This window comes from Leopardus geoffroyi, chromosome C3, assembly GCF_018350155.1.
Source record: "Leopardus geoffroyi isolate Oge1 chromosome C3, O.geoffroyi_Oge1_pat1.0, whole genome shotgun sequence".
NCBI lineage: Eukaryota > Metazoa > Chordata > Mammalia > Carnivora > Felidae > Leopardus > Leopardus geoffroyi.
Genome location: NC_059338.1, coordinates 141,765,137 through 142,022,689, shown reverse-complemented (window position 1 = coordinate 142,022,689; position 257,553 = coordinate 141,765,137). Strand labels below are relative to the sequence as shown.

Genomic DNA, 257,553 nt, shown 5'->3' with positions numbered 1-257,553 from the left:
TCCCATAGTAGAGCATCTCATATTGTATTGGTATTTACTAGATAAGAGTACTTACTTGGTTGAAGTCACGATGGGAAACTTCAAAGGGCCCATGCATATATACAGTATTCTCTCTCTCCGTCACTCTCTTCCCTTCCCCTGCATTCTCTCTCTGTCTCTCTCTGTCTCTCTGTCTGTCTCTCTCTCAAAATAAATAAACTTAAAATCCTAGAAAATGCAAAAAAAAAAAAAAGTTTTAAAAATATTTTTAAATGTCCCTAAAATATAATTTAAAAATTCAAACGTAGAGAAATTCAAATTAAAACAGATACCATTTCTCACCTATGAGGTTGGAGACTGGCAGAAGTTAAGAAAAATTTGACAACACATTCCATTGGTGAAACTCAGATGTTGCTGGTGAAGTGCAAACTCGTCCTGCCTTTCTGGAGAGGAACTTGGCCATAAACTAATAAAACCAAAAACGCACGCACTTGTTGACCCAGCAGTGTCACTTTTAGGAAAATACCCTGATGATACCTTCCAACAATGCAAAAGCACATATGCACAGAGTTGCTCACTGCAACGTTGGTTGTAACTGCAAAATACTTGGAGGTGACCTTAATGTCTAAACACAGTGATTGAATAAACCATGACACTTCCATGCAAAGGGAGTCCTACAGATGTAAAAAAGTATGAGAAGAGCTCTATGAATTGATGTCATTTCCAGGACCTACGAGGCGAGAAACACAAAGTGCAAGAGTGTCTACAGGTTACCATCACGTAATAAAGAAGGCAATGTAAGAAAATACGCATGGGGGGCCCGGGTGGCTCAGTTGGTTAAGCGTCCAACTCTTGATTTTGGCTCAAGTCATGATCTCACAGTTCATGGGTTCAAGCCCTGTGTCGGGCTCTGCACTCCTAGTGTGGAGCCTGCCTGGGATTCTCTCTCCCTCTCTACCCCTGGCCCGGTCACATGTGCACTCTCTCTCAAAATAAATGAACTTAAGGGGGGGCGGGGGGGAAGGGAGAATAAACTAGAAACTAATGAGACTGGTTACTAGTGGGTTTAGTGTGGAAAGTAAGGATTGGGAATGAGGTATTCAAGACAAGTGACCCCTTTTTCAGTAAACATTTTTGTTTAGCTCTTGACTCAGAGCCATAGTAATGTTTCTAACACTCCAAAAATAATTAAAATCAACCATGTTCAGGGAACTCGAAATACAAAGTAATGAATGAACCTGCCTATATTACAGATGAGTGACAGTACCACACTGAAGGGGAATAGGAGAGAAAACTAGCATACAGCCAGCAACTTTGGAAAACAGGATTTGACTCTATATAAATAAAAGTTGGGAAAGACTAGACTGAACCCTGTGGTGTTGAAGTTGGAGATGTTAGGAACTCATGGTTTGTATATGTACAGGTGCATAGAGAAATAGAGATAGAATAGATATACACCTTTCCTAGTTTTGTCTATTGAGAGGAGGGTCTAAAAGTAAAGACCCCACCCCCACCCCCACCCCGCAGCAGTGAGCACACCAAGTATTGAGATACTGGTTTCTAAATACCATTATCCTATAAAGGGAACTGGTTCTCCTAGGGGAAATAGTTGATTCCAGGGCTGGAGGAGGGAAATTCTAAAACAAACCCGGAACATCTGTGATGCCAAAAAAGTAAGAGAGTGCTCGTAAAATCACGGGGATGGAAAGGGGAACATGAAAAAGGACTCCAGAGCCAATTTAATTCTTCCGATGGCCAAATCTGGAACGATTTGAAGAAACAACTCATGCTAGTAATGGATTATAAACCATGGAATAGACATCAATAATGAGGGGAAGAGGTAGCTTTTCTTTATGGTAGAATACCAACTAGAGCTAGAAGGCATGATGTGAACAGAAGATCCTCTAAAACAGAGTAACTGTTATAGGAATCCTTGATGCTAAATGTAGTGGGCAAAAGCATGACAAGAAACAGGATATGTACACAGGCTCAGTGTATCCCCACAAGATCTTCTCACAGAAGGAAAAATACTAACTTGATGGTTGGCCAACTTGACGCCACCTTCATCAAATGGTCAATAAGATGTGAGGACATCGTGTACCAACTGATGGGAGACGCTGAGAAGGGCACAGTTCTGCGAGATTCTTGCCAAAAATGCATAACCTCAACCCAATCATTAGGAAACCTCAGACAAATCCAAATTGAGGAACGTTCTACAAAATAAGTGACCAGTAACTCTTCCAAAATATCAAGGTCATGAAAGATAAAAGAATGAGAAACCGTCACAGATTGAAGGAGACCAGGAAACATGACCACTGAATTCAGTGTCGGAGGCTGGGTGGACCCTGGAGGGTTCTGACGGAGGAGGGGTGCACAGAGGGGTTCTCTGCTACTAGCATGATTCTGTTTCATAACCTGAACAGGGGTTACGTGGAAATTTGCCTGACAGTTTTGAAACTATGCTTCTGTGTTTTCTGCACTTCTTGCAAATAAGATTTTGTCTCATGAAACAAAAATGCTGCTTTATGAGCTGCCCTTAAGACTTAAATGTGTGATGTTTACCTGGTCCCCTTCAACTGGGTTGAATTGTGCCCACCCCCCCACCCCCCCACCCCAGAGCATATGCTGAAGTCTCCGCACCTCAGAATTTGTCTTTATCTGGAAATAGGACTGTTTCCGGTCTAATCAGTTAAGATGAAGTCGGTATGACAGGTGTATGACCGGTGTCCTTAGAAGAAGACAGTAGCCATTCGAAGACAGACACACAAGGAGAAGACCGCGTGACGATGAGGGCGGAGATGGGAGTCACGCAGCCACAAACCTCAGCCTCAAATGCCTAAGACTGCCACCAAACCACCGGAAGCCAGGATGAGGCAAAGAAGGATTCTTGTCCAGGTTTCAGAGGGAGCACAGCCCTGCTGACATCTTGACTTGGAGCTGGTCTAGCCTCCAGAACTGTGAGAGAGTTGAGTTTCTTTTTTAAGCCACCCAGCGTGTGGCCCTTTGTTACAGGACACATCCAGACACCATTCGGAATGTGAGATATTCGTACATGGAGATTTCATGAAAGATCATAGATAGAACACATAGGTCTTTCTCGATATGACATTAAAGATAGAATTTTCATCATTACTTACCCCCAGAATTCAGCTTAAAATTGAAGCGGGTGTCCAAGGTGTAGAGGTGTGATTTGAGGAGTGGGACAATGAGATCCAAGTGGGGACAGTGGGTGGCAGCTGACCAAGAGGGCTGCATTTGGGGGTTGGGCTCCCGAAATCGTTTAAGAGAACCTGAGCATTGCTAGCGAGCATTGAGGACAGAGTGAAGGCCCCTAGCTGGAGGGAGAGCCAGTCACCAGAGAGCAGGCCGCTGCAGTCTTAACATTCGACAGTTTTGCCCTAAAATGGCCGCTTTCCGGTCCCCAGGAGAATTCACGTGTACAGGAACTTGGGAGATGGCCACAAAGTCAGCCCCCTGCGACGTCCTGTCACATGTGCCCGGGCATGACCTGGGAGCAGCTGGCATACAAGTTACCCAGACTCCAGTGCGTCTTTTTTATTTGCTTATTTTTATTTTTTTTTTAAGGTTTATTTTTCAGAGAGAGAGAGAGAGGGAGACACAGAATCCGAAGCAGACTCCAGGCTCTGAGCTGTCGGCACAGAGCCCGACGTGGGGCTCGAACGCATGAATCGTGATCCGAAGTTGGACGCTCAACCAACTGAGCCATGCAGGTGCCCCAGACTCCATTTTGTACCTTTCCCTCAAGCAGGGGACAATTCTGATAAAGCACTGATATCCCAACATCCTCTTTGCAGTTAGTACTATTAAAGTACTCATTGAGGACTGTCATCATAGACGGTTCTGTCGGGGGCTGTGGCCACAGAGTTCTCTCTTCCTAGGACTTGTCCTATTAAACACTTACAATCTAAAAGGACAGGGAGTTTCTTACATGCGACCGGCCACTGCACGACGGGGAAAGTATTTATGCAGACTGGGCATATTCGGGATGAAAAGCGAGGACTATTATACAATGGTGTATTAGTTTGCTAGGGTTGTCATAACAAAGTATGAAAAACGGTGGTTTAGGGGCCCCTGGCTGGTTCTGTCAGTGGAGCGTGTGACTCTTGATCTTGGGGTTGTGAGTTCGAGCCCCACGTTGGATGAGATTACTTAAAAAAACAAAACTGTGGTTCAAACAACAAATGTATTGTCTCACCGTTCTGGTGGTTAGAAATCTGAAACCAAGGTATCAGCCGGGTTGGTCCCTTCTGAGGGCTGTGAGGGAGAGTCTGCTCTGGGCCTCCCTCCTTGGCTTGGACACGGCCATCTGTCCCCGTGTCTCTTCACATCATCTTCCCTTTATGTGTGTCTTTGTATCCAGATTTCCCCTTCTTATAAGGACACCAGTCATACTGGATTAGGGCCCACCCCTATGACCTCAATTTAACTGGATTTCCTCTGTAAAGATTCTATCTCCAGAAAAGGTCACAGTTTGCTGTCCTGGGGTTTAGGATTTCAACATACGAATTTGGGAGGTGAGGAGGGGACACAATTCAGAGCATAACAAATGCGGCTGTGGATTATGGATTTAGAGAGTAAGAAAGCACTCCGCTCCTTAAGCAGCCCAGTATGTGTTTATGATGAAGCTGGGATTTGGGGAATGCCCCACAGGACATGAACAAGCTAGGTGCAGAGAGATGTTAAAGAATGGTCCCTTAATGTTCCTTAGGTTCCTCTGGGTCTACTAAATCTAGACAAAAACTCAGCAAATGGAGTAATCCTCTTTCTAATTCTGAATATCTTACTAATCAAGACCCATTGCGGGGCGCCTGAGTGGCTCAGTGGGTTGGGCATCAGACTCTTGATTTTGGCTCAGGTCACGATCTCAGGTTCACGAGTCCGGGCCCGTGCCGGGCTCCTCGAACTGACAATATGGCGTCTGCTTGGAATTCTCTCTCTCGCCGCGCCCCCACATGCTGTCTCTTAGTCTCTCAAAATAAATGAATAAACTTAAAAAAAAAAACAAAACAAAAAGACCTATGGGAACCCGGGCCCTTGGCCACCTGAGGCTCCATGACTTGGCGGCACATGTATGTCTCCGTGGGGTTGGCTGGTCTGAGGGCCTGGGCTCATCCTGTCAGGCAACGTCGCCCGTCTGCCTGACGAAATTAGGAAATTAGCATGTGCCGTGCTGCTGTGCTCCCTAGTTCTCCTTGCCTTCCCACTTCTTTCTCAGCCTGAATACTTCTGGCTCGCTTGCTTGCGTTTTTAAAAAAGTTGACGTCTTTATTTTGAAAAGAGAGCAAGCACAAGTGGGGAAGGAGCAGAGGCAGGGAGGGAGAGAATCTCAAGCAGGCTCTGTGCCGTCCTCGCAGAGCCCGTTGTGGGGCTTGATTTCATGAGCCGCGAGGTCATGACCTGAGCTGAAATCGAGAGTCACACACGCTTTACCGACTGAGCCTCCCAGCTGCCCCTCCTTCTTTCCCTTCAGGGAACCTGAACACCTCGTCCAGTGTTGGCTGAGCGTCCGACTCTGGTTTTCAGCTCAGGTCGTGAGCTTGTGGTTTCGTGAGTTTGAGCACACATCAGGTTCTGTGCTGGCAGTGAGGAGCCCGCTTGGGATTCTCTCTCTCCCCCCTCTCCCTGTCCCTCCCCTGCTCATGCTGTCTCTCAAATAAACAAATAAACTTAAAAAAGATTTTTTTTTTTTTTTAAACACCGACTGAACCTCCCAGGTAGGTGCCCCTCTTTCTTTCTTTTAAACTGAAGTGACATTCACAATACATAAAATGAGCCATCTTAAGGTGAACATTTCAGTGGTATTTAGTACATTCACAGTCTATACAACCACCCCGTCTCTCTAGTTTCAAAACCCCAAAGGAGACCCTAGACCTATTCCGCAGTTAACTTCCCATTAGCCCCTCCGCCCAGCCCCTGGTGACCATGAATCTGTGTTCTCTCTCTATGGATCTCCCTGTTCTGGACGTCGCATATAAATGTCCTCATACGACAGGTGGCCTTCTGAGGCTGGTTTTTTTTTATTTCAGCATGTTTTCCAGGTCCCTACACGTCGTAGTGGATATCGGCACTTCATTCCTTTTCCTGCCTTAACACTCCACTGCACGGGACTACCACGCTTCTCTTGCCCCTTCCGTCACTGATGGACATTTGGCCTGTTTCCACCTTTCGACAATCAGGGCCGCTGCCGCCACGAATAAGTGTGTACGTGTACGTGTATCAGACTCGCTATCCAAGAGTACGTGTCCACAGCCTAGCTCTGATTTTCCCACATTTAAATAACAAAAACATCCTTTCGGTGTTTTATTTAAAAATTACCCGGGGGCGCCTGGGTGGCGCAGTCGGTTGAGCGTCCGACTTCAGCCAGGTCACGATCTCGCGGTCCCTGAGTTCGAGCCCCGCGTCAGGCTCTGGGCTGATGGCTCAGAGCCTGGAGCCTGTTTCCGATTCTGTGTCTCCCTCTCTCTCTGCCCCTCCCCCGTTCATGCTCTGTCTCTCTCTGTCCCAAAAATAAATAAACATTGAAAAAAAAATTAAAAAAAAAAATAAAAATTACCCAAAGGCTCCTGGGTGGCTCAGTCGGTTAAGCATCTGACTTCGGTTCAGGTCATGATCTCATGGTTCGTGAGTTCGAGCCCCAGATCAGGCTCTCTGCTGTCAGTGTGGAGCCTGCTTCGGACCCTCTGTCTCCCCCCCCCCCCCTGCACCTCCCCTGTGCTCTCACTGTCTCTCAAAAATAAATAAGCATTCAAAATATGGCTAAAATTGTATATGCACATCGTTTCCAAAAAGTCGAATAGTATGGCAGGCTCATAATAAAAGCAATCATCCCTTCGTCTTGCCTTTCCCCACCTCACAAACTACTCCCCAGAGTTCTCAGTCCTGCCTTCACCCCTCCTTGGTGCCCGCATCCACGGTCAACCTCCAGCTCCCGTGGGAGGAGGCGTGGAGGCTGGACCCCAGGCCGGGCAGTGTTGAGAGGCGATGCGGAGGCCGGCCCCACACCTGCAGCCCACCTTCTGTGGTGACCTCAGCTCACCGGTCATGGACATCGCACTCTGCCAAGTCCACACAGTATTGGCACTTCTTACTGCCAATCCCTTTGCCTTGTTTCCCTTGTGTGTTTGTAAATTTTATTCCTTTAATGGTATTTATCGAGGTTTGGGGAAGGAAATAAAGGCATGTGTTCAATCCACCTCGTTTACCCAGAAGTCCGGTAAGTTCCTTTAAAAAAAAGTTGTCAGAGCACCTGGGTGACTCAGTTGTGCGTCCGACTCTTAATTTCGGCTCAGGTCATGATCCTGGGTCGTGGGATCAAGCCCTGTATTGGGCTCCGTGCTGTCAGGGCATGGAGTCTGCTTAAGATTCTCTCTCTTTCTCTGTCTCTCTCTCCCGCCCCACCCCCACTTTCTCCCTCCCTCCCTCTGCCCCTCTCCACTCACATTCGTTTTCTACAAAAAAAAAAAAAAAAAAAAAAAAAAAAAAAAAAAAAAAAAAAGGTCTTCCTTTATAACTTGTTAAAATGCAGGGTTTGCTGCAGAAAACATAAAGAAAACAAAGAAAAGGTGAAGAATTAAAAGTACTCTCCAAGTGTGGTTCCCCATGAAGCCAACTCTGAGACAAGATTTGGGTGCAAGTAATTTCGGGGGGGCAATGCTCCCAGGAGCACAGAGAGGGCATGAAGAAATGAGACGGGGAGAGGAGGAGAGGAAGCTAACAAAGGTGTGCTGGGAGTCTTACGGCTCTGGATACCCCGGGGCTCATTCCCACGGAAGCCCCCCCGAAAACGGACAAGGACGCACCCCAGCAAAAGGTGACTTCTGTCACTGGTGGGAGTTGCTCTGGGGACATCAGCTCCCTGGCAATGCAGCCTTCCCTGGACACCACCAGACAAGCCATGAGGCAGAGTCGCGCGGAGACCTGTGGCCTGGGATCAAAGACTCCAGGTGATGACCTGGGGGTGGGGACCAGGGCACCAGAAGCATCTGCTCAAATGACCTAGCGTCTTAGCACCCAGAGAAAACAACTTAGCATCTTGCTGTATTGCTGTCCAGCTTCTTTCTCTGATTGCACACACGCATGCTCTTTTGTGAAAAGGAAGTCACACTGTGCCCATCGCTTGTTTTCCAATAAATGGTCCGGCGTTGTTACATAATCTCCTTAGTCGTCGTGATCGGGAGTGTACCCCAGGGGCCTCGCTGTCCAGTTCACACATTGGCTCTGCCACTTACCAGCAGGGATTGGAGCCCCTCATCCGGGTTCCGCATCTATAAAACGGAAGTAATAATCGCCCCGCCTCGTAGGGTGGCGCGGAGGGTGAAATACACCATGACGAGTGAAGTTCTTAGGCATTTACTTGGCACAAGGTGAATTAAATGTTACCTCACTGATTTCCTACCTAATTTTTGAATCCCGTGTAGTACTTCATTGTGTGGATGTGCTAAAATGTATCTACTCATCTCCTTCTGATGACTAGCTCTGTAAATAATTGCGGCACAATAACCCAAACTCAGTTAAGGGGCGCCTGGGTGGCTCAGTTGGTTAAGCGACCGAGTCTTGATTTCAGCTCAGGTCATGATCTCACACTTGTGAGATCAAGCCCTGGGTTGGGGCCGAGCTGGGCACGGAGCCTGCTTGGGATTCTCTCTCCCCTTCTGTCTCTCTGTCTCTGTCTCTCTCTCCCTCTGTCCCTCCCCCACTCATGCATATGTGTGTGCGTGCGCGCGTGCTCTCTCACACACACACACACAGACACACACACACACACACACACACACGAGAGGCTCAGTTAACATTCTTACAGCTAAATCTTTGGACACATAAACAATGATCTCTTTAGAATATATTCTTAGAAGTAGAAGTACTTGTTCATAAAGGATAGACATTTTTAAAGATTCCATGTATGTAATTTCCTCCAGAAATGCACCATTTTATTTTTTTTTCAACGTTTATTTATTTTTGGGGGGGCAGAGAGAGACAGAGCATGAACGGGGGAGGGGCAGAGAGAGAGGGAGACACAGAATCGGAAACAGGCTCCAGGCTCTGAGCCATCAGCCCAGAGCCCGACGCTGGGCTCGAACTCACGGACCGCGAGATCGTGACCTGGCTGAAGTCGGACGCTCAACCGACTGTGCCACCCAGGCGCCCCAGAAATGCACCATTTTATATTCCCCCTAGACCTTGATCGCATTCGGTTTTCTGTCCTGGATTACCAGCAATGAAAATTTTTATTAAAAAAATTATTTTTTGCAACTTGATGGGCCGTTCTCAAATCCTGTGTTTCAGTGTCACTTAGTATGCCCTTTTCCCCCTCATTGCATTGAAATGCTTTAATTTCAAATGGCAAAATTTGTGCATTTTCGGGCCTGTTTCTGATATTTTTATTGTGTCACAGATTTCTACATTTCTGTTACCACCACCCCTCAGAACACCCAAAATTCTATTGGAATTTTTAAAACTTGGGTTTAATGTATAGTTTAATTTGGGGAAAAGTTGATATTGTTGTGATATTTAATGTTCCCATCCAGGAAAAATATATGTCTATCTGTGCAACAAGGACTTTTTTTTTTTATGTTTATTTATTTTTGAGACAGAGAGCAGGAGCAGGGGAGGGGCAGAGAGAGGACTGGAAGTAAGCTCCTCACTGACAGCAGAGAGCCTCATGTGGGGCTCGAACTCATGAACCATGAGATCACCACCTGAGCCGAAGTTGGACACTTAACCGACTGAGCCACCCAGGCGCCCCCTAACAAGGACTTTTAAGGTAATGATATTCATTCTAGAAATAGAATTTTGAGGAGCTCAATTCGTTTTCAAAACCTAAAATTAATCTCACTTCTGCATTTTCAAATTCAGTGCAATTTAGGGAGGAAATTTCTGCCCATTTTGCTATTTGACCAATCTAAGGCACTGCGCAATTTCTACTAATTTTTTATCATTTCTCGTCTACTTTCACTTTTCAACCGCTTATTTTCTCTTCTACACATCGCTTAATTCTTTGCCCTAACAAATAGCCTTTCTCTTCTTTTAGCTATAAAATGTCATCCAAAAATAAACAGCAAATATTCCCTCTGTATGCATTTGATCCGATTCAATATGAGTGAACATTCAGCAACTACTGAGTATTTGCCAAGTAAATATAGTAACATCATATTAATATGCTACTTGATAACACCATGTGATATTCTTTCATACGGAGCGTCCAAATTATTGAAAAATAATGACTACTGGAGTCCTTGCTTGTGGCTTAATAATCACGTTTTCCACATAGTATTCTTCCCAGCAGGCTGGCTCTTGTTGGTTTCTTTGAACCTTGTCCTCAAGACAAATTGCACTTGATTGGCTCCATGGTCTACTCCTTTGCTAGAAAAGCTGTACAGACGTGTTCTTTCTGCAGGCTGCCTGTGTAGTGCCCTAGCCCTTCTTTCTCTGGCCTGTTTTGGTGCCTCCTTCCAAGCTTCTCAGCCCCCTGGGCCCGACTGCCTGCCCTTCCCTTCCTCAAGCTTCCTGCTGGGTCCCTGGGCTGTTTCTTGTAGCACAATGCGAAAGAGCAAAAAATTGGGAACACCTCAAGCCTATCGATATGGGAATTTTCAAGTAAAATTTTAATCTATTCTGCAACTGACTAGCAGTGCGATCTTGAGCAAGTACTTAACCTTTCTGTAACCTAGTTTCCTTGATAAAAATGGGGATACCAGTAATACTCCATGAGATCATTGATGAAATGGCCTGATTTTTATGAAACACCAGAAGAGTGCTTCATGGACAGTTAGCAGTATATGCTTGTTCAGTTAATAAGAAGGAAAAAAAAGAAAAAAAAATTGTGGGATACTAAACAATGGCAATATAAATCAGATATATGTATATGTATATAATATATTATTTAGTAAAACTAATATATAAATCTATGCAAAACATATTGTTAACTAAAAAGTGTGATGCAGAATAATATACATATTAAAATCACATATGCATATATGCACACATATGCACATTATAAATGTATGTATCCCACACACAGAGGAAATTATGTAGAGAAATACGAAATTATGTAGAGAAATACCTCCCAACTTTGGACTATGATAACTAGTTTCTGGAAGGAGAATTTTATCTTTAATTTTATCTTCTATACTGGTTGAATTTTTAAATAATAATATTACATTAATACAGTATTTGTATTAATGAAAATTATATTAATAGAAAAAATCGGCAAACGGTATGAACAGACAATTCACAAAAGAAGAAATACAGATAGTTTCCAAGCATATGAAAAGATGGTCAAGATCAGTCAAATATAAGTTGAAACAAAGAGATACCACTTTTGTCCGTCGAATGGGCAAAAAATAAAAATGCTTCATAACATCCAGGATTAAGGATCTACTCGTTCATAAAATGTTGAAGGAATTTAAAAAGGGGAAATCGTATATATGAGTGTGTGTGTGTTTGTGTGCGTGTAAAATGACCAGATGATAACAATTTTATTCTTCTGACTCTCTCCTACAAAAATTATAGCATAAATATATAAAGGTGAATATGTAGAATATTTACCTAAACGTGATTTTTAAAGCAAAATTGTTTGCATTTCCACACTAGGAAAAGGGATAAATTAGGGAATACATTACAGGCCATTAAAAAAATAAGGTTTTGGGGTACCTGGCTGGCTCAGTCAGTACAACATGTAACTCTCAATCTAGGGGCTGCGAATTGGAGCTTCATGTTGGGCGTAGAGATTACTTAAAAAGAAAATCTTAAAAAAAAAAAAAAAAAAAAAAAAACCACAAAGGGGGCACCTGGGTGGCTCTGTGGGTTAAGTGTCCAATTCTTGGTTTTGGCTCAGGTCATGATCTCATAGGGTCGTGAGATCAACCCCTGAGTCCAGCTCTGAGCTGACAGCATGGAGCCTGCTTGGGATTCTGTTTCTCCCTCTCTCTCTCTGCCCCTCCCCCGCATATGCACACTTGATCTCGTTCTCTCTCTCTCTCTCTCAAAAATAAATAAAAACTTAAAAAACAAAAAAGAAATACGGGACATCTGAGTGGCTCAGTCAGTTAAGCGACTGACTCTTGATGTCAGTTGAGGTCATGATCTCATAGTTCATGAGTTCGAGCCCCACATGGGGCTCTGTGCTGACAATGTATAGCCTGCTTGAGATTCTCTCTCTTCCTCTCTGCCTGTCCCCAGCTTGTGCACACGTGCTCTCTCTCTCTCTCTCAAAATAAATTTTAAAAAAAGTTAAAAAAAAAAAAAAAAGAAACTTAAAAAAAAAGTTTTTATGCACTAAGCTGAAAAATCCATAATATAAAGAAAAAAATTTAGGCTACAGAACAATATTGATGGTAAGATCCCATTTTTTTTGTGAAAATAATGACAAAAGCAGAAAATCCTACTTCAGTGTAAATACGCTTGCAAAGCCTGGAAAAAATGATGTCACCAAGTTTACACGTGAACTGAGTGATGACCAAGGCAGGGGGTGGGAGGCAGGAGAAATGATGTTTCCATTACACAAGTGTGCATGGCTTATCCCGGTTTCTGTGAGTTGCTGTTGCTCCTGAATTTTAAAAGTTGTAGGTGTTTTTTTTTTTTTTTAATCACCATTTTAATTAACAAATATACGTGCAACTATATTTTTATAAACGACAGCATTAAAAGACAAATGTGGGGGAGGGGTATGGGACCGTCAAATTTGTTGTAAACTGAAAAGTGCTCTAAAAAATAAAGTCTGTGTTTTAAAGTCAAATGCCCAAGAAGTTGTGTTAAAAAGTTTTCGTAGCTGTGCGTTGTGATGTGAATTACAGATTCCCAAACTGACGGACTCCTATCAAGAAATAAGTTGCATGCGACCTAGTATTGTAAGACAAAATGTTACGCTGCATTTTTTTTTCCTGCATTCAAAATTTTACATAAAGGTAAGAGTTTTCTTAAGAGAAAAGTATAAGCGTTAAACATACTCATCATACGATCCTATAGCAACTCTCATTAGTGGTTTCCCATGTGAGGTGAAAATTTGTTTACACAAAAACCTGCGCACAAAAATCTATAGCAGCCTTGTTCACGATCGCCAAAACTTAGAAGCGACCAAGATGCCCTTTAATGGATGAATCGAACCACAAACGTGGTCCATCCAGAGAATGGAAAATAGATAGCCCTAGAGAGAAATGAGCCATTGAGCACAAAAAGACATGTAGAAGCCTTAAATGCGTACCACTGAGTTAAAGAAGACAATCTGGAAAGGCCACATATTGTATGGTCCCAACTATATGACATTCTGGAAAAGGCAAAAACTATGGAGACAATGAGATCAATGGTCAGGGTGCCCGGGTGCTTGGTCGGTTGGGCATCTGACTTCCACTCAGGTCATGATCTCACTGTGGCTTTGAGCCCTGCATTGGACTCTCTACTGTTTCAGATCCTCTGCCTCCCTTTCTCTCTTCCCCTACCCCACTGGTGCTCTCTCTCTTTCTCAAAAATAAAATACACATACAAAAAAAAAAAAAAAAAGATCAGCGGTCGCCGGAGGTTAGTTAAGCGGGAGGGAGGACTGAACCGGCAGAGCACAGGGGATTTTTAGGGCAGCGAAATTTTTCTGTGTGATACTACGGGGTGGATACGTGTCATGATACATTTGTCAAAACCCACAGAAGGTGCGCCACAAAGAGCGAGGCCTTATGTAAGCTGTTGACTTTAGTTCATAATCACGCATCAATATGGATTCATCGATTACAACAAATCATCAACCAATGAAAAATGTTAGTAACGGGAAATTGGGACGCATGAGAGCACATACCAAAACTTTTATCTACACCTCAAAGTACTTTGAAAAGTCTATTAATTAAAAAAAAAAAAAAAGTGTAAAGATTGCAGTTTATGCTTCCCACCGGATGTCCTGATAGGAGAGCCAGAGGCGGAGCCCCAGTCATTTACCACGGCTCAGGCGCCCCCTCGGTTCGGAGGCGTGTTCAGATGCTGGAAGAATGAAGAACGAAGCCTGCAAACAAATGGCAAACAGATTTAGCTGGTTTCTTTGCATGAACAGAAACCCCGTCAAAAAACTAAAATCACGCTCCTCTCTGTTCCTCAAGATCCCCTTCGCCTCCCCACACCTCTTACACTTTTGCTCACGTCTGGACCGAATTCGATTGTCAGACTCTGCCTCTGGAGTCCCGATGACACCCGGACGGGAAGTCCTTCTGCCGGGCCGGCTGGCCTGGCCTCTGACCAGTCCTGGGCCTGGCAGGCGGCTGGGACTAAAGGCACATCCACCTTGGTCCCCCCTGGTGCCCAGAGGACTTCTGCTTCTGTTGGCTTCTCCCTGTTCATTTGCCTGGACTTCTGTGTCCCAATTTCAGACTCAGTTCCCGCAGTTCCCCTAAGTTCAAGAGGGCAGGGGACGGTTTGTTCAGTGCTTCGTTCTCTGATGTATGCCTCGCACCTGGCACGATGCTTCGTTCATTAAACAACAACAAAAAAGTGTTGAAGATACTTGGAAAAAATTAATGGAGGAATTAAAAAAGGAAAAATATAGACTCATATTTTTCCCTTACCTGTTCTCTTTTGGAAAAGGCTCTCTTTTCCTCCGAGATTCTGTCCTTTTTACTTTTTTGGTGTTAAAATGGCTTTTCTCAAGTAACAGCAGTGGCCTTTGTGGGAAAGACATTTACTTTGCCCTGTCATCCTTTGTACCTTTTGGGATTACCAATTCAGAAGTAAATAAAGACAAATTTAAAACAAAATAATTGAAGTCCCCCCCCCCAAAATAATTGAAGTCCTTGACGTTAGGATGGCAATTTTTAAAATGTCCGTAATTGGCAAAATAAAAAAAATTTAATTGTAATCTTCTGTTGATTTCCTAAATGTATTGAATTTGGCACTTTCAAATTAAGAGCAAACCCCCCCCAGATCCCAAAGCATGGAGTACCACTTGGCACCGAAATATTTGGTGAATAAATGAACAGCTCTGGTCTGAAATGCTTGAGGTCAGTGTTATAGACTTCACAGCAGTAAAAATGGCTGTCATGACACCGTTAAAGGCTTTTGTCACCTGTCACTGTACTCTAACAACAACTTCCTGATTGCTTTCTCCACAGCTAGGTTAATTCTTTAAAAAAAAATTTTTTTTTTAATGTTTATTTATTTTTTTTTTTTTTTAGTTTTTATTTATTTTTGAGACAGAGAGAGACAGAGCATGAATGGGGGAGGGTCAGAGAGAGAGGGAGACACAGAATCGGAAGCAGGCTCCAGGCTCTGAGCCATCAGCCCAGAGCCCGACGCGGGGCTCGAACTCACGGACCGCGAGATCGTGACCTGGCTGAAGTCGGACGCTTAACCGACTGCGCCACCCAGGCGCCCCTTTTAATGTTTATTTTTGAGACAGAGAGAGACAGAGCATGAAGGGGGGAGGGGCAGAGAGAGGGAGACACCAGAATCCCAAGCAGGCTCCAGGCTCCTAGCTGTCAGCACAGAGCCGGACGCAAGGCTCGAACCCACGAACCAGGAGATCATGACCTGAGCCGAAGCTGGACGCCCAACCGACTGAGCCACCCAGGCGCCCCACAAGTAGGTTAATTCTTACACACACACACACACACACACACACACACACACACACGCAGCCCACATGGGGGGGCTGCTCTGGTCAGGCTGGGAGGGGTGGAGCCCTCCTGGGGTCTTGCCACCTATGGCAGTGGATTACAGGTGAGGCTGCCCGTGTCGGAATGTTTGGGATTGGTTCCAAACCCAGGTTCCAGGGCCATGCACTCAAAATCGGAGTTGGGGGTAGCCGGGTATCTGGTTGGAAGGCACCCTGTGAGCCCCTCCTACTCTTCTGCCCTCTCCCCCTGACTTGGACCTCCTCCAAAGGCCACCTCTTCCTCATCTCAGGATCCCCAGGTCTGGCGGAATGTGGCCTTATTTGGAAATGACATCGTTGCAGGTGAGGTCCTCCTGGAGTTGGAGGAGAGGGAGCTTAATCCATTGAGGAGACGGGCCCCGGGAGAGCGCACTGTGGCCCCCAAGGCGGAGACTGGGCTGGGCAGCTTCAAGCCAAGCAGGAGCCACAGAAGCTAGGAAGAGGCAAGGAAGGGTTGTCCCCAGAGGCTCAGAGGGAGCGTGGCCCTGCCCATACCTGAGTTTCAGACTTCTGGCCTCCAGAACCAGGGGACACCCTCTCCTTTAAGCCGACCAGTCTGTGGTACTTGCTTGTGGCAGCCCTAGGAAGCGAGTACAGATTGATTCTAAATGCAATACTTCCCCACTGGATGACAATTGCACCCCCCACACTGTTGTTTGGTCCTGTTTCTACCACGAAGGTGATAACATAATTTGAACTAGGCGTCTTGATCCAGCCCTGGAGGGAAGTACGTTTTTATCTGCACACCTCCCCCCAAATCTTTCTGTTTCCCGGAAATCTATCCCAAAATTAATACACAAGGGGGTAAAATATAGAATACGTAAGGGGTTCCCACTTCACCAGGTGTGGCACTCTCGGTTTATCTTCATTTGGGGGTGCTCTAAGTCAGGTTTCTCACATCGGGGTTGCCCTTGGTCCCCTGAACACCTTGAGCTCACGGCCCATCCAGGTCCCGTGGGAAAGACTGGGCTCCTTCAGAAGAGAGAAGGGGACCCGGGACAAGCACGAAACGGGTTTCCCAGACCCGGGTGTGAATCAGGGGAAAATACTGCCAGCTCTGGGACACGCTCTCAAACAGTGATGCAGGGGGCGATATCCCTTCTCAGGGTTATTTATTTTTATTTCCCTGGTCTTATCTTTGGGACTCGAATTCATCCTGAGATGAAGAAACGGTTAAAAGGCCTTGCACGGAATCGTAAGAGATTTTGTTGTCAGCTCCACAGCCGCCTGTTTGCCAGCGCCTCTGATTTCTCTCCGGGATTTTAAAGCTCTTTCCAAGTCCAGATGCCCTAAACATTGAAAGATGCTATAATTGGGGCGCCTGGGTGTCTCAGTCGGTTCAGCAACTGACTCTCGGTTTCGCCTTAGGTCATAATGACGCAGTCTCATGAGCTTGAGCGCCGCATCAGGCTCTGTGCTGAGAGTGCAGAGCCTGCTTGGGATTCTCTCCCTCCGCCTCTCTCCGCCCCTCCCCTCCTCACACTGTCTCCGTCTCTTTCAAAATAAAGAAGTAAAAATAAATAAATAAATAAATAAATAAAATTGAAAATTAAAAAAATTAAAAGATGCTATAATAATAATTATTATTATAATTATAAATTACCACTTTTAGAGGAAAACTACATCTTTTCACTTGTCAAATATCTATTAAAGCAGAGAAAGTTATTTTGGGACACCGTAGCCACCTTCTAGGAGTGACGGGGAGGGGATAAAGCGTATTTTACGTTAGCATTTGACAATGTGAGAAATACATTTCATCAGACTGAGAAGAGCCTTACCAATACATCAGAAGCATGTACCTCGAATTAAGCTTCCGTTCCTTCTGAGGACACAGAGTTAAATTTCACCGGAACCTCCCCCTTCCATCAAAACCAGAAGTGCGTGACATTGACGTGGCCACGCCCTCCGGGGGGGGGGGGGCTGCCTGTGCAGGTCACTCTTGCCCTCTGCACAAGCCAATGATTGTATTTCTTCAGTGGGCTTTATTACTGTGAAGAAAACCTTTTTATTACTGCCACGTGATTTGACACTAAAAGTTATTAAAAAGAACTTAACAAACCAAAGCCATGACCAAAAAAAAAAAAAAAGAAAACAACAAAACGTGTTGTGTATGGATCATTTTTATGCCTGGGACCAACTTTATTATTTTTGGAACTATTACAAGACTTCTGTTAAACATGTTGAATGTTAAGAGGAAACAGACTCTTGGCAAACGTGGAAAACCAATTATAGAAAACGTCTCTGCTACAGCTAGAGAGAAACACGGGGAAAGGACAGAGGAGAACCTGGTCCTTCCCCTCCTCTCACTCCCGAAAGCACACAGACGATGCAGTTGCCTTGAAAAGAATATGACTGTGACATCATCGTCGTTGTTTTTGTGTTTACAGGCAAAAAACAGGAAAGTGATACTTCTCAGTTCAATCTACTTATGCAGTAGAGGACAACACAGGACTACTTTTCTTAAGGCAAAAAACATAAAATACATAACCTAAAAAATGATTGTTATACAACACAGAAACCTTCAGCACTAACCAAGAAATCAACTTACCTTAAATTGTAAACAGCTGAATTAGAAATATTAATCTACTCAAGTTTTGAGGGCATATCTGTTTATACAGTGTAGCAAAAGCATGCTATCATGGAAATGTTAATGAAAGGGTATAATTTCATCTACATAAATATTGACAAGATTGAAATGAATGAAGCTTCAATTTTGAATTGATGAAATTTTGAAAAGCTAGACAGCTGATCTGGAAAAAGAGTCAACAGAGGAAATGAAACGTTTTCAGTTTGTATTGACCATTCCTTCATCACGTTCTCCCGTGTGTTCGGCACTGGGCTAAGCACCTAGGTGTGCGGATGCATAAGACATGCTCTCCGACCTCAAGGAACTTCCAGTTTTAGGGCGAAGCCCTTGTAAATGCAATAACAGAGGCAGCCCACGTGGAAGGAACTGAGGAAGTCTTGAGAGAGTATTTCTAACAGAAAGCACAGCATCCTCCGGGGGCAAAGTGTGTGTGGGGAGGGGTGGGGGGGGGATAGTTGGTTGTGTGAGAGTAAAAACATGCAGAAGGGAAAGGCCACAGATGAATCTGGAGGTGTGGGTAGGAGCCAGACCATGATGGACGTCTGGGGCAGGCACCATCAAAGGAGGAAAGGCAAGGCACATTCACTGGGACTTTGGAAAAGACTCTTAAGAAGTGTGGGCAGAGTGAAAAGCCTCAGCGAGGTAAGGCTTCCGGGGACAGCCGCCGTGGGAAGCCATCACCCCCCCAGGCTGAGGGGTTAAAGAAAGATGGCACACACCAGAACCGGTCGTGTGCTGGAACCCAGGAAGAGAGGGTGGCCACCTGTCGAGTGTGAAGAACTAGGAAGACAAATGAGTTGGTGCTTCCTGTTAGATTTAAAATAGTGTCACACTTTTGTAAGATGGTTAAATATTTAGCCTTGACAAATATCAGATGGCAAGAGCTTGGTTATGGGACATTGTGAAAACAGAATAATAAAAAGACAACCACTGGCTAATGAGGCCAGTCTTCAGTCAGGTCTACGGAGCCATCTTCCCTGCCCCGACTGGCCCCTTAGGTATTAACACTCTGATTGCAGGTGCACCTGTCATGTCCCCTGATGGCAGTGCGACATGGTGGATAGGGCTGGCCCGATGCTGTCCCGTCCCCCAGGCTGCTCTGTCAGCCTCCCTGTCAGTGTTTCACTGGAGATGGAGAGGCACTTGTTGGCCAAGGACAAAGAGCGCTGGGTGCTGGCTGTGGGGTGGGTGGGGGCGGAGGACGGCTGAACACAATCCTTTTATCCCTCTCAGTCCCCGGAACCTCAAATCCTAACGCTGATCCTTAATCACAGAAGTTAAACAGACTTAGCCAACTCAATTTTCAGTGATAATGAGCATCAGAAATCACACGGATTAATGAGTCGAAAACGATCCCCTTCAGAATAATTTTATTTCTGATTTCTTAACCCTCCTGATACGGGCACCGTGAACAAGCAGTGACAGGGACTGAGTTGAGGCTGACTGTCCCTTTTCCCCTGTCTTTGGCAGAGCCAAGGATGGGCCCAGCACTGGCTACTACCTGTAGAACCAGGCCTAAAGAGGCCAAGGAAAACGGGAGGGGCAGAGACCCTTTACCCTCGACTCTCATTAAGGAGGTACCACTTCTCAGCCAAAGGCACAGACTGAAGAAGAAAGGTGGGCGGAGTCTTGAAGATATGGCCCTTTCTCTCAGTTTTATGCTACCGAATCCCCAAATTCCCGCCATGCATCCTTGGTTCCTCCACTCTTGTCCGTCTTCTGAAGAACTGACTTGTCAGCATTCAGCCAATAACTGGATGATTGAGAACCCCAGCCCCTCTTCCGGGACCGACACCAATTAGACGCAGCAAGCGTGGCCAGTGGGGATTTTAGGGGTTCTATGAAGCCGTGCGCCTGAAAGAAGACGAAGAAAGAAGAGAAAGAGAAAACACAGAAAAGCAGAGGGTGAGAGACTTTCCCATGTGCTACTGCCCGTGTCCGTGTCCGTTTGAAAGAGAACACAGGTGCAGATTTGAGGGGGTGCCTCTCTTCAAGATGCTAGGCATGCTTCACTTTTCTGCAGCAAACCACACACAGAGGGCACTCTCGTATCCACAGGGTTACCTGAAATATAAATGGATGAAAGGGCTAACATAGTTAAATGCATGACTGTTGAAAAAAATCTGATCAAAAATGGGTTAATAATCATATCCGCAGAAATGACGAAGTCCGCTTAGTGAGCGATTGAGAACACACAGCCACACGGCTCTGAGCAGAGTCAGGCAGGATTCTAGGCCCGATTCCCAGCACTGCACCCCAACTGTCGGACTTTGGGCAAGCTACCTAACCTTCTGCATCTGTAAAATGGGGATAATAATGTCGCCGCCCCCTAGGGTTTTCATGAGCATCTAAGAAGAGAGTGAAAACACTGTTTGGCATATACCAAGTGTTCTGTAAATATTATGACTCTCTATAGGTTGGTCTATAGTTATATAGAGAATACCAAAGCAAAGCAAAAGTCCTAAGGAAAAGACTTGCTGGAAAAGTCTCAAACTTAGTTGGCTAGTCATTTCATACCTTATAGACTATATTATATAACCTGCTGCTCGTGTTGATTATAAACAACTTATTTCACTCAGCTTAATCCCTAAATGTTAATCATTTATTCAATAATTTTTAAGTAAATTCAATTTAATTATAGAGATCAACAATTTATTTTTTATTTTTTTAATGTTTATTTATTTTTGAGAGAGAGAGAAAGCAAGCCGAGGAGGGGCAGCGAGAGAGGGATTCACAGAATCCGAAGCAGGCTCCAGACTCTGAGCCCTCAGCACAGAGCCCGACGCCGGGCTCAAACTCACGAACTGCGAGATCATGGCCTGCTTGCAAGTGGGACACTTAACCGACTAAGCCACCCAGGTGCCCCTAGAAATTAACAATTTAAATGCTAGAAGTTTAAATAATCAAAGGTCAATTTGTATCACTCACAGACATCCACACAACTATTTGTGTTTCATTTCTGGTGACAGCTAGAATGTTTTTGCTGATGATTTCTGCTTTTTTATTCCTATTTTGTAATGGGTGAGGTTGAGGACCTGGAACAGTTGCCACTGAGGAAGCTGCAGCAATGTTTTAAATTTTTCACTGTATCGCTTCTTTTTTTCCCACCACAAAACAACAATGACCACACACACACACACACACACACACACACAGACTCACACAAAACCCTCATATTAAATTAGTATAATTTTGAGGAAAGTCTGTAAAATAAATTTATTTAACATCAAATCTGGTTTAGTGGAAATCCCTCTAATAAGAAATGAGGTCATGTCTCTTGCAGTGAATCATGTCCGTTAAATTCATCTCGTTTTCTGGATGTTTTCCTTCCTTCGTTTGTTTGTCATTTCCAAGTCTCTAATTCTTGTTGATTGTTCAATTAAATGAAATCATTGATTTTTTTTTTAATTTTGAAGACAGCATTAAACTGATGCTACAAAATATAATCTGTATGGGTGATGTATGGAAATGTTGAATGACTGCATTGTGCACCTGAAGCTAATATAACACTATATGTTAACTAACTGGAATTAACATAAAAACTTAAAAAAAATTAAATAGATTTTTAAACACACACACACACACACACACACACACACACACAATCTGTATTAACACAAGACTGCTTTTAACTCTACAATAATTTTTCCTATCCAGCTTTTTAAAAAGCAAATAGAATTCAGTTACATTCAGAACTCAACAAACATTTCTAATTGTGATCTCTTCATTCATATGTGTCTTCTTTCCTTTGCCATCTTTCTACTCCTTTGATACTGGGAACAAAATAAGAGAAAGATGGTTATTCTTTATTATAATATTCCATTACCTAGGAAACTTCTTCGGGATGAAAGAAAATGCTGCTCTTCACATGGATTGGTAACTGATTCATCTGCATACACTTCTCTACTGCTCTCACTTTCCTTTCCTCCAAAATTACACACGGAAAGATTACAACTCCACTTAAATAACTCCCACATATATTCATTTAGATCTGAGAACCAAAATCTCCTCCGTGGCTCTTTAAAAGATCTCTTCTATTCCAAGACCTTGAGATGTGATCCCACACACGGGACATACCAGGATTTTAAGTCTAGAGTCAGAATCAGAGTTATTTTAACAATAGAAACAAACTTGGAAAGCTACCAGTCGAGCGTGTCTTTTTTACAAGTATGTAAACTAAGACCCAGAGAGGCTGTACTGTCCACAACAAGGTTATTTCATAGACACATGAATATGTATGTATGGATATACAGCTTAAAATTTTATGAAGGATATTCAGACGAATTATCATAGAGCCTAATTAAAAGGCCCTTGAACACAAAACGAACCCGATTTTCTACCAGCTGGCCCTTTTCGATGACCCTAATATTTTTAATCTTAAAGGAAACCCTTGTATCAAACACGACGATTTTATTTCCTTGTTGAGAATGATGTATTTTCAAACAGCACCTTTTGCCATTCCCAGAATCCACGATCCCGGAAAAGTTAGGTGCTTCCACCCCTGGAGGCACTCCCTGGCCGGGGGCACCTTGAGGACCTGGGCCCTCGTTCCGCACCCTTCTCGGGCGGTGGAAGGGCGGCGGGCAGGGACAGAGACGGCTGCGACCAGACAATGTCCTGCATTCACGGCGGCCTCGGCCAATCACAGGCCGGCGCCTCCCGGCCCCGCGCGGCGCCACCGGCCACGGCTCGGGCCCGAGAAAACCCGGCCTCTGGGCGGCCATCTGCGGCCCCTCCGCGGCAGGGCGTGCCGCGCCCCAAGTGCGCCCCGCCCGGAGGAGGGGGCCCGGGGCGCGGGCGCCGCGGCGTCCCCGCGGGACACAGGTCGCGCACGGAGGGCAGGACGCCCCGCCCCCTCCGGCACGAACTCGGCGCTGTCCCTTTAAGACGAGCCTCCTCCCGGGGCCGAGAGAAGCGTCGGCCGCCCCGCCGCGGGGGGCAGCGACATCCGGGCTACCGGGCTGGCGACGACGACGGCCCCTCGGGCAGCTCCCAGTCCCCGCGGGACGCCCGACTGGCTGCGAGCAGGGAGCGCTGCCGGGACAAGGGGGGGGCGGGGGGCGGGGAGCCTGAGGGGCCACGTGAATCCCCAGCCCCAGTGCACCCCGCCACCGCCCGCCCCCGCCTCGCAGACGCGGGGGCCCGGACGCCGAGGCCGGCACGCGGGTCACGGACGCTTCGCCCGCGGGGCCGCGCCGCGCGCGCGCGCGCCCGCCTCGGGCCCGCCCCACCTCCTGCGCGTGCACGGGGGCGGGGCGCCGGGGAGACGGCCAATCAGCGCCGGCCGGCCAGGGACCGCCCCTGAAGGCCTCGCGGGGGGCCGGCGCGGGAGGGAGAGCTTCGTGGGGGGCGCGGCGCCGCGGGGCGGGCGGGGAAAAGCGGGAGTGCGGGCGGGGCTGGGAAGCTGGGCGCGCTGCAGTCCGGCTCCGAAGCCGGAGCCCCGAGGAAGTGAAAGGGACGGGAGCGGCGGGGAGGGCCGCGGCTCGCGCGTGAGAACCGGCGCGGGCGGGCCAGCGGGAGGAGCGGGGGAGGCGCCGGGAGCAGGTGGTGCGGCCGGAGGGGGGCGGGGGCGGGGGCGGGAGGGACGGGGCGGGGGGAGCGACTCGGCACGTCCTCGAGCCGGGAGGACGCGGGACGGACGTGCCCAGTTAATAGGCGTAAAGCCGGAATCTGTCAAGGTTTATTTATGCAGCTCAGCGAACTTCGAGAAGTTGTGTGCTTGCGGGCGGAGATAGGTTCCAACGTTTGCCTCTTTCCGATTTATTTATTATTTTTTTTTTACATAGTTGTAGTGTCTGGTGATACTTGTTAGAAGGGGAAAGAGTTGACCATTTAACATTGTATGAGGATTGGGAGAAAAAGAACAAAAGGCGTTCAAAATGAAAATTCCACGTATGGGATCCACTCTAGGGAAAATTTGAGAAAGACTCTGTTTCGGCAATCGGATGTGAGCTACTTTTTAGGGTCAGTCCTTTCAGGGGAGAGTAGGGGCGGGACTGGCCGGGAGACGCGAGGTCAAGACCCACCGGAAGGTGACCCTGCACAAGCCCCAGCCCAAAGTCTCCTTTTTCTCACCTGGAAGACGAGAGCAGTGAGCTCCCCTCCCCGTCTCGCAGCGTACATTGGACGAAAAGTGGCCTGTGAGCAGTTGTCCGGTTGTGGGGTGGGGACCCCTGGGGAGCTGTCCTGGGGCGCCTTCCCCTCTGTGCGCCCTCCGGATGCCGTCTGGTCCCCTCGCAGCCCCCGCCCTGGCCCGAGGTCCGGGCATATTTAACTAGGGTGCCACAGAAATGTTAACAATCTGAGTCCTAAACCGAGCTCCGCACCTTTCCTGCACACTTCCCGCGTCTCCCGTCTTAGCAACCGCTTTACTTGGCCATCAGCCCCCCGCCCCACCCCGCAGTCATCAAGTCCCAGGGCCCGTTTACTTCCGTGCTTCTGGTCGTCTGCGGTCGCTCCTGCCATGCTCTCACTTCCTCCGTGCAGGCCCCCAGCGTCTTCCACCTGGAGAACCGTCGTTTTCTGCTCACTAGTCTTTCGGCCCCGGGCTTTGCCCCTCCCCCACCGCGACACTGCCACCACCAGATAGACACTTTGTGGTAAGGTCAATCCGATCGTGCTCTTCTGGCTGAAATCTCTTAGGGGCTCTCCTCTGCCTTCGGAACGAGTCCTCCCTCCTCAACTTCGCTCTGCAAGGCCCTCCCAATCCTGTCTGCCGTCTCCATCTCCAGCTGGATCTTTAACCCCCCGGCCACTCCTCCCACCCTTGCCCCGAGTCCCAGCCTCCCGGAATTGCTTCCAGTTCCCTAAGGTGAGAGTCCTCTCGAGCTTCTGCAACACGGCCCCGGTCTCCTCCTTTCTTGGGAGGTGGCTTCATTCCCTTCCCTCACCTCCTAACCCCAAAGTGAGGGACCAAGTGCATCCCTGCCTTCTCAGGGCGCCCGGAGCCCTGCGCGGCTGTGCTGTCTGTGTCTTGCATCCCGCGTCAGCTCTTCAGGGCGGGGGCTGCGCCCTGCTCACTATTGTTCCCAGTTCCCAACATGGTCCCAGGCAATCCTGGTCGGAGCCCAGTTACCCTTTAAGAATGCACGATGATCCGCGGGGAGACTAAAAGTTAGAGTAGCCTTAGGGATCTACTGAGGGATTTATTTTGCATTGCTGTGTTTCTCAGCGTTGAATTCCCCCTCTCTTAACCGCAAGTTTCACCATAAGAGTTAACGTTTTTGAAAAACGAGACAATAAATTTTACTTAAACCATTCTGATGGTTTTGTCACAATTAACTATAAATCTCTTTTAGCAGCGATAGTGTGTGTGGTTTGTGAAGTGCAATTCTGGAACAGTGGCCCGCTGTTCAATGCAAACAGGCAGAAATGTTCATTTTGAGCCCAGACTCTGAAACTTTAAAACTGAGCTGAAACTAATGCCCCAATAATGACAGTGGAAGGAAAGACTATTATGATGAGAGATCTGCTCTTTGATTATTATTATTAATTTTAAGGACAGCAATTATCAACACGTTAAGAAATTGTCCTGATACTGACTTAAAAAAAAAAAAAAAATCCCGTACTCTCAACGTTTTTCTTTTGTTGACTAGATGTCACTGTAACAAATTGGAATTCTCATCTTCCTTGTGGTCACTCAGAGCTGGCGATGCTACATACGTGCATTTAGATCTGTAGTATTTCTAAACACCATCCTGCTACGCACTTTCAATTAAGTTAAACAAGAATTCATTGTTGAGAGATGTAATATTTAGGGGGGAGGATAAGGGAGTAAATCTTAACTACTACAAAGTGTTTCCCTTCAGCCTTAACTCTGAAGGAGATCCTTGTTGGTTTTGTCATTACCGTACAACCAGTCTGTTGACTTTGTTACACTTTGGTGGAAGGAAGTATACTTTAGTAAGAAATAAAATTTTTTTATAAGAAGAAAGTTTCTTTAGTAAAATAAGGCAAAAATAAATGAGGTTACGTAAAGGTAAAAGCGAGTCATGTACTTAAAATATTTGAAGCGGAAGAAAAACATATGCATGATAATTCTTTACCATTTCTGTAGAAAAGTATTCTCCCAGCATGTTTCATATCTGTTTACAGGACAAGCCAAATGATTATTGCAACAATTGATAAGGAAAAAATAAATCCTGGAGAAAGGGCTTCTCTTGTGTATGTAGGCTTGAATAATTTCAAGTTTAGAAAACATTTTAGGCACTGATTTGGTAAAAGTCCTATAGTACACTTTACTGACATTTTACCTGTGGTTTTCAGTTTGAAGCCTTTTTAAAAAAAATCTTATTTCCAAACTTTATGGAGTGGTAAATGATGTTTTTTACTGTTTATAGTGAAACTTTTTAAAAATAGTTAATTTTAGGAGGGTATCTACAATGAAGTCCATTTCAGCCTTGTTTAACCATGGCAAACCTGATTAAGTGATCACTTGAAAGAAAAACACATTTAAAATGAGATCTAAGATTGCCATTTGCTACATTTGTTGGTTTTCACAGAGATTTCAAGGGAACTGAGCATTGAAAATAAACTGCCAGTCTAAAGGAGATTGTAGGTAGTGATGACCAGCACATAATACAGTGGGAAAAGGTTAGGATTTGGGATTAAAAGACTCACGTCCAAATCGGTTGGTTTTATGCCTTCTGCCAAGCTTTGTCTGAAAGTTAATTTCCACATTATAAATTAGCAACTATTTACTATCCCGACCGGCTCACACTGCCGAGGTGAGGATCAAGTGAGGATAGTATTTACCACCAACCTCAAAACACTGGACAAATAGTAATTAGCCTTACTGTTCTACACATTTGCCTTGGACTTGGAGACCTCTGATTTTCACAGAAATCACACACACGCGCACACAGAGTAGGAAACAAAATCTAAGAGGGAAGTACAATTACGTTCTCATAAACTCCAGTCCCCTAAGTAGGGATTGATGTAGACTTGCATTTATTCATGGGTAATAGCTGATCGTAGAGGCAATTGAGGCACCCTGTATAAAAAACAGTCATTGTAGTAAGTGTGTTTGTTTTGAGAGAATGAGCGGGGGAGGGGCGGAGAGAAAAGAGAGAGAGAATCCTAAGCAGGCTCCCAGCTGTCAGCGCACAGTCAGAGGTCGGAGGTGGAGCTTGATCTCAGGAACCCCCCCCCCACCCCGCCCCGAGATCCTGACCTGAGCCAAGATCAAGAGTTGGACGCTTAAACGACAGCCACCCAGGCGCCTCCATTGTGGTAAGTTTAAGAGGATTCTGGTACAGTCTGGATATTGTTTGGCTCTACATATTAGACAAGAGCAAGGGTGTGTGTGTGTGTGTGTGTGTGTGTGTGTGTGTGTGTGTGACTAATAAAAATGGATAGAGAAAAGTAAGGCAAATATTTAATGAAGTATATACCTCATTCAGTGCTCGCTGTCAAAGATGAAAAGAGGAAGGGGCACCTGAGTGGCTCAGTCAGTTAAGCATCCAACGTTGGCTCAGGTCATGCTCTCACAGTTCCTGGGTTCGAGTCCCGCATGGGGCTCTCTGCTGTCAGTGGGGAGCCTGCTCTGGATCCTCTGTCTCCCCCTCTTTCTGCCCCTCCCCCGCTCCTACACACGTACTCTCTCTCTCAAAAGTAAATAAGCATTTAAAAAAAAAAGACTAACAGAGGAATATGTTCTTCAGTGACAGCATTTACTTACTGAGTCATGATAAATCTGAAGGATAAAGGAGCAGCAAAAGTCCTTCCCCTAACCCTGGCTCCTTTATGCAAGTCTGAAATATTTGGCCAGTGGTTCATCATCCTCCCAGGTTTGACTGAGAACTTACTATGTGCAGGAGGCAACCGTGCACGCTGTATAGATGGCCAAATGAGTACAAGATGCTTTTTCTCTCAAGAAAGCTAACATGGAGTTATGAGGAAGAAAAAAGAGGCAAAGCCCTAATGCACCTGTGAGTGAGCCTCCATTCTTTTGATGGAAGGGGACCTGGGTGGGCATTTGCCCAGCCACTTCTCTCTGGAACCGTCTAACCTCACCAGCAAGCAGAGGAGGTGACTCCTGCCTGGATACAGCACTCTGTCTCTCCCATTGTACCATTACAGTCCCATTCTCTTGACTCCTAAAATTTTTCAATGTTCTAAAGGTGCCCCTGAAAATAGAAATCTCCCTGGGAGGAGCATAGATGGCACTTCGAGATGGCATCCAAAACAGCTTTGACAGTTTTGCCCGGGAACAGCCTCTCAGGCTCCATGTCTGTGCTGGTGTTGCATTGAGCTTCGGGACTCCAGCCTCCGTTCTCAGGCTGCCCGGACTATTCATCTGCCCCACCTGTTTTCCTAGTCTCTCAAGGAATTTGGCCGAATTCAGGCCAGCTTGGGGGTCAACTCAGTACTAGAAGAAAAAGCAGTCTGAAGGTCACAAGACTAAAGTTCTTTTTGACTTTGGGCCATTAAGACCTTCCATAGACTACAATTTCCACATTTTTATGTAAAAGGAGAGAGTGGATTACATTCCTATTCTGCTCCGGCTTCTCCCTTTCCCTGCTAACTTCTCCCCCAATACTTTTTACTCAAAAGGCGAAACACCCCAAACGCCCATAGATGAATGGATAAACAACACGTGGCATATACATACAATGGGGTATTGCTCAGCCTTTAAAAGGAAGGGAGTTCTGACACATGTTGCAATACAGATGAGCCTTGAAGGCATTATGCTAAGTGAAATAAGCCAGACGCAAAAGGAAATATTGTATAATTTTCCTTATATAAGGTATGTAGAGAGGTCAAGTTCATAGACAAAATAGAATAGAAAGTAGAACAGAGGTTCCCAGGCACAGAAGCAGAGAGGGAATGGGGAGCCGTTGTTTAACTGGTACAGATTTTTCATTTGGGAAGATGACAAAGTTCTGGAGAGGGATCGTGGTGATAGTTGCACGGCAGTGAGAGTGTAATGAATGTCACTGAAGTGTACGCTGAAAAGTGGTTAAAATGGTCCATTTCATATTGTGTGTATTGTGCCACAAAAATGTTTTAAGGTTTCTTTTTTAATGTTTATTTTTGAGGGGGGTGGTGTGAGCGGGGAAGGGGCGGACAGAGAGAGAGGGGAACAGAGGATCTGAAGCAGGCCCTACGCTGACAGCACCAGCCCGATGCGGGGCTCGAACTCACAAACCGTGAGATCATGACCTGAGCTGAAGTCGGACGCTCAACTGACTGAGCCACCCAGGCGCCCCAACATTTATTTTTATTTTCTTCTTCAGGAATCTCTACACCCAAAGTGGGGCTCGCACTCACAACCCCAAAGGCAAGACTGACATGTTCCGCTGATAGCCAGCCAGGCGCCCCTACTACAAAAAATACTTTAAACAGACTTGGAAGCCCACAGTAGGCCTGAAGACCTGTCTCATGCCTTGCCCCTGACTTGTCTGTGTGGCAGTTGGAGTTTGACCCACCTTCAGTCTCTCCCTGCGTGACACCCCCCGCCCCAGCCTTCTGCAGGGAACCCTCCTCATTCTCCAACATGCACACTCCTGGACGTGGTCCGCTCTCTGCATCCCCCTCCCCCCCCAGCTCTTCTCCAGCAAAACTCTCTGCCTACAGTGGGCGGCCACCACTCCAGAGCTGTCACCCCCGCCCTGAGCCTCGTTCTGCCGTGTTCGTGGGGGACACTGCCGGAACCACCCCACTTCTGAAGTGCATTCACGTGCAGCCCGCGTGGGAAGCACCCACAGCCTCCATCGTTCCCCCGTGGCTTTGATTTTTATTACACCTGCTCTCCAACCTCACCGAGACCCCCTCCCCTCCGCCTCTCCCCCAGCACGCCTCTGTCCTTTGGGGGTGTCACCCAGATGTGTGCCCCGGGGCCATGACACTCTGGCTTACAAACTGCAAGCCCAAGCGAGCCCCCCACCCCCACCCCGAGTGAAGTCTATCAGCCCTTTTTCTACGAGGCCATTAATGACTTCCTCCCACACTCTAGAACTGCAAGCTCTAAGCCTCGTGCCGCGTCACTTTCGGCCTCCACTAATGCCCTGCAACAGAGCACCGCCTTGTCGTGTTCCCGCGTGGCTCCGCATGAGTGACCCTCATTTGGCACGGCCATTCTTGCAGCCCTGCAAAAGTGCCACGCTTCCTCGGGTCCAAGTTTCTGCACCAGCGGGTCCCACTGCCTGGCAAGCCGTTCCTTTCCTCTTCTTTGTCTGACCCCGTCCTATTTGTTCTTCCCGTCTCGGCTGGGCCTCGTGTGTGAGACAGCATTGGCTGGGCCCTCCCTCAGGCGGTGGGAGGAGGGGGTGTGTGCCCATAGCACCCTCTGCTTATTCCCACTGCTGTGATCAGATTGCAGTTGCCCCAGATGTGCCGTGCACGGGGCAGACGCGGTGACTTATTTCTTATGGCATCCTCAGAGTCTGATGCCGGGCCCAGCGCAAGAAAAGCGGTTGACAGTTGGTCACTGAGGGGCGCCTGGGTGGCTCAGTCGGTGAAGCATCCGCCTTCAGCTCAAGCCATGATCTCGCGGTTCGTGGGTTCAAAGCTCCACATCGGGTTCTGTGCCCACAGCTCGGAGCCTGGAGCCTGCTTTGGATTCTGTGTCTCCCCCTCTCTCTGCCCCTCCCCTGCTCAGGCTCCGTCTCTCAACAATAAATTTTTAAAAAATGTTAAAGAAAAGAAAACTGGTCACTGAATATACTTTTAAGAACACGTGGTTATAGGTTTGGCTTAATACATGATCATTTGGCTTACACTTTTACTTCCGTGATTTTATTATATTCTTATAAATATCAAATTTTATGTTAGTTTTTCTTTTTACCAACAAGTAGTTAATCTTATGTGTTTGTTTATTTTTGAGAGAGAGACAGAGCATGTGTGGAGGAGGGGCAGAGAGAGAGGGAGGCACAGAATCCGAAGCAGGCTCCAGGCTCCGAGCTGTCAGCCCAGAGCCCGACGCGGGGCCCGAAACCACAGACCGCGAGATCATGACCTGAGCCGAAGTCACACACTCAACTGACTGAGCCACCCAAGCGCCCCAATAGCTAGGTAATTTTAAAACTTTGTACATCAACTAGAATTAGCTTTGGCTGCACTTACCAGAAAATCCTGAGATAACATTAGCATAAACAACAGAGAAATTTCGTCCCAGTTCTGTACAATTCAAGCAGAGACGGTGTCGGGCTGGCGTGTGTCTCACTTCAAACCTTCAGACGACGATTTTCTTTCACGTAGGCCATCCAGAGGCTGTGCCGCTCTCTCTGTGGTCTGAGGTGGAGGCTAGACTCAAATTCTGGGCAGCAGGGTGGAGGAAGGAGTAAAGAAAGGGTGAAGGGCGTGCACCAGGTGTCTTTCCAGAAGTTCCTCAGAAGCTCACATCCAACATTTTTGCCTACATACTGTGTGACTGCACGGGAGGCTGAGATGCACAGGCTTTGTTTCGAACAGCCGTGTGCCCAGCTAAAAATGCCATCGGTATGGAACAGAAGGGCCAATGAGTACTGGGGGCCAGCAGAAACGTAGGCCACCCTGACTTTGGAAAGTTTTGAGTTTGAAAACTTCGTAATATGTCAGCGTCATAATCCAGATGAATCTAGATTCGAAATGTATTCTTCCCCAGTCTTAATCTCCTGAGTCAAAAGGTCACGACAGTTAGACTCAGGAGTTTTTACAGCAAGCAAGTCGCTACATTGCCAGGGTTTTCCTATTACCAGGTAATGTCAGAAACCCGTGCTATCAACTTGCCCTTGGGATGAGGCTGAGAGAGGAGGTGATGGGGGACGGGAGTGAAGGGTGTGAGGAGAGTGAAGGGCTCAGCAATAATAGGGAAAGGACCGCACACTTTAACACGTCTAATACAACCTTGAGTCTCGCTGGCTGGATTTGCTCTGTGCTGGGGTTCCCCCCGGGCTCCCTGGGGAGGGTTCCTATCCCTCCTTCGTCAACCACCTGCAGTTCCGCCAGGGAAGCTGGAGGCCCCTAGTCCCCCATGGGCCACCATGGATGCCGCTTCGGGACCGGTGCCAGCGGCTGCCCCTCTCCCGTCGCCCTGGAGGAGAACCCCTCAAAGGCCACAGAGCGATCTCTGCAACAGAACTGGGTGCACGGGCTGCGTGCTCGGGCCTCTGCCAGTGCCCGGGACCCCGGTCTACACTCCAAACACCTGCTCTTGCCGCCCCCAGGCTGGTCATCGCTCATCCACAGCCCCTCATCCAGACGCCAAGGCCTGTGCTCAGCGAGTCCCTTTTCCATTCTCACGTCAATGCTTCTCTGTGCTTGCCTTGCCTGTCTGGTCTTTACGCCTCCCTCACGGTCCCTTCCAGTGTTCTTGGAGACCCTCACTCCTCCTGTGGCTTCGTCCTGTTTTCATTCTCCACACCTCACTCACTGCGAATCAACTGCCCTGCATAACCTCTCCCAAGGGCCAGCCCTTCGTCTCTCTTCCTTGGCTGAGGACACTGCTCCTGGCTCAGCACCTCTGTGGGCTCCTTCCTCTCTTCCCACAGACTTGCCAGAGCCCCCTCACGTTGAGCAAGGGCTCCCTGTCCTGTGTGCTCTGCCCCTTTCCTTTCTTTCATGGCCAAATAGGGAAATCTACAGAATCCACCCCTCCCCCTTTGCTTCCCCAGCACTGCGGCTCAAGTCCCTGTCGTCAGGTTGTACCTGCCCCGTCTTTATGACACTAAGATGTTGACATCGCCAGTGGCCTCCAGATTACCTAATCTGATGAAGGCGTCGGATTCCTTGATGGTAACCTGGCACTAATATCATTGCCCTCTCATCAAAGCTGTCTCTTGCCTTCTGTCATGCTGCGTGGTCTGGCTCTTTTCTTGCCTGTTATGACCACTCTGATCAGTAATAAAACAACAACGCTAGTAGCAAATATTTTGTGTATTTTGTGTCCGGCAGAATATAAGGTGCTTTATACACATTATTTCATTTAACTTTTTGTTTTTAGTGTTTATATCTATTTTGAGAGAGAGAGAAAGAGAGAGAGAGAGAGAGAGAGACAGAGTGGGAGCAGGGGAGGGGCAGAGAGAGAGACACACACAGAATCCAAAGCAGGTTCCAAGCTCTGGGCCGTCAGCACAGAGCGCAAGGCGGGTCTTGAACTCGTGAACTGTGCGATCATGACCTGAGCTGAAGTCGGATGCTTAACTGACTGAGCCACCCAGGCACCATGGAACATTTTAAACGTATGCAAAGGTAGAGATAATTGTGAAATGATGCTCTCCTCCCCCCCAGGCATTTATCACTCAGGCCCAACAATTACCCACTATGGCCACACCCCCATTTCATCTGTACCCCACCATTCCACGTGTCCTACTCCCACAGGATTCTTTTGAGCAAGTGTCAGAAATTATAGCAGTTCATTTGTAAATATTCCAGTATATATTTTTAAACTATAAGGACTCTTTAAAAAAAAAAAAAAGCCTTAATCCCAAATATATTAATATATCTAAAAATATCCAATCAGATCAGATTTCCTCAATTGTGTCATAGATTTTTTGAAGAATTAGTTTGTTCAGATCAGGATCCAAATAAAGTCCACAAACTGCACTTGGTTGATGTGGCTCTTTAAATCTCTCTGGGGGCGCCTGGGTGGCTCAGTCGGTTAAGTGTCTGACTTCAGCTCAGGTCATGATCTCATGGTTTGTGCGTTCGAGCCCTGAATCAGGTTCTCTGCTGACAGCCCAGGGCCTGCTTCGGATCCTCTGTTTTCCTCTCTCCCTCTCCCCCCACGGTTCTCTCTGTCTCAAAATAAATATATAAATAAAATATGTAAATAAAAAATCCCATTCTGAAAATATCTTCTTAAAATTTTTTTTGAAGGTTTATTTATTTTTTTGAGAGGGAGCCCAAGTGGATAGGGGCAGAGAGAGAGGCGGACAGAGAATCAAAGGGGGCTTGATCACTCGGGGCTCAAACCCATCACCAGTGAGATCACAACCTGAGCCCAAGTTGGAATCTTAACCGACTGAGCCACCCAGGAGCCCCTTAAATTTTTACTCTTTAGATTCTCTTTCCATCTTTTTTCTTCTTGCAATATATTTGTAGAAAACACCAGCTCAATTGTCCCATGCCACGTCCCGCCTTCTGGAGGTTGCCAATCACATCCTCATGATGTGAACACATTCCTCCTCCAGCCCCGCCCCCCCTCCCTCCCACATTTCCAGTAAACTGTAGTCGGATCTAGAGGTGCGATCCGATGCAAGTTGGTCTGGGGGCAAGAAGATTTCGTAGGTGAAATGAGGAACTTTCATCAGGGATCTCATTTATTCAGACAGTTTCTAAGTCTGTTTTCGGGTCCATTCTTCTATCATCAGCCAACGTTGGATCATTTCACTGGGATCGTCTGCCATCATCTCGAAATCAACGCATCTAAAAACAAATGTCTCTCCCCCCACGCAAACTGTCCGTCTTGACACCTTGTCTGCTTCTGCAGTTTGCTGTCTTTGTAACTCACCCAGGCTCCAGGGCTCTGAGCCGTCCTCTACTTTTCCTTAGCTCTCATATTCAGTCGCGAAGACCTGCAGTTCCTTCTCTCTAGAAGGTGAGCAGCCTTTCTCTTTGATTCTCACCCCTATTGCCCTCCTACAGGCTTCAAAAATATTACAATACCCTCCCCCTCCCTGTCTCTTTTCCCCGTCAATTCCACTCCATAAACTGTCACTGGATTAACCCCCTACACATCATGTGCTACTCCCTATGTACATCCTAATTACAAGCCTTCAATGGCTACCCATTCCTTTCGGAGGGAAGTCTAAACTCCTGGGAGTACTCCAACACAATCTGGAGTATCCTAACCCCCCCCCCCCCGCCAACATTTCATCTTCCTTAGCGTTAGATGTTTTTCTATAGCCATGAAAAACAAGTGACTTGAAAATGTGTGCACCAATGTCATATCTGACATCCTCTTCCAGGGCTGAAAAACAGAGAGTCAAATGAGCAATTATCGAAGCACTGTAATAAGGCAAAGCTTCTCTCTGAGGATAATTCTGGACTTGTCTCAAGGGACACCTGTGGTCCCACGCTAGGGGAAGGGCAAATTGCCTGTCACTCTGGCAAAGCTCTGCTTGCTAGCTTTCTCGGCTTTTCCTAATAGGTTGCTCACACTTTTACCTGTTGGTCTGATCTTAAAACATGTGACTGGCCATCGACCAGTAATACAGAGTGCCAGCCATTTAGGCTCTGTCTTCATGTGACCTGTTCTCTGGCTTTAATTACAAGCCAACGCCACCCCCCACCCCGCCCCCCACACACACCGAACACAAAGAATTTCCAGCTGAGGGCGGGATATTCAGGGAAAATTCTCTAGGAGACGCAATACTCATCTCCCATCTACTCTTCCCAGAACTTTGTTAAAGTAGACCAGTGAACTGCATCGTGGATGACCTTCAACCAAGATGCTCCTGATCATTATCCTGGCTTACACGGATCCTGCTCAGGGCCGTGACTCCCTGTCTCCTACATGAATTCCCATGCGACGCTTTCTTAGAAAATTTCACAGAAAGAACTGGTACTCAGCAAGATGCTATCCTATCCTTCCTGCCCTAGCAAGAGCTCTATATTCCTGCTTTTCCTTTTTTACTCTGGCCGTCAGGAGGCTCAGATTGCAAAGCTCAGTAACTGGTTACTTCTGTTGGTTAAACGTTTTCTATTTCCCCCCTAGGCCCTGCCCTCAGTTTCTATTTCTACTTTAATACTTCTGTGCCGCTTTTTGTCTTATAAATGTTTTGAAATGCATTATGGAATGGGCCAGTGCATACATTAAGTAAACAAGATACTGCCACATTCCTCCACCCAGGCAAAGGTCAATTGATTTATTTCATAGACTCTAAGTTTGCTTATTGTGTGCCTTCTCATTGGAGTGCCGTCCCCCCACCCCCTACTCCAACACGCCTCCTCCGTCTGCCCGAGGCCTGCCCGTCCTGCACATCCCAGCTCTAAAGCCTGCCCCTCTGCCAAGAGCTGGCCCGGCCGCCCCAGCCTCGAGCACGCCTTCCTTCCTGTGAGATCTTTTCATGTTGTTTATACGCTATTCATTTAGCACTTCCCACACACTGTCTTTTATTGCTAGTTTTATAAACATTTAAAAAAAGGTTTTGAAAGTAATATGTGCACACAGTCAAAAATTTAAACCGTCCCAGAGAGGTTGTCCAGGAAAAAGGTATTCTGGCATCCACAACTGCCTGAGAGGCAGCCATCATCGCCAGTTCCTTGTGGGAATCATTCTCGACATATCTATCCATTTACACACACACACACACACACACACACACACACACACACACACACATGAATACACATATATGCACATATGTATAAGGGTATATATGTATATACGTATATGCATGTGTGCTTATAAATTCTTTGGTCTTTTTCCCCCTCAACTATGAACATGTCATTTACATTCTTCTGCATCTAGACCCCCCCCCCCCCCCACACACACACATAACCGTATAGCTTGGAGATTATAGCACATGGGCACCAAAATATATACCTGGTTCTAATACCTCTGTAGTTTCTATTGTAAAGACAAACCATTGCTACGTAGTATAACATAGTTATACCACCGTGCTCCGTATCTCTCTCATTAAAATGTACTCTTTCTGAGGGGGGCCTGGGAGGCTCAGTCGGTCAAGCGTCCGACGTCAGCTCAGGTCATGGTCTTGTGGTTTGTGAGTTTGAGCCCACCTGGGCTCGCTGCTCTCAGCACAGAGCCGGCTTCGGATCCTCTGTCCCCCTCTCTCTGCCCCTCCCCCCCCTCAAAAATAAATAAAACATTGAAAAGGAAATGTGCTCTTTCTGACAAAAAAAAAAGTACTCTTTCTGAGGACAATGGAGGTAGCAATTTTATGTCATTAAAATTTTTAGGAGTATTTGAGAAAGTCTTTTATTTTTAGTTATTTATTTTTGGGAGTGGTGGGGGGAAGGGCAGAGAGAGAGGGAGACAGACAGCAGAGAGCCCGAAGCGGGGCTCAAACCCACAGCCTGAGCTGAAGTCGGACGCCTGATTGACCGAGCCACCCAGGCGTCCCTAATCTGAGAAGGTCTTATAAAGCATTATCCGACCAACCATATCTGTCCTTTGACTCAAATTTTCCATGTTGTGGGGGTACTTTTGCTATTACCTACAGCGTGGTTTGGAAAGGTTTGACCTTGAGGTATACTAAGTGTTCGCTCGTGAAGAGGAGGGCTGGGTGTGCCTGACCCTGTGGCAGTGGTTTGCAGGGAAGGCAATGGGTCCAGCCATGTGTCCGTGCCCAGAGACAGGAGCAGGGAACGTGCAGAACCAAGAGAAGCCCTGCCAGGAGAGAGCACAGCAGTGCATGAGGAAGCCGGCCTCCTTTGTGCTGACAGGTGGTAAGGCCTTCGCGGCGGGATCGGGCAAAGCCACGGGGAAGCTGGCATGAACCGGTATCGGGGAAGGAGGAGCTACAAAGTGCCAGCGTTTTGGTCGGATGGGGTCTGGTCTTAGAAAAGATGAGGCTATGCCCCTGTTGGGAACAGCGCTGTGCACAATAGCTCCGAGGTGGAAAAAGCCCACGTTTCCATTAACAGATGAACGGATAAAGAAAATGTGGCACGCCCTCTCTCTCTGACCGCCTCCTGCTCACGCTCTGCCTCTCTCTCTCATATAAATAAACATTTTAAGAAATAACAAGAAAAAAAAGAAAAGTGGGGCGCCTGGGTGGCTCAGCTGGTTGAGCATCTGACTTCGGCTCAGGTCGTGATCTCACGGTCCGTGAGTTCGAGCCCCGGGTCGGGCTCTGTGCTGACAGCTTGGAGCCTGGAGCCTGTTTCGGATTCTGTGTCTCCCTCTCTCTCTGCCCCTCCCCTGCTCGTGCTCTCTCTCTCTCTCTCTCTCTCTCATACAAATAAACATTAAAAAAATTAAGAAAAAAAAAGAAAATGTGTCACACACTACAATGGATCGTGATTCCGTCTCAAGACGGAGGGAAATTCTGACACGTGCTACCACATGGAGGAACTTTGAAATCATTGTGCTAAGTAAAATAAACCAAACGTCAAAGGACAAACATTATGTGATTCCGCTTACACGGGGTACCTAGAGTTGGTAACAGAAAGGAGAGAGTGCCAGGGGCTGGAGGAAGGGCAGAACAGGGAGTTCATGTTTAATGGGTACAGACTTTCCATTTAGGAGGATTAGAAAGTGCTGGAGATGAATAGTAGTGAGAGTTGCCCAACGCTGTGAATGAACCTAATGCCACTCGCTTGGCCACTTAGAACTGGTTACAAAAGTATTTTTATATAGTGTATACTTAATGCCAATTTATTTTTAAAAAACAGCATGAGGGGCGCCTGGGTGGCTCCGTCGGTTAAGCCTCTGACTTTGGCTCAGGTCATGATCTCGCGGTCCGTGAGTTCGAGCCCCGCGTCGGGCTCTGTGCTGACAGCTCAGAGCCTGGAGCCTGTTTCAGATTCTGTGTCTCCCTCTCTCTCTGACCTTCCCCTGTTCATGCGCTCTCTCTGTCTCAAAAATAAATAAACGTTAAAAAAAAATTAAAATAAAATAAAAAATAAAAAACAGCATGAAGCAAGGGAAACATACACTAAGGAATGTGGTGTCGGTCCCCCAAATTCAGTCATACTTATTCCATTGCCTCAGTCTGTGCCATCCGGGAGCCCACACGCGTATATTCTGCCCTTGACGCGTCGGGGGCGGGGGGGGGGGGGGGTAAGAATACATCTTCTTCTCCGAGAGGCAATGAACGAATGGGCTGTTGGTGACACATCGTGCAATTGCAGCCCAGGTGACTCAGGAGTGACTCAAGGGCCGTGGCTCGTGGGGGCCCCACCACAAAACCGTGAGGACGGGAACAGGGCCGGGACGGTTCACACCTCTGTGTCCCGCCAGTCCCTGCCCTGTTGACCCACGACGCTCTACCCTGTGAACTGAAGTTATAGTGGCTCACACGCTGGAGACACTCCAGAGAGGAGCTGAGGAGATGGGTTAGCATGACCTCTTGCCAGCTATTTAAATGACAAACCCCAGTATTGCAGCTCAGTCATCTCATAAACACATTATAAACGTATCGAAAAGTATTTACTCCGGAGGAAGTTCGCTAGGCTAAACTACAGAGCAAGGTGAGATGAGAAAGTTTTTCTCCTTTCAGATTCAGATACACAAAATCTTTTTTTAAGGTTTATTTATTTATTTATTTATTTACTTTGAGAGAGAGAGAGAGAGAGAGAGAGAGAGGGAGAGAGGGAGGGAGAACATGTGGGGGAGGGGCAGAGAGAAAGGGGACAGAGACTCCCAAGCAGGTTCCACGTTGTTAGCGCAGAACCCGAGGTGGGGCTCGATCCCACGAACAGTGAGATCGTGACCCGAGCCGAAGTCAAAGAGCCGGTGGCTTAAGCCACTGAGCCTCTCAGGTGCCCCCAGAATCCTTTTTAGAAATTAGTCTTGCCTTTGTGGATCCAGCCGTCCCAGCACCTTAAGGGCAACACGCGTTCTCTGAGCACTTGTCGCTGGCTTCCGACATGCCGGGCACTGTCCCGGGGGCTGGTACCGAGCCAACCCTTCCTAGAGCCGCGCGGTGTACCGGCTCCGTGCGTCCCCGTGACTGTGGCAGTTCACCGTGGAGCAGTTAAGGCAGAGAGCCGGTAGTGTTTCCAAGGAGGAGAAGAGATTAACCACCATTGGTTGCATGACTCTCAAATGCATCTTATTCAGAACCGCGGCCTAAGGCAACATGTTGTGATCAGGGTACAGACTCGTGTCTCAATGTGACCTTCCCCCCTTAAAGCAGAGCGACGTGCGAACGATTCGATGTAAAGGAGTTCGGCTCTTGGTGGGTCGGGGGAAAGGCAAGTAGTCTTTCTGTCTTTCAGCTGTTATCAGATTTCTGTTTTGGGAGAAAAACACTGAGGAGGGGTTTAGAAGGCCAGGGTTCGGATCCCAACTTTGTCTTTAACGGCAGGGCAACCTCTCAGGTGTCAGATTCTTCATCTGCATGAGAGGGTTGTATGTCCATGAGCCACAAAACCCAGATCTCCTATTCTGTCTACTGTGACTATTCGGACGAAGGAAGAAGGTGCCTGGTGTATTATGTGCTAGTGATAGTTGTTGGCAAATGTCTAAACCAGAGTTAGATGTAGGAGCATCATGAGATCTGACACGTAAGACGTGGAATTAGGTGACCTTAAATTATGACCTGTTCTCATTTTACATATCGAAGTACAACCTTGAGTTTGACGTACTTTAGCCTAGAATTGTCTGAGAACTTGCAGTGATGATATTATGTCTGATACTGAACACTGTTCACCGGAACAAAAACAACACCCAAGGCGTTGGCCTGGTTAGCACTGGAATCCAATCCAACGTGCCAACCAGCCACCCAGGGTCTCAACGAAATAGAAGGAAGAGGAGAAATGCTTAGTTTTTTCTTGGTTGTTGCTACCATATATATTGGCAAAAAAAGGATTTGAGATGGCCAGCTATCCCCTAGCTATCATACAGTATTTATGTAAAACTCATGTCCTACAGTTAAACAAAGGGCCCGTGATTGTGGCTACTTCGCGTCACCAGGTAATGACTCAAGCTGGTCTGGCAGGGCCTGGATCCTTCTGGGTCTCCACAGGAAACAGTGACTCCCCTGGGTGGATCTGCCAATTCGCCATCTGTGCTCCATTTCTGCAGGGGTGAACGTCACTTAAGAAAGTTGCAAATGGGGTGGCTCCGTCGGTTGAGTGTCCAACTTTTGATGTTGGCTCAGGTCGTGATCTCACGGTTCACGGGATTGAGCCCCGCATCGGATTCTGCGCTGACAGCACAGAGCTTATTTGGGATGCTCTCTCTCTCTCTCTCTCTCTCTCCCCCTCCCCTGCTCACGCTCTTTCTCTCAAAAATGAATAAACATTAAAAGAAAAAAAAGGAAGTTGCATAACAACTTAGTGCAGCTACAATCTCAGCTCAGGATTTAATGAGAGTCCTTTTACTTCTTTTTGCAGCTTCTTTCTTCCCGGCAGGGGCCATTCCAAAACTTGAACTCCTTTCTGAAATCTCACCATCCGCGAACATTTCGATAAGTAGATGATTAGTCACTGAGTTAATAAGAAAAGCAGAAGCCACTATAAATGAATTTGCCTGACTTCTCTGTCATCTCTCCCTACCCCAACCTATAAATTTATTGCCATTTCCACCCACCTTTTCTGTTTTTTGGTTTGTTTGTTTTTGTCTTTCCTGCCATCCACCCAGGGCTTGATGGCACCCCTCCTCCCTGCGAGCCTCCCTTTCCGATGTGGTGGCCCATTCGCCTCCTGCTCCTGTCTCCTACTCCACAGGAATGCTTATCATCCTGATGTTTGCTTCTGTTGTTTTGTTGAAAGCCTACTCCCCTCTCCTTAATGTGATCTCCTCTGGCTCTCACCCCATCTCTCATTTCATAACCACACTACTGCTACTGAGAGTCTGAAGTCTACACCAACTGTCTATACGTCCTCAGTTCCCATGAGCTGTCTCTCTCACCCTTCTCCAATCTAGCCTCTGCCCTCAGCATTAGAAAATAAAAAGGTTAACAATGACCAAATCCAATGAACGCTGTTCATTCCTTTCTTGCTGGCTCTCTCTGTGACCTTTGTCATTGTTGCCTCTTTCCTTCTAGAAACTCTCTCTCTTGAAGTCTTGTTTTTCCTTTCTGATTAACCTTTGTGAGTTTTCTTCAGGGGCTTTTATTTTTTTCATTTTTAAGGTTATTTATTTTGAGAGGGAGAATGTGAGCAAGGGAGGGGCAGAAAGAGAGAGAGAGAGAGAGAGAGAGAGAATCCCAAGAAGGCTCCACACTGTCAGCACAGAGCCCAATATGGGACTCGAACCCACAAACTGTGAGATCATGACCTGAGCGGAAACCAAGAGTCGGACGCTTAACCAACTGAGCCATCTAGGCACCCCATAGTGGCTTCTTTTTTGATGTCTCCCTTTATTATTTTTTTTTCTGCCTGTCTCCTAACATGTGTTTTACACAGATGTGTAGTGTTCCCCAGGGAAGTACTCCTCAGGGCAGTCATGCAATTTCCCACTTTCCTACTCCTGTCACATTGATTCTGGGCTCAACCATGTGGCTTGCTTTGGCCACTGGAACATCAGTAGACACGAAGACAGCCTAGGCTTGATAGGTGCTTGTGTTTGGGGCTTGCCTTCTTGGAATATTTCTCAGAGACTGTCCTGTCATCTGGATGACTAAGATAAAGACCAAGTGGAAAGAAAGGGGAGAGACAGAGAGAGAGAGAGAGAAAGAGAGAGAGACATCTACCCCAGGTTTTCCAACTGAGCCCAACCCCCAGTCAACCCACCAGATGACTAATAAATTTTTGTTTTAGGCCACTACTTTTTGGGGTGGTTTGATACATAGTAATAAATAACTGAGAAAACATGGGGCTTTAAAGGTTCCTATCGTCAGCCTGCTTTTGTCTCAGGTTGTACGTCTTTCCAAACAAGGCCATCCATGCCGATGGATTTAAGTACTATTCATGCCTCATGATTCTTACACCTATACTTCCAGACCGGGCTAGTCTTCTGCATTCTTATCTCTTAATTCATGGGCACCCCCACTTGATTATTCCGCAGATCCCTCGAATTCCCACACCAAAGCCTGTGCTCTATACACTGCGTCTGCTCCTTATTCTTGATCTTAGTTAGTGATGCACCTAGTTACTAGTCACTCAAGGAAGAGACTTAGAAGTGAATCTTCACCCCTCCTTTCCCTCCACTTCCCAATAATCGGTCAGTCACCAAAGCTTATCAACTATGTCACCTGAATATCTCTCACATTTATTCCTTCCCCTCCATACCTCGAACGCTGCCTTGGTCAAGGGCTTTGTCATGGTGTACTCTCACCGTCCGTGATGTCTCCTCATGGCCTCCCTGCTCTGTGGATTGGCTCACGCAGCCAATCTACCCACGTTTGTCTCTGTCATTTTCCTGCTGACAATCTCGTGGTGGCTCCTTGCCACCTATAGAGTAAGATAAAGGTTTCTGAATATGCTACAAAACCCTCCCCAATCTGGCTCTACCTATATTTCCAACCTCATCTCCTGTCCTTTCCCTGTTTATGCTGTACTTGAGCCAAATTACTTGCAGTGCTGATGCTAGCCATCTGCCCAATGGATGTCCCGGACAGTGTTCCTGCCTGGTGTACCTCCCCACCCCTGCCATCTGCAGAGTCCTTGAAGACTCCGCTTAAATGTCACATCCTCTGTAAAGCTTCCCCTGCTTATTTGGGCAGAAACAAAATTAGTCGTCCCTCCTTCTGAGCTACCACTCTACCTTGTACGTATTTCAATTGTAATGACATGCTTCAATGTGCCTCACGCCCAATAGGTTCAGAGAGCTCCTTTAGGGAAGGGGTTGGCTTTAGTTTTGTTTCTGTAGTACCCAGCAGTGTTGTGAGGCTCAGGAAGTGCTCAATAACTGTTGAATAAGACACGATATTTTCCCACTTTAAATGTTTGTAAAAGAATCTAATTATAATTGGCTAAGTTAGCACTGAGGATTTCCATTTGTTAGCCCGGAAATGGAGACAAGAGACGGCAGGTATTGCCCCCTATTCCTTGGGATAAGCTCGGGGATAAGTTCAGTGGGCTGGTAACCGAGGGGAGAAGAGGTGAGATGGCTCTTCCCAGATTGGCGGCAGTACCCCCCCCCCCTTCAGTGCTCCCTCCATTAAGAACACTGCCCTCCTCCACCACAGGGCGGAGTGGTTCTTCAGTTCTGCCTTGTCTTCCCAATGGGATGACAGACCACGTGAGGAGTAATGTCCTGAGTCTGTAGGAGACAAAGAAGTTGGCAATTGCTTCTATATCTTCCCCGTTCTTGTCTCAGGAGGCCCACTTCACTTGCCTTCCTGCTTCAGGTCTAGTTTTCCACATTCTGCACCATGTCGCAGAGATCTTTCCAAGACCTTTCTAGGATCTGACTTGTTATTCTCTTGCTGAATTCATCAGTTACTCCAAACCCTTTGGGGGTGACATCGAGAGCTCTCCTTGGCCCTATCTACTTCTCCGGGCTACTCTCATACCACCTCACCACCACCATTTATGTAAGTATGTAAGCATTTTCTAAGCACCTTTTTTTTTAAGTTCATTTATTTTGAGAGAGAGAGAGAGAGAGAGAATCCCAAGCAGGCTCCACACTGTCAGCATGGAGCCGGATGCAGGGCTCGAACTCACAAACCATGAGATCATGACCTGAGCCAAAATCAAGAGTCAGACACCTCACTGACTGAGCTGCCCAGGTGCCCCTACTGAGTGTCTTCTACACGGAAGGCTCTATGCCAGCTAGGAATGAATGCTAAAAGATAAGACATGTTCATTGCCCCCAAGTAGCTCGTAACCTAATAACAAAATAGGACAGCAATTAATTATAATTCGGTGTCCACCAGTGTTGATGCAGATAGGCACTTTTGGGAGAACACCAGGACAGCCAGCCCACCCGGGGAGGATCAGAGGAGACGGAAGAGGAACATTGGCTCCCCTCCCATGTGCCACTCAGCGTGGGCTCACTAGCAGTGATGAGCGCTCGCCAGGCTTTGAACCGCCGGACTTCTTGGATGTCTGTCGGGACTGCCCCCACCCTCCTTGTTTCGATGAACCCCTGTGCTTACTTGAGACCCAGCCCAAGGCTCCCTGCTTCTAGGAAACATGCTCTGCTGTCTCAGGTGGCAAAAATCACTTCTTTCTTTATGCTGGCATGAGCCATGAGCTCCTTGAGGACAGGGAGCCAGCCATGTCCTCCGATGCCAACAGCCTGGCACATGCTAGGCCCTCAATAAATGTTTGCTGCAAGAAAGTAGGCATTCAACAAAATGTTTGCTAAACCTTAGCTAAACATGCACTCTTTGCGAGCCAACAGTGGCCTAATTGTAGCCCTTGTGGCTTTCTTTTTACCTGACGTCTTGACCTTGGCAGGGACTAGCAAAACCTCATAGCACATCGCTTCATTATGAATAGAACATGTAGGGTGAGCTCACAAATCCAACTGCATTCTTTCCCTTATGAAAAAATTACAGAGGAAGGTTGATGCCGTTATTCCAGCGATGCAGGAAATGCTTTTTGGACTTTCCTTTTTGGTGCTGCCTTCAGCATTTATAGCTCTTTAAGTATATGTACTTTATTTCTCTCTATATCTTCAATGGCAGCAAATCTTCATCATTTAAAGGCAAAACGTATTGTTTGGAGCTTGGCAAAATCATTTGGATGCACGTTTGATGAATGATGAACTAGAATAGTACAGTTTTAGTGGAGAAAAAGAGATGTGGTCCTAAAGAGAGTTGTTTTCTGTGACTTGGAAATTGGTTCCAAACACATTTTCAAAAGATGAATTACGGAATACATCAAAGTAGGTCTTCAACACTAGAATTAGTGTAGTGTCTGTAATTTTTTAAAAGTTGATAACATTTGGAAGAACAGATAGGGCTCTAGTTTTATTTTTCTTTCTTTCTTTCTTTTAAATGTTTATTTATTTTTGAGACAGAGAGAGACACAGCATGAGCAGGGAAGGGGCAGAGAGAGAGGGAGACACAGAATGGGAAGCAGGCTCCAGGCTCTGAGCTGTCAGCACAGAGCCCGACGCGGGGCTCGAACTCATGAACTGTGAGATCATGACGTGAGCCAAAGTCAGATGCTTAACCGACTGAGCCACCCAGGCGCCCCAGGGCTCTAGTTTTAAATATGAAGTGTTCCTGGGATGCCTGCGTGGCTCAGTCCCTTGGGTGTCCGACTTCGGCTCAGGTCATGATCTCACAGCTCATGAGTTCAAGCCCTGCATTGGGCTCTGTGCTGACAGCACGGAGTTCGGATTCTGTGTCTCCCTCTCTCTCTGCCCCTCTCTCAGAAGTAAACATTAAACAATGGGGAAAAAATAAATATGAGGTATTCCTAAAGTTTGGGTCATTTTCAGGTTTTTATTTTTTAAGTAGGTTCTGCAAGCCAACATGGGGCTTGAACTCATGACCCTGAGATCAAGAGCAGTATGCTCAGGCTGCCTGGCTGGCCCAGTCGGTAGAGCAGGAGGTGACTCTTGATATCAGGGTTTTGAGTTTGATATACTTGAGTTTGAAATAGTATCTTTCAAGAAAAAAAAATGGTATGCTCCACAGACTAAGCCAGCCAGGCACCCTCGGTTACTTTGGATGCATAAATTATCCCCCCCCCCCCCATTCCTTCTCCCCCTGGCCTCATGAAGTATTCCACATTGATACATTATGGCTATGTTCCCAAACAGAGACAACTATTTGTCTAAACAGTAATGTAGCATTTGTTTGAGTTCTTGGAAGACTTTTCATTCATTTCAAGGGGCTGAGAAAACCTTTTTGTAGCAGGTTAAATTGTATTTGGTATTTTTCTCAACTGCCTTCTGCTGCTGGCACCTACTCCATACTTTTGTGTCCGCTTCCCAGGTCCCTGGTACCTTTCCATTACCTTCCAGCTGCAAGGGACATGGGCCTGCCCTGTCCCCCAAGGGCTCAGACTCCAAAATCACCATTGTCTCTGACCACGAAATCAAAACTACCAACCGTTTGGACTGTAAACTTCAAGAAGGCAGGCATTTTGGCTTTGTTCACTACTGCATCTCCATTGTCTAGAACAATGCCTGGAACCTCTTAGGCACTCCATGTTGAATGCATAAACGTATCTCTAAATTTGTTAGTTTCAACTAGGTGTTGGGAAGAAAATGACCCATGGAACTAATTTACAATCATCTGTGAGTGACCAGGAGTCCCTTATCTCTCCCTAAGGTATTCGCATACTTAAAGGGAAAGCTTGTGAATTCAAATTATTCTCATTGGGAAAACTTCAATAGTGAAGCAAATGGAGAGAAAACAACCGAGGCTAATGAGGTTGGGTGAAAGTGAAGACCTCAGTAGGCCAGAGCTGGCTAGAGTTTGCCCCTGAGGCTTTCTGCTTTTCCAGGCCCCTCAAGCTCTGCCCCCCCCCACCCTCACCCCCCTCCTCCGTGCAACTCCTAAAAGCTTGGAGTCTTCTCCATCATGGCTGTCAGAACGGTGGTTGGGACCAGAAGGGAGAAAAAGTCAGGGAGGGGCAGTACGACTGTGTTGTTTCTACTCTGCGTGGGCTGTACTATTTTACCATTTCTCATGTTTCAAGAAAAGTGTCCTACCTGTCTAGTTAAATATACAAGGGCACAAGCGGACCTCCTCATAGTCACTTAATACTATTTGCTGATTAAAGGTTAACTAATATACTTTCACTATATGCAGATGCCCCCCCCCCCCATAATTACCCTTGAAACACATGCACATCTGATAATGGGCTGGGGTATATTGTAAAGGATAGGAAATAGTTCTTTTTATGTCACTTTTATGTCCTCTGATACAGCAAGGTACTGGTGATTTCTTTGTAGACATTGTATCCTGTATTTAACCTTTCTCTTCACACACATCCACCAAAAGCAGCCCCCATATGCTTTGAGAGATATTAACTTAATGAAAATGTAAACCTAATCTCAGAATTCTGATTCTTGGTTTATGACATGGGGCTATAAAACAGGTAGAAGTTGATTTTAGTGTTTTCCAATTTTTTCATGTCGGAATTTTCTGTAGTGTCAATCTTTTTTTCTGCTGTTTATCTGTAAATCCCTTGAAACATTTAGCTCTGTTAAAACACCACTCAAATAATTGACAAAGCCAAAGCCAATGCATTTCAATAAATGACAGTATAATGTAACACATCTTTAGACAATAATTACTAATATTAGAAAAATGTTTTAGGGGGTAATTCTAGTATAATCAAATTTAGTTATTGAAGAGTTCTAGTTGTTACGTAGCAAAATGGTTTTGATTAATCTTTTGTTCAGCTGGAAATATTGTGATTAGTCTTGGCACTACAGGTGGTGAATGAGGAGAAAGTATATTTTGCATAGTTTTGCAATTTTCGCAGTTTATTCTGGAGTCCAATAATAGCATGTTGCTGTACTCTGTATTTATTTTAGGAGTATCTTTGGTTGATATAAGTTCCTTCCTTGGTTAAAAAGTAAATGCAATCTTTAACCTAATACAGTCATCTTAAAGTGTACAACTGTAGAGAGTTTAAAAGAATTGTAATTGCTCAGTAATCTGCACACGCAAAGTGCTTGGTAAACGTTTGTCGATTTATCTCCCAAAAGGAAAATTAGTAAAAGCAAATTTTCTCCAGGTTCACTATTCATTTCGTACCGGGAGGAGAAAAGAATAGGTGTGGACATTCAAGGTTAGGAGATCATATAAAAGTGCCATTTTTTTTTTTTTTTTGGCCAAAGAATGATTGAAACACTCTAGCCCTGACACGTTTGATAATGGGCACACAACCTATTTCTTTGTTTCATAACCATTGCGCTCTCTCCCCCCTTTTTGGCATGGTAACAAATTCAACAAAATCAACGCCATCTAGTTAAACTTTTTGATTTAGTAGTGGATCCGGCTGTCCTGTCAACGAGGACGTAGGAAGAGCAATGTGGAGAGGCAGGAGACATCTAGATGAAATGCTAAGTGTCCATTCTAAATAACTGCATGTGGGAAAATAATTTCAAGTTGAAGGATAATTACAGAAGAGACGTCCAAACCCCTCGAGCCGCCGCCGTCCGCGTAGCGTTGGAAACCCCTCGCTGTGGCCAGGAGGACCGCTGCTGGCTCCCGGCCGCCGCTTCCTGCCCCGGGGCGGCGCACCCTGACTCCGGGAAGGTGCCGCGCGGGGAAACGTGGCACCCTCTCCAGCCCGCGCCCGGGGCGCTGCCGCGCGGCGGCCAAGCGCTCGGAGCAGCCCGGCCGGAGAGGCTGCGCGGCGGTCGCGCACCGGCCGGCGGGGAGAACCGCCCGCAGCGCCGGCGCCCGCCCGGGGACGGGAAGTGGCGCCCGGCCCGCCCTCCGCAGCCCGCGGCCCCGCAGCCCCGCGCCGCCCCCTTTCTCTCGGCCTCTCCCTCGGCCTCCGCCACCCCGGCCGAATTCTTGCATAAATTATGCCAGGCGCGCCTGACGTCAGGTGGCGGCGCGCGGGCGCGGCGCTGAGGGAGCCGGCGGCGGGCGCGCGCGGCCCCGCGGCCTCGGGCGCGCGCGGCGTGCCGGGCGCGCGCAGGCGCTGGCGTGCTGGGGCCGCGGCGGCGGCGGCGGCGGCGGCGGCGGCAGCGGTGGCGGCGGCGGCGGCGGCGGCGGCGGCGGCGCGGGGGTTGAGCCGTGGTAGTGCGGACGCGCTCGTGCTCGGGAACTATCGGATTAAACTTGAATCGAGTGAAATTACACAAAGGAGCGCCGCTGAAGAGGCGGCCCGGGGACCCGGAGACCCTGAAACTCGCCAGAGCCCCGTTCGCCCCTGGCCAACTCCGCGCCCGTGGATTAGCCCCCTGGCCGCGGCCGCCGAGCCAACTCCGGAGCCCGCTCTGCGTTTTGTTTTCCCCTCGGCACAGGGCAGCGGAGGAGCCCTACCGACCGACCCGGTGAGCGCGAGAGTTCGCCGGGCGCCTCCGGGAGGGGCGGCGGCGGCAGGAAATCGCTCCGGGCCGGGGCCGGGGCCGCGCGAGGAGTTGGGAGCGAGGAGTTGGGCGTGTGCGGGGCGAGGGGCGAGGGCGGGCGGGGGCCGGGGCCGGCGCTGGAGCGCAGCGCCGCCCGAGCCGTGTCGCCGGCGTCGCCGCCCGCGGGGCCCGAACCCGCGCCCCGAGCGCCGCCCGGCGCCCCAACTTTTGCCTGCGTCCGCGGGGCCGGCGGCGGCGGGGGCGCGCGGTCCGGCCGAGGGTCACTTCCTCGCATGTAAATGGCTTTTTGTTGTGCTGCCGGCGTGGGGGGGGGACGGGGGACAGGAGGGAGCGTGTCTGCGCGCGGGGGAGCGCGAGCGCGTTTCCTCCCGCCGGCGCCGAGCACGAGTTGCCGGCTCCATTCGAAAGAAAAAGGAAGGAGGAAAAGTTGGGCTCCAACTCAAGTGCGAGTGGGCGATGGGCGCGCGGGCGCGGGGCGGCTGAGCGGCGGCGGCGGCTCGGGGACGGCGGCGACCCCCGCCTCCCGCCCCCGCCCCCCGCTCCGGACCGACCACGCCGCGCTCGCCGGGAGCGGCGGCCGCACCGGCGCGAACAAAGTGCGTCCCTCCTGGCGCGGCGGCGCCGGCCCGCGCGGGGACGGCCACCGGGCGAGGTGGGTCGGCGGCGGGGAAAGTGCGCGGGGCGCCGCGTGGGGCGGGGGCGGCGCGAACACGCGGCGCTGGGGGCGTCGGGACCCCAGCCGGTGCCGGCCGCGGGCGCGGAGTTGCGAGCCCGGAGCTGGGGGCTCCCGGGGCTCCCCGGCGGCTCCCAAGTGCTCGAGGAGGAGAAGAAAGGGAGCGGGGCCGGGGCGAGCGCGGGGAGGCGCGGCGAGGAGGGGACCCCACCTTGCCGAGCTGGCCGGGCCGGCGGCGGCGACTGCATAATAGCGACTTTAACCCCCCTAGGGCAACTCGGCTTCCCCACCCCCCGACCCCGCCGGGGTCAGCGCCGTGGGGGGGGGGGTTCACCAGGTGGCCCCCGCGGTGGCCCGGGTGCGCTCTGCCCCCGCAGAGATCCGCGGTTCGGAGCGTGAACGGCCGAGGTGGCTGGAGGCCAAGCGGTCAGCGGGGAGAGGAAGGAGGGCGGCGGGGGACGCGTTGTTTGTTTGGTTCGCACCGGGGACTGGGCTCACCGGGGGTGCAGGGGCGCGGGCACCCGGTGGGCTGCGGTGCAGGGCAGCCGCGTCCGCGCGAGCGCCGCTCGGGGGTGGGGGGGTGGGGTGGGGAGGGCGGCGGATCCCGGGCGGGGGTGGGGGGGGGGGGTCGGGAGGCTCCGGGGAAGGAGCCGCCGGCCCCGAGCAGCCATCATTACCGAGCCGCCTTTCTCCGGATGGCTCTGCCTCGAGGAGCCCCGCGCCGTGGGAGCGCACCCCAAACTCCCGGCCGGCCGCCCGCTTTGTGAGCGCCCCCGTAGAGCGGGCGGCGCGGGGAGTGCTCCTGCTATGGGTCGGACGGTTTTCCCGGAGGTCACTTTTAGAGACTGTTCACGCCTCGATTTTAAACTAGTTTTTTTTCCCCCCTCTTCTGAACAGACAATGGACAAAAGAAAAGTAGCAACCCACATGGAGAGTTTCCTTTTGAATTGCTAGAATTAGATACACTATCCAGCTCTCCACTCGCTAAGTATACTTTTTAGTTTCCCATTGTATATTATCTAGCAATCGATTTAAATAACTTATCTTGAAATCGGCCCATCCTCTGGGCCTGATTTCTGGGGTACGTTAAATATTTTAATTTATTTTTAAAGGATTTGTGTGAAGGCCCAGATTTTTATTTTCTAAAAATATTAATTTAAGCCGTCTTCGCAGTGGGCAATACCTTTCAAAGAGGTGGAGTGTATTTCCCCCCCAATTCTCTCCCAATAAGGAGAGGGGGGAGTTCTCACTATCCGTAATAATCAGATAGGGGAAAAAAAAAATAGTTCTCTTTATTTCCTTACAGATCCATTCTAACGATGACAAACAAATCTTAGTGAGTACGACCTTAGCAGCATGGGAACCTGATTTATCCCAGTTATAATTCTATGTAGATTGTGTAATGTGTGAGTACTAGGTAATTCTTATTTCAGAAATAACTTGAGCAGTGATTTTATGAAGTTGAATCCGTCTCCCAGCCCCCAGAGTACATCTGTCGCGGAGTGTTTTTGTCTTGCTGTTGCACAACAGAAGCCCTCCAGTCTTTACCCTAAAATGGCAGCTTTCATTTGACTGGGGCCCATTCATTGACAATGATAATAAAGAGGCTGAAAGCTAGATGCTTGGGGCACGGAGCAGTACTCGTTTTGCCTTTCTAGGTAATAATAAGTAGGAGACATTTTATGTCTTTCAGATTTGCTCACGAAAAGTTTATTTTCCCTGGAAAATCTGTACTGTAGAAAAAAGTTACAAAGTAAACAGAATTTGGAAATGGATAGGGACTTGGCGATAGATTTTAGGAACTAAATTTTCTTATTTTGCCAAATAGTGGGAATATGGTATTCTCCCGTTTTTAGTGTCCTGATGACGGAATAGTGGATTCTTGTGAGGCTTGTAACAGGTGAATTTCCTCACGGTGACACTTAAGAATTATTTTCCAGCACTATGTATTTTATCATTTATATTCTCTTGATATATTCTATTTTTTTTTTTTCCTCCCTCTGTGCAAGCCAGTAAATTGAAGCCTGAGGAATTTTTTTTTTTCTGGGGTTTTCAAGATTCAAATGAATTTTTAGGTAAGAAAGGAATAATAGTATAGACTGGTATGTGAATTCCAGACTCTAGGTACGTTGGTTTAATCAACAGGAGTATTTCTAATTTAACTTAAAAAAATGGCTTCTTTTTCTTGACATGGAAGTCAGGGTAGAGAAATGATACAGGTTGTGCACACATGATGGTGATGGTTTAAAAACTCAAACATTATTTTCCTCTTTTGAGGACAAAATAATGATGTCTTTTCCCCAAGTTTAAATATAGAAGTCAAGTTCAAAATAGCAACCCAGTAACTTAGTGTTAGAATAGAACTTTTGTAGATTCACCTGTACTTGGTTTAGTTTTCAATCAGTTCAACTTATGGGACTATTTCCAAAACTTTTTTCATGCGAGTCTTTTATTGAGTTAAAACGAATAGCACAAGGGGTACCTTTATGATAATGTATCAAAGAGATATTACAACTTTTTTTGTCATACAAACACAGTCAATAATGTGATATTTATAGGAATAGTATGGTTTTTAAGCAGTGAGGTCAATTTGGCAAAAAGAGCACTTTCATCTATGAGAGAACACGGTCTGAGGGCTTCAGTGTAGGAGCTGTGTGTGACCCACGGAGTAATCTAAGTGTGAAGTGTAGAGTAGTTGTTTCAGACCTAGGCTTACAACATTTTCTTCCCTGTGCTTGAGAAAGTTTGCTTGCTATAAAGTCACCATCCATTATTTACTGTTGATTCAGTGATCATTGGTAGACCTTTCAGAGTGTAAACAACGCATGAGAGGCGATGCTTCCCCTCAGAGAGTTTCCCCTCCAGTAGGAGAGACTTCTTTAGGTAACCAAACACTCACGTTTAACTTTTAAGATTAACTTTGGAGGGAGCCATTCTCTTTCATCATTTATTGTCCATATTTGGCCTTTCGGATTTGATAGCAGATGCCGTGGCCATCTTATCTATAAATAAGGCATTGCAAGAATAAAAATGCTTAGTCAGGGCTGAGCAAAATATGTGACTACAAACAATGGCGCTTAAAACTTCAGCTTTGTAACAAAGTGATTCCCTTTCAGTATTCAGCCGCTTTCTGGATGTAAACAAACAAGCACTTAAATAGATCTAGGTCACGAAGCTCACCAAATTCGCTAGAAAAAGACGGAGAAGGGACATTTGGGGTGATGTGGAGACGTGTCAGGAACACGTGGGCCCTGGGTGACTCTTCATTGTCTTGTCCATTCGTACGGACACGTTTGTGTATCTTTCTGAAGAGCTATGTTTCCATGTCACTAGCAGTTCAGAATTTAGTAGTACTGTGTATCTTATCAGTACTTCCTATAAAGCCATATAGCTTTATTAGTTTGGGAGATAAAATTTTCCTTTTGTTTTTCTAGAAAACTTCGTTATTTTGTATTACTTCTAAAAGAAAACCTTTGATACTCAAGGATGATGGATGATGTTGGAGTATAAAAGAAGTTGGGAGTAACGATCGCTTAATTGTTCTATAAAAATATGAAGATGTGATGTTGTATTTCAGTTTGGGTATCATTCAGGTCGGGTTGCAATTACGGCAGAATTCCATAGCTGATCACGGAGGTAGTTAGGATCTGGGAAGGTAATTAAAAATGCTACTACTGCTCTTTAATATTTTACTTTCATCAATATATTAAAATTCTTAAATGAAACCACACCTGCGTGATAAAGATAACAAAGAGCAGTAGGAAATCGTCATGATTTTGTCAAATAGAAATTCATCTTACAATCCTTAGTGGAACTTTGGATATGTAGAGTGTGTGGACCTTGGAGAGCTGGTCCAGCTTTCTCATTTTACAGATTAAGAAACTGAAGCCCAGAGAGATTAATTAAATGAGCTGCATGCATCTGGCTGGTCACCCACTTACCGCAGAGCCGTGTTGGTCATTGTCGTCTTCTTGGTGCCTAGCTTGGTGCTGGCGTAGGGGAGGCACTGGGTTTGTCTTTGTTGGATGACTGAGCTGGCTCTGGAGGAGGCTAGCTCTCCCTCTTACGTTCTGAGCAAAAAGTACCTTTGGCTTAAGGATATAACGTAGGTCTTAAAGGCGTTCTTAAGCCAATAATAATTTATCTGCCTCTACCGTGTAGTAGTTTGGAGGTTTTTTTTTTTTTTTTTTTGCTTTGGAAAACTATGACTATCCATGTAGAAAAATGTAGAAATAATTATTCCAAGATTTGATTACTGTTTTCATCTTAGAAGCTTGTGTTCATTCCCGTAACTGGATTCCTGTACCTTTTAACTAACGTTAGGTGGCTGCAAGGATGATTGTCTTCTCAGAGAAGTATTTCTAGAGGGTTCTGTTAAAAAAATAATGTAGACCAGGAATGCAGAAGCATAACCTGGCCGTAAAAGGCTGAGTGCTCCGTGGGCTTGTGTGCTTGTGCCAGTGTGGAATCGGTGACACTTTCCTCGGTGGCCCTTTTAGCCACTGAATTGCTGTAGGTGTCAGGCAAATGCCTCTGGATGGCGGTCAGTTTTCCTTATTTGTCTGTTTTCTTGTTCATCAGTTCGAGTATTTCTTGGGTCCCTGCCACCTGCAAGGTGCTGTGTTGGGAATACAGTGCTGCCAGGAGAAGACATGGGGGACCCAGAGAAAACGGAACTAAAGCAACGGCACTGTCCCGGGTGCTGTGCAGTGGGTATCGGGAGGGATGAGAGAGACTTGGGGATTCATCTAGCTGTGTGGGGCGTCACTCCTTAGGAGGTGGCTTTAGCGCTGCCATCTGAATGATGGTAGAAGAGGGTGGCATTAGCTAACCTAGAGGCAGGGAGTGTGTTTGAGGTGCACAGAGAGAGATGAGACTAGAGAGGCAGGCAGAGGTCAGCTTGGCTGGGGCTTAAAGGATATGGAATTTGGGATTAAAAAAAAATTAAACAGCCACTGGTGAGTGTTAAGCAGTATTTAACATGAGCAGACTCAGGTTTTGTGGAAGAGAATTGGCGATGGGGCAGAGGAGGGAGAATAGGTCAGGGACAGCATCCAGCCTGCTGACGTTGTGGTCCGTGCGATGGGGAAATAATAATGGTTTGGACAAATCGGTGGCCGTGGGGATGGAGAAAAACGGACTGGTCTGAGAAACGCTTAGGATCTTCGATGCACAGGACTTGAGCATAGATTGGCTCTTAGGGAGAAGGTGTCAGGGAGTGTACATTTCTAGCACATACCCTGCTTGGCTAGCTGACTGGCTGCTGATGCTGTTTCCTGAGGCAGGGAGCACGTGTCGGGGACCAGACTTGAGGAGGGTGTTTATCAGTTCTGATAGCATATGACTGAGGTGGCAGATAGTGGACCGTGATGCCATTGCTGAGTCTTGCTTCCATTGCCAGTAGCATTCCAGAACTTTCCCCAAATAATCTGCCAGCTTTCTCAAAAGATGGTGTATGGTGAGCCCATCAAGGAGTGCTGGTGAGGGTCAATGAATGGGGGGGTGGGGTGGGGTGGGCAGAAACCTTTGTTATTTGCATTTTGTTATATGGCACTTGGTTTACTACTTGCCTAATACGTAGCACTTTGTATGAACTTGCTTACCATAGATGGAGAATAGAATCCTCTGGTAAGCAGGCTCTGCCGCATCTTGTTCTTCCGTATCTCCGCATTGTGCCGGTGGATGTCTGTTGCTAGTTGTGTCCTGACACAAGGTCCTTGGGTGCTCAGCTGATAGCTGGTGGGTCCCCCCTGTGCTCAGGCATGTTTTAGGGGCCAGTTGAAGTCATACACGGGTGTGGTAGAAATGAATACAGTGCTTAAATGATTGTGGACAAAATACCATCCGAGGTAGGTTCCTTACCTGGTTTTTAGTGGAGTGTGTGTAAACTTTGATATGCAAATTATCTTAAAAGCCACTTTGTTCGATCGTCATAAAAAGTGGATTATACAGCATGGTTGGTAGCAAATGAGAGATGCTAACTGCTAAATCCAGAGAAGCTTCTAATGAGATAAACTGTGACGATCCTGAACATTTATCTTGAAACAGCATTTTAGGGAAATGTTTGTGTTTTTGTATTTGCTGGTTTACGTAGGTGATGCTGTTGCCCATGTATTTTTGTTATAAATCAGACTTAAAGGTATCTTTTCTGGGACGCGTTGCCTTTGGGGAGGGGTCTGTTTCAAAGGTACTTTCATTTACATTGCCCCTCGTAGGCTTTTCTGATGGCCACTGTGATGTCATGTCTGCCAGAGTCCTTCCCGTCTCCTTCAGGGTAGGCAAGATTGTGTGGCTTTGCAGGCTAATTTAGGGACTTACATTGGTCATAGGGACATGCTTCATCTGAGAATTTTACCGCTAGCTGTTGTGAGCGATTATTTGGCGAAATGTAAAATTCAGGAGTAGGATGTTCCCATTTGGTGGAATAGTAGAAAAGCTTGGCGTGTTGACTCTCCCTTCTGATGGACTGTGGTCACCTACTCTTTGACTTATAACACTGTTTCTTCAACTTGATTGTTTTAAAATATATTTTCTTCTTTGGTCTCATCAACAGTGTATTCTTCTAGTTTAAGAAATCATTGGCTTCGCAGACACTCAGTGGAAAGCTGCATGCTGGTTCCTGTGATGTGGGTGTTAGTGGAAGAAGAAAGAGGATGTTCATTTGCCCTCCCCTCTCCCAGCCCCACTCTGCAGCGGCCAATGAGATAGCAGATTTGACTTTTCCACCAAGTATCTCATGTGTTGGGGGCGGGGGAGGGCAGGCAAAGAGCCACTGTCAGCACGGGGACATCGAGACCTGGATTGCCACATTGAGACTTTGTGTAGGGAAAGGCAGGGGATCAGACCCGTGTTACTTTTGACACGTCGCGTACTCTCCCTGGTATCCTTCACTTACGAGATTTTTACCCAGTAGCTGCAGTAGGTATGATCAAGGATACATGATACCTCAGTGATTAATTTTTTCCCCTAGTTCTGTGGCAAGTTGGGGGACTACTTTCATTTTTTTTTAAGAGTCCACTTTGTTCTCTTGATATTCTTCTGTAAGATACCCATAACAGAATCCATTCTGTTGGTGTTTAAAAGATAATTAGCGGGGCGCCTGGGTGGCGCAGTCGGTTGAGCGTCCGACTTCAGCCAGGTCACGATCTCGCGGTCCGTGAGTTCGAGCCCCGCGTCAGGCTCTGGGCTGATGGCTCAGAGCCTGGAGCCTGTTTCCGATTCTGTGTCTCCCTCTCTCTCTGCCCCTCCCCTGTTCATGCTCTGTCTCTCTCTGTCCCAAAAATAAATAAACGTTGGAAAAAAAAATTAAAAAAAAAATAAAAGATAATTAGCAAATGTCTATAATTTTAACACATCTAAAAACTATTATGTTTAATGTGATACTAAGGCAAATAGTGAGACGTCCCTTGTAGAATGATAAGCTTTAGTTTCCAAGGCAGTTCCTGCCTTTGCACTAAGTGAATAATAGAATCGATTTGGGCCTAGGTTACTATCAAAAATATGCCTTGATTGGTGATGTATTTTAAAGTGTACAGGTCTAGAAATTCCTTTATTTATGGATGGGACTAACATATTGAGACTGTTAGCCTACATCCTCAAGGTGAACTTTTTTTTGAAACCTCTCTATTGCAGTATTTTATATTCTTGTATACTTGACCTTGTTTGTGCTTGGGATTTTGCTTTGGCCAATTGCAGGTGTATTGATTTTGTCAGAACAATCATGCAGACTCATCTTGAGAAGTTATAAATCTTGATTAAATTAAAAAACTTTATTTTTTCTATTAGGTGTGTATCGGGGCAATCGGCCAAAGTGGTGTAGAAATCACAAAACAGCATTAAAAATACCAGTAATAGCATCACTACTAACCACCAGTTATTAATTGAGCATTTCCAATCAAGTAGGCATGATGCAGAGTGTTTTAATGGGTTGTTTCATTCACCTATCAGAACCTAGGAAATGAGTAGAATTATTATCTCCATTTTGTGGATGTGGGGACCTGGGTTGAGAGGTAAATCGTCCAGGGCCTCACGACTCTAGCAAGTGATGGAGGAGGGATTTGAATCCAGATCGGCCAGTATCCAGAATCTGCATGTGTAGCCATCTTGCTCTGTTGTGTCCCCGACCAGCTCTGAGACCATCAGTTCTGTCTTTTTTAGGCAAACTACCAGCAGCGCCCTGTACTCCTATGTCCTACTCTATTGCTATAGCCGGTCAGTCCAGGTTATTTCTGTCCTCGCTTCCTCTTTTTGTGCCTCCTGTATTTGTGGGGTCACATGTCTAATGACTAGGTCCCAAGCCTTTTGCTCTTTATGCCCTTCCTCTCCCATGGAGGCGAGAGCAATTGTTTTTATGGACGTTTTTATTCTGTGGTGGCTGAGAACTTGAGTTCTGACATCAGATAGATCAAGGAGTGAATCATAAAAATGGAAATAATAAGACTACCAGCTCCAGGGTTATGGTGGAAGATTAAGTGAGATACTTTCCCCAAAGCACTTGGTATAGTATGTGGCATATGTACTGAATAGTTTTTATTATTATTAGCTGACTCTTTATCATTGAGCTTATTAAACCATGCGTCTTGATTTAAAAAAAATTTTTTTTTAATGTTTTATTTACTTTTAAGACACAGAGAGACAGAGCATGGGTGGGGATGGGGCAGAGACAGAGGAGGACACAGAATCCGAAGCAGGTTCCAGGCTCCGAGCTGTCAGCACAGAGCCCCACATGGGGCTCGAACTCACCAACTGTGAGATCATGACCTGAGCGGAAGTCGGACGCTCAACTGACTGAGCCAGGCACCCCTTGATTTTTTTTTTATTTAAACAGCCGCCGGAACCCTAAATTATGACTAGAAAGGAATGAGTGAGGGCTGCATTAGCGACTGGCTGTGCCATTTTCACTTTTCCTCAGGAGTAGACGTAAAATTATATGTGCCCTTCTCCTGGTGTATAACTAGATGTTATTTAGCTAACTTCTTGCTGGTTACTCAGAGGCAGTTGAGATATTCCAGGTATAAAAATGAAAAATTTGAGGGAGTAGCTCTTCCTCTGGAGCTATGTTTAAGATACCCACCAACGACCTGAATGGTGGCTGTCTTGCTAGCCAACCGGTCATTCCTTCTTTTCCCCAAACGGGCACTTCTCCGAAAGTGCTGGATGGTGTTATCCTAGACAGGCAGTGGTGTGGGCCTATTTGATCACTTCCGGAACATTAGAACCTCACAATTCAGACTGGAAGGCTATAGCGTGTTCTCGCAATCTGCAGCTTTTGGTCTTCAAGTTGCCGAACATTGGATTCAGTCCTGTCCTCTCCAAACTATTTTTATTGCTTGAGGAAGAGACGAGATGGGATCTGAAGCGGAAGTAGATTTGGGGCCAGGGTCTGGGGTGTGCGTAGCACCTGGAAAGTGAGAACGTTCCCTTATTCTGGGAGGGGAAGGCTCTGGGGTAGTTCCCTTCGAATTCCACTGCGATTGAGACTGGCACGACAGTGGAAGAGATGGAGCGTAGACAGCTTTCGTTTTATTTTATTCCGTTGTATTTTCACTTAAAAGCGACTTTAAGGGCAAAATAAAACGGTTGGGCAAAATGCAGACAGCTGATAAATATGGATACATGGGAGTTCCCTGTACCATTCTTGCATCTTTACTGCAAGTTAAAGCAATTGTGTCAAACCAAAAGTTTCTTAAATAACGGTGACTGACCCTAAGGGCTTGATCTCAGTAGCTAACACTTACGGAGCATGGACTCATTTTGCTCAACTCCTTATTTACGTGAGCTGGTTTCCCTGAATCCTGCAGTAGGAGGAATCAAAATGCTGAGGTAGGAGCAATAATTGCCATTTTATAGGCGAGGAAATGGAGTCTTAGAGATCGTTTAGTAAATTTGCCCCCAATCACAGCTAGACTTCAGACTCCAATCAGGGCAGGCTCATTTAATAGCCTGGCATTAACCTCTCTGCGAAAGTTGCTTTGGTCCCATCGAGATGATGTAGGCCTTAGAAGGGTAGGAAGAGCTTATCAAGATCTTACAGACCTGTATTTTGGAGGGTTGCCTCCTGGAGAGAAATTGAGAGGCAGAAAGGTGTCTATTAACGAATTACAGCTCTGAAGCTTCTTTTCCTCAGATGTTGTATCTTCTTAATTGCGAATGGTTTCAACCTGAAAGATGCGTGCTCATTGTGAGACTTAACTGGTGTTCCGCTCCTGTGTTCCTTTGTCAGTCCAAGAAGAGCCGGCATCCGAGTGTTCGGTTTGCTACAGAATTGACTTCCTCAACGTCTCTTGCCAGCGTTTATCCAAGTTGTAATACATTTACCATCCTTTTCTCCTTACATAGGACTTGAGTTGCCCAGGAAAGAACCTGGGATGCTACTGAGGCTCCCAGTCACTTGCTCTTTGTAGTTATGTTAACTTGGGTGAATGTGCTTCCTCCTTGTGAAGTGTTTCACAAGTGGCATGCTCTCCCATCTCCTGCAGCCATACGTTGCATGGCTTAAATAGGTATAAAATTCAAATGTATAAATCAGTAGACTTGTAGGTTATGGAGTGGATGTGTGTTCTTTTTCTACTAGGGCGTTAAAAAAATAAATAAAGTCCCAAATCCTAATACCGCTTTTCCCTGTAGAAATATTCTACGGTGATGTTTCCAGATTTTCTTGGTATTTATAGGGTACCCCCCACCCCCCACCCAAACCGTTGACTAGCTTGAATACAGTGAGCTTCTAGTTAAAACTTAAGCTCTGCTATTTGTGTGTGTGTGTGTGTGTGTGTGCAATTCAAGTTTTAATTTTTGTCTTGATTGTGTTAAGCTTCAGAGCTAGGTTTATCACTGGAATTAGCATTTTAAGTTTTCCATTTTCCCCTCTCATTAAAAAGCAAAAATAAACATCTGGGCTGGTGTTTTCAGGAACTCTGTGGCTGGTATGGGCTGCTGAGAGTCATTCCCCTTGGCTGCTGGGGTCCGGCAGGATAAGGAAGGCGCTGTCTTCTGTGCTTTCAAATACATGTGAGAGAACACAGTGCCATAACGCAGTAGGGTCCTTTCCCCACACGGCTGAGCTCACCGGTGGTGACGCTGCTGTAACTGAGTTGCTGGCTGGCAAGCAGTGCCACTGTGCTGCAGCTGGAAAGTGTGTCGTAGCATCGTTTGACTGTCTCGGTGTGGTGAGCGGAAGACAGTGAGCTGTCCAAGGGGCTGCCCGGAAACCCAGGCTTTGGTGAGCAGAATGGTCGATGTTGAGGAACGACTGTCATTCTCTGCCACTCAGGCTTTTTCGAACTTTGGGAAATGGCTCATATCATTGGTACTTTTCTTTATGGGTCACTGCCACGGTAATAATGACAATAATAATAATAATAATAATAATAATAATAATAATAATAATATAATAACAGTAATAATAACAACAACATCATCTTCCTTTGGCAAAGCTGGAAAATGACTCTTTATTACCTTTACCTTCTCTAAAAATGGCTGCTTGGGCCAGCTGTTGGATCTAGTAAGAGATTTGACTTTTTCACCTATGGACACCAGGCTAGAGGTAAGGAAATGGGGCTTTTGATTCAAAGCACTATGGCATTAATACGTATCCCTGTGAAATTTACTTGTGTGTTTCTTACTCTTCCAGTATTCTACTTTGTAAAAGGAACCCCACCTTTCCCTTTTGTCACGTTTTGAGACAGTTGCATAGAAAATGCGCATCCATCGTTTTGGGGGAAGAAAAGCAGCTTTTAAAGAATGTTTTTATCTCCTCCTTTCCACCTTCTACCTCAACGGGATTCAGAAGGTTGCTTTGCAGAAATAATGCATCCATTGGTCTTTAAGAAGAGTGCAGTGGTGAGCTGGGCTGAGGTAGCGTTTTCATCCGTTTTTTCCAAGGGACCATAAACTGAGTCCATTTAGGTGATTTTCAGGATTTTATGTAGTTATTTTAAAAGTTGAGGTGATGGGGTACTTGGATGGCTCAGTTGGTTGAGCATCAACTCTTGATTTCTGCTCAGGTCATGACCCCAGTGTCGCGGGATCAAGCCCCATGTCTTAAGCTCAGCGCGGAGCCTGCTGAAGATTCTCTGTCTGTCCCTCTGCTCCTCTTCCCCGCTCATGCGTGCTCTCTCTCTCCCCAAAATAAAGAAAAGGGAACAAAAAGTTGACATAGAAAGATTAGAATAACTAATATTAAAATGGATATTTACCATTCTCATTCTTTAGAATTAACACAGTCCCCTGGAGCACTTGCTAAAAATGCAGATTCCTCTACTCCCACCCTACTGAATTAGAATCTCTGCGGGCCATCCATCTAAAAGCTGACTAAATTTTTATCTAGGTGTTTCTCACGTGTTCTAAAAAGCCACACATTTGGGTAAATGTGTTAGTTACATGGTGGGCATACCTGGGAAATGTAAAATAGCTTAGGAGAAAAGAAACCCAATACATATATTTGCGATATTTTTTTTCAATATCGCGAGTGATATTATTCTCTCACATGCAAAGGAGTCAGATGTAGCTGCGAGTTGGCAGACCAATTAATAGAAGGGGTGACGACGGACAAACAGGTTAAGAGTTTAAAAATCGATGGGGCGCCTGGGTGGCTCAGTCGGTTAGGCGTCCGACTTCGGCTCAGGTCATGATCTCACCGTCGGTGAGTTCGAGCCCCGCGTCGGGCTCTGTGCTGACAGCTCGGAGCCCGGAGCCTGCTTCAGATTCCGTGTCTTCCTCTCTCTCTGCCCCTCCCCTGCTCTGTCTCTGTCTCAAAAATAAATAAACGTTTAAAAAAGAATTTAAAAAAGAGTTTAAAAATCGAGTCCACTTTAAAGGTGGTGCTAAAAGGGATGGACCACAGCTTGTTTCGTATTTGTTCCATTTTATTTTCCTTCCTGGCCCAGAATCATTAAAACCTTGGGGTCCACGCGGGTCTAGTTTATGTGGCGGATGGGCGAAAAAACGAACAGGTGAACGTGCAGTGGCACTCTTCTGGGACAGCGCATTTCAAGCCCGTGTCGTTTCCAAGGGCCCGTAATAACTTTAAAATGGGAGTCATCTCAACACAGTAGTGTGGCGAGTGGGTTGGCTCCGTCTTTGAAGACTGCCTGGCAGAATTGTCCGTAAGAGACAGGGTGCTCATGTGGACGGGTGAAGCGGAGCATCCACACGGAGGCTCTTTCTCACCTCTCCTCCCTTCCTTTCTGCCTGAGCCCTCGCTAGCCACCCTGGCCTCTTAACGCTCGTCCCTCTGAACCTTGGCACTGGCACGGGGGCACTGCTGGGTTCTGGACCTCGCCTCTGATGCCCTCACAGTTCCTCCTTCCTCTTCTTCCTACTCCCTGTGGACAACCTGCGCTCAGGGTCTTGATCTCGGCTTGATCTTGGGCCCACGGTGTCAGCTCTTGCTTCCGTGTGATTAACTCCTAAATCTGTATTTTTGTTTCCAGCACCTCTCCCGTACTTCTATCCTTAATGTCCCCAACCTGTCTAAAACCCAAGTCTTCCTTCCTGCCATAACAAAAGCCTGAAAGTCCGAAGCTAGCTCTTTCTCTTGAATTTCGGCCCCACATCTCAAGCCTGCACTGATGTCGTCAGTTCCTGGCTCCCAGGATCCTGGCCGCTGTTGGCCTGTGGCAGGCTCCTTCTCTTTGGAGGGTGCCCTCTCCTTGTGTGCTGGCATCCTCGCTCCTTCCACTACATTGCACTCTCCCTGACACCCGCTTGGCTATTAGAACGCAGTCCCGGGCCTGCTGGGCCTTTGCCGTCATTGTTCCTTGCACCGGAGGAGAGCCGAGGAGTAACCAGTGTCTGGGGGACAGTCCCCCCCGCCCCCCCGCCACTTCCTGCCCTTTTGCATCTTTCTTCGGTGCCTAGGCGGCTGCTGCCTGCCTCCTGCCACCCTGACTGGGAGTTTAGGAGCCTGCTGTGGGGCAGGGCTGCCTGCAAAGCCCGGGCCCTGCTTCCGCCTCTGTTCCTTGTGGGACGGCCAGAGAGGCCTCTGCACGAGCGTGATGTGGAGGCTCTGTCTCCGGCAGCGTGACGTTCTCCTGTGCCCGAGGCCTTGCTGGCCTTCTCAGTGACAGGCAGCACGCCCTGCTTGGCTGTCTCAAAGTTCGTTCAGAACGTGCGTGGGGAAGGGGAGGCGAGAGGTGTTTGGCCTCCTCAAACCCCATCGTCCGACGCACTTTCCCACCGTGGTGGTGTTTCCAGCAGGCATTTGAGGTGCACCGCGGGTCCCTCCAGGGCTTTTGTCGGTTAGCACGGTGATGTCCGTGTTCTAATGTGGGGTTGGAAGGGAAGCTATGACACTAGGGACTGAAAGGCTTTGGGGAGGGAATTCCTTGCTGAAATGGGTGTGACCTTAGTCACTGCCAGAGTGGGTGATGGTAGACCGGGGAGGGGCCGTTTGGTGACACAGGAATCGGGGCGGACGCCTGACTCATGGGCTCACTGAAGTACATCAGGCTTTTAGGAATGGGGTTACAGAAAACCAGGCCTATCCAAATCCGTGTTAGAGCAAGCCTTTATGTAAAGGGGTGTAACCACGTCAATTCCAGGAAAGACTTGTTATTTTATTTTTAATCCAGAAAGGTTTTCCTTTTTTAATGTTTATTTTTGAGAGAGAGAGAGACAGCAAAGGAGGGGCAGAGAGAGAGGGAGACAGAGGATCTGAAGCAGGCTCTGTGCTGAGAGCAGTGAGCCTGATGCGGGGCTTGAACCTGCAGACTGTGAGGTCATGATCTGAGCTGAAGTGCTCAGCCGACTGAGCCACCCAGGAGCCCCTAGGAAGGACTTTAACGAATGCAAAGTCATGGCCGGTTAACGACAGAGAAAAATTCAATAATGTGTTCAGATTTCCATCTCTAAAGAGTAAATGGCAATTTCTCTGTGAGGTTTATATTAAGATCTTTTTAGTTTTTGGAAATCTGGGTATGCCTGGTGAAAGCTGCAATTTCATGAACTCCCTTCAAAGATAATAGAATCATGAGTATGCAGGTCTTTAGAATATTCCCGCTCACTTTTCGGTATGACTTTAATGTTTGTACATTAAACAGTTCTAACTGTGCTACGTTGTGTGAGAGATACTAACATTGGTCTCCGTGGCTAGGAAGTGCAGGTCAACCCACGTGTGACAGTGTGGAACAGGACAGCAAAGTGTGTAATTGAGTGCTAAAAAGGTGTGACACAGTCAGTGGAGTAGCGACCGACCGGGAGCAGCCAGTGCCGGGCTTGGTAACGGAGATCAGGAGACCTGACTCGCACTGACCTTCGGGAGAGGGAAGCAGCTGAGAAGGAACGTGAACAAAATCGTGGAGATAGCGCCAGCCAGGGGTCCCGCGGGAAACAGACGGCTGTCACACGGCATCCTGCAGGGGCCGGCGCAGAGGGTTTTGGTCCCCCGTGTCCTCCCTGGGAGAATAGGAGCTGGGGGAGAGGGATCAGCCACTGCCACACACCTTCCCCCTCCTCCTGTCAGCCCCTGGTCAGCTGAGCGTGGCCCGAGAGTGGCCGGCCGGCTCAGGGAGGGGCGCGGTTGGCTGGGAAGAAAGGGCTAGACGAGGAGGGTGGGGGCTGTGGTGAACTTGGAAGTTCCCAGTGTCGGTTAGAGGCTGAGTTCCATCACGTGATGGAATGAAGTTGAAAGGTTAGTTTGGCAACATGTGACGGATTGCAGTTGAGGAGGGACTAGAGGCAAAGAGTCAGCGTGGTTGGAGTGGGCCAGCCAGCGTGGCCGGAACCCCGGCTGTGGGAGGTTGAAGAGGAGCGGTGGAGACTGAGGGCGTGGGGCGGGCCGGGTGGGGGCTGGCTGTGGAGCTGAGAAATTAGCTTTGATATTCTGAACTTGGACTAGATCCGGAAAGAGAAAAGATCTGAGGAGGGGAAGATGTGTGAGAAGACAAAATGGTCACATTAGAAAGGTTCCAGGGGCGCCTGGGTGGCTCGGTCGGTTGAGCATCCGACTTTGGCTCAGCTCATGATCTCACGGCTCTTGGGTGCGAGCCCCGCGTCGGGCTCTGTGCTGACAGCTCAGAGCCTGGAGCTGCTTCAGGTTCTGTGTCTCTCTCTCTGCCCCTCCCCTGCTCACACTCCGTGTGTGTCTCTCTCTCTCTCAAAAATAAACAAACATTAAAATAAACATAAAATAAACATGATAATAAAATAAACATAAACATAAAATAAACCAAAAAAAAGTTTCCAAAGTCAAGCTACTTAAGGGATGAAGTTGTACAACTTGCAAGTCAAGAAATGGCACAATATTAAAGCGGCCGACTTCGGCTCCGCTCATGGTCTCACGGTTCGTGAGTTCGAGCCCCATGTCGGGCTCTGTGCTGACAGCTCAGAGCCTGGAGCCTGCTTTGGATTCTGTGTCTCCTGCTGTCTCTGCCCTTCTCCCGCTAACACTCTGTGTCTCTTTCTCTCAAAAATAAATAAATATTGGGGCGCCTGGGTGGCGCAGTCGGTTGGGCGTCCGACTTCAGCCAGGTCACGATCTCGCGGTCCGTGAGTTCGAGCCCCGCGTCTGGCTCTGGGCTGATGGCTCGGAGCCTGGAGCCTGTTTCCGATTCTGTGTCTCCCTCTCTCTCTGCCCCTCCCCCGTTCATGCTCTGTCTCTCTCTGTCCCAAAAATAAATAAACGTTGAAAAAAAAAATTAAAAAAAAAAATAAAAAAAAAAAAATAAATAAATATTAAAATCAAAACAAATTTAAAAAAAAATTTTTTTTAACGTTTATTTATTTTTGGGACAGAGACAGAGCATGAACGGGGGAGGGGCAGAGAGAGAGGGAGACACAGAATCTGAAGCAGGCTCCAGGCTCTGAGCTGTCAGCACAGAGCCGACGCGGGGCTCGAACTCACGGACCGCGAGATCATGACCTGAGCTGAAGTCGGACGCTTAACCGACTGAGCCATCCAGGCGCCCCTCAAAACAAAATTTTTAAAGTAAGCTTTATGCCCAGTGTGGGACTTGAACTCATGACCCGAAGGTCAAGAGCTCTACCAACTGAGCCAGCCAGGCACCCTTCAACTTTCTTTTAAATGTATGTGTTTCAGCATTAGGGAGAACAGTCTCATGTTTTAGAATTCATCTACTTTGTGTACATATGGATCTGTTAAAAAGACGCATCAGCATATTCTGTGAGAGAATACAGCAGAGAAACAGTCGCAGCCCAGTGGAAAATCAGTAAAGGATATCAGTGGGTAATGCATAGAAAGAAAATGTGACTGCCAATGGACATGAAAATTGTCAAATTGTGGAGTAATAAGAGAAATGCAAATTAAAACGAGGTACTTTTTCCTTCCTTGTCAAATTAGTAAAAAAAAAAAAAATCATTCGTTCATTTCGAGTACAAGTTGGGGAAGAGCAGAGGGAGAGGGAGTGAGAATCTTAAGCAGGCTCCACATGCAGTGTGGAGCCTGATGCGGGGCTCGATCTCATGACCGTGATGAGATCATGACCCGAGCAGAAATCAAGAGTAGGATGCTCAAGACTGAGCTACTCAGGCGCCCCTGAAATATGTTCTTGAGGCTGCCAGAATATTAGCGAAACTTGCATGCTCAGCGCTGGCTGAAATTCAATAAGCACAAACATTTTGGAATGGAACTGGGCATTGTATGTATCAAGGCCTTTATAAACGGCCCTTGAAGTTGTATCCGCTGTGTATCCTAAGGAGGAATCTGCAACCCAATCAGCTGTTATGAGTAAGAAGGCACAGCATTTCTTTTCTCAGTGAAAAATTACAGACCGTCAAATTGTGTTATATTCATGTTAGAATATTATGCAAGCATTACAAATCATGTTTTTTAAAAATATAAAGCTTGTAAGAGTAGAATCCAAAATAATATTAACTGTGGTTCCAGTTGTATACAAATTAAATTATAAGCACAGGATAAGATTGGAGAAAATACATCAATTTAAAAAATGAGTGGTTTTAGGGATTGGCAGTTACACTTAGTGAAAAGCTCCAATTCCGTAGTTAAATAGATCTGGTTTGAATCTCTATCCAACCACGTATTGGCTGTGCAACTTTTGGACAAGCAACTTATTAGCTCTGTGACCATAAGCAAGTTTTCTTTTGACTTATCTAAGACTCAGTTTCTTGAGCTGTAACAAGGGGATGCTATCCTACTTACCGCTTAGACTTATTTAGATTAACGTAACAGTGCATTTGCGTCTAGAATACTTCGCACAGTGCTCGTTGTGGTGTTAGCGCTCGGGAAGTTATTACTTACTAAGTAACTGTTAGTAACTCCGTTATTTGGATTCAGGTGTTTTTTAATTCTTATATTTTTAAAATTTTGAACTGAAAGATTAAAAAAAGATGTTTATTTATTTGGAGAGAGGAGAGAGAGAGCATGTGCTAGAGCAAGTGGGGGTAGGGGCAGAGAGAGAGGAGAGAGAATCCCAAGCAGTCCCCCCACCATCAGCGCAGAACCCGACACAGGGCTCGATCTTTTGGACCGTGAGATCATGACCTGAGCTGAAGGCAAGGGTCTGATGCCTAACCAACTGACCTACCACATGCCCCGAACTGAAAGACATTTTTACAATCAGGAAAAACCACCACCGAGAAACTCTCTGGTACCTTATGTGGAAAGAAGGACTCTGAAAACTTTTCAGTGTTTTGTGGTAGAGCCAGGGAAATTTTCTGGAAAAAAAAAAAATCACCTTTGCTAGTTATATTTTTGAAACAAATACTCCCAACTTTTCCCTCTCAGGGTTTTTCTGTTTTGTAGATCACTTAGCAGTAATTGGCTTATTTTTTCTCTCCCAAAGAAATTTTGTTCTGCAGTAGGGTTGCATTTAAAGAACCCTTCCCCCCCCCCCGTCCTTTTTAAAGTTTTCTAAAGTCAAAGAAAACAAGAATCATCTTTAAAAAAATTTGCAGAGATGAGATCTGAATTTGGTTAATATTAACTGCACATTTAGCACTCAAATTTCAGACATATTTAGTGCTAGCTTCTGTACGTCTCACCTAATTGTTTAAATATGTGAGCATGATTTTGATATTGGGAGGTGGAGGAGAAAGCCCTTGAGGTTTTCGAGCTTGAGTTAAAAGGCTTATTGTGTCTTGGAGCGAGTTGATGTAAGCTGGTAGGAAGACTTTAGCATCTGGAACTCTTTCACCTTGGAATTGTGTCTTTCTCCTAGAAGAAACACATTTGGGCTACAGGCAGTCGAGAGAAACTTTCAGGCTATATTTTCTTCACAGGAGGGTAACAGCTTTGCACTTAGCATAAAATAGCTTCAAAGCTTATGTCTCCTTGAAGTTACGTTACCCTGCCTTTATCTCCCATATTCCTTATTATATCTTCTATGACAAACAGAGGACGATAAGAAAAGGAAGAACGTGGATGGGGCGCCTGGGTGGCGCAGTCGGTTAAGCGTCCGACTTCAGCCAGGTCACGATCTCGCTGTCTGTGAGTTCGAGCCCCGCATCGGGCTCTGGGCTGATGGCTCAGAGCCTGGAGCCTGTTTCCGATTCTGTGTCTCCCTCTCTCTCTGCCCCTCCCCCGTTCATGCTCTGTCTCTCTCTGTCCCAAAAATAAATAAACGTTGAAAAAAAAAAATTTTTTTTAAAGAAAAGGAAGAACGTGGACAAGTAGTTAACATTGCCCCCTAAGTGAATTATGACTAATGAGCTGATGGTAATATAAAACTTGAAAACCATAGAATCCAGAATATATGCAGTTATATTCTATTATTGTCTTTCCTCAGATCTGAGATGGTTGTGAGACCTACTTTTGATGTATTGAGACGTGAGAAAAAGTGTGTCTTAGAATGAATGAAATACAGTCCTGAGGAAAAAAATAATCACATTTTCAGTTTGCAGGTACTTGTATTTTTTCTGTTTTGTTTACTGAATAAAAAGGAAAATCAACTGAATGCATCTGAAATGAGAACCTGAGCCTCTAATCTTTAGCAAAAAGACCTCGCAGTTCTATGTCGCTTGAGTCCTGCCTGGTCCCACCTCTAACCTGCCTTGCTCTGTATGCTGTGAACAGCACATAGACTGCAGCGTAGATGGACTCATGAATCAGGTGTTTCAACATGACCCTGCTTGGCTACTGGACCTAATGTAAGCAGACAGTGGGCAACTTTTTGTAGAGTTAATCTGCCAGACTGCTGTCAACACATTGGGTACCATAAAACAGTGTCACCAAGACTATTCCACAAGACCAATGCCAAACTCTATTAAAACTCACAGTAAAACAAGAAATGTACTGTTAACCACTAAAAGCATGACCTGACAAACAATCAGGTATTTGAGTATAGATTCTGAGCTTAGTACTAGGCTAGTGCCCACATTTTACATATGCAGAAGTAGTAAAATGAATGGTTCTTGTTTATAAGAATTTTGAAATCTAATTTCTTAGCGATAAAATGCAAGGAAGGGTTCCCCTCTCCCCCTTCAATGTTTTTGTATGTAGGGTAATCGGAGAGGATTTTTCATCGGATAGTGTGAGGCTGGTATACGAAGAATTCAGATTAGGTAGACTTCTCCAAATCCAAATGTGGACCTGTTCTGATGAAATCAGACCTACCTCCTCCACTAGCCAGAAGAAAGAAAAACTTCGGACAAAATGATAGCAATTTAATATTTTGTTTTATTTAAATGTGTATTCATTTTGAGAGAGAGAGAGAGAGAGAGAGAGAGAGTGTGCGTGTTTGCAAGTGGGAGGCAGGGCAGAGAGAGAGAGGGAGAGAGAGAATCCCAAGCAGGCTCCACACTGTCAGCTCAGTGCAGAGCCCAGCGTGGGGCTCAATCCCATGAGCCATGAGATCATGACCTGAGCCCAAATCAAGAGTTGGACGCTCAACCGACTGAGCCACCCGGGTGCCCTGAAATGTTAACAATTTAAAGACTAAACCTAACTGTCCAGACATTGGAGCGGTAGCGTGGCGTAAAGGTTAAAGCCGACAGCTCTGGAATCAGACGACCTGGCTTTCAAACCCAGTTCCAACACTTACCTACCTTTTGGAACTTGAGCAAGTTAATTAGCCTGTGTGCTTCAGCTTCCTCCCTTGGAAAATGGGGTTCATCACAGTACCTTCCTCCATGCCTGGCACATACCAGTCATTCATTAAAACGAGCAATTACTAATATTGTTATGACTTGCTGTGCTTCTTTATAAAGAGAACGTGAAAGTGAAGGACGGAAAGATTGGGCAGCCCCGGTATCTACTTGCATGACTGGAGGTTTCAAATAAAGATGGCAGGTGATGCCATTCTTGGCCTCACAGTGAGCATTAACGCAAGTGGAGAACAGTTAGTTATTAAAATCTTTAAAAGAAAAGGCCGAAAGTGTGACTGTGGCAATCACCTGTAGAATATTTTGCTAGTAATACCTTGGTCAGGGTTTTCTGGATTCTTCCCTGCGTCATGAGTAGTTTTAAAAATTTTTTAATGTTTATTTTTGAGTGAGAGACAGAGTGCAAGCAGGGGAAGGGGCAGAGAGAGGGAGACACAGAATCCGAGGCGGGTCCCAGGCTCTCAGCTGTCAGCACAGAGCCCGACGCGGCCCATGAGACGACGCATGAACCATGAGATCGTGACCTGAGCCGAAGTCAGACGCTTAACCAGCAGAGCCACTCAGGTGCTCCAGGAGTGGTTTTAAGCTGGCATTGTGGATTTAGGTTGTAGCCACGGGTAGGAACTGTGTACAATGTGACAGGGGCTTCTCTGTTTTATCCTGTAGATTGCTGTGTCTTAAGTGACATAATCAAGTATTCGAACGTCACCAAAAAATTATGTGACCATCGAGAAGGACCGAGATGATTCCAAAATTGTCAAATACTGGGGGTGCCTGGGTGGGTGGCCTAATTGGTTAAGCATCCGACTCCTGGTTTCGGGTCCGGTCACGGTCTCACGGTCGGTCGTGGGATTGAGCTCCGCTCAGCGCAGAGCCTGCTTGGGATTCCCTCCCTTTCTCTCTGCCTTTCCCCTGCTCATGCTAACTCTCTCTCTCAAAATAAATAAACATTTAAAAAAATGCCAAACACTGGCATTTTGACTGCTGCTTCTGGTCATCTCGAGCCAGCCAGGGCTATGCGATGAGTTCTATTTGATTACATTTTCGTGATGAGTTCTCTTTCATTATGTTTTAATCTTTTTTTTAAGCATTAGTTAACCTGTTCTGCATAGCCAGCCCCATGTTTCTTCCTCATTGCTGTGGAATGTGTCCCAACTCCTCGGTTTCCTTCCCGAGAGCCTTCTCTGCCAGCATGGGGAGGGCGTAGAAAACTAGAATAAGAAATAGGGCAGGACTTGAAGGAGCTTACAGTTGAATTAACTTTCATCAATTCAACCTCATGCTTCACCGACTTCCAGCATCAGCCGTCACATTCCACCCTCTCAGCTGCATCATGGGTTAGGTCAAGTGGTTTTTTTTTCCCCCTCTTCTTGTTTGTTGTTGTTGTTTTGTAGCTAGAGATTGTTTCTATGGAAATATTTTAGATTCTAAACAGATTTCAAAAGATCATCAGGGATCAAACTAACTACTGAATTGATACTTGGTGATTGCTTGCCTTAGGCTCTTTCCAGCCATAACTGGCAGCTTTTCACCTTCACAGACTAGGTCTAGGACATTTTTAAAGCTTATTCCTATCTTAGAGTAAGCATAGCAACCAGTGGCTGTTCTGTAGCGGGTGCACACTGTCTAACAGGTCTTTTTATTGGTTGCTGCGCTGAGACCGGTATTGACCTGATGAATGCCAGGTGAGGTTCCATTATATCTATCTATCTATCTATCTATCTATCTATCTATCTATCTATCTAGATATATATCTCAGCCCAAACTACACGAAGGCAGCACTAAACCCGAAGGAATCGGGACCACAGAATTAGGAGTTGACTGTGTTTGGACTCATGCGGTGAGATGGTGGCACCTCAAGTGACTGAACAGTCATAGGAACCTAAAAATACTGCCAGCCTCAGTGCTGGCTGGGTAGCCATTTACACCAATCAAAGGTCTCTAAATACGCAGAGTGTTTCCAAATGCTACGTCTGCTGTCGCTAGCCATCGGAGGCAGTATAACCTAACAGTTAAGAGCCTGGGTTCTGGAGTCGGAACCTGGTTCTAATTTAGACGCCTCCCTGTACCACGTGGCCTTGGGAAAGCTACTTAAATCCTCTAGGCTCGGTCTCCGAGGAGAGACCAGTGCCTGGCGCACGCCCTCTGAGCGGAACCACGGGCGTGGTAATGAGGGGCAGTGGGGTTGCAGGCTCCGGCAAGTCTGTCATTGCCTCGGGAGGTGACGCTTTCCAGAAACGGTGGGCTGGTGGCACAGATGCGAACAGTACGTTCGCTTGAATTTCGAGCTGAGGGAGGTTGGTGAATAACGTGTGTCTGGGCGAGAAAGGAATCTGGTGGAAAAGGAGCACACGAGGGGCGCCTGGGTGGCGCAGTCGGTTAAGCGTCCGACTTCAGCCAGGTCACGATCTCGCGGTCCGGGAGTTTGAGCCCCGCGTCGGGCTCTGGGCTGATGGCTCGGAGCCTGGAGCCTGTTTCCGATTCTGTGTCTCCCTCTCTCTCTGCCCCTCCCCCGTTCATGCTCTGTCTCTCTCTGTCCCAAAAATAAATAAACGTTGAAAAAAAAAATTAAAAAAAAAAAAAAAGAAAGAAAAGGAGCACACGTGCGTACACGGACACAACCTTGGGGCAATTCAGGGGGTCTCCCGTGATGGGAACAGATACAGCGGTTTGACCAGACCGGCCAGTGAGGTGGCGCGAAACACGAGTGGCGTTAACACACCTTTACAGGCTGCGGCTACGGCTGGGTCACCACGCATGTGAGACTGCTCGTGGAAAATGTCCTACGGACATTCTCCGTAGAGTGCTCAGCAAATGGTAGGCATGGTGGAAGAGGTCCCTCCCAGCTCAGAGGGCCAGAGTTTCAGTCACCTGGATTCAGTAATCCGTAGGAGGCGAACAGGCCGTGTCTATTTGAGGACTGTCCTGCTTCTGTTTCCAAACGTGCACATCCCTTGACGTGAAGTGCATGACTTGTCCTCCTCCTGTTTTCCACGCGGTTACATTCGAATATTTGTTTGGGACTGGATGGATTCACTGGTTGTGATGGGAAGGGCGCTTCTTACCCAAAGATACGTGCAGTCGTTAGAATACAGACGATATTTTATCGTATCATAATTCTTTTGTGTAGCTGTCTACTATATAGTGAGGAGGTTTTTGTTTTGTTTTCTGACGTTTATTTTTGAGAGAGAGAGAGAGACAGAGACAGAGCCCGAGTGAGGGAGGGGCAGAGTGAGAGGGAGACACGGAATCCAAAGCAGGCTCCAGGCTCCACACTGACAGCACAGAGCCCGACGCAGGGCTCAAACTCATGGACCGGGAGATCGTGACCTGAGCTTAAGTTGGACGTTCACCTGATTGAGCCACCCAGGTACCTCTGGAGTGTTTCTTAATATGGTTTTCTCTTCGAATAACTTTTCATCAGAAAATTAAAAATTTTTTTCTAAGATTTTATTGTTTAAGTCATCTGTACACCTAACGTGGAGCTTGAACTCACAGCCCTGAGAGCAAGAGTCACGTGCTCCACCAACTGAGCCAGCCAGATGCCCCAGATAATTAAAATTTTTAAAGAATGAATTTTATTTGGAAAACCAGGTTTGGGTGAGAAGGAAACTCTGCTCATTTGAAAGCTATCTGGTTTAGCAACAGCTCCAAATGAACTTATGAGATATTTTTAACCTTCCTGGGGATGTTTAAAAACTTCTCCCCAACTCTTGTTGGGAGGAGGTGCCCATCATCACTGTGGCTTGTTTGGTTTCTCTGTGAAGGATGTTTACCTTGCTCTAGGGTTGATTTCTGCCTCTTGTGCAAATCCTTAAGCCCCTGGTGCCGCTCTGCACAGGCGATGGGGAGCGAGGACCTGTGCTTTCTCCCCTGCAGCGCTGGTTTCTGAGGCAGGACAAAATGAAGAAAATCCAGCTCCTCTACTCACTCGTTTTGTGTTTTGGGGAGTTACTTGATTGCTTGGATTTTGTTTTCCTCACCTACAAAATAGAGGCAGACGATACTTCAGGGGTAGTTGGGAGGGTTATATGGGGGTGTGTGGGCGTGTGTGGCGTGTAAAGCACCCAGCACTGTGCTTGGGCTACAGTGAACACTTATGAAGCGTTAGTGACTTTGCCCCCTCGCTTTAATGGTAATTTTCCACATGCGCTGGGAAAATACTGGATTTTCTTATTACAAATATTACACGTTTATTTTTTTTTTATAAATTTTTTTAACGTTTATTTATTATTGAGAGACAGAGAGAGACAGAGCATGAGCAGGGGAGGGGCAGAGAGAGGAGGAGACACAGAATCTGAAGCAGGCTCCAGGCTCTGAGCTGTCAGCACAGAGCCCGACGCGGGGCTCGAACTCGCAAACCGAGCAAGATCATGACCTGAGCGGAAGTCACACGCTTAACCCACTGAGCCACCCAGGCGCCCAAATATTACACGTTTTTAGACTAGGCACCCGTCCTGATTCCTACATCGGTAAGGACAGTCGTTGCATCTGTATCACACCTCACCTCTTGTAGCTCTTGTTTCGATGTCCCCTCTTCAACTTGATTGTCCGTTCCATCCTCAGAGAACAACTGGAATCTATTTAGTCCTCTGCTAAAGCTTTTCGTATTAAGACCTAGCCACAAGCTTGTGAGAAGGTGGAGGCTGTGGTTTTAGGTGTGAACTTAAAAACAAAATCTCTTCTCCTAATCCTTTTCCTATCCGAGCATTTCAGTTCCTGGTGAGTGGAAAGTGACATGGAATTAGCTTCTGCTCTGAGATACTAGACTCTCCGAGCGAATCTCAATTATTTAGTTCACTTGGCCAGGCAATGTGGGAGGGACTACTCGAGGGAGGTGCGAACAAACTGGGGCCGTTGCTGCAACTGTCTTCCACAGTGAATGTACACAACTCTCGCATAAAATACCTTTGGCCGGGTGACTGGTGATGTGTTGAAATGGGGGGACTAGGGGAGAATGTGTTAGAATCTCATTGCTTTCTCTTCCCGTCATTGGTCAAGGTAGGGAAACAGAAGAAAGCAAAACAAGAAAAGAAGGCTGTTTGCACTTTCGTTTTCCCCGTTATAATACTTACGTCTTAGCAGCTGTTGTGGATAAGTTCTTTAAAACTCCTATTTGGCTTAAACTCTGTCAATGGAAATTATATTCTCTACCCCCCACCCTCTTCTCTCCCCCCAGGGAAAAAGAGAGATTCCTAATGCTTCTGTAACTGGAACCATGGCTTCAGCTCTCCTCTCGTTTAGCTGCGTCATAACATTAATATTCCGCTCCCGTCTTTGAGTGTAAACCCAATACCATGTTGTTGCAGTCCTCCTGGAAGGGCCGCCCCACCAGCAGCCCTGCCATCCTGGCGCCATCTTGGACAACTTCTTCAGATTTCAATCACCCAGACCATTCTCCTTCACAGCACTCGGCCACTTATTAAGTCCGATCTGTTGTGGTTCTGCCTCATCTCTGAAACAGCTCATGATTCCTTCCTGTGACAGACTTCATTCTGCCAAATCAATCTTGATCTAAGCGTGTCTCAGCTCCTGGATCTACAGTGTCAAATGTTTGCTTACTCTTTCAAGACCCTCCCCCCCCCCCCGCCCCCCATCATGCCTTGTGTCCCAGCTCATCCTCCCTCTCCAGCGTGACCCACCCTCATACCCTCTTCTGAACTGTGCCCACTCCTGAGGCTTTTTCTCCTTCATGCTCCCTCCTGCCTTTTTTTTTTTTTTTTTTTTTGTAGTAAACCTACTCATAGAAAAATGTCTCCCTTGTGTTTCCTCAGTGCACATGTACTTGATCATGTATTTTATCTTGTCTCCCAAAGGTATTGGCTATAGATTTAGTTGTTTCATGCTTATTTGCTGACCCAAAAAAGTTAATCATGAATGTGGGCTAGGGTGCCTGGTTGGCTCAGTCAGTGGAGCATGTGACTCTTGATCTCAGGGTTGTGAGTTCGAGCCTCATGTTGGGCGTAGAGATTACGTAAAATTAAAAAAAAAAAAGTCGGGGCGCCTGGGTGGCGCAGTCGGTTAAGCGTCCGACTTCAGCCAGGTCACGATCTCGCGGTCCGTGAGTTCGAGCCCCGCGTCGGGCTCTGGGCTGATGGCTCAGAGCCTGGAGCCTGTTTCCGATTCTGTGTCTCCCTCTCTCTCTGCCCCTCCCCCGTTCATGCTCTGTCTCTCTCTGTCCCAAAAATAAATAAACGTTGAAAAAAAAAATTAAAAAAAAAAAAAAAGTCTTTAAAAACGTGAATGTCAGCACCATGCTGAGTGTTGGATACAGAGGTGGGCAGAACTATACCAGACGCCCAAGGCTAGCGGCATAGATGGATAATCAGGTAACCACACAAACATGTGAAAGTGCAACTGATAACAATGGCTTAAAAAAAGAGAGAGAGAGGAGCTACGGAGTGGGTAATGGGCATTGGACTTAGATATGGAAGGACTGACTTACCTGGGGGAGGTAAGCTTGAGCTGAGGTCCTCCTGTCTGTAGGCTCGGTGGCTGAACTGGGGAGAGCTCGGTCTGTAGCACGGGAACAGTGGGGCACAAGTGCTCTGGTTGAGCTGTGCGCACAGGTGGAGGGGCTGGAGATGGTGGGGGAAGACTGTGGCCCAGCCTAGGGAGAGGCGACAGTGCTCTGATCTAGTGTGGCGGTTGTGGGGATATGGCCAGAGGCAGGTTTAGCAGGCAAAACCGATGCGGTTAGAAGACAGATTGGATGTGGGGAGGCATAGGTGGAAGAAGGCATCCTGGGTGGCTTCTGGGTTTCTGGTTTGCTGAAATGGCTAGCTGGGTGACTGCATTCATGGGGCCAGCCCTACCCCCCTGAGGCGCCTATGCAAACTCATGAGAGATTCACTTTCTCTAGGGGAGATGGCTTAGCCTAGTGGTGCATTGCCTGGATTTTCATGCCTGCTTGTTCCCCGTGCCCCTGGTGTAGTGAAGGAGTGTGCGGTCACCCAGCTGACAGTAGCAGCCCCTGGCCAGTCACCAACATGCAGCTCCATCAGCTTTTTTCTCCCCCCTCCTCCAAACCAGGTGAGATTTGTCTGCTTTTCCTCTTTCTTCTTTTCTTTTTTCTTTTCTTTTCTTTTTTTTTCTTTTCTTTTCTCTTTTTTCTTTTCTTTCCTTCTCTCCCTCTCTCTCTTTCTTTTTTTCTTCTCCTCCTCTTCCTCCTCCTTCTCTTCCTCCCCACCCCCACCATGAAATGGCAGAGACTTAAGTATGTAGAGGCAAGTGGGAAGGAGCCACTGGAGAGATGGATATACAGGATTCTGTGGGAGAGCAGAGGGTAGTTGATAGAGTGAGATTCTTGAGAGAGGTGGGGGGGAGGGAGGAGGGCTAGAGCCTAAAGGTAGAAGGACCAGCCTTAACTTGGAAGAGCACGGCTGTTCTGTGGTAACAGGAAGGCAGGAGCAGTGGCTGGGGGCGGGGGGATGTTACTGAGCATATTTAACCTTCAGAGGACTTCTGTTTTCCCTACAAAGTAGGAAGTGGGGTTGCTTAGTTATGCCTTGCCCCTTCAACCAGAGTATAAATTCAGTGAGGACACAATGGTGCGTATGTGTAAATACGATTCTTGCTTTCTTTCATAGCACTGGGTTGATAAATACTAAATTGTTGGGTGTTGTTGAAAAATTGGACTCATTGGAGGTTTAGACTTGGTACTTGGTTAAACGTGAAATTACACGTGAAAGACAACTCACTGTTTCATCAAGGTTGCAAAAAATACTAAATGTGGTAAACATGTGCCACGCTCCATTATTCCTAACTACTTTCTGAATATTACTACTTTTTGATAAAGTATCTGCAAGTAAACCTCATAGGGCAAAAATGGCAGGATTCTTGCTAATAGTTTGATGCTTGGACTTTAGAGAAATGCACACCATCCACTCTTTGAGATGTAGATATAAAGTACAAAGACACATGCGGAAGAGAAAATGGAGAGAAAAGCAACATGTAATAATCGTTCTTTGCTTCCACCCGTATGCAGTGGCCAACGTTATGTAATAAAGTAAGTCACATCCGTACCATGTGTTATTGCTTACCAGGCACTTTAACGCACACTGGCATATAATCCATATGAAATCTTATAGAAAAAGAAACTTAGGATTTACCCAAAGCCACATGCATAGGAGATGGATGAGACGTCCCCGATTCCAGTCCTCATGACTCCAAAACAGAGTCAAGGGCCTTTCTTTTCTACCATGGGCATCCTGAAAGGGTGAGTCACATTTTTTTGGTGGACCCTGGCTGTGCAGTTCCAATATCGTGGAGTATCCAACCACGTATCGTGGAGTATCTAATACACACACAGACCTTTTTATGCAGCAGTGATTGTGTGCATTTGATCTGATTGCTGTTGGGTGATGGGGCGAGTTTTTCTCTTCTCTTTTTAATTAAAAAAAAATTTTTTTAATGTTTATTTTTGAGACAGAGAGAGACAAAGCATGAATGGGGGAGGGTCAGAGAGAGGGAGACACAGAATCTGAAACAGGCTCCAGGCTCTGAGCTGTCAGCACAGAGCCCGACGTGGGGCTCGAACTCACGGACCGCGAGATCGTGACCTGGGCCGAAGTCGGCCGCTTCTTTCTTTTTAATTTTTAAAGTTTATTTCGGGAGCTGTCAGCGCAGGGCCTGCAAGATCATAACCTGAGCCGAAATCAAGATGCTTAACCAACTGAACTCAGGCACCCTTAAAATTTGAATTTGGATTAGGTGGTTGAGCCATTATGAATTGCTTAATAAGTTGGTAGCACACAGGAAGCAGTTAGGAATAATTTAGCATGGCACGTACTTATAGTATTTATTTATTTATTTATTTATTTATTTATTTATTTATTTATTTATAGTATTTAATATTTTTAAACACTTGGTAAAATAGTGGATTTATGATACCAGGTAATGTTTTTGTGCTTGGATAGAATTTCACATATAATTACATAGAAAAATATGCTAAATGGAAAGTATGTTAAAACAACGTCTGGACATTGTAGAAAATGAAAAAAAACCACAGGGGGACACTAGACCACTTGTTACATGATTGCGTGTTATGGAACTTCTTGCTAATGGAGGATCTTGCACTAATTATTGAATAGTCATAATAAAAAGTGAGAATTGGAGCTGTAAGACGTAAAAAGATAAATCGGAGAGTAGCACATTCATCTTCAAATTAGGAGGACAAAAGTATAATAATTTAGCTCTGATTTCATGATTTAAGAAGTTTAAACCTGTTGGCTAAAATATTTTGCCATTTAAAAATGTCAGTGTGTTGGGGCGCCTGGGTGGCGCAGTCGGTTGGGCGTCCGACTTCAGCCAGGTCACGATCTCGCGGTCCGTGAGTTCGAGCCCCGCGTCGGGCTCTGGGCTGATGGCTCAGAGCCTGGAGCCTGTTTCCGATTCTGTGTCTCCCTCTCTCTCTGCCCCTCCCCCGTTCATGCTCTGTCTCTCTCTGTCCCAAAAATAAATAAACGTTGAAAAAAAATTAAAAAAAAAATGTCAGTGTGCTGAAAGTCAATTTCAGTATATGAGGAAAGGGGAAATTCTTTGAAAATTGTTCGCTAATCTACAGAGGTCTTTGAAGATACATGCTAGTATCAGGGTTTTGCATAGGAGCTCTGTCCGAATCTGTGATGGAAAGTCAGACAATAAACACTTTTTAATGCTAATATCATCTTGGAACTTGTATGTTCCTACATCCTCAGAGGCTGCAGTATGCAAATATTGACAAAACTAGATTTATTGATAGTTATTTCAATTGAAGTATTGCAAGTCAGTAGGAGTCCTTTCCTGAATGGCAGCTCTCTCTATGGAAAGGAATTTGACTGCTTTCCTTCTGAGTGACTGTGCTATAGTCCAGCTAACGTTTGAAGATTATAATTTGCTGTCTTACTCTTAAGTCATCCACTCATTTCCCATGAAATGGTATAACTTGGAATAACTTGGATATGTCTTGTAATGTAACAATGTCTCATTTACTGATTAATGGATTGGATTAATGGAAAAAGGTTACAAGTTACTCTTCTTTTTCCATTAAAAAAAATCGTAAGTTTATTTATTTCAAGAGAGAGCAAGAGGGGGGCGGGGGGAGTAGAGGGGAAGGGAGAGAGAGAATCCCAAGCAGGCTCTGCACAGCCAGCACGGAGCCCGGCGCCGGGCTCCAACTCACAAGCCGTGAGATCGCGGCCTGAACCAAAATCAAGGGTCAACCCAACCGAGCCACTCAGGCACCGCCACAAGTTACCCTTCTATGAGAGTTTACTTCATGGGATTTCAGCAGTAATTACGAAGAGTCGCTTGTCAGAATTGGGCAGTTGTTGAGAACTCACCCCAGCTCACGTCGACAGTCGGCCGTGGCGAGACCGGGTGCCTGCAAATTCCCGTCCGAGTCCAACACTGAGGGTTAAGACCGTCAACACTGGTCACTCGCGGCCAGTGAAAGCGTTGGGAGGCTACCTGGCGGAGTTGGCTTCTGTGCAGGATTTGAAGAAAGGGTGACGGGAAGGGGAGGAAGAAAGGCACGTGCGGAAAGCAGCGCAGCCTTTTGGTCCGAACTGGGGAGGATTTGGCGTGGCGAAACCAACAGAGGAGGCGTGGGGATTAGGTAAGGAGGGCTGGTTTCCTTGGCTGGGAAGGACGACGGACGACCCCAGGCCCGCGCGTCGGGTGTCGTGGTGGGGTGGGTGGCGTCGGGGTGTCCGGTGGCGTGGGTCACCGCCCCCTGCTTCCTACCCGTCTGCCTTCCGGTCAGGTCTCCGCTCCGCTCTCTTCTGCTTTGACAGTCTCTCTCTCTCCCTCCCCCTCCCTCCCTTCCCACATCCGGATCGTCGTCCAAGTTTGTGCCTCTGTAGGTTCTGTCTCCGCGACTCCGCGCCCGCCGGCCGCCTCTGCGGCCCGGTGCTGAGGCCTCCCGCGCCCGTCTCCACCTGCGCACGTTGCAGAGGCCGCCGCGATGCCCGCGTGCCCCGCTGCACGCTTCTGCACGCCCTTCTCGAGAGGCAAACTGCCCGCCTGCGCCTGGCGCTCAGCTCTTCCATTCTTCGTGCCAACCGAACTTGTAACCGTGGCCCCTCCTCTTCCTGAAACGGGTCCCCACATCGGGCTCACCAGGATGACTCGTGGTCCCTGAACACACAGTCGTTCTGCCCCCCGGGGCCTTTGCTCTGGCTCGCCCTATTTCTGGCACCCTTTGGTCCGGTCAGGCCCATCTTGGCCTGTCAGAATCCTGCCTGTCTGCCAGTTCCGTTTCAAATGCTACCTCTTCTGCGAAGCCATTTCTAGTTATTTCCAACTGAATGCAACCTCCCTATTGTACGTTGTCTTGTCTTTCTAGTTATTTGGGGCACATGTCTCCTCGTAGATGATTCAGTCGGTAAACGAGTAGACACACACGTGAGGTGCAGAGGCAACCCTGGCATCACCTTGTCCTTGGGTCACTTGAGTGTCCCTGTGGAGTGTTCGCCCCCCTTTCCGTTCCCGGAAGGACCCGTTAACTCTGTCCTTGGTGCACCGTCTCTGCCTGCAGCCTGCTGCCTTTGCGAGTTTCTAAAATCATATGGGTTTCCACGGCTGTTTTCTTTTATGTTATAAGCTCTTTGAAGGCAGTGTAATAATATTTGTTATTAATAACTTCCTGAGAGGCGCCTGGGTGGCGCAGTCGGTTGAGCGTCCGACTTCAGCCAGGTCACGATCTCGCGGTCCGTGAGTTCGAGCCCCGCGTCGGGCTCTGGGCTGATGGCTCGGAGCCTGGAGCCTGTTTCCGATTCTGTGTCTCCCTCTCTCTCTGCCCCTCCCCCGTTCATGCTCTGTCTCTCTCTGTCCCAAAATTAAATAAACGTTGAAAAAAAAATAAAAAAAAATAACTTCCTGATTATGCCTGTTAATGGTTAAGTTCTGATCTCTAAAATAGGGAGTTGTATTGTACATTCCCTAATAAGTAGCTAAGGTGCTTGGTGTAGCTCGTCATATTTTGATTAGCTTGAAAAAATGGGAGATTCCCTTAAGGGAGGGAATCCTGTGTGTGCCTGACTAGAATTTAGTGTAAAGTCAGAAGTCGTAGGGAAGGTAAATATAGCGTAAAAATCACTGAAGCCTGTTGATACTATTTTTGCGTTCCCATAGAAGCCAGCAAACATCCTAAAGGAGTAGGTTTATGGGTTTTGGTTTAATTGAACATTAAACAAAAACTTTCAGGTGAAAGTTGTCACCTTATAACTATCGTAGTGCTAAATTACATTGTATCATTGTTCCTTTTTTCTTTGCTCTTCTCACTAGACTGAGTTCATCGAGAGATTCTTATTTACTCTCTGCTCCTAGGACCTAGTGCAGTGTGGCTGGCATCCAGTACAAGTTGAAGTTTTAATTTTTATTTATTTTTGAGAGAGAAAGACAGTGTGTGCATGTGTGTCTGCGCGTGAGTGAGCAGGGAAGAGGTAGAGAGGGAGACAGAGAATCCCAAGTAGGCTTCATGCCGTCAGCTCAGAGAGTCTTGAACGCACACACTGTGGGTTCGTGACCTGAGCTGAAATCAAGGGTCAGATGCTCAACTGATTGAGCCACCTAGGCCTCCCATGTTTAAGTCTGTTGCTGTTGTTGTTGTCATTTTTGAGAGAGAGAGAGAGGCAGAGATGGGGAGAGAGAGGGAGAGAGAGAAGTGGGCTCACCTGAAGCGGGGCCCTGGCTCATCCAAAGTGGGGCTCGAGCTCACTTCATGTGGGACTTGAACTCATGAACTGTGAGATCATGACCTGAGCCAAAGTCAGATGCTTAATGACTAAGCCACCCAGGCGCACCTCCCCGCTCCCCCCCTCCCCCCATCCCCGGCAGTGTTTAAGTTTTTAAATAGAAATGGAATCTGTAAGGGTGGAAGGAAACTTTAGTTACGATTCTTTTTTTTTTTTTTTTAATTTTTAAAAAAAGTTTTAAATGTTCATTTTTGAGAGAGAGAGTGTGTGTGTGAGTCGGGGAGGGGCAGAGAGGGAGACACAGAATCTGAAGCAGGCTCCAGGCTCTGAGCTGTCAGCACAGAGCCTGATGCAGGGCTTGAACTCATGAACTGCGAGATCATGACTTGAGCTAAAATCAGATGCTTAACAGACTGAGCCACCCAGGTGCTCTGACGTTGACATTTCAAGATGGTGATTTCTTATAGAGTTTAAAGGAGTTTAAATTATAGTAATAATTTGCATAAATTCAAATATTTATAATTTGTGATTAGTAGTGAGGTATTTAAGACTGGAGATTTACAAATATAAGTTGGCAGGAATAGTTTTGGAGATTGTTTTAAATTTCAGGTTTTGATCTCCTTAGTTTATTTATGGTAGTTGTTTTTGAAGTGATTACAAAAATTCACTCAGTTTCTGCGAAAGAATTCTCCAAATATCAGTTTTTTCTTTACATCTTGTTTAGATGAAAGGCTGTCTTATGTTGATAAAGTGGGGAATGGGAGGGTAGGATCCTTGACAGAAATTTTAGGTATCAAAATACCTGTTCTTAATTCATTGGAACGCTTACGTAGACTTTTAATTTAATTTAATTTTATTTTATTTATTTAAAAAATTTTTTTAATGTTTATTTATTTTTGAGACAGAGAGAGACAGAGCATGAACAGGGGAGGGTCAGAGAGAGAGGGAGACACAGAATCCGAAGCAGGCTCCAGGCTCTGAGCCGTCAGCACAAAGCCCGACGCGGGGCTCGAACTCACGGAGCGCGAGATCATGACCTGAGCTGAAGTCGGACGCTTAACCGACTGAGCCACCCAGGCGCCCCTGACTTTTAATTTTAAAAATCGGTCTTTGGGGCGCCTGGGTGGCGCAGTTGGTTAAGCGTCCGACTTCAGCCAGGTCACGATCTCGCGGTCTGTGAGTTCGAGCCCCGCGTCGGGCTCTGGGCTGATGGCTCAGAGCCTGGAGCCTGTTTCCGATTCTGTGTCTCCCTCTCTCTCTGCCCCTCCCCCGTTCATGCTCTGTCTCTCTCTGTCCCAAAAATAAATAAACGTTGAAAAAAAAAAATCGGTCTTTGTCTTACTGATGATGTTGGTCCCCACAGCAGTGCTCTCTTCAGTAACACACGCGCTCATCCTTGAACCAGTGGAGGATGGATGCCATGACCTGCCATGCCTCTCCTAGAAATGAGTCCATTGTCCTCAGAATGTGTCACTTCAGCCGCTTTTCTCTCTCTTGTGGAAAATGACATCTTTCTTCACCATACCCACTGTACCAAAGTTGGTAAATTATCACTCTAACATGCGGTTGATTTCGTCTGGTTTATTTTTTTTTTTAAGAATAGCTTTTACAGAATGTTATGTTAGTTTCAAGGTGTGCAACATAGTGATTTGACAGGTTTAGACATTATACTGTGCTCACCACAAGCGTAGCGACTACTTGTCACCACACGCTCTGACGGTACCATGGATGTGTGTGCCTTTCATCCCTGGGAATTCCTCGTTCTATAACTGGAAGCCTGCATGCCCCACTCCCTGTGCCCATTTTGCCCGTTCCCCAAGCCCCATCCCTTCTGGCAACCATCAGTCTATCCTCTGTGTTTATGGGTCTGTTTCTGCTTTTTGTTTTGTTTTTTAGATTCCACCTATAAGTGAAGTCATACAGTATTTGTCTTTCTCTGACTTATTTACTTAGCAGAAGTAAAATGCACGTTGTCTTTGTCATGCATGTTGAGGTCCATGCATGTTATCACAAATGGCAAGATCTCATCATTTTTTATAGTGGACTAGTATTCCTGTGTGTGTGTGTGTGTGTGTGTGTGTGTGTATACATATCACGTCTTTCTTCATTGGTCTTTTGATGGGCAGTTGGGTTGCTTCTTATGCCTTATTACGTATGTGATAATATATGGTGCTGCAGTAAACGTAGGGGTTCTTGGATCATTTCAAATCAGTGTTTTCATTTTCCTTGGGTAAATACCCAGTAGTGGAATTTCTGGATCATGGATCATGGTATTTCTGTTTTTAATTTTTTGAGGAATCTCATACTGTTTTTCACAGTGGCTGTACCAGTGACTTTTGTCAAGTTTGAAATCAAGTTCTAATCAAAATTCAGAAACTCCGTATCTTTGTCGAGGACATAGAGCTGTTTTTATCTGCCCTCCATTCCTGTTGACCTTAAAAGGATCCTATAATGCCACACCTGAATCCTTACTCTTGAGATATTTTAAATGTGAATATTTGTGTCACAGATGATTAACCTGACGCTTTCAGGATTTAAAAATGGTGCGTTTTGCTAAGAATAGATACAGGTGTACCGCAGAGGGCAGTGTGGTTGGAAGAGGGCAGCACCGAACCTCCCTGAGGAATGGCTCCAGCTGGGATGTTGACGGGTGGCTGTGACGTCCACCTCCTAAACCCCTGCCTCAGGATGCTGGGAACAGTACCTGATGAGTGCGGAAACACCTGCATGCACACTAATGGGCCGGAGGAGGGCCCGTAAGAAATGGTTAAGTTCGTGGTAGAAGACAGAAATAAAACTCATGTTTCGATTTTTACTCTTCTGTACCATTGGAATTTGTTCCTTGCCATATGAGGTATTGTTATTATTCTTAAAAAATTCTTTTTTAATGTTTATTTTTGAGAGTGGGAGAGACAGTGCAAATGGGGGGAGGGGCAGAGACAGAGGGAGACACAGAATCAGAGCAGGCTCCCGGCTCCGAGCTGTCAGCACAGAGCCCGACGTGGGGCTCAAACTCGGGAACCGTGATGAGATCATGACCTGAGCCAAAGTCGGACACTTCACCGACCGAGCCACGCAGATGCTGCGAGAGATTATTATTATTATTATTATTATTTTTTTTTTTTTAAATTTTGTTTTTGAGAGAGAGGGCTTGAAGAGGGAGAGAGAGAATCCCGAGCAGGCTCCACGCTGTCAGCACAGAGCCCAGCACGAGGCACGAACCCCTGAACCATGAGATCCTGACCTGAGGCGAGATCGAGAGTCAGACGCTTAACCGACTGAGCCACGCAGGCGCCCGTGAGACATTATTTTTGTGCTAAATAGAATAGAACCAGTGAACGTGTGGTGGACATGATCGGTGTGATAGCACAGCATCTCCTTTACTTCTAGCGCGTTTTGCTCCAATGTCCTCTTGACAGGTGCAGATGTGGGGGGACCAGGGCCACTCAGCTGTGTAGTGAGGTGTCAGCACTGGATACTGCTCACCTTGCATTAAGGGCTTCTGCTAATACACTTATGCACAGGCCCCCATCACAATTTTGAAGGAGAACCGTAACTGCCAGGGAAAGCATCTCTGAGCGCCGAGGTCCATTTCTGCACGGAGGAGACGAGAATGTTCGGCGATGGAGGTCCAAAGCGGTTTTGTGGCGGAGGGTGGCAGCCTCATCAGACACAGCCTTGCGGCCTTGTGACTTATAATGAGGGTGGCATGTAATTAGAAATTGTCCCTGTCTTTTCTGAGTACTGATGAAAACCATGGCTCAGAGGTTAATTCAAATAATAATTAATACTGGTCTGTGTCAGTACAGGGTGGTAATGAAATCTTCCGTTATTTGATGACTTCGACTTTAAACGTGGAGCGAGGAGTGGGGGTGGTGTTATTCCTCAGGCTAATTGTGGGGAAGCCCCCACAACCGAGCACAGCATGGTGAAGCACGCTGTTTGGAGGGTGCTGGGCACAGGTTTTTCCTGTAGCCTGTAATTGCCTACAGTAGGAGCTCTAACACGACACGGAGAGATGTTGGCGTTATTTTATTTCCTCGAGTGATAATTATTTAGACTGAGATACCAGGAAGGCATCAGTTATTGATCTACCATCGTGGATCAAGCAAGCTTTCCTGGCCCTCCACATTTCCTGCTGAATGTAACATACGTAGTATGAAGCGTTCAATCACGTATCAAGCTTATCAGAGTACATATGCATGTGAATCTCAAGTTGAAAACATCAGATGGCTGGTTGACTAGGGAGCCTTGAAGGTCCTTTCCAACCCTGAAAGTCAGTGAGTCTATAAGCGGGCTGACCATGTTCACTGACCACTTTTTATATAGAGAGTTGGGAGTCACACACGAAGTAGAAAATATGTAGGTTGATATATGAAGGTAATTTTGAAATGCATAAGTATCTATTAACGGATCATCTGCAGCTTTAGAAATCTGTAATGGTGAGATTCGTTTGGCTAAAATAATTTCGGTGGAAGGAAGATATTTAGGCAGGACTGGTTTGTTTTTTTTAGTTTGCTTATTTTGAGATAGAGCTAGTCTGGGGACAGGGGCAGAGAGAGAGGAAGCAGGCTCCACACTGTCACCGTGAGATCATGACCTCAGCTGAAATCAAGAGTCAGACGCTCATCCAAGGGAGCCACCCAGGCACCCTTAGGCAGGACTGGTTTTAAAAAATAAGCCCAAATGCTTCATTGAGCTATTTGCTCTAAAATTACAGTTTTCTCTTTTGAAATGTTTGTTGACAGATCACTATAGTTTAATCTCTGAGGGTTGTGTTTGTTATCATCCTAAGCAACATCCTATTGCACAGGGAAAGGTAACAGAACAAAAGAAGAGGGCTTGGTGGAGACCTTGAGTACTTTGAGGTGCTTCAGGTGCCCAACTAGTGGAACCTTTCTAACACACATAAGGAGACAGAACAGTAGAATCAGACTTCACAGCCAGACCTACTCCACTCACATACTCGCCAGCTTCCACCATGTTCGGTACTACTTAGAAGGCAATCTTAGGCAGCATAGTATTTTATGTTAAAATATTTCATGGGGCGCCTGGGTGGCTCAGTCGGCTGAGCGTCTGACCCTTGAGTTCGGCTCAGGTCATGATCTCACAGACTGTGGGATTGAGCCCTGCGTCAGGATCTGAGCAGACAGCGGGGAGCCTGCTTGGGATTCTCTGTCTCCCCGCCCCCTCTCTGCTCCTCCCTAGCGTGCATGTGCTCTCTGCCTCCAAATGAATAAACTTAAAAAAAAAAAAAAAAAAAAAAAAAGAAAGAAAAATATTTCAGTATGTATCCCTGAAAGGAAACAGTTCCTTCCAAATTGCTATAGAAGCTTGTGTGCACACTTAAAGGAAGTTTTCGCTTGTTTTAATTTAAAAGTGGTGCTGTGTTTGTGGAGTGATTTGTAAGCATGTTTTCTTCTAGAGTGTGGTGGGTGACGGGCATTTACTGTACAGCTAGGATCAGTAGGCTTAGTTTTATTTCAGGAGCAGTCACAATCCCGAAATGACAACGACAGCATCAAAACGTTGTTTTACTTGCGAAGGCAGTGTTCTCTACGGGGTGGCGGTGTGGCCAGTGTCTGGAGGCTAGAGGCTTTGCAGGAGGTGGCCAGAGCTGAGGAGGAGCTCTTCTAGAGCTGCTGCCGTGTCGGGTGAACAAACAGATTGTACGAGAAATCATGGAAAAAACATCACATTGTAATTAAGGTGAGCCTTCCCCCCCAAGCCTGATCTTTTCACTTCTCTGCTCAATACCCTGTGTCCCCTTCTCGTTACCTTCACACAGGCCAGGAGTTTCGACGTCATTTCTAAGGCGCTCTCACCCCTCGGCCCTGCCGGACTTGTTCCCTGGCCTTTCTGGTTAGCTGCTCTGCCCTCCTTGTGTGTGCTGCACTCTCTCTGCCTCAGGTGCAGGATGAACCACTCCCCTGCCTGGAGCCCTACCCACCTGCCTTCCCTCACCTGACTGGTTCCTGCCCCTCCTTCCCCTCTGGTGGGCACTCAGGGAGGCCCTCCCTGGCTGTAGCCCTTGTTAGGCCCCTGTCCCTATTCCTCGGCCTCAGCCTCCTGTTCCGCTTTCATAACACTTACCCACTCGTAATTAGTGTTCCCTGTGTCCCGGCGGGGAAACGGGAATCTGAGTGCCTAGAACAGGCTTAGCTGCCATCAGAGAGGTGCTCGGGGAACGAATGGATGGAAGGACTCAGGCTGATACAGGTGAGGGTAGGCATGGAGGCTGCAGCTGGCACAGTGGGCGGGGAAAAGGGATTCTGGCGGCGACAGAGGAGCTGGAGAAATAGTCTGTTGGAAACCTTTGCTTTTTGAGTTTACAGGCTAGGTAAATGCACGTGTCCTGTGATCGGTGAGAAATGTCACTGGAGAGAGACATTAGGGTTTTGCAGGTGATATTAAGAAACGGCAGCAACAGATGTGATATGCTTCCTAGAGGAGATCAGGGTTGAGCGCTGACTCTGTGGGGCTAACTTTTGGGTGTATTTTCCATTAATAGGGACACATGACCTACTGCTGTTCTCCTAGTTGTGTGTACTCTTCACAGAACCAGCTAGAGCCCGGCTACATCAGGGAGCTTCTTAGCTGGCCCTGTATACACCTGACAGTTTGGTAAACGGCATTCCCCGGCCTCTGGCTGTAGAAGACTTCACGTTAGTGAGTCCTTAGATACAAGCGAGCCGTTGAAATCCCCGGGACAAGGCTTCTCCGTTTTCTGTAGGTTTTGTATATGGTAACATTCTACCTTTAAAAAAAAAAAAAAAAAGAAAGAAAGGAAAGAAAGAAAGAAAGAAAGAAACAAAGAAACAAAAAAACCAGCTACATGATACAATGGAAAAACCCCTAAATTTGGGAAGGAAATCCAGGCTCCTGTTTTATTTCCAATGCTCCTATATATGGACAAACCACTTACCGTTCAGGCCTCATTCCTGCTCATTCCTGCATTTTTAAAGGTGGGAACACTGACCTTGCACAGCCTACTTCATAGGACTGTGGTGCACAGTGAGACGGCATCACGTGGGTGCTCTCCACCAGCACTTGCTTTCACAGCCTTTATCACACTGAGGTCCTGATGGAGACCTTGGAATTCCTTGGCCTCCCCCCTCTCTCATCTACTGCGTCGGATTCATCCTCAGGCTGTCGGCTCCACCTTCAGACTATGTGCAGGATCTGACCACTTGTCTCTCCACGTCCACCACCCTGCCTAAGCGGCCACTTCTTCCTGCTGGCGGGACCGCAGCAGGGGCTCGCTGTCTGCCTTTTCCACGGGCAGTCTGTTTCCAACAGAGAGATGCCCGAAGAGTTTCCTCGGCTCAGCTTCCTCCTTGCTGCCCTCTGAGCGGTGGCTGCCCCCAGAGACGCTCTGGTGGGTCCTTGGGATCAGAAGTGCACAGCCTCTGCACTTGGTTTCCCCCGCCAACTGGGAGCAATCCTCTTGGGCATCCGGCTGTCTCCTCAGCTCCTTCCACATCCTCACGGTCCTTTTCCCTGGGAGGCTTCCCTGCACTGCCCACTTTAAAATTACACCCCTTCAGGGGCGCCTGGATGACTCAGTCGGTTGAGGGTCTGCCTCTTGCTTTGGACTCAGGTCACGAGCTCACGGTGGTGGGATTGAGCCCCGCATCGGGCTCCGTGCTGAACGTGGAGCCTGCTGAACATTCTTTGTCTCTCCCTCTGCCCCTCTCCCCTGCTCTCTATCTGAAATAAAATGGAAAAAAAAAAAAAAAAATCACACCCCTTCCTTTAAACTACTCATCCCCCTTCTGTGCTCTAGTTTTTCTCTTGTTTTGCCTTTTAATTGCTTATGTACGTTTTACTTATTTACTCTGTTTGACTCTGTCCTCACTAGAATGCAGGTCAGCTCCATGAAGGGGAGGATTGTTGTCTGCGATGTTTCCTGATGCGTCCTTAGTGCCTAGAACAGCGTTTGAATACGGCAGGTGCTCAATAAATATTTGTTGCGTGCAGGTATATGGAAGTTCATCATTGGAGGGAAGGTGTCATTGGTTTGCTTCTTTGTGGCGCATAGTTTTTGGCATGAATACAGCAGACAAAACTTCATGAAAGACAGCAAATATTGTTATACTGTAGTGGCTTTCGGAAATTAGATATCTCTTTGAGATGGCCAAAATAGCAATCTGAATAGCAAATTAGATTTTTCCCCCTCCTGTTTATATATTAAAAAAAATTTTTTTAATGTTTTATTTTTATTTTGACAGAGAGAGAGAGAGAGAGAGAGAGAGAGAGAGAGTGTGGTGGAGGGGCAGAGAGCAGGGGAGACACAGAATCCGAAGCAGGCTCCAGGCTGTCAACACAGAGCCTGAGGCGGGACTCGAACTCATGAACCGCAAGGTCATGACCTGAGCTAAAGTCAGACCCTTAACCGACTGAGCCACCCAGGTGCCCCTCTCCTCCCGTTTAGATTTAGGTTAAGCCTCTTTTGACCAGAGTCATGCGTAGGCGATGGCGTTTCTTTCCTCAGGGTGTCACCTCGGGGCACATGACATCTCCTCGTCTCGTTTACTGGTGATGTTTAGTTTGGTCACTTGATGAAGGTGCTACATTCTGTCCTGAAAAGGAAATTGTTAGAATTCCATTCTCAACCTTAGTTTATTGTCACATTAGACCTACAGTGATTTGCCTGCTCGAAAATGAAGGAAAGTGTGCCATTGTCGTGTACGCGTTTAGTTACTTTTGGTTGTGCTGTAAACACTTCGGTTAGTTATTAGACTTGGCAGTACCTCTTTGTGTAGGGCTTTTCTGAGAACTCAAAATTACGTCACTTTTGTCTCACTGCGTATTTTGTTTATCCGGAGAGAGGGCGTTACTATGGTCTTGACACAGACGGGGGAGCATGGTGAGTCCCACCTTCTTCGCTAGTACTTTCCTCTTGGTCACACTGCCACTCAGGTGGCTCTGCAGTTAAACCTTAGCCTTGCAGCGGATGAGGAAGTGTGGAGTAACCAGCTGTAAAAGTTGACTGATTTAAGTTTGACCGTACGTTTGTGTATAGCGTCTCGCGTTCTAGACCATAACTTGAGTACCTGGGTGACCCTGTTTGGATATGGGAAAGAATCTGCCACCCTCGGAATAGGGAGCTGTGGAGATGACAGGCTGTCTTTCTGATTCAGATAAGTCTAAATTATGATTTCAGACGAGTGGACTGAAATGTGTTTTTAATCTTTCAAAGCAGGAATGTGGAAAATTTGGGCATCATTCGTTTTGAACCTCCAGAATTAAGAAACTTAGGTAGGTCCGTTTTAAACCTTTGAAATATTTGGAATGTGTGTGAGGTTTCAAGGATTCATAATTTTTTTCCCCCAAATTCTCTTGAAAGCGAAATATCAGACTGACACATTCTTATTAGTGTTGGTTAAATATGCTCGCTGTTGCTTGTCTTGTTCGCGAATTACTGCTTGATCTGCTCTTTGTAGTAGGCATTCTGGGGGCCCTGAGACAATAGGGGTGCACAGGGCAGGGCACACGGGCCTGCCCTCAAGGAGATCTCACCTCGACAGACCCTCGTCACAACACGCGGGGGTATGTGTATACTGCTCTGGGGAACACTGTGAAGGAAAGCCGAGGATATATCCTGCGAGCAGACAACAGGTGTCCTTGTTCCCCACAGGCGTTCCTGCTTACCTATGAGAAAATCGAGGCCTTGTGAGATTTAGCAACCCAGCCAAGGTTACCGGCTAGCAGAACTTGGATGGAGGCTAGATCCATTTGACGTGGGGGAAAAATCGTAACAAAATTTCTTCTAACATCGGACCGATTGTAAGGATGCTTATGCCAAACTATTTTACACCACAAAGTATGTAGAGAGTAGAAAGTGAAAGCCCCCATGACCAGTAAACGTAGGTACATTAATTATTCCTCTAGGCCTTTTAATGGGAGATAGGTTTCCACGCTGTGAATGTATCATACATGTGTCATTCCCCTTTTTCAGAATGCCGTGGCTGATCCTTTCCTATCAACACACCGAGCTGCACCTTGTCTTTTCAAGTAGCTCAAACGGTGACATCCTGTATCATGTCACTTCACTTACCTGTCCTCCTTTAATGGACATTTAGGTCATTTATAGTGTTTCACTATTGAAAACATTGCTGCCGTAAAGATTTGCCCTTCACACACGTCTCCCTGCACCTTTAGGAGACATTTCTAGAAACGATTATCATGGGGTCACAGGCTGTGTTCTTTTTCTATATGGTGTGTGTTCTTGGATTGCCCTGAAAGGCCACATCATTTCATAATCTTTTCAGTGGTCTGGGAGTTGCCCATGTTTTCTGCACTTGCTGACTCAGGACGTTATTGTCCTTTGCCAGTTTGATAGGTGCGCTTTGATTATCAGCGCAGTCGAGTGTCTTTCCTCGTGTGTGTTGGTCTTTTGTGTTTCCTTAACAGCTGTCCTGTACACCGTTGTGCCGGATGGCCTCTGGCACCTGGGGTCGCCCTCTCTGGTTGAAGGTCAGATGCCTGCCTGTGCTCTCGTCTCCCTTCTAGTAGAGAGTGGGGGTTCACTGTCTTGGGGATTATTCCCATTGCCGCCTCTTGCCAGCAGTGTGGCTCCTTGGCAGGCTGCTTAACCTTCAGGTCCCCCCGTTTCCGTTCCTGTAACGGGGGTGACACGGATGACACGAACGAGTACACCTGCAGCCTCACCACACAGCCTGGCGCGTAGGCAACTGGCTCCGTAAATGTTTACCACTATCGGTCACCATTAGGCACCAGCGTGGGAAATGACTTTCCCTGGCTCCTGTCTTCCCGTGGAAATCCCCGTGGGTCTTCCTCAGCTGCTTTGGATCAGTTCTGGGATTCCCACGGCAGTGGCTGCTTTTCCAAGCAAACGTCTGTCTCTTCGAGCCTTCGTGTCCCGCGTTCTGCAGGTGAGGTCCGGGACCAGCAGCATCAACCTTTACATGGGACCTGAACATTTTCCTTCTGAAGTTGGTTAGGGACTGAATTTTGCCCCCCCCCCCTCCCAAATTTGTATGTTGAAGCCCCAATCTCAATGTGACTATATTTGGAAATAGGGCCCTTATGGAGATAATAAAGGTTAAATGAAGTCATATGGTTGGGACCTGAATCCGATAGGATTGATGGCCTTATAAGAAGAGGAGGACAAAGATTTTTCTCTTTGTGTGCACAAAGAGGTCTTGTGAGCACAGAATGAGATGATGGCCACATACAAGCCAGGAGAAGAGGGCTCAGAATGAAGCCTATCCTGCTGGTTCCTTGATCTTGGACTTCAGGCCTCCAGAGCTGTGAGAAGTAACATTCTGTTGAAACCTTTCAGTCTGTGGTGTTTTGTTATGGCAGCTCCAGCTGTATGGTATTGGTTTAAAGTTGTTCGTTCGTATTATTTACACAATTGTCCTGGCGGATGGGTGTCTACCTAGGGTGTCACTGTTTCTAGACCATCCGTTCATACACTGGAATGACCCATAAGGCTTTGTGAAATACAGATTGCTGGGCCTCACCCCAAGAATTTCAAAGTTAGTAGGGCTGGGTTGGCCTGAGAAGTCACATATCTAACAAGTTCCCCAAGTTGTTGATGCTGCCGGTGCAGGACCACACTTGGAGAACAAGCGTCCCAGTGAGGTGTGGAAGAGAGATCAAACAAGAGTCCAGAAGACTCGGGGTAGGGATGTTGGGTCTTTCATCCGACTGTGGCAGTCTTTAAACTCTCAAGACTAGTTTCACCATCTGCAAATGGAATGATATTTGTACTGCTTGTCTCCTAGGGTTATTGAAGCTAACGAAGATACACACATTAAAAAAAAAGTTCGTGGGTCCTTCTCTGATCTTCGCACAGGAGTGTGAATGTCTCATTCTTGTAAAAAGAACAAATGGGTGAAAGCTAAAGCCTTTTCATAGTAAGCTATAAAGCAAAGGCAAGGTATTTCCTTCTGTTTCTCTACTGGACGCTGCCTAGTCATTTGATTTGCTGGCTCTGGAACTTTCTCTCCTCTGCATTCCCTGCCCCAACTTCTCTTGAAAGCCAGGCATTTTAGCCAAGTAGCCTTCGTGATGGTCTGTGCCTCCTTATTCTGGCTCTCCCTTGTCAAGGATATCTGCGGCTTTTTTGGTGATTGTGGCAGTGGTGATTACTGAGTTTCTAGTTCCCCACGGGTAAAACTTGCAGCCGTGCCCTTCGCGTCCAGGGTATCGTATTTTCATATTTGGAAGGTCTTTTGTTTTGTTTGTCTGTTTTGTTTTTTGTTTTGCCATGTCAAAATGTTTTATGATGTGTAAGTTTTAAGTGTGTATGTTGCATTTTTCGGTGATGCTGTTGACCAATAATACATTATAGGTAATTTTTACGAAAACTAAGTGTTTTCCTAAGCAGAAGTCTGGTGACAGTGAAGGGTGTTCGTCTTTATGTTTTTGTAAATGTCTTTACTGCCTGGCCCAAGAGAAGACTGTTAGAATTTGAGAGCTGCTTCTGTATTCCATCTGTTGTAAGATGTTGTTTTGGTTGAAGAACATGAAGAAAATGTGGCATGCAGATTTGTAATCGAAAAGGGATGAATATTTGGCCTTTTTAGATAATTTTAGATAATTTTATGCTAGCCTAAAACTATAAGGAGTAGTTTTTTGAAGGTTAGTTGCAATGTGGAGTCTGAAGTCATACCAGTGAAATTTTTGTATTTGGTTTCATGAAAATGCCTGGCTGTATCTTGCACTTCGAACGGGTCTTTTATCTGTGTGTGTGGTTTTGTAACATCATGCATTGGTAATTTGGAAAGTATTGGTTCAGTGAGTTACATAAATCTTTCAGATGTTGACACATTTCATTATACAGTATTTTTAAAAACTTATTTGTTCCTCTCGCTACCTGTCTAATCAAAAAATTCTTTTAAGTATCGGGAAGTTGTCAAGTTCATGATGGTGGATCCAGATTTTCCAAAATTCTGATTTTTGCTTGTAAGCTCAACCTTAATCGTTGGCAACAAAACTTTCAATTGTTTCCCTTAAGTGACAGAGGTATTTTGTTCATTTTTGAGAAAATGCCACACACTCAAATCTGAATAACCAGAGTTTGTTAGTTTTTTTTTTTTCCCAGTAAAAATGGTGTTCTTTGGAAAAAGCTTGCAACTCAGTCACACAAATGATTTCTCCATTTACCTTGAATTGAATGGTTTTATGGCATTAACTGCCATCCAGGAAGATGCAGGCCATATAGAAATGATGCGCAGAGGGCACATAGCTGTGTGTGTAGAAGGGCTTAGCACTCAGCAACGTTTTGGGGAAGCACCTACTCTGCTGGTTAAAAGAAAAAAATTCTCATGACATAGTTGACTTAATACACCAGAAGTTATGCAAATGAATGTTGTTTCCTTCAGCATAGTGACCTTGGAGGCACAACACCACGTTCAGTGATAATGCCAACGGTTAGAACAGAACGTTTTTCGAATGCCACCTTCTTTGGAATTGCTTCAAGTTATGACTTGTGCTTACTCCCTAGATGCTGTTTGGATGTACTCTTTTAAAATTGCATTGCCTCAATTTTCTGTTAACATTTTCCCAACGTATCCCCCAATGTAAGGGGATACATTCTTTAACCGTTTCAGGTATTTATTGCAGCGGGAACCAGCACGAGTCTTGGAGCGAGAGAGACGTGGGGCTGTGGGTCTTCATTGTCTCTCTGATTAGCTGAATGACCTTGAACAAAGCATTTACCTTCTCACCGTTTCTCCGCAAGGTCAAGTGATTGGATTAGGTCTTGAGTCTTTTAGCACTCACGTCCTGTGATTCCCAGATCCCAGATGCACGAAAGCAGGATTTCCTTCATCGTCTGTGAAGGTGTCCGTCCAGGGACTTGCTCTGCAGTCTGCTTGTCCTTTTTTGCCTGCCCTGTCTCTGCCCTGGTAAGGCAACAGGCTTCTGTGGTGGTGATGTTTAAAAGGAGTTTTTGGTTCTTAATATGGCAGAAGAGCTGAGCAGTTGGTGGAATACCATTGGACGTTGGTGCTGTCCGCTCCTGTGGACACGCCTGGTATGTTTGGGAGTGAAACTGGGAGCAAGGAAACCTAGATGACTAGGTTAAGGTTGGTGCAGAATGTGGGGAGAACAATTAACGGTTACCGACTGTTGTGTTGCAAGGCATTCTGGTAATGGCCATGTGTGACATTCCAGTAAAATCACTTCTGAGCAGCCCTTTGAGGGAGGTGATGGAACACTTATTTTTATGTTTTCATAGATGAGGAAGCTGAAGGCCAGAGAGATGCTCTAATTGGCCTGAAGTGGAGAAAGTGCTCGAGGCAGATCTGGCCGTCTTCATAGCTGGTTTTCCTCCAATTTCTAGATGCTGCTTCTTCCACTCCCTCCCTGGCCGTGATATTCCCTTCTTCTCATTTTTCCTTATGACTGTTTCAAGCTTCTCTAAAGTGTTGAAGAGACGTCACAATTGTGCAGCATTAATCTTTGATGAGAGGTGATGATTTTGTAAACAAACTTAACATTTATAAGCTTAATTTTTGATAACGGTCAATAAAAGATAAAGATGAGAAAATGCTGATGTGAAATCATACACTGTGTTGAAAGGAGGTTCTGCCCAGTGCTATTGGATATGTAAAGTTGAGGGAGGTAAGCTTTGGGACAAATTCAGAAACCGTTGATGGGATTTGCAAATACAACATTCAGGTGTCTCCAGTGTGCCCTTCTATATCAAGAACTAGACACTCGAATTTTTGTGGATTATTTATTGAAAAGAGCTCTTACTTTTTATTCCTTCTGTAAGCATGTGCCTGCATCTGCTTTATCCTAGCCATGGTGATAAATGCTGGGAATAAAATGAGGGGCTCCAGGAAGGGGACCTGGTGGGCTTGCACCCTGCAAACCCCAGAAGTGCCCTTCTAGATTCCAGATACGGGGAAACGTACTGATGGTGGGTTGTTAGGGAAGGAGATGTTTTAAAGAAATGTTCTGTAATCTTTTCTGGAAGTTTTCAATAAAAATCGTGGAAGCTGAGGTCAAGGAGGGCTTGAAGATGAAATTGTGTGTGTGTGTGTGTGTGTGTGTGTGTGTGTGTGTATGTGTTTGATGGGAGAGTTTTTCTGTCTGCACAGTTAGGGCATCTGAGGAAAGAGTGTCCTAAGCTAGACCTTCAAGACTAATCATAGTGCATAAGAAAAATTTTAATGTATTTTTTATATTAAACATATTTGTGGTAGGAATTTGAACTGAAGTTATCCTTACAGCATCCCTGAAGATGACAGCTGACATTAACCTATTTTGCTTTTGGAAAAGGAAGTTAAAGAGGTTACTTCTCACCCAAGTTTGTTGAGCACATGATTGGGAAATGGGAAGAATACATTCCGCATCCAGTTCTTTGGTGCTTCATAGGATGCCATGTTACATTGTGAACCCATTAAGTTGTTAATTTAATGGAAGGATTACAGTTGTGTGGCCAAGACTTTATATTATTGGTGATTAGGGAGAGATTGTGTGCTGCCAGCCTTGTTTAGAAATAAGGATCGTGTGAGGTCTCATTCTTCTGAGAAATTTGCTGTAGGTGACTGCTTGGTCTTTGGACCAACGCTTTAGACATTTAGGAAAGGCCCTGGCAAGCCTCTGAGGCCTTGTTGATAGAGAGGTGCCCCCAAGTGTCCACCGCCCGGTGTGCCCTTTCTCTAGGTGGGCTGGAGCAGAGGGGTTCCCTGCGATGCCCCGTTACAGCATTGTAAGTGAATGTGTTCTGAGGTATGGTGGTTTCCTGATTGCACCACGAAACCAGGTGCTAATTTACCTTACCAGAGCAGTTACTTGAGTTCCTGGTGGTTCCCATGTTTTAGTAAGGGGCACGTCTAAAATGTATATCTTTCTAAATAGCACAGCTTAAAACCTTTAGAGTGATTTACTTTTCCATGAATTCAGAATGAAACCTGTAGAATAGTAACTGGAGAGTTACTGAATTGTTTACATAATATGTGTGTGCTCCGTTTATCTGTATAGTCACTTTTTAAAATTATCTGTGCTTTTTTGAGTTTTGATTATTTTTCTATCAAAGGAAGTGTGAATTTCAGAAGAGGACGGCTATACTGAACACATTTCCAATTGCGAAGTGCTTAGGTTAGTGTCTTAGAGTGGTGGGGTATTTGCCATTCTGTGCGGCCAACTCTCCACTTCCTTCTGCCCAGATGAGGAACCAAGAACCAAAGAGGCTGACTAACTGGACCAAGGCCATACAGCCTGGCTGACATATTTTGCATATTTAAGTTTCTCACATTAAAGAAGAAAATGTTTGATCATCTGCATTGTCTACTAATTATGTGCCAGGGACTGTGTTGTGCTTTATAAATAAATCTAATTTAGTCCACTTGAATGAGAGATACGTGGAATTTTCATTTCTGGAAGCTGATGTCATTTCAGAGTCGGTCTCAGACCTTAGGGGGTCCGTAGTGCCCCGCGAACATGCCACTTTGGTCTGTTATTTGCAGGATCTTTGGTGGTTCTGTGCAAATGTTGGGATTGTTTGTTCTATTTCTGTGAAAAATGCCGTTGGACTTTTGATAGCTTTGGGTAGTGTGGACATTTTAATAACATTAACCCTTCCAGTCCATGAGCACAGTAATATCTTTCCGCTTATTTGTGTCTTCAATTTTTTTTTTTTCAAACTTCCACCTCATGACTCCTGCCTGTCTCGAAATTGAACAAGCCACTCAAAGCCATGGGAATGAAACCACATTCGCTTATTATTAACTTTGCATCTGTACCCATCCTTCTGCTTGTCCCAGTGGAAGAGGTGTGGGTCTTCTCCCACTCCTGCCCTCTCCTCAGAGACTCATGCCCTTAATTGTCCCCCTTTTTTCTGTGTCTCTCCTTGGACCTCTCACCGCCTGTGTCTCTTCCTGTCAGCGTTACTATTTTATCTAACAAGTGCTTATATAGTGCTTACCATGTGGCAGACACTGTTCTAAGTGCTTTACAAATATTAATGCCCTTAAATTTTAATAACCCTTTGGAGTAAATGCTATTATTATCCCCATTTTCTGTGGTGGCACAGAGAGACTTGGGGATTTTCACAGGGTTGTGTGACTTATGTTTGAACACAATCCCATTTCTTTCACGTTGAGTAGACAGAGCCCAGTCCTTGATCAGTCTACACTGCGGCCTGCCGTCTCTTCACCTCCTCTGCTGAAGGTGGGCAGCCATCTCTACTTTTCTTTCCTGTCACCCCCTTAACTTGAGCACCTGAGCCTCTGCCTCCACTACTTTATAGAAACTGCTTTTTTTTTCTTTAATGTTTGTTTATTTTTGAGAGAGAGAAGTGGGGAGAGGAGCAGAGAGAGAGGGAGACACAGAATCCGAAGCAGGCTCCAGGCTCTGAGCTGTCAGCACAGAGCCCGACACGGGGCTCAAACCCATGAGTCGAGCCGTGAGATCATGACCTGAGCTGAAGTTGTTAACCGCCTGAGCCACCCAAGTGCCCCTATAGAAACTGCTCTTAACAGAGTTACTGATATCCTGCCTGTGGAGTCTGGTTGGTGGATACTGTTCTTTCTCTACAGCTTTTGAACCTGTTGATCACTTCCTTTTTAAGGCTTTTTTTTTTTTTTTTTTTTTTTTTGGTGTTTGCTTTTGTCTTGTCTTGCTGGCCGACGCTTCTGCTGGCCCTGTAAGTGTTGGTGTTCCTCAGAATTCTCCCCTTGTTTTCTCTTATCACCAAACATATTTTCTGGATGATCTTATCTGCCCCAAGACTTTGCCTTCCTTCTGTTTGTCAGTGACCCAGACAGCCATGTCTTGAGCTCAGTCTTCTCCCTTGAGCTCGTCGCTTTTATATTGTATAGCTTCCTGGACAGCGCTATGTGGATCATTGCTATACCTCTCCTCCAGCCTGTAAAAACTCTCCTTCTCTTCTGTTCCCAGTGTTTCGTTGATTGGTATTTGCCAATTGCCCAAACCAGAGTCCTGTCGTCCAAATCAGAGTCCTGTCGTCCTAGACTCTTTTTCCTCCTCTAGCACGCAATCAGAAGCTGAGTCAGATGGTTGGGTAGTGCTGTACCTTGAGTATGTCCGTCTCCCTTTTTTGCTGCGCCATCATCTTTTACCTGAATTCCTGCAAGATCCTTGAAACTGGTCTTCTTGGCCCTAGGCTTGTGCCACTTCTGCCTCTCCCAGTCTGTGAGCCACATGGCAGTAAGGGGGATTCTTTCCAAAATGTACATCTCTCCTACACAGAACAGCTTAAAACCTCGAAAGTGACTTCTCTGTGAATTCAGAATGAATTATAAGAAAGAGCGTTCGAGATCTAGCCTCCACTCGAGTTAAGCCATATTGAGGTATTTGCAGACATCTGAGTACATCCTGCTTCCCTCAGCCTCAGGAAAGGACTTTTCAGTCCTCTCTGCTTCCCTCGACCTGCTTTTCTCCTGCTAGCCCTCTAGGTCTCTGCTCGGATAGAGTCCTCTATCTACCGTGATGAAAATTCAACAGAGCTCTGTATTTGCTGCGTCCAGTTCAGTAGCCACTAGCCACATGTGGCTGTCGAGCATTTGCATGTGCCTCGTGTGACAGAAGAAGTGGACTTGAAACTCCATGTAATTTCAGTTAATTGAAATAGCTACATGGGGCTAACGAGACGGTGCCTGTGTGCTTTTCGGCATTCTGTCCTTATCTCCACCAAAACACTTTCCCCAAGAACAACAAAACACTAGCTGATAGTAGTGGAGGGGTCAGAAGAAATTCACAAAAAACAGGCTCACGAACTCAAAGTATATTTATGTGAAGACATAAGAATATTCGAATGCAGGAAAATGATTTTATGAAAATATGGTTTTGATTTCTCAAGGAGCAGTTATTATTTTTTAGCATATTCACATGGTTATTTGTTTTATACTGGATTTACATCTGAAATGCTTAAGTATAAGCTGTGAACCAAAGGGGCCCAGTGAAATTAACAATCAAAATTTATTTCAAACATTATTTTGTTTGTAGATGCCAGATAACATTATAGTTTTTAATGATACTTGTTATTGGGTAGTTAGCAAATATTGATGGAACTTGAAATATATGAAAAGGCAGTGTGTAGAGAACTTTGCACTTTTTTGGAGAAAAGGAGTTCAAATATAATAAGCAATAAATAGCATTTGATACATTTCTTTCTTTTAAATGTTTTTATTTCTTTATTTTGAGAGAGAGAGAGAGAGTTCATGTGTGGGACAGGGGCAGAAAGAGGGAGAGAGGGAATCCCAAGCAGGCTCTGTGCTGGTAGCACAGAGCCTACTTGGGGCTTGAACCCACGAACCGTGAGGTCATTACCTGAGCCGAAACCAAGAGTTGGACGCTGAACCGACTGAGCCACCCAGGCGCCCTCGATGCATTTCTTTCTTGGACACCCCAGAGTGTGGGGAGAAGGGGTGGCCAGGTTCTTTGGACCCTGTTGATGGGAAACATGCCAGACCACATTGTTTGGGGAGGTTCATTCTGAAGGCTGGAGCAGATCATTGCACAACCAAGGAGCTGTAGAACGAGAAAATTGTTCCCAGTACACGCTTCCCCTTTTAAACAGCACGGTATCAGTGGAGAAATGGGAGATATTTTAATTTCCTGTCCCACCCCAAGTCCCTCTCCTCCCTTGTGTGAATAAAACCTCAGGGACACAGTGCAGCAATCTCCTGAGATACCTATTGTACAAGGGCTGATTCCTTCAACTGAGGCATGGGGTCTGGCATTGGGGATACACAGTGGTAGACATAAGATACAGGGTCTTAATGAACTTACCGCTCTGGGCACATTTATAAAGGCAATAGGGGAAATTTAAATGGTTTGTGATGAAAGAAATATTGACATGTATATATTTGCAAGTTAACCTTTCAACAGGACATAACTTATTCAAATAAAAGTATATGCAAAAATGGAAAATTAAAAAGGAAAAAAAATTTAATTTCATCCTACAAAGAAGTTATAAATTTTTCTGGTAGGTGAAAAGCTACTAACTACCAAGTTCATACGCAACCAGTAAAAATTATTTGGATACTGATGATCTAAACAACTTCAAATACCAAATGGTATTTTAAAACTTTTCCCTTTACCATGATGGGAAAAAAGCTTTAATCTCCTTGCTTTAATTTTAGTGCTAAGGAATGTTGGTCATTGAATATGCAGAGGTCTCGACAGGTGCCCAGCCCAGAGCACAGAGGGCTTGTATGTTTTTGAAGTAGAAACTTGAGATATGTGGTCTTCCAGAATATTCTTTGCTCTTTCCAGGTATATGTTGCAATCTGGAAAATGTAGTGTAGAGCAGTAGTCTATTTAATGGGGCACTCTGATTTATACACAGAATGTTTAAGGCTATTTTAAGAAATTTGAGATATGTGAGGCACCCGGGTGGCTCAGTTGGTTCATTGTCCGGCTGTTGGTTTCAGCTTGGGTGATCTCACAGTCATGGGATTAAGTCCCATGTGGCTCAGCGTGGAGCCTACTTGGGATTCTGTCTCTCTTCTTCTCCCTCTGTTTTTGCCCTTTCCCCGCCTCTGTGCACATGTGTGCATGCTGTCTCTCTTTCTACCCCCCCCCCATCTCTCTCTCCCCAAATAAATAAACTTAAAAAAAGAAATTTGATACATGTTTGTCATAGCCACTGTTTTTTAAAGGCACCGAAAGGCACCAAACTCTAGCATGGTTAGAAACCTTTATTCATATTCTCTAGAATTGTTTTATAGGAAAACTTCTCAATATCTTCAAATTATTTCTGAGAAATGGGCATGGAGTATTGGTATGCTTAGAGGTATAATGAATGTGGGGGAGGGAGCATGAAACGTGTGGGTAGGTGCAGTGTCACTGGTGAGACTTCATTTAGATTTCCTCAGCTGCATCAAAATTTTATCAACAAGTGGTATATACTAGTTAAATTCACTAAAACAATACCGACAAGCGGGTGCAGCAGTCTGAGGCCTTAGGGGACTCTGTATTTTAAAGCTGAGTAGGTGTCTGTCTGGTGTTTTTTCTGAACCCAAATACCAGATTCAACGATAGGGTTTCATTGGTAGCTTTAATATTCTTGATCGTCCTCATTATGGAAAACAAATGTCACAGCAGGTAGCAGCCCCTCTTCTGACCTTGCCTTTTCTTACCTTACATCCTCTTTGACTTGCTAACTTGAGGTGAACTTCGTTTTGATCATAGATCAAAGGTAGGAATTCCTACACAAGGTAGGAATTTATAACTACATTAGTAGGATCCCTTTTCAAAACTGAAACGTAAATTTTACCTGTAAATTAGAACGATGTCCTGAAATCAGGACTCTTGTACGCTCATGTAAAAAGTACTTAACATTAGAATTGGTTAATGGAGTCATTTTCAGGAGGAATAAGTGAGTCAGAAGTGGGTCATTACAGTCAGTGTTCAACAACATAGAATAGTAAGGTGCTTTGCAGTAAAATAATAAAAAAATTTGTTACGGAATGTAATTTGGGGGGGGATAGATTTAGGCTTATGAATTAATTTGCTTAGAGTAACATAAAAGATATCTCGTTTTGCCCACAGTGTTCAGCTAATTGGGGAGAGAAGCTCAGAAAATTTCTGGGTAATGAGGAAAAGGGGCCAGTTTAGGGCTGAGCCTTTGCTATGGGTACAGGAAAATGTAAAATTAAAGATACAGAGTCTATGGCTAAAACTTGTCTTTTATTAAATGCCAGTAGGAATGCAGACATTCAACTTGGGTAAAAGATGTATCAGGCTTATTTAGCTGCACGTAATTGATGGTTTTGATTATCAAATAGTTTTGATGACGGCATTGTAGAACCTCATCACATTTATGCTGAGTGTCATAGGCACAGAAACCATGGTTCCAACTTCGTCGTAAGTCAGAATGATTATGAAACAATGGATGCGAAGCTCTTTACTGTACATTCCAGTCTTATTTCCACTTACTTTGTCAAATATAATTTCGATTGAGGGAGAAATTTAATGCTGTGGTCCCTGAATAAGTTACAGTTGTTTTCTTCCTTTTTCCCCTAGAGATTTACCTTTTTGAGTGTAAGTGTAGTTTTGCAAAATCACTTTCTCTAATACTCTTCCGATGACCCCCTCACACTGCTTTGCAGTTCCGTGTCATTCTTATATTGCTTGCCTCCCTAATGGAAATTTAGACTTTTCTAATTCCTGTGTATTCCTCTCTTGCGTGAAATACGGACTCTTAGAAAACCTTCCAGGTTACCGTATGACCTCTACCCTCATCCTGTGACACTTTGCCTGTCTGTGTGCTCAGGTTTATTCATGATGGATAAGGCTTCTCATCACATGTGCTCGGCTGTAGCAGAGAAAATAGACAAATTATTTTCAACTGTGGTATCACCAAAGGTTTTTTTTTTTTTTTTTCCCCTTCTCCTCTAAGGAAAAGAATGTTGGTAGCGTGTATCAGAGAAGAGTGTTTACTACAACCTTTCTCTCCCTGTATTTCAAATGAGGCGGAGTTGGGTACAGAATTGGGGAGTTTTAAACTCCCCTGGAATGTGAGACAAGATCCTCTTTTCAGCTTTTTAGAACCTTTGAAAATGCAGAAGAATGTAGGCGATTGTCAGACCAGTTAATCAGAGGCAACTGTAGTTCTTACAAGAGCAATTAGCTGTTTGCCTTTTTTTCCAGCCCCTCAGCATGTTGCCTGTGTCCCACCTTGGCCTCTTCCAATGGTTCCGGGTCAGCTTTGTAGGAGTTTGTGATTGGCCGGCACCCCTGGACAGAGGGTGGTCTCAGGCAGCTCCTTTCTTCCCTCCTTCTAGTCGATTGTCACTTTTTGTAGGCTTGACATCACCTGGATGGTGAGTGCGTGTGTGTGTGTGTGTGTGTGCGTGCGCGCGTATGTGTGTAGTCAGTTGCTTGAAATTGGTCTAGATAGAGGGAATAGGGAAATATATGTATTATATATAATATATATATTTATCACCCCAAGGGAAATATATTTTTAAATGATGATTTTTTACTAGGCTAATAAACATGTGGCATCATTTGCCTTTATAGATCAAGCATGTTTTGTTTGTTTAAACTATGCCAGAATATTTTACAATATTAAGCAAGACGTACCAGCAATGACCAAATTCGTAAAGTTTATATTACTCTTCCATTGGTCTGCACTATAAACCTCCTTGCCAGGTGGATTGAAATACATTTCTGAAGTTTAATTTTTCCCTGTCCCAAATAAATTACATTAAAAAAATTTCCATTTTACCTATTTCTGGACCTGTGTCTGTTTGGTGTCTTCCTCATCTATAATAAAATTAATTAAGATAGCATTAAAAAGGGGTGCCTGGGTGGTTCAGTCGGTTGAGCGTCCAAATTTGGCTCAGGTCATGATCTCAGTTCGTGGGTTCAAGCCTCTGTGCTGATAGCTCAGAGCCTGGAGCCTGCTTCGGATTTTGTGTCTCCCCCTCTCTCTGTCCCTCCCCTGCTCATTTTCTGTCTCTCTCAAAAATAAATAAACATAAAAAAAAAAGATAGCATTAAAAAGATCTGGGATAGAGGTGCCTGGGTGGCTCAGTTAAGCATCTGACTTGATTTCAGCTCAGGTCATGATCTTGTGGTTTGTGAGTTCGAGCCCTGCGTTGGGCTCTGCGCTGACAGTATGGAGCCTGCTTAGGATTCTCTCTCTACCTCTCTCTATCCCCCACCCCCCTCCAAATAAATAAATAAACTTAAAAAAAAAGATCTGGGATAGATTGCACAGTTTACATGATACATATCTTACACATATGTTGTGTATATATGCGTATACAGGTGTTCTCATTTCTTTTGCCACATTATATTGAATGCTCTAAGTGCTTTTAGAATGTATAGTGGTCTGCTGCTGGGCCATGCGAAGTTGTGTGCAGAAAGAAGGTCACCCTAGAGGTGTTCTTCTTGTGTCTGTGGTGGCACAAGCAGGTCAGCTGGCTGCCTTCTCAGTGGGCTTAGTCTTTGAAGGAGCTAATTTCCGAGAGTGATATTTCCATGTGGAATCGCAGGGCGTAAAGGTTGTTCTCTAAAGGACATTGATTTCCATGATTCCTGTGGTTTAGTGGCACAACTTCTATATAAGACAGTATGTGTCTTTTGGCCAACTTAGAAAAAAAAAATTAATGTTGTGGCCGTGTGCTTGGTATGAGCTGTTAGCTGAGTGCTGTTTCATTAGTTGCCTTGAAGGGAAGCATTGGCCCCAGCACCTTATATAGAAAAAAAAATCATCTTTATCTGAAAGGCAGCTCAGAATATCCAGACTCTCAAAGTGATGTAGAAATAACTGAAAGGTTTCTGCAAGAAGCCTGTGAAACAGTGTGTTATGTAATGTAGCATTAGATATTAATGTTAGCTGCCTTTTATTTTTTATTTTTTTTGGTCATGCAAAGTGATTGGCAAGCAGACGGATGTATCTTTAGAATCAAACCACTTTTAGATGTCCACTCCTTGTAAACCATTAGAAATTAAAATTTGTCACTAATTCAGAATCCTTTGGATGAGGTCAGTATTCGTATTGTTTCTTAGGAATGCCAAGGCCTTCTGTAACTGTAAGATAGCGTATCTTTGTGTTCTCTGCTTTGTAATTCTTTGGGATGAGTTGCTTGTTGTTGGTTATTCATTCTCGTGTTAATTGAGGAGCAGTGGGGCCCTACCTGGGGCTCCCCCAATTTTCACAGACACAGGAATCAGCAGGGGTCCTTGTTAACAAAATGCAGATTTCTGGGTCAGGAGGTCAGGGTTAGGACCCAAGATTCTGCATCCCTCACCAGCTCCCCGGAAGTGCCAGTGGTCCCAGGACTCCCTTCGAGTGGCAAGGCTCTATCTAGTCTGCAGGGAGAAGGGCGGGCAAGACCGCGCTTGGTGCTTTTGTAGCCCTTCCCTCCGTGCAGCACAAATACTAGGGAAGACTTCAAAATCAGCCTGAGAAGGAAAGGGCTGAGGGTCAGGGGGTTTTCCCCAGGTGGCAACAGAAGAACTGAGATGAAAAGAGAGGTTGGACTGCACAGCCAGGGGGCAAGGAGGCCGGCATGGAGGCAAGGAAGGTGCGAGGAACTGAATGGGTGATTGTTGGTAAACTTCCTGTGGTTTGACAGACGTAGCCTGGGTATTTGTGCACGTTTCCGGGGCAGGGTGGGGATTTGGGAGGTTACAATGGAGGGATCTGATTATGAAGTGCCTTCCACCCACACTGGAGCATTTGGACTTGAGAGAATCTCCTTTAAGGATTTTGATCAGGGGAGAGACATGGCGTGCTTTGTGTTTTGGAAGATCATTCATTCAGCTGTGTGAACTTGTTGAGACCTGACTTGGGAGATACAGCCGGGCTTTAATGTTTTGTCCTTGACTAACACAGGAAGGCCCGACTCCATCCGAGATGGTGTGAACTAAGAGGAAGAGGCGGGCTTGTGGGATATTTGGGAGGCAGACTTAGCAGGTTGGTTGGTGGCTGGAATATGTCGGATATGAGAAGGGCCTCTGTTAGAATAGCAGCCTGCACAGAACAGGGGCCACGTCTGTTTAGGTCAGCTCTGTGTCCCCGGTGTCTCATAAATGTGTTATGCAAAGTAGGCGCTCATTAAATATTTCTGAAATGAACGAATGATGAGAAGGATAGAGGGTTGTTTCCCGTCGTTTGGCTGGGTCAAAGGGGTGGATGGAGCTAGTGTTAGCTGCCATAGAAAATGCTGACGTAAAGGGTAGCGTTACCCTGTACAACGTCGATTCCGAGCATAATTTTTCCTATAAAAATACGTATCTCTTCGATTAGTGTCGGCATATTTGGGGATTATCCGGTGTTATAAATGGAAACTAACTGTGTAAATGTAATTTGGTTTTATTTTTCATATGGTGCTCGGACCAACATAGACCTTCTGAAGCACCTTGAATCCTTTTTTGTTCTTTTTTTTAATCTTTTTCTTCCAAAAAAATAGTGAATAAAAATAATACACAAAGCCACTAAGAAAAATAGTGGCCTTACTATCTAGCTGTGTAGGTTCTGGGTTATAAAAATTAAGTTTGCAAATACTTCATTCAAGGGCAGTGGTACTATGGCAATTCTAAGTAAAACGGATTTTGACGTTAATTATTCCTGAATGTCACATTTTGGATACTTGAGAACCATTCTTAACAGAATAAAAATTACTCATTAAGAAATAGAAACATATGTTGGGAGGTGTTACAGGAAGGAGAAATCTTACAGGTTGCAAATATAGTTAATTCACATAAAATGTGATAAATGGAACAAATGCTGTAGATTTCATTGCAAGGCATAGGTATGGACCTTTGAAAGGATACTTGGAAAGAACGCTCCGAACAGGAGAAACTAGTTTGCATCAGAGAGAATTGCTACTATCTAATATGGTTTCATCTAAAAATGTTACCTCTCTCACAAGAAATATATAGTAGTGGCCATGGAATTTTCTGCAGCGATGGAAATGTTGCATGGGTGGACGGTACACGCGTTGCATGGTGAGCCCTTGAAATGTAGCTCATGTGACTGAGTACTGAGTTTTAAATTGTGTTTAGTTTTAATGTACATAGCAACCTGTGGCTCATGGCTGCTGGGGGGGACAGCACGTTCATAGCGAGTTGCTGCTGCCTGAACATACTAATGAGGAAGAAAATGTGGTCTTCCCCGGGGCAGGGGTGGGTCGTTCAGGAAGGGCACCCTTTGGTCCATGAGGCAAATCTGGAACTGACTTGCGGTGAACTGATGTTGGTGACTTGAAGCATTTCTTGATTCTTTACCTGGGTCATTGTCTGTTGGGTAATTTCCTTCTGCCACAGCGAGCATTGGCCTGGGTAGATGTTCCTCTTTCCCAAGTGGCTCTGCGGGGCCATTAGTGGGCATTGGTGTCCACAGGCCTCGTGGTCTAATAGATCTATGAATATGAATATTCAGTGGAGCTGAGCCCTTCATCTTTGGTGTGGTCACCTATCAGCTTATGGATCCTCCTCCTTTTGATATGGTTTGTAACCTCGATGATGAGAGGTGTCTTTGCAGGTTGTACTGCGGGTGGTGACGGGTTTTTCCAGCTGCTAGACACTGCCTCGGAAATGCTGATACGTGCTTTACCCAATCCCAGGAATCATCGTCACGGTCATGTTATGTGACTCAGGCTCTTTGGAGGTGCAGGAGAGAAACTTAAAGAGAACAATTACGAATCAAGCTATAGAACTCAAAATAGTCTTCACCAACCAAAAGGCAGTCATCTTGAATCCACGCTTGCCCATATTGTGTTAGATATTTATGAAAAAGTTTTCCTTTGGATGAGGTTCTGCCTGCACGATTGGATACAAAGTGATTGGGCTATGGAAGATATTTTGCACGTGAAGGTGTTTTGTATTCATTTACTTCCTTGCCAGTTTCCCAGATCACTGTGATACCAAACTGAAACTTGGCTGCAGAAATGCCATATCACTTTTGGAAGAGCCACGTAGTTAAGCCTTGTTTATGGGGTTTTGCAAGTCAGAAATTCGCTTCAAAATATTAATATGTATTTTTGCCCAACTTACGTCTCTCATCTTGGTTTGTTGTATACCTTTTGCTTTCATCGATGATTCTCTGTGTGGCGTTTACTTGTTTTTTGGATCTGCCTACTTTCTATCCTGCGTATTGCCCCCCAATTAACCCAATAGCCTCAGTATGCTGCTACTACGAGCTTGCTTCCTAAAAGTTACAGGTAGTGTAATTAACAACATTGGTTTGAAAGGAAACGCTTCTTCTGTTTGGTGGTCTCCACAGTTTAGTGACTTATCCCTGAGCAAGACAGACCCAATTTAGGCCTCTAGGAAGTTGCTCTTGCTGGTAAGCTGCCATTTCTTCTCTACACTTCTCTTTCGCCTTTGGGAATTGCTTGCCATGAAAATATTTTGTAGAAGATGCTTACTTCTCTCGGTCTGTAAAAAGGTTTTTTAATCTGTTAGAGAAAGGGGGTTTGGGGGCGCCTGGGTGGCTTGGTTGGTTGAGCGTCTGACTTCGGTTCAGGTCACGATCTCACGGTCCGTGAGTTCGAGCCCCGCGTCGGGCTCTGTGCTGACAGCTCAGAGCCTGGAGCCGGTTTCAGATTCTGTGTCTCCCTCTCTCTCTGCTCCTCCCCTCTTCATGCTCTGTCTCTCTCTGTCTCAAAAATCAATAAATGTTAAAAAAAAAAAAAAAAAAGGGAGGGGGTTTGGATCAGAAGGTACCTGAAGTGCTTGCGGATTCTCAGGTTTTCCCAGTGGTTTCCCAGTGCATCTCTGCTGCAGTGTAGGTGACGCCGTTTGCTGAGCTGTCTCGTGGAGCCCCTCCTCACCCCCAGACACAGCACTTACTTCCTGCACTGTCATTCTCGTCTCAGAAAATACTTGCAGTGGGGCAATGAGTGGAACTTACATTATTCTGTCTTCACTGTATGTCTCTGTACTGTTTACTATACAATATCACACATAGTTAAAATATTTGTCATCATAAATTCCCAAGAACTATTTTGTAAAACGGCATCCTAAATTTTCATTAATGTAACTCCGCTCTGAATCTTACTTCTTCTCTAAGGGTTATCACTTGCAGATGAGCTCCATGAGGACAAAGGGAATTTTGTTGGTTTTTATTCACTGAGATATTTCTAGACCAGTCCCTGGATCATAAGTAGGTCCTCAGTAAATGTAGTTTGAATAAGTAAATGTGATTTGAGATTTAGCTTGATTTTTATTTAAAGCCAGATCAAACATAAATACATCTTGAATATTTATTATCCAAGTGATAATTGGGAGAATTATTTGATAACACTGACAACTTGTATTTCTGTTTCTTCTTGCTAACAACCTGTAACTAGGCTGTCCAGTGTGGTAGCCATCACCCCCATGTGCACAGTTTTTACTTGAAATGTGTCTAGTAGAAATTGAGACATGCCGTGTGAAATACATACTGGGTTTCAAAGGACTCAGTACCAAACAACGTAAACGATCTCATTCTTTTTTTTTTTTTTCATGTTGATTATGCGTCGAAGCAATAGTATTTTGCATATATTGGGTTAAATAAAAGTTATTATTAAAAGTAATTGCACTCTTTTTTTGGTTACTTTTAAAACGTGGCTATTACAAAATTTAAAATGGCATCGATGGCTCTGATCTGACGGCTCACTGAACAGCTGATCCATCCTGACATAGAAAACGTTGGTTCTGAGTGCAGCGAAGGGGGCAGCCCACCTCCAAAAAAGAGTTTTAAATGAGCATCTTTGATAGAAACAAAACTAGATGTTGCAGCTGTGACTTGGGAAAGTGGGCATGCAAATGGACTTGATCAAATTAAAAAAGACCAAAATAAATTAATTAGATTAGCTCAGATCAGAAATATGAAATCCAGCTACCAGATGGATTCCTAGCACAGTCGCCAGCCAAGTCTTGAGGTCAGAAAAGGGGCAGGAAGGCGGTGGTGGCTGTCCGGGCAAGCGGGAGCCATCACTAGTGACAGCCCGAAGCCACAGTTTTTGAAGTCCTGTCCCAGAGCTCCCCTGCCGGGGGTCTCCGTGGGGGTGGGTGGCGCACTTACTGACTGCCTGGTACTCTGTCATTTCACCTGCTGCTGTGAAATGGACTCTTAGTCGGAAAGATTGGGGGGCTGACTGGAAGCGGAAGCCCACGCGTCAGGTAGGATTACTTACTCCCAGCGAGTGTTCTCTTTTGTCCCTGGCCATGCCTGTAGGCCAGTTCTTTTTCCCTTTCTGCTCAGCCTTAAACCGATTGATACAAAGTAAGCGTCAACTCCAACTCCAGAGCTGCCTCGCCACTGGGCTCCAACCAGGCCACTCCCTCCCCCTGGGGTGCTTCCCCTGGGATGCTTCCCCCGAGCCCCCCAGAGCATGGGGCTGGAACCCCCATGCAGCCACGTAGCGAGGCCTCCCATGACACGTGGGGGACCCTGGAGGATGAAGCTGTTATCCGATAAAACAAGGCCATCCGTATATACAAGTAGACACTACCTTCCTTAAGCTAATTGGAAAGGTTATTTCGGTAAGCGGTTAGTCTGCACGGCTGGTTTAAGCTCTTATCAAGAGTCCATTCTAGTATTTATTTCCTTGGAAGCTAGAATGAGTCTTGAGTAAATGAAGACTGACTACTTAGGCTGTTGAGGAGTAAATTCAGTTTATAAATATTTGTTTCACTTGGCACCAGAAATTTCTGCTTCTCTTTATTTTGGATTTGAAAGTAGTTGTGTAGTAAAGCAGCATGTCGGTAAATAAAACGGCTTTCACGCTCACCTTATTTTCACCCTTCTGACCTCTGTTTTGAGAAAGTCGATCAGAAAATTCATGGCAGTTAGCGGCGGAGTGAGGAGACCTTTGACTTCAGCTGACAGCTGTCACCTGAAAACTACAGACCTGGGGACCTTCTCAGGTGTTGTGTCTGTAGTTCTGACAGTGAACAGGAATGCTGTTTACATTGTCTGTAAGCAAAATTCTCCCCTTGTTAGGAATGTGTTAGAGTTGGACAGGCAGGAACTGGGTTTTCTCTCTCTTCCTGGTAAGTTCTCAGCAGTGCTGGTCGCCCATTGTTCATGCCCGTGCTCATGGAGAAGTGGGTCAGTAGATTTTACGACAGCCTGTTTAGAACGTCACTTTGGAAATTCTTCAGCAAGATCCTGGTTTTTTCAACTTGGTCAGTATCACACAATGCCGAATGTGCTTATGAAAGAGGCAAAAATGAGTTAAATTCCAAAGATGTTTAAGATTTTGGACATTTTTCCTATGTGAATTAGTTCTTTATTAGGTTGTTGATTTAATTAGCATTCAACAAAAACACTTTCCTGCTCTGATTGGTGAAGCATTCTTTAAATTGGTTGTTTCAGTCGGACACAGAATCTGTTAGGAGCTGTTTGAGCCTTAGGTAGCGTGTACCTCGTGCTGTAGACACAGGACGCCGACGGCTGTGCGTTACCCCTACTGGCTCTCTCCCAGAAGAGGTCCAGGCAAGGCTGAAGCCTGCACAGATATTTTGAACTTTATTCTGTTAAACTCATTTTCAGTTCGGGCCAGTTTGGGGGAAAGTTTCTCGGTTTCTTCTGATGAGAATAGTCACGTCTCGAAACTGTCCGTCCAGCTGGAGTTTTCCCCGAGGGGTCAGTGGGCTCTGGGTCCATCCTCGGGGTCCGGTGCCTGCCGGTGGATGATGACCTGTGATTGGACTTCTGTGCCGGGGATGCGACGTGACGGGCCCCGAGCCACGAGCGAAATCGGTCCTCTTGGAGAGCGAAAGCCTGTATTCTGGCGTCTTTCTGAATCTCGTGTATTTCTGCCACGAAACATAATGGCATTATGAACTTATCGTCCCGTTTGCGAGCGTGCTTTCCGGCATCGTCGAGGACTCTCCCTCGCTCGAACGTCATCGTGGGCGCTTTCTCGCTCGACGCCTCCGTTGCCGTTGCATAGTTGTCTGTGGGCCGTAAATATCTAATTTGTACGAAATGACCGATTTTGGTATTTGTATAATCCTCTAGTCAATTTAACTAAGTTGAGCTTTTCACAGCCCTTGGTGCCGCGGCTGCTCATCTGATTACACTGCTCAGGGGAATAAGGTTAAGGGCGGGCTGTCGGTAACCAGAGCATTTCCAGGGCTTTAGTTCAGCAGATGGGCTGCTTGGCTATATTCATACATCTGCTTGCCTGCTGTGGCAGCTGCCGCTGTTTCATGTTGTGTTCTTTTGTTCTGTTCCATCCAAGAATGGAGCGCTAGGAAGTGGAGTGAATGGATTAATTTAAGGTTAAGGTTAGTGTTTTGCTTGCTTTCTAAGTAACCGATCATAATAATGCTTCTGGTAGAAGCTAATGACTTTCTCTTAAAGTGAACTAGATTTATAAAATACGGCTCAGCGAGGGGGCTAGATTAGTATTGTTGACGGAGACCAAAATGAAATGCGTAAAACACTGGCAGTTTTCATCATTTGTTCCTAATTCTTTGTTTTCTTCCTCCCTCCCCCACCCCCCACCCCCCCACCTCCCACTCTCTTCCAGGACCTATATCCAGACTTTGCCTGACACTGCAGGGTCCGAGAGAATTAAAGAAATACGGAATGACACGAAGAAGATTAGTTAAGGATTATAGGCTTTGAGGACAAACACCTCAGTGAGGTGGGAGCACAGACACGCTCCTGAGCTGTAGTTTGGAGGAGCCGCGTGTTGGAAGACGATGGCGGATCCAGGAATGATGAGTCTTTTTGGCGAGGATGGGAATATTTTCAGCGAAGGCCTCGAGGGCCTCGGAGAGTGTGGTTACCCTGAAAACCCAGTGAACCCCATGGGTCAGCAGATGCCGATAGACCAAGGCTTTGCCTCCCTGCAGCCCTCCCTTCACCACCCCCCCGCGAATCAGAATCAGACCAAGCTGACCCACTTCGATCACTATAATCAGTACGAACAGCAAAAGATGCATCTGCTGGACCAGCCAAACCGAATGATGAGCGGCGCCCCTGGGAACGGGCTCGCGTCCCCTCACTCGCAGTACCACGCCCCTCCCGTCCCTCAGGTCCCCCACGGCGCCAGCGGTGGCGGTCAGATGGGAGTCTACCCCGGCATGCAGAACGAAAGGCACGGGCCGCCGTTCGTGGACAGCGGCTCCCTTTGGGGCCCCCGGGCCGTTCAGGTGCCGGACCAGGCGCGGGCCCCCTACCAGCAGCAGCCCCAGCCGCAGCAGCCCCAGCCCGCTCCGTCGGGGCCCCCCACGCAGGGCCACCCTCAGCACATGCAGCAGATGGGCAGCTATATGGCACGCGGGGACTTCTCCCTGCAGCAGCACGGCCAGCCGCAGCAGAGGATGAGCCAGTTCTCCCAGGGCCAGGAGGGCCTCAGTCAGGGAAGTCCTTTCATCGCCACCTCAGGACCCGGCCACTTGGCCCACGTGCCCCAGCAGAGCCCCAGCGTGGCACCTTCCTTGCGTCATTCGGTGCAGCAGTTCCACCACCACCCCCCTACTGCTCTCCATGGAGAATCCGTTGCCCACAGCCCCAGGTTCTCCCCTAATCCTCCTCAACAAGGGGCTGGGAGGCCGCAGACCCTGAACTTCAGTTCTCGGAGCCAGACCGTCCCCTCACCTACTATAAACAACTCAGGGCAGTATTCTCGATATCCTTACAGTAACCTAAATCAGGGATTAGTTAACAATACAGGGATGAATCAGAATTTAGGCCTTACAAATAATACTCCAATGAATCAGTCCGTACCAAGATACCCCAATGCTGTAGGATTCCCATCGAACAGTGGGCAAGGACTAATGCACCAGCAGCCCATCCACCCCAGCGGCTCACTTAACCAAATGAACACACAAACTATGCATCCTTCACAGCCTCAGGGAACTTACGCCTCTCCACCTCCCATGTCACCCATGAAAGCAATGAGCAATCCGGCCGGCACACCGCCTCCGCAAGTCAGGCCCGGAAGCGCTGGGATACCAATGGACGTTGGCAGTTATCCAAATATGCCCCACCCTCAGCCATCTCACCAGCCCCCCGGTGCCATGGGAATCGGACAGAGGAATATGGGCCCCAGAAACATGCAGCAGTCTCGTCCGTTTATGGGCATGTCCTCAGCACCGAGGGAGCTGGCCGGGCACATGAGACCAAACGGCTGTCCCGGCGTTGGCCTTGCAGATCCCCAGGCGATCCAGGAGCGACTGCTACCTGGCCAGCAGCACCCCGGTCAGCAGCCGTCTTTCCAGCAGTTGCCAACCTGCCCTCCGATGCAGCCCCACCCGGGCCTGCACCACCAGTCTTCACCCCCACACCCGCACCACCAGCCTTGGGCACAGCTCCACCCGTCACCCCAGAGCACCCCGCAGAAAGTGCCTGTGCCTCAGGTAAGGGGACTCGGGTCCTGTCCGCCTCGCGGTGTGAAACGTAACACGGGGAACTTGTCCGATAGCTGTTTCCTTTGAATGTCGTCAAAAGCGTTTTCATCATGACTTCCTTAATTTTTATCTCGTAAGCTGCCCCAGAATCTCATTTTTTTTTTTTTTTTCTTCCTCCTATTACTCTCACTTACTGGCTTCTGCATTTATTCACTTCCTCAGAAAGCCCCGATTCCTCCCGTCCCAGGCGTTGTGCGGGGTGCTGTGGGTGCATCACAGACGGCTGGCCCCAGGCCCCTGCCCGTAAGGGTCGTCACTGCTGGTGGGGACACAGGGATGGATTCCTGCTCTTTCTCTCTTCTCCCTCTGGTTTAAAAATACACTGAAACTTGGTTTCCAGCAAAGTTTTCTGTGCTCGTGCCAGCCTTCCCACCTCTTTTAGAAAATTACAACTTTTTTTTCCCTTGGGAAGCTTCAAAATGTGTTCTTCTGTAATATTTATTTTACCAGCTGTTGAATGCTAGTGTGAACTTAAATCGCAAAGGGTAGAAAATCACAGTCCACGTGAATCCGCAGAACACGTTTGGTCTCTAAGAGGTTCGGGTACCCGACACGGAAACAGGAGTCCTCCCTCTTGGAGCTGGGATTTTTGTTACCCTGCAGAGTTTATAAGCAGACATTTAAGTTTCAAGCTCTGGCATTCACAGAGATGGCCTGCCATTATAAATGTGGTGTTTGTGCCCTAGGCCTAGGAGGGATAAATTAACATCTATATGTACAGATCATTATGATCACAACTTGAGTTTGAATGGCACAGAAGGCGATTTTAGAGCTGTTCTTTTTTGTTGTTGTTGTTGTTTTTATGTTTATTTATTTTGAGAGAGAGAGAGAGAGAATTTGTGCATGAGCGAGCCGCAAAGGGACAGAGAGAGAGAATCCCAAGCAGGCTCCACACTGACAACACAGAGCCCGATGCAGGGCTCAAACTCATGAACCGTGAGATCACCATCTGAGCTGAAACCAAGCGTCAGATGCTTAACCGACTGCACCACCCAGGCGCCCCTAGAGCCGTTTGTAATGAACTTCTAATCAGTGTGGGAAAACATGACCCATGTGTGGAAAGAAAAGCAGAGTGAAAGACCACACACAGTCATGTGACAAGTGTCCAGAGAGAGGAAATACCTGAGGATGTGAGTGCTTGGCATTTGGCTAGAGAGGGCAGGTGAACCGAAGACGGCGTTTCAGGTTTGGGGAGGACTCAGTGAATGGGGGCACGGGACCTGGAGCTTGCTGTGGGGCAAGCCAGATGGTAGAAATCTTGTATTCTGTTTTAAGGAATTTGGACTTCAGCGGGGAGCTTGTGATATTGATTAGACAGCACACAGGACGGCTGGGAGACCAGAAGTTTAGCCGTGAGCCTGTGGTTCAGGCACGTAAGGACAGTTCGGAACAAGGATCGGGCAGCAGAAGCAGAAGGGATTGAAGCAATGTGAAAGTAAAAAGGTTTGGTTAGGAAATACATCCGTGGGAGGTGTCCCAGCATTTAGAACGGAGACTTAGAAACCTCAGCCTCGGTGGGAGTGGGAAAGTGGAGATCAGGAAAGCCTTCTCCTGGGGACCTAGGACACAAGGACACGTACGGGTTTCGGGGAAGCAGACACTTGGATGCTGCTCAGAGGAGCCCCGAGGTCGGTGGGAGCTGCCTGGGAGAGAGCTGCTCCCTGTCTCGCAGCCCAGCCTGCAGCCCATGGGGAAGGGCTTCTGAGCCCTGTGGTGCCCGGACCAAGTGAAGGGAGAGGTGACGAAGCCAGCCTGACAAGAGGCTGGGAGCAGAGAGCGTCGGGGAAGACAAGGGCTATGGGATGAATAGAGAAGATCAATTCCTGCTCATTTGTTGTCCCCTTACATCAACCTCAAGGCAAAGATGCCCCTCTTCAGAACTGGCTGAAAGTGTGGGCCCTGAGGCCAGCCAACCTGGGTGGCTTCTAGGGCAGAAATGGATGTGACTTAGTTTCCAGGAGGTGTTCTTCTCTTGTTCCTTGGAAAGCATCTTACTGGCCAGGAGACCTGTCCAGGGCGGTGATTCTGACTTCTCGTTCCAGCATCTTCTCACTTTGCTGGAGGACAAGCACAGTTTGAAGGAGATGCCCTGTGATGGTAATATGACCTCTGGGTGGGGCTTGTTGAGCTTTCCCTGGTTTTAAGAGCACGAAAGACCTCAGTAGGCGTTTCGGGGGATGGATAGGAATATGTGGTGTTCAAGTCACTGAGAACTGGAGGGTTTTGTATGCGCTAGACTCTGTGGGACCTGAGGTGTGGTGCCTGTTTTCTCTAGCTCCCCCTTCTTGAGTACGCCATTCTAGATCAACTCAGGATGGGGGCAGGGCATAAACACGTACATAGGAGGTATTTTTATTTAAGTTCAGTTGCCTTTAAAAAATTTCGTTCGTGGTATTTAGGAGCACCTAGGTAGCTCAGTCGGTTAAGTGCCGGACTTCGGCTCAGGTCACGTTCTCACACGTTGTGGGTTCGAGCCCCACGTCGGGCTCTGTGCTGACGGCTCAGATTCTGTGTCTCCCTCTCTCTCTGCCCCATCTTGGCTTACACTCTTGTCTGTCTGTCTGTCTGTCTGTCTGTCTCAAAAATAAATAAATGTTAAAAAAAATTAAAAAAAATTTTGTTCATGGCATTTGCCTTCTTAATTTCTGCTTAACTTTGTAGCTTCTTCAGCTTTTGAAGCACTCAGTTCTGAAAATAATCCGTAGGGAGGTGTAAAATCTTGTTCCCAAGAGCATACACTTTACGGTTGGAAAAGCGTTTGAACTTCAGCTTGGTGACCTGAGACAGCTTAAGCTCTCTGAACCTTAGATTCTTCATCAGTGAAATAGGAGAGATAGGACCTGTCACAAAAGGTGTTGAAATGAATATATACCAAGTGCCTAGTATAATGCCAGCTGCTGGTGCGTCTTCATGTTAGCTCTCCTCCGGGCTTTAGTTCTCGTCTCCGGTAATGCAGACCTCACTTTATAATTACGGGATTTCACATGTAAATACAATGTAAAATTACTTTTATTTTTAAGGAACAGGTTAAATATCATTACATTTAGTCTTAGTTATAAAACATTAAGTTTGCTTTGTGCAAATATTTCCCCTCCTTAGCCCATGTTGACAGGTGTGAAGGGGATAATGATGTGGGTAATTCAAAATGCTGTCACGTAATCCTAAAAACCTCTCTCTCCCTGTGAATGGCTCACATTCGGCTCCAGCAAATATATCCATCTAATTATGTTTTGCTTCAGAACTACTAAAATTATTTTGCATTTCATGTAGAATGGTGGTTCACAGCCATATTGTGTAGCAGGGGAACTGCCAGATCAAGTTGAAATATTGATGTGATTTGCTGAATTATCATGTTCAGATAGGCTTGTTGGCTTTTTTATTTTGAGTTTTTCACTTTGTAAAAAAATGTTTATTTATTTTGAGAAAAGAAGAGTGAATGTATGCACGCACGCATGCTGGGGAGGGGCAGAGACGGCGAGAGAGGGAGAGAGAGAATCCCAGGCAGGCTCCGTGCCGTCAGTGTGGAGCCCAACGTGGGGCTCGATCCCATGAACTGAACCGAGAGATCATGACCTGAGCTGAAATCAAGAGTCGGACACCTAAGTAACTGAGCCACCCAGGCGCCCCGACTTTTTCACTTTTTTAAAGGTAGAAGGCAGGCTTTTTAAATGTCTCATGGGCTCTGAACAGATATTTTCTAAATTATATATACACACTTAAGTATCTTTAAAGGTAAGTTTAACTTTATACTGAAGAGTCAACAAAGGAAAATGTTAGAAAAGCCAGAGTTCATTGGACCATAGTGTTCATGGTAGAGTGTGGACACGTTCTTTGGTGCAAGCTCCAGACTCTCCTGATTATTTGATAAAGTTTGCAGTGGAAGAAGAAACCCTAGCTTATATTTCTTTTCTGTAGCTGAGAAGGATATTGGTTCCTGAGCCTTTTCATTTCAGACCCATTTATGTGTTTAAAAATCATTGAGGACTTCAAAGATCTTTAGTTTATGTGGGTTATATGTGAGGATATTTATTGTCTTAGAAATTTAAACTGAGGACAGTTTGAAATACTTACTTGTTGATCGTTTAAACATAATAAACCAGGATGGCTTAGTCAGAAGATCACGCGTGATGTTGAGCCTCATGTTGGATGTAGAGATTCCTCAAAAACAAACAAACAAACAAACAAACAAACAAATAAGCTTTAAAAGGAATAAGCCAAAAAATATTTTTTAAATGAAAAATAATCAGTTTCCAAAACCAAAAACCTTAGTGGCATGGTCTTACCTTTTCTCAAATGCTGGATTCTGACACCTGCCATGGCATACAGTGTGCATGCAGGTTATGAGCCTTTGGAAAAGTCTACTCATGTTTAGAGAGAAAGAGAGCGAGGGGCAGATAACATCTCGCAAGACCCCGGAGACCCACTCTCAGAGCCACCAGCACGAAGGGAAGCGTGTAGACTTTGGCGTCTGCAGCTTTTGAGTCGAAGTACCGCCAACTGATCGCTGGCCCCGTGACCGTGGGCAGGGGACTTAACCTCAGGGCCTCGATTGCGTCTGTCTCAACTGAGGACAGATTTACCTCCCTGGTTAGGGGCATAGCAAGATCAGCAATAATATCTTTTAATGTTTAACACGGTATCAGATACATGGTGGGGACTCAAAAATGTTTTATTATCACTGGGCAAATGTTCAGAATTGCTTGTTGCAAAGTTTAAAAAATAACTTGAAGCACTCATTTCGATGTTAACTATTGTCAGAGTTGTTTGCTTTTGTTTCCCTGGTTTTAGGGAACAGTTATCAGGTTCTGAGGCCCCTGATGGTGGTGGGAGATGGCGCGGGCAAGCGTCTGCCATGGGAAGCAGAGCACCGGAGTAAGCACCGTGTGCTTTGGGGATAGCTCCCAATCCGGTCTTGGGGGTGTGAGGTTGGGGTCTGGGAGGGTACCCTGGGGGGAGTGATGTCCTCACTGAAATGTGAAGGGTCAGTGCCGGTTGAGAGGAGGCTGGGTGAAGGGGGAGGGAGAAGAATTTAAGGCTTAGGAAATCATGAGTGCATGGAATGTAGGACTGGGCTGTGGGAGAGGAAGCTGTGTGGCACCCCTGTGGGACCTTGTCGGTCACGGTGAGATGCTTAGAGCAGGTTCTGTGTCTGTGAGGTGCACTGGGAGGTCTCCGGCAGGGACAGCACCTTTGGGGGCACCTGCAGCACTTCAGGAGTGGGGGGGGGGGGGGAAGAGAGAGAGAGAGAGAGAGAGGGAGAATGGAATGTTTATCAGTGCACAGTGGTTGTGGGTGAGAGCCATCTGGAAGGAGAGCTCAAAACATGGTTTTGTTTATTTGAAGAGCTTATCTAGAAAAGACTGGTTAAGTGGATTGTCCTTCAGGTTACAGGTAAATCCCGGAGTTTCTGAATAAGTTAAACTGCTGCACAAGATACAGGTTTCTCCGCTTACAGATCCTGCTCTTGTAGGGGGTGTGGGGGAGGCAACTTCTGGTGGAATTTAGAATCTGCAATGTTGTGTCCTTAGAATATTTTTAATACATTTGTACCCTTTGCATTAATTTGGGCCTGAAATACAGTCATGGTGAAGAAAAACAGAAGCAGAAAGAAATTTTTAAGTGCCTCCAAGATGGAGGTGATGGGTAATAATTTCTGTGTCCTAATTTTCCCCCAGGAGATTTTTTTTTAAAAAGAAAAAAAAAAAAAAAAGGAAAAACACCTAGAAGAATCAGTGGTTGTAACTTTTCCAGTTCTCTGTCTTTCCATGACATCTTATAAATATTTTAAAAAACAGCCTTTCTGGGAAAACCTTTTCCTGGTAACTTTCAAGTAGAGCAACTATTCTACTGAAATTCTCTCAGTTCACCCAGTAAATCTAGAATTCCAGACATGAGCAGAGTAATTGGCAACTACTAAATAGATTTTATGGAAAATGTGGCCATGCGTCTCGAGCTTTACTTATGCAAATGGTGATCCGAAGCAGAGAAAAACACCTTTTTAATAGAAAGTGCATGTATCTCTACGAGCATCACTCTCGACATGCTTACGTGTACTTTCCTACCCCCATGGATGTCTAGTGGAGATGGGGAAGACAAAATATATCTAAAGGAAACCCGGCTTTGACCGGCGTGGCATTCAGGGGCCGGTCTGAGTGTGCCCACCTTCAGAGAGCGGGCGCCCATAGCTAGACCTCGTGGGAACAGGGTGTCCCACGGGCTCACGGAGCGATGTCAGGAGGGTCGCTGCTCTCCCGCGTGCCGGTGGTGGCTGGCCGGTTATTTCTTCATGGTACCTTTGGTTCCAGCAAGCTCTCCGCCCTTGACTGCCCTTGACTTTACTCGTCGATCTGTTGTTTCTCTGTGAGGACTCCAATGTATTTCTTCTACTGCACTTTATATATGCTGCAGCCTAATGAGAACCTTCTCGTATCTTCTCTCAGCGTAACTGGTTTATCCCAGAGGTCAGAGATTCCGTGGGTTAAAATGGAAAATACCAAGTTTAGAGGGAAGGCAAAGGAAAAAATTCTGCCCTGTCTCTCCTTTCACCCCACTGTCTGAAAGCATGAAGTGAGCCGCATATTAAATGGTAGCCTAGTCTCTTGGTGCCTTTTATTTTGTAAAGGAGTATTGTTTTCTCTGAGTATCAAGAATGTTGTAGGTAACAAGTTGTTGTTTTTTTCTTTAATTTAAAAAAAATGTTTATTCCTTTCTGAGAGAGAGAGACAGAGAGCGTGAGCAGGGGAGGGGCAGAGACAGAGGGAGACACAGAATCTGAAACAGGCTCCAGGCTCTGAGATGTCAGCAGAGAGCCTGATGTGGGGATGGAACTCACGAATCGTGAGATCATGACCTGAACTAAAGTCGGACGCTTAACTGACTGAGCCACCCAGGCGCCCCAGAAGTTAGTTTTTTAATTTACTTTTCAGGCCTGGATATTAACCATCGGCTAAGTGTCCTAAGCAGCCAGTGAGTTTTCTTAACCTTTAATAAGCCACTTTTAGGTACTGCATTTTAATCTTGTATCTTGTTACTTTCATTCAACTCCATTAAATAAATATTTATTGAGTGTTAGGTGCTAAGCACTATATTAAGGGCAGAGATTGGCGATGTGGCAGAAGAAAGGGGGAGATAAAGGCCTTCACCGAGATGGACAGGCAAGTTTGTTATTTAGGTGTCATCTCTGGCTGTCATTTCTTCGTGTGCCGACTATGTTCTGGACCAGTGCTGCCCAGTTGAAATGTAGTGGGAGTTGCAGATACAGGCCACGTGTGTTATTTTACATTTTCTAATGGTCACATGAAAAAACACTGGTAAAATGAATTTTAGTAGTACATTTAATTAACCCCCAAAAATCTAAAATACTGTTCCAATACGTAATCAGTATAAAATCACTCATTCGGTGTTTTACACAGGATTCGAAATCCAGTGTGTGTTTTGTACACATTTCTTATTTCAGTCAGTCTGCAATTCCATCTCCATAGAATGCAAACCAGGAGCCCAAGGTGACTGGCGGCCGCCATATTGAAGCCTCTTTCAATAGCAGTTGCTTCACGTTCTTTTTGGAAACAAGTCAGAATATAAATAAATCTATGCACATATAAGTAAATTTTAGGGGCACTCAGCTGGGTAGGTGTCCGACTTGGGCTCAGGTCATGATCACGTGATTCCTGAGTTTGAGCCCCGCGTTGGGCCCACTCTCAGCGCAGACCGGAGCCAGCTTCAGATCCTCTCTGCCCCTCTCTCCGCCCCACCCCCTCTCATGTGGGCACTCTCTCAAAAATAAAAATAAATGCTTTTTTATATAAATAAACAATACATATGTAACAAAATGTATGTAATATAAAAATACATTTTAAATTGTTTAACGTATGACGGTATGCTTGAACACAGGTGTTGTTAGCACCCTCATTGCCAGGTTGGAGAAGTAGCAGCATTTTTTAGGTATCAACACGTGTAGTGTTGTGTGTGTGTGTGTTTGTGTGTGTGTGTATGTAGTATCCTCAACACTTCATGGAAGGATAGGTTATTGAAGTGAAATTTCGTTTGTTTAGGTTTCAAAGAAGGCTGCCTGAAGGCCTTTCTACTTTGTTGTAGGAAAACATAGCGTTTCTCTTCCCCATTTCTCTTATAATCTCTTCCAAGATTTAAAAAAAAATTTTTTTTTTAACGTTTTATTTATTTTTGAGACAGGGAGAGACAGAGCATGAACAGGGGAGGGTCAGAGAGAGGGAGACACAGAATCGGAAGCAGGCTCCAGGCTCCGAGCCGTCAGCACAGAGCCCGACGCGGGGCTCGAACTCCCGGACCGCGAGATCGTGACCTGAGCCGAAGTCGGCCGCTTAACCGACTGAGCCACCCAGGCTCCCCTCTTCCAAGGTTTTTAGTTTCAAGCGGTTTTTGGATACTTTCAGTAGTTATTCCCTCCCCTCCCCCCACCCCCATCTCTCTTTGCCTCTCTGTCACTGATGCCTATTTATGAAATTGGTTCTCCAAGGATAAGGGAGAAAGCCCTGTCTTTACCATTATGCACACCCCCCGCCCCCCTCACCTTTTTCTTCTTTGCTGCTTTTTCCTTCTGCATTTTAACAGTCCTCCAGAAAGGCCATCTCTGGCCCTGCGAAGCAATAGGTAGCCAGGGAAGGAAAATTGGGAAGCGGGTCAGGGGGACAATTAGGGGAAAAGCACTGCTAGGCCTGACTTGGAGAATTTACCTTCATGTTGACATCTTAATATTACTGTCCATTTGCTGTAGTTCCAGCTGTCAGTCTCTAGGTAATCTCTCAGTAGCCACCGAGCGAGGGCCCTCAGTCTTCCTTTCTCACTGAGTACAGTTCTTGTATCAGCAAAGGAAGTCCGCAGCAAACTTGTGCTTTTCGCCTTGCGGAAGGTTTAGTAGGTGATGGCGTGTCACCACGAGTGAGGGTGTTTGGCTCAGTGTGAGAAGCATCGGAGAGCCTTCTAGGGACGGGGGCATGGCACTGGCGGTGGTGCCTGTGGAGGAGTTAAGGAAGCTGTCCAAATGCCCAGAAGCTGGCACCACGTAAACAAGCCAAAAGTCAGCATAGATACAGAGGCACTCAGTACCCTGCTCGCTGTTTCCCTGTGGTGGGACGGTGAGAGAGATGGCCCGGTGAGGCTGCAAGGCGTTTCCTTACATCCTGTTTTAGTGACTGCGTTAAAATCCCCACCCAGCCAGTGATTTAGAGGGAACACGCCATTTTGATTCCCCTTCACCGAGAGCGCATTTCTCTTCTGCTTTAGAGTGTATTTGGCCTCTTCTCCTCCACTGCCCTTTATGTTTAATTCTAAGTAATTCTTCCCATCAATTTCAGGAGAATTCTTAGATTTTAACACCTTGTGAAGGCAAAAAAAAAAAAAAAAAGAAAATCTGTTTTAATTTGAAGTAAGAGGTTGTTAACCTTGGGAACTGTTTTGTTTGGGGCCCAAGCAGAGGCGGCTCAAGCAGTGATGTTGGAAACCTTGCCGAGTTTCCCGAATGGGGTTCCCACTTAGTTTGTGCCCTTCCCGTCTCTCCATGGGCAGGCGGGAGCCGCTGCGTAGCTCTAGGGTCGGAAACCCACGCGCAGCCGTTTGGTGGACCCTCAGGTCCCTGTTGCTTGCTCATCAGAGGGGGCCGGGGCATCTCAGGTGGATTTCTCTGCTAGTGGATAGGCGAGGACTTGCACAGCATCCTTTCTCCAAAGCTTTTTCTGCAGCTATATTTCTGAACTTTTTAATGAAGGGGCCACGCGTCAATTTCAAGTTCCTACTGAATGCAGGAATATACAAAGTTCTAATGGAACAAAGCTCGAGATCCTAAATTTTTAGACCATGCTTCTTTGTGGACTCTGACGGCATGAACATTCTCTTTAACTTAAACAAGCAGTCCTATAAAATCGTGGATTATTCGGTCATGAAGCGTTTGCTTTCACTGTTAACGTTACAGCCACCTCAAAATGTCAGCGTTAGAGATGGCTAAACTCTAATACCACTGTGGCGGTCGACAGAAATGGACGGTAGGGCCTAATGGGGAATTTCCCTCAGTCTTGACATTTTAATGTTCCTCTCCATTCTCTGTATGCACAGCCGTAAATCTACAGATGATCTGTCAGTACCCACAGGCAGGAGTGGAACTGGGGCAGTCGCCGAGCAGGATGTGCTGACGTTGCTCTAAATTGGTCCATTACCAGGCCGACTCCGTCTCTGGCAGCTCAAATATTGCAAAGAGATTTTCACAAAGGAGAGCCGTTGAAAGGCACGGAGGCATACCACGGATTAAAGGAGCCAAGTGCGAGTTCTTCAGGGAAAAAGTTTGATGATTTAGAGGGAGCAAAGTAGTGTCTCATTTTTATCAGCTCTTCCTTCGGATGCTCTCCCGGTGCACGTTAGCCGTATCCCCCTCAACGACGGGGACTGTCAACGGGCCACCCTCGTCCCCCGGGCCACGGTCAGATACAAAAGCAGCGCCGGCCCGCAGTGTCTTCCGTACCCCGACTTCTGATTCAGTCACATGTTCCTCGTACTTTGAAACGACGGTAGAGGATGGCTGAAGGCAGGAGATACTCCAGAGCCTGATTCTGGAAAAGGTCCGTCCTTAGAGCTGAGCTTGAAGCTCATGCGTAGCTTTAGTGTTTGCAAGAAAGTGAAAAACCAGTATTTACGTGTAAATAAGTCCTCTGAGCTTAGGGTATCTTTGGTGAAGGGAGAAAAGCAAACCAAGAGACTGGACAGTCGTAGAGCAAAAATGAGCCAGGTCGTAGGATCGTTTTTAACGCGTCGCCCTCCCTGGAGACTTGAGCGAGACTCCTTGGTAGGCCAGGCCGTGTTCCAGGCTGGAGTAACGTTTCGTGTCAAATATAAATTTGATTCCGAGAGTGCGTCAACGGGAAATGGTGCCCCGTTTCCTTGTTTCATTTAGTGTTTCCCTTCTCATTTTTTAAACACGTCGCACCTCTGCTGTTCTGTCCAGCGGACCACCCGCTGGCTGGCGTGGCCAGGTGCTGGGCCACTGCTGGCGAGTGAGGAGTGCAGGTGTGTGGAGGCCGTGGGCCTTGCCGGCACGGGGACTGCATTGGAACCTCCGTCTTCCAGTTTGGGCTCAGTCGGAAAACTGGCTGCTTAGTTAGTGTCCCTGAACTTGCTTCCCGAGGATCACAGGTACCATTTGCTCCCGATCATTGTGAGGGTTGCAAGACAGAGGCGGTCAGGTTTTTAGCACTGTGCGTGGCAGGCGGCAACTCTCCGATGAAAGTTAACTGCTTTGTTACAGCTATTGCTGATGTGGTTTGTTGAACTGAACTCTGGGAACTTCTCCCCCAATTTCTACTTTTTCACCTCAAGGTAGAAAACCTTTCCCTTGTTTCGTGAAGCAGAACACTGTATACCAACGCCTTGAAAATCAGCTTACCAGAATCCCTACGGAGCAAATAAGAATTCATAATACTTTTGTTGGGAGGGGGCAGGCACACGCCTACGGGTCACCCTACTGTGTTTCTCTTTCCTTTGCTCTCTCGGAAATGGGGTACTGTCTACGAAACACCCACCTCTTTCTCAGTGATTAGTTTCTTCCCAGTTTGAACCGAGGTGGAAATCGTTTCCTAGGTTTGGAAACTTCAAGGGGCAGGGGTTAAGTCGGCATCCTGGTTTGTGTTCCTAGGGAGATGCTCTAGTATCCCCGCCAGCATCCGAGACATTGACCCTCTGAAATATACACACTCCTTTATGTAGTAAATCTCGACTCTGTTAAATACAAACAAATTTATAGCTGTTAACCACGAATTTGGTGATCCATTTTACCCCATTGTCTTTACCAACATCTTCCTGTATTTTCAGGGTGTGCTCTCATATACCCTGTGATGACGTTGTAGTTTTGTTTGGTAAGTGGCTTCCTGTGGAATAGCCCAATGGCAGTTTTGAACTCCGCGAACTATCCTTCACATAGGCTCTTTTTAATGTTTCTTTATCCTAATCTACTTTTTTTCTTCAAAACGTAAATTCACAGGGCACCTGGGTGGCTCAGTTGCTTAAGCATCTGACTTTGGCTCAGGTCATGATCTCAACGGTTCACGAGTTCGAGCCCTGCATCCCTGCATCGGGCTCTCTGCTGTCAGCACAGAGCCCGCTTTGGATCCTCTGTCCCCCCCTCCTTCTCTGCCCCTCCCCTGCTCACGCTCTCTCTCGCTCTTTCAAAAATAAACATCATTTTTGATATATACATTTAAAATAAACGCCTGGGTGGCTCAGTTGGTTGGGCTTTCAGTGTCAGCTCAGGTCATGATCTCACGGTTCATGGGTTCAAGCTCTGCATCGGGCTCTGTGCCGACATCTCAGAGCCTGGATCCTTCTTCAGATAAAGTCTCAGTCACTCTCTGCCCCTCCCCCACTCATGCTCTGTCTTTTCCTCTCAAATATAAATAAATACCAAAAAGATTTTAAGTAAGCATTAAAAAATAATGATAAAAAATAAAATGTAACTTCACGTTTCAAAGTGGGACAGTCACAAAAGGAAAAAAAAGAGGTTTTACTTTTGCAGTTTGATTTAGTAGCTATATATTTTTTTAAGTTTTATTTATTTTGAGAGAGAGAGAGCGTGCAAGCATGTGCACATGCACACACATGATCAGGGGAAGGACAAGGAGAGAAGGAGAAAGAGAATCCCAAGCAGGCTCCGCACTCTGTGTGGAGCCCAACGTGGGGCTTGATCTCACAACTCTCACAGTCTGAGCTGAAATCAAGAGTCGGACGCTTAACTGACTGAGCCACCCAGATGCCCCTAGTAGCTACATTTTTTTTTTTTTTTAAAGTGGCCAAAGAAGGAGATTCACATTTTTCACTGTGAGGTTTGCAATTTTGGAAACAATGTTTGTGCAACTCAGTACTGTTGCCACTTTTTAAAGTTTACTGTTTAGAGCTATAGAACTTTAGAGCTAGATAGGAGACTCATGTCGTTTAGGAAAGATCACATACCTTTGTTTCAATTTGAATGTAAAGAAAAGGGCTTCCTTTTGCCCATTATCTGCAAACTTCATACACTATGTGTTTTTCCTTTTTACAAAAATATTAAGAAGAGTGGGATTATGAAAAGTAAATGGAAAACCTGATCATTGTTATCTAATGTCCATCAGATTAATGCTCATAAATATTAACTTACTGAACTGTAATCTACACACAGTCTGTGTATGAAGTGAAATGCTCCCTTCATATTAAGGAAATACTATAGAGTGGTTGGCTTCCAGGCCTGTCACGTACTTTTCATTTAATTCAAGATTTAACACCTTTTATTTATTTATTTATTTATTTATTTATTTATTTTTCAACGTTTATTTATTTTTGGGACAGAGAGAGACAGAGCATGAACGGGGGAGGGGCAGAGAGAGAGGGAGACACAGAATCGGAAACAGGCTCCAGGCTCTGAGCCATCAGCCCAGAGCCTGACGCGGGGCTTGAACTCACGGACCGCGAGATCGTGACCTGGCTGAAGTCGGACGCTCAACCGACTGCGCCACCCAGGCGCCCCAACACCTTTTAAATATACACAACTGTGCACTAAAGTTTGTCACAGAGTATCTAGTACTTCCCAAGTAATTTCTCAAAGAAAGTTTAGCATTTGTTGTTTGATATCACACTAATAATGTGTTTACAGAAAGTGCGTAAGCTCGTACAGCCTGTGAACTTCCCTGTGAGGACGAGAATGTTCTGTATTTTCTCTGTCCGGTACAGTAGCCACTAGCCACAGGTGGCTGTTGAGTACCTGAAATGAGGCTAGTGAGACTTTTGTTTTTTTTTTTTTAATCTCTCACCTCTTTCCAGATGGCCTTAACACCATGGGTACCCCATATCTTTTGGCTCTGCTAGATGGTGCTCGAATATGGTGATCCACGCACGGTAACGCGGACACAGTTCACTTCGTTATTTTTGGAACAAATCTTTGCAGTGTATTGGCCAATTGTTGCTAAACACAGCATGCTATTTTAAGTAGCATGGACAGAGTGCCTTGGTTTAAAAGTATAAGTGATACTTCAGAAAGTTATTATTTAATTTTTTTCCCCAACGAAGCCCCTACCCATAGTTTATATGAAACATTTGCTGTTATTTGGCTTCATAAGTTGAAAGCTGTCACAAGTGATAAAATTGTTTTTTTTTTCCTTGAAAAAGATTTCTCACAATTTGACATTAAATGCAGCTTCATCGTTCCTGTAAGAAAACTTCAAAAATATTTTCTCAGATGCTTATGGCTAACAGCTATACTTGCTTATGGGTCTCCTAAGTCATACTTTTCATATTTCCAGGTGGGTCTATATACCTGTGTGGATCTTTTCTTTTCTTTTTTTTTTTAAGGTAATCTCTACACCCATCATGGGGCTCAGACTCCCAACCCCGAGTTTAAGAGTCACATGCTCTACTGAGTGAGCCAGCCAGGTGCCCATCTGTGGATCTCTTTTGGTCAGAAGGTGCTGGTGTCTGTTTAGCATTGAAGACAAGCAGAGAAACGTTAGTTGTTATAAGCTGTTATTCCGGGGCAAATTAGTCCTAAACTAAGATCGATATTGTTGTCCCCAATTTTTATAAGGTATGGTTAGTGGCACAGGGTAAATGGAATAACAGAAATCCGCATTTTACTCTTAGTTGATAATTTTCCAAAAACAGTTGGCACGGGGTTGGGTTATGAGGGGGGGGGGGGAGGGAGAGGGAGGGAGTGAAATAGAGACAGGAAATTGGGTCCTGGAAATGTAAGGACAAGGACAAGGAAATATGCTAATAATAGCCTTGGTTGCTGGGACTCAGCGTCGCATTATATTCTGAGCTTCCTGGTGAGTGTGCAAAGGGAAACATGACAAGATGTGTAATTCTCATCATCAGAAAGAAGGAAGAAAAAAATTTTTTTTTCCTCAGAAAGATGTTTTTTTTCCTGGCATCAGATCCTAAAATTTTTGTGTGGTATGTTTTATATGTATAGGAAGTATTGACTGGCATCAGAGATAACTTTTCTTGGACACAGGTAGTTTTATAACAAATGTAGAAATAGTTTTTTTCCCCGCATGTGATAGTTTCTTCCATGCCCCTTGATACTCCTGTCTGAGAGTGGCAATCAGGGCTACATGGTGACAGCTGTCCTGTGAAGGTTACATTGATCTGACCTGGGCACTGCATCTCAGGCATCCCGCTTGGTCACTTAAGTGGACCCAAGTTGCCTGCTGTGGATGGGCTGTGTATCGTGGGCAGGTCCCCCTAGATTTGTGTTCTGTTAATTAGGTCGTGAGGAGGGTCTTGATGGAAGATAATTTGACAGACTCGTCAGATCATCAAGAGCCTGACTTACTGTGAATATATTAAATGCCACTAAATCATTTGCTTGAAAATGGTTTCTGTTATGTATTTTATGTTATGTGAATCTCAACAATTTTCAAAAAAGGAGGTGAAAGTTCTAGTTTTCTATCCTACTGGTGGAGAGTGGAGCCCTCTTCTTTGGAAACCAGATAGGAGGGTTGTAGGGTGAACATTCTGTTCTGAAAGTTGAATTCCTAACGTGCGTTGTCTCCCCGGGTGGGAATCTCTCACCTTCTCATGGCACTTGGGTCATAAAAATGATTGTAGGTACATCCGGACTTCCCGAAGGAAGGGATTCAGCCCTTCCGAACCAGTTGATCAAAACTCCAGAGTGGCTGTGCACGGTGGAGTTTTCTGGGATGATGGAAATGTTCTCTGCACTGCCCGTTACGGCAAGATGCATAAGCACTTGTGATCAGGAAGACTGGTAATGTGGCTGGTGTGACCACGCAACTAAATCTTAAATTTTATTTAATTTCAATCAGTTTAACCTTAAATGGCCACATCTGGCTACTGACTGCTGTGTTAGTGCCGTTCTAGTCATATTTGATGGAGCGGTAGAACTCAAAGTTCTCTGTCCCTTACAAGAATTGTGAAAAATCAAAACAAAAATTCTGTTTTAGTCTTTTCAGTTAGAATAAATGCATTAAAATGCCCGCATGACCACCATTTCTTCACACCTCCCTTAGAGGAAGGCATTCGTTCTCATACCACAATTCGATTGGTGCCCCGCAGGTTTTTATACCCCAGGCCAATGTACTATAATAAGGTTCGGGATGAAAGGCATTTTGGTACAAAGAAATGATTGTAAAAAGGAAAATGGAGAAGCAGCAGAGGCTGGTGGTTTTTCGAAGAGCGTGTGTGGCTTAGGAAATTGGAAAATGACCCCTCAGACGGTCCCTGTCCCTTAGAAACTCTCCGGAGTTCTCCAGGGTTGCTCTTATCCTGGTTTGAAGACCACTAGAGTGTCAGAATGACTCCGGTATCTTCCACACACCGCTGTCACCAAATGTTATCTAATCAGAGACGCACAAGCTGCCGGCTTGGGCCTCACAGTCTGAGTTGCGACGCTCCTTAGGGACTCTGACGTGCTTTGGGGGCTGCGTAGGCCTGCTTTCCAGTACAGTGTGGGGGTAGTTTGGGCCTGAAAGAACTTGAGAACAGGGTTACCGCCCATCGTCCCTCTGTAGAAAGTCCCGTGTTGCCCTGGATTATTGGGTCGCATAGCCTGCTAGTATATCCACCGTGATGAGTTAGGTAATCGAACGAGTTGATTTGCTGCATAGACTTATTTAGTAGAGACTAAACAAGACTATTTAGTAGACTATTTAGATGGAGGGGAGTGTGGTTGCTTGGGTGGGCCTCAGAGGATGGCTGGGCCTTAGTGGGCTCATTGGTTCTTTCCTTCCTTCCTTTGTCCGTCCATCAAATGTACGCAGTAAATGTGGAGAATGTGAAGATAAACAGTACCTTTCTCCTGCCTCCCATCTCGCTCGTAACTAGTACAGAGTGGTGAGCGTGGGTAGTAAATGTTGGTAAAGAGCAAGCAGTGGGTACGGTGATGGCATGAAGATAAGCCATTTTGTTTGGGTTACAGAGCTTCACAGAGGCTCCTAACTTTGGAAATCTGGAATAGATGTACATTCAGAGTTGATTAGAACGTTTGGGATTGGCCCAGTTCGATGAGGTGGTACTCGGGTTTAGAAAGACAGTGGAGGCCACCCAGAAGTTTACATTTCTTACAAATTTAGTTTTCACCATCACCTCTTTTTGCTGTCAACGTACATGGGAGCCCAGTTTCATAATCAGACTTTGGTTGGAATATAGTAGCAACAAAGGGCGTTGGTTTTCTTGAGGGTTACTTTATTTGGGACTGATCTCTGCCCTGTGGCCGACCTCCTCTTCTTGGTCCAGTTCTCCTTGATCCCTTGTATCTTTTGGACCTTGTTGACCAGACGGCTTAAACAAATGTCCTATGGGTCCCTAGTGGACTATACCTTTCCTGTTCATACCTCCTTTCTTCTTAATAGGTTTTATAAAATTGATTATTATGCAGCATTTCATTTATTTTTCTTGAGTGCACTTGGCTGTTAGTGTTTTCAAACCTTACTTAGGTACCTCTTTACTATTCTTTAGGATACATTACTTTGATGGTATTTCTCTCATCTATTTATTTTTATTAATTGAACAACACTCAATAAATATTTATTACTGCCTATTCCGTATGAAAGATTGTTCTAGGCATAGCAATGATTATAGCAGTGATCATGAAGCTAACATTGTAGGCTGAGAGGCAACCAAGCAACTAACGAAAGTGTGTGTGTGTGTGTGTGTGTTTAATACTAAGTGATATGAATTCTGAAGAAAAAAAAAACTGCATGAGGGGATAGTGAACTATATAGAGAGTGATATTGTGGTAAGTTGGTTAAGGAATACATCCTTGGGAGGTAACACTAAGCAGGAAACCTGAATAAAGTAAAGGGAGCAAGCAAGTTATGTAAACTTCTGGTGGAAGTAAGTGTATCTTGTGCAAAGACCCTGAGGCAGGAGTGTGCTTGGTATGTTTGAGGGGCAGGAGAGAGGCCAGCGTGTTTAGAGTATAGTGAGTGAAGGAGCGGTAGGGGCTTTGGTTAAGAGGAGTAACTGGGGGGGGGGGTATTGTAAGCCATATGGTAAAGAGTTCGAATTTTACTATGAGTGAGACAGAAAGTTACTGAGGAGTTTTGAGCGTGATGTGATGTATTGTGTATTTTAGCAGACTAACTCTGCTCTTTTCTATGAGGACTAGATAGGGCAAATGTGCTACGCAGGGGGACAGATCAGGAGAGATATAATGGTGGCTTCCGTTAGGGTTGTGGTAGTAGGAAGTGGGAACAGACTTCAAGGTAGTGTTGACAGGATTTGCTGATGGATTGGAACTGGGGTTTGAGACCATGAGAGACATCAGGGTTTTAGCTTGAGCAGTTGGGAGAATAAGGTCAGGGCAGAAAACTCACGTTTGATGCAGACATGTTAATTTGGAGGTGCCTACTGACTAGACTCAAGTAGAGGTTTCAGATAGGCAGTTACACACAGGAATTTAGAATTTAGGAGAGGAATTAGAGTTATCGTGGTACAGATGGCATCTTCTGCCATAAGCCTGGACGAGGTTGTTATAGTGGATGGGTAGAAGAAAAATGTGAGGATAGGGCCCTTGTCCAGTCCCTCACTTAATATCCTAGACCAGGAGATCCAGGAAACTACAAGGAGAAGAGGAGTCAGGAAGGCAGAAACACCACCAGGGTGTGTGTCCTCGAACCAAGGGCGGTACAAGGGGGGAGTAAGGAGTTATGTCAGGTGCTCCTGTGAGGTTGAATGAGATGAAGACAGACTCTTACCTGTCTCAGTCTTTCTTTCTTTCTTTCTTTCTTTCTTTCTTTCTTTCTTTCTTTCTTTCTTTTTTTTTTAAAGCATTTTTTTTTTCAACGTTTATTCATTTTTGGGACAGAGAGAGACAGAGCATGAACGGGGGAGGGGCAGAGAGAGAGGGAGACACAGAATCGGAAACAGGCTCCAGGCTCTGAGCCATCAGCCCAGAGCCCGACGCGGGGCTCGAACTCACGGACCGCGAGATCGTGACCTGGCTGAAGTCGGACGCTTAACCGACTGCGCCACCCAGGCGCCCCTGAAGGTTTTGTTTTTAAGAAATCTTTTATACCCAACATAGGGCTCAAACCTACAACCCTGACATCAAGGGCCAGATGCTCCACGTGACCGAGCCCTTACCCCTCTCAGCCCTAAAGCCCAACTTTTCTCATATTCTCGTAGACTCCCCTACAATATAACAAATTAACCCTTGTTGAATCTTAGCAGAATTCTGCATTTGAGTAGCAGTTCACCAAGAGGTCGTTATAATAGCACTTGGTATCTACCGTGTACTAGGTGAGATTGGCTCTTGGGACAAAAGACGAATAAGAAAAACCCTTCTAAACTTCTCTGACTTGTAATCTTAGGAGAGAATGTATGCCCATTTCTAGTGCAATACTTGGCACCGTAAATGTGAAGTTTGAACGAATAGCGTGTAGAAGTTAATGATACAATGGTCGTAGTGTGTCAGTGGCCAGACCAGTATTAGAACCAAGACTCCTTGACTTGCAGTTTCTACCCTCATTCCTCCAGCGGACACCATCTTTAAACATGTGAAAATAGCCATCTTAAAGCTTATGAAGATACTTATGGGAGGATGTCCACTTGAAAAGCAAATTACTGTACTTCCAAGGTATCACACATCAGTAGAAAGCCTTTGGTCAACACAAGAAGTCAGATTCCCATGAAGGTCTTGGATAAGGGATCAATCATATCAGTTTTTGTGCACTGCTTTTCCCACTTACCACTTCCCTGTTGTCTGTTTCCACTAAAAGCAAAGGAGAATGAACGGGCTGGGGGTGGGGGTGCATGGAGCGGGGGAGGAGGGGGACTGTGGTGTTGCTTGAATTGGTAAGATAAGCGTTTCTTTTAAAGTCTTTTAAAAACATTTCTTTCATCTTCAAAATGGATATCGGGGGCATCTGGGTGGCTCAGTTCGTTAAGCATCCGACTTCAGCTCAGGTCATGATCTCGTGGTTCGTGAGTTTGAGCCCCACATTGGGCTCTGTGCTGACAGCTCAGAGCCTGGAGCCTGCTTCCGATTCTCTATCTCCCTCTCTCTCTGCCCCTCCCCCCCCCCCCAAAAAAAATAAAGGAACATAAACAATTTTTAAAAAATAAAATGGATGTAAGTTTTGCAGGCCACTCAAGTGTATCATGTTTGCTTAGCTGTTTGGTTATTTTAATCCCCCTGCTGCAAACAAATAGGTGCTTTTTTGGTTGCTTTGCATCCCCGTTGGTATACTCACCGTGTACTCTTGGGGAAAGTGCTTATGCCGGTGGTTTCGTAACATTTTTACCTCACAACCTCGTAGTCAGAAATTGTTTTAAAGTTAGGATGCATGTCCCGGTCGTGTGGAGTTAGTAAAATCTTCAGAAGCCCTTGGCCAGCGCTGGTGGAGAGCATTGCCTGGGGATTCCTTCTTGAGGACAAGGGATGGCCTGGTTCTCCTTGGGTAAGAGGCGGAAAGATGTGGCTGGGCCATCAGGATAAGGAATGAGGGCCGCAGTGTCCCCTGCTCGTCTCTTATCTCCAGATGCCGTGGGAGGGGCCTGTCTCTGTGTCCCCCCTTTTAGTCGGTTCTTCACCAGACCTCTGGGTCCTCACCCATCTTCTGTCTTCACAGACTCACTGTGCAGGTTCTCCCGAAAAGTACCCCCTCCCCTGCCTTTTTGAAGTTTTATTTAAGTAATCTCTACACCCAACGTGGGCTCGAGTTCACAACCCCGATATCAAGAGTCACACGCTCTTCTGACTGAACCGGCCAGGCGCCCGTCAAAAAGTTCCTTCTTAGACCACAAATAAACAGAGACCTGTCTTCCTCTCGCTACAGCCCTTTCTTTCTTCTTCTCAGGCACAGTGACCTGATTTCATTTCTTCCAGACCTTCTCACCCCTGGGCTTTTGGCCCAGAACATTCACCTGTAGGTTAGAGATTGCTTCCTCTGCAAAGCCTTGTCTCACCTCCCCAGGGCGGGCTCTGGGCCGCTCCTCTAAGCCCCCACAGCCGCTCATGGCCTCCCCGTGCTGCGACCCCTCATCTTGGAAGGCGACGTTGAACAGCGTGGCCGTGGAGTCCTGCTTCTGTCACTTAGAAGTTGTGTGGCCTTGGTGAACTCTGGGCCTCAGTTTCTCACCTCTAAAACGGGACTCGTACTAGTATCTATCTAACGGCACCGTTAGGAACATTAGGTGAGGTGATACGCGTGGTGTGCTTACAATTGTGGCTGGTACCTACTTTGTAAGTTACTCTGTTACTGCTTCAACTGCGACTGTATTTTTACTAAAATACTCTGTCACCTCCTGTGCATTCTTTTCCTTTTTTTTTTTTTTTAAATGTTTATTTATTTTAGAGAGAGACAGAGTGCAAGCAGGGGAGGGGCAGAGAGAGAGGGAGACACAGAATCTGAAGCAGACTCCAGGCTCCGAGCCGTCAGCACAGAGCCCGTCGCGGGGCTTGAACTCACGAACCCCGAGATCATGACCTGAGCTGAAGTCAGACGCTCAACCAACTGAGCCACCCAGGCGCCCCTCACCTCCTGTGTGTCTAAACTGGGTGAGGTCAGGGTTCCTTTCATACCCCTCAGGGCATGGCATATACATTCTCTAGGTGTTCGTCCTGCGTGCAGTAGGCTATGGCAGGTGTGGGACGGAAGGGGTGTCGGGGGCGGGGCTGTGGGGAGAATGACATTCAGGGACCTCGTGTAGAGCTGCCTTCTGGGCCGAATCGTACCCGGTGTGTGGAAGCCTGCCAGGACCGAGGGGCTCGGGGTGAGAGTGCAGGGGTGAGGCCAGCAGAGGAACTGAGAGATGTCCCTGGGCAGTGCTGTCCAGGCGCACAGGATGTGAGCCACACGTGTTGTGTAAAATGTAGTCACGTTAAAAAAGCCAAAAAAAAAAAAAGCAGTGAAATTGATTTTAATGTATTTTATCTACTGTAATTGCAAAATATTTTCGATCACGTGATATTTGGAGGTCCTTTCGACAACGTATTTGACATAAAACTATTAGTGAGATGCAGGCGGTTTACTTTCGTTGCTGTATTGACACCTCTAGCCCTTATCAGTTGAGACCTGCCGAGTTCCAAGTGCTTGGGAGCCACGTGGCACATCGGGCAGCACGAGCCTGGGGAAAAGACACTTGGGAGATAATGGGCCTGGAAATGAGACAGCGGCAGCGTGCACGGAGGGGTCGAGGACGGACAACGGGACCGCCACGTCTCCTTCTTGGGCACTAGGCGAGTGGTGGCCTCAGCAGTTAGGTGGAAGAATTCAGGAAGAAGAACACACACTTTTTTGTTTGTAGGAATAGAGGGGCAGGAAGCGAAGATGGTGAGTTGGGTGTTGCAGTTGGAGGTTTAGTTAGGACCTTGGGCTTCCTCTGGAGCTGTGTGGTCTTGGGGTGTGGCGGGTCGAACTGAAGCTCTGCGTACCCAGCAGCAACCCCTTGGGCCGTCGATTCCCCCCTGGGCCACCCACCCACTCAGGCATCCTCTCTGGGCTTCAGGGGAAGAGATAATCATCCCCCCACCCCTGCCAGGAGATGGGTTGTGGTCAGAGCATAAACTGTTAGCGTTTTAAAGTTTATTTTAAAATTTACGTACACTGAAGTCATAAGCCATTTCTGATAAAAATGCATGATCAATGTAATTTCAGCAATCACTAGAAAGTGTACCTCTTTCATTTTTAGAGGTCAGATTCCGAGAACTTTCTCTAGGTCTCTTTCCAGGGAGTGCCTTTGTTGGGCACTGTCTCTGGGAATGTGACGAGGGATCTGTCTCAGTCAGTTCACAGAACAGAGGCAGCATTTGTTGCCTGTTGAGTCATATTTAGGATATTCAGAGATGAGGTGATGACTCCGTCTGTCCATCCATCCATCCATCCATCCATCCATCCGTCAAGAACATTGTGCGTTTCAAGGTGCCAGTCACTGTGTGGGTGAGGTTGTGGAAGTGTAAAAATGAGCAGTTCTCCCCTTTAAGAAGCCTCAGTTATACAATGATGTAACTGTGATGAAAAGAGAGAAATGTAGACTTGCGTGGGAGTAGGTAATTGATTATTTGCAGGGCCAGGAGGAGTAGCGATGGTTGAATCGGGGAAAAAAGAGTGACGGGGCAATTAGTGCAGACCCAACGCAGGTCCTCTTGAAGGATAGCAAACGTTTCAGTCTCGCCTTGGCCCAGCCAACCCAATGTGCCTTTATTTATGCATGCATTTGTTGGGTCCGCAGTGGCTGAAGGCATTCTTCTGGGTACCTCAGAGGTACAAGGTACGAAGGTGGAGGGCACACCTGTGAGCAGGACAGAGGTAGAATGCGATGTCTGTGTTACATCTGAGTGAGGTCTGGGGATATTCAGTCGATAAATGCTAAGCCTGTGGTATATTTCAGTCTCTGCTTTGGGTTAGGAACACACACGCATATGTGCGTGTGACACGCTGGATTCCAAGAAACGAGCGTAGCACGTCGCTTTCCTTCAGGGGCTCATGGTGCAGAGGGCCAGAAGGAGCTAATAATAAGTAGTCAAGCTATGTGGTAAACGGTACTCTTGAATGGAAGAGCGTTTGGCTCCACTAGGAGAGATCAGGGAAGAGGTTACGTCTCGTTGTAGCTCAAAGGCTGAGTGGGATTTAGATGCGAAGACAGAGGTCGGAGCGAGCATCCCAGGCAGGAGTGCCGTCTCCACTGGCACTGAGCTGGGAAAGGTCAGAGTGCGTTACGTGGCTGCGTTGGTCAGCCTGTGGTAGAGGCAGGACCCGGACAAGGGGGGCGCAGGGAAGACGCCGACCAGCCACACTGAGAGCCTCAGTTTTAAACGTAGCGGATGGGGATCGTTGACAAATCGTACACAGGAAAGCAGTGCGGGTGGCTTGTGTTTTGGAACGATCACTCCGCTGCGAGACACGGAGAACACTGAAGAAGGCAAGCCCGGCGGGGGGAAGGCTTGGAAGGAAGGCGTTTGGGGCGGGCCCGGCCTGGAGAAGTGTGGATGGGGGCCAGCGAGGGTGAGGAAGAAGCGTGGTGGGGCGACTGGGAATCGTACCGACGGCGAGCAAGACAGGAAAGCAAGTTTTTAGTGGAGGAAAGTGATTCTGATTTTTGGCCTGCTGAGGTCAAGGTGCTGGAGGAAATATCCAGGCTCAGGTGGAAACATGCATGTGGCTCTGCTGTGAGCGGGGGAGGGGTGGTCAAAGACGAGGTAGAAGAGAGAACGATGTTGTTGTAGGAAACATCCACCTTTGATTTTTGAACATTTTTAAATCTACAGAAAAGTTGAAGGGATAATGCAGTGAGCCACCCACCTGTTTGCCCTTCACCCAAATTCAGCAAGTATTAGCACCGTGTCATATTTCCTTTAACCTGTTACTGCCTAAACCTTCTTGAAGGAAGCCAAGGGAGATAGCCATGGAGATATTTGGGTAAAGAGCTCTGAGGGCAGAGGCAGCCTATGCAAAGGCCCTGAGGTAGAAGGGCCTTCAACCCCTGTTGTTTGTCTGTAAATAAGGAATCTTTGTGGTCGGGGCGGAAGAGCACAAAGGAGGATTGTCGGAGATGAATTAGCGAAGTGGATGAATAAGGCCACGTCATATAAGGCCTTATAGGCCATGTGAGGACTCTAGACTTTACTGCGAATGAAATGAGCAAATATTGGAGGGTTTTGTTGTCATTGTTGTTGTTTTTATTTATTTTGAGAGCGAAAGAGAGAGCGTGCGCCTCCAGGTGGGGGAGGGGCAGAGAGAGGGGGAGAGAATCCCCAGCGGGTTCCCAGCTGTCATTGCAGAGCCCAACACAGGGCTTGGTCTCATGACTGTGAGATCATGACCTGAGCTGAAATCAAGAGTCAGATGCTTAACACTGAGCCACCCAGGTGTCCCCGGAGGTTTTGAGTAGACACGTGAGGTGGTTTGATTTACATTTCTCAAGGATCACTCAAGACTGTGCAGCCAGTGCCCTGTGCCCCAAGACTGGGGCAGAGGGCAGAGCAAAAGAAGTCGGGTCGGTTACAGAGGCCGTCGCAGGAGTCCGGGCAAGGCCTCGCCATCCCTGGACAGGGAGGGTAGCGGGAGAGGTGGGTGAAGGGTGTTTTCTGTGCGTGCGGAAGGTGCAGCCAACAGGACTGAACAGACTGGCTTGAAGGAGTCTGAGTGAAGAGTCAGGGGTGACTCTGTGTTTTTGGCTGCTTCCGCTGCTAGAGTGACACTGTCTGGAGTTGGAGTTTGGTGGAGACAATTCAGAATTTGTCGTAGAACGAGTTAAACCGCAGACGCCTGTTGGGACATCCGAGTGGATCTGCCGAGCCGACAGTTGGAGAAGTATGGGGTTCGAGGGAGTGGTCTGGGCACAAGAGAGAGCTGTGGGGATCCTTCGTCTGTAGGCAGTGTTGAGAGCGATGGTACCGGAAGAGAGGGGAGGCCCGGACAGAGCTGAGATCCAAAGCTGAAGGCTTGGAGCATCTTAGAGGCCGTAGGTGGAGAAGTTGATGGGAAACGAGTAAAGAAAGAGCCCGCGAGGCGGGAGGGGAGACGGCTGTCCTGCGGCTGGAGGTCACACGAAGAAGCTTGCGGTGGGCAGCGGGGTCAGCTGCCGCTGTGAGGTCAGGAGCCGCGGCAGGCAGAGGAGCCACTGGAGGTCACCTTGAGGAGAGTGTCGCCGTGCTTAGGTGGAGCGAAGTCAGGAGTGAACGGAAGGAGGAGGAAGACAGCAAATGTTGTCACTCTTGCGAGGACTCTGCTCCACGGGGGGGAGCAGACCAGGTGGCAGGAGCTGGAGGAAGCGTGGGGTCGAGAAAGGCTCGATAAATACTTGAAAACCCGAATGAGGTGGTGGAAGGATGCTGTGGGTGGAGAGAACTGTGTAAAGGCAAGAGTCTAATCCAAAAGTAGGTTGGGAGATAAATTTGGAGGATACAGCCAAATCGTCCTGGGTGGCCGACTTCTTTTGGGGGCGGGGGCAGACTTGACTTGAAATCACTGACGGGGGTTGCCACAGGGTGCCACGCGGGTCTGTGCCACTGAGGCCCGCGTCCTCGACTGCGCCCTGAGGAATTTGGGTCCCTGACCAGTCCCTGTCCTTCCTTCCCTGAATTCAACCCTGCCCCTGCTAAGAGTGCCAGCGCACCTCCGTCCGGGTGAGAGAGCGTCGCTCCTATGTGTGATTTCTCGTGGTCTTGGGGCTCGTGCTGAATGACTTCCGGCTTTTGTTCGTTCTGCCCTACCTTTGTTCTTCCCTCTTCCCTGTCACCTCTCCATGGTTTGTTTGGTGTGGGTCTGTGGCCTCAGGGGTGTACGTACAGGAATGCATTTTGTGTGCCTAAGCATTATTATTTGTGCCCAGTGAGCCGTTCGACAAACATTATTTTATGACATGTTACATCGGGCAGAGGCTAAGCTTTCTGTGGGAAAACCTGGTAGATGTTCTGTATCTAGGAAATGAGATTATGTAGGATTGGAATACTGCTCTGAAAGTTTCCCTTTTTTATGGGAAGAGGAAGTTGTTCATTAACATTTTGTTACAGTAATTCTGGTATATCTTATTTAATTTTGTGCTTTCTAGTGTCGGTTTTCAAATCAGTTTCATTTTTTGTGTTTATCTCCGAAACTTTTTTAACATTTCCCTCTGAGATTGTCCCCACTTCCCCACTCCACCTTTACAAACACTCCCTTCCCTTTAGATGGCTGGGGCAGTTACCATCCGAGCAGGACTGAAGTCCGACTTTAACAGCAGAGACCCGAGTCGTGGAGGTGGAAAGGATTTTACAGATCTCCTCATCTAGCTTCTTCATTTTACTGATCTTGAGATGATTGGCTTCCCACTTGATTGTCGAAGCCCCACAGAGTAAATGGTCAAAACCCAGCCCTAATAGCGAGTTTTCTGGTCCATCCTGCTGTTGTTCCTTCTGACAACGTGTCTCAGAAGAGGGGCCAGCACGTGAAGGGAATACACGCAGGTCGGCGTCTGGTGTCCTTCACCCAGTGCTGGTGTGCTCAGCGGGGGCTGCGGGCCCACGTACCCCTGAGGACCTTGGCCATCTGGGCCCGGGCCACTCTGGCTGCCCTGCCGTCCCGTCAGCTTGGTCGTTCCTGGTCGGAGGTGAATCCATTCTGCCCGATGTTTCCTGTGTGCCAGCTGTCTCTGGAGATGGTGACGGTAACAGACACAAAAACTCGTGAGATTGTCCCCAAGATAGTTTCCGATTCCATTTCTGAATCTGCTGTGATAGAAGCTGAAGACAACATGTTTAGGTTCTTGAATTGGAGAAGTGGTTAGTGTTGGACTAGACGTTGGGTGATTACTACGTTTTGCAACCACAGGGTTTGTTATCCTCCTGCTTTGGGGAGGAATGTTAAATCACCACGAAAAATCGCCACTCTCTCGTTTGCTCCTGTTCTTTGTTGCTGAAACACACCCTCTTATTGTGACCAGTTAATTATTTGTTCCCTCTAAATGGTACTTAAAAAAGAGAATATCAAAATGTAAATGCTTACATTTTAGGCACAAATGATGATTTTGTCAGAAGCCACCTCAAGTTCTGCATTTTCAAAAGGGATTTTTTTAAATGTAAATAAGTTACAATAGAAACAAATGATGTAAACACAAGTTATTACATAATAGCATCTTTGTAGCATTTTCAAATTGTTCAAATACTTTCAAATAGATACAAGTATCTAAGAACTATAAATAAAGAATGTTGCTGAATGGATGTTGACAAGGAGGCCCAGGGTAAATCACACAGCAGTTTAAAACTGAAACAGCTTAGTTCAGAGGGTACTGCTGTTTTATAACCATATTTAAAAATCTGTTCCTCTTTTACTCCCTCAAACTGAGTTCAGGGATATAATGGATCCCATTATAGGTAAAAGGTCTGTGACTCAGCCATCGAGCTACTCAAACTCTTGGCTGTTTTAATTGCCACCATTAAAGCTTTAGTACTTTTATCTCATAAAAATAGATATCATTGATGTAAAATGTGTGCCTGTTGAAGATACATTTGTACCTCTGCCCTGATGGTTAGCTAATCATCCATTTGTGTTTGAAGTTAGTTAGGTTTTTATGCAGACGGGAACTTGACATAGATCACTGATTTGTTCAGATTTAGTCATTTAATTAAGAAAAAGAAATCCATGTAGTAATAAGGATAATATCTGGATAGAGTATTTTCCCCAAAGAAACTTATTCTGTTTTGGTTTGCATTTTAGCCACATTTAATTGATGGACGGATGGTGGACTTTTTACCAAGCTTAGTCTTGAACCCAAGAGAATAATAATGTTTCTCTAATTCAAACGCTGTGACTTCAGTTCAAGGGAAATCTAGGAGTCACTCTTTTGTGACATGTCTGTGTAAATTTAACTATGGTAATCGGCAGCGTTTCCCTGCCCATCTTCCGCAAAGGGGAAAATATCAAGGTGTGAAGGAAACTCCAAGAACACAGCAGGAGCTAAACGTTAAAATGTGAAAAGCTACTTTGTTCCGGGCTTTTCCGTCCAGTATGCTACCAAATCACAATCATTCATTATTCATACCGCCGTGCGCAAATCAGGTAGAATGTACTCGTCACAAATGAACACAGCTCAAGAAAGTTTAAGTTCCTAATCACCGTGTACACATTTATTTCTCTGTAGTGTAAACAGAACAGCAGAAGTTGGTGGGGCAGTTCATTGACTTATTTTCTGTTCTGCACTTGTAATTGTGGAATTATATCCAGATAAGGGGGGGAAAAAATCTGACTTTATAAAAGAGACTCAAATCTGAAACAGTCCTAAAACTAAAACCTACCCACACGAAGCATTTGTGAGCTAATATACATAAGCAGGCTTTTATTCTTGCCCAGCTGTGCAGATTCAATTATAATAATTTTCTCAGTTGCATAACATTGCTGTTTGTTTATTACTGCGTTATTAGTCAGTGAATGAACCTCCCTCTTTTTGACCCCTCAGCAGTGTTTATAAAATACTTAATTGCTTTGGTATCTTCTGTTTCATGTGTGATTCCAGCTGGAAGGAGTCATGGGGACACCATCCCCTGTAAGTGTTAAACAGACTGTTTCTAATGTGCAGTGAAGTTTCTTTTAAAATAAACATCAGGAGCCTTTAATATTGTTTATAGAGCAGTTTCTTATATTTTTTACTTGAAAACGGAGCGATTTTCTTACGAAAATCCTCTCCCTGTGATGACTTCAGTGGCAGTTAACTATGAAATAGTGTCAGGCCCCAGCCTGCCTATAGCAGCCACGTCCCGTATTTCATCTGAGTGGGTCCTACCCTCTCCAGCTGTTACCTGACCCCCGGCTTTCCCTGCCCTTACGTCTTCCTCCCTTCTGGAGATGTTTAGCAGCAGGGGTTAGGCAGCAGGCCTGGTGGCTGAGAGCCGGGTTGTCCAGAGAAGTTGTCTGGGTTGAACCCCGACTCTTCTTATAGCCAACTTTTTATGACCTTTGGCAAATTGATTAATCTCCTCGTGTGCCTTAGTTTTCCCATTTGTAAGATGGGGGCGATTTCCTAAGGTTGTTGTGAGCCTGGAATGGTGCTTGGCACAAAAATGCTCAGTGTTACCATCAGCAGCATCAACATCCCAAAGGTATAAAGAAATACTCGTGTGCTGTCTTTCATGTGGGAGGATAAATGTCTAGCATGAGAAAAGGGGTTGTTAGTTGTTTACTGCCATGTAACAAATTACCACAAATTTCTGGGGTAAAACAATACCCCTTCCTTTATCTCCTCGTTTCTGTGAGTCGGGGTTTGAGCACCAGCCTAGCCAAGTCCTATACTCTGTGCCTCACAAGGCTGCGGTCAGGTGCAAGGACTGCGTTCTCATCTGGAGGCTTAACTGGGGAAGAATCGGTTTCCAAGTCCCTGCTGCCTGTTGACAGAGTTCATTTCCTGTGGCTGTATGACCGGGGGCTTCAGTTCTTGCCGGCCGTCACCCAGGGCTCCCCTCCACTCCTAGAGGCTGCCTGCCGTTTCTGACCATGGTGAGTTCCCCGCTGGGGTCACCTCACTCTGGTCACTTGCTTCTTCGGCGCCAACCACAGAGAATCCCTGACCCTCAGGGAGAGCCCACACCCTCTTTACAAACCTCCCCTAATTAAGCCAGGCTTACCCAGGAAAACCTGCCCTTTGAGTAGCTGAAAACCAACTGATTTGGAACCTTAATCATACCTAAGAAGTCCTGTTACCTTTGCCGTGTTCTGTTGCCTAGAACTAGACACAGGTCCCCCTACAGTCGGGAGGTGAAGATCATAGGGCCATCTTGGAATTCTGCCTCCTATAAGAAGTGAATGAGTTTTTATAGGGCTAAAGTAGTTCATCATTAAGCATTTATTGCCAACTAAATTTGCTAGACTCACAGTCGCTGAGTTCTAGAGAACTTGCCTGCCTAAAGTGTGTAAATTAGCTTTATCACCAAGCTCCTTACAAATTGATTTTTTTTTCTTTAAATTGTTCTCCCCTTTCCACACAGATCCTTGGGATTGTTCAGTGTTAGATAAAGACACACCTTCCTTTCAGTCTGTTGAGGTTTGACTTTTTAAATTCGCAGGAATAGCATAGTAAGTTGCATTTATTGTTAACATTTATAGAGTAGTAGAGACCTCAATGCAAACTTGGTGTGAACTGCTTTTCCAGAGCCAAAGTGCATATGTTTCACCTTTCCAGTCTAAGGATCAAACTTGCTATTGGGTATAGCAGCAGTAGCAAAATACAATGCCAAGTGCACGGTAAAAAATTACCAAAGTGAACTTAACTGTTTTTATTTATTTTTTTTTACAAATGTTTATTTTGAGAGAGAGAATGCATGCGTGCATGTGAGCAGGAGTGGGGGCGGGGGGGAGTGGTGGGCAGAGAGAGAGAGAATCCCAAGCAGGCTCCTCACTTCAGGGCTGAGCATCGGTTGCCAAACGCAAGCCTCTAGACGCCCTTTTTCTGAGTATAGTGTGGACCCATGGACCCAAGAGCCAACTTGAAATAAGCAAAACCGGTGCCTGCGAACTGGGAGTCTGTTCTGTCGATTCCCATTCGTTGACATTTGTTGAGTTGAGCCTCCTAAGGGAAAACGGTACGCAAGGTGGTGAAGAAAAGAAAGAAAAAAGAGGGAAGGGAGAGGCAAGAAAATGGACTTTGCTGGGGCCCCTGACCATATTCGCTATCTCTTCTACTTCTAGGAAGTAGTGTCTCGTAAAAGATATTACTTGATGATTTGCCACTGTAAGGAGCTAAGAAAGAAATTCAGAACAAGAGGCTGAAAGTGTGACTGTGTTTGAGACTCCTTAAGGGCTTCACATTGTAGTTTGCTTTTTAAAGTCAGGTGCACCACGGTGCCCACGTTGCAGACCCTGCTTTTCCCCCGGGGGGTTTGCTCTTGGGGGAGAATGGATGTAGTCTTCACAGGGGGGCAGGCCTGCTTCCCAGAGGGGGCTGCCCTCCTGCTTGTGGCCCAGGAGACCTACGAGGTTACTCACCAGGACTGCGCTAGGCTTCGAGTTGTTAAATTTGTGGTTGTTTCTGTTTCTCCGCTGCCCCGAGCAGCGATGGGTTCTGTCGGCCCCTCTTCGTTTCTCCTTTCTAGGAGAAGCACTTCAGGGGGTAGGAGGCCCTGACGATCAGGAATGCTGTCTGATTACCTGTATATGCTTTTGGGAAAGCTAACACATGTAAAAACATAATTCAAGTCTTGTATAAACAGTTAAGCTAATTTTTCCAGGCATTTATGAAGCAGTGGAGGTACATCAAAAGTATGTTCCACTTACATCAGTTCAACTCTGTGCCCTAGGGGTGTGTGTGTGTGTGTGTGTGTGTGTGTGTGTGTGTGTGTATAAACGTGTTGTTTCAAATACGTTGCCCTTAGATGCGAGCCTGCTACTTTTTCTGGTGCTTTTCCTAAGAAATAGAATGCTCTGTTACCAAGTGGGGTAAAGAAGTATGTTATATCCTTTTTATTTTATTTTATTGAATTTTATTTTTTAAATTGATCTATTTTTTAAAGTTTATTTATTTTGAGAGAGAGAACACAAGCAGGGGAGAGGCAGAGGGAGAGAGGGAGGGAGAGAGAGAGGGAGGGAGGGAGAGAGAATCTCAGGCAGGCTCCATGCTGTCAGCGCAGAGCCCGATGTGGGGCTCAAACTCACGAACTGTGAGATCATGACCTGAGCCGAAACCAAGAGTTGGTCGCTTAACCACCTGAACCACCCAAGTGCCCCATATGTAGATTGAATTTAAAAAAAAATTTTTTTTTCAACGTTTATTTATTTTGGGGACAGAGAGAGACAGAGCATGAACGGGGGAGGGGCAGAGAGAGAGGGAGACACAGGATCCGAAACAGGCTCCAGGCTCTGAGCCATCAGCCCAGAGCCCGACGCGGGGCTCGAACTCACGGACCGCGAGATCGTGACCTGGCTGAAGTCGGACGCCCAACCGACTGCGCCACCCAGGCGCCCCGTAGATTGAATTTTTAAAAATCATGTAAGACGGTTTTTTTTTTTAAGTGGTTTTGGGAGAGTTTTCAGGGCAAGGCAGACAGTGGGCGTATTTTCTTCTGGTTCTGAAAGACTCCGTTCACTCCCTGGGACAAAGCAGATTGATTGAATTGAGTTCAACTTCTGTCAAACAGGGTGATTCTGATATTCAAATGGGATAATGTTTGTTAGCAAGCAATGTAAATGTCAGTTCTTATCCACATTCTTCTCTTTGGGAGAAAACGTAGTGATTCTCCACAGCTTTAGTTTGGAATTAAACTAGAGTTCTCCCCTAATCCTTTGAAGGCAAAAGTCCCAAACTGATATTCAGCTAAAAGCCATTTTAACCTGTAGATTGCAGTCGGGGTCTTAAAACTAAGGCCTTTATGGTTTTGGCGGAATACAGCCAGCAGCTTCCTGGGCTTGGAGAACCTCTCATCAGCCTTGACTCTGGGCAAGCCTGATCCCGTTCACGCTGGCTGGTAGCCACATCGGGGTTAGAATTTAAGGTTTACCCTTTTCTAGTGGTGTAACTTTGGGAAAGTTCATCCTAAAGCCTCAGTTTCCTTATCTGTAAAAGAGCAACAATGCCACCCACCTTGGCAACCTCACGTGGTTACATACAGGCACAGACGGAGAAGAGGGTTGCAAAGTGCGCGTGTAGCTGTACGTGGTATGTGGTTTAAAAACCTTCAGCACGGTATCCTGGGATGCCTTCAGGACTTCCCATCAGTCTGGCTGTTGTCTCTCCCCTAAACCCAAGGCTGTTCCCTGGCCCTCTTCCCTGTCATCCTGAGTGGGGCAGGCGGGAGGCAGCCTCACAGGTACCCAGCATGGGTCCAGCCCGCAGCCCTGCACCTTCCTGCCCACAGCTCCCCGCGCGGTGTGGCGGCCTGCTCAGAGTGGAGGCTGGGAAGGGGAGATGGCCAGAAGGGCAGCGACGGGGTGGCAGAGAGTGAGGGGTGGTAGCCAGATGCCCTGTTCTCCGCTGGGAGGGAGTCTGTGCGCTGAGGGTTTCTCAGACACTTGGAAAGGGGTTTAGCATTGGTGGAGTTTGACTGCAATGTTCTTCTCGTTAGAGTGACGGTAGAAACACCACAATACAGTGCTTTCCATATTAAAAGTGCTGTTTGACAGTTCTTATGGTATATGTTTTACTCCTAAATACATAGAAGATGTGCAATATTCAATATCCGATGTAAATTGTTTACTATTAAATGTAACACGATTGCTTGGTTCATTATTTTCATTATTTTGGATTCTACTTAAATTCAAAATGTGTTTATAATTTAGATGCCATTAAAGTGGCCGATGTTAATTTGTAGCCATTTAGGATTTTGTCTGTATGGCACATCTATTCTACGGACAGAGTAAAGACATAAGCAGAAAACCAAAGGTTTGAAAATGTCTTCAGATGACTTTTAAATGAGATATTTTGGCAGTAATTAAAACAATTTTTCAGTTCTAAAATTTAATGGTTCTGAGGTACTTGTAAAGATAATTTCTTGCATTATGATATTTCAACATTCCGTAAATTTAGCTTGGTAATTATCTTGACTGTAATATAGCAAAAATTATACAAGTCAGCCTTACATGACTATGCCAATATTCCTATTTTATTCCTACCAGTGACTTAAATTGAGCATAAAAAAACCCTGCCAATTCAGTGAGCTGTTTGAGCACATTTTATATAGAATTAGATTTGTTGATAGTCACATGCTATGTTGTAAAACATTTGACAACCACTGCTTTGAGACGTACAGACAGACGCACGCACACACGTACTTTCCCCCACCCCAGAGAAGCAGATGAATTTGCCCTGCTTTAGCTAAGTCAGTATCATCCGAAGTGTATTTTGAAGAATACTTTTATTCAAGTTATTCTCAGAAAAAACGGGATGCAATCAATGATTAAATACCTTTAGGACACACTGTGCATTCTCCCCCACTCAGAATGTAGGAAGGGCTTGGAGAGTTTTGGAGTAAAGAAAACTTATCTATTTGGTTAGCCCAGGATTCTCTAAACGTACGTGATCTGAGTCATCTTTTCATGTGACACCTTTTCATACCTACAATTTAAAAAAATGTGCTTGGATACATTTTGCTTTCTCAACTCATATCACTGACAAGCTTGATAATTATGCATTTGTGTGTTTTTGTTCATAAATGTACTCATTCAGTATGTTACTGTTCGTGGAAATTTCAAATGGGCTGAATAAAACTACTGCCATATAAAAGGCTTGAACTCGAAGCCCTGACTCTCATACTAAGTTGAGCTAAGCAGAAAATAGTCCAACCCTTGATGTCTTAAGAATATTTTGATACTTATTTCATATCAAATAGTCCAAGCTGAGAAGTGTATCAGTTGACCATTGAAACTAATTACCTGCGCATCTTGGATCTGCTCCTCCCTAAACAGGGCTTCAAAAGCTTGCTTGTCATACACTTTTATGCTTTCAGTCACCCGATCTCAGGCATGACTCATTGTTCAGGCTGGGTCCACTGAGGAAGTGACCTCTGGCTGGAACCTGGGTGACTTTTTTCAGGAAGCCTCCTTAGCGTCAGCCTGGTACTGTGGCTGGCTTGTTGACTGTTCTGTCCCCACATGTTTGTTGAATGAAGAACTGAGTTGGGCACCAGATATCAAGTGCATCTTCTTGCTCTCAATGTCACTGACGAGAGAAGGGTGTTCAGAGTCTCGACAGGACTTACGGAGCCTTTGCTAAATGCACTTCTGAACGCTGTGTGCTCTGAGCTGAAGACTGAGCTTCAGTGACCGTCCTGGAATTCCTTTTTAAAAGAGTGTCAAGGGATCAAGAACCTAGGGAATACTGGGAAAATAAGAGTGAACAGCATCGGAATAAGATGTGTTTCCGAAGCCATGGCGGGGGGGGGGGGGGGGAGGGAAGGAAACGAACAGTACTTTACAATCTTAAGTGAGCACTTTAATGTTTGAATTTTTACAAATCATTGAAGTTGTAGTTAGTGTGCTTTAAGCTTGTGTTTGTTGTTCCTTCGGCCTCAACTGGCCTGCCACTTCTCCACCAGAATCTCCATTTCTCTGCGAACACAGGTGCCTCCCTTTAGCTCAATGCGAGGGGAGGGGATGTGTCTCCCAGAAGTGCCATGTTAGTCTTGCGCAGCTGGTAGTGGCTTTTCTTTATCATGAAGTAGTGTTTCGATTTTAGGCTCGTCTGTATCACTCAGTAAATAAAATGTTTGTCCGGAGGTGCCCTACATTGCAGCATGCTGTTAGTCTGCACAGATTATAGGTGTTGGAAACACTGCATGGTGTTAATATCACGGTGCTCACTCCTGTTACTATTGCCAACAGGTTGAGGCTTTAAGAATATAATTAAGGCGAAACATGAGTAAATATGATAGCTTCTAAGCCAGACAAAGCTGCTGAATATTGGATGAAAAGCATACTTGAGGTAGATGAAAAGTTTTTTCCCTATACACCGTTTCCTTTTCTTGTGAAAGCCCCTGAGCGGTTTGGGTCTTGTTTGCTTAAAGGTCAGAGAGGGATTGCCCCAACTCCCTTGGTCACGGCTCTCCTTCGGTCGCCTTTGCATCCTGCCTATTCTGTTTGACATAAGGTAACTTGTTTGTGTGTTTGTCTCATGTATACATTTTGAACAAAGGAGTTAAGGATAAAAGTTTATGGTAATTTTACGGTAAATTTATGGTAATTTTTGACACACCCCCCCCCCACACACACCTAGGATCATTTTTATTTACAGTATAAATATTAGTCATTCTGTTTTAGTTGCAAAAGTCCACGGCACAGACCTTATATATCCCATAATATTCCAACAGGCATATAGAATTATGATAGAAAATGTGTCAAATGGAAAGTCCTATAGGCTGTATTCAAAAATGCCTTTGGTATCTAACATTCTCCACATTTGCTCTAATAAATGGGAGGTTTTAGCAATGCCCTATATGGTAATATCAGATGTTAATGGCATTGATTACCTGTCAGGCAGTGGGAATTGATGGGAAAATGTCCGCTGTAAAATTAAATAGCATTAGGGAAGACTGTACCATGCATGGGCGGGGGTGGGGGGGGCATGGCTGGGCCTGGGAGACTTTTGTCAGGGTATTACTGTGAGCTCCAGGTTTTTCCCCCACATGATTAAGGCAGGCCATCTGTTCTTTGTTAAATGTTTACAAAAACAGCTTTTCTCTAAAAGATTTAAGGAGATGTGGGTCTGGTAAACACTATAATATTTCTGAGCACCTTTCCCACCCTATATCATATAGTACCAAAACATAATTCTGCTGCGTATCAAATAGGATTAATACCTTTTTTGTGTTTACTCTTTCTGTTTTTTTTCCTTCTTATGGAAGATTAAAATTTTTAAGGGATACTAATTTATGGCTTCATTTGTTACTGAAAAGGGCATCTGAAATCATTTGTATGCTAGGGTATGTAGATAAATTTTCAGTCTTTTTGTATTAGATGTCCTACGCATTTTCTAGTTCATAAATGTGTACCAGGTATTTGTCATTAGAAGCTGGCACTTTGTGACTGGGGTAAATGCCATGCAGATTAAAGCAAGGGACACATACCTGGGATGAATTCACTATTCTAAGCTTTAAGCGTTGTTCACTGGTAGACTTTTCTCTTTGCTTCCCTTTCCAGGAAATACTTTTTCTTCCGTTTCCTGAAAAATAGTTTATCCCAAATAAGTTTGATCTCTAAGTCCCTTGGTTGGGGGGGGCGGGGGGGGGGGGAGGTTGAGAAAAAAGATATGGCCTTTTCCTATTTATTTACATTAGAAAATAATATGTAACAATTAAACTCAACTTCAGCAACTGCAGTGTAATCACACAGTTAAATCAGATCCTGTTAATTCTTGGGTAATGGTGCCTCGGACAGCGCCTTGGCTGACATTTATTGGGGGTGCGTGTGAGGGAGAAGCGTAGGGAGAGGCTCGCTGTTTTCAGCGCTGGGTTAGCCGTGTTCTCCCTGTGTGGGGGCCTGCTCACGAAGACTCCCACCTGTGTGCCCTTCCTCAGACTTCTACCCTTGCTTCTTTCTTTTTGTGGACAGCCTTCCTCTCTTTCAGGTTCATCCTCTTTCAGCTGTCCTAAGAAAGGGCAATCAATCCCTATTTTAAGATTTTGTAATACCATTGGATTTTGAAAGCGACTTTGGAAATCATCTAACCCAAACCCTTCATTTTGCAGATGAGGAAAACGAACCCTAGATGAGAGAAATGATTTCCCACTGATAATATAGCTCATGGCCGGGCCTGCAGTAGAACTTGTGTCTCTTACCTCACAATTCTGGACTCTGTCTCTTATACTAGTGCGGATGGAGAATTGCATGTGGGTTCCTTTAGTAACCATCACAGGGCTTAGTGGGAAGAATATAACCACTTTGTTTTCAGGCAGTGATGTCTTAAAAATTTGGGGCGGCGGCGGGGAGGGTCACTGAAAACTTTGGAAATCAAATGAAACCTGAGAAGCCTTTCCCGGAAGGAGGCCCATCCGTAAGATTTGAGGAGAAGCGCGGAGTCAGAAGAAAACTGGTTTAGAAAACCTAGATTCAAATCACAGCTCTGTCTCCTGCCGTGTGGCCTTGGGTGATCACGTAAGCTAGTCGAACTTTACTTACTTCCTTTCTGAAAGATGGGGGCAGGTTATCACATTTTTCTCTGAGAGTCAAGTGAAGTAACTCCCGAAAGCACCTAGCCCAGTACATGGCGTGAAATAGAGGCTCAGTAAGTGGAGGTCGTACCGGAATCTAATTTATAGTACTTGGCTGATGGTAAGCCACGGCTTCTGGGTTGCTCCTGAGTCCTCTGCAGACCTCGACCGGGACTCTCCCACCCTCTCCCTTTTTTGGAGATGGTGTGATCAGGAGGGAGGGCCTGTAACTCCTCGGGCACGCTACCGCATCCTAGAGTGTCAGTGTCCACACATAGCTCCTCATCGGGGCCGCTGTGCGGATTGCGTGGTGTCAGCGGTGTGAAGTGCTTAACGCATGCCTGGCACATGGGAGGATTGTTCAGTGAACACTAGCAGCCATTATTACTGCCGTTCCTATTATGGTTACTGTTGAGTGTCTGGAGAAGCAGATGACGAAGGCAAAAAATTGAGTGGCATTTGCAGATACAACATTTTAAAGTAATTTCGTTGAAATGTCGAGGTTCGTTAGATGTCCTCATTTACGGTGGAGATGATGCTCTACCCCTGTCCTGGTTTGGAGCAGACTCTGATCTCGGCTGACCGCTGAGCATCCCATCCTAATTGTTGGTGTTCTCTACTGTGTTTTAGCCCATCTCTGGGTATACGCCTAGTGAGTGTCCAAACTCCTCCCGCAGGGCGTACCAGCTCGACTATATGGGTTTTCTGTTCTTCAGTAAAATTTGAAACTGTAAAGCTTTAGTGACTTAAGAAAAACATCCTCTGCATTTCGTATTAGTCCAAGAAATGTAACAAATCCAAGGTCATTAAGTTCGGATATGTGCTTTTAATTTGGTATTTTAATGTGATTTAAATCAGGAATGACCTATGTCATTTGTGTGTAAGATTTGTGTGTGATACCTTGATTTCAAACTTTCATAGGACCTGAATCTTTCAGCGCTTGGTACACTTGATCTTGTTAAAAGTGGCTTAATTGTGTATCTTTAATCCGAGTTCTCATTCCCGCATAGGGAAAAGAATTCCATCTACTTTCCTTCCTTAGCTTTTGCCGCTGTTTTGTCCTTCCCCGTGTCCTACGTACGTAGGGGCTGTTAAGAAAATGGACGGTGGCTTCGGCCGAATGAGATTTTTTTTTTTCTTCCTGAATTGAATTTTTTTACGGTATTCCTGAGTTACCCCTTTTTACTATTTATGTAAAAGCTTTCTTGGTTTTTGGATGAGAGAAAATGATAGATTTTACAACTGTATATTTGGGAAAATATTTGCTGCTTTGAGTATACAGTAAGTTTCAGAAGCAGCAGCTACTGACTTTCGGTTCCTTCCTTCAATATGAAGAATGATAAACTAATTTCAGTTCCTATTTCTGTCTCTCAGCATTCTCCATCGGAGCCCTTTCTAGAGAAACCAGTGCCGGATATGACTCAGGTTAGTGGACCGAACGCTCAGCTAGTGAAGAGTGATGATTGCCTGCCATCAGTGGAACAGCAGCCACAGCAGAAGAAGAAGAAAAAGAAAAACAACCACATTGTCGCCGAGGATCCCAGTAAAAGTTTTGGTAAAGATGACTTCCCTGGTGGGGTTGATAACCAAGAACTAAATAGGAACTCACTAGATGGGTCCCAAGAAGAGAAGAAGAAAAAGAAAAGGCCCAAGGTAAAAAAAGATCCGAAGGAACCGAAAGAACCCAAGGAGAAAAAAGAGCCCAAGGAACCCAAGACCCCGAAAGCCCCTAAGATTCCCAAAGAGCCAAAGGAAAAGAAAGCAAAAACTGCCACGCCAAAACCCAAATCCAGCAAAAAGTCAAGGTAGGCTGTGGGCGGAAACCACCAGCACCAAAACACAGTACAGAAATGAGCACCACACGGCCCCGGCCCGGGAGAGGGGGGGGGAGGGGGAGGGGGAGGGGTGGGGGAGGAGGGCGGGGCGGCACCTCGATTTCTGTCATTATTGTCGGGTTCCTTGCCCTGACACCCAAACTAAGAAGTTAACAGATTTATGCATTCTGAGATTTAGGACTCAATTACTACGAGCCCTTTATTCGGATGGTACATTGTAGACTTCACTGGGTAAAAATTCTTCATTATTTTCAAATCACTTGCTCGTATTTTTGTAGAAATTTGTCATGTAACCAATAGAACCAAATTACCAGCATAGTTATTTGTAAGTATAGGCCAGCAACCTCATTTTCAAGGACAATGCAAAACAGGGAAAGAAGGATTATAGAAGCAAGACAGGTCACTATATTTCACTAAGCTTTTCAGCCCTGTTTCCCAGAAGTTGAAACAGGAGAATTAATTCTCTCCACTTGGCGGAGTAAGCCTTCCCGGGGCAGGGTTGAAATGCTAGTGGGCAACGTGGGAGAAATCAAATAGCAGTTATCCATTAGATATGCATGCGAGAGTAGCACGAGTTTTAGCTTCTAGGAAATACCCTCCTCCCTCCATCCTTCCCTCTGTACTTCCCCCGCCAACTCTGACCCCCAGAAGGCATATTTACTCAGTAAGAAAAGCTGAGAGGAGAAGACATTGAAGACTAATTTTTTTCATTTGTACCGAACATTTCTTACAACTGTTCTGAACCAATTCCAAACATCTGAATCTATTTTTCAGAATATGGCTCATGTTAGAAAATATAGTTTCCAGATGGAAGTATGGTCAGACTCGGTTAATCTGAACCTGTTTGCACACTCCATTAGGAGACACACTGCACGTCGTCCCTCCGTGTGCATGCATGTCCACGCACACGCGTGGACACATGCGCGCTCCCATGTACACGCACACGCGTGGACACATGCACGCTCCGTTCCGTGGTGGACATGCTTGACGTGAACTTTTTGAGCTCGCTGGCCTGTCAGCCTTTGACTCGTAGACTTTCCTGTGTGAGTACGCGCGGATACAGAGAGAGGACTTGATTTCTGTGACCACAGAGGTGCTCCTGCAAAGCAAAAGAGCAAATTTGGATTTTCAACTTGTGCTAAGAATACCCAGACATCCCCAAATACATTATTCTGTAGTGTGTTGGAAGTCTGTATCATAGTCCTTTAAAAATTTTTGTCATCGGTACTTTTTTGGTGCCGGAATAACTGAATTATATTCAACACCTCATTCTTCTAGGTGACGATATTTGCATTTACTTATGAACGTTCTTTGATGCCTCCGTATGTGGTCTCTTAATTGAAAACTATTATTTTTTCTGCATATGAACACTCTTCTAATCCTGCAACCCGTTATAAATTTTGTTCATTTACTTAAGAAATATTCCATTAAGTACTTCTTCTTTGTAGGTACTGTTGTTAAGTGTTAGGATGTGAGCAAGGAACATAGGGTTAGAATTTCGGTCTGACTTACCAGGTTTTTTTTTTTTAGAAATATAATTGCCCAAAAGCTAAGTATTGTGCTTTTGATAGGAGGAGGCATGTGCATATTTTTCCCAAGGAGAAAGAAATCGAAGCAAAATTTTAAAAGAATGTGTTGTTATTATTTTTTAAACTTGAAGTGTAAGTGTCTGTGTTCTAAAGGAGCTTCCTAGAACTCAGAAAACATATCACCAAGACTTGTTTTAGTCTCAAGATATATATATATATATATATATATATATATATATATATATCTGCCTTCGGTTTGTATTTTTAATATTTTGAATCTAGCACCGAATGACAAAAATTGATTAACAAAAAGAAAAAAGGACAAAAAAAATAACCCCCACTATATCTTGGATCTTGCCATAAATTTCCAAGTGTATGATTCTCTGGTTCTGAGTCTACATGGACCTCATCCTGTCTTTAAAAACATTCTTTAGCATACCCTTACCTCCTGTGGGATACACTGGGGCAGATGTTAAAATGCTGTATTTCACAGTGAACTTGTTAAAATGTCCCCAACAACTCTAAACAAGTGTTAGGAACGTAGGGCATCACATCCACTCGGTTCTGGGCACACGTGCTGCTTGATGCAAAGACAGGGCCTGTCTTCACCCACGAGGGCAAAATTCCAGGGCAGGCCTCGTCTGCGTGCTCTCAGCTGCTCATCCTGACGTTTGAATGGTCTGCGCAGAGTCAATTTTTGGCATTGCTGAATCCGAGTAATGGCTTTGCATTAGGGTCACACGCTTTTGATAGGCGGAAGGGCATGTGATCATTTTCTCCCAAGAGGAATGTTTGGTACGTTTCCCTCCCTTCATTCGCTTTAGACGCATCATCTCAGTGGATGCCTCCTATAGGCGGTAGTTGTTTTTCCCCAAGTGGTGTGAAAATAATTGACTGGAATATTTCTGTTGAGTATGGAGATCTGCACGCGGAAAGAGAGACTCAAGCCATGCTGAGGGGTGCGCCGGGAGTGTTTGGAGCAACTCTGCTGGCCCCGGGGACTTGACCACTGGTAGGGCCACTTGCTGATTTACGATGAAATGCGGAGAGGAAATTCCTAAGAGCTTTCCTGTTGTTGATGGTCAGATGGGGATGCTGTCCAAGAATATGGTAACTGAGCAGAGATTTTCAGTAAAGGCACAAACCGACCCATTATTTTGTTGAGCCGCAGTTTCTATCGGCCAGATGTATTGAGTACATCGAGCTGTGGCCTCGTGTTCTGCTAAGTCTAGAAAGGAAATAGCATCCCTGAAGCACAGATCAGTAGAAGTGCATACAACTACATGTAAATTCTGAATAGCATAGCAGAATAATTATGTAAATTGAATATGCAGTGATGAAGGTAATAGGGGGTTTGGGTTATGTTAGCACTGGGGTTGAATTGCCGTAGCAGTTTGCTTTTAAGCACTGGAATAGAGCAGTGGCAATTTTGTTTTGCAAAATGTTATGTGATACCAGTTATTTCCATCCTTGAATAAGTTAACTTGATGAATTTGTTTATACAGAAAATAATTTTCCTACAGAGGGCTGAAATACAAGGGAATACACAGAAGTGAAGTGAAAAATTTCACGTAGAACTGCTCACATCTTCCCTGTTCAGTCCTGTACGCCCTGTCATCGGTGACGTTCTACAAACAGATGCGTTGTCCTTTGAGCAGGTGATGACGCAAGTGACCCACTGGTGGTCTGGCTTGTTTTGCATCATTCACACGCTCTCCGTGATAAAGCACATTCAGAGAGGGTGGCTGATCCTGTGTGCCTTTAGGATGTCCTTCTCACTACCTGCCATTCTGCTTCATTCCAGAAAGTGGCTGAGGCTTGAATTTGTGGCCATTCTCCGTGAACTGACCCTTTTGGCCACCAAGGTCGAATTACGTTCGTCTTGTCCGCACAGGAGAACCTAAAAGAATCTGCCAGAGGCTGTTACATAGGATGGTAGAGAAACAGGAAAAGGCATTCAGCATTTCAGAAAAAGACATTTAAAATCTTAATAATGAGAAAAAGGGGCCACATTCCACGTTTCTATTAGAAATAGAAATAGTATCTTTCTTTTCCCTTTCCCTTTTATGTTAAATATGTATTTTTCTACCCATTTTTTTCCTCGTGCTCTCCCCAGGTGTCCTTATAGCTTTCAAATATTGGCAGTAAATATTGAAAATAAAAGCTAAGACATTTGTGGGCTGGAGGGGATGCCAGTTTGCATACGGAAGGATCCAAGAAGCTGAAACAGGAAGGTTTGCATTCTTCCTTTCAATGCGTTTTCTGTTGTGTATGCACGGGCCCCGTGAAATGAGAGAGAATTTGGAGGAAGCGCCTCCTTTGAATGACTCTCGAATGCTTTAGTGGTCCACTTAGCTATATAAAGATTCTTTGAATGTGCATACAGAAGGGAACTTGGCCAAAGATTGTGACTTGACTAGCGTAGCTCCCGTGAAACGAAGCCACGGAGATTGGCTGCTGGTGCAGTTTCCTTGCTCTGGTTTTCCACCCCCAGTGTTCAAGTTAGCAGGAAACTGAAATGCTGTTTCTCAGTTAAGAGTGATGAAGATATTTTATTTTTAAATGGATAATAAACACGCTGCTGCTATTTTTTGAAAAACACGAAGTACCGAAAACACGTCAGGTCCGTTTTTTGCAAACCACACTGTCATTGTCATTAATATCTACGTGGCCACTTTCTTCTGAGGGACTTCGGCTTTTCAGAGACTGTCTTCTCCATTATGATCTAAGAAAGTAGCAGCATTTTACCTGAGGATTTTTTTTTTTTTTTTTTTTTTTAGTCAGCCAGCGAGCCCAACGTTGGTATATTTTGGCAACCCAATACGTGTTTTATAGGGTGCTCCTAGACACGTAAAAACTTTTCAGTGGAGATTAGACACAAATGCAAACCATTGAACTAGTTTTGCTTAGTAAGTACAGAAAACCCAGAGAGTCAGATAGTTGTCCACCAGGTATATAGCTGATAAAATAAATGCAACCCACAGCTTTTCTTCTGCTTCCTTGTTCTTTTGTTTACATCCAGCGATTTAGTTTTGACCCACGTCATTGGATAATTGAAAATACTGAATTAAGTGTTTTGGACACCGTGCCTCCAGAAGAGGATACAGACTTTTTAAACATATGGTCACAAAATGGACTTTGAGCCCTTTGAGGATTGGAGGGGAGCAAGGGAGAAAAGGCACCCGTGAGCATCGTGTCTCTACCCACTGGCCTGCCCTGCCAGGTCTTGGTTCATTAACAAGCTCCAGGTCAGGGATGGGACCCGGTGACCCTTTCCTGGTCTCAAAGGTTACCTTCTCGGGGCGCCTGGGTGGCTCAGTCAGTTAAGCCTCCGACTTCAGCCAGGTCACGATCTCGCGGTCCGTGAGTTTGAGCCCCGCGTCAGGCTCTGGGCTGATGGCTCAGAGCCTGGAGCCTGCTTCCGAGTCTGTGTCTCCCTGTCTCTCTGCCCCTCCCCCGTTCATGCTCTGTCTCTCTCTGTCTCAAAAATAAATAAACGTTAAAAAAAAAAAATTAAGAAAAAAAAAAAAAAGGTTACCTTCTCTTTGAAAAGGGGCCATTAGGTCTTTTTCATCCCAAATCCTTTCTTCCTTCAGGATGGCCACCTCAGAAATCTTTCTCTTGCTGGTGACCGGCCACGTTATGTCCCTTCCTCTGTCTGATTTGTCTTAATCTGCTGAATGGGCAGGCAGGGAGAGTCGTCAGCCGCTCTTTAGTACAGACCCTGCTGTCTTTAGCAACACGTGGTGCAGTTCGTAGTCCTTGGGGGAGGAGAAGGGCCGACAACCTTGACCCTTAAAAAGCAGGTTCTGCTGACTCCTACTGTGCTAGATGCAGGAGTGACCACCCTGGGACGCGTGGCCATCCAGGGAGAGCGGTGGCCTGCTGCCACTGTGGTTTTATGTGGGAGAGGATGCGTAGACTCCCGCCTCCACTTCTCGCAGCACCCATCAGTTGAACGTCGAGAGGTGAGGAGGCCATGGGTGGCAGTGGTATGTCAAAGGGCGGTGTTTCTGGAACGCATTCCTCTGAAGTCTCTCTCAAGTGGAATTTTAGGGCAGAACATGTGTTGCCATAGTAGATGTGGGTGTGATGTTAGGAGTGGAAGATAAAGGGCAGAAGGGATCGTAGGCTCATTTTTTGAGTGATCGTTAAAAATATCTGCGCCTGGACATGCTTCTGAAAAGTGTGAAGTTCTGTGCAGCTGCGAAATCTGTCACGTGATGGGTGCACAAAGATCTCTCTGCCCAGGTGAGGGCCCCTTCGAGTCTGGGTGCTGTGCAGAGCCACCGTGAGAGCATCAGCCGTCTGGAACACCAGGTCCTTCAGCTTCTCAGAGAAGTCTGTGTGGCTTAGCTTTAACATGTCAACTAGGGAAATGGTGTGAATTAGGAAAAGTGACCCCATTCTTCTTCTTTATTTCGGTGTGAACTTCCACGAGAGTACTAATCATGTGTGGGTAGCCCTGATTTCTGCAGGAACAGTATAATGTCGTGGTCCTTGGGCTTCTCCTGTTAGGGGTGGGGGGTGCTATTTCCTCCTCGTTGGTTTCACCACTTGCTCTGCCTTGTCCCCTACCTCCCTGCAGGTAGGTGGCGGCTATTAAAATGTGGGTGAGCGGCGTGTCTCGTGTGTCGTACCGGCCACGCTGGCAGATCCGAGAAGATCTAGGGAGCCTAGGGAGCGCGGTTCTAGCTGCCCAAGTTAGCCCAGTGTCCCCCTTCCTGAGTCACGGGATGCCGTGCATCAGCAGGAGCAGCCTCTTGCAATGTGGCACAAGCAGCCACCCGTGAGCCTCCCGCTTGGCGCTGGAAGAGCACCCTGTAGTCAGAGGGTGTGCGTTCCGCCTCACTCCTGTGACACCCGATGTGCTCAGGTCTGTGTTGTGCCACGGTGCCGGGTGGCTAATGTTTGTGTTGCGCTTCTGCGGTGAGAGAACGTATTCGCTAACTAGACTTCTTTTCCGTGTTACTGGCAGATCTTAATTCGATCCATAATCCATAAAATTCAGCAGCCTTTAGATTTTCAGTGAGAATTCTTGACTGAATGATGAGTCTTTTTTACACCCTCCCCCCCCCCCCCCGAATAGATTCGTTGTTGGAGCACCTGGGTGGCTCAGCCGATCACGTGTCCAACTCTCGATTTCAGCTCAGGTGACGATCTGACAGTCCGTGAGGTCCAGCCCCGCCTTGGACTTCACACGGGCAGGGCGGAGCCTGCTCGGGATTCTCCCTCTCGCCCTGTCTCTCTCTGTCCTCCTCCGCTTGCTCGCTCTCTCTGTCTCTCTCTCAAGATAAATAGACATTTTAAAAAAGAGTACATTCGCTATTAAAAATGGATTTGGCTCTTTTCAGGAGAGCTATCTTTCTTTCCCTTCCTTCCTTCCTTTTCCTTCCTTCCTTCCTTCCCTCCCTTCCCTCCCTCCTTTCCTTCCTTCCTTCCTTCCTTCCTTCCTCCCTTCCTTCCTCCCTCCCTCCCTTCCTTCCCTCCCTTCCCTCCCTCCTTCCTTCCTTCCTCCCTCCCTCCCTCCCTTCCCTCCCTCCTTTCCTTCCTTCCTTCCTTCCTTCCTTCCTCCCTCCCTCCCTCCCTCCCTTCCCCTCCCTCCTTTCCTTCCTTCCTTCCTTCCTTCCTTCCTTCCTCCCTCCCTCCCTCCCTTCCCTCCCTCCTTTCCTTCCTTCCTTCCTTCCTTCCTTCCTTCCTTCCTTCCTTCCTCCCTCCCTTCCTCCCTCCCTTCCTCCCTCCCTTCCTCCCCTCCCTCCTTTCCTTCCTTCCTTCCTTCCTTCCTTCCTTCCTCCCTCCCTCCCTCCCTTCCCTCCCTCCTTTCCTTCCTTCCTTCCTTCCTTCCTTCCTTCCTTCCTTCCTTCCTCCCTCCCTTCCTCCCTCCCTTCCTCCCTCCCTTCCTCCCCTTCCCTCCTTTCCTTCCTTCCTTCCTTCCTTCCTTCCTTCCTTCCTCCTCCCTTCCTCCCTCCCTTCCTCCCTCCCTCCCTTCCCTCCCTCCTTTCCTTCCTTCCTTCCTTCCTCCCTCCCTTCCTCCCTCCCTTCCTCCCTCCCTTCCTCCCTCCCTTCCTCCCTCCCTCCCTTCCCTCCCTCCTTTCCTTCCTTCCTTCCTTCCTTCCTTCCTTCCTTCCTTCCTTCCTTCCTCCCTCCCTCCCTCCCTTCCTCCCTCCCTCCCTTCCTTCCTTCCCTCCCTTCCCTCCCTCCTTTCCTTCCTTCCTTCCTTCCTCCCTTCCTTCCTCCCTCCCTTCCTCCCTCCCTTCCTCCCTCCCTCCCTTCCCTCCCTCCTTTCCTTCCTTCCTTCCTTCCTTCCTTCCTTCCTTCCATCCTCCCTCCCTCCCTCCCTTCCCTCCCTCCTTTCCTTCCTTCCTTCCTTCCTTCCTTCCTTCCTTCCTCCCTCCCTCCCTTCCTCCCTCCCTTCCTCCCTCCCTTCCTCCCCTCCCTCCTTTCCTTCCTTCCTTCCTTCCTTCCTCCTCCCTCCCTTCCTCCCTCCCTTCCTCCCTCCCTCCCTTCCCTCCCTCCTTTTCCTTCCTTCCTTCCTTCCTCCCTCCCTTCCTCCCTCCCTTCCTCCCTCCCTTCCTCCCTCCCTTCCTCCCTCCCTCCCTTCCCTCCCTCCTTTCCTTCCTTCCTTCCTTCCTTCCTTCCTTCCCTTCCTTCCTTCCTCCCTCCCTCCCTTCCTCCCTCCCTCCCTTCCTTCCCTCCCTTCTCCCTCCTCCCTCCTTTCCTTCCCTCCCTTCCTTCCTTCCTTCCTTCCTTCCTCCCTCCCTTCCCTCCCTCCTTTCCTTCCTCCCTTCCTTCCTTCCTTCCTTCCTCCCTCCCTTCCTCCCTCCCTTCCTCCCTCTTCCTTCCTTCCTTTCCCTCCCTCCTTTCCTTCCTCCTTCCTCCCCCCTTCCTTCCTTCCTCCTTCCTCCCTCCCTCCCTCCCTCCCTCTTCCTTTCCTTCCTTCCTTCCTTCCTTCCTTCTCTTCCTTCCTCCCTCCCTTCCCCTCCCTCCCTTCCTCCTCCCTTCCTTCCCTCCTTTCCTTCCTTCCCCTTCCTTCCTTCCTTCCTTTCCCTGCCCTTCCCTCCCTTCCTTCCTTCTTCCTTCCTTCCTTCCTTCCTCCCTCCCTTCCTCCCTCCCTTCCTCCCTCCTTCCTTCCCTCCCTCCTTTCCTTCCTTCCTTCCTTCCTCCCTTCCTTCCTCCCTCCCTTCCTCCCTCCTTCCTCCCTCCCTCCCTTCCCTCCCTCCTTTCCTTCCTTCCTTCCTTCCTTCCTCCCTTCCCTTCCTCCCTCCCTTCCTCCCTCCCTCCTTCCTTCCTTCCTTCCCTCCCCTTCCTCCCTCCCTTCCTTTCCTTCCCTTCCTCCCTTCCTTCCTTCCTTCCTCCCTTCCTTCCTCCTTCCTCCCTTCCTTCCTCCCTCCCTTCCTCCCTCCCTTACTCCCTCCTCCTCCCTCCTTTTCCCTTCCTCCTTTCCTTCCTTCCTTCCTTCCTTCCTTCCTTCCTTCCTCCCTTCCTTCCTTCCTCCTCCCTTCCTCCCTCCCTCCCTTCCTTCCTTCCCTCCCTTCCCTCCCTCCTTTCCTTCCTTCCTCCCTTCCTTCCTTCCTTCCTCCCTTCCTTCCTCCCTCCCTCCCTCCCTCCCTTCCCTCCCTCCTTTCTCCCTTTCCTTTCCTTTCCTTCCTTCCTTCCTTCCTTCCTTTTCCTTCCTTCTTCCTTTCCTCCTTCCTTCCTTCCTTCCTTCCACAGTCTTCTTTAAGAAGGGGGCAACCCAGTAGCTATCCTCAGGACAGGGTTCTTATGTTATAAGGCTAGCCAGCGATCGTCCCAAGTCACAGAACACATTCAGCAGGAAACCTTTCTGAGGCCGGAAGGATACCCCTAAAGGCCAGGCCGGCACTGGCCTCCTAGGGAGATCTCACGAAGAAGATGCCTTCGGATCAGTCCCAGGACTCAAATGTGGGCTCTGGAAGCAGACAGCTCTTGGCTACAGTCCTAGCAGTGCAACTTCCTGGGCTGAGCACGTAGCCTGTCTGACTCTCAATTTCTTCATCCTTGGAAAGTCTGATTACAAAATGAAAACATGAGGCATGATGACTGTTTGCAATATACTTTCATTTTAAGTGAAAGCAAATTAGGTTTCTGTATCTAACTTTCTTTGTTCTTTCCTTCCTAAAAATTTAGCATAGTTAATGTACTTAAGGAGTCCTTGATGCTAGAAGAGCTATTTAAGGTAACAATTTAGATTAAATTAAGTGTCTTAGAGGTGTTCCATCCAGTCACTTTCAGAGAACTTAAAAAAAAGCCTATTAATTTGTCATTGAAATCATACACTTGTTGTTCAGAAGTCAAATAGCATCCCCCCCACCCCTCCTCTCTCTTTTTCTCTTCTCAACCAGGAGAGTAGGGTGAAGAACTTATGGGTGGGGTTTAGGGGCTGGGGTGGCAGGGCACCTGCCTGGAGCGAAGTATTCGGCCCCAGGCCGGGCGGCTCGGTGCCTGCAGGCTGACTGTGCCGGGGGGGGGGGGGGGGGGGGGGGGGGGGGGGGGGGCAGACGGGCCCAGGGGGCAGGGCGAGGGTCTTGCTCCCATCCCGCCATCCCGCCCGGGAGCCCTCTGCCCAAGGTGGCCCCGTGGAGCATCTCGCACGTTTGGACCAGTGTCCCGAGGGCTCCTGGGCCTTTGCCCTCACGGCGAGGAGTTGGCTTTTGTGTGTCCTGTCTGTTGCTCAGGGTTTGCTCCGTCTCTGTCGTCATCAGTTTATTCTATTGCCTGCATTTTATTACATTCTAGTGTAGCCATTAAAACAAGTTTTCATCTTAGGACCTTAAAATTTTTGTTTTGTTTTGTTGGGTTGATTTTACTCGGTGATGTATCCCACTTTATGTTGCCTTAATTGATATTTTTCAGCTTTTAGTACTTTATCTTGTCTCTTTTTTATTTTGCTTCTTTGTCTTTTAAGTTTCTTTCTCATTGTTTACAGACTTAGAGGAGGGGCTCAGTCAGTTAAGCGTCCAACTCTTGCTTTCAGCTCTGGTGCACAGTTCGTGGGTTCAAGTCCCATACTGGGCTCCGTGCTGGCAGTGCAGAACCCGCTTTGGATTCTCTCTCTCTCTGTGTCTCTCTCTGCCCCTCCACAGCTCATGCTCGTGTGCACGCTCTCTCTCTCTCTCTCTCTCTCAAAATACACTTAAAAAATTTTTTTTAAAAAACTTGGAGGAAAATTCTATACTCAAGCTGAGAGGCTCGATGCTCTTCTCTCTACCACCATTGGGTCCTTGATCCTAACAGCTTATTACAGTTTTTATTATGGCAGCCGCCGGATCTCTCAGAATCGCCACACATTGCAGCCCTCCTGTGCCGGGAACGTCTCTCCCTCTTCTCCTTCATTAGCTTCAGTTCTTCATTTAAAACCCTTTTAAACATGTAAAATATAAGGATATATTGCAGTACTTTTTACTCTTCTTCTAAAAGATGACATTTTGGGGGCGCCTGGGTGGCGCAGTCGGTTAAGCGTCCGACTTCAGCCAGGTCACGATCTCACGGTCCGGGAGTTCAAGCCCCGCGTCGGGCTCTGGGCTGATGGCTCAGAGCCTGGAGCCTGTTTCCGATTCTGTGTCTCCCTCTCTCTCTGCCCCTCCCCCGTTCATGCTCTGTCTCTCTCTGTCCCAAAAATAAATAAACGTTGAAAAAAAAAAAATTTAAAAGATGACATTTTGGCCTGAGCCTCTGAAAAATCCGAGTAACCTTCAGGACCCCGGCCTCAAGGTTGGTTTTCCCCAGTGTGGTGGGAATCACCCCATCTGCAGGATCTGTCTGGGGGCCCCCTCCTGCTGTCCACACCTCTTCACTGGCTGTCTTCTCATGACAGGTGCTTCCACAATACGGTTCCTTTTCAAACTACCTTTCCGTTTGGGTCCTTAATATTGACGCTGATCAGTGTGTGACTGCATTCTGTTTTGCAGTAGGTCAGGGCAGCTAGCTGGATTTCTAGTAAGTTCTGGCCCTTACTTGTTTAAAAAGCCTGTACTCTTTTTCACCAAAAAGAATTAGTCGTCTCTGTGCTGTGTCTTAGGTGGAAGGAGTTGATGCGACCCCATTTCAGGTACTGTCACTTAGCCCTTCATTGTAGACTCTTAAAAGCTGAATACGAACCCTTCCGTAAAGGGTATGGGATGGCCTTAGCACGGCCCTCCGTATGACGTGTATTCTCTGAATACAGAGTTTGGGTTCTCAGTGGTCTCGTCAAGATGGCCTATGCTTCGGGGCGCCTGCGTGGCTCATTTGGTTAAGTGTCCGACTCTTGATCTCGGCTCAGGCCTCGATCTCTCGGTTCCTGAGATCATGCCCTTCATCGGGCTCCGTGTTGGCAATGTGGATCGTGCTCAGGATTCTCTCTCCCTCTCTCTGCCCTTGCCGTGCTCTATTTCTCTCTCTCAGAATAAATACTTTTTTTTTTTTTTTAAAGGCATATGTTTGGATCACATTGGGGACAATTGCAGCCCTTCAGAGCCTGGTCTAGCAGAGGTGACCTAAATGTCACTAAGCTATGGACCCCGAGCACATCCAGCTGCCCACCAGTATGACCCGCTCTCGTGATAAAACGTGAAATGGAATAGAGCTGGTGGAGGAACAGTGGCCCTTCAGACTGCTAGCACCATCCCCAGAAAATGTGCTTCCTCCAAGGCTGGAAGGGCTTGTCTAGCTTCAGGAGCGGGTGGCTCTGTATCTCGGTGACACCAGCCACGGTGGGAGATAAGGCTGAGGAAATGAAAGAACTGTATGAGCAGGGAGGAGAAGTATAGAGATGTATCGGTTTTGCAAACGTGCTGCGTCTCACTCTGTTTGGGTAGCACGTTAATCCCATTTCACTGAGCTTCGTGGGTGTCTCCTCATGAAGACACAATCTGCATCGGGTTTTCTTCAACGAGTTAATGAGAAAAGCACTTTTGAGTAGTGCCTGGTAAGGGCCGTATATGTGTTTGTTGTTGTTGTCGTCGCTCTTACCTTGTGTTGTGCAATTAAATCGATCTGCTAAAATTGATAAGGCACCTACCTGACCAGGCACTAGGAAAGCAAAGATAAATAAGACACACTTCTTCCTCTTTTGAGCCTATGTGATAGTTGGAGAAAGACATACACTCATGCACACACACACACACACACACAGCTTTGGTTTCAGTTCATTGTGGTAGTGCTCCCACCGTATTCTGTGTGTTTTAAATACCCCTTGTGCAGGGTACCTTCCTTCACGTAGGTGGAGTAAGGCTTCTCGTGAATGAGCGATGGCCTAGCTGAGTCTTGCAGAGCCGTAGATGGAGCCGGGAGGGGAACGGAGGTGTGCCCGTTAGTGAGCACATTGTGTGTGTCTGCACGTAGAGGGTGCGGAGGGTTTGGGGTGCGAGGAAAGTGGAAACACAACGTTGCCAGTTGCAAACATCGCAGAAGGCCTTGCAGGCCGGTGCGGACTCTCAGACGTCATTGTGTAGATCGGACTTGAAGCAGGACGGCGCAGTCAGGTTTACGTTTTAGCTGGTCGCTGTGCTGGTGCGTGGAGGGTGGGTTTGTAGGTGACGTTCTGGTGGCAGTGCCATGTCCCTGAAGTAGGAAGTGCGGGAGGCAGAGCGGGTCCGGGGGAGGCACCATGCCTCCAGGGCTGAGGCCACTTAGGGCTAGAATTAGAAAGCACCCCCACCCCTCACCCCTTGGGGTCCTCCCTCCGGGAGGTCACCACGTGGAGGCCAGCATCGGCTAAACCCGCGCGAGTGGCCATCACGGCAGCTGTCGGAGGTTCTGTGTCTGTGCCCAGCAGCTCAGTGGCTCCATTCTCAACATTGTAGTGTCCACTCGAGGGATGTTTCTTATTAATAACATTCTCTTACCCCCAGCTGGAAGAGCTGCCCCGTGCGTGCCTGCCAGCTTTCCAAATTATAATTTGGGACAGGAATGTTTGTATGGCCACGTTTTGGCTTTGGCATTATAAAAGACTAGCTCTGAACCTTAGAGATTTAAATGAAATAGCGACCGTGGAGGTAGCACGTGTGTCCTTTCCTCGGCAGTCTGATAGCAGGTGACCCAGCCCGTGGATCACGAGGGTGATGAGGCAGCAGGGAGGCGGTTGTAAACAGGCGAGGTGGGAAATGACACCTGCCTGAACTAAAGCAGTGGCCACGGAGGGGAGTGGCCCTTGGGATCGGCTGCTTGTTTGTCCTCCCAGCTTGTGCTGGGGACTGTGGATAAAGGACTTTGCTTCTACTCGTGTTGCTTTAGAGGAAATGGTCTTTGGTGCAGTAGGGTTCTGTCTCCGAGTCTGCAGTGGATTCAGCCCGAGTGGGTCTGAGCCACACCAGAGAATACGTTCCCAGGCGTCCCCGAATGCGTTCCCAGCTGCTTGCCTTCCAGATGTGTGTGTGTGAATACTGGCATTTGTGTCACATACCGCCAACTTTTCCATCCATTATCTCATTTAAACCTCATAACGAATCTTGGAGGAAGATAGAATTACTGACCTCATCTTACCGATGAGAAACTGAGGCTCGGGGAAACGAAGTGATTTGTTCAGGGTCACAGACAGACAGGTGATACATGACAGAGTTGGAACTTGAACTAAGGTGTGTCTGACGCACGTCAGCCTAACCCACAGTCTGTATTACCCTCATTTGTTGAAAGAAAAATTCTGACCTTAGTTTTCTTGAGACAAAGCAGTTGTAATGTAACAGTTGAAAATCCAGATTAGCTGATTGCAAAGCAGTAGCAAAGGCAATTTAATTAACATGACTTTATCTTGTCCTTGGTTGTGATGTCTTTGGGTGGACATTGAAGATTTTGTAGCTTTTTTGACTTCTTGGCACGCTTTTGATTTGTGTGTTGATGTCACGAGAAGGTGTCAGCATGGGAGTGCTTACCTGTCTCTGAGCAACGTTAATAGTGCAAGGTCTAATGAGTTTGGAAATCTTTTGGTAATCAGATCTGGGATGAGTGCTTCCCTTGGCTACAGGCTTTTTTTTCCCTGAGCATTTGGAGAGGTCTTGTCTGACTTTTAGCAGCCTTGGAGGTTCCACGCAGTTCATTCATGGGCAGGGCAGGTGGAAAATCATTAGCGCTTCTCTCCTTCAGCAAATTGATATTTCAGCAAACCTGGGCTCTGGCGGCTTTAAGACAGTAAGCCTTTTTACTCCTATAGGATAGTTCACACAGGGTGCGGTAACCCCACTAAATTAAACTGTGTACCTCGCTCTGGTGCAGAGAGGTCACGGTGAAAGGCACTGGCTGCCGACTTACTTTACCTGGCAGTGGTTCAACTCTGTGACAGGCCTACCTCTGATTTAAACAAATTTGAGAAATATGTAAAGTTTTGGAAGCAGTTTTGCACTGATTTGATAAAAGAAACCACAAAACACTGCAGCGCAGGTGTTGAGAATGTTTGAAAGCTGATTGAGGGAAGCAGATGGCTTTAGTCAGTGGCATCCAGCCAAAAGAGCAGGTGCTGGTCATGTGACCGCTGGTTACCAGGGTAATCTGATTGCTCTTGGCGTGCAGATGAAAGGAAAGGGGCCCAGCGTTCAGCTGTAGTATTGTATAATTTGTGGCAGTTAGAGCGGAAATAAATGCTGGAAATGGAGCCTCATAGTAGGGGAGACTTCTGTCCATGTGTAGCGTAAACACTAGGACAGTTGGGTGAGGAACTGCTGTATGGATTTTTTTTTTTTAATTTAAAAAATATTATTCTTTCCATGGATCTTTGGGGACTTCAAGTTTTTAGGACACTGCCTTTTACAAATTTTTTTAAATTAAAAGAACTCTTTAAACCTAACTGCCGTTTGCTCTAATCTTGAATTCTTGTAAGTTATTTCCTTACGTGGCTATCTACCCTGCTAAAATGTTCACAAGATAGAACAGGGTCTAAGTATTTAAAAATAACTAGTTTGGGACTACCAAATATTTTATTCGTTACTAAGATACGTTTTAGGCGGGTGATGGATACTTTATTCTGCTAACATACTTTTGAAATATTTTACGTGACATGTGCTTTACTTAAATGAAAGCATAGAGATGTCTTGGTGTCTTTTGTAGTAGCTGAGGCTGAGAAAATATGCTGTTTAATGCATTCTGTCAGCACACTTTTCTGGGAATTTATGAAGTTTCATAAATAAACTTTGTAAAGGTTTATTAAAATACCGTGTTTTCAAATTTATTAGAATTTTATGGTTTCTAGAAATAGAAAAATATAACCATTACTGAGGTTCGATTATTTTAAACGTTGCAAAACATGATAATTAACATTAGAAAACCTTGGGTCCGGTTTGGAAATTGGAATGGAAAGTAGCACTAAGCGTACATTCTAAAAGAATGTCACATAAAGGTTTTGAAGCCAGTGGTAAAGTTAAATTAAAAAAAAAAAATATTTTCTCAAGGTTCATTCACGTCTTTTGACTTATGTAACATTCCAATCCTGTTAACGTCTGGCAGAAACATACTGTGGAACATGCACTTTAATTATTGGGGTTGTTTTTGCTGTATTTTTGTATTTCAGAGACCTAGCTTTGGAAAAAAAAAAAAAAAAAAAGCTACTGTGACTCTCTCAAAAAAATGCCCAGCACCAAAATGAAGCTTATTTTAAATTAAGGAAACAGCATTAAGTAAAATCATGTAGAACAGGAAATTGCCATATGTTTTGTTATATTTTTAAGAGGCTGTCGTCGGATAATAATGTAGCCGGGTGACATAATGGAGGACACCTAGCAGTGTTGGTTATAAAAAGGGCTTAAATAGGAGTTTTAAAACTCTCTGCAAGAGACACAAAGAAATGATCATTATAGTCTAGTTTTCCTTGACGTTCAAAAACAAAACAAAACAAAACAAAACGTATCCTGTGCCTTAAAAATTTGATAGCAAAACGACTTCTTAATCTGATTTTTCACTATGGTTTGGTGTACTGGCAGGGATTTTGCATTGTCTCGATAACAAATGTACTCTGTGTGGTATTGGGAGTTTTTGCATGAAATTTCTCTTTAATTAGGTCAGGTATTTGCCAAAGGTCATCAGTATGGGGTTTTGCCATAAAAACTTAATTGAGAGTGCCATTTAACTGTAAGTGGCCAACACGCATTGATTTATCAGTTGTCATCGATACTTTCGGGATATTAATGTGGGAAATATAAGGCATGGGGCATGTGGAAAACCTCATTAAAAAGTGAACACTAAGTGATCCACTTTGAATTCTAGTAATAAGAAACCTGATTCAGAAGCAAGTGCTTTGAAGAAAAAGGTCAACAAGGGAAAAACAGAAGGTTCTGAAAATTCAGACTTAGACAAAACGCCCCCAGCATCTCCTCCTCCTGAAGAAGATGAGGACCCAGGTGTTCAGGTAATACCATCATTCTGACCCCAAGCCTTGGTTATTTAGCGTGGGTAACTTTAGCCGCACACCAAGTACACCAGACCTCCCTGTCTTTGTTATAGAGCTGCTTTAAAGATGGCTTTGTTGTTGTCTGGAACATCACATCCGTAGCAGTGAGAGCTAGGGGGCCAACACGAAATTAAACTCCCGACGTCTCGGGTTTGTCATCTTTGACTCCGGGATAGATAAAACTGAGTATCTTCATTTACTTCTGCAAGCGTCCCTTCCGCTGTTTATGTGTATATTAGTGTTAGCGTATTGTTAAGATACTCGGTCACTTAAAGCTTCCTTCACATTTCTGATTTTCTCTGAAGTTTGGTCGCCTGTCCATTCTTTTATTTTGCAGAACAAGAAACCAACATGTAATCTGTAGCTCGTCTTAAGTGTTCTGACATCCGGTGGCCAGAGTTGAGACATTTAGTCATGTAATAATCCAGTTTCTGTGAACAAGTTAGTGACTCTCTGGATGGCAATTGTGCAGAACTTTCCAGTGTTAGATTCTCCTGACTTTTGGAGAATTTTATAGGAAGCAGTTGAAAAACCGAAATAAGCATTAGGGCTTTAGGCTCTTGGGTGTAGAGTGCACTGCCTTCCCTGATTGGACTATAAGGTAAGCGTCCCTGCACGTGACCGTTAAAAATTATTTCCTTGTTACATTCTCTGGAAGCATGCCAGTGCGGTCCACTGGGATGGCTAGGAATGTCACTTCTGTGAATGACATCTGAGTTATCATGGAGCAGTCACTGAGGAGTCCTGCTAGAATAGAAGTCGGCCCCTAACGGCCTGCTTGCCTCTTCTGACCGCTCAGTCCACACTAAGCACTGGCTACCTACACCTGTACCAATTTGCTTGAAAGTTAGAAAAAAAAAAAAAAATTGGCAGTGTGCAGCTCTATTCTAAAGAATGTCAGACAGGGTTGGTTTTTGTTTTTGTTTTGCCAGTCTGTTTGTTTTTCAGTAGAACTCCCTGGTAGCTGTAATGTCACAGAATGGCTTAGGCTAAGAGGGCCTGAGAGGGGGCGGAAAGAGAGCGCGAGTGTGGACGAATGCGGTGTGGTTTGGTGTGGTTCTGTAACTAACCGGGGACACCTCTGGCAGTTGGGGTTAATTTTGTGCTTTTCCTTTCATACGTCACTGAAAAGATAGGCAAGGTAAGTGGGCATCTTTTAATTGCTTGAGGACTTTTAAACTAAAGTATTTTAATGATTTTGCATTGTATGTTTATGCTCAAGGGTCTTTTTTTCCTGAATCGTGTTTGCCTACACTAGGACCTTTCTGACAGTAGTATTTAGACAACATTAAAAAGATTTATTCACACAGGTCAAGAAAATTCCCTTGTTCTCTCACAAATATCGCTGCTGTTTCTTGAAAGTATTTGTATTAATAGAGAATCCATTGGACTTTAGGAAGTACTAATTTTTTTTTTTTCTTCTGCATTTCAGTTACAGAAAAACTCAACTCAACTCAAATGAACATTAGTGCATGCTTTCTAATTGGCTAGTGCTTAACTGTTAGGGGTTTAGTAGCTAATACAAGCAACCACACAAGAAGATCTGACTTTGCAGGCAGGTTTTTCTCTGTGTCTCTGACACAGGAAGTGATGCTTACTGCTGTTTGTTGTTTCTTCCGGGTAGGATATGCATGAAGGGTTTAAAGTTCTGTGATTGATTTGTTTAAACCAGTAAATGCCGTATCATTTTAACTCAAAATTGTGTCACCAAATACTACAACAGAGATCATGGAAACACATTGATCTCTCATGGAAACACATTCTCTTTGAGTATGGCTGCTTTAACTGTATGTAGCTTTTCTCAAGAAATCAAGTTTAACAAGTTGACCCATAAAATAATAGGTCAATTCAGATAGTGTCAATTCAGACGTTTTGAGGTGTGGGTTTAAAGGGAACGCTTACATTTTGATTTCACAGAACTCTTTCAGATAACCATTTAACAGGCCATAAGAGAAGCATGTTATGTCATATATTAATTTCATGTTGGGGAATTGTAAAAGGACTCTTGATACCCAAAATTAATGAACTTAAGATCAATTATTACTTAGAAGGTAGAGACGCCATAGCACCATGGAAAATTTTCAGAAAATGGAGCTGTAATTGTATTTTGAGGGTTTTCGCTCTTAGGAAGTGGCCTCGTGTCCACTACCAATGAACCCCATCACCGCTGCACACATTTGTAACACCAAGCTGATGCGAGGAGAAGCTTCCACAGCTAAGAAAGTTATACCCACCAGTCACAGATTTCTATTCCAAAAAAGAAAAGCTTCCTGTTTTATTGTAGTGGAACATTTCTTCAGTAGTGAGCTTTGGTATGAAGTGGCTTTGTCTCAAACTCTAGCTGAGGGCGTTTAGTTGTTGGGGCTGGAAGGATACCGCGACGTGGCCCCGACCAGGGAAACCTGACAAAACATCACAGATGCGTCATTAGTGGCACGTTCCTCCCCTTACGGTAATGACAAACAAGATGAAAATACAGACCAATCCATGGCAATTTAGTTAAATTGACCTATTAAAGGAAATACAGATAGTATGCTACATGTCACAGAAGGAGAATGTTGTTTCTGATAACAGCCTTTTATATCTTAAAGAGATTGAGAGACCAGGAGTTATCTTGGATCGGCTTTGGGTAGAGAGAAAGGAAGCTGTGCAAGGTAGCTTGGCCTTGTAGCCCCAGTGCTTCCTGATTTTTCTTTGGCAAGGTAGAGCTAATTAATGATGACTTTAATCTACTAATTGCATCTGGAATTAGTATGTACCATGCTCTGTTCTAAATGCTTTACGTGAATTCTGCCATGCGATCTAATTCCCTCATGTGATCTTCACAGAATACTTAGGAGGTAGTTAGCTGTCATGAATCCCGTTCTGCAGACCAGGTAACTGAGGTCCACAAAATAAGTTGTTCAAGGTCACCTAGTGAGAACCGGGGCTACTTGAAAAACTCAACACTCAACTCCAGGGCTCACAAGGTCAAACTGCCTCCCGTGACGTCGGGAGGGTCACAGATGGCAGAACCCCTGCTGGTTCTTGCTCTGCCCTGACCTGGAATTGCTTCTGGGCGGGGCTGACCTGGAAGGCCAGAAGAGGAACCTCTCGCCCCACTGCTACTCCCACTGGCCTAAACCACTAACAAGTCTGTTAATAGGATGTTACCCCACATCCCCTTGAGTCGGACTGCACCTCTGCAGTCACGGCTGTGTAGGACTAAGGGCTCAGAGCCTCAGACGACTCATTTGATGGTCATATTCAACCGAGTTTGTGTCGTGAGCTACCTCCGATGCCCTCTTGAGAGCAGAGAGAGCAGAAACGTAAGAAAACAAAACTCAGCCAGCCCTACCCTTTGAGACAAGGTGCTGGGCTTCCTTGGTCCTGACTGGAGCTTGTTCCTCCTAGGTCTACACGGTCCGGGGGGCGAGGGCGGGGGGGGGGGGGCTTGCTCGCCTCTCGCTCTGCCTTACTGACCAACTTTACAATTCACAAGCTTCTTTAAAAAGTTTTATTTCATAATTCTTAGAAAAAAGTTCATAAGTGTTCATTTCTCAGTATTTTTATTTATTCTGTGTGCTTCATGAACTCATCTATAAGTTGTAATCTTATATTTATCAGTGGTTTAAAACTCACATGTATCGTTTTACAGTCAGGTTAGGTTTTACCAAATACACACATTAATGAAAGGTCAGTTCGCCTCATTTTTAATTAACTGACAAAACTAATTCTTTACCAAAAAGGTCAAAACAATATAGAATTATTTTGAACAAAAAGTCTGTTTCTTTTAGGGCCAAGCTTAAAATCAAGCCTTTTATTTAAATGGCCTTCTGAAATACCATTTCAGTACTTATATAGAACTTTATAATCTACTGATTAGCTTCTAATGTCGTCACTTCTTTGGATCTTCTATTAGAAAAATTTTGAAGCCTACAAAAATAGAAAAGTGTAACGAACCCCTATATACCCATCGCCCAGCTTCTGTATTGGTTTCCCTTTTGAGCAGCGCACTGCCTGAGTAAGGAGTCAGGTTCGTTGTTCCTCCCGTTCCCCAGCTGAAGGTCTGGTGGCTGGGAGTGGTGATTTCCCCCCATTTCCATTATGTTCATTGCCCCTGTGGTTTCTTATGTGACTTACAGGGATAAGGTTATCAGCTCTACTTGAAGGTTAATTTTTAAAAATGTATCTCTTAGCATCCCGAGAGAGGTTACAAAGAGGATCAGTGACGGCTTTTTACACCTGCTTTGTTGTTTTTGTTTGTGTGTTTGTGTCTGTGTTTGTGTTTGTGTTTTTAGAAGCGACGTTCCAGCAGGCAGGTGAAGCGGAAGCGATACACGGAAGACTTGGAGTTCAAGATTTCCGACGAGGAAGCAGATGATGCAGACGCTGCTGGGAGAGACTCCCCCTCCAACACCTCGCAGTCAGAGCAGCAGGTCAGCGGCCCATTCGTGTGGCTCTTGTGCACGCCGCGGAAGGTGGACTGGAGACTTGATAGCTGGAGTCCCAAAAGCTCCGTGGGAGCCTTGGACTCTGAGCCGGAGAACGTTCGTTTACTGTTGGCTAACGTGCTGTGGGAAATAAGTTGTTTAGCAGTGTCTTTCACAAAGCCCCGTTCGCTGAAATTCATTTTTATATAAGCCTATGATATGTAACTTGACACAGTTTTGGAGAATTAATGGTCTGTGTTGAGGAAGAGTCAGAGCTACGATGCAAGGAGGCGAATTTACCTCTGAAGAATTCAGGGCCGTAGCTTCTGGGACTTTAATAAACCGCTCAAGCTTGTCTCCTGCTGTTAGGCACCGTCAGAACCCCTTTATGAAATTACTGCCTTGTAGTACCCAGCAGGGCATACTTTATTCTCTGTGCAATGTAAATGATGGATAAAATAGTTTGTATAAAATATGGGTAGTAATGTAGGATTGATCATTGTAAAGATCTTTTTTTTTTTTTTTTTTTTTTTTGACGCCCCTCTGTTCCTATTACTGTACTTCAGTTAACAAACTGGTAACCCATTGAAAAGTATATTGGATGCAGTTTTTTACTCCATTTGGTGCTTTATGCTATGTTGTTATGTAACGTTTTACGTGGCCAACATAGATAAAAGCTGCCTACGATAACAGAATGATGCGGATATTTACCCCATGGGTATAGATGAGGAAAAGTTACATTTTTGACTGCTGTCATGCAGAGATTGTTTTCTCTTGGCAGCTGGAGTTTCTGAATGCTCTCTGGCTTTAGGGACCCTGCTAGTCCACGTAATTAAGCCACATAATCATGAAGTAATAAACACAGATTTTCCTTTTGCCTTTCTGGAGAGCAAGAGCCTTGTTCTTTACCATCCTGTTTCCCACCGGCGACTAAAAGGGTATGATTTAAAGGGTATGAATTTAAAACGTACAGAGGTAGATGCAAAAGGAATGATTTCTTGTTTTGATGGCTTGGAATGAAATGTTTTCCATTTGGATTGATGTAGCCTACTTTTTTGTTTGTTTGTTTGTTTTAGGAATCTGTTGATGCAGAAGGTCCAGTGGTAGAAAAAATCATGAGCAGTCGTTCAATAAAAAAACAGGTAAGCACCATTTGGAGTGATCAAAAACCTCTGGTGTATGTAGGACTCTTAAATTATTTTCTGCTTTATAATTTCCTTTAAAAAAATTCACTATTGTAAAAGAAAACTTCTGGTGATATTTCTAATCCTGTCTGATTTGTTAGCCAAATATAAAACTTCGGGATATTTAGCCCCAAATGAAACTGAAATATATCAGACAGTCAGTGCTTTGTGACATGATTTAGAGTAGGCAAGAAACTCAAAAGTCGCCAAAGAAATGTATAGGGCTTTTAGAGTTACAGGCTGCCTTTTTCATAAATACTATTCATAAAAGTCATAAACATGAATTTACCTCTCATCTCCCTCAGGGAAGTTCCCTGCCCGCCCCCGCCCCAGGATGGAAGTTTATCATTTTAGTGAGTAGGTGTTTTCTCATACTTTTCATAACATTTCTTCAGGTACAAGTAAAATATTCATTAATCTCTTTTTTGTCAGTGCAAAGTGTAATTTTTGAAGATAATATGACTTATTCTTCAAAATTCTTCAGCATTTGTGTTGATCTGCAAAGGTGAAATCTGGGTACCTGTCACTAGTCTGATAACTTTGTCATTGAGGAGCACATCTACCCTGTGACAAAGAAGTCCAGTAACCCTGTATTGTCTTCCACTGATCGAGATTCCTCATTTCATCCCAACCAGCTAGCTCCCTTCTTACCCGGTTAGAGCAAATGCTTTGTTTTGTTTGAAGAATTACACAGATATCGAGATGAGCTACATCTCTGCGTTCTGACGTACAATCTCCAGTGTCTCTAGAAAGTGGTGTCCTTTAGATACAGGGTATCTGTCTTTCAGCTTGAGTCGTTGTCAAATGCAGCTCTTTCTTCTTACTTGCTTTCAAAGTAGGTGGAAGTACAAGCTCATTTTTTGATATGCAAAATAAGTTTTTTTTTTTTTTTTTAATGCGAGTTGTGTACAGAGTGTAACTTCCCATTGAGAGAGGTGAGACCCCAGGCTTCTCAAAGAGGGAATCTTTGCTCTTCACAAGCTACTGTCCAGAGACCCTAGAGAATGGTATTACACCAACAGGGCGCTTCTCTTTACCTTTGTTGCAGTACTGTTTCCTTTTCTATTGTGTTCTCCAGAGTGTGGGTTTGTATCAGAATATACAACTCTAGTTCCACGAAAATAATCAAGAATGACACGTCGAGATATTTTCACGTTGAGTGTGGGGGTTGGGGGTGGTATACGGGATGGCTATCTGTTGACTCTGAACGTGACAGTTTCCTCGCTGATGAACCAAATGATAAAACTTCAACCAAATTTCTCCCCTGTTCAAGCAGAAATGAGCACTGTTTAAGTCATTAGAAAGGTTGCATTTTTGTCCTGCTGATGACTCTGGAACTGTTAATTTGTGACTTGTAGATATATGGTAAAATTTAAATACTTGATGTGCTTTAAGGAATAATCCCCTCTGCAGAACTGAAGTGACTTGTTTGAGTAAATAGCATGTGGTTTGGATGGGATATATTAATTTTCATTCAGTTGATAGTGCTTCAGCAGGCATACACAGCAGGTTTGGGTGTTGCAAATTATAATTAGCTCTATTATTCAGAGCTACTTAGACTATGCATTATGTAGGACATTGCTTTTTCTTTCTGCTTTGCCCACTTCACAGCTTTTTCTTTTCTCGTTACCCTTAAAAGGTAGGTACCCACAGTTAGAAATAGGTATTGTTACCATTTATGGACAGCCAGGTTTGTTTTATCATAGGAGATTAAAATTCACTTTAAGTGTATAGGGGGGTGGAATATTTGTTGAGTTGGTGAATTTTAGGATGGAGAAGATGAATGGAAAATTTCTCTGGGAGGGGAAACATGCCTTGAGGTGTGATTTACAGTGAAGAAGAGATGAGCTCATTGAATTGCTTGTACATTACTGGTATTTTTCATAAAGGGCGATAAAAAATAATTAGAACATTGCAAACCTTAGCAGGTACTGACTTCTTAAACTAATGCTCTTGAAACAGTTACTTTCGTTATCAGCTTTATGAACATTGGGGGGAAAGTGTGGCAAATAGAAACAAAAGGAAATTTGAGATCTTCCTGTGGATTCTAGCTATGTCTGCTGGTCTGTGTCCTGTTACCATGAATAATTGAAGGAGTAGCTGTAAGAAGGTACCTTTATCTCTCCCTGGCAGCACCGTAGAAACCTGCGGTGAGCTCTCAGAGCCTACCCTACATGGTGCTGACACATAGTGGGGACTCAGATAATGTTTTTCAAAGTCCGTTGACCTCATCACTGAAGCCTGAGAAGCATGACCCATTGTGATGGAGTCATGCAGACGCAGAGCTCATCTGGCAGAGCCTCTGTCATTCACCTCATGTTTAATCGGGATGGCTCGGGCACGTATGTTGTTCTAAACTCAAATTCATATGTGTTAGACCCAGTGGAAAGGGATATAGTTGATACTTGTGTTTGAATTCTGAGGTAGATTTAAGCATGGACTTTTGGAGCGCCTGGGTGATTCAGTTGGTTGAGCGTCCAACTCTTGATTTCAGCTCAGGCGATGATCCCAGGGTTGTGGGATCGAGCCCCATGTCGGGCTCCATCCTGAGTGTGGAGCCCGCTTGGGATTCTGTCTCTCTCCCTCTGTCTCTGCCCTCTCCTCCACTTGCACACACACTCTCTCCCTTTTTGTTAAAAAAAAAAAAAAAAAAAAGGACTTTTGGATTGTACAATGGTTAATTCTTTTGTTTTCCACATTTAGCCTGTCTTGTAGCCCTGTCTGCTTGGAGGCATCTGTCCTTGGGGAATAATTCAAATCCTTTTTGTATCGGAAGGTCAAAAATAGTTGTAAAAGTGAATTCTGGCTGTATTCCCTGAAATTCTTTATTTTTCTTTAAGTTAACTCATGATATGTTTTCTTAAGAGCTTATTTTAAATTCCAGGGTATTTCTTTTAATCCTCTTTAGCTGAACCCACCACCACCAAGAACAACAACAAATAGTATGTAAAGCAGGCAAAACTCTTCATCGCATTTATTATGTCCTATTTTCTCCCAAGGTGAACTATGATTTGGTATCTCTGCTAGAGTATACAGTAGGTTGAGTCACAAGTAGGAAGTGATTCATACCTTGCTTATTGATATCTTTATCAAGGTGCTTTGTCTTTCTGCTGTAAATTATTCAACTTATTATTTTCCCTTTTGGCACTATAGTTTAGCTTTGTTTTCCAGTGTGACTGCTTAATTTAGTAATAGAATGCTTGGGAAAGGTCATTCATTATTTTAGGCTACAGGATTATCATTTACTGGACTGCTATTCTAGAATCCAGGTGGCCAGAGGAGTCAGTTTATTGCCTGGTTGAGGTTTTGGTTGAGGTTTTGGGTTCCTCTGAGTGATGGGAACAAGTATGGCTTAATATGTGGAAGTTAAAATTTCATATGAATAATAAGGATTTTCATAGGCTAGCTTTAGAGTCTAATGAAAAGATATACACAGCTCTCTAAAATTTTCTATTGAGGGGCGCCTGGGGGCTCAGTCGGTTAAGCGTCTGACTCTTGATTTCAGCTCAGGTCATGATCTCATGGTTTTGTGAGATAGAGCCCCGTGTCAGGCTCTGCACTGACAAGGAGAAGCCTGCTTGGGATTCTCTCTGTCCCCCCCGCCCCCCCCCATAAATAAATAAACTTAAAAAAATAGTCTATTGAACACATTAAATTACTTTAGAGGGCTCTCAAATTTGAGGGCCTTAGAGGGCTCAGAAATAAATATTCTGGTTCTTTGTATGTGTGTGTGCGCGCGTGTATAGAAATAGTGCTTTGAGTCCGTTATTCATTGGTTATTTCCGATATAGAATGGTATCTGAAAGTTGGGGCCTGGGGGTAGTTGTTGGGGCTGTTTCCACTCCCACCAAAGCCTGGCCAAACTGCCATTTAGTGAATAATTAAAATGGTGTTCCCAAGGGCTTATGCATTCACTTACTTTTGTTAATTGTTTTGCTTTTAGTAAAGCAGAAGAAGTCAGGAGGATTGTATTTATATGAAACAAAGAGTGTAAAACAGCCCTACTCATTGTTCAAGGGGCAAGAAGGTGATCCAATATGTGTGGTCAGGGAATGGAAGAACAGGCTTATAATTTGGGATATCCAAAAGAAATAGGCCCTGATAAGGGCGCCTGGGTGGCTCAGTCGGTTAAGCATCTGACTTCAGCTCAGGTCACGATCTCACAGTTCGTGGGTTTGAGCCCTGCATCCGGCTGTGTGCTGACAGCTCAGACAGAGCCTGCAGCCCGCTTTGAGTTCTGTGTCTCCCTCTCTCTCTGCCCCTCCCCTGCCCACATTCTGTTTGTCTGTCTCTCTCTCTCTCAAAAATAAATAAAAAATTAAAAAACAAGGAAAGAAAGAGAGAGAGAGAGAGAGAAAGAAAGAAAGAAAGAAAGAAAGAAAGAAAGAAAGAAAGAAAGAAAGAAAGAGATTCTGCACCGGCTCCAAGTGCTACCACACGAAGCCTTGGAACCTAATTGCTTCCTCTCAGCTCTAGACCGTCTCGTTAGGCACCTCCACTGCAGGTTCCTGGAGGAACAGCCAGTCATGACAAGAAAATGGGTATTGATGACCGTCAGAGACAGACAGTTGATGGCTGTGAGTCAGAGCTTTTTGGCAACAGGATTGAGACGGAATGGAAAGTATCCCTGTTGTTCCAGAGTTAATCCTGTGTGCTTTGGTGCCCACTTAGAAATTATGGGATGGCGAGACTATTTAGAATGAGAGGGAAAAGACTGTATAGGAAGAAAGATTGGGAAGGAGGAAATCAGAAAATAATAGAGCCTAGAAATGATAAAGCTTGTCTTTTTTACCGTCTCAAAGATACATAATTTTGAAGCACTCTTTCTGAATTGAAAGAAATGCAGTTAGCTTCAAAAGAGTAAAAGCAGTCGATGACACATTTGAATTCCATTCCAGGATTGAAGTTCATGATAGGCTATGACCAGTGTCAAAAGGTCCAGGCTCATCTTGGCTTTCCATTTACCCTGGTTGTCTTCTGTCTTGTCTTGGCCTTCCTTTCTATTGGAGTCTTCAGTTGACTGCTCTAATGTGTGAGCAGAAGGTGCAGTATCGGGGCTAGAAAAGAGTAAGGCGGGTCCTAGATGGACTGTCCCTCAATTGACTAGAATTTATCTCTAAATTAATTCCAGGTTTATGTTGCTGGGCATCTAGCAAACACTCCTTTTCATTTTGGATAACTGAAAGTTTATGGACATTGATGGTGTCCTGGAAAATTGCTTCAAAAGCTGCTTTATGGTTATGAGCTTTATAGATGATTAGGTTAGAACCAGCTACTGATGGGCTTTGACCGCACTCTCGAATATCCTATCTTCTAATTGCTGATTTCTAGGCTGGTGGAAAAACAGTTTACAATTTAGGTTTAAGCAACACATGTGAGAGTTTCAAAGAAAAGTTTACGTTCACAGTCTTCGGTAGTAGTTTCAACGTTGGGGATTGAGGGAAATTGTAGCCTCTTTGAGCAGATCCCGTGCCAGCCTGTCATCCAGTAGAAAAGACTTTGCTCCTTTGTTTGTCCTCTCCCGTGTTCCTACTTGCCTTAATTTTCTTCGCAGCATCTCTGAGGCGGCTTAGCCAAGCGTGACCCTTAAGGCAGGCTCGGGTGCTCTTGTAAGAGTGTAAAAGCAATCCCTAAACATCTATTAAGTGGTGTTTACATTTTATATCCCTGATTTATCTGATCAAATGTTCCAGGAGAAAATTACATACTATGACTTAACAGCCCAAAAGCAAAAGGGGAAAAAAAATATTGAGAGAGATACTTAAAATATCACGTGAGGGGATCTTCCTCACACCCTGCGGAGGGTGGGATCAAGGGAGATGGTCTAGATAGTCTCACCGCTGAACTCTTGGTTCGGCCGATGCATATCACGATTTTAACCTTACCTACGTGTAGTAGTGGGAGTGTTAATTTTATTTGGCTGCTATGTGTGTGAGACATCTTGTCTGAGAGGTTTTAATTGTACCATTGAGTGAAACTAAAACTGGGAATAGTGATGCACTGAAATTACAGCGTAAGAACAAGGTTTAGTTTTACATGGTTTCTTGTTTGGAGTTATTAACTATATGGAGGAATAAATGTCTTTTAAATATTTTAAAACATTACAAAACCCACAATGTAAAGTTGCCATGAGGCAGCCAAAAATAATACATATGGCATTCAGGAGAGCAGTTGCTAATTGGCTGCTGCCTGAGAAAATGGTACACTTGGCGTCTACTTAACACTGTGGGTTTGGCACAGAGCCAGATTTGGGGTCAGGTTGTTGTGAATGAAGCTGCATGTGGTTAGGGAGGAGTTAAAATGATTCATGTCTCAGAAGCTGTAGCACATCGAGTAGCACGCACGGGCCGAAGCGCGTCAGTCTTCATCTCACCGGCCTCCTACCGCTCGCGACGTGCTCATCCGTTCGAGAACATCCACAGCTGCCTTCGTCGCCCCTGGTTTGTGTTCACGTGGGAGTAAATCATCGTTTTTGGAATATTCTGGTAGCTGGTTTGGAGCACGTGCCTGAAATTTTCTTTTGTTGCAGAAGGACTCTGGAGAGGAGATAGAAGTTGAGGAATTCTACGTGAAATACAAAAACTTGTAAGTAAACCGTGATATATATCTATACGTGTGTATATATATATATTTTTAATCGGGGGATATATTTTCAAAGTCCTCAACACGGATTTAAAAAATAACTGGGAATTGGGACGTTTTGGTGTGGCTTGTTTAGTGCTTTGCAGGCTGTTGCCTCCCAACTTTTGTGTCTTTGAGAATTGTAGGAATTTAATTTTTCTGGGAAATGTGTAATTGGTACAAAAGTCGGCCAACTTTCACGTATAACAAAGAAATCCTTTTTAGAAGGGCTAAAGCCTCACACGATAGTAGAAAAGTGAGCAAAGTGACATTTGCCTGTCCTCTGAGAATGAATCTTACTCTGCGAGGCCACCCTCCCTCCTCTGTCTGTGCGCAAGATGGCCAGGCGCTTGAGATGAGATCTCTACTATCAGGCAAAGTCTCTAGAAAATCGTGACATCCCTCACATTTTTGAAATGCAGCGAGCTGTGATTTTGTTTGTCTGCTTTTGTTTAGTGAATTTGAATTGCGTAAGTTTAAAAACGCCTAACTGAAGAACAACACCAGTGAGCTGTTGTTCCGCGTTGTAGATGTAGGGCCAGGCACGTTTTCAGGAGGCGGTGGCGCTGTCGGGATCAGGAGTCATCCTGCTGAAGAAGCCTGCAGCCCTTTTCTAACCCAAGTAACAATCGCAGAACAAGGACAGACATCTTCATGGGTGACGTAAAAATTAAATGAAAAATTTGTAAGGCAAGGAACTCAAGCATCATACTGATAAGTTTTAGAGTTTAAAAGAGGCTTTGGGGAGTTGCTGTCAAAGCAGCCTAAGAAAACTTAACCCTCCTTTTAGAATATGAAAGCATCAGACCCCACGGTTTCTGTCATTCTCTCTTGTTGCAACTGGCAATGTGTTGATAAACTAACGTAGTTCTGAAGTTCTGTGAGCAACACCTTTCATCAAGTAAAAAGATGAAGAAGTCTCTTGCCATCGTTAGTGTGAGAGGTCAGTGAATTGCAGAGTACAGCGATCAGAAATGCTCGGTCAATATCACATGGGTGTTGGCATCATTTTATACTCATAGCATGGTGAACGTACGTACACAGGTGGAAATTATACATATGACGCGATTCCATCTAGTCGTATAAGGAGAGTGTCGGGATAGGTAAGGAGGCAGTAGCTAAATGAACGAGAGAGAGTTCCCCGGTAGATTTATCAAATAAAACGTAGAGCAAAGACATTTAAGTACCAATTCCCACAAAATGGCACCGCTGGATAGGCCTCCATCCAAACCAGCATGTGGCAGCGGGGCTTGACGTGCCTGATTCATTCTTTTTTTTTTTTTTTCAACGTTTATTTATTTATTTTTGGGACAGAGAGAGACAGAGCATGAACGGGGGAGGGGCAGAGAGAGAGGGAGACACAGAATCGGAAACAGGCTCCAGGCTCCGAGCCATCAGCCCAGAGCCCGACGCGGGGCTCGAACTCACGGACCGCGAGATCGTGACCTGGCTGAAGTCGGACGCTTAACTGACTGCACCACCCAGGCGCCCCGTGCCTGATTCATTCTTGACCAGGAACCACCGCCAGGCCGGGGAGACCTGTCATCCTTCGTTGGTCATGTGAGAGGAGGCAAACATAGTTCTAAAAAAGAGCTTTTCTGTCTGATATTATTGAGTTCTAAGGGAAATTAAAATTTCCATACAATCAACCGTTTCTGTTAACCTTTTAGTTGGACATAATTTCAAATTTACAAAAAAAGTGCAAAAATAGAACAGAGAATGCCTGTTTTCCCTTTTGTAATTGACAAGCGTCTTCTGGAAAGGTATTTTGAGACTATTAGCTATGATCATGGTTGCTGAGTGGTGATTTACTAATTCCATCACCCATTCTAAATTGATTAGTTGGGTTTCCACCGTAAGGAGGGCTTTGACCTTCTTACTCATTTGTTTCTTTACAGCTGTGTAGACTTGTGGGGTCTTATTTTATTCAATGGGCCATAATTCTTTACTATCATATCATTATTTACTTTGCTCACATTATCCCAGATTTGGCCCACAGGAGCCCCTCCAGGCTGGAGCCTGTCTCCTTTTGCCTTGTCCCCATCCTTCTTTGAGCACTTCCTTACTTTCTGGCACCAGAGGATATTCCAGACTCCTCTTATAATTTCTCTTTTTAAGTTTCTCCAAGGAGGCTTGGTTGTGTCTCCTGAAGAATGGCATTTAGAAACCAAGATGTGAGTGCTAGGTGTGCTCATTGCCGCTGGGAGTCACCGTTTCCGGGGCCTCTCAGTGAATGGGGCTTTGCGGGCCACCTGCATGCGTACGTGCATGTACACGCACGTGTGTGCGCATGCATGACATAGACACACATGTTATGTATGCGCGCGCGCGCGCGCGCACACACACACACACACACACACACACACACACACACACATTCCTCTGTGTACCTATCTACTTACCTAAAGACAATGAACACCAGCGCCTTTAGAGAGATAGTTGTGGTTTTATATCAGCAGCACCATGGGGTTCATTCTCTCCTTTTCCCTTCCAATATTCATGACTCCCTTCTTCAGCCACGAGAAACCCGGCTCTTATTATCCCTAACATATTTGCTTATATGTCAGTCCTATAATATATAGGAAATGTTTTCCAAATTACTAGACCATATTTTTAGGAAAAAGAAGCGTACCAACTGTAAAGTTCATTTAGTATTTGTTTAGAATTTGTTGTAGTTAGCCAAAGGGTGTAGAAGCTAAGTAAATACTTGGTTCAGAATTTCCTTGGCTTAGTTCTTTTCTTCCTCCTGCCCCCTTTTAGCGTGGTTATGTTATTTATTTGATACTCGGTCTTTAGTTTCTGTCTGTATTTGTATTCCATTTTAGCTCCTCACCATTCTTGTTGATCTTATTTATTTTCTTTTTTTCAAGTTCATGAAATATTCACCTGGTTCAAAAGTCAGAACTTGTTCAAGAGGATACTCAAAGATGCATCCTTCTCCCTTCCCTTCCACCCCATTCCTACTTACCTTCTCATTAATCCCAGATTTATCCTTTCTGTAATATTTGGCAGAAACATGTAGAGGGGTGTGTGTGTGTGTGTGTGTGTGTGTGTGTGTATAAATATATATACATAAAGTATTTTATATGTATAAAATATATGTAACTTTCCCCTTTCTTCCACACAGAAGTAGCAGCTGTTTGTTTTCCTATGCATAAAAATAGCACTTTGGTGTTTAATAATACTGTATTTTGGAAGTTACTCAACATCAATCCATGGGTTCTTCCTCATTCTTTGTTACTGCTGTGTAGTACTCCAGTGTATGGCTGTATCATAGCTTATCCAACCAGTTTCCTATGTATGTGGGCATGTAAATAGCTTCTGATATTTTATAGTTACAGACGGTGCTATGGTATATATTCTCTTGTCTGTATATTTTCAAACTGTTGGAGGCATAATTTGAGGGTGAGTTCCTAGGAATGGGATTGCTAGATCCCAAGGCAAACATACGTGTAGTTCTGTTAAGTATTGCTAAATTCCCTTCCCTAAGGGTTGTGCCCCTTTGCATTACCACCCAGAGTGTGCGAGACCACCTTTCTCCCCACAACGTTTCCAGTGTAGTGTGGTGGGTTCCCTTTTTGTGAGAAATTCTATTTGGCTTTAGTTGTTTTTTTTTTTTTTTTTTTTTTTAATTGTGAATGAGGTAGAGCATCTTTTCATAAGTTTAATGGCCATTTTTACCTCTTCTTTTGTCAGTTGTGTCTTCGTGTCTTTGCCCATTTTTCTGTTATGCTTCCTTCAATTTTGAAGAGTCCTTTTTATCTGTGGGATATTAGTCCTCTGGGTTAGATGTTGCAGCTATGTTTCCCCCATTTCAGTTGTCCTTTGACTTTATATTTTTATTGCATTGTAAAGTTAAACATTTTTTATGTAGTTAGATTTATTAATCTTTCATTGTATTGGATAAGATTTATTTATTTATTTATTTATTTATTTATTTATTTATTTATTTTAAGCCATAGCTAGAAAGCTTTTCTCTACCCCCAAATTATTATTATTTTTTTTTATTTTTTAAAAAAAAATTTTTTTTTCAACGTTTATTTATTTTTGGGACAGAGAGAGACAGAGCATGAACGGGGGAGGGGCAGAGAGAGAGGGAGACACAGAATCGGAAACAGGCTCCAGGCTCTGAGCCATCAGCCCAGAGCCCGACGCGGGGCTCGAACTCACGGACCGCGAGATCGTGACCTGGCTGAAGTCGGACGCTCAACCGACTGCGCCACCCAGGCGCCCCTCTCTACCCCCAAATTAAAGAGGAATTTGCCCTGTTTTCCTCCAGTACCTGCATGGTTTCATTTTGTGTGTTGAGGTGCTTAATCCACTTGGTGTTTATTCTTGTGTATGGTGTAAGTACAACGATACTTGGTTGTTCCAGTTTTATTCTTTTCCAAATATTATTGTTCCAGCACCATTATTAAAAAGTCCATCTTTGCCCTAGTGATTTGAGATGTAACCCTTATCACATACTAAATGTACACATTTATTTAGAACTTGATCTGTGCCCTGTTTTAATCCTTTGGTCTGTCTACTCACGAACCTGTAGCACACTGTTTTACTTATAGAGGCTTTATATCTGGTATAGGTAATATAATATCTGGTATCTCTAGTTTCCCCTTAAAACTTTACTTTTTGTGTTTTCCTGGATGTTCTTGCATGTTTATTTTTATATGTAGTTGAGTATTGACTTGCCTAGCACCTTAAAATGCTTGTTTATATTTTTATTTATATTGTGTTACATTTACAAATTCATGATATATGATGTTGAATCATACTATCTAAAAACTAGGATGTCTAGGGGCACCTGGGTAGCTCAGTAGGTTAAGCATCCGACTTCCACTCAGGTCGCCATCACATGGTTTGCGAGTTCAAGCCCTGCATCAGGCTTTCTGCTGTCAGCGCAGAGCCCGCTTTGGATCCTCTGTCTCCCTCTCTCTCTGCCCCTCCCCTGTGTACTTGCACGTGCTCTCTCCCTCTCTCTCTCTCTCTCACTCTCTCTCACTCTCTCTCACATACATAAATACATACATACATACATACATACATACATAAAAACAAGTATGTTAACTCTATTTCTGTGTTTTTTAAAAAGGTTTTAAATATTTCCATATAATTTTCACATATTTTTTATTAAATGTATTGCTAAGAATTTAATCTTTGTTGATAGTGTAAAAGAAGTTTTCTCTACCGTTAATATCTTCTAACTGGTTATGGTTTATGTAAATGGAAGCTGTTGACATCAGTATGTTAATTTTATGTCCTGCTACCTTGCTAACTTATTTCATTTTCTTATTTGAATTAATTTTCTAATTGACTCTCTAGGGTTTTCCTGTTATGCAGTCATATCATCTGCAAATAGAGATAGTTTTACTTCTTACTTTCCATTTATTGGCTACTGCCTTGAATACAGTATTGAATAGGAGTGGGGGTAGTGGGCATCCCCTTTCTGATCTTAGTGGAAAAGCCTGTGGTTTTTCTCCATTGAGTAAGGCAGAGTCCCTGTCCAAAAACTTCAGCCCAGGTTACAAGAGGGAGGGGAAGACTGGAATGCCTGCACCCACCTCACGGCCACAATGGTCGTGCTTTAAAGGCACGTGCGCCTCAGCCTATGCACGTGCCTTTTTCTATCCAATAGTTCCACGAGACTAGATTATTTGTATAGCATTTTTTTCTGATTGTAACAGTATTGCATATTATTTATTGGAAATTGGGAATGTACTTGAAAGTAGAAAAGAAAATACTTGCGGTCTTGCCACCCAGAAATGATCATTATTAACATTTTGAGGCATTTTCATCTAGCCTGTTTTCTCTGTGTGCATGTGTGTACAGGGTTTATATCAATTCATAGTGTATCAAGGCATATGTAAAGTCCTCATCTGCCTCAGTCAATTGCAGGGCTAAATCAGTCCTACCTTTGAAAATGCATATTAGACTTTACATAAATATAAACGATACGATACTTAGTGTCACAAGCCTTTTCCATATCCTTAATCATTTTTGACAGATTTTATAATGGCTGTAATTTCTAAGAGTAGTAGCACCTTGATTTTGAAATAGGTATATATTCACGCACCTCATTTCTTTTCCATGTCATCACCAGAAAGAGAAATAAGAGGCAGTCGGGGCATTCTGGGGCAGGGAGAGAACGATGGTACAAAAGAATATTGAAATAACAAACAAACGAATGTCAAAGGTACCATAAAATATTAACTTTATACCTGTGAGTCTTAAGAGGGAGGGTGAGAGTGTTCCCGTTGAGATTAGAGAAAACACCTGTGCCGCAAGCAGGCCATGGTGAGCCTGGAGAGGAGGGGGTCGCTCAGTGCGAGGAACCGGGGAGACAGTAGAGAGTGAAAACTTCACGGGAGCCAAAGGGGCATCACAGCAGAGCTCCTGGAAGAACGCAGAGGGCGGCTGGGAGGGCGCGAACTGATCTGGGGCTGGCTGACGGCCTGTGTGTTCAGAACGCAGGTGATGGTTCTTTTCTCTCCAATTGCTCTAGAAGGACTAAGTTCGGTTTACCTTTGCTGTTTTAAATTCGAATTCTCTTAACTTGATGAAAACCTTTTATTTCTCAATTAATGATAAAAGGCTCAAAATGTAAATTCATAATTAAGGCCACCCTGTAGTGCTAATTGTTTTGTATTGAAGTGTACTCCATTCACTTATGAAAACAGCTTGTTACCAGGTCCTTTTTTTTTTTTTTTCCATGGGAGATAAATAAGAGAGCTGGAGGCTCAGGACTGCAGACAAATTTTAGGCACCGTTACTGATTTTTTTTTCTTATTCTCAAACATGAGTAATTATATTGAATGTTGGTCAGTAGCCTCTTTAAGTAAACAGTTTATTTCGTTAAATATTTAGTTGATTTTTGGAATAACAAAAGATTATTTTCTACATGTTTCAAGTATATCATTTTATTCTTTTAGCTCTTATCTTCATTGTCAATGGGCATCTGTAGAAGATCTGGAGAAAGATAAGAGAATTCAGCAAAAGATCAAACGATTTAAGGCAAAGCAGGGCCAGAACAAATTCCTTTCAGAGGTATGAAATACCCAGTTAATTTTCTTAAGTAGCAACCTTATTAAAGTGTTCTGAATTTTGAATTTTAGTTTAGTAAATTACTAAGAAAAACTAGTTTGCCTCATTTGGTGCTGTTACTTGCATATTGGTAGCTGGTTATTGCTAAAAAAAAATTTGTAAACAGGAAATTTCTCATTCTTCCTGTTGCTTAGTCTAGAAGATACTGGTCCTTGTGATATTATGTGGAAATATGATGGTATCATTAAAATCTTGTAATGAAAATACAGTTAGCAGACAGTGAAAAAAGTAAGCAGATAAAAGTTCTGTTAAGGTTTAGTGAGTTAAAGACTCTGCAGTAAGTATAAAGTAACATTTTTTAGAATGTAAGTTACTTCTGTAAGGGAAAGTATGTGGCACATTTCTTTTGTTCAAGTCAATGCCTGATTACAGAGTTTACAAGTGATGTGCTATGGTATAGAAGTTGGTGTAATGTCTTCTGCCTGTCTCCCCTTACCCTAGGTTATCGATGATGAAAAGGTAACCATACCTAGCGCAGGGAAGGAAATCTGCATTTTTTTTTTTTTAAAGGTAGTGCCAAGTCCCCTCCAAAAAGCTCAGTTACATTAAAAGAAATGCTTTTGCAGACTGCTTGCTGGCGTCTCTGGACTTTTGCTCACCAATTTGGTTTCACTTAAGAGTAACCTTCACATTGAAAGATTAAACTTGCTGATTGATTAATTTTCCTCTCCTTAAAGAACTTAACAGCATGTAAACTGCAAAGAAGTGTGACATTTGATGCAAAATAATACCTGTTTAACAACCTTCACAACCTTCAGAACCCCCCCCCCCCCTTTTGGACCATTGGGGGTAGGGACGGAAGAATATTCAGTACTTTTGGGTCATAAAATCCTCATAATCTCAGGTCACAAGTCTGTGTTCTCCTGGAATCTGATTTCCACACTCCCGACAGGCAGCCCGTAAAGTTTGTGTTGGATGGGCCTTTGGGTGGTGGTGGTTTTATTGGGCACGTGTCTGCATCACCACCTTTACTGATCTGAGTATGCAGCTTCCTCGAAGCACAGTAATTAACACTGAGGGGAATGGAGTTACTCAGATGTGACTCAGTCTTCACCTCTTGGAGAATACTTAAGTGATTTTTTTTGGGGGGTGGGGAAGGGCAGTTTCTAAGAAAATACCACAAAATTCTATTTTTGTGCCCTTCTTCATGCAACTGAAGTCAAATGTTGGTGACATTAGGCAAGTTGAAATCATTAGCTTCCTTTTAGAAAGAGACGCCATATGTTCTGCTGACCTTTTCTATGGATCAGTGTAGGGAGAAGGAAAACATGCGATGGTAGCTTCCCCCCATCCTCCAGTCCTGGTTCTGTTTATTAAATGTATTTGAAATACATTTGCTGGTGTCAGAGGCACTTCGGGGATCTGTGCCCGGCTCTAGCTGTGTAGCCTTATCTATTTGGATCTGTCTGTGTGAATAACCTGTACCACAGTCGAAATATATTATCTTGCTTGGTAACTCAGCAACTAGAAATCTTAAGTTTTGTCCTGAGTGGAAATAGCACTAATTCCAGCCTGAAAAGGTGGACTGAGGGCCAGCACAAAAGGATGGCAATTCCCTTTCTCTCTTTCTCTTTTACACGCACATGCACACACGGGCGCCCTTTCCCGTAGACAGTCCCGGTTTCAGGTGTTCCACGGCTCTGCTGCTTTGGCATTTTTAATTACGACTGCTTTTGCATTCTTTGTTTCACCTTAGGCTTCCTCATAAGCCGCCGCCACTAAAATCTTTATTCAAACTGGAAACTGCGTCCCACGCATGATGGCGCGGATGAGTTGCTGGCAAGGTGGAAGTGTTTAGGAGTAAGGTTAAGGATTTTAACTCATCAGTGAACGCTTCTGTTTAAGGACAAGATGTCTTAAAAGGAGCTTTTAGCATCAGAACCTAGTTTATGGGGACTTTTAGTGTTGATGCTGTATGTGAATAAGGCGTACGTATTGCATACCTGAATCTAGAAGCTTCGAACAGAGCCAGCGCATTCATACGTTAACATTTTATTTATTTATTTATTTTATTTTTTATTTTTTTTAATTTTTTTTTTCAACGTTTATTTATTTTTTGGGGGACAGAGAGAGACAGAGCATGAATGGGGGAGGGGCAGAGAGAGAGGGAGACACAGAATCGGAAACAGGCTCCAGGCTCTGAGCCATCAGCCCAGAGCCCGACGCGGGGCTCGAACTCACGGACCGCGAGATCGTGACCTGGCTGAAGTCGGACGCTCAACCGACTGCGCCACCCAGGCGCCCCCGTTAACATTTTAAATACACTGAACGTTTCAGTGGATTTTTTGCCTTACTAATCAACTCTGTGTAAGGGCCCGAGGCATCTGAAACACACTTTTGTATTTCTGATTTTTTTTTTTTTTTTTTCATAATTCAGAGTTCAAAGGCCCCGGACCAGACCTTGTAAATGGGCACAGCAGCCCAGGGAATGTTTGTCATCCTCGAGCTGACTGTGACCAAACAGCTTATCTTTCCGACCTGCAGTTTAGGGCATATGAGCGGTGTCTAAGTGACTTCTAATATGTCTCTGCAAAAGGCTTTTTTTTTTTATTTTTTTTTATTTTTTTTTTTTTTTTTTTTTCAACGTTTATTTATTTTTGGGACAGAGAGAGACAGAGCATGAACGGGGGAGGGGAAGAGAGAGAGGGAGACACAGAATCGGAAACAGGCTCCAGGCTCCGAGCCATCAGCCCAGAGCCCGACGCGGGGCTCGAACTCACGGACCGCGAGATCGTGACCTGGCTGAAGTCGGACGCTCAACCGACTGCGCCACCCAGGCGCCCCTGCAAAAGGCTTTTAATGCAGTTTTGTTACCGATAAGTTGATCTCTAGGAACACATGATAGTGTGTCTTTTGTTTTCTATCTTATCTGTCTCTGGCTTCTCTAAAGTATGATTTAGTCTGTAATTTCCCTTTGAGCCACATTCTATTCTTTTCTATGAGATAACTTTGCAAGCAAGTAGTACTACTTTACTTTTGTGAAGATTGTTAATACGTTGGCTAAATAACCCAATTACTTAAGCCTCATTTCTTTATCCTTAATATTTTTAGCCAGATGCTCTATATTCAGTACAAATAAATCATGGGAACACTTAGATTAATGACAAAACTGTATTCAAAGGAGGTACTAATGTTGTTTGGCGAAGGCGACCAAACATCCCATACTGTTCACACTAAAATATGAAATTCACTGGTTTCAGTGTTTTTCGCTTTTGAATAGCATTCTGTAAACGATGCTATAAGGCATCAGACAACTCCAGTAGTTACAAGACTCCGAGAGCACTTACTGTGCATAGCCTGGCTTCTTTATTGCAAGCTGTAGTTTCAAGAATGCTAAATGCATTGCATGCCATAAGCCTTTTGGATTGCTCATTAGTGAATTGTAATTTCACACTTCATTTAAAATATTCTTAAACATTCTCTCACAGTAAAAAGGTTTCACACAGTAATTAAAAGACCCAGTTAACAAAGTCTGAGAAGTCTGATTTCCTCATGGGGAATGATTTTGCTAAATTGTAGCATTTCAATTAATATAATAGAATTTGCCAAATATAAATTTTATTTTACTGTGACCCAAAATATCATTGCCTGGTGAAAAGTGAAATAGTGTTTACTCTCAGGAATTAAATAAACATTTTAACTTTTTAATTTTCTTTCCTTTGGCGCAGATTGAAGATGAGCTTTTTAATCCAGATTATGTGGAGGTTGACCGGATAATGGACTTTGCACGAAGCACAGATGAACGGGGAGAGGTGACAGAGATCACTTGTATTAGGGGGCAGTGACTCAGACAGCTTACGTGTGTTTGTGGAGAATGATTATGGGATCCTAGATCTGGTCCTGGTCAGAGCCTTGGATCATGACACAGTTGGTCTAAATTTAACTGAAACTTATTGACTATTAGTTTTATGACTTAATAATGGCGCTAAGTGTGTTCTTTGTTTAGTGTGAGAGCTTTTTAAAAGAAATCAATTTTCAATATGAAACAAATACATTGGCATTTTGCAGAATTTCAGAATATGATCAATAAAGAAGAATTTAGTACACTTTGGTCTAAACCTGTCATGAAGCACAAATTTCCTATACATAATTAAGAGTGCTCTTAGCAGAATGGAATTTAGTGTTATTTAACATTGTACGTCCTTACTGTGCGTTGATGAACCTCATTTAATGTAGTGCACAGAGAGTAATGTAAAGTAATCCTCTTTATGAGATGTTGGCATTCTCATGTTGCTTTGCAAAACTCTGTGAGGTTGTAAAGGACAGTTGATTAGGGCAACAAGAGTGGAGACAAGTCTAGTGCCTTCCCAGGCATGCTGTCTTGGTGACGATATACCCACCCACCATGAGCTCTGTCATTCCTGGCTTCTTTGTGTAAATTAAGCTTTATATAAAATGTTTAGATCTTGGGATGCCTGGGCGACTCAGTCGGTTAAGCATCCAACCCTTAGTTTCGGCTCAGGCCATGATCTCACAGTTGGTGGGTTCAAGCTCCGCATCGGGCTCTGTGCTGACAGTGCGGAACCTGCTTGGGATTCTCTCTCTCTCTCTCTCTCTCTCTCTCTCTCTCTCTCTCTGCCGCTCCCCTGCTCGCTCTCTCTCTCTCAAATGAATAAACAAAAAAATAAATAAAATAAAGTGTTTAGATCTTGCTTATCTAGTGAGAGTCTGCAGTGAACTCCCAGATTTTTCCAAACTCTGTATCATGAAGTCCATGATGTTTCAAAGACAGTATCTGTAAGGGGATGTTTGCTTTTCTAGTTTTACTTTGCTTTACTTATGAGAAAATTATTGCATATTTACATAGCACAGTGAGTGTTTTTAACATCACAACCAGGTCAGTGTACCTTAGCCTTGAAGTGAAGGTCCACAAACCCAAATATTTTCTAGAGGAAAGACAAAGGAAATTTTGTTGATCTGCATTACCCAAAATGTTTTGTTCTCCAGCCTACTAGGCCTCACTTTATTTTAAAGTGATCAGGTACGAACAATACCTCTCTCTTTAGGAAAAAGGCAGAGATACTAATAAATTCAAGCTTGTTTCTCATTCTTTAAGAAATTAGCCAATTATGTAAACATGTAAATACTGGCTATGATGATTTACTGTAGAAGTCTCAATCAGACACCTGATAAATGATTTGCACAGATAAGAGTAAGGCTTAAATTCAGCTGTGTTATGTACTAGCTATTTCTTTATATATCTTGACTTTTGAACATGCCAGTGCATTAGATAAAATTTAACTTACTCTGATAATACCCAGTAATACTCTTTCCAATTTAGACTTGACACTGATAACTAGGAACCACGGTGCAATGGGTGTAGTTTTAAAACTACCACCAACTCATTCTTTCTGTCGCTGGGGTAGCATCCATCATTAAATAATGTAGAACACGTGTTTTTCGTGTGTGTGTGTGTGTGTGTGTGTGTGTGTGTGTGCACACGCGCGCATTGATCAAATGAATCCATTTCTGATTTATTTAAACTTGGCCCAGCCTGTGACTCACTACCTGGTGAAGTGGTGTTCCCTGCCTTACGAAGACAGCACGTGGGAACTAAGGCAGGACATAGATCAAGCAAAGATCGAAGAGTTTGAGAAACTAATGTCCAGGGAGCCAGAAACAGAGCGTGTGGTAAGAATTGGCTAATGGTGAAGGGTTTAATTTGGAAATAGCATAGCAGTGTGGTCTTGGAGAAACCACTAATGGGATCTACTATATTTGAAACAGGAGCGACCTCCTGCTGATGACTGGAAGAAATCGGAGAGTTCCAGGGAGTACAAAAACAATAACAAACTCAGGGAATACCAGTTGGAGGGAGTAAACTGGCTACTTTTCAATTGGTACAACATGTATGTAAACCATGTTTTTCTTCACTTCTAAGAAGGCCTAAGAACTGTTTTCCTTTGTAGTCATTGAAAATATTAATCAGGGGTGCCTGGGTGGATGTCGGTTGAGCGTCTGACACTTGGTTTGGGCTCAGGTCATGATCTCACGGTTTTGTGAGTTCGAGCCCCGCATCAGCCTCTGCACTGACAGTGTGGAACCTGCTTGGGATTCTCTGTCTCCCTCTCTGTCTCTCTCTGCCCCTCCCCCACTCGCACTGTCTCTGTCTCTAAATAAATAAACTTAAAAATTAAAAGAATAATATTAATATTAATCAAATAATAGTGTAACACTTTAATCTCTAATAAGAATTATGAAAAACAGCAAGGATTGGAAGTATGCTTAATATTTATCCAACAAACATTAACACCGACATCGATAGAAGTATGTAGAAATAATGATGTCTTAGAGGATTTTGTTTGAAAATGTGTTCTGTTGAATCTGAGAGAACATCTGAGGTAGGCATTTGTGAATATAATAGCATATGTTTTGTAAAAAGACAGCAGTATCTAATATCCATACTTACTAAACTTTTCTCATTTTGTTTCCTTCCCAAAGGCGAAACTGCATTTTAGCAGATGAAATGGGTTTGGGAAAAACTATCCAGTCCATTACATTTCTCTATGAGATATATTTGAAAGGAATCCATGGCCCTTTTTTAGTAATTGCCCCATTGTCCACAATCCCCAACTGGGAAAGGGAATTCCGTACCTGGACAGAGTTGAACGTGGTTGTGTATCATGGGAGTCAAGCTAGTCGTCGGACCATTCAGTTGTATGAAATGTACTTCAAAGATCCCCAGGTAAAACGTCACAAGTGGATTCTTGATGCTTCTTATGTGTGTTTTAAGGTTTTGGATGTTAAAATGGTCTCAGACATTTTGGGGAAAGGCCTAGATTTTACAAAATGGAGAAATTTACTTTAGATTTCTTATCCAGTTTATTGTGTTATACTTTCTCATCTTGTAAATATAGCTAATTTTTATACCTTCGGTCATCCTGATTATTAGATAAGAATGAATGAAATATTTTTACTTTGGGTGAACTACGGAAAATCATTTAATGTTTTGATGCACTAACTGGTTTTATTTTGCAAGCCTAAGAAAAAGCTAAACAAAAAATGGTGTTATTCAATGTAAGTAGAAAGAATATCTTGTGAAACTATTACTAGAAGTAAAAATGATTAGGCATGCAATGTTGAGTGGCACATCCGAGCATATAATGTTGAGTGAAATACACCCAAAGGGAGGAACTTCTCCTTTGGCTCTAGGTAGCACTTGGTATGATTTCTTACTTGTTCTTTGTTACCTGTATACAGTTATTGTATGATATTGACGGCAAAGCATTATAAATGACAAAGAAGGAAGAATAGTGTGTGCTAAAGTAGTTTTAAGCTACAGGTGGTAAATGGTAGTCCTACAGCTGGAAATAGGACAGAGTTTTGTTTTATATGTTTGCTTTATGTGTAAAATCTGACCTATAATTAAATACTTCAAGGAGAAAAATATTGAAATCTATTTTGGTACTTATCTTTAGATTTGAGAATTTGTTGTAAGTTCTATCCTAAGTGAATGGTTGTTCATTTTAGCCCTTCAAAAGTAAAACATAGGAGCACCTGGGTGGCTCAGTCGGTTAAGCATCTGACTCTCGATTTCAGCTCAGGTCATGATCTCACGGTCGTGAGGTTGAGCCCCTGCACTGGGTGTGGAGCCTTCTTAAGATTGATATTCTCTCTCTCTCTCTCTCTCTCTCTCTCTCTCTCTCTCTCCCTCTCCCTCCCTCCCTCTCTCTCTCTCCCCCCCCCGCCCTCCCTCCCACTGCCTCTCCCCCACTTACTCCTCCCTCTCAAGAAAAAAAGTAAAAAATAAGTTACCCAAGCAAAATAAAAGTAAAAAGTTTTCAAAAGTAAAAAAGGTTTTAAAAAGTTGCCTTAGTACATCATCCTTTTGCCTTCTTACCTTTCTGGAGTCAGTAGGCTGTAACTAGAATGAACATACTTAGTGGCGCTTTACTACATGTGATCTGGAGAGAAATTGAATCAGAAATTTTACTAATGATTTGCAGACTTCCTTTAAAAAGAAAGGTTTTTAGGGGTGCATGGGTGGCTCAGTTGGTTGAGCATCCAACTTCGGCTCAGGTCATGATCTCACGGTCCTTGAGTTCGAGTCCTACATCGGGCTCACTGCTGTCAGTGCAGAGCCCGCTTTGGACCCTCTGTTCTCCTCTGTCTCTGCCCCTCCCCTACTTGTTTGTGCATTCTCTCTCTCTCTCTCTCTCTCTGAAAACAAAACAAAACAAAAAAAATAAATTTAAAAAAAGGGTTTTAAAGCCCCCCTGCAAAATACCTTGAAAACAAAATGCATGTGTTACCCAAAATAAAGATGTCCCCAAAAGAGAAATATATATGTTTCGTGCTTTTTATTAATCAAAGTTAATGTGATCTCTAATGCTAAATAGTAATTTAGAACTGTTCTTATAGGGTCGAGTGATAAAGGGGTCCTATAAGTTTCATGCCATCATCACTACATTTGAGATGATTTTGACGGATTGTCCTGAGCTGCGGAATATTCCATGGCGCTGTGTCGTCATTGACGAAGCCCACAGGCTGAAGAATAGGAACTGCAAGCTTCTGGAGGGGCTCAAGATGATGGACTTGGTCAGTGATCATAGTGATGATTCCATTGAACCTGAACAGAATCGTTACTGACTCGGTGTTCCCACTGCTTTGAATTTGACTGCTACCTGTGTAGGGTTTGCAAAGCCTGTCAAATATGGTGGTATATCCTCCTGAGCTTTCAGTTACTCAAAAGTTGCTGCTGTCCTTGATTCTTACATGATTGGCCGGTATCTTTGTGCAATTGTGTTACAGCAGGCTGTAGCCGGGATAGTTTCACTGAGCTGAATTTCAAGTATTTACTTTTCCCTTTTGCTTATAAATACTGCCATTTCATATGCTGTTGGGCCAGGCTTTGGTCCAGTAATGGTAATGAAGTTATATTCCAGGGCTCATGGTTTTGGCACATTGGATCCAGTAGGGCTTGTAAATGGAAGTTCTTAGTAAGATGGATTAATACCTGGGATTGGTCAAGTTCGCACAGACCCTTGGAAGTTTGGGGCGTTATGAGACCTTGAATTTGATCTGGAGTTTTAGACCATGCTTGCCCCTTCCTCTCCCCACTTCCGAAGAGGTGGTCAGGTTTTTCTGATTAGGTTTTTTTCAGTAGGAGTGTTATGGGATAACGTGTTGTAGAGGTGGTAGGATTTAACTGTGTTTCTGTTCCATACTTCTGTGTGTATGGTTTCCTAGCAGAAATTATTACGTGACTTCAGTCATCCTCAGACTTCTTTGCTATCTGTAGTTTGCAAGGTGGGTTTTGATCACTTGTTTTCATTTTTAATGTACGTTTTAGAAGCAACGTTACTGTCATTCAGTATGTCTTGAATGTTTTTGCGAAGTTTTTAAAAAGTGCAAAAAATTTTAAAAATCTCTTTGATGTTGCCTTCTGCAGATTAATTTGATCTCTTGTTAATTGAGAGTTTGAGAGGGGAAGGAACATTCTATGTGTTTGCGGCTATAAATTTTTTTTACCGAAGACTCGTACTACCGAAAAGAACACTTAAAAGCTTTCTGTTGCAGCTGGTTCTTTGAAGCGATTCTCTTATTCATTAGCCAGCTCTTCTTTTAATCAAAAACAAACAAAGTCTAGTTGTGTTTAAAGGAAAAAGTCTGCCTGAATTATGCTAGTAAGGATGGGATTTCCCATCCTAAGACTTTTCAAATCAGTTTATATTTGATGGCCAATCCACAAAAGAAATTAGAATACTTTAGAAACAGCGCATGGTCTTGAAGACATAGGTAAGCAAGTGGAGAAGAGAAACTCTGCTACTGTGTTCGTTCTCTCAGGCGATACGTTAGCCTTACATTGAAATCAACCTGTATCAGCAGGGAAATGCGAATGTTCCCGAAATACTGACCTGTATCTTCTGAGTAGGGACCCATCTTCACAGTGGTTCAAGTAGGAAGACACAGTACCCTTTTCCGAAGGTTTAAATCGTCACCTGAGTTTATCTAAGTTGTTTCCTATTACTAGTTTATATGCTTCCAGGCAGTTGATGCTTAACTGCAAAGCAGTCCTCCAATGATACTACAGGTTCAACTCTCTCAGCAAACAATCTAATTGTCATTGGGAGACTTGAAAGGATTTTCCATTGTTTACAGCAACACTTCATTAATGGATTAGAATCTGTTATACAGATAACTTTTCGGTTACAAGTTGCAGTGTTTCCTAACTGTTTTCACGTAATGGCACATACAGAAAGTGGTAATGTTCTCTGCGTATCATTGTAGTATGTCACAGTGGGGTAAGCTGAGAACACTGCCCACTGCCATAGGTGACCAGCCCTGGGACACTGACTCACAATCCTGCTGGCTGCCCCAAGGACTTGCATACCTGTAACTCATTCATGGCTCTGATTGCAAATGAACCACTGGAAATCTCTGATAAGCAAATGAACCAAATAGTTGTTTTTCTGATGGCCAAGAATCTTTATCTCAGAAGAGACATTTTCCAGATGGAACAGAGCAGCACTGTTCAGAATTGGAGTGTAATTGTATTTGTCCCATTCTGGACAGCTCATTGCTTGGCCTTGAAATCCTTACTTACAGTAAATATCGTGAGAACTTCTACACTGGCTGCTTTTCATTCTTCTCTCCTAGAATAAGTCACAGTGAAAATAAGGACCAGTAAGTATATCCAGCTACGGAGCAGGTCAGAGGCCAGCGCTGTTTCCTGCCCTAGACTCAGTTAGGATGAAGGGGCACTTGATGATGATCGTGTTCCAAGTGCCTGCTCAGAAGGAGGAGACCAGCGAGTGTCTTCAGCTCTCCCATCCCCAGGGAAATGCTTCCGGAGAGGATTTGTAGAGGGACGTCTATGGTCCACCCATCCTCCATAGAAGCCCTGGGGAGTACGGCATCCCCTTGTGCATCATTGACAAGGAGGGGATTCTCTGGAGGTGGCAGTGGTCCTTCATTGATTCCATCATCTCATCTTTCATTGTCAGGAGGCCTTACGCAAATTAAAGAGTTTGCTGCAATGAAATGAAATGTGTATCACTCCATCAGAGCTAAAAGGGAGGGACGGTAACATTTTCAAGCCAAAAGCGTATCCCCTGGCATAGTTGAGCTTGGAGGTGATAAGCTTGGTAGCCCCAGTCTCTTACATGATGTTTTATGATACTGTGTGTATTCATCAGGTGTTATTTCACAGTTACTTTCAAATGAAAACCTGGTTTTGTTCCACTACTCATATGTAACCTTATAAAAACGTCCTGTGTGTAATCATTTGGTATAACCGGCTTTAAACAGCCCTGGAGGGAAAACAGCATGAAAAAGGAGCCCCTTTCCTTTTTTTCAAATATTACTTTGAAATTAATAACTTAAAAGGCTTTTTCTGAAGCGTTTGGTTAGAGGTTAAGGATTGAGCTCGGTCATAAGGGATACGAGAAAACTGGGAGACAATCTTTAGTATCAATACAGCTCTTCCAGTGCAGTAGCTCCTTCCCAAATCTGTGACAGTGTAAAAAATTCTTGAGTAATTCAGAACTTGAGTATGTCAGGGACTGTGGCCCATGTTACCCACCAGGATGGTTTTACAGTAGAAACCCTTGAGTTGATTTGCAGACTCCTTACTCTATGAATTTAATGAGTCCGAAGATGATGGTGGCCTGTGTATCTTCCTGAGAGACCTCTTTACTCAGAAGGAAGAAGAGGAGGAATGAAAGCAAACTGCACTGCTTCACCTCACTTTCGAAGAGCTTCACTGGCAGATGAGGCGTGGTAGATATTACGAAAATTATCATGTCCCTAGTTGTATCATTTATCTAGTGTTTCCCGAGCATATACCCTCTGCTCGCAGCCAACTCTTGTCAGATTTCACGTTAAGTCGGAACAATTGCTTTTGAATCTACCAGAAGGTAGGGTCCCTTTCTGAACTAGTTTTATTCACTGTACTGTGCGTGAAATGGCCAAACAAAATATTGACCAATGAGGCCCTCAAGATTAATGAACTCACTACTGTTAAAACCGGTCACTGCGAAACAGCTCCTCTGTGTTGGGTATATAAAACACAAAGACAAGAGAACAGATGCATAAGGAAAGCTGGAGAAAGAGCTCGTAAACAGGAAGAATTATCTTAAAGAAATACCTAACTTGGTTCAAAGAAACAAAGTTAGAAATAGCATCTGTTAAAAAAAAAAAAAAGTGATTGTGGTATTTAAAACCAAGCTGACCTCTTTGCTAGTTTGAAATTTTTGCAGAACAAAATGGTTTTTCATATGCTGTTGCCTGTAGAAGAACTTCTTTTGTCTCTAAAGTGAGTCATGCAGGAAGCAGATGGGGAGATGAGAATGCTGTTGATGTAGAGAACAGAAAGAAGCATGTGAGCTCTCTCTGAGTCCAGGGATTTTAGGAAAAAAACTTGGGGAGGGGAGAAAGCATTGGGACTCAGGCCACTTGCACCGCCATGGCACTAAAATGCCGACCTGGTAACCCCTGGAAGAACTGAAAGGGCAAGACATGTTCATGGGGTCTGCAGCGTTCCAGAGGGCCCCCGCCACGTGTCTGAAGCAGGGTCCAAGTGTTCCTCGTGTCTCCGCCTTCGCGCCCACCGCCTCCACGTCACGTGTGGTGGACGCCGAGCTGCACGAATGAGAAGTAGGCAAATGGATGTCTGGAAAAAGAGGCTTTGGGTTTGAGACGCTGCTTCTGTCGCGATTCAGTCCGTTGCTTTCCTTGTGTTCCCGCAGGAGCACAAAGTGCTGCTGACGGGGACCCCCCTACAGAACACGGTGGAGGAACTCTTCAGCCTGCTTCATTTCTTGGAACCGAGCCGTTTCCCTTCAGAAACCACCTTCATGCAAGAATTTGGTGATCTGAAAACAGAAGAACAGGTACTTACCACGTCTACTTTGTGCTTTAGTCACGTCGTTGAAGACGAACCCAAGAAGTGGCAAAGCATTCCTACTTAGCTATGTAAAAATGTAAATTGTGTCGGTTTTTGCCTCGCCTCCTGGTCAGGGGGGCCTTCCGCCTCCTTTCCTTGGACATTCCGAGTCTTCATTGTCGACGTGTTCTTGTTTGTGTGTCTGCCCTGGTGACGGGCTGTTGAGAATTGTTCAGCGAGGTTACTTATTACCTACTCATGTAATTTTCAGAGACCGCGGTGCTATTCAGGATGGTGATTTCACTATGTACACTTGTGAGCTCAGTGTCAGAAGCCATGGCAATTTGTAGTTATTCGCCCCCTGGAGTTCCGGGATTCTAGTCATACTTGTTAACTTACTTTTCTGACTCTCTGTATTTTCATTTAAACTACCCCACAGGATTTCTGTGAGAAATAAATGAGGTATTGTGTTTGAAAAGCAGCTGGTTATTTTATACATCCTAAGAGCTGTGTGGGTATTCATTATTGTACTGTAATTGAAACAGATAGAGATACGCTGGAAATCTTGGTCTTTATGGCCCCTGCCCCTTACAACTTAGTGTTTAAAGTCTCTTAGTTCAGTTCAGGGTAAAGTCTGCTTTATGTTGGTTTTGCTTTTCTTAAAATAAAAACTATCCTGTGTGCTGTATGTCCTATTGCCAGTCAGCAGAAGCGAGAACCAGAGAGAGATGTTCTGCCCGCTTATTGGTGGACGGAGTAGGTACCTCCTGGCTTGCTCATTCTGTTAGCTCTTTCCAGAAAGGAAGGGAACTAAAGCACAGCACTCCCATGACATCGTGTCTTCCCTCTTCCTCATCATCCCTATGGCTTGAGACAAACAGAAGGGAAGGTTCAGTGAATACACTGAGTTCTTTTCTGCTGTGTGCTTGTCAGGCCTTCTGGCTGCTCGGGCTCCTGGCTGAAACAGGCCATTTAACGCCGACTCACTCAACCTTCGTGCGCTTCTGTGACGCAAGCTGAGAGATTAGGGCCTTCGTCCCCTTACTGGGCTTTGACAAATGAAAATGAATGGTAAACGAATAAGATAGTCCTGATTTTCCATGTTAGAATGTGTTTTAACATGCAAGCAAACCACGATACCAGTATTTACTTAAGGTCCTTTTTCAGGTGCAAAAACTCCAGGCTATTCTAAAGCCAATGATGTTGAGACGTCTCAAGGAGGATGTAGAAAAGAACTTGGCCCCCAAAGAAGAAACCATTATTGAAGTTGAGCTCACGAACATTCAGAAGAAATATTACCGAGCCATCCTTGAGAAGAATTTCACATTTCTCTCCAAAGGCGGTGGTCAAGCTAATGTACCTAACCTTCTAAACACTATGATGGAGCTACGGAAGTGCTGCAATCACCCATACCTTATTAACGGTAAGCCTGTGCGCCGGGAAGCGCATTTTAAATGACTGCCCAACCTCCAGGAGTCCTTTTCTTCCTCCAGAGGACTTCGTGGGTCGTAGTCGTGACTGGATCCTATCATCTCAACGCGGGTTTCACCACCTTCCCGTTCTTCTTGACGCCTCCTGTGGGGGCTGAAGGCGGAGGACCGTTGCCCTGCCTGATCCTTGTGGCAGGACCTCAGCTCTCCTGTCTCCTCCTTCCCTGCCTCTGTCTCACCCCTTGGAAGGAGGTGTTAGTGTTCTTGGCTGAAAAGCATCAAACGTGCTAACAGCTAAAGAGAGATTAGCCTCAGTTGAGACTTTCTGGCTGTGTGTGGGCGGGGGGAGTGCGCGTGCGTGCACACAAACGCACATGCGTTCCGTGTGTGTGTTTGCATCAGACAAGTTGAGGAGGAGCTGGCGGAGAAGGCGGCTGGCAGCTGTCTGGAGACTTTGATAGGAAGAAGTTTCAGTCTAGACGCTTTTAGGACTTATTCCCTAAGAATGAGGGGTCATTTTATTTTATTTTATTTTATTTCAATATATGAAATTTATTGTCAAATTGGTTTCCATACAACAGCCAGTGCTCATCCCAAAAGGTGCCCTCCTCAATACCCATCACCCACCCTCCCCTCCCTCTCACCCCCCATCAACCATGAGGGGTCATTTTAAAACTTTGAGAACAGTTTGTTTCTGTTACTGATGAATACTTTATAGCCTTCCTGTTTTCTTAGCTACATTGAGAGTGTCTTATAACTGATTTGAGTAAAAACCTGTCTTGTAGCCTTCCAGAAATAGTCAACGGGTACATATTGCATGCCTGTGATGTGTGGGGCACTCTGGAGGGTATGGGAGCCTTCAGGTTTGTCAGGGATGGAGATTACAGAGCGATGAGAAAGCGGTGGCACTCAGACAAGTCTGTGGGGGTGGGAAGGAGTTTGCCAGCCAGGGTTAGAAAAAGGAAGGGCATTTAGACTGGTGTAATAACATCTGAGAAAAGACAAAGAGGCAGGAAAACAAAGGGGAACTTGCCCAAAGTATAAAGTCCACATAAGTAGCAGTGGGACAGTGACCCTTAGACACATCCTGGGACCCCCACGGTGGAGAGGCTTAAATGCGAGGTCATGGAATGTTGGCTTTAGTCCGTAGATGGTGGAGAACCGTGGCTAGTGTTTGAGCTGAGGAGTGATTCAGGATGCTTGACCTGGCAACACCACATAAAACCGATGGGAGGGAGCAGAGAAAGACCTACAGGCAGAAAGACCTGCCAGGGGGCTCTTGCTGCCATACCTGGCCGGAGTTCATATGGGTTAAAGAAAAGTGATGACCAGTTCAACTGGGGTGTTTGTGCGCAATCATAACTGGCCAGCAACGCAATTAGGTTCCTTTTCCAGGGGAACAAAGCTTGGTTTTATCTTTACCGCAATCCATGGAGTTCAAGGGCAGCTAATTTAAAGAGCTTCTAATCTTTCCCCCCTTTCATGGCTTACACACCTGTCAGCCACCTCAGGTCCCCAAGTTTTTGTTATTCAGTGACAGAGTGGTCCACACCTGGAAGACAGTCTCGGGCTACCACCTGAGGTCCTTGCTGTGGTGTGACATCGATGAATTTCCCTTCCAAGCTTTGCGCTTTTAGCTTTGTCCGCGAAAGAGAGCATTCTGTGTGACAACTCTGTGTTTAATGCTGCCAACCTACTAATGCTGTGTGTTTAAGAGCCTGTAAGGCCATTATGGTGAGTGTCAACCAGCCCGTTCCTGGGTTGGGGAGATGGTGTTGAGGCTTAGGGTGATTGATGGTATGAGTAGAGCACGCGTGCGTGTGACACACACACACTTTTGCATTTAATAGCTGCTAGAAAGCAAATGAAGGCTAGTAGCCTCCAAGGGGGGAAAGGGAGGCACTCACAAAAGAGCTTAAATGCTGCCAGCAGAATGCGTGCGAAAGGGTTGATGTCATCGATCGTTGTCAGATACCCACGCGCAGTTCCATCAAGTCTATCTTGTCTGCTTACTTGCTGATTATATGCACTGAACATTTCGAGGAAGGGGGTCCCCCCCCCAAAAAAAAAGAAAACACAGCTGCTGGGTCTCTTCCTTGGCTGATTGCTCTTCAGGATCATCTTATATAACAACTCATTGTTCACCAGGAGTCTCTTAGGATTTCGGAGGCTTATGTCTGCGGCAGTTGTTCTAATTGGTCACACCTTGGGGTCAGCTTTTTCTGTCCCTACAAGTTATGAAGTATCTGTTAAGCAGGTGTGTGCATACGCGTTTATGTCGAGAAACTGTAAAGGAAATGTGTGCGCACACCCCGCGGGCACGTTCGATGTTACAACTGCCCAGATAACTTCCGTGGACTGGACGTTGGGTTTCGCCAAGGTTGCCCCGGGCCTGGTACCGCCCATCTTTTTATCCACAATCCGGAGTAGAAAATATACCGATGTGATGCTGACTCTACACGTGTTCACTGAGCGGGTTCAAGGAAGTTTTCAGTAGCGGAGGTTAAATTGACATTTGTATTGGTTGTCAAGCTAAAGTTCGATCCCGGAAAGCGCAACATTTCTGTAATTGTGGAAGCTGGAAGCAAAGTTGGTAACACATGGTCATGCAAGCAAAGCACAGGGAAAGGAATTAGAACTGACGGCAGAACCCAAACTGTGTAAGTGAGTAATATTTTCAGTGTGGGCGAGCATCTTAAGTGCTCAGCACAGTGTTAGGGGGCACACTGTGAGCACTTGGTCGGTGTTGCTTTTGCTCAGATAAGCGGGTAGCCGGGGAACGTCAATGCGGTCAGTGTTCCTGGCCCCAGCTTCAACAGAATGGAAGGTCCAGTTTTAGGTTTCCCATGTGAGAGTACAAATAATGTTGAAAACTTGGTCAGCGTCCCCTAATGGTTAGGAGTGACTTAAGAGTCATTTGTTGTCCTTGTTGGGGGTTAGGAGGAGTAGAGAGGATAGGGGACAGAAGAAAAGCCGAAGCTTGCACAATGGAATGAATTTGGGATAGAAAATAGTAACTGTGTTTCTGGTTGTCTTCAAAAGAAAATAATTTCTTGTTTGTGGCTGGATACCATTGGCTAGATAATAACTTCTTGTTGTAGCTAGATAACAGAGCGGTCACTGCCCTCACAGTGACCATCTGTGTCAGTGAAAAGACTTCCACACTCGTCTCAAGTTTCTCTGATGCAAACACACGTTTTGAAATGTAGCGTGAACAGTGCTTTAATTTAGGGCAGTGTCCACAAAGTATTTTGACTTATCATAACCTATTAATTTTCGGATTGGTATTTATGAATCTCACATCAAGGTAGATCTTTAATTGGTAAACTTGAAAATTTGCCTGTGACCTCAGAAGGTAGAAACTGGTGTTCTCCCCAACACCTTCCCTGACCTCTTTCCTTCCATCTGACCATAATAAACATGGCGTTAGAGGAATCACATAGGATAGATGTTGGCTGATATTTCTAAAACTGCCTGCCACTTTAAGAACCTGAATTGGTAACAAAGAGCCGGATTGATGAACTCGGCAGTAGCTTTTGTCAGGTAAGAGCAAATGTATTTTAATTTTGACGATTCTCTATGAGATGAGAAATTAGTAGTAGCAATGAAAAAGCAAGAAAGTCACTTTTCTTTTCTCTGAACAAATTTAAAATGAAAAAAATTTCTCTGCTAATTTGCCTAAAGTATTTATATTTTCAATTTTTTACTAAAATTACCCAAATGTCTGATACTTGTCAAAGTGATTATTTCATTTTTGAAAACTATTGAGTTAACCATCAGCTTGTTTTAAACTAAGTAATGTACTATATTTTGGTTCGAAGTATAATTTTCATATGGACAAAAAAATAACTGCCCAAGTATCAGGAGTAAAATCTCGTTCTGAATTGTCAAGAGCTTATACTGTATGGCACAGGAATAAACTTTTTAAAAAGACCTAATGTAATATATGGACTTAAATCCATCTCCCCTGTCTCCTGATGGCCTTCTTGTCCTGAATCTAGAACCTGGATTTCTAAGTGTCATGTTTTGAAAAATATTATTCAGCTTTATTCAAGAACATTCCTGCGAATGCTCTTCAACAGCATTTTGTTTTTACCTTTTCCTAGTCAAAACCTTTCCCATTTTTTCCCCACTCAGAGAAAAGTCTTGCGTATTAGCCTCTTGCTCACGTGGAAAAGGGAGTGAGAGACCAGTGACTCCGACCCCGCTGGCATTTCCGGCCAGGCCCCCTTCCTCGCAAGTCAGTGTGCTTTGCAGGGGCCTTAGTGCCTGGGTAAAGGCATGAAGTGACTTTAATCAGTTCTCAGTAAGATTGTCTGTTGATTAATAATTACCAAGCTGTATTTCTGCATATGACTGTGCCATAACTTGATTTGCACAAGTGCCCTTCAGATGGAAATGGGATGGCACTTGTCTTACATCTGCTGCTGCTTGCAGAAGTTCTGTCCGAGTAGCCGTGGGGTCTAACCCACCTGGCCTTCAAGCCCCTTTTGAGATTTTGTGCATACCCGTCTGATGTATTGTGAGTTCACATGTTTAAAACCAGTGGTTAAGAAGGGTAGTTTACAGTTTCTGGCACACTTGAAGGCTGGGAACCAATCCCATTAGGTGGATTTGTTTGTATTTTCTAAAGAATGGGTGACCCCACCCCCATCCTTAGGGAGAGGTGCTGAGCACAGCAGCCGTGGCCTGATTAACCCCCCGAGATGGGAGGAGGCCAGACCGGTGCTGTCTAATTCTGGCTAAGCCACCTAAGCAGTCGAAGCAAGCTTAGCCCGTGTGTGTTTGGCGTTTGGGTGTGGGGGAGCCGTAAGCGCTTCTCTCCTGACGGTGTCATCCTCTTGAGGCTTCTCTGATGCACCCAAGTCTTTGTACAAGCGGAAATCTGCACGAGGCTATGAGAAAAAGAGGGCCAGGCGTAGAAGCCTTTCGCAACACAGGGTTGATTGCCGCTGCCGTCTTCTAAAAGCTTGAAGAGCTTTGGGTAATTCAAGATAGAGTTTTTGTACCTCATGAAATTATCAGATGAACGTGAACGTAGAGGGAGATTTAGAGATTGCAACAGGAGATACACGTTCAGAACCCCTAAAAAGTCTCTGAAAATTATCCTGAAAAAGGGATTCCCTTTCGGTGCCCTCCTCTTGGCTGTATTAACACGCAGTTATCTACAAAAACCGCTGCCCTGACAACGTAATTATTAGACCTCTGTTCCCTTGTTTCTCAGCTTCAGAACAGATTTTGTTGTTTGTGTTTATATTCAGCTAGTAAACAATTCTTCATTTCTTTAGCAATTTAGGTTCCAAATTTTCTGTAGGTATCTGGCCCGTGGCTTGTTTCTGCCACTTCTGGCTTGACAGTCTGTTGTTGAAATTCAGTTTCTACAGACAGCAAACATTTGTTTGTTGGAAAATGTGGTTTTTACCCGCCCCCCCCCCCAAATGTTTAAATGTGTTGTGCTTAAAACTTTGATCCCTTTTATACGTCCATGGTTTTGTGCAGACCTGACTCTTAGTAAGTGGATAGATTCATATTCATAAACATGAGTGTGGCATTTTGGTTCCTACAGTTAGCAGTGGGTTTTGAAAGCAAGTTCATTGTTTTTAGTAATAAAAACCTTTTACGGTATTCACGTTATGCTGTCCAATCTCTGCAGGTGCTGAAGAGAAAATTTTGGAAGAGTTTAAAGAAACACACAATGCAGACTCTCCAGATTTTCAGCTCCAGGCGATGATCCAGGCTGCTGGCAAGCTAGTGCTGATTGACAAACTACTGCCAAAACTGAAGGCTGGTGGCCACAGGGTGCTTATCTTTTCCCAGATGGTGCGCTGCTTGGACATACTGGAAGACTACCTCATTCAAAGACGGTGAGGCCACCGCACCACGAGAATAAAAAGGAAATAAAACATGACCTTTCCCAGGGCTCCAAGCGCTTCACCTCCAAGCGACATTCGTGATAAAGGGGACGGAGTGGGGAGAACTCGTCCCCTCTCTTTCTAAAAACTGTCAGTGACCAGAGTAGGACTCTGCGTACTTTCCATGGCAGTTTGGTTTCCCATTTCTTTCATTTGACTAGAGGAGAATCGGTCTTACCTAAGATTGAAATTGTTATTTTAGTCAGCTACCTTTTTTTTTTATTTTTATTTTTTTAACGTTTATTTATTTTTGAGAGAGAAAGAGACGGAGCATGAGCAGGGGTAGGGACAGAGAGAGAGAGAGAGAGAGGGAGACACAGAATCTGAAGCAGGCTCCAGGCTCTGAGCTGTCAGCACAGAGAGCCCGTTGCAGGGCTTGAACTCACAGACCACGAGATCATGATCTGAGCCAGAGTCGGACGCTCAACCGACTGAGCCACCCAGGCGCCCCAGAGGTGTCAGCTATTTTTAGACTTAAGTTATTTTACTAGAGGAGAAGTAAAATAAAATTTAATTTTTGAGCATTCAACCGATTATATGCCAAACTACCCTAAAAGCTGTTTGCTCTGCAGTTATTTCTGATAAATGATATCATTTGGGTACTACATACCCCATATTGTAATACTTCGTTTACAAAAAGAAACAAGCGTCCTGTCGCCGAGTATCAGGCCTCCTTGTTAATCCCGACGTTTTCCAGGTACCCATACGAGAGGATCGACGGCAGAGTGAGAGGCAACCTCCGCCAGGCAGCTATCGACAGATTCTCCAAACCCGATTCTGATAGGTTTGTTTTCCTCCTGTGTACACGGGCAGGAGGCTTAGGCATTAATCTTACTGCTGCTGATACCTGCATCATCTTCGATTCCGACTGGAATCCCCAAAATGATCTCCAGGTAAACACTCAAGAATATCGTCCTGAGGCCCTTTCTCTCTTTTCTTTTCATTCTTTCTTTCGTTCTTTTTTTTTTTTTTTTTTTTTTTTCCAAAGTCATTCTGTGATGGAGAAGCCCCAGTGAAACCAATACATTAAAGCCGTGTAGTCCCTAAGGCAGTGTTCCACGATCGGGCCAATAAACCAAGAGTAATCAATTTACTAATAATGTAAAAGGAATTTCTTAGGACGTTAACCTTCTGTACTGCACCTCTGCTTCTTGGAACAGGTGCTCTTGTAGCTGACACTTGAGTCTTTTCTTTCCGTGGTGGCCATTCATTTCCTTTCTCTTCCAGGCTCAGGCTAGATGTCATAGAATAGGACAGAGCAAATCTGTGAAAATCTACAGGCTGATCACAAGAAACTCTTACGAAAGGGAAATGTTTGACAAGGCTAGTCTGAAGCTCGGCCTGGACAAAGCTGTGCTGCAGTCCATGAGTGGGAGAGAAAACGCTACCAACGGGGTAATCCACACCTGCCCAGACCTTTCCTTTCTTCTGGCTCCTTGCTTTATGTAACTAATAGTAAGAAATTATCCAGCATCAGATTGTTTTTCAGCCTCAATATTTTCAGCCCAATTTGTCATATTTTCTTCTTTCCCTTCCCTTCCCTTCCCTTCCCTTCCCTTCCCTTCCCTTCCCTTCCCTTCCCTCCCCTCCCCTCCCCTCCCCTTCCCTTCCTTCCAGAGAGAGAGAGAGAGAGAGAGAGAGAAGGAGAGGATGAGCCTGGGAGGGACAGAGAGAGGTGGGGGGCAGAGGATCCAAAGCGGGCTCTGTGCTGACAGCAGAGAGCCCGATGCAGGGCTCAAACTCTCAAACTGTGAGATCATGACCTGAGCCGATATCAGATACTTAACTGACTGAGCCACCCAGGCGCCCTTCCATTTTCTAAGTCAGGTTTATCCTCCTTGAGTACAATGAAGCATTTGTGTGGTCTAAAACATTTCAATTCTAAATTATTTTAAATCTCTCTCTAAAACAGGTCCAACAGCTTTCCAAGAAAGAAATAGAGGATCTTCTGCGAAAGGGGGCCTACGGTGCACTCATGGATGAGGAGGATGAAGGGTCTAAGTTCTGCGAAGAAGATATTGACCAGATTCTCCTGCGGCGAACCCACACTATCACCATTGAGTCTGAAGGCAAAGGTTCCACGTTTGCTAAGGTGCGAACTGACCTGAAGAAGCAGGTTTTCTATAGAAGTGTAACAGAGTTCACATAAAGCAGGACCTTATAAAGTGCTCACCAGGTGCACATGTACCATTTGCTTTGTAGTTGAGAGTTAAGAATTAATTATTAACTCCCCGTGGAACCCTTGATGCATAGAAGGTTCTTTGTGTGTGTTTCGGGTCCCCTTCTCTGTATGTGGCACTGGTTGTCATCCTCACCTTGGCCTCCTGTCAGCTCCCCCACTCCCAGCCTAATCCTTTACCTGTGTCCTTGACCCCATGCTCTCTACTTCTTGAGCTCTGACATCATACTTCCTGAGATCCTGATTCCTCACATAGCCTGTAACAGCAGTCAAGCCACTCCTATCTTTAAAAAGCCTCTCATCTGGTTTGCCCTCCAGCTACAACTCCATAACCCTTCTTTCACAGCTAAAATCCACACGAGTGTTATTTGTACCAGCTGTCCCCACAGTCGCCCTTTCTGCTTATTTTTCGACCTCCAGCTTGCACCTCTCCCCCCGCCATCAGACCAGCTCTGGTGAAGGTCACCACCGCTTGACTGAGAGCGCCTTCTAAGGGCCCCCCGCTGCACGTCGCTCCACCCATCCACACCCAGGCCCACTTTACACGTTTATTTTTAACAGCTTTCTTGAAATGTAATTTACTTACCATAAAATTCACCGATTTTTGAGTGTACAATTCAGTGCCTTTACCATATTTGCAGACTTGTGCAGCTATCACCACATCTAAGTTTAGAACATTTCCATCTCCCCAGAACCCCATGCCCATTAGCAGTCAGCGTCTCCTCCCTCCCTTCCTCCTCTTCCTCCTCCCTCCCCTCCCCTCCCCTCCCCTCCCCTCCCCTCCCCTGCCAAGTCCTTGGCAACCACTAATCTGCTGCCTCTATAGATTTGCCTGCTCCGGACATTTCATAAAATGGAATCATACAACATGTGGTCTTTTGTGTCTGGCTTCCTTCACTTAGCCTGGTTTTTTGAGATTCATCCGTGTTGTAACATGTATCAGTAATTCCTTCCCTTTTTTTGCTGAATGGTGTTCTCTTACATAGATGCACCTCTTTTAGCAGTTGATAATGGACATTGGGATTGTTTATGCATTCACCGGTTGAAAACGAAATGTGGGTTGTCTCCACCTTTGGGTTATTATGGATAACGTTGCTACAAACATTTATGAACAGGTTTTTGTGCAGACACATCTTTTCATTTCTCTTCTGTGGATCCCATAAATAGAATTGCGGGGTCATGTGTTAAGTCTGTGTTTAACCCTTTGAGGAGCTGCCAGACTGTTTTCTAAAGTGACTGCCCCGTTCTCCCTTCACGCCAGCCGTGTTTTAGGGTTCTAATGTCTCCATGTCCTTACTGGCACTTTGTATTTTCTGACTTCTTGATTCTAGCCATATTAGTGAGTGTGAAGTGATACCCAACTCTGGTTTGATCTGCATTCATTGATGCTATTGAGCATCTTTTTATGTGCTTGTTAGCCATATGTGTATCATTTGGGGGGAAATGTCTATTCAGATCTTTAGAGTTACTTGTCTTTTATTGTTGAATATTAAGAATTCTTTATATATTGTAGATAAAAGTTTCTCATTAGGTAATACAGGTTGCAAGTATTTTCTCCTAGTCTTTTCTTAATGGTCTTTAATTTCATTCAAGTCCAGTTTACCCATCTTTTTCTTTCATTATTCGTGCTTTTGATGTGTTGTCTAACCTAAGGTCACACAGATTTGCTCCTTTACGGTTTTTACTCTGACATGTTGGTCTTGGTCCCTTGTGTGTGAATCTTGGTGTGTGGTGTGAGATCAGGGTCCGTCTCCTTCCTTTTGTTCGGACATCTAGTCACCCCGGCCACGCCAGCCTTGAAAGGCTCCCTCCTCTGGGCTCTGTGACCCAGCACCTTCTCTCTCACGTCTTCCAGTTTCTTCTCAGGCTCTGTTCTCTGTCCTCACAGGCACCTCAGGCTCAGTATGTGCAGAACCTCATTCCCATCCCTCCACCCCGTGGACATGCCCACATTCACAGCCTGCTTGTTTGCCTGAGTGATGCCGTTCAGAGGCTAGACTTGGCTGCTGAGGGTTTTCTTGACCTCCTCCTCCTCCTCTTTCTCCTCCATGCTTCACACCCACCCAGATTCTGGCTCCTTTCATTTTACCTTTTGAAGAACGCGTTTCTAGCCTGTCTCCTTTTGTCCACTTCTGCCGGAGCCATTTTCAGTCTTCGCCGTTCCCTGTGTAAATTACTTTAGTAGCCTGTTCTACCCTCCCGTGCCCCAGGACATCGGTAGGATCTCTGACAGGTGGCTTTGGATACGCTTGTGTCCATCTCGAGGTTATTTCCGTTCTGAAAGAGTTCCCTGCTACCTCAGAACCCCGTCAACGGGACATGCGAGGCCCCGCATGGCCTGGTTTCTGCCCGCTTCACCAGCTTGACCTTTCGCTGCTCTCCCCTGACTACCTTTATCACCAGCCACATGACACCACTGCCTTGCTTCTCCCCTGAGCCTTTGCACATGCTCTGTCGTGAACGGTTCCACATGCTTTTCCTGGTCTGTGAGCTTTTAACGGTCTGGTCCAGGCATTATATTCTGGGGAGCCAGTTCTCTGTCCCCGCAGTGCCCGCCCTGCACCTCCACCCCCTCACGAACCTGGCTAGGGCCCCCCTTTGTATGTCAGTTGCACCTGCACGTACCTTTGTTACCTGCCGCTGACCAAGCTGTACTGTCATCTTCTGCTTCCCGATCTGTGGAAACCCCTGGACAGAGAGCTGCCCGAGGGACGGTCTCCCGTCCTCGCCCACAGACTGCCGCATGTGGCACACACTGCAAGAACGCATACGTGTTTGGCTGACCGAGTAAATGAAAACTGCTTTGCATTTTGCCTCTGAGAAAAGCATCTGACAGTCATGCATATTTTTCCCCCTGTAGGCCAGTTTTGTTGCATCTGGAAACAGGACAGACATTTCCTTGGATGATCCCAATTTCTGGCAAAAGTGGGCTAAGAAGGCTGAATTGGATATTGATGCCTTAAACGGGAGGGTGAGTGAGAGGTCCTGCTCAAACCCTGTCTGCTCCAACCCAAGGGGTGCTTTTTTAGAAGTTTTAAAGTTATCTGCTGTCTTTTTTAGAACAACCTGGTTATTGACACTCCAAGAGTGAGGAAGCAAACCAGGCTGTATAGTGCAGTGAAAGAAGACGAGCTGATGGAGTTTTCAGACTTGGAAAGTGATTCCGAAGAGAAGCCTTGCACGAAGCCGCGGCGGCCCCAGGACAGGTCCCAGGGCTACGCGAGGAGTGAGTGCTTTAGAGTTGAGAAGAATCTGCTCGTCTATGGGTGAGTCGGACTCATGTGAAACACAGAATTTTATTCTAAATGTCAAATTCTGACCAGCGTAGGGAAGGTATTTTTTGTGTGTCTGGATTTCTGTGACTCCCCATAGTGCAGCCAAGCCAGTGACTTTGCGGCAACTTTGACGGGGCCCAGGGTTGTTTGGTAAAGATGCTCACGGGCGTTCGGATCCTCGTGGATGGGAAGGAGCACAGCTTTGGCCCTTAAGGAACGATGTCAGATCCAGACTTCCCTGCCGGTGACTAATAACGTAGAATGAAGTCCAAGACCACAGATGCGTTTCCTGTTTTAGCTTCACATGCAGTTTGTGACTATAGTAGTCTTTCAGTGCTTTTTTTCTGTTACAAAAACCTGTTAAAGGCAGTCGTCTTGGTTCTGAAGGTCTTCCAGCTCATCTCAAACATCCAGGGGTGGTTATTTCAACTCCAAATGTGTCGTGTTTGTCCTGCTGGACAACATGTCTCTGAAAGGCAGGAGCCACATCTACTTCATTTCTGAATCTGTGTGAAACGCCACCCAGTGCTTTGAATGATGGTAAGGTAGATACCTGAATCTCCAAAGAGTTCTCTAGCACACCGTGGGACTGCAGACAAGTTCCAGTCAAAAAACAAACTGCCACCAAAATAATTTTTCTATAGGTCTGGTGATATCCTGCTCTTGATTAGTTCTTCCAGTGGGTTATCGTTAATTTCAGAATAAACACAAACTCTCTATTAATCTGGCCTCCAGGGCTCTTATCTGGCCCTTACGTGTCTTGTTGGTCCTTTCTGTGGGTAGCTCAGGCTTCTGTTGGGATAGACCGCCTCATCTTCTTCAGTGTGCCATGCTCTGTCTCATCTCTGTCTTTCTGGAAGTTCTTTCCACTGCCTAGAGTGTGAGCACGCACGCACACACACACACACACACACACACACACACACCCAGTACACAGACTTGCTCTGCCCAATAGCTCCTGTCGTCGACATCAGCACAGGCATCACCTCGGCGCCCTGCACCAGAGAGTCTGGTCTGCACGTTCCATCACACCCATCATGTTGTCTTATGACTTTGGGTAGCAGCCCTCTCCTGAGAGAGCCCCAGTTAGAGCTCCACGAAGCCTGAGACTCTTTTCTCTGTGTCCTCGGGGGAGAGTGCAATGCTAGCAGACACAAAATGAGTACCAAATCAGTGATTTCTTGTGGAATAAATGAAGTTCAGCTGAAGCCCATTCTGTGTCTCAGCAGGACGGATCCCTAAGCCCTTTGCTACTTGCACCTGCTTGTATGTTTCAACCTAACCGTGAAAGTTAGTAGCTGAGAGTTTTGCCGATAGCTTTAGAAATGGGATATATCAATGACTCCTAAAGCTAAGAAGTATGCTTCGAGTGCGGTGTCTTTGAGGAAAGGGCTGCCCTCCTCCTCTAGGCATCACTATGTAGTAGACACCTCCTGGAGGCGGGGCACTGGGTAGGATACTCAGACACCAGGGATGCACCTATGAGTAGGACAGTCAGGGCCCTGCCTCAGGGAAGGTGAACAAGAGGAAGCGGCCATCAACAGTGAGGGTACTATGGCAGGGAAGATGGTGCAAAGGGAGAGTCAGCCGCGGGTCTGTCCTTGAATTGGCAGCTCGAGTATCGTCTCCCGCTCCTGAGGCTAGGGGGAATGGAAGAGGGGGTCCCACACACGGCGGCGTGACTTAATGGGTGGACGTCGCGGATTAGCCCGGGTAAGAGAGAGAGTCCGGCGCTGGGCAGGGAGAAGAGAGTTCCATGCAGAGAGAGCAGCATGTCCCAAGGCCTGAAGGTGAGGATTAGCCCTGCAGTTTGAGGAACTGAGTACATAGAAGCCAGAGAGGCCCAGGCCAGGGCAAATGGCAGGGCCTGCCAGGGCGGCCAGGGCCTCCCTAACGCTGCTGCCTGCCTGTGAAAGTAAAGCCCCAGATCTAAACTGAAAGGCACCGTCTACATGCTGAATATCTGCTTTGCAGCTGGGGACGGTGGACAGATATCCTGTCGCACGGGCGCTACAAGCGTCAGCTCACTGAGCAAGACGTGGAAACCATCTGCAGGGCCATCCTCGTGTACTGCCTCAATCATTACAAGGGGGATGAGAATATCAAAAGCTTCATCTGGGATTTGATCACGCCCACGGCGGACGGCCAGACGCGAGCCTTGGTCAACCATTCTGGTAGGTCCGCCTCATGTCGTTTGTACCGCAGGGTCCCGGAGAGCCACCCAGGACCCTTGTGACACAACCTAGACCCCATATCTCCCTGCCACACGTGTGGGGAAATGTCCGAGTCTGACACTGTAATTGGGGTTGTAAAAAACTTTTGTTGCTGTCGTTGCTGTTATTACTATCATTATTGTTACGACTCTAGGTTTATCGGCCCCGGTGCCCAGGGGAAGGAAAGGAAAGAAGGTGAAAGCCCAGAGCACCCATCCGGTGGTGCAGGATGCCGACTGGCTGGCGGGTTGCAACCCGGATGCCTTGTTCCAGGAGGACAGCTACAAGAAACACCTGAAGCACCACTGCAATAAGTACGTTGCCGAAGGGTGTGTGACATTGACTGCTGAGCTGTAATACTGGGTGGCTACCACTTTAGTACGTGTCCTTGTTTCTAACGTATGTTTTTGAGAGAGAGAGAGAGAGCGCATGCGAGCGACCGAGGGGCCGAGAGAGTCCCAACTGGGCCCCACCCCGTCAGCGCAGAGCTCGACGTGGGGCTCGAACCCGTGAACCGTGAGATCATGACCTGAGCCGAAGTTGGATGCCTGACCGACCGAGCCACACCCCGGCGCCCCTTTACTGTTTTCCTTGAAACATGGTGCCAAGTCACACGCCAATCATTATCATAGCTTCAGATGCCTGATTTGGCTTTTGTGTTGTCGTCGGGGCACAACACAATCTTCCCGTTTAGCCATTTGTGAGCACAACTCAGTGGCGTTAATTACTTTCAGAATGCCACGTACCCATCGGCACCGTCTATACCGCAGAGCTTGTTGTTGATGCCAGTGTGAACTCTGCACCTGCTAAACGGTAGCTTGCTCGCTTCCCTCCCTGCCCCGAGCCCCTGGCAAATACGTTCTCCTTTCTGTCTCCGTGAATTTGCCCATTCTAGGTACCTCATAAGTGGAATCAGACGGTATTTGTCTGTCTGTGTCTGGCCTTTTTTCACCTAGCATAACATTTTCAGGGTTCATCCACAGAATTTCATTCCTTTTTATGGCTGAATGATAACTCCATTAGACACGTACACCGCATTTTGTTTATCCATTCATCTGTCAGTGGGCACTTGGGGTGATGGGCTCCTCTCCGCGACTGTGAGTCATGCTGCTGAGAATGTTGCAGATAACTAAGTTTTAACCAAGGCCTGTTAGAGAGCTACCGTCAGCTTTATATGACCCCACCTTCCACCGGCTGCTTTCAGCGGAGGGACTGGGGAGTTTACCTGGAATCTTTTGCTTAATAGCACCTCAGTCGGTGGGTCCTTTTTTCTTACCTGTAAGCTTAGAATCATATTCATTATCTTTCCTTCCAGAAACTGATTGTATGTCGTTGAAGAATATTGAATCTGAATTTATGTCATTGCTTGGAGCTCTGTTAACGATCCACACATTAGACTAGCATCAGCGCGTGCGCGGTTCGTCCCGTGCCCTGAGCCTGCCGTTTCGAGAACCGGTCGTAGGGCCAGCACCGAACAGTTCTGCCACTTGTAGCTTCGTGTGGCCTTGGGCAAGTTCCTCAGCCCTCCTTAGGACTCACTTCTGTTAGTCGCACAGAGCTCTGCAACAGGACCTCACCTGGATGAAGCAGGATATAAAGAAATGTGTATCTCTCTTCCAAAGTAGCCACAGAAGTCTGAGCACAGCTTCCCGTGGGTGCTTCACGTGGATTATCCGTTTGACTTGTCTGAGACAAGTAGTGCTGTTTGCTTGGTTTTCTTTCTTTTTCTTTCTTTCTCTTTCTTTCTTTCTTTCTTTCTTTTTCTCTTTCTCTCTTTCCTTCCTTCCTTCCCCCTTCCTTCCTCCTTCCTTCCTTCCTTTCTTTCTTCCTTCTTTCCTTTCTTTCTTCCTTCCTTCCCTCCCTCCCTCCCTCTCTCCCCTCTTCCTTCCTTCCTTTCTTTCTCTCTCTCTCTCCTTCCTTCCTTCCTTCCTTCCTTCCTTCCTTCCTTCCTTCCTTCCTTCCTTCCTTCTTTTTCTTTCCTCCCCATTTACCTGACCTGACAAAGAGATGGAGACTCTGGTACTTAGGGCCTCAGCTAGTTAGGGGGGCAGAGCCGGATTGGAAGTCCAGAACAGATGAGGGCAGTGCCCTTGCTCTCAGTGACCCCCACCCCCTCGGACGCCTGCCTTCTCCATGAGGTCACCCGAGCCTCATGTGACATAATTCCCGGGGAGCCCCTGCTGCTCCGGCCTTGCAGTGATGGTGGTTCTTGTCCCCTCTTAAATATGGTAGTGCCTTTGGGGACTACCTTTGATCGCTATCACTAGATTCTGACTGACAAATTTTTTCCTTTTTGAGTCTTTAAAACCATTACCTCAGACCATTTTGGTGCCTCGGAAACGGTTTTGTTGTTACTGCTGTGGCATTATAGCTCTCCCTAAAATGCTGCCCCACTTACGGCTATTAGAAAACTTCTGTTTCCTGTGGTTTATGTCAGCTTTGGGTCAATAGCCCTCTGAGTTCTGGAGGCACACAAACCGGAAGTGAAGTGATTCAGTGTGGGAACAGTGGCTCCTGTGCCCGGGTCCTAGAGTGACAGGGGCAGTAGTTTTCAATTTCCCGTTCTGAGATCAGTGGCGGACTCTTGTGGAGTCCCCTCCCTGATTAGTATGTGAGACGTAGCTAGGGTGCCCTTTGCCCGTGGTCGCAGGAGAAGACCGGCAAGGCTTGCCGTCCGCTCTCTGGAACACGTGAGGAGTCCCTTTTTCTCCCTGATAGATCTTGCCTCGAGACTTCTCAGGGCCTAAAGTGGGGAGAGGTTCGTGACTGGTAAGAGAATAAGAAACGCAAATTGAGGGGCCTCCTAGAAAATAGCCAGTCAGTTCTCTTCAAAAGTTTCAAGAGACAAAGACAGAGGAACTGTCTCGGGTTAAAGGAGATGAAGGGGCAGGAGAGTTCATTGCCACATATGGGCTTGGACTGGGTGCAGGTCCAGAAAACGGTCACTAGTGGGACAGCCAGTCGAATGAGAATGAAGTCTGGGGAGACTCATTAGTGGGCTGGTCTGTCGGATTTACCAAGGGCAGACTCCTTAGGGTCAGAGCCCTTCTCCCGTGTGCTACCTACCACCATCCTGCTGGTGCCCACCTTGTGTTCCACGGGGGCACCGAGCTTGCCAGTTGCACTGGTTCGAATTTTTCCTCTAGAAGAAAGGCGACACTCACAGTTAGCTCTTGAAAGCCTCCACGTAACTAAAATTCCTCCCGAAGAAGAAAATTTTGTCTTCTGTCAAAAGGGAGAGAACCCGGGGAGCCTGGGTGGCTCAGTCAGTTAGGTGTCCGACTTCGGCTCGGGTCACGATCTCACGGTGTGTGGGTTCGAGCCTGGCACCGGGCTCTCTTCTGTCAGTGCAGAGCCTGCTTTGGAAGCTCTGTCCTCCTCCCTCCCTCCCTTTCTGCCCCTCCCCCGCTCTGGCTTGTGCTCTCCTTCCTCCCAGAAACAAACATTTTAAAAATAAGAAAAGGGAGCGAATCCATTCCGCTCTTGGCCACTGTGCTGAGTTTTGGTGAAAAACAGAATCCGGCCAAGGGTGGAGAGTGCTTCCTGTGTAACTGCCTTTCCTGAGCATCCTCTCTAAGCAGGTCCTGGCCCGTAAGGGCTCTAACCAGAGAAGAAGTGAGGTGCCAGCCATGGAGTGCCATACTGCTAGTTTCCTTTTGCCAGTTCAGTGTGGCACAGCCAGTTTTTAATCCTATCGAAAGAAAACTCTCGAAAAAATTAAAATTTTACCGTGGGGCGTACTCAGGTATTTACAGCCTCACGCTCTGTCTATCTAGAGTCTCCGGTGCTCAAAAGCAGACACCTGGTGGAGAGGAAGGCGTATCACGGGGTACCTGGGCGTGTGTGCGGGAGTAGTCTGTTTCGGTGAAACTGCCCGTATTTGTCATTTTGATATTTTCAAGGACACTTGCCACGTCCTGAGAGACAGTGTGCAGTGCTGGAGTCAGGAGGCCTACTCCCAAGTGGTCCGTGCTCAAGGTGACCCTGTGACCTTGGGTATGTCACCGGTCTTCTGTGACTCTCAGTTTTCACGTCTGTGAAATGGAACTTGTAACGTGCCCCGCTTCACCGTAGGATTATGGTGAAGATCAGATGAGCTAGTATCTGCAGACGTGACACGTGGGCAGTAACAAGCTCTGTGAGTGAGTGATGGGATCAGCCAGCTAGGGGACAGCACTTAGGCACTCCTCAAATACCAGTCCTGAATGCAGGTCAGGGGATGTCCAGCAGGAGATGCTGGGTTCAGAGTAGACGTGGGCCTGCGGGATTTGCCAGGGGGGCTTTACTGAAAGAATTAAGTTTATGCCACCGAAGAAATCCAGACGCGATTGAAACTCTGGTACCTAGAATTCCAAGCCTTTTCAGAAACTTACTCCTTGAAAATGACTAAGAACTTCAAGGAACCGGACGCATCTTAACCTCCTTTGTGCCATTATTTTTTAAGCTACAGCCTAGGCTTCCAGGTAATGTAAACTAGAAAGAATAAATAATGCTTACTATTCCTTCAGGGAGAAGAGTGAGGACCCACCCCCTCCCACACCCCCATCACCGTCTTCCTTTCTCGGAAGCAAAGTTGTATAATCTGAAAAACCTGACATTCCATATTGAGGGTTTATTGTAAGGTAGTAAAACCAGATTTTATATCTCGTTTATTCCTACAACTTCTGATGTGCTTCCAAAAATGGTATTAAGGCAGCAGCTGAGGAAATTTTATGAGATAATGAAGCAGAACAGTTACTGAAAGCCATCTGCTCAGTTGTTTACAAACTTGCCTCAATACTTCAGAGGCAGCGGTAGGGTACGTGTCTAAACTTCACAAGCTGCGCTAGGTAGAACGGAACGAAGTGCGCCTGGGCTGGGCTGAGCCCGGTCCCTCTCTGTGCAGCGCGAGCGGTTGCCAGGCAGGCCTGTTGGAAGCCAGCAGAAAGCACCACACAGAGGTGATTATGTGCCACCATCTGTCACGCTTCAAGCCTACCATACAGCATGGCTAATCAGCCTTGGCAGGATGATGGATGAACAGCAGCAGCTGCCAAAGAGCCACTGTTGGCAAACAGTCCTGAAGTGAAGAACTTTTTCCCCCCTCTGTCTTCCTCTCCAGGGTCCTGCTGCGTGTCCGCATGCTGTACTACCTAAGACAAGAAGTTATAGGAGACCAGGCAGATAAGATTTTAGAGGGTGCTGACTCAAGGTTAGTGCAAACGCACGCCGCTCTGTGCCTCCGCGTCATAATCCGGGAGGTCGGGAAACACCGCCGGTTGGGTTTCGGCACCTCCAGAGACCCTCGGGGGCCGCAGCTCCTTTTTTGCGCCTGGGAGCACGGGGGGGGGGGGGGGGGGGGGGGCGCGCCACGGTCGTCGGGGAAAGCGTGTGCGGATGTGCGCGTGTCATATAAAAAGGTGTGCGCTGCATGGCTGGCGTTCTGAGGTGACCTTCAAAACGGGGCCCCGTGCGATGAAGTTCATTTCTGGCTACGGCAGAAAGCGACTGGCCTGACACCCTTTCTTTTAACCTTTGCCCGCTCCCCGGCTCCCCCCCCCCCCCCACGACGCCCAGATGCTTGTTGTGGGAAGGGGGCGTGTGAGCCCGTGTACCGTGTTTGTGGTTACCCGGGATCCTTTTTTAATCTTACGTGTGTTGCGAACATTATGTGAACGGTTGTCTTTATAGTGAGGCTGATGTGTGGATCCCTGAACCCTTCCATGCGGAAGTCCCCACAGATTGGTGGGATAAGGAAGCAGATAAGTCCCTCCTAATTGGAGTGTTCAAACACGGTAAGTGAAGTTTCTGTCCGACCACATCTTGACTGTGGCTTTGTCGTTAGAGCTCTTCGCGTGCTCTTTTCCAAAGTCATAATATTAATGAGGATAGTTCCAAAGGACTCTTGGCTTCTTCCATTTTCCTCTACTAAAAATCTAATACGAACTGTAAATATCAGATGCTGTTTTTGAATGTTTGTTGAGTCTTTGAGAAGAAAACATTTCTTTCTTGGCTGTAAATAAAACCCAAACCATATTTGTTTTAATAATGGCCAAGTCGTCCTATAGCTCTCCCTAAACTTTGCTTCGAAGCATGGCTCCCCTTGCTTAGCTCTGCCAACCCGTGTCAAAGTGGACGGTGGGCTTAACCTCTGCTATTAATCTGTACAAGTGCCTCCTGGGCTTTGTTCCAAGCAATATTTCACAAATGTCAGTGCCGAGAACTCACGGCTCCCCTGAGTGGGATGCAGCCTTGTTAACTTTGAAAGGCTGGGGGATGCAGAACTGGCATGATATATACAGCGAGCGATTCCTGATTATAATCCCAATTCTCTGGGGGTCACGGAGGTATTCTCAGCAGCCCAGCCTGACTAAAGGGGAGAATGATGGCTTATAAAACCTTTCATGATTACAGTTTGGCTTGCGGCTCTACAGCAGTTAGGAGCGGTGCGTTCTATGTAGTACACATCCTAATTGAATTGTGCTGTTCTGCCTACGTACTGCAGCCGCGTTTTGTGAGCTCGGCCTAAAAATCATTTTCCCGCAGTGCTCTGTTGGGATCTGCCATTTTCCATCTAGTCAACTCGGGCAGTCAAAAAGCAAATTGCGGTTTGAAAACCGTGGAGGGAACAGTGTCGTCTTACTGACATGCATCATCCTAAACCTAATAAGACAGGTTCGCTGGCCTTACGTAGGCAGGGATTTTCAGCCAGCGGTGCGAGTTCCTGCAGGACTGAAGCCGCTCACAGGAGGACGGGGCGGACGCAGAGTACCCTGCGGAGGTCATGAAGGAGCATTATGAAGCCTTTTAAATGTCAAGCAAAATTAGATCTTGGGGAAAATGGGGTCAAAATTCTTCCCAGGCATCTCGCAGTTATTTTGAACCTGTTTTTCCGGTAGTGTTTGTGGTCATTCGGCTAAGATCCCTGAAATGTAACTCGCCCCCCCCCCCCACACACACACCCCGCGCCCCGCCCCGCCCCGCCCCGCCCCACATCTGGCCTGCAGTGAGCATCCTATGGAATGCTTCCCTAAAACAAGGTTCCTAAGTGATCGCCTCAGCTGAGGGATGAACTTGGTATACCGGGGCAATGCTGTGATTTTTGTCAGTGATGGCCCTCTTGCTGTTTCTGTGCTTGTCCTCTGTGGGCCGGTGGTTATGGCACAGGCTACGAGAAGTACAATTCCATGCGAGCTGACCCCACACTGTGCTTCCTGGAACGAGTCGGGATGCCCGATGCCAAGGCCATAGCTGCCGAGCAAAGAGGAACAGACATGCTAGCAGATGGCGGTGACGGGTAAGAAGGACATTTAAAAATTTTAATAAACTTTATGTCAGTGTCACATCTATTGGCAGTGTTCAGTTCTTGTACCGTGCTAGGCACTGCGTTGCGTCTGATTTGAACTTCCGTGACGTTTACCAGGAGAGTCTGTTTATGTGTCATAACGATTATTTTATAAATTTTTTTTTTTTCAACGTTTATTTATTTTTGGGACAGAGAGAGACAGAGCATGAACGGGGGAGGGGCAGAGAGAGAGGGAGACACAGAACCGGAAACAGGCTCCAGGCTCTGAGCCATCAGCCCAGAGCCTGACGCGGGGCTCGAACTCCCGGACCGCGAGATCGTGACCTGGCTGAAGTCGGACGCTTAACCAACTGCGCCACCCAGGCGCCCCTACGATTATTTTAAACACAGTGTATTATCCGGATAATCTGAAACAGGCTTGTTTTTTCCAAATGATGACACTTCCCCCACCCCAGCCCCTTCCCCCATGACCGCACGATTCAAACACTGATAGGGTCACCTTTGATGTCAAATCCAGAATTAAAATTGGCATTGGGCAGGCTAGTAGTCTTTTGCGAGCCCCCTCAGTCTGTTGCTTATCTGTACGATTTGAACGTTTTTTACAATTTTGATACAGGGGAGAATTTGATAGAGAAGATGAAGACCCGGAATATAAACCAACCAGGACGCCATTCAAGGATGAAATAGATGTAAGGACTTGAGTGTATTGACTTTTACGGCATCAGTAAAATATTATATGCCCATATACGACTTGTTAAACTTTATAGATGGTGGCCTTCTCCTTAAAAGATAAAGCAAAGTGAAACCCCAAATTGAAACGATTCTGTTTCTTGCTTTGCTTTCAAGGAATTTGCAAATTCTCCTCCAGAAGATAAGGAAGAATCCATGGAGATCCGCTCCACAGGTAAGGCTCCGCAGAAGCCCGCAGAGCAGAGCAAACTATGCCGTGAGGCATCGCTCACGTGTCTGCCCTCGGCTTCTCCATGAGTGTCGTTTCTTCTACGCCGACTCGTCCCTTTTGTGAGTCATTTTAATTCTTGTTTATTTTTCATAACATTGAATTTCGTTGATGAAATAACTATTTTTTGGATTAAGGTAATTTACGTGTATTTATTTACCAGTCAGCGGAAGCTTTTCAGCATCTTTGGAAATCTATCTCTTGGGAGTAGGGAGGGCATTTGCTAGGTGTCTGAAATAGTGCAAGTTTGTAGAATGCTGACCTTCCCTCTAATGTAAAATAATCAGCGAGCAATCATGTGATTAGCTCTTATGTTCAAGATTGGTGTGCCAAGTACATTACAGGAAAACATCCTCATATTGTCGTTCGTGGCATAAAGTATGTTTCTTTACGTAAAACTGATGAGTAAACATGCTCCCCCCCCCCTCCACCAAGGAGTTAAAAAAGAAGCAGTTTGTAAGTTTCATACTAATATTATCCTTTATTTATATTTTAAAAATGAGAGCACGAAGATGCCCTTTCCCACACTGTCATCTGAATGTTAATGAGTCATCTTGTTTTGATGGAAAATCCTGTGTATTGCGAGATTGCAGCTACACATTTCAAAAATATTTTTTCCACTTCCCCAGGCAAGCACAGCGAGAGTAATGCTGAGTTAGGCCAACTTTACTGGCCCAACACCTCGACCCTGACCACCCGTCTGCGCCGGCTCATTACTGCCTATCAGCGCAGCTATAAAAGGCAACAAATGAGGCAAGAGGCTCTAATGAAGACTGACCGGCGGAGACGGCGGCCTCGGGAGGAAGTGAGAGCACTAGAAGCGGAAAGGGAAGCTATAATATCTGAGAAACGGCAAAAGTGAGTTTCTGCAGGGTTTTACTGAGCTCCTGGTATGTGCCTCTCTTCTCTGCCCTTCTCAGCCGGCAAGAGGCGAGAATCACGTCCCAGATAATGATCAAAGAAAGTCTCAGTACATCAAAGCTGTCTGTCTGTCTCTCGCCCCCAGAATAAGTACCATACATTAAGTTTAGGGGAGAAGGGGAAAAGAATTAATAAACTTTAAGCCTGTTGACTCAAGTACAGTTTAAGCTAATGTCTTCTTGCTCATAGGTGGACAAGAAGAGAAGAGGCTGATTTTTACCGTGTGGTATCTACTTTTGGAGTTATTTTTGACCCCATGAAACAGCAGTTTGACTGGAACCAATTTCGAGCCTTTGCCAGACTTGACAAAAAGTCTGACGAGAGTTTGGAGAAATACTTCAGTTGTTTTGTGGCCATGTGTAGGCGAGTGTGTCGAATGCCCACTAAGCCAGATGATGGTAGGTTCTTCTTGTAACGAAAGTTCTATGGTAAAAGGCCGAATAAAGTGAAAAATAGAGAGTGAACAATTGAAAGCGTACTCAGGTTTTTTTTCCAAGTGAATACAATTGTTTTCATGTTACAGAACCACCTGACCTCTCCTCCATGATTGAGCCAATCACAGAAGAGCGTGCCTCTAGAACTCTCTACCGCATCGAACTGCTGCGGAAAATACGCGAGCAGGTTCTTCATCACCCTCAGCTGGGAGAGAGGCTGAAGCTCTGCCAGCCGAGTTTGGATTTGCCAGAGTGGTGGGAATGTGGGAGGCATGACCGGGACTTGCTGGTCGGCGCTGCTAAACACGGGGTCAGCCGGACGGATTATCACATCCTCAATGACCCCGAGTTATCTTTCTTGGATGCGCACAAAAACTTTGCCCAGAACCGAGGGGCGGGTAACCTGTCCTCCCTGACTCCGCTGGCCGTTGGATTTGGCCAGACTCCTGCCGTCCTCCCGTCTGCTCACGCCCAGGAAGAGAAGGCTGCGGGACAAAGCGAGGGCAAAGCGGAGGAGTCTGGCGGCGTGACCACCCAAGAGAAACCCGAGGGGAAGGAGGAGGAAGAAGAGACCGACGGCAGGGAGAAGGACAGTAAGCAGGGCTGTGAGGCCGAGGCGAGCTCTGTGAAAAGTGACCTGAAAGGGATGGAGGTCGGTGCCGACACAGGGCCCAAGTCTATTTCGGAAAAAGGTTCTGAAGAGGACGAAGAAGAAAAGCTGGAGGATGATGATAAGTCGGAAGAGTCTTCGCAGCCTGAAGGTAATGCCTCGCCATTCGGTCCTCTCTCCCGGCCCCAGCGGGGCGGCCGTGACAGGCCATGGTTTCCTGTCACGTGACAAGGGCTCTTGTTTCCATTTTCAGGGTAATTTGTGTACATGTTCCTCTGGACGGGTGGTGTCAGGTTATGCTTAGGCGTACGTTTTGCTCCGATGTGGCGTGGAAACACGGTATTTCGAGCAACTTCACCGCCCAGAAGGGTGTTACGGGCACGTAACAATTTCCAGATTAAGAGGAGGGGTCAGCTTGATGGTAGTGGTATCAGAAGAATTCCAGATGACTTTAATTTGGACAGATACACGTGAAGGACAAGGGTCATTCACTGAGTAAATACTGGTGATTAATTTCAAACAAATGACGCTTAATTTTAGTTTTAAATCAGAAGTAAAGGATAGAAGTAGAATCTGAAAATAACCAGTGTTCTTTGTGAGTCTCAGTTTGGTTACTGTTCCCAACACAAAGGAAAACTAAATAAAGCATCCTGTCGTACTGTCCCTCTGGAGCTGGGGCTTGGTGCTCTGGTGGGTTGTTAGCCTCCCTCCTGTGGGCAGGGCTGTGGGGGTGTGGGGGGGGGGACCACATCGCATGGAGAGGCTCTTGAGTCAGAGACCTGGTTGTCATTCCACCTCCTCCGAGATGCACGGGCACAATGTCAGATAACTAGTGATGTCACCTCCCTAAGCCCGTCTGCTTCTTCATCCATAAAATGAGGAGAACACCATCTGCACGAAGGGCCCGTTAGCAGCTTTAACAACACGATTATAAGATGCCTAATACCATAAAGTAGGTACTCAATAAAATGGAGCCGAGTGGTGTTCAAATTTTTCACCCTGTCCTCCCTAAACTTCTTCTCCAGTGATACTGTGGTCGTGAGTAATGCACACTAACTCATTTCTTAGCAGGAGCTGTCTCTAGAGGGAAGAATTTCGATGAAGAAAGCAATGCCTCCATGAGCACCGCCAGGGATGAAACCCGAGATGGGTTCTACATGGAGGATGGAGACCCTTCAGTAGCTCAGCTCCTTCATGAAAGAACATTTGCCTTCTCATTTTGGCCTAAGGTTGGTGGGGGTTTTGGGGTTTTTGTTTTGTGGGCCATAAAAGAGTGGGGGGTACGGGAAATCATTCTAGTTTGATTTTTCAAGTAAGTGTAAGGTCAACTTTGACACAGGGTATGAGGACTGTAGATTTTCCTCATGTTTTAAAGTCTGTGCGGTACTTTTGTAACAGGATAGGAGAGGTGACATGAAAGGAAGGTAAAAAGAACTCTTCATATGGATCTTCGGCCCCTTGAGGTTTTTTAGGCTGGTGATCACGTTGTGCAGTATGGTCTATGGCTTGTTGTTTCCACAGACGCACCCTGTAGCAAAATGAAATGTGTCCAGGTCTTTCTCTTTCCTTCCTTTCTTCCTTTTTTTTTTTTTTTTTTTATTGTGGTAAAAACTACACAACATGAAATTTATGATCTTAACCAATTTTATTTATTTTTTATTTAAAAAAAAATTTTTTTTTTAACGTTTATTTTTGAGACAGAGAGAGACAGAGCATGAACAGGGGAGGGTCAGAGAGAGGGAGACACAGAATCCAAAAGAGGCTCCGGGCTCTGAGCTGTCCGCACAGAGCCCGACGCGGGGCTTGAACTCACGGACCGCGAGATCATGACCTGAGCCGAAGGCGGACGCCCAACCGACTGAGCCACCCAGGCGCCCCTGATCTTAACCAATTTTAAATGTACACTTCAGTAGTTCTAAGTATATTCACATCACCATAAGATCTCCAGCATGTTATCTTGCATGACTGAAACTTTATACCCACTAAACAGCTCCCTCTCTCCTCTCCCCCCGGCCTCTGGCCACCACTACTCTCCTCTCTGTTTCTGTGGATTGACTGCTTTAGATACCTTGTCGTAAGAATGGAATCACGCAGTAGTCACCCTTTCGTGGCTTGCTTATTGCACTTCTTGTCATCTGATGCTCAAGGTTTATCCACGTGGCAGCATGTGACAGGATTTCCTTCCTTTTTAAGGCTGAATAATATTCCATTGTGTGTACATATCACATCTTCCTCTCTTCACCTGTCCTTGGGACATTTGGGTTCCGTCCCCTTCTTCGCTTATTATCGTGCTCCTGTGAACACGAGTATGCGAATATCTGTTTGAAAACCGGCTTTCAGTTCCTTTGGGTATATACTCAGAAGTGGGATTGCTGGGTCACGTGGTAATTCTATTTTTGATTGTTCTGAGGAGCCTCCATACTGTTTTCTGTAGCAGTCACACCATTTGCCATCCCGCCAACAATGCACAAGGGAAAAATATGTGGACATTTAAAAAATGTGGGTTTTAATTTTTTTTAAATCTGAAACAGAACTTTCAGAGTTAAGACACCTTCATAGGTTTGGAAACTCAGCCCGGGAGAGGGTGGGCTATTGACCCATTTGCTCCAAACAATTATGAGGTAATTCCAAATGTAGTTATCTGCAACCAAAAGCAAAATGGAAATTACTTTTTTGGCTAACTAGCATAATTTATAATAAATCCCTATGTAATTTGGGTCTGTTTCTTTGGGGTGGGGACATAATCATTCTAATCACCGTAACAGGGCTGTCTGGTTTAAAACAAACAACACAAAAACAGTCTCAGTTGACTGATCCCCAGGCTGGTCTTCCACAGTGTCAGCTATGTGAGAAACAATGTGAAATTTTTAGCTGAAGAGTGTACTATCAAAGACATTTTTTTTTCCTCTGTATTCTCTGTTATGCTGATCTCCCTTATTGAGTATAGAAGAGTTTCCCAGATCAGTAAAAAGTCTGTCGTGGCAGACACTTTTAATCTATGGAAACTGGGCCTAAGAGCTGTAATTAGAAATTTTTAATGTACACGCTTCAATGAAATCTGAAGTGATAATAGGTGGGGAATGCAAATTGACATTCATTAGGTGTTCCTAGGTTGGTGCCCATTTTGTAATGCTGAACTTTATTAATAGTGACGCTAATGATGTCCCACTTCCTGGGACACATTTCGATCCAGCCTGTGGATCTGAAGCACCAGAACATCCAGAAGCTAAATGCAGGGTTCCATTGTTGTCTGCTGGTGTTCACCAACAATTCTTTAAACTTGAACAGAAGTTACTCTGGAAATATGGGGGATATTTTAGAGATGGTTACGTAATGTTTTCTCATTTGTGTGATCCGGTGTTGCTAGTTGGAAAATACTAGGTTTTCTATGTTGGGGCTATCTTAGGACCTCCCACCACAGCAAAGTAGTTTTTGTGGATTTTGTTTATTTACTCACTTTTGTTTTTCGTTTTCTTTTACTTTTTTCCCACTGGTTGAGTTGTTGTTTTTTTTTTTTTTAATTTAATTTTATTTTTTAAGTTTATTTCTTTATTTTGAGAGAGAGAGAGAGAGCAAGCAGAGGAGGGGCAGAGAGAGGGGGGAGGGAGAGAATCCCAAGCAGGTTCCACTGTCAGCACAGAGCCCGATGTGGGGCTCCAACTCACGAACCGTGAGATCATGACCTGAGCCAAAATCAAGAGTTGGACACTTCACCGACCGAGCCACCCAGGCGTGTCCTGCCCCCCCTCCCCACCCCGCGCGATTGCCTTTGAAACCTTTTATGCTCTTTAGCATCTTGATGGAAATATTTATCTAGTGATTTTCACCCCGTCTTTGTTGCAATTTTGTGTGACTTTTCTTCTCCCTCCAGGACCGAGTAATGATAAACCGATTAGACAACATCTGTGAAGCCGTGCTGAAAGGCAAATGGCCAGTAAATAGGCGCCAGATGTTTGATTTCCAGGGCCTCATCCCTGGTTACACGCCACCCACCATGGACAGTCCCCTGCAGAAGAGGAGCTTTGCCGAGCTCTCCATGGTCGGCCAAGCTAGCATTAGTGGGAGCGAGGACCTCACGACTTCTCCTCAGTTGTCAAAGGTGAGTTTGTTTTGCTGTTCAGAGGTGAGCTCTCTGAGTCTTTGCTCAGTTTGGAAGCTCGTGTCTCACTGGTCCTACTCAGAGTCAAGATGGCTGCCGTTTCCTCAGCTCTTTTTCAGCAGTTATGCATGTTGAGTTCCTGAAGCTTCTTGTTCTTTTTTCTGAAAGCCAGCCCGTTAGCAGATACAGTTTTGGCTCACTGTCATGTTGTAATTTTTCAATAGGAAGACGCCCTAAACCTCTCTGTCCCTCGCCAGCGGAGGAGGAGGAGGAGAAAAATTGAAATTGAGGCCGAGAGAGCGGCCAAGCGGCGAAACCTCATGGAAATGGTTGCTCAGCTGAGGGAGTCTCAAGTGGTCTCAGAAAACGGACAAGAAAAAGTTGTAGATTTATCAAAGGCCTCAAGAGAGGCAGCAAGCTCTACCTCAAATTTTTCGTCTCTTACTTCAAAGTTTATCTTGCCTAATGTCTCGACACCGGTGTCCGATGCCTTTAAGACTCAAATGGAGCTGCTCCAGGCAGGCCTGTCACGCACACCCACGAGGCATCTGCTTAACGGCTCCCTGGTGGATGGAGAGCCTCCCATGAAGAGGAGGCGGGGAAGGAGGAAAAACGTGGAGGGTCTTGATCTGCTTTTCATGAGCCACAAACGGACGTCATTGAGTGCAGTAAGTTAAGGAGCTCACTTCCATTGTGTGTGCCCACGGTGGCAGCCAGAGTCCCTGCCACTCTGACGACACTGGCCTGTGCTCCTCTCAGGGATGTGGTATTAAAGCTGGCTTCTTCCACTAAAGAAATAGGATCACAGTGAACACTCGTGGTTCTGGGCTGACAAATTGTGTCGAGCATTGATACAGATCACTCGGCCTGAACCAAATGTAGCTTGAGGATTTATTCCTCCCAAGATCCTGATATATTGATTACTCTCGGAAGACCAGCCCAAAACAAAAACACGTTCTTCTGAGCCTATAATTGTTATCTCTGAATTCCTGAGGCGGAAAAAGCTTCTGCTCTTAAAAATATTGTTGTTTGGGGTTCTGACATTTGTTAGATTAGTATAAATGTTGAGTTTCAGACTGGAGATTTGTGTTCATATACAGAGCTAGTGATGGCAAATTCTCCTATCTTTGTAACTGCAGCTGTTTTTAAAATCTCAATCGAAAAAAAAAAAAAAAAAAAAAAAAAACGCGTTCTAGTTTAGGTTTGTATGAAATGTGTGTGCCAATGGATTTTGACATTTTCAACTCAAAGGAAATGAGGACAGTGGGACCAAAATAACCCCTTCCCTAATCTTCAGTCACCCCGCTTACAAATGCACTGCCTGGGCAGTGACAAGGGTTTTACCCCAAAGAACCCAATTTCATGTAGTCCATTTTTAAAAGGACAAATTGGTACCAGGCATCTTAAGCCTTATCGATTTGGAACCCAGATCAGCATAGGGACACTGGAGCTGGCTTGTGAACGAGGAGCCAGCACTCCAGGAGAGACTCTTTCCCTGGGCAGGTGGGACACAGTTTGGGAAACACTGGAATTTGAAACAGGGAGGAGGGAGATGTTTCTTTCAACAGTTCTTACTTTTTCCAACCCTATTCTTATTTGGTCATTTTTTATTTCTTAAATTTTTTTTTAAATGTATTTATTTATTTTTGAGACAGGGAGAGACAGAGCATGAGCAGGGGAGGGGCAGACAGAGAGGGGGAGACACAGAATCTGAAACAGCCTCCAGGCTGTGAGCTGTCAGCACAGAGCCCGACGCGGGGCTCAAACTTACGGACCGTGAGATCATGACCTGAGCTGAGGTCGGACGTCCAACCGACTGAGCCACCCAGGCGCCCCGCTGTTTCTTAAATCTCAAGAAAACCAAGTAACTTAAAAGGGCAGTAAAAGGAGTGGTTGAGTTAAAGGTTAGAAATGACAAAATAGCATTCACTGGGATTTGCCCTCTGGTGGGTTCTGACTGAAACAAAAGCTTCTGGGTGATTAGAAGTTAATTTCAAAATTCATTACCATGTACCAATCATAATAATGGTCATTTCTGTTGAGCATATGATTACTTTTAGAATCTTATAAAAATATACCTTGTAATCGATCAACTGTGACTGGTTATTCCCTAAGTTCAAATGCCGTTTCTAGGTGTGTGGTCCCCAAAGTGTACCACTAGTGATTAGCCTCCCTACTCGAAACCACCCTAGCACTTGGATAGATTTTGTTCCCTGAAAATCCTTTCTCCATAAGCATCAACATATTGGTGAGTTTCTGCATCTCACGCCTCTATTTATTCACTACTGTATTTAATATTTGAATCATAGCACGTATTTGTCTGTGGTCCAGGCATCAGGAGTTAACAGTGTGAACCAGGTGCTATTTCCTATTGTAACTATGTACTCTGTGTTAAACTTCAGGCTGACTTTATGCATTTTACATATTTTCAGTCATCCCTAAGAACTTATTGATGTCTTTCCTTTTTCTAAAGTCACATAAGCAACCCAGCTCAGAATTCCTAAGAGATGTTAGAGAATGTATTTTTAAATTTTTGTTTCTCTTACTGTCAAATGTTAGAATTTAGGGGTTACGTATTTGGTATTGTGCGACGTTATGTGCATACACATAAAATACAAGGAAAATGCTGATTGAGCTATAAATAAATGGAATAGTAAAGAGGTATAAAGGTCAGCAATGTTACTTATATGGAAGAAGACAAGTCCTAAAATCTTTCATTGTGTCCATACTCAAACTGGAGACCATTTTGCGTTGCCATGAAAAGTAAGGATACAGTCATCCTACATGCAACAACATGGTAGAAGTTGTCCCTGTGTGCGCTCCCTGCCCCCCCCCCCACAAAGTACAATGCAAAGAATAAGTGCTAAACAAGTGCTTGCACTGGAAAACTCAGTGTTTAAGATGAGTGACTGATAAATAATATTGTATCCTAGCTGTGAGGCATGCCTGGGGTACTTTGTGAGCCCAAAGGAAGAATGGGAATGGAAGGAGAAGGATACGGGGAGAAACAGATGAGGAAGTTTCCTTAGACGTGGTCATACTTTGGTTAAGTTTTGAAGATTGTGTAGGTGTTGGTCATTTGAAAAGAGCTTACAGGGAGAACATGTGCAAAGGCACTGAGGCTAGAGACAGCCTTCCGTGTTTGGTAAACTGAAAGTCATCGGCAGCAGGGGAATTCGATGAGGAGGTGAAGTTCGACAGAAGTGAGCTTGGATACAAGGTAGGATATAAATCGGGGAGGGCCTTGGCTGCCATGCTAAAGAACTTGGATTTTATCCTGAAGGTGATGGGGAATTCAGTTACCAAATAATTTAAATAGTTTAACTAGTTCCTAGTTAAACTAGGAAGAGTGCATTTTAGAAAACCGAGTGCAGTACAGCAGTGTGGAAGTCTGAGTAAAGAAGAGCGGAACTGGAATCAGGGAGACCATTTAGGAATATCACAGTAATTTGGGGTGGGGGTGGGCAGTGACGAAGAACTGAGCCCAAGTGGAAGCAGTAGGAATAGACAGTGGGCTGTCAGAAAAGTTGTCTAGAGGTTGGAGTAATAGTGTGGGGACCACCGGTTGGACAGTGGTAGAGAACAGGCTTCCAATTGGGCGTGATATTTTCAGTGTTCCCTCACACACCTGCTTCAAAATACTGTCCTCCCAATAAAATCGTACGGTTCAGAGAGTGCCAAAAAGCTATGCACGAGATGGCTGCTGGATTCCTTCAATTATAATTTCTTTAGTGATGTTATCCCGAGATCCCCGAGAGAGATTGAGAGGCTACCTTTCATGCATGTCAAGCTCAGACTACACTGCCCGTGCCCTAGTGGCTTAAGATCTCAAACATGGAGCATTGGTGGGCTGTGGATTTCCTCCCTAATTACTTAATTCTATAGTGTGGAGAGTGATATTAAAGTTTCATCTTCTAATTTGATAGCTGTTCCAAAACTGACAGTGTTTCAGGTAGCTTTTTCCCCTTTTTGGTCAAAGATCCATTATGCTAGGATAGCATTTTCTTGGGATAAGACATTTCTGGAATCTCTCATCCTATGAGAATTCAGACCACTGTCAACTTTCTGCAGGAGGATGCTGAGGTGACCAAAGCTTTCGAAGAAGATATAGAGACCCCACCTACAAGAAACATTCCTTCTCCTGGACAGCTGGACCCAGACACGCGGATCCCCGTGATAAATCTTGAAGACGGGACTAGGCTGGTGGGGGAGGACGCTCCTAAAAATAAGGACTTAGTTGAATGGCTGAAGCTGCATCCTACTTACACTGTTGATATGCCAAGTTATGTACCAGTAAGTATCGCAGAGTTTAGTTGGGAGGAGTCCCGTGAGGGTAGCCCTCACGATTCCCCGGTAGAACACAGAAATTCTTGGTCTTTCTGCCTCATCTCGAACGTTCCCCAGTTTCTGTCACTGTGTGTTTTACATTAGAAAAACTAGCTTCAAGTCAGGAAGGAAAGCTCGTAGTTACTTGAAGATGCCCATTATGCAGTCCCTTACTTTCTCCTTCCACCAAATAGACATGATTTCTTCAGTTATTCTTTACACGGCCTGGTTTTCAGGTGGTCTCATTAGTGGGATGACACTCACGAATGCACTTTAATTGGCTCAGACCAGGTCTGACGAGCACAGAGTACTACGAAGCTGTTACTTGCAGAAATTTGACTAGCTAACAACAGCCCAAGACTATATTAGCTTCTCTTTCGAACAACTAACACTTACGCCTTCCCTTAAACATTAAACACTATCTCCAGATGATTTGTCACATAAACTGCTTGTAAGCTGGCAGCACAACAAATCTTTTACTTCCTATGTACTTAGTGACTGGTTTTTTAAAAAAAAACCTTAAGTGTAGGATTTCACATTTTATTTCTTTGAGTTCAGCTCGAGTTGAGTCCTTGCCATTCAGAAGGCCCCCTCCCGCACGGGGCCTTTTATCCCCGGGTTGCTCCTGTCCATGTACAGTCTGTATCATAGACGTGAGGTCATCTCTGTGTTCATCCACGTCACTGGGTAGAAATTAGTAAGGGTACTTGAGAAAGTTTCCTTTAAAGATACCATGACTTAGTTAAACATTTGAAGAAAAGGCTTTATGTGGGGTTACTGATAAACAAAAGGAAAAGCAGATTCTCAGCTTACGTGTACAAAGAGAAAAATAGTTGTTTTTTTTTAAAGAAAATCTTAGTTTCTGATAACTAAAACGATGCCCAAACCTTCCATAGTAATTGAAAATGGCATGACTGGGGGCACTTGGCTGGCTTGGTAGGTAGCGTGTGCAACTCTTGATCTCCAGGTCGTGAGTTCGAGCCCCACATTGGGCATAGAGATTACTTTAAAAAAAAACAAAAGGAAAGAAAGAAAGAAAAGAAAGAAAGAAAGAAAGAAAGAAAGAAAGAAAGAAAGAAAGAAAGAAAGAAAGAAAAAGAAAATGGCTTCACTATTCTCTTTGTCATTTATGCAGGAAAGAGTAAGTACTAAATACAATATACTAAATACGCATTTGGGGGCTGTTTTTTTTTTTTTTTTTTTGCAGAAGAATGCGGATGTGCTGTTTTCCTCATTTCAGAAACCGAAACAGAAACGACATAGATGTCGAAACCCTAATAAATTGGATATAAACACTTTGACAGGAGAAGAAAGGGTGCCTGTTGTCAATAAACGAAATGGAAAGAAGGTGAACGTTTGGAAAAGGGAAATGATCTCCCTGTGTGATTTCTTATCCCAGAAAGCAGCATTTTATCCTTTTTAAGGAAAAACAATCCTGGTTTCTTCTAGAATATCTGTATAGGATATGTGCGTGTATACTGGGGAAGGGGGGCGGGGGATGTACGTGCTTTTAGATCAATTTCCAAATGCCTCTCCCCAGATGGGTGGAGCTATGGCACCTCCGATGAAGGACCTGCCCAGGTGGCTGGAAGAGAACCCTGAATTTGCAGTCGCTCCAGACTGGACTGAGATAGTGAAGCAGTCTGTAAGTACGAACTCGGCACTTCCATCAGGAAAGGGGTTTATACAAAACCGTTGTCCTGGGCTTTTCTTTATCTTCCGTTGACCATTAATTATTCAATTATAACTTATTCTTCGCTTAAAAGACATAATAAATCATCGTTTTTCCTATTGGTATATCATTAATCCAAAGTGGAAGAACTTGACAGCTCTGATTTACAAGGATGGTAGAGGAACACGCATTCACGGTCTTGGAGGTAGACTCACTACGGGCGGAATGCCCCAGGTAAACCTGGTTATTAACAGCTCACCTGTAGGATGGAATTCGCGGTGGTTGAGGTCACTAAGGTTAACTGGGAATTTTGATTTTAAAAGAAAGAATACAACTTCGCCTAAATTTTTTTTCCACTTCAGTTTCTTCCAAAAATATTAATTTGTTAATGTCTGGATTTCTTTTTGTTTACTTGTTTCAAGTATACACTACAATTTCTTATTTTTCTTTTGACCTACAGTTCCAGCAGTCTTAGCACATGTATAATTTCTTGAAAAACCACCACCATAATCAGAATACAAACAGTGCCCTCATCTCCCCCCACCCCAAGTTCTCTTGTAGTCTCCCCTCCCCCTCCCCCTAGTCCTCCGCAGCTGCTGGTCTGCGCTCCATCCGGGGTTTTGTCTTTTTGAGGATGCCCTGTAAGCAGAGGCATAAATTATATAACGATTTTAAGAGGACTTTATATTGAGATCTATCCAAGTGGTTGCACGTGTCAGAGGTTTGTTCCTTTTTACTGCTGAGCACTCCTCCGGTACAGGTACGTGCCCCTGTGTGAGGTTGTCCATCACCCATGGAGGGACATCTGGGTTGTTTCCAGACTTGGGCAAATATGAGTGCAGCTGCTATAAACCTTTGTGTACAGGTTTTGGGGTGAACACAATTTTTGTTTTTCCAGGGTAGACGCTAAAACGTAATTGTAGTTAAATGTTCCAGACTTTTCAACTTCATTTTGATGTGTTGTTTCTCGAGATAGTTACAGACGCTGACAGCTTGACCTTCACCTCACCGGTAGAGTAGCCTTTAACCATTTTTCTGCAGTTCGTCATAATTCTGTGAGTTAACGTAGTGCCAACAGGTAGACTTTCTTCTTTCGTTAAGTTTCACCATTGAGCTTTTAGGAGGGAAATGACTGCTTGTGTATCTCCACTCAGTGTCGATTTTGAGCGCATCACAAAGGCCCACCCTGAAATTTAAGTTTTCGCCAGCGGCGTTTATAGCCACTGTTTGCCTGTCCCCGTTTGCTTCAGGGTTTTGTTCCCGAGTCGATGTTTGACCGCCTTCTCACCGGCCCCGTGGTGCGGGGGGAAGGAGCGAGCAGGAGAGGACGAAGGCCCAAGAGCGAGATCGCCAGGGCGGCCGCGGCGGCCGCGGCGGCCTCCACTTCCGGAATCAACCCCCTGTTGGTGAACAGCCTGTTTGCCGGGATGGACCTCACGAGCCTTCAGAACCTCCAGAACCTCCAGTCTCTCCAGCTCGCGGGGCTCATGGGCTTCCCTCCAGGACTGGCGACGGCGGCCGCCGCCGCCGGAGGCGACGCCAAGAACCCTGCGGCCGTGCTGCCCCTGATGCTGCCGGGCATGGCGGGCCTGCCCAACGTGTTCGGACTGGGCGGGCTGCTGAACAACCCGCTCTCCGCTGCTGCTGGCAACGCCGCCGCCGCGGCCGCCGCCGCCGCCGCCGCTCCCGGGCAGGGAGAGCCGGAAGACGGCGCCCCGAAAGCGGAAGAGAAAGGCAACGAGAACGAAGACGAGAACAAAGACTCCGAGAAAAGCACAGATGCTGTTTCGGCTACTGACTCTGCGAATGGATCTGTTGGTGCTGCTACTGCCCCGGCCGGATTGCCCTCCAACCCGCTCGCCTTCAACCCTTTCCTCCTGTCCACCGTGGCGCCAGGCCTCTTCTACCCGTCCATGTTTCTACCTCCGGGACTGGGGGGATTGACACTGCCTGGGTTCCCCGCGTTAGCAGGACTCCAGAACGCCGTGGGCTCCAGCGAAGAGAAGGCCCCCGACAAGGCCGAGGGGGGCGCCTTCCAGGAAGAGGAGAACCTGGACGGCAGCGACGCCGAGGAGAACCCGGAAAAGACCGCGGGGTCCTCCGTCTTCGAAGACGAAGGAGCACAGGGTGAAGAGCTGGACTCGCTCGATGGGGGGGATGAACTAGAAAACAACGAAAATGATGAATAACCAGTACCAGTTCCAGTTCAAGTGTTTAAAACTTTTGACAAGTGGTAGTCCTACTGTTTACACTCACAGTTAATGTTCATACCTAGTTTTATAAGCTGTTCTGTAACATAGTGTAGCAAAAAAGAAAAAGAAAAAAAAAAAAAAAAGTCCAAGTCATGTTATACAGGTGTGTCAAAAGGTATCTTGGTCATTAAGTATTGTGCAGTGCATTATTTATTATCCCTAGGAGAGATGAAATTTGAGAGGTGATCATGTCTTTTTAAGGAAACTTACATAATGCTCTGCTTCTTTTTTTTTTTTTTTTTTTTTTTCCTTTTGGTACCATTGGTATTATAATAAAGAGCAATTTGTAACTGAGTGGCACTAATGGAAGGAAGTGCTGCTCAAAGGAAGTATGAAGTTATATATTTAATTTTTTAATTTTAATTTTTTTGCTGTGAAGGTCAAGATGAAATTTACCATACATATCATACTTGCTCATTTGTTTCCCTTTTGACTGTATGGGGGTTCCCACACTCGCGCATCCACACACATCCATACACTCTGACAATCTCCACGTTAGTGTGAACGTCTCTGTCCCGAGGCGCAGCAATAATAAGGCAGCTGTTGAATGTGAAGGGTCCCTTTGGAAATTAACCTACTGGGAGGGTTCTTGCCAGACAGAACTACAGTTCCATTGTCTCGTGGTCTTGTAATGCACTGGTATAAACAAAATAAATAGATAAATAAAGAGTGAGAGAAGAGAGAATCAGGTACCTTTTTTAAATTAAAGGACTTTGTTACTTTAGCCACAAAGCTAAAACAGCATTACCTCAGCTCTAAACTAGCCTTGAAGTTTACAGACATGACTTTGTAAATGTATTGTTTTTCTTTGTTGTGATGTCCTTTTATTTTTTTCTTTGAAAACTGCTATCATGTAAGATAAAATGTAAATTGCTGCCAACTGTAGTAATGATGCTTTTAATAAAAGTGACCCATGATATGCAGAGATGTAATTAGAGAATGTAGTATGTAGGGGAACTGGTGTTCACTCTATTTTTTGTATTCGCAATAGATGCAAATACAGCATTCTGGCCTTTGTACGGTTTCTTGCTATATCCTCTTATCCTAGATGAGCTGTTAGTAATATGCTAAACTGATTGTCTTCAGACCAGACAGGACGAAAAACCTTAAATTACCTTCGCGTAATTCCACTCCAGATATCTCCGCAGAACCACAGACAAAAACCTCCTATTACTCCCTCAAAAGGGCATCTGAGACTGAGAATACTTTAAAATGTGTGCAGCGTCTGATAATGTGGTACACTAAAGAACAAAAGGGCAAAAGAAAAATGAGGCTTTAATAGGCAGAATATCTAGGTCATTTATCCTTGGTTAATGGGTAGGAAAACACAATGCCGGAGTGTCAGCAAGGGACACAAAGGCGCTCTGGTGTCCTGCGGGCCGGTGCTTGATGCCAGAAACGGTGTGCAAAACCCATGTGGGATTAAAAGAGGCCCGCTTAAGCCACCGCGTGCGCACGCGTGCAGTCTCGGGAGCTGCCGATCTGTGCCCTCCTTCGTGACCTTTGCTATTTGAGGTTAAATGTAATTTGAGAGCTACTGTTTTCACCTTTCATGTCACCTGACCGAACACAAAGCTCCATTTCCATGCAGCTAGCGAGGAGAGGGAAGGACGTGGATGAGCTGGTCTGCGTTGCCTCCAACGTGCCCGACCGGATGTGCTACGAGACGGTTTGTCTAGATTCCTTCCAGACACCAAGGTTTGGTTGATTTACATCCCGAGAAGAAAATCTGCCCGTACGATTCTGGAAAAGGAACAGCCTGAAGCCTCCATGTTGGAGACCCTATGGTAGCTTTTCTCCACCATCATTACTATTCTCTCTCGAAAGTCAAAAAATGGGTAGTTTGCACTGGAGGAAAAAGTGCCTTGAAGAGAGTATCTTCTGAAATGAAATTCTTTGAACGTGGGGGGGGGGGGGCCGGGGGAGGGAGACTAGATCTGCACAAAGTGTAGGGAGTTTAAATATTTAAAGCGAAGATTTTTTTTTTTTTTTAAGCCTTAAAAGAAGACCTGAGGTAGGGAGGATCTATTTAATAAAATGAGTCCTAAAAGGGTCTTTTTCTAAAATACTGATAGTATTGGGAGTTTTCCTATGACCTTGTGTAACTGAAACGTGTGATGTGACTCTCTGTCAGAGAAGAAAATGCCAAGAGCAAAGGCGTCAGTTGCTTGTGGCCAGAAGGAGCCCTGACTTGAGAGACGGGCCACCAGCTGGCTCTGCATTATCTGGGATTTATTTGTTAACACGGCTTTAAAGTCATTCAGACTTCCATGTTGGGAAACGCACTTTTTTATTTCTTCTAACGAAATGACTTCTCGATGATAGATCTTGAATTGACCTAAGTAAGAAACACTTGGAATTCCGCCTGACGCTTCGTTGACTCGCGGTCGTTGTGCGCTCAGTGTCCCTTACGTACTGAGTGCCGAGTGCTTTCCGTGGCATTGCCGCTTAGTCTTACTTCTCCGTGAGGGAAGTGCTCTTCTTCCACGGGGAAAGTGAGACTTACAGAGCTTTTGGAGTTGGCCGGCAGTGGGTTGGAACCCAGGCAGTCTGACATCAGAGCCCACCTGAGGTCTTCTGCGATACTGCACTCTTCGGTCTCTGAAAGAAAATCATTGTCTGATGATGATTTGAAGTGTTTGGGGCTTCTGTATTTTTACATTTCCCGCCCCCTCACCTTTCCACAAGGGATCTTAAATTTCAGACTGGGAATTAAGAGAAAGCCCGTGTCAAGTAGAACAGCATGAGCTCGGACGAGGGAAACTTGAGTCCTGGTGACTTCGTTTAAATTTGGGTCTATCTTGCCCCATGAATATTCCCATTTGATACAGAAATCAGGCCTTTGAAAGAGACACACGTACTCAAGCCTCAGAGTTAGTACATTGCAAACCTGATATTTGAACCCAGATTGATCCAGCTCCAAAGCCCAGGCACTTAACTGCGGAGTAGCATAATTAACGTTCATCACCAGCCATTTGTGGGGTGCTATGTGCTAGATGCAGTTTCAGGGGCGAGACTATCGCAACAAAAACACAACAAAACAGGCTGGTCCCCTGCTGTCATGAAACTTACATTCGAGTAGGCAGAGAGACAGGTGATAAGCAGATTACAGATAAAACTTTTATAGATCAAGGCAGACTATTAAATAATGTAAGGGGGTGGTCAGGGAGGGGCGCTGTGGAGAGGGCAGCTCTGTTTACCGGCTGAGTGATGAGAAGCAGGAGCCAGATGAAGATCCGGTTGGAGAATGTTCCAGGCGAAGGGGAGAGCCGAGTGCAAAGACCCTGAGTTTGAGTGAGCTTGGAAGAAGGGTCTTCTCGGGCAGCCTGTCTACCTAGGAGAAAAGGGAGGAGGCAGGGACCAGGACAGCCCTGTCGGAGGGTTAGGATTTCCTTCTAGGTGCTGTAGAAAGCGCTTGGAAGGTTTTGTGCAGGAAAGTGGCATGATCAAATTCGTATTTTTGAAAGAATCACCATGGCTGCCATGTGAAAAAAAATGGCTTGTAAAGAGGGAGCTGGGAATTCCAGCCGGGAGACGGCTGTAGGTGGAAGTGGATGCCACTGGAGGTGGAAAGCCGTTTGGGATATATTTCAGAGACATAGAGCCTCCAATTTAAATTATGGGAATAATTTGAATTAATTTGGGGATTACTTCTTCTGAAGTATATCCAAAGGTGAAACCAACGTTTGCGATGCCTTTTTTTTTTTTTTTTTTTTTAAGGAATTCCAGGATTAACATGACAAGAAAAGATACTAGGAACAGAAAATTTTCCTTCCGTGTTCTGTTACAAAATTCTCTCTCCAGTGAAAATTGTTAATTATCTTTGCGAAGAGTTCTTAGACGTTATTTCTAACAGGTAGGGGCGGTTAAGAAGGTCCGCGCATTGTTGAAGTGATGTGTGCAGGCGGTGAACCTCACTGTGCCTCCAGAGCCATCAATAAATTTAAATTAGGAAGCAAAACAATGTAAATGACTTCTACTAACAAGCACTTAAAAGTTAGAATATATCTTATTCATTCAACTGGGCTCTCTAATGAGCAATTTTATGTATTTTCTTAGCACAGATAAGATTTACCACAGGTTTATAGACATTTTATAGGAAAGTAAACTACATTTGGAAAAATAGATGAATGCATTGCCTTCTGGAATATTTAACATTAAGACTCCTTCGGTGAAAAGCATTTCATCATTGAATTTTTTTGTTGGGAGAGCCACCCAATTCGGAGATTTTTGTGGTGGGGGTTAGGATGATTTACAAAGCATTTTGGACTGTTTACGTCATTTGTATGTTTTCAGGTTTCTCCTTAACCTTCTTCTCTGCACCCGTCCTTATTCTTGAGTCTCTAAACCAAAACTAAAACAACTCCTTGTGTATACGTGTTGGCAATGTAGCTCTAATCTTCTAATGGGTCTGTTGATCTGCAGATCTTACTTTGAATCTGCGAATGTAGAGTTGAATTTTAATTTCCATCTCCTTATTGAATGAATGTCTACCATGTAATTTAAACGAAGTTGAAGACTAGGGTGATGACAATTAAAACTTCAAATACAGTATTCTTTCATCGGACATCTTTATCTTCAGAAGCATTTACTTGTATAATTTGTTCAGCTCCTAAGCCGGTTGAAAGTTTTATCAATTGAACAAACATGGCAGAACCCACCTCCAGAGGCTGACAGACAGTTATTTAAGTCCATTGGTGTCTCCCCAGTCGCAGCCCAGACCACCTGGTCATTGTCAGCCACAGTTCGAGAGACTTCAACTTGGATGTTGGCTGGGTGACTGAAACCTAAGCGGGCTGTAAATTTAATAGTCGGGAGAATACACGTCACATCTTAGAACAGAAAATTCATCCTGTTGGACGTGTTGGACCGTGTTTCCTTAGGAGTCAGGAAGCTCTTGACATGTTAGAATTCAGCATTTTTGTTCGCTGAAAGGCACCTGTGAGCTAATCCACACCACACCCCAGTGAGGTAGGTCAATATTCTTGCCGCCACCCCTATTTAGCGGGTGAGGTGGGGTCACTGCCCAAGGCCGAGTAGACAAGTGTGGAGGGAGCTAGAATCTAGGCTTCTCCTGTGTAAGCTCTATCTAGTGGTGGACTGTCAGTCTTCAGTAAAAACCTGCCGTTCGTGTTAACTTAGGTCTGCCATCTTAAAAACCCCAACCCTAAAATAAAGTAAGCTACATGCTCTTACTAACCACTGATGTGATGATCTGAAGAAGAACCAACCAGAAGTTTCCAGAATCTCATGCTGCCAGGCAACAGTACTGGTAAAGGATGACTGAAAGATGTTTAAGTTTAAAAAAAACAAAACAAAACACAACAACAACAAGGGGCGCCTGGGTGGCGCAGTCGGTTAAGCGTCCAACTTCAGCCAGGTCACGATCTCGCGGTCCGGGAGTTCGAGCCCCGCGTCGGGCTCTGGGCTGATGGCTCAGAGCCTGGAGCCTGTTTCCGATTCTGTGTCTCCCTCTCTCTCTGCCCCTCCCCCGTTCATGCTCTCTCTCTGTCCCAAAAATAAATAAACGTTGAAAAAAAAAATTTTTTTTTAAAAAAAAAGAAAACAAAACAAAACAGTTTAAGCAATTACGAGCATGCGTTACAACCGTGCTGATTTTATGATAGAACCTGTGCCACTGAGTGATAGTATTTTCACACAGTGGTTGGAGCTTATTCTCTAGGATCTCTGGCTAGCGAACCTTGTATCTGGCCCTAAAAGGCAGGCCCAGCGAAGCCTGGAACTTTAGGTCCCCACAAGGATAGGCGATGGGCCCCGCAGGACGGGAGTGCTTCTTCAGCCTCCCCCCAACCCCCCAGGCCTCCCCGGGCTGTGGGAGCACTCAAAGCAGATTTGCATATCTGTAGCTGCTGAGCTAATGTTCTCTCCCTAGCTGGGGGCCCAGTGAGGCAACTCCAGGACCCTTTCCATCTTATTGTAAGAGTTCCTGGAAAATGAGAGGCGGCCATTGTGTCTGACTGCGGAGGCATTGTTCTCCCCTGGACGGAGCTGGCCTGTTTCTCAGCCCCTCGGTGTCGGCTTCTTCGCCATGGCCAGCTTCTGGGGAGCAGCCGGGCTGACTCGAAATAGCCTGCAGGGTTATGTAAAACCGTCCCCCCAAATCTCCCTTTCTCCTTTACTCTCCAAAACGTAAAGTTACACACCAACCCCCCATTTTGCTCAGAACCCGCGTGTTCTGAGACAGAAAACAGAGTAACTACAGCAATGGCAACGCGATGACAATGGGCTGGGCTCTGCCCCTCGGCCCCCAGCCGGCTCTGGAGAGAAGAATTCCATGGGCCATCAGAACATGGCAGTGGGAGGGAGAATGCAGAGGATTAAAGCCGAAAAAGTCCCAAAACGCCGTCTCTTGCTTGGTGAGGTACAAGCATCAGTCGTCTATTTCACCCTCTTCTTGGGGATAGTCGCTGTGGATGATGTCAGGGAAACAAAAGCCTTTTGTATTTCTGCGAGTTTTTGGTGTGGTTTGGGAACAGGCCGAACGAACGAGCAACTGACCTGTCAATGGTGGGAAGGAACTAGGAGGCCAAGGTGCAAAGGACCTGCAAGTAGGAAAGCAACTTTGAGAATCACTTGTTTATGTGTGTGGAGCTCAAGACGCATCTCCGGCGGAGTTTCAAACGTTGCAGGTCTCCAGCAGTCCTACGCTTTTGTCATCAGAAAAGCCTAGTCGGGGTAGCTTCCGAAGCGATGCTACGGGTACCGCATGGCGGACAGGGAGGACAGGGTGGATGGCGATGCCATGCTGCCAGCCGCGCGCGCGCGCAATCGGGGCGTGTGGATGCGGCCCCTTTAGCCCCGTGGGTGGTACGGAGCGTGGTGCCCCTCCCTGCCCTCAAGGGGACGCTGACATAGCCACCGTAACCCGAAGGTCGGGGCCGACTCGGGTTTTAATAGCTGTACAAATTATCCTAGCCAGTTGCTTGTCGGCTGTGGCTAAATGTATGGAATAATCACGAAGACCCCGAGCCCGTGGATCCTGGGACAGGGCAGGGGGACGTGATTGGTGGTCCTCGGCTCCAGGTAATTGTAGCTCCCCGCACCTGACAACCTCACCCAGAGCACGAGCGGCTGAAACTAATCTTCTTGCACTTGAAGGCGAGCCATCTAGGCTTCTGAGTTATTGCCAGGAAAAAAAAAAAAAAAAAAATCCCCACAAAATTCAGAAACTTAGCTGAAACGACTTGCACATCAGCCTCTCCCGCGTGAACACGGTCCTGACGCCACCTCTCCCGAAGGTGCCACCGGGAGCGATTGAAAAATGGCTTCAGCGGCGGTCGAGAATAGCATCCTTGCCACCAGCGTCCACAGGCTGATTTCCTCCAAGGCTTAGACGCTCTTGCTTGATGGATTCAAGGCGGCCATGTTGTGCCTCCTCCATGAAGCCTCCTCTCTCTCAAGGACAAATGTCAGGGAGTCTTTTTGTGTATTAAGGACACTTTTTTTTAAAGCTGGCTAGAGAAAGGGAATAATAGGCATCATTCTTGTCCTTAAGCAGCAATCAATTGGCAAATATTTCATGTGCAGCTGGAGGGTGTGCTGGGGGGTGGGGGGGAGGGACAAAGAAGGCAGTCAGGGTCCTTGCTCTCAAGGGCCTTCGCATGTCGCTGACGTAGTTTATACAAATAACACATAGCAGGCTGCAACTTACGGATTTCAAAGCATGCGTGCGTTATCTCAGTGGATGCAACTTTGAAATCGCAGGCCACTTGTGACCCGAGGGATTCAAGATATTAAATCTCAGGAACCCAATGCTTGCAGGTGGCTCAGTTGGGTCTTACAGGCATGTCTTCGGACCCCAAACTCAGAGACCTTTCTACCACACTCTTGACACCAAAAGGGGAACGAACTCCACCCTACACAGTCTGGCAGCCCAGCCCTGCGAGAGCTCGGACTCCTCTCTGAGCCTCACCTTCGTTTGTAAATTTGGAATAATAAAAAATAGCACCAATCATGATCATGGCTTCCCTGTAGTGTCGCGTGAGGATTACAAATAGTGAATATGCGGGGACGCCTGGGTGGCTCCGTTGGTTGTGCGTCCAACTTCGGCTCGGGTCACGATCTCGCCATCGCAAAAGCCGTGTCAGCACAGAGCCGGCTTCAGATCCTCTCTCCCCCTCTCACGCTGCCTCTCCCCCACTCATATTCTCTCTCTCTCTCTCTCTGTCTCTCACAAAAATTAAAAACAAAAACCAAAAATGCAAATAGCGAACATGCCAAATCTTTAGCGTCTGGCTCTGAATGGACAATACACGTTAACCTTAAAACCATCATCTAACGAGTTCCAAAAGAAGATGGCTTCAGAGAACGGAGTCTAGAAGCACTGACAGAGTGGCTGGAGTGATCTGGTCCGTAAGGAACATCTGCAGAGATGAGGCCGATGTCGGGCCGAGCGCAGGGCCAAGCCTGGAGTGGGGAGTCAGGCTGGGTATGAGCCTTCACGGGGCTCTGGCGCTCCAGCTGGAGACAAATGCAACTTACACTGGCACGTCGCACGTATTCATATTGGAATATGAGTAATTTTCCCCAAAGCTTCGCAAGAGACAGCATGGTCTCACTCCCTCTAATATACTCGAATCATTTCTGTTGTGTTTTACTTCAGTAAAAAATAAGTGATCAGGCCTGTCCTCATTGATTTTATGATTCAGTAACAGGTGGGGGCCTGCTTCTTGAAAGATCATGTTTTAAACGAGGATTCTTTTTTTTTTTTTTTAATGTTTATTTATTTTTGAGAGACAGAGACAGACGGAGTTGAGTGGGGGAGGGGCAGAGAGTGCGGGAGACCCAGAACCCGAAGCAGGCTCCAGGCTCTGAGCTGTCAGCACAGAGCCGGACGCGGGGCTCGAACTCACGAACCATGAGACGCGCTGAGCGGAAGTCAGATGCTTAACCGCCTGAGCCACCCAGGTGCCCCCGCCCCCTTTTTGAAACCAACGATGAGTCTTATATTTGTCATTTTTATCAAAGAAACATGAACACGGTTGCAAAAGCAAATACTCCAGAGAGACCTATAACGAGGTCTCACCTGCTGTGTGTGTAGCACTATTACTAAGAACATCAAGGCATGCAGAGGTTAGAAACTTTTCAACTGGAATTCTTAACTTGGCTCCCCGGATGGGCTTTGCGGCAGGGAGGTGAAGGTGGCCCCACATCTCCAGGAGTTGACGCACGATTGTGTGTGTGTTTTTCTGGAGAGAGCGTCCCGGAGTTTCACGTGGCCCTCAAAGCGTCTGTGACTCCCTCTTTGACAGGGTAGTGAGAAAGAGGCAGAAAATTCGACTCGCGTCGATTGGGGCTCTCTTTCCATGCCACTTAGAAATGGAGAAGTGATGATAGGCCAGCCTGTGAAGAGGAAAACCCAGCTCCCAGTTAGGCTGAGTATCCCCCCCCCCCAACCCCCACACACACAGGCTTCCCCGGGGGAGACCCTCCTCTCCCCGTCGTGTAAGGGCCTGCAGTCATGGCCGCCTCGGGGAGGGTAACAGCGTGCCCGGTACAGGCCTGTTTGGAAGACTTAATGAGATAATGCGTGTAGTACTGAGCAGAGCTGGCACAAAGTAAACACGTCCACAATGTCAACTATTGTGCATATTGTCCCTGCGTGGTGATGGGCCCGCAGAGAAGGTTGTCCCCATTGTATCAGCCCAGTTCTTGTGTGACTTGTGTGTTTGTTTGAGTGGAATGAATTCTTTCCCTCATTCATTAGCGTGGAGGCTGATAGAAATTCAGGGCAATCTGGGGCGACTCTTGATCTTGGGGTCATGAGTTCAAGCCCCACTTGGGGCAGTGAGCTTACTTTAAAAAAAGAAAAGAAAAGAAATTCAGGGCAATGTAATACACCTTTAGGCCTTTCCCCTCTGCCCTCACACAAATCTGGAAGACAGAAATGAGTCTGTGTACTGCTGTCTGACTTCTGGGACCTGAATGGCGTCCCTGCCAAGCTAACCCAGGTTCCTGGGCCCCCGTTGGCCGCTGCACGCCCAGGACACCCACTCCTGTTCTCATCTGCCCTTTGGAACACAAATGAAACCAAACCCCAATCAAAAAGGCCCTGGAGGGGCGCCTGGGTGGCGCGGTCGGTTAAGCGTCCGACTTCAGCCAGGTCACGATCTCGCGGTCCGTGAGTTCGAGCCCCGCGTCGGGCTCTGGGCTGATGGCTCGGAGCCTGGAGCCTGTTTCCGATTCTGTGTCTCCCTCTCTCTCTGCCCCTCCCCCGTTCATGCTCTGTCTCTCTCTGTCCCAAAAATAAATAAACGTTGAAAAAAAAAAATTTAAAAAAAAAAAGGCCCTGGAGAGTTGCTCTCAGCTTTCCATCCTTATGAGGAGGGAGCTCCCGCCAAAGGAAAAAGGCCTCTGCATCTGTCGCTGACCTTTTGAGGAGTCCACATTTCCTGCCGCCATGCTGCTCAGTCCCAAATGCGGGGGCCCCACACAGTAGTGACACCCTTGCATGCGGCGACGGGTGGATGAAGCAGACTCTGCTGGACCCCGGGGTCGGGCCCTGGGCCCCGAGGAGTGGGTGAAATGCTGGCAAACAGGTCCTCTGCAGGAGCCGGCTCTTGTTTTCCGAAGCTGAGTTTAAACAGACACGGAGACCAAGGCTTTGCTGATGTTAACAGCTCACCCCTGGTAAAGGACGAAGCTTTACACACCTATAGGCACTGAGCCTATTTGATTTTCACACCACTGCGTGGCATAGGCTGAATTGTGTCCCCTGCCTTCCTGGACTGAAGTCCTCCCGTTCAGTACTTCACAATGTGACTGTATTTTAAAACAGGGTCGTTAGGTAATTAAGGTAACATGAGGCCATATGGGTGGACCCTAATCTGCAATGACTGGTGACCTTACAAGAGGGGGAGATTAGGACACAGACGTGGACAGAGGGAAGACCCGTGAAGACACAGGGAGAAGACAGCCGTCTACGAGCCAAGGAGAGGCCTCAGAAGGAGCCCACCCTGACGATACCTTCATCTTGGACTTTTAGCCCCTGGAACTGTGGGAAAATAAATTCGTTCAAGCCATCCAATCTGTGGCACTTTGTTACAGCCGCGCTAGCAAACTACTACCCTGTGTTTTTTATCAATTCATACAGTAACAGTTTACAAGTCTGGCCAAACACGTCAGAAAAGGAAACGGTAAGAAACCACCTCGCGGAAGGAAAACCCGGTAGAATGTAGAATGTCCGTGGTTGAAATGTAGATTCGGGCTGGAGTAAGTCCGGCTGAATCCTGCTCAGCCAATTACAGGCTGTTTGCCCCGGGGCAAGCTGCACCCTCTCTCTGGGCCTGTTGTGCTAGATGAAAAGGGAGGATGATGGTGATGATGAAGATGATGGTGATGACGAGGATGACAAGGGGGGTGAGGACAGCGCCCGCTTCAAGAAGCCTGCAAGTGAGGACACTGGGTTAATTTAGCACCCTGGGCATTTAGCACACTGTACCCTCACCCAGAAAGCACTCCCCAAGTGATTATTTTGTTCTCATCATAAACCTGAGACGTGGCTCCAAATCTGGAACCTCCCCCTTGCCAGATGTGTGACCTCGAAGAAGTCACCACCGTCCTGGTTTGCTCCATTTGCCCATCGAAGACCTCATTGACATTTGAGGACTTTTCCAGCTGTAGGATTTTATGATTCCAATAAATGTTGATACGAACCGTTCTCGAGAGAGTATTGGAACATCTTGGGAAGTTTGAGGAGCATAACGCTTTCTGGGGTTTCAAGGCTCTACGTGTTCATGGTTGACAGACCCAAGTAAATGGGGATGCCTTTAAGGAATGACCTTCCAAATGATTCCTTGAAAAAATAAAGAACACTGTACCCTTGGATTCGGTAGGCATTAATACCAAAAGGGGGGAAAAAAGCAAACTTCTACCTTTAAGCAGGGCAAAGTGACTGCCGTAAATCTGTTTCGGTATCATCGTGTTTGACTTTAAGAAAATGGCTGAGCTATGGGCAAGGTAATTCAAGAAGATATAAATGGCTGCATTATAATAAGCAGACACCTATTTTAAGCATGATCTATGTTTTTGAGAAAATTCATTACAATGAGTCTTACAATACCAACCTCTTCAATGAATTTTTCATGTCTGCATACCAAGATATATATAAAACGATCGTAATCATATACCTTTGGGGCAATGCTGAGCGCCAGCTGTTTCGGGAATGATTTATAGGTTGCCACACTCAAGGTTAATAATCAGGAGAAACAGGTTACAGTATGCAATGTATTTATGTCAGGTTAGAAGTTCAGTTAGTAGAGATAGCATGTTATAAGGAAGCACACACTTTTAATTATTTTCTAAGCACCCCCCCCCACCCACATTTCTCTGCAATAAACTAAAAATAAATGATGTTTTACACAGGGGAACACTCCTCTGCCAAGCATATCTCCTGGTTACTGTTGGCTTTATTTAAAGGGGAACCACGGCTAGGAGTTATTAGCTGTACATATGAACACACAGCTTGAAGGTATTTAAACATCTGTGCAATGGGCCTACATAGAGGGGATGATGGAGTTTTACTAACATCGAGGTAATTATGCCTTTATTGAATGGCAGCATTTTGCTGCTAGCAGGATTTCTAGCAGACTCCTCAGAGCTGGGGCTTATACGAGCCGCAAGTCAACCCCCAGAGTGCTAAGATGTCACTTGTCTCCCTTTGAAGGCAAAACTATTTGATCAGTTTCATAAAAGTCTCAGAAATGTTCCCTTTTTGAATTGAGATAGAAATTTCCCGTGTCCTAGGAAACTTTAAAAAAAAAATCAATAAAATGGGACGCCTGCGTGGCTCAGTTGGTTAAGCGTCTGACTCTTGGTTTCGGCTCAGGTCACGATCTCCTGGTTTCGTGAGTTCAAGCCCCGTGTCGGGCCCTGCACGGACAGCGCAGAGCCTGCTTGGGATTCTCCCTCTCCCTCTCTCTCTCTGCCCCTCCTCTACTTGGCTACTGCTGTCTCTCTCAAAATAAATAAGCTTTAAAAAAAAATACAATAAAATAGTCAATAAAGTGGGGCGCCTGGGTGGCGCAGTCGGTTAAGCGTCCGACTTCAGCCAGGTCACGATCTCGCAGTCCGGGAGTTCGAGCCCCGCGTCGGGCTCTGGGCTGATGGCTCAGAGCCTGGAGCCTGTTTCCGATTCTGTGTCTCCCTCTCTCTCTGCCCCTCCCCCGTTCATGCTCTGTCT

General features: G+C 45.6%; 1 protein-coding gene and 1 long non-coding RNA gene across 5 annotated transcripts; one reads left to right on the top strand and one right to left on the bottom strand.

Moving 5' to 3' along the window:
• The first annotated feature begins 49,297 nt into the window (after positions 1 to 49,297).
• CHD7 (chromodomain helicase DNA binding protein 7) lies at positions 49,298 to 245,369 on the top strand. Of its 4 annotated transcripts, none has more exons than XM_045455148.1 (38): positions 49,298 to 49,629; positions 115,981 to 117,804; positions 157,283 to 157,713; positions 174,462 to 174,603; positions 178,926 to 179,063; positions 180,134 to 180,199; positions 186,771 to 186,826; positions 193,789 to 193,903; positions 197,629 to 197,712; positions 199,454 to 199,591; positions 199,688 to 199,809; positions 200,402 to 200,645; positions 202,322 to 202,498; positions 206,650 to 206,793; positions 207,954 to 208,209; positions 213,870 to 214,080; positions 214,826 to 215,021; positions 215,356 to 215,523; positions 216,041 to 216,220; positions 219,168 to 219,278; positions 219,368 to 219,573; positions 221,557 to 221,756; positions 221,950 to 222,109; positions 226,897 to 226,986; positions 227,466 to 227,569; positions 228,942 to 229,071; positions 229,697 to 229,769; positions 229,927 to 229,984; positions 230,668 to 230,896; positions 231,149 to 231,357; positions 231,483 to 232,154; positions 233,072 to 233,232; positions 235,875 to 236,102; positions 236,327 to 236,770; positions 240,174 to 240,395; positions 241,636 to 241,776; positions 241,969 to 242,073; positions 243,351 to 245,369. In XM_045455148.1, exons 2-38 carry the CDS (start codon positions 116,143 to 116,145, stop codon positions 244,287 to 244,289), a joined length of 9,012 nt encoding a protein of 3,003 aa, XP_045311104.1. In that variant the 5' UTR covers positions 49,298 to 49,629; positions 115,981 to 116,142; the 3' UTR covers positions 244,290 to 245,369. The 4 variants fall into 4 exon arrangements, with proteins under 4 accessions (XP_045311104.1, XP_045311105.1, XP_045311102.1 ...); XM_045455149.1 differs by having other exon boundaries at positions 115,968 to 117,804; positions 233,075 to 233,232; XM_045455146.1 differs by having other exon boundaries at positions 115,968 to 117,804.
• Positions 161,999 to 162,911, bottom strand: LOC123586202. The gene is made up of 2 exons (XR_006706673.1): positions 162,811 to 162,911; positions 161,999 to 162,565 (listed from the first exon to the last, which is right to left on the bottom strand). It is a non-coding gene; the product is annotated as an uncharacterized LOC123586202 (long non-coding RNA).
• Positions 245,370 to 257,553: the final 12,184 nt, after the last annotated feature.

What these genes read in the sequence shown, in the direction of transcription:
- CHD7 (XM_045455148.1), top strand. Translation starts at nt 116,143, where the DNA reads ATGGCGGATCCAGGAATGATGAGTCTTTTTGGCGAGGATGGGAATATT. An exon ending in ATCCCCAAAATGATCTCCAG is followed by an intron (nt 215,022 to 215,355) that starts GTAAACACTCAA and finishes TTTCTCTTCCAG; the next exon opens with GCTCAGGCTAGATGTCATAG. An exon ending in TTAGAGGGTGCTGACTCAAG is followed by an intron (nt 226,987 to 227,465) that starts GTTAGTGCAAAC and finishes TTGTCTTTATAG; the next exon opens with TGAGGCTGATGTGTGGATCC.